General features: G+C 41.8%; 3 protein-coding genes across 17 annotated transcripts in view; 1 reads left to right on the plus strand and 2 right to left on the minus strand.

The window, feature by feature from the left end:
- The window catches only part of LOC144693878 (dynein regulatory complex protein 9-like), a 61,912-nt gene extending 23,968 nt beyond the window's left edge, over positions 1-37,944 (plus strand). Inside the window, exons 4-12 of the mRNA XM_078564016.1 lie at positions 5,432-5,570; positions 7,552-7,802; positions 11,507-11,635; positions 13,423-13,504; positions 16,191-16,352; positions 20,627-20,701; positions 24,845-24,976; positions 26,304-26,405; positions 37,634-37,944. Coding sequence (XP_078420142.1) covers positions 5,432-5,570; positions 7,552-7,802; positions 11,507-11,635; positions 13,423-13,504; positions 16,191-16,352; positions 20,627-20,701; positions 24,845-24,976; positions 26,304-26,405; positions 37,634-37,771 — 1,210 coding nt within the window. The 3' untranslated portion in view covers positions 37,772-37,944. The remainder of the gene's footprint in view (positions 1-5,431; positions 5,571-7,551; positions 7,803-11,506; positions 11,636-13,422; positions 13,505-16,190; positions 16,353-20,626; positions 20,702-24,844; positions 24,977-26,303; positions 26,406-37,633) is intronic.
- A 7,370-nt stretch (positions 37,945-45,314) lies between these two features.
- lrch3 (leucine-rich repeats and calponin homology (CH) domain containing 3) lies at positions 45,315-216,304 on the minus strand. Of its 12 annotated transcripts, none has more exons than XM_078564003.1 (22): positions 216,022-216,304; positions 160,865-161,009; positions 158,284-158,410; positions 119,794-119,899; positions 106,625-106,761; positions 105,810-105,922; positions 97,989-98,082; positions 97,149-97,269; positions 96,151-96,299; positions 93,569-93,645; positions 90,776-90,856; positions 84,106-84,160; positions 83,167-83,328; positions 81,463-81,519; positions 77,493-77,552; positions 70,057-70,137; positions 58,932-58,992; positions 57,511-57,627; positions 55,405-55,520; positions 54,904-55,041; positions 53,753-53,830; positions 45,315-45,563 (listed from the first exon to the last, which is right to left on the minus strand). In XM_078564003.1, the coding sequence occupies exons 1-22, from the start codon at positions 216,284-216,286 to the stop codon at positions 45,456-45,458; spliced, it is 2,448 nt and encodes an 815-aa protein (XP_078420129.1). In that variant the 5' UTR covers positions 216,287-216,304; the 3' UTR covers positions 45,315-45,455. The 12 variants fall into 12 exon arrangements, with proteins under 12 accessions (XP_078420129.1, XP_078420133.1, XP_078420127.1 ...); XM_078564001.1 differs by lacking the exon at positions 45,315-45,563 and adding an exon at positions 48,941-49,567 and having other exon boundaries at positions 81,463-81,516; XM_078564000.1 differs by lacking the exon at positions 45,315-45,563 and adding an exon at positions 48,941-49,567.
- A 7,137-nt stretch (positions 216,305-223,441) lies between these two features.
- On the minus strand, positions 223,442-256,753 carry LOC144693871 (UAP56-interacting factor-like). Of its 4 annotated transcripts, none has more exons than XM_078563993.1 (10): positions 256,635-256,753; positions 247,206-247,349; positions 244,412-244,569; positions 241,922-242,031; positions 241,541-241,637; positions 237,937-237,995; positions 229,413-229,448; positions 228,906-228,977; positions 228,194-228,320; positions 223,442-224,617 (listed from the first exon to the last, which is right to left on the minus strand). In XM_078563993.1, the coding sequence occupies exons 1-10, from the start codon at positions 256,693-256,695 to the stop codon at positions 224,522-224,524; spliced, it is 960 nt and encodes a 319-aa protein (XP_078420119.1). In that variant the 5' UTR covers positions 256,696-256,753; the 3' UTR covers positions 223,442-224,521. The 4 variants fall into 4 exon arrangements, with proteins under 4 accessions (XP_078420119.1, XP_078420117.1, XP_078420118.1 ...); XM_078563991.1 differs by having other exon boundaries at positions 228,906-229,001; XM_078563992.1 differs by having other exon boundaries at positions 241,922-242,034.
- Positions 256,754-282,741: the final 25,988 nt, after the last annotated feature.

Raw genomic sequence — 282,741 nt, forward strand, 5'->3', positions numbered from 1 at the left:
TACCTTCACACTCCTGCTCTCCACAGGAGTCGGAAATGCGCCGGGCAGGCCTTAATTGGCCCGCCCGCGCAAAATGGCGGTGCAGCCCCAATCGAGTCCGCATTCGCACCTGCTCCGCCCGCCCAAACGGAAAATTTTGGCCTCTGTTTGTAAGGTATCAGCTCCAATGCAGTCGTGGGTGAATCAGCCCCTCAAACTTTTGTCTGCAACTCAATTAAATAAACACTGATCTCTACCTCAACTTCAATTACCTGGCTTTGTTCTTTGACACCCTTAGCCAACAAAAATCCACTGGTAAAATACTGCGGATGCTGGAAATCTGAAACAAAAACAAAAATTGCTGGAAAAATTCAGCAGGTCTGACAGCATCTGTGGAGAGAAAGGCAGAATTAACGTTTCGAGTTCATATGACTCTTTTTCAGAGTTAAAGAAAAGTAAAAATATCATTTAAGGGGGATGGGACAGGTGAAGCTGGATAGAAGGCCAGTGAAGGGTGGAGACAAAGGAGAGATGTCACCATTTAACACCTCCTTTATCCAGTATCACCACCATCAACACCCCTTCGACCTTTTGTTTATGACATCTTTTGCAATCTCTCCTTTGCCTACATCTATCACTGGCCTTCTATCCAGCTTCACCTGTCCCATCCCCCTTAAACAGCACATATTTCACCACATTTTTACTTCTCTTTAGTTCTGAAGAGTCATACGGACTCGAAACGTTAACTCTGTCTTTCTCTCCACAGATGCTGTCAGACCTGCTGAGATTTTCCAGCAATTTTTGTTTTTGTTTCAAAAATCCATTGATCAAAGTCTGAAAAAGTTTAATTGACCCAATATCCACAGCCCTTAGGGAGAGTTCCAGATTTCCACTGCCTTTTGTGTGAAAAAATGCTTCCTGGTTTCAGTCCTAAATGGTCTGACTATAATTTAAGATAGTGCTTTTGTATGATGGCTCCCCCACCCACCTCCATGTCAGAGGGAATAGTTCCTCTGTATCTCCTCTGTTGAATTCCTTTATCATTTGATTAAACTCACAATGGAGCCATTTAAGTCCTGGTATAATTCTGGAGAATTTACACTGTACCCCTTCCAGGGCCATTATATCTTTCTGACCATTAAAAAGAAAAACTGATTTATCTTTTGCAGATGCAAAGTAGATGACCTCACACTTGCCCATACTGAATTCATTTGCCATAGTTTTGCCCGCTCATTTAGTCTGCCTATGTCCGTTTATAACTTCACGCTCCCATCCACACAATTTACTATGCTTTCTAATGTACTGGCTGCAAACTTGGGGATAATTTTTTTTATTCTTTCATGTCATTAATGTAAGTGGTGAAAAGCTGAGGCTCCAATACTGATCTCTGGGGAAAACCTTGTTAAATCCTACCAATTGGAGAGTGAGTGCTTTATCCATACTACTTAATTCTTCCTACCTCCCAACTAATTACCAACACAGGTCACAGGATTATCTACAATTCTGAGTGCTTTTATTTTTGCTAATAACCTTTTGGCAGAACTTTGCCTCATGGAAGTCCATTTGGACAATATCCACAGACATTCCCCTATCCACAATGCTAGTGATCTCCCCAAAATCAATTAGATGGGTCAGGTATGATCTACCCATCGCAAATCCATACAGACTCTTTTTGAGAGAACCTCCAGATCTAAAAAGATGAGTATTATCACTGTATTTCCAAATGAAACATGGTGAAGTACTGCACACCTCCAGCAAATATCCAGCATTTTTAAACTTTCCCCAGTCAACACAATTTTAAGCAGAGCAAATCATGATGATGCAGACATCAAAGGGCATGTTTAAAACTTACGGGACTGCTTTGCAGGTGAGTGTAATTGACACTGACTGGGCTGCTTTACAGATTCCTGTTAATTTTACTGATTATGGGGATTGGTTACTGTCTGATAATTTCTGATGTTCAATGAGGACAACATTGAGACTCGTCTCAGGGAGGTAGATGACGCCCTGGGAAACGTACAGTAGAGTACAATTAGACTTGGAACAACATGGGTAAGGCAATAGTGCAGATTTTGCAATGGTATGATGATGAACCTGTCAGTGTTCACCATCATTTCTCCAAAGAAACTTGATAGCAACTTTGGATTCCATACAAGCGCAGAATAAAACAGAAATCCAGAAATTGCTGTCAGTGATTTTAAGCTCCTACAAAAGATCTGTCACTGAGGTCCCTGAGGAGTGCAATCCCTGAGTAATCAGTGAATTGGCAACAATGTCCACTTTTATGCTTTGTCACTGTAAAAGCCCTTGAAAAACATACATCTTGCTGAATGAGGTATAACTGGGTTTTTAACAGTGTACAAACTTTATAATTACTGATAAACATCTTCAACAAAGCTAAGTTTATATTTGTGAAATGTCAAATTTCTCTATTATTTTAAACGTCAATTTTTAAAAATCAGAATTTTTAAAAAGTTTGTTTATTTTGATATTTTAACTTCTATCTTAATGTAATCATAATTTATTTTGCTATCTGAAAATGTAAATTAATAGTTAAAGTGCTTTTAATTTCCTGGTTTGCTGTCTGAAAGAACACATCAATGTGATTGGCTGCTTACCCTGGTTGCTGACCTTCTGTTGCTAGATGTCTAGAGATGCCTTGACTTTGCACCAGATTCAAGCTGTCAGGAAATGGAAGTCCAGGTTAGAGAGATCACTATATCTTTGCGGGCAGCTTTCTTCGAGGACAGCAGTGATCGCTGCTGCTTTGGCACTGACAGCAAAATCTATCCCAATAGCTCTTCTTCAACACTAATCTGCTAGATCTCAAAATTGTGGAATCCTTCCTGTATACCTATAATTGACAGATTTTTAACTTCCAAACTTAAAATCATCTAATCATTAATATATTCTTGACTTGAATATTGAATTGCAATACATCACTTTCCCTCATCTCCCCACTCCCCCACCCTCCCCATGTAAAACAAATGACAGGAATACTGAATGTCTGAAGTTTAAACCCTGATAAGTTCATTTTACACATAATTCTCACTGTCACTATGTTTTCTGTGCAACACGAGAAGTAACATGCACAGAGAAACAAAATTATAGAATGTGATCGCAAATGATTAGTAAAAACTTTTGAAAGCCGACCTAATGAAGAGGGTTTTAGCTAATCAGCTGCCTTGATGCAGTAGTCTTAGTAAAGACTGTTTTCTAATGCGCAGTTTTTTTGAGTTGTCAGCTTTTAGGAATCTGTGCATTCAAACTTTGTAGAGTGCCATGGGTGCCGACCTGAGGTTGGAGCTTGCAGACACTGTGGTCTTAAGAAGAAGCTTTATTCTGTATTGGGCTGTGTTATACCGACCACGGCAGATGTAGCACCATAGAATGGTTACAGCACAGAAGGAGGCCATTTGGCCCATTGTGTTTGTGCCATCTCTTTGCAAGAGCAACTCATCTAGTCCCGCTCCCCTGGCTTTTCCACGTAGCCCTGCAAATCTTTTCTCTTCAGATAATTATCCAATTCTCTTTTGAAAACCACAATTGAACCACACTCTCAGGCATTGCATTTCAGATCCTAACCATTCACTGCTTAAATACATTTTTCCTCATGTCGCCATTTGCTCTTTTGCAAATTACCTTAAATCTATGTCCTCTGGTTCTCAATGCTTCTGACAATGGGAACAGTTTCTCTCTATCTACATTGTCCAGACTTCTCATCATTTTGAATACCACTATCAAATCTCTCTCAATCTTCTTTTCTTTAAGGATAGCAGCCCCAGCTTCTCCAATCTATCCACAAAGCTGAAGTCCCTCATCCCCAGAACCATTCTTGTGAATCTTTTCTGAATCCTTTTAATGCCTTCACATCCTTCCTAAAGTGTGGTGCCCAGAATTGGACACAATACTCCAGGCTGAATCAGCGTTTTATGTAGGTTTATTGTAGCTTCCTTGCTTTTGTCCTCTATGCCTTTATTTATAAAGCTCAGGATCCCTTATGACCCCTTTCTCTACCTGCCCTGCCACCTTCAATTATTTGTGCACGTATACCCCTAGGTTCCTCTGCTCGTGCACTGATTTTAGAACTGTACTCTTTATTTTATATTGCCTCTCCTCCTCCTTCTTGCCAGAATGAATCACTTCACACTTCTCTGCATTAAATTTCACCTGTCACATGTCTGCTCATTTCATGAGCCTGTCTATATTCTCTTGAAGTCTCTCACTATCCTGCATTACCACCACCACACTTGAGCTGACAGCACTTCTTGTGCATGTGGTTGTCCACAACATGAGAAACATCCGAGAATTCCCACATGGAACAGGATGTGTACTCCAAGACTTTGCATTGCACTGCCATGCTTCTTTTTATTAGCCCATTAAAATTAAAACTTAAATAAATAAAGACTCACCAGTCAGCTGCTTCCCTTATGTTGTTGTCACATTGTTTTATAGGGAGGTTAGCTTAAATGTTTTTACTTAACTCTTGGTATCTATATATACTTCAGATTTTAATTCATTGAAAAATGTAGAAGTCTTTTGTATTACTATCCCTTGTTATTTAATTTAACTTTATCTCCTAGAATTGTTTAATTAATTGAGAACTGTTAGTAATTATATGATAAATTATCAAATTGTTTTTAGTTTTTATACTAATTAATTGATCAAGCCTTACTTTATAGTTGATTAATTTAGACTAAATTAAAAGTTTATCGGTACACTCGCCCCAAGTGACTTCTTGTCCTCTGATGTCACTTAGCGATTTTTTTTTTCTCCTGTTCAGTTCAGACTCACAGGTCACAGGCTGCACCGCTCCTAGCCTCTTTTCCAGTGCTCGATCCACTCCTAGCCTCCTTTATGCTGCTCCTCTTCACTCCCTGCAAGTGTTTGATGTTACAAAGTGTAACAAAAACAGAAAATTGTTCCTTTTTTGCAGTCATATTCCTTACCTTAATAAGCTCAATTCTTAAAAAAAAGATTCAATTCATTACTGTTAAATGATTAATAATTAATTCATGTGCAGAAGCTTATCCCAGTGACTAAATTTCAGCTGAAGTACAACACTATATACCCTTTCATTTTCATATTACAGTGCCAGATGCCTACTGCAGGCATCCTGTTCCCAGGCCTCTGCCTATACATCTCTTGAGTTGGTCACTAGGAAGTCATGTATTAAGATTCCTCTATGAAAGTGTTTGACTTCTCTGTAGTAGCAGATGCAAATCCACCATGACACTGCGCAAGGTGCCGTGAACATAACTTCAGTTAGAATGTTATTAATAGGAGTCACTGTGCCCTGTTGATACAATCTAGAACCTCCACAGTAAAACTGCAAGGCATTAATCCAAGACTTGCTCGTCATGGATCTGCAAACTGGTAGACTGTGCTGTTGACAATCTCATCCTTGCTTAAATACAGTATAACCTCTTTTCCAATTTTCATTTTTTTTTAGAGGGGCTAAGGAAATTCAGAAACTTTCTCAAGGGGATATTCTTCGCATCTGCAATGTGCTGGGTGATTGCATAGATCAGTTAAACATTCTTGGCCTTATTATGCCAGTCTCCTATGAGGAAAGGACAGATGCGACCAGTGTAAGTGATCCATAAGTCCTTGGCCTTTTGTCCATGCATCACTGCATCTGCAAAGATATTAAATAAATTGCTTACATGCCAGATCAAGCCCAGTATTACATGGGCAAAGAAGGTTTTATCAGTTAGAAGAATGTGTTTGTCCAAAGGAGAACTAAAGCAGCCTGGAGAAAATAAAATAAATATGAAGATTGGAGCAGTAAACTACTAAAGATTCCAGTCTAAAAATCTTATCTCCTCAGTGCTGTGTTAATTTCAGTACTTTAATGCTATAATGAAATCAACTGTATTCCACAACCTTATCATGAAAAAGCATCACAGCCCCTTCTGATCTTTGCAATGGTACTGATTAGTTTGCTCTGGCATTTGTGAGGCAACTATAAACAATATTTACTGAGGCCAAATTTTCATAATACTATTTCAAAGAATCTGAAATGACACCTGTTGTTGGAATCTGAGATAATTTGATCACCTCAGAGTACAAAATGAGGTCATAGTGACATTGGTCACTATGCAACAGTTCTGGCACGAACGATACAGAATTGAAAATGGTTTGCAGGTATACTGGAAGAGAGTACTTAGTAAACTGGATTTTTTCCACTTCCAGCCCTGTCATACATACAGGCTCTTTCTTAGAGAAGTCACAAGATTTAAGTAGAGTGGGATGGAAAATAATTACACTACATCAGGTGGATATGCCCTTCTGAAGTTAGGGTTTAGAAGTGAAATTATTTGATTATGACACTAGATACCCAAAATCTATTTGCAATCACATCTTTCACTTTGATGAGCATAATCCCTCTCCAAAAAAATTATTTAAATTGGGCAAAAAGAACCCAGTTGGGCCCTTCCCAAAATTTGTCAAACCGAGTTCAGAAATGGAATCATCATAAACTGTAATCCCTTCCATTATAGTTCTCACACTAATGACCACCAGAATTAACTTACAGTGGACTTATGACCAAATCTCTGATATCCAGGTAATATTATCCATCTTTGTCTGATATACTGCTTGTGGCCATGAGTATTTAAAATAAAATTTAAACTGTAAAGGAAAGAAAAGGTATTGGTATAGTGGTATTGTCACTGAAGTGGTAACCCAGAGACCCAGAGTAATACTCTGGGGACTGGGGTTCCAAACAGATGGTGGAATTTGAATTCAATAAAAATCTGGAATTAAAAGGCTAATAATGACCAAAAAACCATTGTCGTAAAAACCCATCTAGTTCACTAATGTCCTTAAGGGAAGGGAATCTGCCATCCTTACCTGGTCTGGCCTACATGTGACTCCAGACCCACAGCAATGTGATTGACTCTTAAACATCCTCTGAACAAGGGCAATTAGGGATGGGCAATAAATGCTGGCCTAGCCAGCGATGCCCACATCCCATGAATAAAAAAATATATAGAAACCAATGTATGAGGTGGACACATCGACAGTCCAAACTATTTTATGATTGCCCTCACGCTCTCTCCTATCCTGCAACCATTGACATAAGTTGGAGATTAGTTCTATATGTGCCAGCAACCCTTTGGGACCTTGTCTGAATGGCAGTTCTTCACATTGCAAGTGATTCAAACATGTGAACATCACAGCTATGCTCAAGCCTGTGCACCCAAGTAAACTTTCCAGCAATAAGTATTTCCTCAGATTAAAAACCTCAGGGCTTTTGTCTTTAAAATTTATTTAGGATTATAAATTGGACAATCAATCTAAATGTCCATATAGATTTAAAAAGTGATTACAGAAATGTATGTCAGTACAGACATGGTTTTAATGTTGTTCCTGTCCTGTATGGCCGTAAGTATCTCTTACGATACTTGAACTGGCACCTGCAAAGTAACACAGCTTGTTTAAGAATTAAAAACAATAAAGGTCACATTTACAAATTATGCTTTTAAAAAATCTGAAGTTCTTAGCATACCTAAGCAAAACAGCATTTTATCTCTCCAATGGAAAATCTCACATTTGCCTCATGTCCAGATTGTAGGAAATGAAATTGACATGATACTGAAAAGTCAGAAGCAGGTGGAGTCAAAGTTTCAGGAGCTGATATCTTCTCGGTCAGATGAGAAGGAGACGACTGGAAATGTCTCCAGAGAACGACTGGCTGAGCTGGGAGAGCAAATCAAGAAGACTGCAGGGGATCTGAAGAGGAGCACTCAGCTCTTGAACGCATCCCTGAAACAATGTCCACTTACTGCTGATAATCTGACAAAGGTACAAGCTGACAGGTGAGTCCCAAAGATGAGCTTTTAGGTGCCAATGCACTTTAATATAAACCTTTTGGTATGAGTATATTCCCAAGTCCTTTGCTACAAATTCCAATAGATTAGGTCAAATGTAAGTAGTACGTCATAGATAATTTTAAGGTGTAACCTTTTATTGCCCATGATCAAAGCTATCTTTAAGTGGTTGTGTGTATTTTCTTACCCTTGGAGTGATTGAGTAATAACTCAGCAGCAAGTTTTTGTGTATTAAAAATGAAGGAAGTTACTATATTTCTCACACACACTTGCCCTGAAGGTTAAACAAAAGCTTGATGTCTCATTCACATGACTCACAAGCACTATCATACACACAGAAACTAGGTATAGTTGAAGATAAGGCAGTAATTATAAAGATGGATTTAACTCCATCTCTATTTCATTGCCGGCCTGATGTTTCTTGGTTGAGTTGATGTTTTGGCTGGAAGGCTGAGAGGCCAGAGGCTGAGAAATCTGATGAACTTGGATGGGGAACAAGTTTGAGAGAGTCTTTGTTCCTCTTGCAAGGTATTGCAGGTATCTACTTAGGCTGCTTAGCTGACTGCAGCGGCAGATGGCTCTTTGCAGGACTCTCTCTCTCTCTGAGAGAAGTCGGTCTTGAAGTCTCTTAAGATGTTTCTCTCCAAAGTCAGTTTGAACTTCTGTCAATATCTGTTAGCAGGGAGCAAAGATGGCCACTGTGCCCTCACATCAGTGTTGCATCAAGGTCGAAATATTGTGGTAATCCCATTAATCAGTTCGATCCTTCTCCCACCTGTGGTTACAGCTTTTTGTGTTTGAAAAGGCAAATTCATATTTTTTGTTTACAATGGAGGTTTTGGTGGGATTTCATTTAGCTCCTGGTCTGACAAACATTGAGTCAATATTGGGTCCTCTTTGTTCTCTCTGGAGACAAGATAATGGTTTGTAATCCACAAAAGTGTCTGGTGGTCTTCAGAAGCCATCTTTAATTTCAATCTTTTATAGTGTAGCTTTAAAAAATATTACTTTTTAAAGAGTTACAATATTGTTACGTCAGTACAGCTGTGACAATTAAGTCACATATTTAGAATTTGTCTCAAGTGCTTTGAATTTATACGTGAACATGATTCCTGTTCCTATCATAGTTTTGTCAAGCAAACACAGGCCTACACATAGTTCCAATCGCTGACCACTTCCTTATATTCTTCACCACCTAAATTTCTTTGCCCTTCGTTATTCCCATTTTCTTTAGTAGAACTCCAAATTGGTTACTGTACTACCAAACTCAGTACAGCATATACCTGCACCTTTACTCTCCATTTTCCTCGATATTTTTACAGCCGTTGATTCGCTGATCACTCAAGTCAACCATTGACGGCCCTGCCCCCATCACCCTTTACAGTTGTAATATAATTTTTATTCCATTTCCAAATATAAATTGACCCAGGGCATAACTGGCTTAGTAAGCAATCACCAGATCAAGCTCCGCCAGGTCTCGCTCTCCTCTGCCATAAGGGTCACTACTCCCAGGATAATTTGGGATGACAGTAGCTTTTTTCTTTACTACTCCTTAAACCCACTCTGTATTTTTTGCACCCTCAGCTAACAAATGCAAGGAGCACAGATTTCTTTGTTTCAGAGATAGAGACCATCTGTTCAGCAGCTTTTGTTGCTTCTCTTCCTTTCCCTTGCCCATGAATCCAAACCCTCCTCAGTCTGCCTCATGCTCTAGCCCTGAACTTCATCTTCCTACCCTCTCCAAATTTATCTTATCCATGAGACACACCTGTTCCTTTGACCCCATTCGCACTAAACTCCTGATCACCCAATTTCCCTTCCTGGATCTGATTTTAGCCAATATCGTATATGGTTCTTTTCCCCAGGCACTGATTCCCCAGCCCCATTTCAAAACCACACCATCGCACAAATTGAAGATGTACTTCATCATGCTTATTCTTTATTCATACTGTCATGGTTTGGCATTGTACGACCATCGCTTTCCATAAATAGGACCCAAACTTGAGTTGGCTTCAAATGCTTTCTGAGCAGAAGTTTTCCTAAAGTGGTTAGCTACCCTAGAAATTCACTTCCTGCTTTGTCAACCCACTGGCGTTTAAGATGTTTTAAAAGTATGATGTCTGTTGTTTTGATAAAAAAAAATTAAAGAATGACTTTTTTTTAGCATTGCCTGGTTATTCAGGGGACACCTTGGACTTTGGTGTTGATTTTTTTCCCCTCTGCTAGCCTTTGAAGAAGTTTTTAAAAATCAACACAATATCAGAGGTAATTCAAAGCAGCTGTGAGGGAGAAGCAACTTATGCGGTTGTTAAGACACAGAGAGAAGGCATTTCCTTTCTATGCTAAAATAAGATCTTCTGACGTGTGCTTTTGGAACATGTGCTTTTTATTTTTTCATTAATAGTACACAAACAGGAATTGTACTGATTGTACCTAAAATCACAGGAATATCATTCTTTTATTCCCAAGTCCTGATACCACACTAGCATATAAGAGAAACTTTTTTTTTTTTTTTTTTTGTAAAAATATACTTTATTCATAAAAATCTTCAATCACATTCAAAACCATTTCAAAAACAACATTACAAGGGTACAATCCAGGTTAAACTTTTACAAAATGTATCACCAGGTGCATCAGTACAAACAATATTACAGTCATTTACAGCCTTTCATTTTGATCTGTACAGCCCGAGGGGCTCTAAACAGTTCCCAGTCTCTCGGTGCGCTGTGGTAGAAAGGTCTTAGACAGCGACCCTTCCCCATTGCGCCTTTGCGGCAGCTGCCCCAAGCTTTAGTGCGTCCCTCAGCACGTAGTCCTGGACTTTGGATTGTGCCAGTCCGCAACAATCGGTCGGGGACAAATCTTTGTGCTGGAAGACCAACAAGTTTCGGGCAGACCAAAGCGCGTCTTTCACCGAGTTGATGATCCTCCAGCTGCAGTCGATGTTTGTCTCGGTGTGTGTCCCTGGGAACAGCCCGTAGAGCACAGAGTCCTGTGTCACAGAACTGCTCGGGATGAACCTCGACAGCAACCACTGCATCTCTCTCCAGACTTTCTTTGCAAAGGCACAATCCACAAGGAGGTGAACAACGGTCTCTTCCCCACCACAGCCACCTCGAGGGCATCGTGCAGAGGGGGTGAGACTCCTGGCGTGTAGGAAGGATCTGACGGGGAGGGCCTTTCTCACCACCAGCCAAGCTACGTCTTGGTGCTTGTTGGAAAGTTCTGGCGATGAGGCATTCTGCCAAATGACTTTGACAGTCTGCTCGGGGAACCATCCCACAGGGTCCACCCTCTCCTTATCCCTCAGGGCCTCTAGGACGTTACGTGCTGACCACTGCCTGATGGACTTGTGGTCAAAGGTGTTTTTCTGCATAAATTTTTCCACCAGGGACAGGTGGTACGGCACGGTCCAACTACTTGGAGCGTTCCGCGGCAGCGTGGCCAGACCCATCCTTCGCAACACCGGGGACAGGTAGAACCTCAGCACGTAGTGACACTTGGTGTTTGCGTACATATAAGAGAAACTTCTGGGGGAAAAAGCAGGCAACTAGTCCCCTTTAAGCAGTGACCGACATCACTGAACCCAAGTAGATACCTGTGGAGCTTTACTTTAAAGTTGGCATACCTTGGTATATCTTTCACTATATTGCTGTTTTTTGCGTTATTAATAGTTTTCATTCTGATAACAGGCAATTTGCTTTGGAAGTGATCAATAACACCTTGCAGGAACTAAATCATTCTGGAACATTTGTGTCTCTACTGAATGTTGTCGAATGGGAGAAAAAGAAAAAAATCAAGATGCAAAATGTTATCATCAGGTTAGCTTTGACATCCATGGTACTCTTAGCATTCACTTGAATGGGCAACATACTCAGTATCTATCTGAATAAATTATACTCTCCATACCTAGCTGATCTGATTCAGTGGGCAGAATTTTCCCCCCGTTGTGGGGGGATGTTTAGGAGCGGCCCCGCTGCCATTTTACGTGGGCGGGCCAATAAGGCCCGCCCAGCATGACATCTGCAAGGATGTGCTATGCGCTCCCTATGCGGGCGGGGGGCTGGGGAATCCCTAAACCAAGATCTCTCTGAGGCTAAATGCTGCTTCAGGGAGATCGGCGCCAAAGTTAAAAATGTTAATAGAAAAAAAATATTCCCCTGACATGTCCCCTCATGTGACACTGTCACATGAGTTGGGACATGTCTATCGCTTTCATTAACACTTTTATTAAAAATTTAAAAACCTACATGAAACCTCATCCCACCCGTGGATGAGGTTTCATGCTTTTTCCAATGCTCACCAGGGCTCCCGGCCTGCCCGCCAACCTTAAGACGGGCAGGTCCATTAAGTACTTTAATTAATGAATTGGCCATTAACAGGTCGGCAGGCAAACAGCTGATTCCGCTGAGCCCCTGCCCACCTGAAAATTGAAATGACGCGGAGTGATGTTGGGAGTTCTGCCCGACGTCATCCCGCATCACTTTACTCGCCGACCGGGAAATCCTGGCCAGTAGGTAACACTCAGTGTGTACTGGAATAGCTACTCAGCCAAATTCCTTCCAGCACTTAGTTCAATTGGAAACTTTAAGGGAATAATTTGTTCAAAGCATTGCCAGCCTACATAGATTCCCTGGGGATCGACAGTGCCGCAGTACCTGTGCTGATTATCTCAAAGAATGCATACTGGAACAAGTGCTTCCCAGCTGTAGTTCTCTCACTTTGCCTCATTCTTTTCAATTAAAAGAACAGTAATTATGTAAATTGTGTGAAATGAGGGACAAGGAACAGAGTACAAAATTCAAAAAGTAAACACTGGTCTAAAATCAAATCAGGCTATAAGACTAAGTACATCAAAGAGTTATCTCCAAATTTCCCCATTTTTAGATGCTGCTATTGCTTCTCAACTCCTTGCTGCTGCATTCAGCTGAGAAGTCTGGACCATTTTGGGAGCTGCAGAACTCTCTACATCTTTTGCCAGTTTTACTCCATGATTAATCTGCTAGTAGGTTCAATTTATGTGAAGTGAGTTCTGTGTACATCCTCCTCTCAGAGAACTGCTCCATCTAATGGTTCTGCTGTCAATTGGCAGCACTGATCCTTGAAAGGAATTGGGTTAGAGTAACAGTGGAAGTTGGCATTCTAGTTCAGCACCACTGGATAGAAATTCTTTATGTCACTGCAGTTGCCAGGGCACTCTTGTGTACTCTGTGTATATGATAATAAAAAATGAGATACGCTTCTCAATGCTACTCAAGAGGCTGCCTACAGTCTATGAAGAATGGGAATGGAAACTTATGATGAAGGGAATTTGTAAACTGTTTGCAAGCAGTTTACCTACCCTGATGAACAGAGAGCATTAAAACATTAAACCAACTTATATGCTCCAAAATGTAAACAAATTAAAGTGTATCATGAATGTGTGGCTTGACCAGATTTCTGACTTTGAATTTAGTTTGAAAACAGAGGTTTGGGCTTTTGGACCTAAAGGCCAAAAGGACAAATTGCATATTTTTAAAAGCAGTTAATGCACACCAAAATTTGCTTTGATATATCTTCCTGTTGTACTTGCACTTTTTAAAAAATGTTTTTTAAAAACATTTCACAGGGAGGAGGAAGGCAGAAGAAAAATTAAAGTTCTGAAAAAGCAGCTGCAAAATTTACAAAAAGAAAGGGAGGCTGAACAACAGGTTCTAAGCTTTTCATTATCTGATGTTTTTTATGTTCTTCACTACAGAATTCTGCTCCTTAGAATTCTGAACTCAAGAATGAGACGTACAATTTCAAAGTTTGTGGATGTTATTGAACAGGGGAGGGTCGTAGTGTCTATAATTAATACTCAGGAGAACTGGCACAGAACACAAGATTAGTCATTTTGCAAGTTTATGAATATAATGTGTAATTGGAAAATGAATTTCAATATTGGTGAGATGGTGCATTTTAGTAGGATTTACTAAGATAATAAGAATCTAAATGAAATAGAGAAACAAAGGATGTAGGAACATAAATACACAAATCACTATAAGTAGTGACGCAGATTAATAAAGCTGCAAAAAAAGCACCGGCGGTCAATTTCTAGAGGGCCAGAATTGAAAAGCAGGGAAATTGTGTTAAACTTGTATACAAACTTGGTTAGATCACATTAAGTACCATGCACAGTTTTGGTCTCTATATTGCATATTATATAGAGGCCTGTAAAGGCACAAAATGATTTACAAGGATGATATAATATTAGAAAAGATTGAACAAGCTGGAATTCTTTTCTCTAGAAAAGAATATGTTGAGGGATGACCCAATGGTGTGTCCTGAAGATTATGGGCAGAATTTTCTGCCTGTTGGGCGGGCAGGCCTGACCCAATCTCCGGCGGGTGGGGAGCCGATCCCCGCCAGCAAAGCGGGTCGCACCGCCATTTTACGTGGGTGTGCCAATTAAGGCCCACCCAGCGTGACATTCAGCAGGAAGTGCTATGTGCTTCCCGGGCCGGGGGTGGGGGGAGGAATTCCCTAAAAGCGAGAGCGCACTCTTTCGCGCATGCGCACAAAAGAGCGCACATCTAAGTGCAGTCTCAGGGAGATCGCTTCCACTTTGAAAAATATTAAAAATAGAAAAAAAAACAATTCCCTAACATGTTCCCCTCATGTGACAATGTCACATGAGATGGGACATGTTCATAATTTACAGAATAACTTTATTAAAATTTTTAAAACCCTGCATGAAACCTCATCCCGCTGCTGGATGAGGTTTCATGTTTTCTCTATTTGCTGCCGGGGCTCCTGGCCTGCCCGCCAACCTTAAGGTTGGACGGGCAGGTCCTTTAATTGTTTAAATGATCCTGTCAATGGCCTCAATTGGCCATTGACAGGTCAGTGGGTCCGCAGCTGATTTTGCTGTGCCCCCGCCTTCCTAAAAATTTAAGTGGGGTGGGATGATGTCGGGAGTTCCGCCTGACATCATCCTGTGTCGACAAGCAGGCCTTATGAATGGTTTATACAGTAGACGTAGAGAAAATATTTCCACAAAGTGGGTTGGAAGGTGGTGGGTGAGACCAAAATTAGGAGGCCATTAATACAAGTTGGTCACTAATAAATCCAATAGGGAATACAGGCAAAACCTCTTTATCCGATGGTTATAATGTGGAACTCACTCCCACAAGGAATAGTTGGGGCGAATAGCATAAATAGCGTAGATGCCTATAAGTGGAAGCCAGATAAACAGATGTGGAAGAAAGGAAAAGAAGGATATGCTGAATTAGTTACATGAAGAGAGGTGGAAAAGGCTTGTGTGGAGCATTAACATTGGCATTGAGCAGCTGGGTCAAATGGCCTGTTTCTGTGTCATACATTTTATGTAATTCATGAGCCTCTGTTAATACAGCTGATTAAAAACATTTCCAATATTTATGCAACTTAAAATGATAAGTAGATGTTTTTTTTCCAAATAAATTAAGGCATTGTGGAATTTATCTATACTACTTTAGGATTGCAATCAATGGCTTGTTTTTAATTGTTTCAGTGATTTCTTGTCTAAAAGGGCCCAGTCAGATTCCTGTGTAATGTTAAAGAAAAAAGGGGGAGAAATTTGTTTGTATTAGCTCTATACAAACTTAAGTTGATTCCCTGAGGGCAGGCAGCGCTGTGGGCTAGCACCTGCATAGTTCATTCATTTATATCATTGAAGAATGCCACACAGACTACTTAGGTAGCATCCTGTGGTGCTGCCTGCCCCCGTGAATCAAGGTAAGTCTCTGGAGCACTACTTCAACAAATTACTTCCCCAAATTCTTTTATTAGGCTGCTTTTCAGAATCCAATGATAGGTAAAGAATCATGATTTAACTTTACAGAGGGAAATATACTCAATATACAATTCTGGTTGCTTGTGAAAGTTTTAGCATTCTTTAATTTCCATTAAGGACTAGGAGGTGAAGCATCATAAATTGCAATGTTCTGAAAATAGAATGATCTCTTTAAGACTGTTCCAGACACCGGGATTCTCCACGGTTTAAAAACAATTATTCATGGAATGGGTGACAATGGCACAACATTACATCCATCTGCTTTTGCCTCAACAACTTGGCCAGTCCAGCTGAAAAAATTGGTGAAGATCACTGCATTCATGATAAACTGAAAAGACACAGCTTTGTTCTCTGCAATTCCAATTTGAATATTATTCAGACAGGGTGGATGAAAATTCAGGCAACCTGAAACAAGTTTTTAAGAACACAAAACTACCATTATCTTGGGCATAAATTAATTGTAAAAACAGAAATACAAACATATCTACTCAGGTTATTGGTCATGCACAGTACTTAGTACTTGGAGACATGTAAATTAATTGCAACCATTGAAATGTCTTTTTTTTTATATCTCTGACCAGCATAAAAATGAGATGATTGCCCACCTAAAAGACCAGATGCAAGAGATGAAGGCAAAAACTGCCATGGAGGGAAAATACATGAAGAAAAATGCAGAACTGCAGGTTTTCCAGACACAAAAGAAATGTGCTGATGAGGAGAATAAGCTACAGGAAGATGTTCAGGTCAGAAAAAGAAAGGGGACTCAAATTTAACTGCTCTGACGTTTTGTAGCTATAAAGACTTGGAAGGCTTTTAAAGCAGTGAAACAACAGTATAGATTGTGATCAACCCATGGCATTTCTGATAACGATCTTTCTCGATATCTGTTGGATCCAATGCTCATGACACCTACACCAGTATATTCTGTGCTCCAGATACTGGCACCAGTATAGCTCTATACTCTTACTACTAGATAGTAGGGACCCTAGCTGCCTTTTTACAGCCCTGGCAAGGAGTCACTGAGGCTAACTGTGGTGTCCTGATGACTCGCAGTGGCAGCCTTCCGACAGTGTGCACCGTGGTGGTCAACTCTCTGTTAAACATTGCCTGGTGTCACTCAGGAGCTCCACTTTAGCATGGCACTCTCTGCTGCATTTGATGCAGAGAAATACAGTGGGCTGAGAAGGTGCACAATTTGCTGACCTTTGTGTTTTTCAGGGCTTCTTCTTGGCCAGCAGAGCTTTTCGTTTCTGTTTGCCTCTTCGAATGCTCTTCCAAATAGTTAGTCTCCAGAGGTTATGGCTGTCAGCCAGTTGTCATTGTCAATTTACGTCATCTTCATAGCTTGCTTTGAGGTATGGGTGCTCAGGAGATCATGACCCAGGAGCCAGTTCATTGTACAGAAGGCCTTTGGTTATACAGCCATCATCCATTCGATGAATTTGGCTGAGCCAGTGCAGACATTGTTGGCTTAGCAATGGGTGCATGCTGATGGAATTAGCACACTCCAGGACCTCTGAGTTGGTGACCTTGTCCTGACAAGAGAGGCCGAGGATATGCCTGAGACAGCAAAAGTGGAAACAGTTCAGCCTTTTCTCCTGGCTAGCATATGTTGTCCAGGTTTCACCACTCTAGAGCAGTGCGCTGAGGATGCAGGCTTGGTAGACACATAGTTTGGTGTTTTCAGTCAGGTTATTATTCCACACTCTCGTACTCAACTTGGACATAACAGCTGCAGCTTTTGCGATGCCTGTGTTCGTTTCAGCATTAAGTGACAGATTGCTGATGATTGCGGAGCTTTGAAATGTGAAGCTATCAACAACCTCCAGCATCACATTGTCAATGCTGATGGATGGCGATATGATAACATCCTGGACCATGAAATTTGTTTCCCTGATGCTGATGGTCAAGGCAAACACTACAGGTGTGCGAGAGTCTGTCCATTTGCCGCTGAAGGTATTCCTCAGTGTGAACTGCTTGTACAACAATAATAATAAAAACAAACAACTGCGGATGCTGGAAATCCAAAACAAAAACAGAAATACCTGGAAAAACTCAGCAGGTCTGGCAGCATCTGCGGAGAAGAGCAAAGTTGACGTTTCGAGTCCTCATGACGCGTCAACAGAACTAAGTAAAAATAGAAGAGAGGTGAAATATAAGCTGGTTTAAGGGCGGGGTGGGGGTGGGTGGGACAGGTAGAGCTGGATAGAGGGCCAGTGATAGGTGGAAATAACCAAAAGATTTCACAGACAAAAGGACAAAGAGGTGTTGAAGGTGATGATATCATCTAAGGAATGTGCTAATTAAGGGTAGAAAGCAGGACAAGTAATGTACAGATAGCCCTAATGGGGGTGGGTGGGGTGAAGGAATCGAAATAAGCTAAAAGGCAGAGATAAAACAATGGATGGAAATACATTTAATATTTTTTTTAAAAAGTGAAAACACGGACTATAAAATAATGTAAAACCACTTTTGCGGTGCTTCAATTAATAAAATCTGGGATTAAAAGCTATCCTCTGTAACTGTGAACTATCATTGATTGCAATAAAAACCCATCTAGGGGGAGGTAAGAGGAAGTGTGAGGACCATGGACCATGACCCCACCACTGAACATCAAGCCATTGTTTCCAGGACTGTTACTGACCTCATCTCCTCTGGAGATCTTCCTTCCACATCTTCCAACCTGATAGTCTCCCAACCTCGGACGGCCCGCTTCTACCTCCTACCCAAAATCCACAAACAGGACTGTCCTGGCAGACCGATCGTGTCAGCCTGTTCCTGCCCCATGGAACTCATTTCTTGCTATCTTGACTCCATTCTCTCTCCCCTTGTCCAGTCCCTTCCCACCTACATCCGTGATTCCTCTGACACCCTACATCATATCAACAATTTCCAGTTCCCTGGCCCCAACCTCCTCCTCTTCACCATGGACGTCCAATCCCTCTGCACCTCCATTCCCCACCGGGATGGTCTGATGGCTCTCCGCTTCTTTCTCGAACAGAGGCCCGAACAATCCCCATCCACTACTACTCTCCTCCGTCTGGCTGAACTTGTTCTCACACTGAACAATTTCCCTTTAAACTCCTCTCACTTCCTCCAAATCAAAGGTGTGGCTATGGGTACCTGCATGGGCCCCAGTTACGCCTGTCTCTTTATGGGGTATGTGGAATATTCCTTATTCCAGTCCTACTCCGGCCCCCTCCCACAACTCTTTCTCCGGTACATCGATGATTGCTTCGGTGCTGCTTCATGCTCTTGACTGGACCTGGAAAAACTTATTAATTTTGCTTCCAATTTCCACCCCTCCATCATTTTCACATAGTCCATCTCTGACACTTCCCTTCCCTTCCTTGACCTCTCTGTCTCAATTTCTGGTGATAGACTGTCCACTAATATCCATTACAAGCCTACCGACTCCCACAGCTACCTCGACTACAGCTCCTCACACCCCGCTTCCTGTAAGGACTCCATCCCATTCTCTCAGTTCCTTCGCCTCCGTCGCATCCGTTCTGATGATACCACTTTCAAAAATAGTTCCTCTGACATGTCTTCCTTCTTCCTTAACCGAGGTTTTCCACCCACGGTGGTTGACAGGGCCCTCAACCGTGTCCGGCCCATCTCCCGCACATCCGCCCTCACACCTTCCTCTCCCTCCCAGAAACATGATAGGGTCCCCCTTGTCCTCACTTATCACCCCACCAGCCTCCGCATTCAAAGGATCATTCTCCGCCATTTCCGCCAACTCCAGCATGATGCCACCACAAAACACATCTTCCCTTCACCCCCCCTGGCGGCATTCCGCAGGGATCATTCCCTCCGGGACACCCTGGTCCACTCCTCCATCACCCCCTACACCTCAACCCCCTCGCATGGCACCTTCCCATGCAACCACAGAAGGTGCAACACCTGCTCCTTTACTTCCCCTCTCCTCACCGTCCAAGGGCCCAAACACTCCTTTCAAGTGAAGCAGCATTTCACTTGCATTTCCCTCAATCTAGTCTACTGCATTCGTTGCTCCCAATGCGGTTTCCTCTACATTGGAGAGACCAAACGCGGACTGGGTGACCGCTTTGCAGAACACCTGCGGTCTGTCCGCAAGCATTACCCAGACCTCCCTGTCGCTTGCCATTTCAACACTCCACCCTGCTCTCATGCCTACACGTCCGTCCTTGGCCTGCTGCATTGTTCCAGTGAAGCTCAACGCCAACTGGAGGAACAGCACTTCATCTTCCGACTAGGCACTTTACAGCTTTCCGGACTGAATATTGAGTTCAACAATTTTAGATCATGAACTTCTCCTCCATCCCCACCCCCTTTCTGATCACCCTCCCTTTTCTTTTCCAATATCCCACCTATTTCCATTATTTTTAAATGTATTTCCATCCATTGTTTTATCTCTGCCTTTTAGCCTATTTCGATTCCTTCACCCCACCCACCCCCATTAGGGCTATCCGTACCTTGCTTGTCCTGCTTTCTACCCTTAATTAGCACATTCCTTAAATAATATCATCACCTTCAACACTTCTTTGTCCTTTTGTCTGTGATATCTTTTGGTTATCTCCACCTATCACTGATCCTCTATCCAGCTCTACCTGTCCCACCACCCCCCACCGCCTTAAACCAGCTTATATTTCACCTCTCTTCTATTTTTACTTAGTTCTGTTGAAGAGTCATACGGACTTGAAACGTTAACTGTGTTCCTCTCCGCATATGCTGCCAGGCCTGCTGAGTTTTTCCAGGTATTTTTATTTTTGTTTTTAACAGGTACAACTATTGTACGAATGTTCCACATATTTTGGCTGTCTCAGTAAAGCACACAGAATTCATGTGAACATAATGCGGACATCTTTAATGTTGCTTTAGAGATGAGATTAAGATGATTATATTAAAAAAGACTTTAACCTCTAATAGCTAAAATGCTCAACAGTTTTCAATATAGTAAAATATTGATGGCATATTTCCAAATCAGTATTTTAAAATCTCTTACATTCCATTAAGTTTGATTTTCTTTAACCAGCTCATGAAAAGTAAAATTGATCAGGAGATTCGGATACACTTGGAGATTGAAAAGTTCCTGAAGCAAAATCAGACAGTAAGTATCCATGTCCTCAGATTAAATGTAAAGAACTCTAATTCTCTGATATAAAAAAAAGTGAACATGCCTGAATTACATGAGCAACTTTGAACCTGAGATATTGCTACCTCTCAAAACTCAAGTCTCATAGCAAGAGCTAATACATTTTTCCAACCATGTCAGGGATGAGATCAGTCCTAGCCCATGGTTTGGAAATGTATTTGGCAAAAAGTTTAGGAAACATTTGATAGGGTTTCACTGAGGCTTATCCAGACAAAGGTATTCCTTTATGCACCTGACCTCATAGAGACTTCATCTAATAGCCACTGTGTTAAAACACTTCATTTCCTAATGTGTAGAAAAATAATTTCTCTAATATCCCCTTTTCTTATTTTAGTGATCTATTCTTAGTCTATACCCCACGAATATTAATTGATCAACTAGCGAAAACAATCATGCATTTTTAAAAACTCAACCCATCTTGTCTTTAAATATCTCCCAATGTCATCTGTTATTTAATCCACCAATTAATTTAGGTTAACTGCCCTTTGTCCCACTGAAATGAATTAATCTCAAGTTCGACAATTTTACATTTCACTTTACCTGTATCAATTTTCAAAGTGAATAAATTTAGGATATAATCACTACTTCCCTATTGTCTTAATTTCACGGCATTTCTCTGGCTCCGTTACCCATAACTAGTTCTAGCGCAGTATCATTTGTTGCTAGACATGCAGCATACTGGCTAAGGAAAAAGCCCTGCATGCATGCAAAGAATCTATCCCCCTTATGGCCATAACATTTTGTCTTATCAAAGTTATAAATGACATTCTGTGCAACTGTGACAAAGACAAACTGCCCCTTCTCATTCTTCTCAACCTGACACGGCTGATCACACCATCCTCCTCCAATTCACCTGGTTTGATTCTTATCTATCTAATCATAGCCACAGAATCGCCATCAATGACTTCTCTTCCCATTCCTGCACAGTTACTTCATATCCCCCAAGGAACTATTCTCAGGCAAAAGGTGGGGAGGAAATAAATACAATAACTATCACTAGAGAAAAAGTACTAGGGAACCTAATGGGGCTAAAGGCTGATAAGTCACCTGGACCTGATGGGTTGCATCCTAGGATATTAAAGGAAATAGCTGCAGAGATAGTGAATGCACTGGTAGTAATCTTCCGAGAGTCTTGAGATTCTGGAAAAGTCCCAGAGGATTGGAAAACTGCCAAAAGGAAGGGAGACAAAAAACAGGTAACTATAGGCCAGTTAGCTTAACATCTGTCATTGGGAAAATGTTGGAGTCTATTATAAAGGATGTAATAGCAGAGCATTTAGAATTACATAATCTAATCAAGCAGAACCAGCATGGCTTCATGAAGGGGAAATCATGCCTGACAAATTTATTAGAATTCTTTGAGGAGGTAACAAGCAGGTTAGATAAAGGGGAACCAGCATATGTAATATATTTGGATTTCCAAAAGACGTTTGATAAGGTACCATACGTAAGGCTATTTAATAAGATAAGAGCCCAAGGTGTTGGGGGTAGTATATTATCATGGATAGAGGACTGGCTAACTAATAGAAGACAGAGAGTTGGGATAGTGGGGGGCGCATTTTCAGAATGGCAACCTGTAACTAGTAGAGTGCCACAGGGATCAGTGCTGGGCCACAACTATTTACAATATATATTAATGACTTGGATGAGGGAAGTGAATGTACTATCGCCAAGTTTGTGAATGACACAAAAATAGGTGGGAAGGCAAGTGGTGAGGATGACACAAAAAGTCTAGAGAGGGATATAGACAGGTTAAATGAGTGGGCAAAAACATGGCAGATGGAATATAATGTGGAAAAGTATGAGGTTATGCACTTTGGCAGGAAAAATAGAGGAGCTGAATATTATTTAAATGGAGAAAGACTGAAGAAAACTGCAGCACAGAAGGATTTGGGGGTCCTCATGCATGAATTCCAAAAAGCTAGCATACAAATTCAGCAGGTAATAGGTAAGGCAAATGGAATGTTGGCCTTTATTCCAATGGCAATGGATAGGAAAGTCTTGCTAAAACTATACCAGGTACTAGTTAGACCATACCTAGAACACTGTGAACAGTTTTGGTCCCCTTATCCAAGGCATTGGAGGCAGTCCAGAGAAGGTTCACTAGGTTGATTCCGGGGATGAAGGGATTTTCTTATGAGGAGAGGTTGAATTGGTTGGGCCTGTACTCATTGGAATTTAGAAGAATGAGAGGCGACCTTATTGAAACAAATAAGATTCTTAGAGGGCTTGACAGGGTAGATGCTGAGAGGTTGTTTCCCCTTGTGGGAGATTCTCGGACCAGAGGGCATAATCTCAGAGTAAGGGGGCGCCCACTTAAAACAGAGATGAGGAGGAATTTCTTCTCTCAGAAGGTAGTCAATCTGTGGGATTCCTTACCGCAGAGGACTGTAGAGGCTGAGTCGTTAAGTATATTCAAGGCTGAGATAGACAGATTTTTAATCAGTGAGGGAATCAAGGGTTGTGGGGAAAAGGCAGGAAAGTGGAGCTGAGGATTATCAGATCAGCCATGATCTCATTGAATGGCAGAGCAGACTCGATTGGCTGAATGGCCTACTTCTGCTCCTATGTCTTATGGTATCCCTCCTATTTCTCACCTATAGTGACTCTCACCTTTGAGTCACAAAGTTCTGGGTCCAAGTACTGCTCCAGGGCTTGAACACAAAAATCACGGTTGACATTCCCAGTGCAGTGCTTAGGAAATGCTGCCTTGTCAGAGGTGCAGTTTTTCAGATGAGACGTTAAGTGAGGTTCCATCTGCCTAATCAGATGGAGGTAAAAGATTCCACGGCATTATTTCGAAAAGTAGGGAATTATCCCTGGTCTCATGGCCAATATTCATCCCATAATCAACAGCTACAAACAACAATGTGATCATCTATTTTTTTGTGAAGTGTGCTGAGTGCAATTTAGCATTTCCTACATCACAACATTGACTATACTTCAAAAAAGTATTTCAGTGGCTCTGAGGTGCTTAGAGATGTCTGGTGCGAGTGAGAAGTGCTCTATAAATACATATCTTTCTTTTACATGGTGCTGCTCAGTGACATCATCCAAAACTACCACACCTGTCTCCACATGTGCACTGTCGATATCCAGTTCTAACTCACCACCACGTCTCTCGACTCTTCCACTGTCAATCCCGACCCTGTATGAAGTATGTTGATCTCAGGAGACAGAGGCATCACAATTGGCCTTTGGTTTTGGGTCTATGTTCCCATTTCTGGTCATCATTCACTGATCCCTAAGCAAAATACTGTGGATGCTGGAAACCTGAAATAAAGCAGAAAATGCTGGAAATACTCAGTAGGTCAGGCAACATTTGTGGCGGGAGAAACAAAGTTAATTTTTCAGGTTGAGACTTTTCACAGTAGAATTTCTAATCCCTAATGAAAACGGATGTGAATAGACAATTCATAGACATCGATCAGCTGTGATGCCTCCCTGTCCACAAACACTCAAGTTTAGATTTTCCAATTTTAATGCTAGTAGTAACTCCATTTACCAGTATTAAAATAACAGTCATTAGAAAATTTAGGCTTCACTTCCGTGACCCTGAATTGGATGAAGCAGTTCTGGAAAAGTGAGTAAGTGAGTGATAAGTTCAAAGAGTAACCCCTTGCATAAAGTACTGCAAAAACTACAGAAATTCACCCCTGGAGGAGGGAAAGTATTCAGGAGAGGAAGGGAAGAAAAGAATCTATTGCTGATTGCAATTTGTTCAGCTTTAAATTTAATTTTGTGTTATATGAGATAAATTAAGGGCTAAAAATAAATTAACTATGATTAAAAAGATTAAAGTGTCTATTAATGTAAAGTTGAATGACAAATTAAAAATACTACCCAATTCTAGACCATTGTCTGTTGATTGTTAAAATACAATATCAGAACAAAAGTACTTAAGCATCATATCTAATACCAGCAATTAATATAACTATAGAACATTTGTGAGAAACCTAGTGTGAGAGAGAAATAGAAAGTAAATAGTCACAATATGCTATCTTAATATTTTAAACATTCTGGAAGTACTCAATTTTTCTGCTGAGTGAAGTACCTTGGAGTCCTACTTTTATTGCTCGCCACTCTTTTGTCAATCAGGAACTGGAAGAAAACCTGGAATTTTGGATGGAAAAATATGATAAAGATATTGAAACAAAGCAAAGTGAACTGAGTACTCTGAAATTAAATAAGATCAGCGATTTACAACGGGTCAAAGAATACTCTGAAAAGGTAATGCAACTGATCTACCTTTTACATATCACAATCAGATAATATCCCAGTCTAAGTTAGGATAATTTAAGTCCCCTATTACCACTATACTGTAATTTTTGCATCTCTCTATTTTCCTCCAAATTTGGTCCACTATATTTTTCCCAATAGTTGGTGGCCTATAGAATACTCTCAAGAAATGTGATGGTATCTCTCTATTGTTTCTAAACTCTAAGCAAATAGATTCTGTCCTTGACCCCTCCAAGACATTCTCACTCTCCAGTAGTGCAATATTCCCCTTAATCAGTACTGCCCCCCCACTTTCTTTTCTGCTTTACTTTTCCTGAAGGCCTTTTACCCAGGTATACTGACTACCTAGTCCTGCCCTTATTTGAGCCAGGTATCCATTGCTGCCACGACATCTTATTCCTATGTGATATCTGGCACCTGCAGCTCACCAACCTTATTTACCAGATTCTGTGCATTTACTTACATATGCAGGTAAGGGTAATTTAGACCTTACTGCATTCCCTCTTAATCTGACCCCATTTAATACCTATTTCTTACCGTACTGCTGTCTGTTGCTTGCAATCTTTTTGTGCAGGTTATTTCCCTTTTCCAATACGACATCTTGGTTCTCATGCCCCTGCCAGGTTAGGTTAAACTCTCTCCAACAGTACTAACAAACTGCTCTGTCAGGACATTGGTTTCAGCTCTTGAGGTTCAACCCATTCAGCCTGTACATGTCTCACCTCCTCCAGAACCCATCCTAATGTCTCAGGAATCTAAAATCCTCCCTCATGCACCATCTCCCCAGTCATGCATTCATCTACTCTATCCTCCTATTTCTATATTGCCTAGCATGTGGCACTGGGAGCAGTCTGAAAATTACTGCCTTTGAGATCTCCTTCTTAGCTTTGTAAAATCTGCCCACAGAACCTTATCCCTTAAATATGGACCACAACCTCTGGCTGTTTACCCTCGCCACTCAAGAGAGCTGTGCAGTGCTCAGTGACCTCCTTTAATCTGGCATCAGGGAGGCAACATACCATCCTGGAATCATACCTGTGGCTGCAGAAATGCCTGTCTGTTCCTGCACCCCTCACAAAACTCCAAATAATTTATCGCACTGAATTGTTTTGAGATTTTTGAGAGACATTAAATAATTGCACTGCTCAAGAAACACATGGACTAAATATCCCAATAGTGATGAAAGTGTTGATCCACTGGAATATCTTGAACATCTCTTGATCTGGCAGGTTTCTTCATTATTTTATTTCAGATTAATATAATTAGGAAAGAGGAAGAATAGCAAAACATCTGATATTTTTCCATTCTATCCCTTCAGTACTTGACATATGAACGAGTCATAATTGAGGATAGAGTTGAGAGAGAGAATGAATGGAAGAAAAGGACACAAGAAGAGAACGAATTTAAGAGCATTATTAAGGTAATATTACATGTAAAAATTTCACTCAAATATATGAAACATCATATTAGAGTGAGGGCCTGGGACCAACTCAATCAAATTGTTCATGTCTGGCTGCAGAAAGCTCACTTGAATGAGGCAATAGAACCATCTTCTCCTCAATTTAATCATGCAGTTGTACACAAATTTTCTCCCAACAGATTTACACTGAAACAAAGGGTTGAGATTTTCCAGCGGGCTTTGGGCTCTAAACATTCGGACCAAATGAGGATCTTGAATCTGCACTTGCCAACAGTGAGACTGGTTCAGCGATCTTCTGGAACGCAGCCTCCTAATTGGCTGCCTCCATCCTTGCCATCCAATTAAGGAAAGGAGACAGACTCTTGATACTGCAGACCGATCAGAGGTTCAGCAGCCCCACGGGGAGAGGCGGATGCTGCTGAGGCAGGTCAGGGGCCATTAGGGTGCCAACGTGGTGCCTTCACTGGCCTGCACAGTAGTAAAGAAATGATCAAGATTTAGGCTGGTGGGTTCATCAGGATGAAGCGGAAACTCCTTCACTGGATTAGAATCAGCTGCAATTTCAGCCTTTCACGTTTGTGGCCCTGTCAAAGAGGCACGGAGCCTCCAGCTCCAATGGTCTCCCAACCTGCCACAGGGAGCCATCTCCATTGGGCTGGCGGTCTGCACATGTGGCAGGGGGCTACTCCACTGGCCACCAAATTGTCCCCAATTTAAGCTCAAACCAGCGTAATTGGCTGCCTGCCCCTGCAGGCTATTTTCCTGGCCCACAACACATGTCCCCATACCCCAAAGCCTCCAAATCCCCCATCATGGAGTGGGCCATGGAAATTCAACCCAAGGATGTTCCATGCACTCAAATAGCTCCAATTAATCATTTAAAAAACACTTTATGCCATTATGTTTAGCAAAATCACAACCAAATTCAGCTTATTCAAAGGAAAAGCAAGAAATCTGAACCAAAATCAAAAAATGCTGTCAACACTCAGCAATGCATGCAGAGGACAGCTGACGTTTCAGGTGTAGAACCTCTAATCAGAACTGGAGATTATTATAGATGAATAGCATTTATGAAGAAACGGAACAAAGGCAGTGGAGTGGAATAATACACAGACAAGAAGAAATAGAATGTCCTTTAAAGTTTCTGCATACAAAACAGGAGATGATTAAATGCAGGCAATATTAGCATGAGACCTTATGAGGCATAATGAGTGGAATTAAAGACTTTTATGAGGCATGGAGAATGTGTTAATAGTTCAAGAGGCAGGGAATAAGACAGGTAGAAATTCCAACATGAAAATCTGGCAAAGCAAAGCAAGTTCTATTGGCTCAGGAGCCTGCGAGCAAAAAAAGTGCAGGTCAAAGCTGTTCCAGTACAGCTGCAACACTGGCATCTACCCGGCTATGTGGAAAATTGCCCAAGTATGTCCTGTACGCAAAAAGGCGAAATCCAACCCAGCCAATTACCGCCCCCTGAGTCTACTCTTCATCATCAGTAAAGTAATGCAAGGGGTCATCAACACTGCTATCAAGCGACACTTGCTTAGCAATAACCTGCTCATTGACGCCCAGGGTCACTCAGCTACTGACCTCATTACAGCCTTGGTTCAAACATGAACAAAAGAGCTGAATTTCAGAGGTAAGGTGAAAAGTGACTGCCCTTGACATCAAGGCAGCATTTGACCAAGTGTGGCATCAAGGAGCCTGAGCAAAACTGGAGTCAGTGGGAATCGGGGAAAACTCTCCGCTGGTTGGAGTCATACCTAGCACAAAGGAAGTAGGTTGTGATTTGTTGAAAGTCAATCATCTCAGTTCCAGGTCATCACTGTAGGAGTTCCTCAGGGTAGTGTACTCGGCCCAATCATCTTCAGCTGCTTCATCAATGACCTTCCTTCCATCATAAAGTCAAAAGTGGGGATGTTTTGCTGATGATTGCACAATGTTCAGAACCATATGTGACTCCTCAGATATTGAGGCAGTCCATGTCCAAATGCAGCAAGACCTGGACAAGATTAGGCTTGGGCTGACAAGTGGCAAGTAACATTCACACCACACAAGTGCCAGGCCATGACAATCTCCAACAAGAGAGAATCTAACCATCATCCCATGACATTCAATTGCATAACCATCACTGAATCCCCCACTATCAACATCCTGTGGATTACCATTGATCAGAAACTGAACTAGACTAGCCATATAAATACAGTGGTTACAAGAGCAGGTCAGAGGCTAGGAATCCTGTGGTGAATAACTCACCTCCTGACTCCCCAAAGCCTGTCCACCATCTACAAGGCACAAGTCAGGAGTATGATGGAATACTCTTCACTTGCCTGGATGAGTGCAGCTCCAACAACACTCAAGAAGCTTGACACCATCCAGGATAAAGCAGCCTGCTTGTTTGGCACTCACCTTTGGGAAGAGCAGTCAGGGAGGCGGACCTGTCAGCTGCTCGGAACCAGCACGTGCTGAGTTTGAATGGAGAGTGAAAAAAAAATTGTGACATCACAGGAAAGAAGCAATCTGATTGGCTGGAGAAGAAGCTAGCTGTTTGGTGAGTATCTAGTATCTAATAAGTGTTTGAGGTTTATTCTATTCACAAGGTTTGGAATAAAGTAGGAACTGTACTTTTTGGTGAGGTTTATTAAGTAGGGCCAACAAAAATAATTTTCAACTTGGATAAAACAGCGCAAGTTCATGAGATAAAACAGCGCGAGTTCAGGGGATAAAACAGTGAGAAGTCAGGGATAAAACAGCAAGAGGTCAGGGATAAAACATCGAGAGTTCAGGGGATAAAACAGCGAGAGCTCAGGAGATAAAACAGCGAGAGTTCAGGGGATAAAACAGCGAGAGTTCAGGGGATAAAACAGCAGGAGTTCAGGGGATATAACAGCAGGAGTTCAGGGGATAAAACAGCAGGAGTTCAGGGGATAAAACAGCAGGAGTTCAGGGGATAAAACAGCGAGAGTTCGGGGGATAAAACAGTGAGAGTTCAGGGGATAAAACAGCAGGAGTTCAGGGGATAAAACAGCGAGAGTTCGGGGGATAAAACAGCGAGAGCTCAGGGGATAAAACAGCGAGAGCTCAGGGGATAAAACAGCGAGAGCTCAGGAGATAAAACAGCGAGAGTTCAGGGGATAAAACAGCGAGAGTTCAGGGGATAAAACAGCAGGAGTTCAGGGGATAAAACAGCAGGAGTTCAGGGATAAAACAGGAGTTCAGGAGATATAACAGAGAGAGTTCAGGGGATAAAACAGTTCAGGAGATAAAACAGTGAGAGGTCAGGGGATAAAACAGCGAGAGTTCAGGGGATAAAACAGCGAGAGTTCAGGGGATAAAACAGCGAGAGTTCAGGGGATAAAACAGCGAGAGTTCAGGGGATAAAACAGCGAGAGTTCAGGGGATAAAACCGCGAGAGTTCAGGGGATAAAACAGCGAGAGTTCAGGGGATAAAACAGTGAGAGTTCAGGGGATAAAACAGCAAGGGTTCAGGAGCTAAAACAGCAAGGGTTCAGGAGCTAAAACAGTGAGAGTTCAGGGGATAAAACAGCGAGAGTTCAGGGGATAAAACAGCGAGAGTTCAGGGGATAAAACAGCGAGAGTTCAGGGGATAAAACAGCGAGAGTTCAGGGGATAAAACAGCGAGAGTTCAGGGGATAAAACAGCGAGAGTTCAGGGGATAAAACAGCGAGAGTTCAGGGGATAAAACAGCGAGAGTTCAGGGGATAAAACAGCGAGAGTTCAGGGGATAAAACAGCGAGAGTTCAGGGGATAAAACAGCAAGGGTTCAGGAGCTAAAACAGCGAGAGTTCAGGGGATAAAACAGGAGTTCAGGAGATAAAACAGCCGAGTGGAGAGACAGTTGGGAATTGAAAACAGCGCGAGTACAGAAACGTAAATTTCTAAACAAGCACACGGAAAGTAAGAATTTATAGGCACAAGAGAGGGAGCTGATTTGGGAGTAAGGGTGAAGAATTTTTACTTTCTACTAATCTCCACTTTATAGTTAATAGTACAAGAGTAAGGTTAAAGAAAATAAAGGTAACTGAAGTTTAAGCAAAAAAGTGATTTAAGAGTTTAAGGTTAAGGCATGGCAGTACAGCTCAGCTAAGTGGAATGCCCGTCCTGTGGCAGTTGGGGAGTCTCGGACACTTCCCATGACCCAGATGAGCCCAAGTGCAGGAAGTGTCACTGGCTGCACAAGTTTGAGCTCCACATTTCAGAGCTTGAGCAGCGGCTGCAGTCACTGAGGTGCATCTGTGATGCACAGAACTACGTGGATAGCGCATTCAGAGAGGTGGTGACACCGCAAGTTAGGGGCAAGCAGGCAGATAGGGAATGGGTGACTGCCAGGCAGTCCAAGAGAAACAGGCAGGTAGTGCAGGATTCCCCAGAGGTCCCTCTCACTAACCGGTTTTCCATTCTGGATATCGGTGAAGGCGATGGAAATTTGGAGGAGTGCAGCAAGAGCCAAGCCCGTGGCATCACGGGTGGCCCAGCTGTATAGGAGGGGGAGAAGAAGAGTGGAAGGGCAGTACTGATAGGACATTCTTTAGTTAGGGGAACAGACAGGCATTTCTGTGGCTCCAGGATGGTTTGTTGCCTCCCTATTGCTAATGTCAAGGATGTCACAGAACGGCTGCAGGACATTCTTGTGGGGGAGTGTGAACAGCCAGAGGTTGTGGTCCACATTGGTACTAACAACATAGGTAGGAAGTGGGATGTGGTCCTGCATCGGAATTTAGGAGGCTAGGTATAAAATTAGCAAGCAGGATCTCTAAAGTAGTAATCTCTGGATTACTCCCAGTGCCACATGCAAGAGAGTACAGAAATAGAAAGACAGACGGATGCGTGGCTGGAAAGATGGTGCAGGAGGGAGGGCTTTAGATTCCTGGGACACTGGGACTGGCTCTGGGGGAGATGGTACCTGTACAAGCCGGACAGGTTGCACCTGAACAGAGCTGGGACTGAGTTTCTTGCAGGTCGTTTTGCTAGTGCTGTTGGGGAGGGTTTAAACTAACTCAGCAGGGGTGTGGGACCCAAGAGAGAATATTAGAAAGTAATGCCAGGGTGCACGGAATGTTGGGAGAGGCAGATAGCACTAAAATAGAGAATAGTAAGTTAATAGATGGAGTCAGAGTAAGGGAGCAAGTAGTGATGTCTAAATCAGGTTTACACTGCATGTATGTGAATGCACAGGGTATAGTTAATAACATTGAGGAGTTACAGGCACAGATCACCTTGTGGGATTATGATGTTGTGGCAATAACGGAGATCTGGCTTAAGGAAGGGCAGATCTGGGTGTTAAATATTCCTGGTTACAAAGTGTTCAGAAAAGATAGGAAAGTGGAAAAAGGAGGTGTGACATTTTTGGTTAAGGAGAGTGTTGCAGTACTGGAGAAAGAGGATGTGTCAGAGGATTCAAGGACAGAATCGATTTGGCTAGAGCTAAGGAATAAGAAGGGTGCGATTACATTGCTCGATGTAATATATAGACCACTAGCTAGTGGGAAGGATATAGAGGAACAAATCTGCAAGGAAATTACAGAGAGGTGTAAACATTGTAGAGTAGTTATAATGGGGATTTTAATTACCCTTATATAGACTGGGATGGTGGTAGTGTAAGGGGCAGTGAGGCTCAAGCGTTCCTAGGTTGTGTTCAGGGGAATTTTCTACAGCAGTATGTGTCCAGTCCAACAAGAAAGGAGGCACTGCTGTACCTGGTTCTTGGGAATTAGATGGACCAAGTAGATCAAGTGACAGTGGGGGAACATTTAGGGGACAGTAATCATTGTATCATTAGGTTTAGGATGACAGTGGAAAATTACATTGGTCAATCCAGAATAAGAATTATCAACTGTCAGAGAGCGGACTTCAATGGGGCAAGAACGGAGCTGGGCCGGATAGACTGGAACCAAAGATTGGTGGAAAAAACAGTAGCTGAACAATGAGCTACCTTCAAAGAGGAGATGGTTTGGGCACAGTCAAGGTATGTTCCCTCAAAAGGGAAGGGTAGGACAAACAAATCCAGAGCTCCCTGGATGACAAAGGAGATAGAAATTAAGTTAAAGAGGAAAAAGTGTGCTTACGACAGGTGTCAGGTAGCAAATACAATTGAGGACCCAAGGTGAACACAGAAGTTTCACAAGGGATGTGAAAAAGTAAATACAAGAAGCAAAGAGGGATTATGAAAAAAGACTGGCAGCTAACATAAGAGGAAATCCCAAAGTATCCTGTAAGCACATCAATAGTAAAAGGGTGGTAAAAGGAGTAGAGCCGATTAGGGACCAAAAAGGGGATTTACACATAGAAGCAAGAGGCATGGCTGAGGTGTTAAATGAATACTTTGCATCTGTCTTTACCTATGAGGTAGATGCTGCCCAGGCCATGGTGACGGAGGAGGAAACTCAGTCACTAGAAGGGTTTAAAATTGATAAGGAGGTGGTATTGGATAAGCTGTCGGTACTTAAAGGCACCGGGACCGGATGAGATGCATCCAAGAATATTGAAGGAAGTAAGAGTGGAAATTGCAGAGGCACTGGCAATAATCTTTCAATGTTCCCTGGATTCGGGAGAGATGCCAGAGGACTGGAGAATTGCAAGCATTACGCCCTGGTTCAAAAAAGGTTGTAAAGATCTGCCCTGTAATTACAGACCAGTCAGTTTAACTTCAGTGGTGGGGAAACTTCTAGAAACAATTATTCAGAATAGAATTAATAGTCACATGGAAAAACGTGGATTGATTCGGAAGAGTCAGCATGAATCTGTTAAAGGAAAATAGTGTCTAACTTGCTGGAGTTTTTTGAAGAGGTTACAGAGATGGTTGATGAGGGCAAGGCCGTTGAAGTGGTGTATATGGACTTCCAAAAGGCGTTCAATACAGTGCCACGCAACAGACTTGTGAGGAAAGTTATAGGTCATGGAATAAAAAGGACAGTAGCAATGTGGATACAAAATTGGCTGAGAGATAGGAAACAGAGAGTAATGGTTAATGGGTATTTTTCGGGCTGGAAGAAGGTTTGTAGTGGAGTTTCCCAGGGGTCGGTATTGGTACCCTTGCTTTTCCTGATACATATAAATAATCTAGATCTTGGTAGGCAGGGACAATTTCAAAGCTTGCGGATGACACAAAACTTGGGAGAATTGTAAACTGTGAGGAGGACAGTGTAGAACTCCGAAAGGACATTGACACATTGGTGGAATGGGCAGATAGGTGGCAGATGAAGTTCAATGCGGAGAAGTGTGAGGTGATACACTTTGGTACAAAGAACATGGAGAGACAGTATAAAATAAAGGATACTATTCTAAAGGGTGTGCAGGAGCAGAGAGATCTGGGTGTATATGTACATAAGTCATTAAAAGTGGCAGGAGAGGTAGAGAGAGCTGTTTCTAAAGCATACGGTACTCTAGGCTTCATTAATAGGGGCATAGAGTACAAAAGCAGGGAGGTTTTGATGAACTTATATAAGATACTGGTTAGACCTCAACTGGAGTATTGTGTACAGTTCTGGGCACCACACTATAGGAAGGATGTGAATGCATCGGAGAGAGTGCAGAAGAGGTTTATGAGAATGGTTCCAAGGATGAGACACTTCAGTTATGATGAAAGATTGGATAAGTTGGGACTGTTTTCCTTGGAGAGGAGAAGGCTAAGAGGAGACTTGATAGAAGTTTTAAAAATCATGAGGGGTCTGGACAAAGTAGATAGGGAGAAACCGTTCCTGCTCGTAAATGGATCAAGAAACAGAGGGCACCGTTTTAAAGTGTTTTGCAAGAGAAGCAAATGTGAGGTGAGAAAAAACTTTTTCACACAGCGAGTAGTTAGGGTTTGGAATGCACTGCCTGGAAGTGTGGTGGAGGCAGGTTCAATTGAGGCATTCAGGAGGGCATTGGATGATTATTTAAATAGAAGCAACGTGCAGGGTTATGGGGGGAAAAGGCAGGAAATTGGCACTAAGTTAAAATGCTCAGAGAGCCAGTGCAGACACCATGGGCCAAATGGACTCCTTCAGCACCATAACAATTCTGTAACCCCTTCCACAAACATTCACTCCCTCCACTACCAACGAACAATGGCAGCAATGTATACCATCTACAGGATGCACTGCAGAAACTCACTGAGGGTCCTTAAGCAGCACCTTCCAAGCCCACAACCACTACCATCTAGAAAGGCAAGGGCACCACCACATGGAAGTTCCACTCCAAGCTACTCACCATCCTGACTTGGAAATGTATTCACTGTTGCTAGGTCAAAATCCTGGAACTCCCTCCCTAACAGCACTGTGCGTGTACCTACACCACAGGGTCTGCAGCGGTTCAAGAAGGCAGCTAATAACTACCTTCTCAATGGCAATTAGGGATGGGCAATAAATGCTGGCCTAACACATCCTGTAAATGAATTTTAAAAATTCATCTCATATTTATCCCTAATTTTTAATCTGCCCCACAGGGGAAAACATCACTTCTACATCCACCCTGTCAAACCACTTCATAATTTTAATGATCTTTGTGTGTTGGACTGATCGGTAGATAGGTACATGAGGGAGAAAAGAATAAAAAGATGTGTGGATCAGTTGAGAATGAAGAAAGGGAGGAGGCTAGTGTGGAGTATAAACACCAGCATAGATCTGTAACATATGGTACAGTTCAGTCTGGCAAAAAGGTGGTAGCCCCATCCCATATTGCTGGTATTCCTGTCAAACAGAAAATGGGAGTGCAAGTTAAGATCAATATTAAGGCCAAAAAGCTGCAAATTGAATACTAGAAGTATAAGACGCTGTTCCTTGAACTTGAATTGAGCTCAATTGGAACCACATGGAGAAAACAGATATTGAAGTCTGAATGGGAGAGGGACAGGGAATTAATATGACAAGTGGCATGGAACTTGGGCTTGCACTTACAAACAGAATGGAGGTGATTGAAAAAGCAGTTAGCTAACCTCTGTTTGGTCTTCTTTATGTAAAGGGGGGTTTGCAGCACTGTGAGCAACAAATACAGTGCACTATGTTGAGAAAAGTACAATTACTGTCTCACCCAAAAGAAGGGTTGGGGTGTCGGAGAGCAGTGAAAGATGTCAGGGAATCGAAAGGAGGCAGTCAGGGTAATGAAAATAGTGAATCAGGGTGTCAAGGAGGGAAGGTGAGAACTGAGTGGAGGGGGTGGTGGGATTGCACTGGAAATGGCAGATGATCATCCGCTGAATGTGCTGGCTAGTGAGGTTAAAGGTGAGGATAAGGGAGACCCAGTTCAGTTCTTAGAAGTTGAAGAAGGGTCAAGGACAATAACATGGGTTCTAACAGGGAATCATTGATTGAGGAAAATTATTATTCTAGATGTGATATCATCAGAGCAAATGCAACAGAGAAGGAAATTGGGAGAAAGTAAAGGAAGAAGTATAAGTCAGGTAGTTGGGGGAGTTAGTGAGCTCTGTAGTATATTTCATAGACAACTATCAGCACTTTATGGAAGAAATCTCTGGCAGCTTGACACTATCATTCTTACCTGAAAACAGACAAAAAAATATTTTAAGCCTCAGCTTCCTGGATCAATAATAGATATGTCCTTCCAGTAAATTTGCCACCTGGAGGATAGCATTTCCTGAACTCCTTAGCGTGTAGTCAGAAACCACACCCCAGAGCATCTGACACAGGAGAATATTAATACAGGAGGGTGAAATGAAAGGAGCATAAGACAACACATGAAGCAAAGCCAAAATCGTTGAAATGTTAAACAAAAACAAAAAATTGCTGGAATGTTAACTATTTGATAGGCAAATTACATCTTCCAGAATCCTTTGTGACCTGGTGTGTATATATGCAAAGCCCAATAAGCATACAGAGTACATTGAAACATAAAGTGTCACCATAGGCTCAGTAAACTCATCTCACTTTTCCTAGCAGTTTAACTGCTGCATTTTGTCAAATTTTTGCTTATCAAAATAGGCTCTGTAGTTGGGACACTTGGTGACTTTTTAAAGTATTGCTATGGAAAGAATCCTCAATTTTGGGATTATTTAAAGAACATTGTTCTAGATATGTATTCACACAAGTGTTGAATATTTCACTACTGAATAGTTAGCACTTTAATGCAGTACTAGATCAGGAATCAAGACATCCTTCAGCAGTGCTCCTAACTAGCCTTGAGAGTGGTAACATCAAAAGTTCTCATGTTGGTACATTTTCAGAACATATGTCTGTACTTAAAAAGGTTCAATGGGAAAAGACTAGTTGATATATTTTAATATGAAGCTTATCCAACTGATCCACATAGTACAATTATAAATTTGCAGTTGGACAGTATTGAGCATATATATACGCAAGGTTATGAACTTTAGTCAGTTTTGAAATATGTAATTTTATGTGCATTTGTTGCATTTTGTCTTTGATAGTTCAAAAGTATTAATAATTGAAGCATTCCCGTGAGACCCTAGTTTTAAGAGTATAGGGTCCAGTGATCAGTAATATATCAAATTTTTTGGGTTCCTGGTGTACAATTATCACAGTGGGGAAGAAAATCGAACATCAAGTACCTTGACCAGAATTTTATTGGGGCAGCAGGGAAAGCCTGGAGCAACCCTGCCTTGGCAGTTTTTGGGAACCCCCAGCTGCATTTTTTGGCCATCCGACAACTAATTAGTTGCCAGCAGGGCTTCCATCCTTTCAAAGGATGAGTGCCCACCCCAGGAACTGCCAGCCAATTCAAGCGCTGGCAACTTAGCAGTGCCACCTGGAATGGTGGCCACTGCTTGGATTGTGCCTGGGAGAGTCACATGGGAGCACACAGCCTTCTCAATCTGCTAAGTGGGATCTGAGGGCAGTGGAGCCAATCAAGCAGGTCCTGGCAAAGGGAGCAGGGAGGATGGTTTGTGTGGGTGGGGGGCGCTGAGGGAGGGGGGGTGGGGGGTGTCATGGGGGCAACCAATGCTGCTGAGGCCCCGCCTGAGTGCCCAAATAGGAGGGCTGACCCTCCAAACCAAAAGGGAGGCCCGTCAGGATATACCAGTTTCCCCAAATGGCAAAGGGCCCAGCTTCCACTGGAAAAATGCTGCCGACAGCAGAAAAAGGCTGTCAACTTGCCTCCCCCACCCCTCACCATTTTCGGGCACCACCTGCCTCTCAGCCTGTCCTGAGGGAGCTGGTAAAATCCAGCCCCTTGTTTTCATCTGTACTGTACTACCATCAAAATCCTTTGGTTTTCACTTGTATAAAACACTCTTCTTTCTCCCCTCACAGCTCCAATCATGGTGGCGAGGAGTCATGGTTCGTAGAGGAATCGGAATCTACAAGTACATTAAAAGAAAAGGTGGAGAAAGCAAAGGAAAAGGAAAGGGAAAAGGGAAGGGCAAAGGGAAGGCCGATAAGAAGAAGTGAAGCCCTTTCTTTGTAGACGTTTTCACCATCCATCAAATTATTTATTTTGTGCTAAAATGGAAGGTTATTACTGGACAATACAGATTGAAAAAGCCAATTTTATTTAGTTAAGTAGTATTGACTAAATAAAGTTGCAATTTATTAAAAATCATGTGCTAATCACAATAGAACTTAAAAATTTATTCGCCCTGACTTTTAAGGTTATGACTTGTTTCACAGTATTTTAACTTTTCCCCCACAATTTTCTTCCTCTCCTGGAGATCCTAAATATTCCTGGGTACAGTTCCCCAGCTAGCAGCTGCCTTCTTGAACTTTGCTGATGTGACCAGTCTTAATGGATGAGCCCTGTGATCATCAGCAGCCTGTATGAAAGTGGCAGCCAAATCCAATTCTGTTCTCATCCACTGATTGCACAGGTACTTCCAGCAGTGGCCACTCGCTATGATATTACAACTACAATTATTAACAGACATAATTTCACCCCTGACGCCTACTTCTGTAGAACAGAAAAGGAAGCCAACATTTAATCACTAACCTATTAAATATCCATGAAAATTTGAAATAAATTAGAATTTCAGCAGGGACTTTGCTCCTTTTAAAAATGGACCTACTGCAACCAAACCATCACTATCGATTGGCTACTTAAGTTAGAGCCGTAATATACCTGAGTACAATTTAATCATAAAGTTGAGGTGAAAATTTAGCTATTAATTCAATATATAAACCAGAAACCGTATAATCAAATCAACACAATCTCTTGAATCAGATTAAGGTGGTCCACAGCATGGAAAGTAGTCAGGGGTTACATGTAATTTCATCACCAACAGTTATTTCTAAACACCCCATTTCATTTTCAGCTTCATTAAAAAGACCTGTTAATTAGTCCATTCTTGTTGGTTAAAGGGGTTGTATAAAGCTGCATGTCTGTGAGAAGAACAATGGAAAGGAAGAAAATCAGGGATCATGAAAAGGATATAAACACTTGTAACAGCAGAAACTGAGAGATAAAAAAATGAAAGAAACCTGTGAAGGCGTTAGTTAAATATAGATTTTACAGTGACATCTTGAAGGAAACCTTGTCTAGATGACCATTGCTAAATGAATTTGATCAGATTTTTTCCCCTCAAATATATATTACATATTGGGTAAGTGTATAGTGGACATAACAAAGAAAATCACTTCCCTTCTTGGAGCAGAACGTTAGGTCATAAACAGCACAACTGCATTTAAAAATCTTCTCAGAAGTCTTTTGAATTAGAGGATTCTAGAATTTGTTTCTAAAAACACATGGTACAGGAGAATTATACTGACCATTTGCTCTTTCAAAACCAAATTCAGCATTTTATGGCAACACTTGATCAACGTCTGTACCGTTTCATTTTTATTTAACCTAAGAAATCATATTTTAAGAAGTCAACATTTACAGGTTTTTGTAAGCCTCTTCATTGCTTGCATTTGCAGTATTAATTTATAGATTGATGTTCAATAAATAGTAAATTATAAAAGCCGATTCCGTACCTGCAAAAAATCCCCTGGGAGGAAATCTTTATTCTATCCATCTAGTCCACAGCAGAAATGGACCAGAATATTATATGATTTTTCCTATACGCTAATGGAAATGTGTCCTTACTTTTGCAAGCATTTTTCATTTCTCAAAGAAAAGTGGATACGCATTTAATAGTTTGTAATAAGCTAAGGACTTTATGTCTGAGGGGAAAAGAGTAAAACATGTATATCTTCAGGCCAATTCCAATGTACAGTATTTATTCATCACAAAAGCTTCATAAACATATGCTGTATGTTATACATATGTACAAAGAAGACAGTTACAGCAAAGCTGGAGTTGACAAACACGCCTTTTTACATGATAAATATCTACATAATATAATCAAAGTCAAGGCCTCCAAGTTTTCAGAACAAGTCTACCATAGACAGTTAAAACACACAAATACATATCCAGTCTCCCTCCAGCTGTAAAAACATACAGATATGAAACAGGTCTAATGGCTCCCTGCAGAGGAACTATAATATTTATATATTTTTTAAAGAAAAAATGGTGCACACAAAATATCCAAAAATGTGTACAAATGATCACAATGAGAGCAGCTACAATACCAAATATATTTACAACAAAGTGTACAAATAAAAGACAAACAAAAACTATGCTGGACACACAGTCACCCATGCATGTTCACCACAGACTTAAAATAAGTATTGGATCCAGGTAGCTAGGAAGTGGGTTATCTTCCTTGCAAATTACTTTGTTCCCACACGAGTCAGTTTCAATCTCTTTCAGCTCAAAAGGCTCAGAGCAGTAAAGAAAGTCAACTTGATGCACCTCAATTCACTTCAAAGACTGTAAGAATACACTTCCATTCTGGTACCAAAGTGATTCTAAACCCAAACCAAACCAATTTTCAAAGGTCAATGTGAATTCTCATTGACAAAACATGAAATTTCCTGCTGAATAAAAGTCAATTAGGTACTTAAAATTTCACAATTATTTCTTGTACTGGCATATAGTAAAGATCCAAGAGCTTTGGAAAACTGCATTTCACAGGATGCAGTTTTTGAATTAGATTCAGAAACTAGAAAATATTCCAATACACAGTAAAAGAACATCTTAAAATGTTTCTTGGGTGGACGCAAGCAACAAGATACAGTAAATTTACTTATAAACTGGAATACATCTGAGGAGTTTCTCAAGAAATTATCTGAACTATTCAACTCTAATGCTGTTATCTGGGATGAACTGAAACATCTTAATCTGGATACAGTACTGTTTAATATTTTCCACAGCTTTATTTTCAAAATATTCTTACCATAAACTTCTATGAAATTAACACCATTTCCATTAGGTGTACGTGTTTTAATAGAGCAAATTGTTTCTAGGTGAATACAGAATAACAAATAGACAAGCTGGGATCAGATCTGCTTTTCCCAAATGAGTGATGATCAGGACAGGACTTAAAGCATTAGTTTTCTGAAAACTCACATTTTGTAGAAGAGATTTGGAAGTTACCATCAGTATGTGAATGGTAAAGATGAATTAAACAAATGCCTTCTTAAACCAGTAATACCAATGGTTCTTCCTATCAAATTTGATCAAAAAAATGAAGCAATGAGCCCAAGCTCTGAAAATTTAGCATGAATTTTATTTCAGATTGTGGTATGAATTCTGGTCTTAGGTTATTGTTACATTGAATGCAGCAAACTTCTCTCTGCCATGTGTCATATATTTAGTTGTAATTTTCCTCTTTTTGGTTCCTGTTACTGTTACTCAGGGCTCAATTATAGCACAATTACAAACAGCAGCAAATTTGCCTCATGTCAGGGTTCAAAACTACAGCTTATTTCCAAAAGTAGGGTTGGAAGCAGCTTTCTTGGCAACAGACGATAGTTTTAAAAGTATTACACACAAAAAGGTAGAGTAACTTAAGAAATGTCAGTTGTAAATCATATAAAATAGATCAGTTTATTTGCGAATGATCACTTAGTCGAGGGCACATTAGCTGGTTAGAAGCACTACAAGTAACTTTTTGTAGTTGCAAATTTGCTGCTTCAGTACTGCTCAATCTTTTAAAATTGGGAAGGCAAAATTCTATCTGCTTGTCAAAAATTAACTCCGCCTCCTACTCTTTCACTGACTTTAGCTCACTCAAGCATAATCAGAGAATATAATCTGAATAATGCTTTCCTATGATGGACTATCCTATGTTGGACTACTGATTGAAAGTTCATTTTAAAAGACACTGTTCCTCATTCTGTTCTTTACCCTTATTTGCCCCTACCAAATAAAAAATAAATCTGGAAAAAAGGTGATACAATCTCAGTCTGGCTTTAAAGTATAAGTACACAATAAACAGCAGGAGGAGTGGACCAAATGGTCCATCAAGCCTACTCCACCAGTTCATATGATCATGGCTCATCTTGGGCTTCAAATCCACTTTCCCACCTGCTCCCCATATCCCTTGATTCTGAGAAACCAAAAGTCTGTCTATCCCATCCTTAAATATATTGAGCCATGTAGCACCCCACAACCCCTAGGGGTGGAGATTTCCAAAGATTTACCACGCTTTGAGTGAAGAAGTTTCTCATCTGAGCCATAAATAATCAGCACCTTATCCTGAGACTGCGCCCACATTTTAGATTACCCAGCCAGTAACTCCTCAGTATCTACCCTGTCAAGCCCCTTCAAAATCTTCTATGTTTCAATAATATCATATCTCATTCTTCTAAACTCCAGAGAATAGAGACCCAATTTACTCAACCTCTCATCATAGGCCAACCCTCTCACCCCATGGCCCAATCTAATGAACCTTTGCTGTACTGCCTCTAATGCAAGTATATCTTACCTTAAACATGGAGACCGAAACTGCACACAGTATTCTAGGTGTGATCTCATGAAAGCCCTGTACAACTGCAGCAAGACTTTATTCCTGTACACCAATCCCCTTGCAATAAAGGCCAACATGTCATTTGCCTTCATAATTGCTTGCTGCATCTGCATGCTAACTTTCCACAATAAAAGCAAAATACTGTGGATGCTGGAGATCTGAAATAAAAACAGTAAGTGCTGGAAAAACTCAGCAGGTCTGGCAGCATCTGTGGAGACAGAAACAGAGTTAACTGCAGTTCTGAAGAAGTCATATTGGACTTGAAAATTTTACTCTCTTTCTCTCTCCATAAATGCTGCCAGGCCTGTTTAGTTTTTCCAGCACATTCTGTTTGTTATATGTTAAATTTCTGCGTTCCTTGTATGATCACACCCTAGTCTCTCTGAACATCAGCAATTGCAAGTTTCATGCCTTTTAAAAAATATTCAGCTGTTCTATTCTTATAACCAAAGTGAATAACCTCATACTTCTCCACATTATACTCCATCTGCCATCTTGTTGCCCAATCAAGTTGTCTTATATTTCTTTGCAGAATCTTTTTGTCCTCCACACAGCTTACATTTCCAACCACATTTGTTTCTGAGTTGGAATCGGGCCCACAAAAAAATGGCTATTGTTCCAATAATGCATAATTCAAGTGGTTCCATATCATTTAGCTATATCTGATAATCTGTGAACAAGGATGTTTACTTTGCTGCTCGAGAGATTTTGAAGAGGAGAAACATGTCAGGTGAAAACTATAGGTGAACTGGGCTTATACAGCTCACTTCACTTCAAAGTCAATGTGAATGATTTTAACTTGGTCCTGTTTCCAACTTGGGTCAAGGTAACTTTTAAAAGGTCAATGGACCAATCAGATTTTTTTTTAAGGAGACTTGAAAAGACAAAAATGGAAACGTAACTGGGTGGGGTACTAAATCATAAAAACATATACAGCATAACAAAATCAAAACAGTATAATCTGATCCAAAGCTGTACTTGACAAGAGATGTGAACAGTTACATAAAAACTAGAAAACACGGAGTGTATTTACAGAGAAAAAGGAAAGTGCAGGCAAAAGTCCATTGGTTCAAATCATAAATAAAAAACCAGAATTCCCTTCTGCTGCCAACATATGCCTCACTTAAAAACCATCCCAAGCATTAAGCAAAGAACACACTGAACTCTTAAAATTGCAAGAAAATAAATCATTTTGATAAAGATTGTGACAAAAATTTGGTGCTAGCATCCAAATTGTTTAAAGGTGGATTACAAGGATTAATCGATTATTTGCAATTTTAAACATTTTAGGCTGACAGTTATTACAAGTGTAAGTGTATGTTTAAATAGAGAATACACCATGAGAAACAATGGACACACAATTTATTCCACAAATAAGGAAATCTTTCAAGTCATATCCTACAGCTAATTAAGCCATAAAAAGATGGATAAGTGCTCATATAAAACGAACATGAACTCTATCCCACTATTTCTCACTGTGTATTTATTTTAGACTATTCATAAAATGGAAACATAAATTAACAAGAATGTAGTGGAAGGTGCTGTTCTATAATCCATGTAGCAAACCTACACCACAAGACAGTGAGGTTTCCTTCTGATGCCATGAAGTTGACTGGCATCATCACTGCTAATTCATGATAAAGTGCTATTCACTATTTTACTCAAGTACGGCTGAGTAACCAGGGGCCTTTTAGTGATTGCATTATCATACTCATGTGCTATGAATAAATAGATACATACGTATACTGTACGAATATAGCCTAGCAAATATGAAAAGTAAATTCTGGAAACACAATTAAATCACTTAGATCCAAAAATGAATACACGAAGCCAACAGAAAGGAAAACCTATGAAACTAAAATATATAACCAGAATTACAGAAACCTTGGTACCAAACATGGAACAAATCATACAGTACTGATCCATTTAAGAGTACAGTGCATAATTTCTGGAAATGAACGTGTAGAAATACCATGTAACATTGTTATAAGAACCTTGAGAGTATTCAATTGGGTTTAGCTACTGGTGAAATATACCATTTCTATATTTTAAAAAAGCTGCTGACTAGATATTCATGCACTTGTACAAGTTTTCACACTACTTCCTATCATACAGGGAATACGGAACATTAAAAGAATATTTTGCTCACACCTCAAGAGGTTCTGCTGCTGGTTTTGAACATTTTACTCCTACTTATTTTAAGATTTATGAGTGGTGGGGTTTCCACCCCACTGCCCAAAAACATTGACAAAAAGCTTGCCTCTGCTGCGACAGGTTGCCCCATAGCCACTTAAAGCTCTAAGGAATGTGAATTAATTTGAGAAGGGCTTTCCTCCCGTCTGATTGGCCAGTAGATCTCTGGTGCCAGCAGCTCCACCTGGACTGCATAAATAACTAAAGACACAGAGCTTGGAGCAGGATGACAAGTAAGTTTGGGGAATTCATGGCTGGACCAGGAAAGGAGGCCCTAGAAAAGGGGTCATGCATAGGAGCACCAGTCCCACACTTTCCTGCCTGAGGACCAAGCTGGCTTACCTGCCGGGCTTCCCGCCTGTCAATGACCTCTTCCTGCCGGTCGCAATTTCAGGAAGTGGCCCTTAATTGGTCACTTCAGAGCCTCAATTGTCATGAGAGTCACCTGAGGCCTTGTCTGCTGCCTGTTAAATCGTGGCCAGGTCAGGGTGGATGGGTAGGCACCCATGGAATTTTACGGGCCCTCCCTGCCTGCAAACCCACCAACAGGAGACCATAAAATTCTGCCCTGGAAATCAATCTAAAATTATACTGAGTATTATGTGTAATATTTTGGTGAATTTATTATGCCTATTTATGCATCAGATTGTACACACTATTCATGATCATTTCGATTTTACTGGCCACCAAGCAAACATTGAACAATGTCAAAGTAGAAATTCAATGAATTTGTGAGCTAAATTACTAGATAAAGTGATGAAGGGAGATATCCTGCTCTAGTTCCTAGGCCCGTTGGTTCACTCTGTTTAATATATAACCACTTTAAATGCTATGGAAACAATTTGGTTCACGGTACTCAAGTTGGAAAACAAATTAAGTGCTGTATTTTCAAAAAAAGAAACAACAGATGGATTGAAAAAGTTATGTTTAGCGACTGACTGACAGAGCTGACATGTCAGAAAGCCATCATGCAGATGCTAAAGAGGAGTGTGATAATGTGATCACCATGGAGACCAACTTGGAGTATATTCAATTGTGCTGTTACAGTGTTTCTTGTGTGAGGTGCCCATCACTTGCAGTCTCTAGACAGTTGATTAATGGTGCTGTTTGGTAGGGGCGAGCTCAAGCAGACTTTCTATAGTCACAGCTACATGTGCCAGTCCTTTCTCTTCTAGAATGTGAAGGGGCAGGCACAATCGATCCTAAACAAAATGAAAAAAAGAGAAAGGGACGGGAATAAAAGAGAGGGGAGAAAAACAAAATTAACAAATGACATATGTGCAAAAAGATAAAAACCAAACACAAAAAATGGATAATCTGAAAAACAAAGTGACAAAATATGACATCAAAATTAACTTGTGAACACTAATTGCTTGCAAACAAATGAACTGATGAAAGTAGAGGCGCAGCAACAAAGTTGGGAGGAATGCCGTTGCCAATACTAACTTCAGGAATCTATCCCTAACCAAACATCACCAACAGACCTTTAAACCTCACAAACTAACTCTGATCTCCATGCACCTGTGCCCACAACGTGGCTGACAGATGATGGAAGTGCAAGAAAAGCATGAAACCTGTATTTTGTTCTTGGCTGGGTGATCTTTGGATGCCCATTCATATTTCCAAACTTCAAACAAGCTAAAAATTACTATTGCACTTGTGGGAGGAATGACAACTTTTTAAAAAGAAAGATGTTGGGTCAGATTTGATTGTAAGACCATTTTTTCCAGATGAAGGATTTAAAAAGGAGTGCCCTGAGCATGTGTATGTAAAACTTTGATTTAATATGAATTACAGACACCAATAGATGTCCTGGATGAATCTCAATCACAGATATGTTAATTCATTGCAAAGTTGCATTTTTTTTTAACTTATGACTTTCCTCATCAATCAGGAAAACTAACAAACTCGGTGTTAAAGCATGTAAAAAAATACTGAATGGTTAAATTGCTTCTGCCAATCTTTGTTTTATACAAATACTGTACATTAAATATAATAAAATAAAGAAATAATTTTTTAAACCCTCAAAAAATTGATAAAGAACTGGTATAAATCTATACTAAAAATAAATCGGTTTTACTTTTCATCAATAGTGATCTCCGTCCTCACTACTAAATGAAAAACCCATACAAATTGGAAAACTCATTGAAAAACAGATGCTTTCTATAAACTATAGAAATTTCTCTAAACAAGCTCCTACTTTTTCATTAGAAAATGTTCTCATAAATTAAAAAGTTGCATTTTTCTAAAATAAGCTTATTTAAACAGTTTATAAATTCAACTTTACCATATTACATAAAACCAACAGTAATCTTGAATTAATCCTCAAAATATTACTCATAATCAGTGAGCCCGTACTACACCCTCAATCATTTGAATTTTAAATACTTTTCAATTTGGCAGAAAACTGATACTTCTCATTAGAGAATTCTGTCTACTGTTTCTTCAAAGTCACATGATTCTGCAAAACTTATTATTTCCCTAGTTACTGGGATTAGAGTGCAAATTTACTTTTAAGACTTGCATTTGGTAAGAGCCGTTTTGCTGGTTAAGTGGTCACATACAATGTCTGGTGGGGACCGAGCTGGAAAGACCATGAAGGTCCCAGCAGATGGAAAAAATGGTCTTACAATCAAATCTGACCCAACATCTTTCTTTTTAAAAACTTGTCATTCGTCCCACACATACAAAGGTAATTTTTAGTTTGTTTGAAGTTTGGAAATATGAATGGGCATCCAAAGATCACCCAACAAAGAACAAAATACAGTTTTCTGTCATTTGAACAGAATCAGACAATCTCAGTGAATCAGCTAAAATTGGTCTCAGAGATTGGGCTAAGAATGAAAAATCAATCAGCTCAACATTCCCACTGCTGATTTCTATCCTGCTGAAAATTGATGTATGTGGGCAGAGGATGCACAAAGGATTTAGTTCAAACAGTGCTGACACACATTGTCTAGGTTCACACAGGAATAATAAGCAAGGGACTGCAGGGTGGGCACTGCCATTGGAACAATAGCCCAGCTATGGAGGCAGGGGGGAGGGGGGTGGTTGTGGGGAAGGGGATACAAAGGTAAAAATTTGGAGTAATGGAGAAAACACATTTATTTATTAAAATGGATTGTGTTCCTTTTGGCAAGCATTTACTTATTTCTCCTAATTATTGCCTTACATCATTGGACACTAAGATGCACAAATCACAATTTTAGTGTTGCTTATGTATGTTTTTTAGTAAAAAGTTATAGACTGGTTTCATCTTTGGTAGTATGGTATCAATTATGTACTTAGATAGATACAGCATCTGTTCCTGAGAAATTGTGTAAGTTGTGCCATTTATAAAACACGAGGGTTCAGTAGCATAAGGCTTTGTTTGTTCCCACATGAGCCAATCTTTGTATTCTTTGCCCCAAAGGGTTGTGCATGCTTCATCGTTGAACACATTTAAGGCTGGGATAGACTAATTTTTTGGTCTCTCAAGGAATCAAGGGATACGGGGAATGGGTAGGAAAGTGGGGTTGAAACCCAAAATCAGCCGTGATCGTATTGAATGGCGGAGCAGGCTGAAAGGGCCATCTGGTCTACTCCTGCTCCTATTTCTTGTGTTCCATTAATTTTGATTATGCTGTCTATATACAATGTTAAGCTGAATTATATGAATCTACTACAGTTCGCTTCTGTTAATTAGTTTTCAAGGGTTTGGACAGCATTAATTATGGGGGCAGGGCCAAAGATAGATAGATATTGGTTATACTTGATATAAACAAAAGTTAAACCAGTTTTAAAAAGCAATTCTGTTCTCTATAATAAACAAAACACTAAGATGATTTTATTGCTACTGAAACTATCTTTTCTTGCCATGACTTTTAAGTGAATTATCAGGTATTTGTATTTAACACTAACATGCATGTAGTAGTAATAATGCAGTGAAGACAGACGGCAGCATGTATTTGTAGGCTCTTTCACATGTTCACAAGTGCAGAATAAATTCACAGTACATGAAGATAATCAATACCTCTGCAACCATCAACTTCTACACTAGCCACTCTACCACACCTGAGAGGACACAATTAACAACTTGATGTTAATATAATGGATTCAATCACAGGCAATTAAAACATTTTTTAATTTTTTCATTCATGGGTTGTGGGCATCGCAGGCTAGGCCAGCATTTATTGCCCATTCCTAATTGCCCTCGAAAAGGTGGTGGTGAGCTGCCTTCTTGAACCGCTGCAGTCCATATGGTGTAGGTACACCCACGGTGCTGTTAGGGAGGGAGCTCCAGGATTTTGACCCAGCGACAGTGAAGGAACGGCGATATATTCCCAACAGGATGGTGTGTGGCTTGGAGGAGGACTTCCAGGGGAACATAATCAAGAGACCAGTGTTTGGTAAATAAAAAATGGGACTGTTTTTGAAGGGACAGTATTTTAATGCACTTCCTTTCTACTTTTTGGAGCTCATTTACCTAGGAAGATGGGGGATGAAATTCTCACTAATGTGAACACAGTTCGATCCATTTTCCAACAGATGACAGGTCCTGCCTTTAGAATTAGCCCAACAAAAGTGTAAAACGAGCCTTGATATTTTGAAAATATTTTAATCTGATTAACAAGATCGACCCAAAATTATTCCGATGGCATAGTAATCATTTAAATAACTTTTTAGTGAGAACAGCTTATAATGTCAGCCAAGAAAGCATGAGCTTTTCAGTCAAATGGGTCTGTGGAGGGGACTTAATGATTAACAAATAAAATAGTCTCGACAACTAATCTGTTAAATGCCAAGAGAAATAGTATGAAAGGCACGGTGAATGGCTTCTGTTTCAAAATATTAGGAGTCTGAACATAGATTTCTACTAAAAATAATCTCATGGCTCCACTTGGAACTTTTCTATGTTTGTTTTTCAAACTAAGGTCATGAGCACTTGGCACAGTCTCTCTCTCGTGCTCTCTTTCTTCCCCCCATTCCCCCTTTCCCTTACACATACTTTCTCTTCTAATTAGAACACAGTGACCCAATGGTACAGAGCAAAAAGCAGAAGCATCACATTGATGTAAAAGAGAGCAAAGCCTGCAAGCTGGCCACCAGAGAGAGGGGTGAGAACAGGACTGGTTATGCTTGCTCCCAAAGTCAGTAGTATGTCAACCGTCTTTTGAGTGCTGAGGAGGTTGGCTTGGAGCACATCAGATGAAGAGCAAAGGTCATCCTTCCAATATTTCAGTGAGTGCAGGAGAGAAATGATAGAGAAAAATTAGTTGAGAAAATCAGCATGCAACATTTACTTTTATCTTTGCCTCATTTCAGACTCATGCACAATAAACACAAGGTGCACAATTAACTTGAAAAAGTCAGTATCCAGTTTAAAGTGAGCATTAATCTTAAATATAGCTTCTGATTACCCTTCACCTTTTAATTCTTTGCTTTTGGGAGATTTCCTAAGAGTTAACCAGTGGATTTAACTTTTAAAAAGCTATTGGATTATTTATTTCAATTTACCAAGGCAGTTTAACAAATTCTTTTTATACAGATGAACTTCTGTGCTCCAGAAGTTGAAACAGTTTGCTGTTGCTCATTTTAACTATATTCTTGTACCCAAGTTAAAGTTTGAACACCAGAATAGACCTGTTAACTGGTGGTAGCTACACCACTGGTTTCAATTTCCGATCATTGTTGCATCACTTGCCATTTCTGGGTCATTGTTAGTTGTTAGCCAGGCTGTGTTGTGGAGCACCACATGTCAGCACTGAATTGTAACTGTAGCAAGGAAAGGAGGGAGTAGGAATGCTCACCTCTCTTTTAATTTCAACCCTACTGCACAAGCAGTGATTATAAAAGTTGGTAAAATAGGATGGAAACCCCGGAATTCCTTTCTGTAAAAAATGTTTGGAAGATAGTGGGTTGAGTTTTCCCCGTCGGAGGTTGATGGGCGGGTGCATACGGGCGCGCTTCCGATCGGCACCCCCGATCAGAGGCGCAGCGTCATTTTATGTGGGCGGGCCAATTAAGACCTGCACAGTGTGACATCCGCACGGAAGCGTTATGCGCTCCCTGTGCGGGCTGGAGGGGGGGGGGGGGGGGGGATTCCCAAAATCAAGAGTGTGCTCTTTTGCGCATGCATATGAAAGAGCACACTCATCTCCCTGAAGCTAAGTGCTGCCTCAGGGAGATTGCCTCTAATTTCAAAAATATTAGAAATAGAAATAAAAAATTTCCCTTAAATGTCCCCTCATGTGACAAAGTCGCATGAGTTGGGACATGTCCATAATTTTTACAAAATCTTTATTAAAATTTTAAAAAACCTACATGAAACCTCATCCCGCCCATGGATGAGGTTTCATGTTTTTTCTGCTTCCTGCCGGGGCTCCTGGCCTGCCCGCCAACCTTAAGGTTGACGGGCAGATCCTTTAATTACTTAATTGACCCTGTCAATGGTCTCAGTTGGCCATTGACAGGTCGGCAGGCGCACAGCTGATTTTGCTGCGCTCCCACCTTCCTGAAAATTTAAATTGGGCACGGTGACGTCAGGAGTTCCCCCTGACATTACCGCCCGTCATTTTACGCGTCAGCGAGCGGGCCCTGCCCCTGCTCGCCAACTTGTAAAATTCTGCCCAGTGGGTTTATGGTGGGCAGGACGAGGGTAAAAAGTGAATAATTTTATTTGGTGTCATGTCCCACAAACTATAGTTCTTAGATTATATTGAACATCATATGTATGGGTCACCTTATTTAGATTTTCTTTTGAAGAGTTTGACGTTCTCATACATGTTATAATTATCAGAGAATAAGCAAAAGTTACAGCTGCTTGAAACAATCTTTGAATATGAAAACTATTCTGATAGCACTTCTGCATTTGACTTCCCACAAAGTATGTGAAGAAGGAAGTACAGCAACGAGTAGATACCAAGGAGTGAAATTCAGTGGGATAACGACTTGGTAGCTGCTAGCTGCAAAGCAGAAATATCCCCCTTTTCCTGTGACAGGGAACAGCACACAATAGAGAAGTTAAACAGAGGAAACAATATTTTCACCTTGCACCCTATTGCTTTAAATATGAAAAACATTCACTTTTTCCCCAGTGTTACTGATCAATATTTAAATGCTAAATATTTTAAACTTGCAACTATGATGGTTTTAATTTTTACAGCACATGAGCCAGGCATACTAAGAATCACAAACGACCAATTTAAGACTCTAGTGAATCTTAGGAACGTAGCATATCATTTCAGTAAACAATATCATTGGTGATAAACTATTATCAGGATGGATACTGTCTTTTATCATTTATGCTAGCATAAAATAGGAATTTAGACCAGATCAACACATGTCTAACAAAAGCGTGAAGGAATGTGACACATTGCTGGAACATCAAAAATCGATTTGAAACTGTAAACCACAAAACCAGTGCTTTGTGAACATTCTTCAAAACGTTTGAGGTAGGTCACAATATTATGTTGTTTATGATACGTTTTAAGTGCATTTATACAATGACTGTACCGCTGTTAGTCAATTGGATGCACACTGGCAGAGGAGATTTTACAGTTCAGTAAGCATATGGAATTGAGGATTACAGCACTATACAATGAGCATTCGGGTACAAGGTTCATTTCTGTGGTTTGAAGGTTATTTGATACATAATATGTATTCAACATCTATCCAATTGCTAAAGATCTTCCATGGCATTGCTCACATTGAGTCAGAGTATATATTGCTTTATTCCAATAGGGGTATGATCAACAAAATGGGACAGAGTAAGTCTTATAGAAAGTAACAGTGACAATTACATGAAATGCATGCTGTACACAGCTCTTGTAGTTGTTCTTGGCTTGAACTGCTCTATTGTCTCAGCTGGAGCAGGTTATGTGTATGAGAATTTTTTCATTTGAGAGAATGGTATGTTCAATATGCTGTCTTGCCCAAACATAGTATCAAAAAGATCACAGAAATCAGGAAAGTTATGATCTGGTCTAAATACAATCAAAGTGTTAGAGAATTGAAAGCTTTTTTAGCACATGCAGGTATAAATGCAGCTTAAAGATTCATTAGGTCACCTGCCTTAAAACATGCATATAACTGCCCAAACTACCCCTCCCCAGAACGTTATATTCAAATTTGATATGTGACCTAGGCCACTGAAAACAGAATACTGAAATTAGGAAAATCCTCAAAAGACCTAAAATACAACTTTGGATCAAAAATTTTAATGGAAAATAAATATTGTGGTAAATGACCTGTCAAAGAAGCAGACCTATAAGACAAAATTAGTTATCAGTAAATTTGAATGATTCACTTTTAGAATATACAGTGCATATCAACACCAGTTCCAGAATTCAGTTGCACAGCTTCAGAATTGCATGGTTATAGGCATTTTTTATAAGATTTGTTACAGCATAGTTAATGCCTCAAGCTTATATCTTTCATGAAATAATAGCTGGTGCTGAAACATTCAACCCCAAAGCTTGAGAAAAAATAGAAAATCATGTAATTAAAAACAGATTTGACATTCAGTCTCTATAAATCAATGTTCTAATTATAAATAGATTCAATCGCACAACAGAAACCCCAAGCATCCTAGAATCCTAGATAAAAAAGAACTGAATTTGCTTAATGTGTTCACTTAAATCGGCACTCCCGGTCACGGTAACAAAACTAAATTTCAACATTAGAAGACAAACAAAGGCCTAGATCTTCTGGTCAATGTTGATGCTGAGCGCACTGTCGCTGCCCGCGAACATTTCTGCGCCCAGCCTTTTTGCGCTCTTTCAGCCAGGACTTCTGATCCTGGCTGCACCAGCATCAACGCAGCCTTTCAAGGGAAAGATGATACGCCCCCTTTTTACGACATTAGCTGCCAGGTTCAGATATGTTTTTAAAGGTCTCAGGTGGATGAGTGAGTGAGTGGGTAAGTGAGCGGGTGGGTGAGTAAGTGGTGAGATGAGCAGGTAGTCGGGTTGGATCAGGAGTGGGGCAGTCTGTCAGGTCGGAGGATGGGTAGTCAGGTCAGGGGGTGGGTGGTCAGGTCAATGGAATGGTAATTGGGTGTGGCGGGTCTGTAGTTGGATTGGGGGTGGTGGTGGGAGAGAGAGAGACAGGAGAGGTCATGGGGTTGGGGGGGAGGTGGGGGGGGGGGGGGGGTAATGAGGGGAGTCTGTTGTGCTCAGTTCCATTACGCTGTTAATCACTGAGTTACACCAGAGATTAAACTTATGTTCTCCTATTGTACTGCTCACAGTCCCAGTAACAGGAAGACAGAAATCTTGGGAGTTATATATTACTGTACGATAGGCAACTAGGCTCATTACAACAGTAAAATCAATCATGCAGTAGCAATTAAATAAGATTTTTTAATAGTACAGACATGGAGCAATCCATTGAAATATCGAAGGGTACATACCTGTGGTACACCAATTCTCTTACAAGCCTCTAGGAAGTTCTCTACATTTCGTCTGCATTTTGCCATTGTCAGTTTGGGCTGCAATCAGAAGTGGAACAAGCAAGCAAACTCCGTCAGGGAACAGTACATGATCATGAGGGCAGGACAAGATGGAGAAAAAATGAGGAAGAGGGAAATAAACAAAAAGATTCAAGGAGAACCAATCCTAAAATTCAACCAGTTCTTGCTATTATAAATACAGCTGACATCCCATTTTGCATTATTAGTTATAACAAGATTTGATTCCACTTTTCACTGCAGATTCTTTAAAAGCAGGGATTGTTAAACCATGACAACACACCAAAGCGGGCCTTTGAGTAAAAAAATGAACACCGGTAGACTCGTAATTTAATTTTATTAAAGTTACTGAAAGTTACTGGTGTATTGGCTGGTATTAAAATCAGCACATCTGATATATTAACCTCAACAAACATGGCAATGCTTAAAACAAGAGAAAATTCATTGGCTGCATTGATACTATTATGTAGATTTTCTAATACTTCTTTCTCACCGTTCCAATGGCACCAGAAACCTCTCTAGTATATCATCTAAGTACCCATGTAAGCCCAAGAAAAAGTATCAGCTGATTATTTGATCACATTACTAAGCCTATTCCAAGCCAGATATCTACACACAATGCATAAGAACATAGGAAACAGAAGCAGGAGTAGACCACATGGGCCCATTGAACCTGCTCTGCCATTCAATATGATCATGGCTGATCTTGGGCTTCAACAAACACTATTTCTTTCTTCAGCAGGAGTCACCTAGTCCACAAAAGCTGATTGCCCTCTATCCTATTCATCCTTGACCAATTTTATCAGCATAGACCAGACAACTCTTACATATTCCTGATCTTTTATTTTATCATACAATGCATTTAACTATTGGGTCATCAGGGAAGCCAGGATTTAATTTATGAAAATAGAAGTGAAGAAGAATATGTAAGAATTGGGTTATATGAGCACATCAACTTAATTATGGCAAACATTTTTCAAATACACCACAGTCAGGATACAACCATGGCCCACTTACTAATTCTAAGAGAAAAGCTTAACATATTCATCATTAGTAGTGTCATTTTTGATAGCATCAGAATTCAGAATACTCACCACTGCTGGAGACGGTACATGTATACTGGGCACCGACCGTGGTCTCACGTGATTAGCCAGATGACAGAGGACAACACCATCTGTAAGTGCTGTTCCAAGATCACTTGGGAGAGAAACCTTTAACCGTGTTTCAATGTTCTGAAAAATTAACCAGAGAGAAACAATTTGATCATAAACAAATACTTTTATTAACACAGGAGGGGAGGGTTGAGTGGTGCACTAAGCTTTCAGTTCTGGAACTTGTGCTTGAATCCAAAACAGACTGATGGGAGAAACTATTTTCAGGCTGTTGTCACATTATGTAAGAATACTGAGTTAGGACCAGTTTCAATTGGATATGTGACTACAACATAAAACCAGTCTAATTTGGCACTGATTGGGAGCATGTTGGCAACTTCACATTCTAGAATTAGCACAGTAATACATTCCCTGTAGGTTTTATTTACCACAAGTCTGTGTAATGATGCTTCTGTTCTGGTGAGCAAATGTATAACTGATTACCTTCCGTAGCTGATATACCACTCTCTGTTCATCATCGTATTGCTTTTGGTTTTGCAATATCAAGGCATCTCCAGAGTCCTGGCTAGGGGCAACAGAGGAGGAGGCAGAAGTCCCATCTAAAGTGACATTAGAACAATTGTGCATAAGAACCTATTATCATAGGAACATTCCTATTTTACACCAGTATCATTCTTGTACGTTTATTTTTTGTTGCAAACTTATTCTTTAAGATTCAATGGAACTGAATAACTTATAGCCTTAAGATACAATCCTCACACATCATTTGAGAACCACTTTAATCTTTGTATCAAACTAAGAAAAGAAAGTTATGTTCTCAATAATGAGAATAAACGTACAACATGGTTGCTACTTCTTTCTCTTCAATTTTGTTTTTCCTGAAGGAACTTACCCGCTCAAAGCAAAGTTCTACTTTGTCAGGTCCCCAACACATCACCCAAGGAATCATATTCATGTGGAAGCCTGGGCGGAATGCAGGTGGGTCATCTGCCTGATGCTTTTTAAATTTAATATCCATACATATTCATTTCCAGTAGGGATCACAATATGATGACTAGAAACATGAGAAGACATGGGACTATTTTCCCCTTCCCCAACCTGGGGAACAAAGGTCTGATGTACAACCCCTATTGCTGCCCTCACTGAGATCAGTTATCTTAGTCTGGGCATCAGACACAGAACCGTCTTGGTGTATATGATTCATAAAATAATTCTAAGCCTTCAGGTTCAACAAACTGGCATTTCTAAACTGCAGCATGATGGTGCCAATGTCATACTGAAACAATAACTTGCATTTTCATAGTGTCTTTAATGTAGAAAGACATCACTAGACACTTCAGAGATATTTTCAGAATACCAGATACTGAGCTAACGAAAGTGATATTAGCAACCATTATCCAAAGCTTGGTCGAAGAGATGGGTTTAAAGGAGGATCTCCAAAGCAGGAGAGGGAAGTGGAGAGATTTAGGAGGCAAATTTCAAAATTTGAAGCCTACACAGCTCAAAGCATGCTGCCAATGGCATCTACATATTAATATAAGAGAAAGACATTTTGAAGCCTGACTACGCATTGAGTGCTTATTGCTTACATGTAGAAAGACCCTTGGAACGGCAAAGAATGAAAGCCCCTGTAACTGCTGGATTCAAAATCCTTTATTGCTTCAGAAGTGGCAGCCAAAAGTGAATATTCATTCACCATCTGACCTACGTTTGTACTTGATTTATATCATACCGTTTCCTTTTAACACAGTTTCTTTTTATCTTTGTCTCAATTTTACTAAATAAGTGCTTGCTTTGAGCATCATCTTTTGTTAATGCATATGGTGCATGTAAGCTGCTGGTAATATTATGTAAATATTGCATAACTATATAGAAACAAACAGTAGAGTGACAAATCATTGCTAATAAACCCCCAGTTCTTATACAAACATATGCATTAGGAGGCATAGGCCACTCGGCCCTTCGAGCCTGCTCCGCCATTCAATAAGATCATGGCTGATCTGATTTCAACCTCAACTCCGCATTCCGACCTCCCCAGATAATCTTTCATCATCTTGCTTATCAAGAATCTATCTACCCTGCCTTAAAAATGTTCAAGGGCTCTGCTTCCATTGCCTTTTGAGAAAGAGAGTTCCAAAGACTCTCAACCCTTAGAGAAAAAAAATTCTCCTAATCTCTGTCCTAAATGGGCAACCCCTTATTTTTAAACAATGGCCCCTAGTACTAGATTCTCCAACAAGAGGAAACATCCTCTTCGCATCCACCCTGTCAAGATCCCTTATATGTTTCAATTACGTTGCCTCTTACTCTTCTAAACTCCAGTGGATACAAGCCCAGCCTATCCAACCTTTCCTCATAAGACAGCCTGCCCATTCCAGTAAACAAAACCAGAAAATGCTGGAAAAACTCAGCAGGTCTGACAGCATCTGTGGAGAGAAAAACAGAGTTAACATTTCAAGTCCATATGACTCTTCTTCAGAGGTTTAGTGAAACAGAGGTTTAGTAAACCTTCTCTGAATTGCTTCCAACTTATTTACATCCTTATGACACACTTGTGTTGTGGAAAATTCACTTTTATGTCTGACCTACCTTTCTTCATCTCATCTCTCATGGTTGCTCTCAAGAGGAAGTTCTCAGGCCGGTGAGCATGTGTGGGCTGTTTGTAAGAGTGGGGAGAAGAACCAGGATAAGGAGGGACAGGCTGGACTGCAGCCAGAGATAAGAATGTAAGAATGAGCAGAATTTGATTATAAGATTCAGAAATAGAGTTTAATCAACAATCAGGAGAAGCAAGAAAGAGATAGAAGTGAGAAAACAAATATTAAAATGGGTAAAAACCAAATTAACATAATACAGTAATACTGCAATATTAAGATAGGTGATAAATGGTTTGGTGCATTCAGGGTGGGTTGGTTTAAAAGTGATGACAAGTTTTTAATGGTGAGAAAGTAGTTGTTGGGTTTCACAGCTAACATCATTTTGTGTATCCAAAATATTAATTTTTTCCCCCAATTGTTGACAAACCAGTTGCATAGTTCTAGCTCTTTCTGAACTTATTTTTGTATGTCCAGCATTTGCAAGTTTTATTGCTTTTATATACATAAGGAGAGTTGAGAATGTAATAGGGGACTGTTATGTGGAATAGGTTAAGCATACTGAGGTTTTGTAAAGCCTGCAGTTATTTGCGACCCAGACTGAAAAGTAGTACTGCAAAATGTTTTCCTCTCCTGTCCTGAAGGCAGTGACTTCTGCTGGTGCACTGTTCCATGGGCACAGGCTCCACTACATCACCAAGTAACTTTTTTTTCCATTGGTGAGCCAAAACAGTGAGCTGTGCAGGCTTTTTAATTGGAGAAGGTACGGGGGTAACAGCTGAACCTGACCCTTACATCATCATCAGGAAATGCAGGGTACTTACCAAGAGCAGGGCTAGCTTTCCTTTAAACCAAATTATATTGAGACAAATTATAGCACACCAAAATAAGTCCAACTGCAATCAGCTAATTCAACGCAGATCCAAGATGGAACTCTGTTTGTCAGTACCACGGACACTGTTCCATCAGGGAACCATCAGGGAAAGTCTAAATTAGTAGATTTATTTACATCAATACATTGTCAGTCTCCCTACTTTCTATTTGGAGAAGGTTAACCAATGGGATTTCCAAAAACAGAGGTTTTCAAATAGGTTATTGGAAGGGGGGGTCTAGAGCTTTATGAACATGTGCTACTATATCAGACCCATTGCACATTTTATAAGACATTCCATATAATATTTTTGTTAACTAACTTGATAAATTATACTGCAAAATTTAATCACATAGCTGAAATTTGTTCTTAGCATCAAGATTTAGCTTTAACACAAAACAATATTATTTAATATTACGATCACTAAACAAGGTAAAATAAATATCTCACTTGTCATCAATTGGAGAAAATACGATATACACAAACATGTTACATAGATTGACCAAGGAACAGTACAATGATTTTTACAATTAGTTTTCTCTTACCTGTATGGGCTGATGATTGGGTAAAAGAGGCACTCGGTGACACAGGCGGTCTTTCTTCATTCTATGAGAAAGAAGATCAAGATCTGTAGGAGATAAACTGCTCTGAGGGATTAGAAATAAGAAATTCTCGGAGTATTAAACTCAGTTTGCTTAAGAACAGCAGAGCATGGGCAGATCGTATATCTATAATGCATCTTGCTTCCTCTTCAACGCCAAAGCACATTCACACTTTTTAATTCCTTCAGACCAAAGTAGTGGGAAAAATTATAAACAGGGATCATTAAATCCACTAACAATTTTTGATTTGATGCCGTTAAATATCATGGTTAATTCAAGTTAGGAAAACTCAGGTTTTTTGCTAACACAACTGAAGCAAAACAGGGAAGGCAAACTGGAGGGGTCTCGAAAAAAAGGGCTAATTTCATCTTACTCCCAAAACCAATCACAGCAATTTATAAATATGAACTGACTGAAAGTCCAATCTAATTTAGTTTGTAATTAACTCGGGTCCATCAGTTTCACTATATAAGCCAACTGTCATGAAGCTATTAATGTATATATTTTGGAAAATATTTTTCTTTTAAAATAGAGGTTTAGTCTGCGGGTGTGTCTTAACTGGATTAAAGCCAGCTAGACTGGGTGCTTTGATGGGTACTAGTTTTGATATGAGAGATAGCGTGCATTTGCATTTTATTTAATACAGCATTCAAGTGGGGTGAAAACTTGACACCTATCCAGCAGATACCAAGCCATATGTTTATATTACTAATAAAATTGGTACTATGAAAAGGGTTTCATTGTTAAAAGGTGAAGTTCAAAGAGACTGGAGAGACAATGAGAATTTGAATTCAATCAGTGGTGATAGGTATAACTTCAGCAGTTTTCGGGTGTACAGAGCAGAGGCAATGTAAGATCAAAAGACAGCTGTAAGCCTCCAACTGGCTCCACCGTGAAAAGAACCTCATTTTGAATTCGTAAGGTGAAAATGCTTTGCCTGGTGTGTGGTTAAGTCTATGGGTTGCTGTTGCCTTAATGGAGATTAGTTTGAGAATTATTTAAAAGTTATGACAGTAGTCATTTGTAGCCATGTGTATATATTTTAACCTGTGTAAATTAATAAAATGTTTCAATTAGTTTAATGTAAAGCCTCAAGAACTGGTGGCCTGATTCCTGAATTTCGAGTGGCATCTCAAACATAACACTTAATGTTGAAATTATTCCACTATATAGAAAAGTCTACCTATATTATTGATGTTCCAGTGGGGTAGCAGTAAACCATTGATACCAGGTAATCTTAGGTTTTAATCTCCAATCTGTGCTGAGCAACTTGGACAAGAGTGGGTAAAGAGTCAGCCAGGGTTCCCACTTACAAGTGCTATCTCTTGTAGGGCAATAGGTACAAAGGGATGGTGGGCAAGGGAAAATTATTGCTCTGATGAAACTGAGGCATCTCAAAATGCTTCTCCAACTGAGATTAATTTACAGCAAAGATCAGGGATCTTCTGGCTTGTACAGTTCAATACTCTCCTACATTATGCGTATCTTAAGTCTCAAGTGGAATCCCACTTAGTTAGCTCTCATTTTCATTTTCTTGAATGGATATTTTCCATTTTAGTTTATAACGTTTTAATGAATCTATTTAATATATCTTTGAAAATTACATTTTGTAGAATATTAAGGTATTGCTGAAAAAAAAATCAAAGCTTTTCATCTTGCATTGATCAAGGCACTTTGCAAGACCACCAATATCAGGGGAAAACAACAATTTATTGTATATGAGAAGACAGTGCCGATTGGTTGGCAAGTGGACCCTGATTGGTAGAGACGTTGCCATGGAGAATGCTGCCGACCATTGTTAGAAATTTAAACCAGGCAGCTAGACCCTGATTGGTCAAGGCATTGCCCTGAGGAATGAGTCAGCGAATGGCTGTCACTTATTTTGTTTAGCTGAAACAGACGCAATGCATGTACAGGTTCTTTCTGTCTGCAAAGAACAGGGTCCTGTGTATTAATGTATGTAGCTTCCAGTACACACAAACGCACCACACTGCAAGCCCAAATGACAATCTTAAATTAGTGGTCAGCAAAATTCTTAGCACACTTGAGGATTATTTAGCAAATGTTGTCCAATCGTGGCATCACATCTAATGTTGGACACTCTATTTTGAGTTTTACAAGCATGGGCTGGTTGGGCATGGTCTGTTCATGACGGTTGTCCATTGTGAACAGCGGCTGGGACATGCTATTTGATACGATCTGCCAGTCTTTGGGATGTACAGCCTACATACCTAGCATCACACTGCACTGAAATTCATATACCACATTACTCATTTGTGTGATAGGCAGAACATCCTTTTGTCTTGAAGGCAGCATCCTGTTAGTGGTCAATACCATTCATGTTGCTACTGCATAGTAGCAGGATGAAACAGCTAACTTCACCTGTTGCTCAAATTTTTGAGATACCTTGCCCTTCCAGGGTAATCAGAGGTAGACTGGGCACTTTTCAGGACTGAAAATGGCGTCCTTAGGCCCATTCATGAGTTTGCATGATATACAGAGTGAAATGATCTAATCAGGGTAGCCATTATCTTGCAGGATGCCTTTGATGTGCCCTACTTCAGCATCAAGCTTGCAAGGTGAGCAAATGGCTCGGGGCCTATTTACAAGGTTGCTGATAAAACCAATCTTTTAGCGCGTGGAACTGTAAGAATCCCAACATGTATATTAACCAGTGAAGGTAGGCTTGCGGTAGACGGTGGTAGAGCAACCCCTGGCAGATTTCTCAAATAGTACATCAAGGGAGCTCATTTGACTGCTCCATTTCAAAAGTGAATTTGAGCGCAGGATGGAGCCCATTAAAGCATGTAAGGAAATTATTACATGCAGCTGTGGATTTAAAGGTGCCAAGGTGTGGATTTAAAGGTGCACCAGCCAAAAGATCCTTGATGTAAATCAATCTCATTTGGATAAGCATTTTGAGATGTCGCAGTTTCTTTACTTCTGGGCAGTGGGGGTTGGCTGGGTAAGAAAAGGCACCTTTGTGAAGGCCATATAGGACTTGCATATCCATAGCAAAGCTGTCTCCATGTGCTCATTTGACATTGCTAGCCTATTCACCAATGTTCCACTTAAGGAGGCCATAGATAATTGTGCTGCTGCGCTATAGCATGGTGATCTAGATCTGCCACCATTGCATGAAAAAGTATTCATTGAACTTATGAACTCAGCAACTCACGGAGTTGAGTTCAGTTTTAATGACACCATGTATGCCCAAATAGATGGTGCTGCCATGGGATCCCCTCTAGGCCCAGCTCTCGCAAACATCTTTGTCGGATTCCATGAGAAACGTGTTTTCAATGGAATGACACCTAACATCCTACCCCTCACGTATTTCTGATATGTGAATATGTTTGCTATATTTAAATTTGCAGCTGCATGTAATAATTTCCTTACATGTCTTAACAGGCTCCATCCTGTGCTCAAATTCACCTTTGAAATGGAGCAGTCAAATGAATTCCCTTTCCTTGACATACTAGTTGAGGAATCTGCCAGGTGGTTCTCTACCACAAGCCTAGCTTCGCTGGTCAATATATGCATTGGGATTCTTGCAGTTCCACACGCTCTAAGATTGGTCTTAACGGCAACCTTGAATACAGGGCCGGAGCCATTTATTCACCATGCAAGCTTGATGCTGAAGTAGGGCGCATCAAAGGCATCCTGCAGGATAATGGCTATAATGATCACATCATTTCGCGCTGTCTATTGTGCAAACTCATGAATGGGCCTAAGCTGTCACTTTCAACCCTGAAAAGTGCCCAGTCTACCTCAGATTATCCTGGAAGGGCAAGGTATCTCAAAAATTTGAGCAACAGGTGAAGCTAGCTGTTTCACGCTGCTACTATGCAGTAGCAACATGAATGGTATTGACCACTAACAGGATGCTGCTTTCAAGTCAAAAGGATGTTCTGCCTATCACACAAATGAGTAATGTGGTATATGAATTTCAGTGCCAGTGTGATGCTAGGTATGTGGGCTGTACGTCCCAAAGACTGGTGGATAGTATCAAATAGCACATCCCAGCCACTGTTTGCAACGGGCAAGGTACAAACCATACCCAACTAACCCATGCTTGCAAAACTCAAAACACAGCGTCCAACATTAGATGTGATGCTGCGATTAGACAACATTTGCTAAATAATCCTGAGTGCTAAGAATTTTGCTGACCACCAATTTAAGATTGTCATTTGGGTGTGCAGTGTGGTGCATTTGCGTGTGCTGGAAGCTACATATATTAATACACAGGACCCTGTTCTTTGCAGACAGAAAGAACATGCACACGCATTGCCTTGTTTCAGCTAAACAAAATAAGTGACAGCCATTCGCTGACTCATTCCTCAGGGCAATGCCTTGACCAATCAGGGTCTAGCTGTCTAGTTCAGATTTCAACAACTGTTGGCAGTTAACTGTCAGTCACCATCACTAGTGCATTCTCCTAACTAATCAGAGTCCACTTGCAAACTAATCAGCACTCTCTTCTCATACAGTATAAATTGTTGTTTTCCCCTTACACTGGCATTCTTGCAAGGTGTTCTGATGAGCGCAAGATGAAAAGCTTCAACATATCTCTTTTCTCAGCAATACTCAAGTTCTGTACTACAAAACAAATATTAAGGTCCTCAGTGAACAATCACATGGATCTGGCAATGGCCATTTTGTTATGAGAATGAAATGAAGATATGTAGATATGTCTGGAGCCACTGGCATATCAAGTGAATAAGGAATCTTATGTATCTGATGATGATATTAGTAAGGGGAACAGGGAAAAAAGCTAGTGTGAGGACAGACTTTGATGGGCAGCAGCGATTAATGAAATGTCCTTAAAGGCTTCTACAGGGTTTTAAACAAGATTCTGATCCAAAAACTCTTAATAGGAGAATAAATGCTTTTGCAAATTACTTCTTTGGAACAGGTGGCAAGGCCTTGGTTAAATGACTTTTTAGAACTCACATGGCTTACTCTCATCCCTCCAGCTTATTCAAAAAGCATTTAAATAGGGTGAGCACTCTACAGAAAATGGACTTGTGAATAATTACCTAAGAAACGCATGGATATAACACCGATCAGCAGTAAAATGACAAGAGATCTTTTACTGAGAAGCAGAGGTGAAAGGCCAAGACTCAAAGTAAGACTTCTGCGAAGTTGAAAGAAGCTGGCAAGAAGGTTAGATGAATCATTAAGCTATGCTTAGACAACAGCAAACTTCAGTTTCAAAAGCCGCTAGCAAGAAAAAAAATTACGGAATTGCATTTATGGGTGATTTTTTTTCTCAAAAAGAAAAAAGAGAAATATTTTTTTCACAGTGAATAGTTAGGGTTTGGAATGCACTGCCCGGTAGTGTGGTGGAGGCAGGTTCAATTGAGGCATTCAAGAGTGCACTGGTGATTATTTAAATAGAAACAACCTGCAGGGTTACGGGGAAAAGACAGGAGATTGGCACTCAGTTAAAATGCTCAGAGGCCGAATGTTCTCCTTCTGCATTGTAAAAATTCTGTGATTTACACCACAATCATAAATAGGCATATAAAAATGTTTACAATTTTTCTACAAATACTGAACAGAAAAAGGCTCCCCCACATTATTGTATGCTAATGCTCTATCTCAAATAGTGAAATGAATGGAACATTTTTTAAACTCAAGGCATGAGCGGACATGCCTAAAGTAATAAAAACAAAAATCTACTGCGGATGCTGGAAATCCAAAACAAAAACAGAATTACCTGGAAAAACTCAGCAGGTCTGGCAGCATCGGCGGAGAAAAGAGTTGACGTTTCGAGTTCTCATGACCCTTCAGCAGAACTGAGTATAGTTAGGAGAGGGGTGAAATATAAACTGGTTTAAAGTGGTGGGGGGGCCACGTGCATCAGTTAATTTTCACCTAAGCCACAATCTGACTATAGTTGCGCTAGATTTGAATGGAGCACATCAAGGTTCTTCATTCTGAAAATATTGTTAGTTTCAGAATTATCTTTTTTTGGAAAACAAGTTCCTGCATCCATACACCAGTCAGGCTGGAAGCCAGGTTTTTCACTATTTTGTTACAAATGGACTGTGATCAGTGTGTTAAAATCAAGACTCATCACATCTTCTTCAGTTCATTCTTTTGACCACAAAAATGCGGAACACTTTAGGTTGAGCATGTTTCCTTCCCCACACAAGCGCAGATTTTGAAACCCGACTATGGCATGAATCACTTTTATTTCCATTAATGCCCTTTTCTCTCTTCTTTCAACCTTGGTTGTGCAGCTTTAGCCCATCACCTAGGGTTTCTCAATAAAAGTAATGAAATAACTGGTTATTTGTGTCAAGGATGTGTTATAACCGAAGTGGTGGCAGAAGTGAAACAATTACTTTTGAATTTAATGTCCTTTCTGGCTTCATGTTGTCATCAACATCAATATTCATAAGCTATACATTTTGGAACATCTGAATATGACAAGTCTTCTTTCTTCCAGATTTTCATCCCCGATCCTTTGTCTCTCAAACCCGCCACCTCTCCGGCCTGGAATCAGTCATGAACACAAAGCTATGAGGAGCCGCTAAAACAAAAAAAAACCTGGAAAAACTCAGCAGGTCTGGCAGCATCTGTGGAGAGGAGCACAGTTAACGTTTTGAGTCCGAATGACCCTTCAACAGAACTAAGTAAAAATAGAAGAGGTGAAATATAAGTTGGTTTAAGGGGGGGGTGGGGACAAAAAGAGCTGGATAGAGGGCCAGTGATAGATGGAGATAACCAAAAGATGTCACAGACAAAAGAACAAAGAAGTGTTGAAGGTGGTGATATTATCTAAAGGAATCTGCTAATTAAAGGTAGAAAGCAGGACAAGCAAGGTACAGAATAGCCCTAGTGGGGGTGGGGTCGGGGGAAGGGATCGAAATAGGCTAAAAGGTAGAGATAAAACAATGGATGGAAATACACTTAAAAATAATGGAAGTAGGTGGGAAAAGAAAAATCTATATGAATTATTGGGGAAAAAAAGGAGGAAAATCGGAAAGGGGGTGGGGATGGAGGAGAGAGTTCACTATCTAAAATTGTTGAACTCAATATTCAGTCCGGAAGGCTGTAAAGTGCCTAGTCGGAAGATGAGGTGCTGTTCCTCCAGTTTGCGTTGAGCTTCACTGGAACAATGCAGCAAGCCAAGGATGGACATGTGGGCATGAGAGCAGGGTGGAGTGTTGAAATGGCAAGCGACAGGGAGGTCTGGGTAATGTTCTGCAAAGTGGTCACCCAGTCTGCGTTTGGTCTCTCCAATGTAGAGGAAACCGCATTGGGAGCAACGAATGCAGTAGACTAAGTTGAGGGAAGTTCTCTCAGTTCCATCGCCTCCGTCACATCTGTTCTGATGATGCCACTTTCAAAAACAGTTCCTCTGACATGTCCTCCTTCTTCCTTAACAGAGGTTTTCCACCCACGGTGGTTGACAAGGGCCTCAACCGTGTCCGGCCCATCTCCCGCGCATCCGCCCTCACACCTTCTTCTCCCTCCCAGAAACATGATAGGGTCCCCCTTGTCCTCACTTATCATCCCACCAGCCTCCGCATTCAAAGGATCATCCTCCGCCATTTCCAGCATGATGCCACCACCAAACACATCTTCCCTTCACCCCCCCGGCGGCATTCCGCAGAGATCATTCCCTCTGAGACACCCTGGTCCACTCCTCCATCACCCCCTACACCTCAACTCCCACGGCACCTTCCCATGCAACCGCAGAAGGTGCAACACCTGCCCCTTTACTTCCCCTCTCCTCGCCGTCCAAGGGCCCAAACACTCCTTTCAAGTGAAGCAGCATTTCACTTGCACTTCCCTCAACTTAGTCTACTGCATTAGTTGCTCCCAATGCGGTTTCTTCTACATTGGAGAAACCAAATGCAGACCGGGTGACCGCTTTGCAGAACACCTTCGGTCTGTTCGCAAGCATTACCCAGACCTCCCTGTCGCTTGCCATTTCAACACTTCACTCTGCTCTCATGCCCACATGTCCATCCTTGGCTTGCTGCATTGTTCCAGTGAAGCTCAACGCAAACTGGAGGAACAGCACCTCATCTTCTGACTAGGCACTTTACAGCCTTCCGGACTGAATATTGAGTTCAACAATTTTAGATCATGAACTCTCTCCTCCACCCCCACCCCCTTTCTGATTTTCCCCCTCCTTTTTGTTTTTTCCAATAATTTGTATATTTTTTTCTTTTCCCACCTACTTCCATTATTTTTACGTGTATTTCCATCCATTGTTTTATCTCTACCTTTTAGCCTATTTCGATCCCTTCCCCCTACCCCACCCCCACTAGGGCTATCTGTACCTTGCTCGTCCTGCTTTCTACCCTTAATTAGCACATTCCTTTAGATAATATCACCACCTTCAACACTTCTTTGTCCTTTTGTCTGTGACATCTTTTGGTTATCTCCACCTATCACTGGCCCTCTATCCAGCTCATCCTTTCCACCCCCACCCCACTTAAACCAACTTATATTTCACCTCTTTTCTATTTTTACTTAGTTCTGTTGAAGGGTCATTCGGACTCAAAACGTTAACTGTGCTCCTCTCCACAGATGCTGCCAGACCTGCTGAGCTTTTCCAGGTATTTTTGTTTTTGTTTTGGATTTCCAGCATCTGCAGTTTTTTGCTTTTATGAGGAGCTGCTTACTTAATAACCAACAATGCAACCTGATGGCTGATTACTGGACGTGGCAAACTGACTATGGCAGTTTGTTCTGCCACCAAGTTGGTACAATTTTGTCAATCAGAGCTACCACAGGTGGGCCAGAGCTGAAAACTTGTTTTATAAGCCGAGGCAGATGAACCCAAGTGGCAGAAAGACCTACAATGACTTTGTTAGTAAGCAAATTGCCATGCTCCAAACAATACAAATATTTTAGATCAGCATATATTAATATTTTCTCATCAAATCCAAGAATCTGGCCTCTTCTGAAGATAACTTTTAACCTCCAACTCCAAGAATGTAAGTTAATTCTTTTTAAAACACTAACAATGTTTTTTGAGAATATTTAGAGATTATTTCTAACTCTTTATATTGCTGAAGTAAGTTCATTTTACACAACTTACAATTTCAACAGCTGAAGTTTTTTAACCATGTTTTCGTATCTACACAGCAGCAACTGACAGTACCTAAAAAAAAATTGCTTAGTGAGAACATAAGTGAATCTCTTGTGACCAGAGAAGGGAACTGACAAATTTTAAAATACCATATTTTGAGCTTTCTGTTACCAAAGTCCAAATGCTAACAAAAGTTGTAAAGGCTGCATTTCAATATAGACTGAATCCATACCAGGACAAGGATGCTTATTCTTCTGGTGTTTACACTCCTCTGAAATCGAATGCAAGCTGACTTTGTGAATAACCTCCAGAAACAGTCTATTAATTTATTTACAGCACTGTGGTTATCTTTGAATCTCTCCTGTTTTACCACAAAAACAATTCAAATTTTTTTTTGGTTGTTAGTGAAGGTATGGGGTCCATTTTGATAATGTTACATGGAATTTGTTAGTGTACAATTTACTTTGGAAATGAAGAGGAGTTGCTGCTGCACCTTTCGTTACTAAATAAGAGATTCAAATTTCTCACTTTAGTAGACAGTGGATTTTGCAGTAATACAATAGGTTTTATGCATGCATGATTACTGCAGAAGTTGTCTGTAGTTCAAATCTGGCAACATCAATTACTAATTTGGTTGTAGAGTTTTGATATTTCACATAATTAAACATAAATAGAGCTTTGAGTTCCCCTTTCTCACGTCAGCTTGTTTCACACTCGTTAAAATATACGTCCTGGGTCAGGTAATGTCTACATTTTCTATCTTTTTTTTTAATATGAGCAACACATACCGTTAGGGTCTCCTAGTCAGCATGAAGAGTTTTTCTACGTTAGCGACAGAGATAGAGGGAAAGAGGATAAGAGACAGGTGAAAGGATAGCTTTCAGTATCTGAGACAGAATAATTTGCCTACATGAGTATGAAAGATCATTTAAGAGATACGCTAATTAAATAAACTGAATACAATCATGACGTACATTGCAAGGAATGGTCCGTTCTATGGTTCAATATTTCATAAGAAAATATGTCATAGCTAATGCATACAAATTGTTCTTGTCTGGTGAGAAGATAGGTAAACAGCATTAATCTACAATAAAGGCCTAAAAATTCTTCTGTTTCTATATCCCAATTTATACGTAACAGCACATTTTGTTGAAGTTGCATTGTTGACATAGCAGTCTGCATTCCAAACCATAAAAATCATTTAAATAAACTACTTACGTTACAGCATGAAAAGAAAGTCTATCCAACTTTTGAAAATATCCTTTAACTTACTGGATTTTTAAAAAACCAAAAACAGTAAGTATTCTGTATTACACAAAATGAAAACAATAGAAAACATTGTAACATATGTGGGAAAATTAAAAATCAGTTCTAGGGCATATCTGACATTTTATTGGTTGCACAGGTAGGGAAATTGTAAGAATGTGGGTAGAATCTTTGGACATGATACAAAAGTACTATTGCAGTCCTCAAGATGTTTATATTTTTCAGCTCTGCATAAATGTACCATCTGGTTCATTGTTTCTTTTAATTTAAAAATAAAGATCAGCAGGTTTGGGTAAAATAGAATTCAAAAGGATGAAGATAGTCTTGCAGCTCTAAAAGTATTCTTGCAATTCAAAAGTTAGTCTACACATGCAGATTGGGTAGAACCTTTCACCAGCTAATTGCACTGCCTAAAATATTAGATCACCAAATTCTGTGCATATACCGTTTGGCTTCATCTTTATTCTAAATGTTGGGAGCTCTGTAACCATTTGACCCTTTCCTGATTTGTATCTCTCTCAAATGGCTCAGCAACAACAAGATATGGCAGACAATACATTTTTAAATCCATAAAAAATATGAAAATAATAGCACAAACCTAATTCCACTCTGACTGTCTTTTGTATAAAAATGCTGTGAAGTCTGGTCTGGTGAAAGGAACCACACCTAGTCACAATTTCAGGCACAGAATGAAAAAAAACGAGGATCTATACAAAGCCACAAACTCCACACAAGCTGCTCAGTCACCTTGCTGTGTGAGCCAGGCCTCCGTTTAATGGTATTGGTGTTACTGTCAATCTCAAAGAAGAAGTGCGGTTCAAAGCCATTCTGTTACAGAAAGAAGCAGAGGAGAAAGCTTTAGGCAAGAGAGTTCAACAGCTTGCAAATAATTAGCGAGGGACAGCCTTGAGGAAAGATGCCTAGAGTATTCTGTCTTATTTCAATGACTTACAAAAGTTATCTGTGGTAGTTATAGCTTTCCCAAAGAAAATGCACAAGCGCACATTAAAAGGTTGTTACAGAATCGTATCAAAAGAAACTTAAAGTTAACTCAATTTCTAGATTTTAAGAAACTGAAAAGAAAAAATCAAAGTTGGCCGGTGAACCAATATCAGAAGCTTTTATTCTAGCTCTGAAAAAAATGATTTGAAATTATTCCAGAATAAATTTAATCTTTGAGTCAGCAAAAGTTTAATCAGAAATTCCAAAGCATTTTACTCTGGACTTCACTTTGTGGACTTGACTAGCTTTTCTCAAATTAATATTTTATCCAATCGTATCACATTTTGTAAGAAATGCTTTTTTGAGCTAAACTTTGAGTATTATTATACAGAAAGGGCTAGTGCATATCACATAAGACAAAACATGATCATAAACTAAAACTCAATCCTGTAACCTTACAACTGAGATAGTACAGGCAAGCTTATAATGAAACCTGGTATACTATCTGTTGATCAAAGCAAGGTACTGAACAAGTGCAATATGATAGCCAAACTATAGGAAAACTTCAATACATCAATACACTGGAATTAAGGTGTATGTGCTCTCCTGGAACAAAATTTACAGCAACCAGTAAAACTAATCAAGATATGTTACACATGTGGAATCTTCAGGGTGCTTTAAGTCACCACGTAAGAATTTTGGATGCATTGATCTAACGTTCTCTGATCAAGTGACAAATTTGGCCACCAAGAAAAAATATTGATGCATATGTAAGCAATACTGATATAATGGATCCATCCAATGTTCCCTTCATGAAAGAAAAAAATTGCATTCCACTCCTGATTACAGTTTACAGACTCCAAAGATCACAGTAATTACAGCAAACATTCGTCATTTTTCTTCAACAACATAAATACGTGCCAAAGCCCAGCCTTTTGGGGCAGACAGTCAATTTTGTCAGTGGTTCACAAGAAAAATTACCTTTCTTCCCACTTGCAATGGACGTTGTCAACATTATCCAACCATAATGCACAACAAGAGCTGCACCGTAGAAGTGAAGGTAGCGAGAACAGTTTTTTTCTCCATTGATGGTTGTGCACACACTTAGCTACGAAATGTTTGGAGATGAGCTAATGGTGTGAGTGTCACAGTTATAGGTATTTTTAATTAGTATGTGTCCCTAAGGAAGTTGGAACTGTTAAAATGAATCTATTAAAAAAAATACAGTTTTCCTCAAAAGAGGCTTTCTGGGTTTCCTGCTAGCTGTCATATACAGGAGTTTATTTTCTCAAGACTAGAGCGACCACATTTTTGAAATAGATGACGTTCCCTAGTAATGTACATACATTAATTAGCTTTATTGGGCATTTCTGTTACCAGGATTTGGAAATAGAATGGAGCAGATATGATTATGCTTTCCTTAGTTTAAAGAAATTAACAATGAGATTCCCATACTTAAGGATTTTACTGAAATTACTGTTGTGGTGTGGGGTGGACACGACTGGCTTCTATGTATGTGAGTTACAGCGCCCTGTTATGTCATGCAACTTAGGTGAATTCAATTTGCTTATGCGTGCATGATTTGGTTCTCTTTGTGCTAGTAGAGTAACCAGGAATGCTGCCCACAACACCTATTTTAAAGTGGTCAACGTCTGAGGGAAACAAGGCCAACAAGCTAATAATAAATTGGCAACTCGCAGACTAGAAACAATCAAGTGTGTCTGAGACACAAAATTCAGATCCACGTAACTATTCCTGAAAATCATATATTTATGCTTTATTCTTTTTAAAAGAAATGACTACAATGTATAATAATATCTTATTTTTGGTACAACTAAGTAAACCTTTTGACCCATTCAAAAGAACAACACAGACCAGAAATTAATGTTGGCAATAATAATGGGCAAAATGTTTAGTGTGTTGTTAAAAACTCCGCTGTTCCTATCCTATCCTGCACCAAGTTCAACTCACCCATTATCCTGTTTGCACTGATAGACAATGGCTATTGGTTTTCTAATTCCTATCCTTGTGCTTAAATTCCTTCAGGGTTCACCTCCTTCCTATCATTGTAACCCCTTCCTGCCCAAAAACACCCCTCTCAAACTCTCCATTCTTCTAACACTGGACTCCAGTACATGAACTCATCCTACATCCCAACTGTGCCAGTGTCAAGCTCTGGAATTCTCTTCCTAAATATCTTTATCTCACTGTCTTTCTTTGAGGCTGTCCTTAAAACCCATTACTTTGACTAGGCTTTTGGTCATCCCTGTTAATATGTCCAGTTTTGGCTCAGTGTCTTTTTTTATTGTACCTCTGTGAAGCATTTTAAGGCTTTTTTTAATGTTCTGTACAAATGCAAGCTGTTGCCCAATATTATTTTAACAGCACAACATCAACCTATTTATTTTAGCTTCACCTGTAAAGTTGCAGTGAAATCTGTACAAATACTCTTAAAATATCTCTAATCATTCCACCAGAATCTGGTTTTGTCTTTAGCTTTCAATAAGGGGCATGTCCCTAGACTTCCCTAGAAAATAAATCTCTCGCATTCAGCATTCCCATTCCCCTCAGAGGGTGGGATTTTCCGGCTGGGATGGAAACCTTGACCAACCAGCAAAAGGTCCGTTGACTTTGGGCGGGAATTTCCGGTCCCCTCCCCACCCAGTAATTTCAATATTCATTGTTGCTGCATGGACTGCAGCGGTTCAAGAAAGCAGCTCACCACCACCTTCTCAAGGGCAATTAGGGATGGGCAATAAATGCTGGCTTAGCCAACGATCCCTCATCCCATGAATGAATAAAAAAAATTCTCTCCAATAAATGTTCAAATGGTGGGTGCACCTGCAGCTAACTGATGATCAGAATATATCCCACTGCACATTCAGTGCAACCCGTCAACTTCTTGTGTTATAACTCATGTATTCATGGTAAGTTCTTCAGTTGTCAGCTTTTCTGGGGCTATTACTTTCTGCGCACCTGTTGTTCAGCTTTGATCGTTTTCTATGCCTGTAAACATGGGCATACCATATACACAGTCCAAAGTAGCAGCTTCAGAATTCAATCAACAGATCATCCAATTCTTATTATTGATTTTTGGGATCTACCAACAAGGTACCAAAATGCCAATTTTACATAAATTACAGAAAAACATATATGTCACATTTGCAAACTGGACTCAGTCTGCTTAAACTCATAGGCAGTTAAGTTGTGCAAAGCAATGGCTATTGATTCATATTGTCGCAACAAAACTCCAAGAGTACTGCTTTGGTACAAGCCAACAGATCTCACTTGTGTTACATCATTTAATGCGTCACCGGATCTTACAAACGAAAAAGTTATGTAGTTACTCCAGCACCTTCTAATCAGAAATAAAGGCTACAATATTATGCTACAACTTTTCCACTGCCTTGCTTAATTACCCCTATATTGGCAGAAGTTAAGAGAGAGAGCCAGTGATTTTTAAACCACTGCTTCTGTTGGATATATTTTTTGAAATCAAGGAACTACAAATAATCTGATATTAGCACTTGATCAGAAATTTGTACCTGTTGTGTGCATCATAATTTATCAAGATTACAGCTACAGAACTGAGGCTTTGTCAGGCAGAAAAGTGAATACACAAGTTAATACTTTAAAAAAAACCTCTAGTAAATAGTTTACCACAAAATACTTTTCATTAGATTATAAGTCCTATAGGTAGTTTACTGATTTGCTGCAAATCACAGTGAAATTTACCAGGTTCAGCACCTTCATAATGTTTCATTGTTCTGCAATGGACGAGCTGCTGCATGACCAATATAAACACTGATAGCAGTACAACAGTAAAATTGAACAAAACTAAGTTATTGGCGCTCATTCGCTTATCAAGTTTTCAGCACACAATATTCTGTATGTAGCACATAACTCTGTGTTATATTAAAACAATCACGTGTACTAAAAGAAGTCAACCTTGGATTCCTTGGATTTAATGCTGCTCAACTATAATTTAGCACACTCTAAAATGCAAGCAAGCTAGTCTCACCCATTACTGCTACACATCTTAAAAACTCTTAAATAACCCAGCCTGTGGAAAAATATGACATGACAGCTGTGATTGGATTTCACCTGGGAAAAAAACGATTAATCTATCTGGCAATGAAAAATAAAATGCTTTTAAAACATGCAGATCTATTTGTTTATATAAAACTATTTTCATGATTTTAGTAAGCTAACAATTTCCATGCCGTAAGATTAAATACAGCATCCTAATAACCTGTGAATCCCATCAATTTTCAAAATTCTGAGATCTGCCACATTTTTGTCCAAAAGTGTTAGATCAGTCATTGAAAAAAAATCAATGGACGGTTGTTGTGCTTTATATTGTGCTGTAGTACAGCCTCTAGGTGGTCTAATGACAAATAAAAAATTACCTATAACAAAGACTCAACACTATGGCAGCTTTGTTTGGCCACTGCAACGTCCCTCTGGTTGTAAGAATCTTGACATTAATATTGAAATTAATTATGATTAATTGGTTTAGTAGCTGCAAATACTAAGGTGCACAAGCAGCAAAATAAAAGAAACAGATATATGTAAGGTATCTCAGTGAAAGTAACCGATCAATGAAGAATTAAAGCTAATGTACCACAAATCAAAAAAATCCTTTTTGAAGAAATGAAAGTCAACAAATGATGAATTAAGAATTAAAGTCAGAAAAGATAAACAGGATGCAATAAACATAAATTATGCTTTTAATAAACCAAAAATTAATTTAATTTTAAAATTTTAAAAGTAAATAAAATTTACAAAATGTCATGTCAAAGTGAGTTTAAAAACAAGAAAGAATTTGAAAATGAAAAGTAGAAACATTAAAAATGCTAATTAGTGTTTTGGAGACACATACTGAAAGGCTTTTCTTGCAAAAACAGAGCAGTGACTTTGAAGGCATAACTAGTGGATTTCAGCTCACTTCTTAGTACAGCTGTCACTTAAAATAATTTGACCAGAAAACATTCTGATGCATGGGTAATCCAGAAGCTTTGAGATGTATATATTATATAAATAAAATTATATACATCTATTTTGCAGCGTGTAGACATGCATTCTGGTGATTTCTGTGTGCTCCACCGAACCGATGAGTAACCCATTGGTTATTACTGTAGATAGAAAATTCAGCAGGTGTGGAGTACATGCAACATAACATAATTCCATGCCTCACTGTCCAGGCAAGATTGGCACACCGTTACTAACTATGGATTCAAGTCTGAATCAGCTAACCATGAATAAATTACTACTCAGCAAAACTAATGTGAATAGCACAAACCACAGCAGATCCAAATTCAAGCTGAACAAGGGTCATTTAGAAAGTTCATGAATTTTCAAGGTTTGCACTTCCCACCTTCTTTTCAATTGTTTTGTTCATTTAAAGCACTTGCATAAGGACATAGTTAATTTAGTAATCTCAAAAAGATTTGCACTTTAAGGCTTTATTTCCTTTTCTTTAGAGCCCCTATCTTAAAGGATCTTTAGCCAACAGGGTTAAATCACCAATTCTATTACTAACAGGTGAGAATCGAAGAAATCTTCCCCCACTCCCACAAACTAGTGAAAGGCTTCTAGCAAAGGCACTTGATCCGAGACTGCTTAAGTACCTGGTTGGGAATAGGGCTGGAGGTTACATGAATGATATTCATGATTTGATCATGTCAGTCAATGAATTAATTATGGGGATTGCTTTGTGGCTGGGGAAGGGAATTTCTGTAGAGGGCAGATGAATAATGGAGTTGTGGGGTTTGATGAATATTTTTCTGCTTTGTTGGATTTCTTTTTATGATTTGGAAATTCTCATGTGCAGCTTTCTTTCAGATGATTACACAGATTTGCCAGGACCTTAAGTGGGAGAGTTAAGTACATGATGGGTAGATAGCACATAAAGCACGAAATGAGCAAGGCCCGTGTCTTTTCTTGTTCTACACTTATATTCTATTTCACTTATATTCCGTTTCTACTCTGTGTTCACTTAATGGAGATCATTAGTGCAAGGTCAACATTACAGTACAGTACTCCTTCCTTTATGTTTTGGTGCTCCTGAATTTATTATGTACAGTGTGGTGTCCACAAATCAGGCATTCAACTTAGAATTTTCCCCAGCCAACTAGTAATGCGGTTTCATTTGAGATACCCAACCACTCCTTTCACCGAGCAGTCCAAGTTGTCAGGCATTAAAATTTTGATTTGGGTTCCAAACCCAAAGCCTCGAGTAAGCCAAATTTGTAACCGACTCTCACACAGTTAGGATGAAGAAATGTGTTCAGGGCTCCAATTTAGACCTTCAGCACATCCACTCAGTGAAAGGTCAGCAAAACATTACAATCATTCAATTACTTTGTTGAAGAGAGCATTGTTAAAAACATTGAATCTAAAGTCAGTAATATTATTCAATTATTAATACATTATGTAGCACCTTAGCAGCAATTTAAAAAAAATATAATTTTATCTTCAACAAAGTGAGGAATTGCAGAACTGGGGAAGGAAATATTTATTACCCAGTACCAGCACGAAGTGCTTCCAGGTAAGATGTAGGCGTAAATTAAGGATCCAGCTCCTCGGTCCTCAATGAGCCGAACAACCAGTATAAATTATTCCACTTCCCACTTTGGCTATTTTCTAGTAAGACTGCCAATTGGGGGCCTTTTGTCCTGTGGACCTGCACCCATTATAAAATGAATGAAGTTGCCCAGATTCATTTCAGGTAGACATATTACAAGCAGTTGGATGAAATAATCTTCATCTCATTACTTTAGGCTGGATTCAAACTCAAGTGCAAGAGGGGAAAAAAAAGTGTACACCACATCACTCAATTTCCTATCCATCCTGCTCTTTGCCAAGTCAATAGTACAGTGTTTAAAAAGTAATCTAATAAAAGAACAGCACCACTATATCTTTTCCATTCAAAAGCATGAGTTGTCTCTCCATTTTTACAGCAAATCTAGATGCAAGATAAATCAGCTTTTCCTCCATTTTATTTTGCAAGTTATTAATATAGGATGTCATTTAGCAAGGATTTGACACATATATGTTTCCGCAAGTGCCATAGGATATTCTCCAGTGATAGAGTCCAAGGAATTCTTCCATTTTTATGTGGGTTGTGCTATTCAGTAAAGCTTTAGCTAATGATTGGTTAACTGATAGATTACACATCATGCCATTTCTATGATCTAATCTTCTATAATACAGGCCAATCCATGCAGGCACACTCTTACCACTAACAAGGCGCTATCATCTGTGTGCTGGGACCGTCTGATAGGGAAATATTTGGGGAGCTGAAGGATGGGAATGGGGAGAGAGATGAATAAATATAAGAAAACACAACAAACATTCTCAACAATCACATGTAGGGACAAGCAAACTAATCAGTCAAACAGAGCTAAAGCAAACTAAAATAATGCAAATTCTGTATGGATGCAAACAATTAACATATACTGAATGATTCAGTATTTCAATAATTTCAGGAAACTAGGCTATGTACCTTATTTTACATTTTAGATTCACATGGCTTGGTTCACCACAGTTCAGACAAACTGTTACTCAGGTACTGTCAGTTATTGTGACTGTTTTCATGATCTAGGTAACCAGTACATTTAATTAAAATGTATATGTTACAGCATATACATAAATGAATTGGGAAATTTAGCACCTTCTAACTTTAAGATTTTGAATAATGGTTCTAATTATTAGAGCTGGCAGAAGATGGGAGCATGAAAATGGAAACTCAGCAACAGATTAGCTCTGGTTGGAGTAATTGGGAGAGGTGCAGTGGAGTGATGTGTGATATCAAAATGCTGCTGAAACTGAAGGGAAGAATTTACAAGACATTTACAAATGAGAGACTGGCCTTGTTGTATAGTGCAGAAACTTGGGCAACATCAAGGAGGAGGAAATCGACTTAGACACTTATGAGTTGCAGATGCTGAGGTGGACATATGGAGTGACAAGAAAGGACAAGGTTAGGAACCAGGACATCAGGTGGTCAGTGAAAATTGTGGAAGCATCAAAGAAAGCAGTCAAGATGAGAATGAAATGCTATGATCATGCATTGCAGAGAGAGCTGACATGTGGTGAGGCGAGTGACGGAGATGGGACTGCCAGGAAGGAAGAGGAGAAGAGGAAGGCCAAAGATCAGATGGAAGCATGCAGTGACAAGATACTTAAACACAGCAGGATTGGAAGAAGAATGGGTGGCTGACAGGAGGAGCTGGAGATGGATCAACCAACATTGTGACCACCCCAAGTAAAATGAGAGAAGTTGAAAGGAGAAGTGGTTCTCGTTATAATGATGAATTGTCTATAAAATGTTTCTCAACAGTTCTAACATTTATATCTTTCAACTTAAAAATGTATCAGACTATAAAACTGTCTGATCATCAATTGAATATCTTTGTGCACTGCTTGCTTTAATGTGGAACTGGTCAATGGAACAGTACACAGGAATTACATTTCACTGTTTTAATTTTTATTTTAATGAAACTGCAGAGTTAAGTGTCAAGCACAGGAATTTCATAAAATATATGCACAGTATTAACCTACTTATACATTTATTGTAAGTTCATGTAGTTTGCTTAGTGCTATGAGCTTAAAGGATTTGTTTTTGATTAAAAACAGTAATACTGTCCAAATATATACATTATGTTAAATAGAACAATCTACAAAACAATGAAAATGAAAATTACATAAAACTACTTTGAATGCAACATGGATACGAAATTAGCTGAGTGACAGAAAGCAAAGAGTAGCGGTGAATGGGTGTTTTTCAGACTGGAGGGAGGTTTGCGGTTGAGTTCCCCAGGGATCGGTGTTAGGACCCTAGTTCTTCTTGATAAATAGTAACGACCTAGACCTTGGTGTACAGGGCACAAGTTCAAAATTTGGGGATGATATGCAACCTGGAAGCAATGTGAAACATGAGGAGGATGGTGCAGAACTACAAAAGAACACAGACAGGTTGGTGGAATGGACAGACAAGTGGCAGATGAAAACTAATGCAAAGAAGTGTGTGAAGTGATTCATTTTTGTAGGAAGAATGGAGAGAAACAATATAAAATAAAGGGTACAATTCTAAAGGGAGTGCAGGAGCAGAGGCCTGGGTGTGTGTGTGCTTAAATCAGTGAAGATGGCAGGACAAGTTGAGACAGTGGTTAATAAAGTATATCCTGGGCTTTATCAATAGAGACAGAGTACAAAAGCTTGTATAAAACACTGGTTCAGCCTCAAATGGAATACTGCGTCCAGTTCTGGGCAGCACACATTAGGAAGGATGTGAAGGCATTAGAGAGGGTGCAGAAAAGATTCACAAGAATGATTCCAGGGATGAGGAACTTTAGTTATGTAGAAAGATTGGAGAAGTTGGGGCTGTTCTCCTTCGAGAGGAGAGGCTATGAGAAGATTTAATAGAGGTATTCAAATCATGAGGAATATGGACAGAGTAGATAGGGAGAAACTATTTCCATTAGTGAAGGGGTTGAGAACCAGAGGGCACAGATTTAAGGTAATTGGCAAAAGAAACAATGGCGACATGAGGAAAAACATTTTCATGCAGCGAGTGGTTAATATCTGGAATGCATTGCCTGAGAGTGTGCTGGAGGCAGGGTCAACTGAGGTTTTCAAAAGGGAAGTGGGTCATTATCTGAAAAGGAATGATTTGCAGGGCCATGGAGAAAAGGGGCGCGGCACTGGGTGAATTGCTCCTCCAGTGGGCCAGCACAGACCTGATGGGCCAAATGGCCCACTTCTGCATTGTAACCATTCTAACATTCTATGAATGTTACACGCTGACACATCTTCCACCCACATTAGACTATTAAGGAATAAAAGTCAGAATGATTTCCATTTCAGAATTGCGGTTAAATTACTACTGGTTACTTGTTACCATATTTTTCGGACAAATGGGACAGTATCAACAAAAAAGCACTTCTCCTATTCTCACCTTTTTGAGAGGAAAAGTTTATACGCAGATGCAAATGTGTTCCTGATATTACAGTATATTTGCTTGAAATTTAAGTTACTGTAAGTCTTTTTATACAAATTTAATTCCATCAAATAAAAACAAATTGCTGGAAATACTCAACAGGTCCGGCAGCATCTGTGGAGAGAGAAACAGAATTAACTTTTCAAGTCAAATGTGACTTTTTTTTCAGAACCATTCTGAAGAAGTCATATTTGACTCGAAACATTAACTCTGTTTCTCCACAGATGCTACCAGACCTGCTGAGTATTTCCAGCACTTTGTTTTTTATTTCAGATTTCTAGCATCTGTAGTATTTTGCTTTTAATTCCACCAAAATCATGTTATTTTGAAGCGCGAGTCAAGGATCTGACTGGACTTAATTACCCTCTGGTTAAACTCGGAGTTCTAATTGGCAATGGACAAAACACTTAGTGAGAAACAAAAAAAAGTGCAATCTGATGAATAAACGGTTTATATTCTTGCATCCAAATAAGTGCAAAAATGTCAGTAAAAATGGGAGAAGAAACTGCAGCAAAACTGTTCCAAAAGGATCGAGTTTTTTTTACAAGTTACAATTCAATAAGAGTCGGGGGAGGGGAGGGGGGGGAGGCGGGGGGTGCGGTGAAGGAAGACAGTCATCTTCCAGCTTCGCACAGCAAGGCTAGTTTGAAACATTCACTCAATCTCAGTGCTCACAAAATCAGGCATTTGCTTTGAACTCTGAATTTGGAAATGTTGCTATTCTTGTCCCATTCAATTCTGTCATAAAAAATATTTACAAGAGTATTGATAAAATACATCAAAAAAAATTACTGTTCACTCCAGAAAGCGATACAGCAAAAGAGATGTAGCTCTGTCAATACTGACGAGGAAAATCTATATAATTTACAAACCTGATATTATGACATGGCAAAGCTTTTGTGGAATATTTACATACAGATGTGCTACAGGGAACCTATGAATACTACAATAATCCTCAAATTAATTACTTGATCAATACAACACTATGAAGTGTTGCAAAGAAATACAGGATGACAAGTGTATAGGATGACTCAGGTGCAAACATCACACATTCTGGTAAGTGATGTTTTTCCATTACAAGGAGTTAGGATGACACTGTCCTTTGAAGTGAAAGATTATGTAACACTAACATGACAGTTCATTCAGAACAAATCTCTCACCATTCACTCTATTCTCTAACATCCAGCTAAACCTGCATAAGGACTTACATCATTGTGATCGCTGTCTGAGGGACTCTGTTTCTGAGGGCTTTGGCCACTCTTCTGCTGCAGGGAGATAAAGCACAAACACTAGCATCTTAATCACCATTCCTATAGATTATACTAAAGTGGTGGCTCCGTAAATAGCATATTTAACACCTACCAACTCAGAAAGAATACTTTGAAGTACACAAGTAACTTGAAACTAAACAACAAGGCTTCCATCTTTTATTCAGACCTTGAAATCACAAGACCCATGAGAAAATGGGGCTGATTGTTTGAAAAGTGGTTCTGAAATTTCTGATATATCTTAAAGTGTTAAATGTGAAAGCACAACAGGATAAGTTATCTTGGCAAATATAGTCCAACTACATCCAGGTAACACAACCATGATGTTCCAAGGATTGATATTAGTCATTACAACATACACACAACCATATAAATGCCAGTGATAATTAAAAGGCCCCAAGTTTTATATTTTGAGTGAACATTTTGTGTTAGTATTAACATGTGAAAATTTTCTTTGGTATTGATCAAGTTGAATGTATTGTTAGTGGCTACTTTTGATGTCATTCTTAGTTGTTCCCAAGAATGTGATTTGTGAAACAAATTCATCTGATGGGAAAAACACCAGTAAAGTTGGTAAAGTTGAAAGTCTAACTTCCCTGATTGCTCAGTTGGTAAAATCAGCACATAATGGAGCCAAGACACCAGGTAGATCTTTGAAACAGCTTCTACCCCTAATTAGAATCCAGTCTGCATACATGTATAGACACTGGACCAAGGAAAGGACTGTGATTCTCCCATTGACCCCTTGTACAAGCTGCTGTCAAAATCACGTGTCTAGATTCATACATAAGAGTCAGCCATTTTCATTTGGACTGCCAGACATTACCTGTTGAAAAAGAATCAAGAGGATAAGAGAGGGGTAAAAAGAAACAAATTTTGTGAGAACTGTTAACTTCATTTTAAGCCTGTAAGACGATGGATTACTTTTGAAAGAGCTGTAGTCAAGATACACTGATAGTATCATAGCCTGAATTCCAAATTTATTCATTTGAAGTGCCTTCTTAAGGCAGGTGAAGGTTTAAATATAAGGAGAGTTTTTAAAGTCATTGAGGGAACACATGGTGACATAAATCCCCATCCCACTTTGAGATGACTGGAAAAGGAAGGAAGAAAAGTAACATTTTAAAAAGAACAGTTCTCCCATGGTGTTATAACTTTTGATTCATTTGAGTTCAGCCAGAATATTAGGGGATGTTGAGCACAGGCAAGGGAGCCACATAACTCCTACTGAGAGATTACATAATAACATGGGTGGAATTTTACAGCCCCATGTGTGCGTGTGGGGTGGCGGCACAGTAAAATGCAGCGAGCTGTTCAAAGGTCCACTGACTTCAGCGGGACCGTCAAATTCCATCTTATCAGTAGAAATCTGGAGCAAGTTTCTTGACCATCCTGGAGAAACTTAGAAATAGGGTTTGGCATTTCATCCCATTGAGCCTGCTCTGCCATTTTATTAGCCATTTAGCTTGGTAAAAATTGAGAATGGGGGACCTAAATGAAGAAAAAAGGTTAAAACAGGGAGGATATAAAATAGAACTCCCATAGATCACTTCTTCAGTAAAATGACAAATTTGGTTTATTCTGGATTATTCCTGGAAAATGACTGCTGAATTTTTATTAGATATTTACAATATTTGTGCTTACTCTCACAAAGTCAAGGACAGCTTCTTTCTGAATTTGTTTTGTTCGATTTCTCTCCTCTTCATATTGTTGAGCTGCAAGTTGTGCCTCTCTTCTGGTCCGTTCCACCAGTAGTTGTTCACGTCTCCTCTGTAGCTCCAATTCTGTGCACCCCACATTCGAAGCCTGACAAGTACAGCATTCAAACCTGTTACTCTGTCCATCAACCACTGATTTTTAATATAAAATTCCTTTTACAACATTAGGTTCCAGGTTATGTCATGTAGAACATTTTAAGTAAACCTATTTTGCTTAATCTATGAGATTAAAAGATCAGCAATAATGAATTCTGAACATATGTGAGATTTAAACAGTTGAAGATCCACACTACACAATTCTATTTTCCCAGTTGACTTAGGGGTTTAAGTGAGTTTTCTTTGTCCTTCCTCACTGGCTCCCTGGCCTGGAATGCTCATAATACAACCTGCTGTGATGTCTGGCATTCACACTCTAACCAACTGGGAGGAGACATGCGACAATCAAGCTTGAATTTTATTTAAGTGAAATAGTTTACTTGATTATCCCAAATTAAGCCTTTAAACCAATTTCTATCATTCTGCAGTGTAGTACATTAGTTATGAAAAGGAGAAAAGAAAGGGAAATTACTAAGAGACACAGAACAAAACACTTAAATTTAAGAAACTGCCTTGGCTTCAAGTACTCTTCATTGATAGGACAGAAGCTATAATTTCTCTACATCTATGATACACTGAAGTAAACAGGGCTACACAATTCTTCTATTTAACTCTATCTTGACATTTTAATCTTGCTTCATCACAGCTGTACATCATTGCATTTGGCTGTTTCCAGGCCAATTTTAACATCCTAATTGTAATTTCCCACACACTTCAATAATGCAATAGTTTCGAAGAAATTAAATGGGATCAACTGCATGATAATTACCATATTTTGGCCACTAGATGGAGTTTGAGACATCAAGCTAGCATCTGAAAATCCACTGAAAAGAGAAAAAGAAATCGAATCAGAGTAGTTTAGAGAAAAAAAATTGTTTATAAAATTTTAATTTTTAAAAAAATGTGGTGTTAAATTTAGAATCTTCAACAATAATGGCAAAACTTAGCTTTGTCAAACGATAAATCCAATAAAATGTGTGAAGAATACATCAATAGTGTCATTTAAAATCAAATTGAACTGCACAGGCTATACATAAATCAGACTGTTACACCTTTTTAGAACTGAAGGAAATCCTTGAAATAACTGGGATTATGGTAGTACATGCCAATACGGAACTGCTGCTTTTTGCCCTAAACAAAGAGCTGTCAAATATATATAACATTGCTTTGTAAAGGTTAGCAAGTCAACTTGGAACAGTTAAAATCCAGTGTCTTCAATTAGAGATTCCCCACGCTAATTGCCCTTGAAGGTAGGATTTTTCCATTTCCTGTAAAGGAAATGCCTTGCTAGTTTCTGCAGAGCAGCTATTTGCCAGAATTCTCCTGCAGAGATATAGTGTAAAGCTGCAGTACCAGCAGTGTTTTCAATGATGACAGGATACTGTTAATCTCAGGCAGACATTACACAGCTGTTCTCCTCTTGAGTCTACTATTTGGATTTTTTTGTTTCCGATAGAGAAAGTAAAAGAATTGAAGATGGAAAATAGATAGCTACTGAATAAGTGCAAAAGTAGAAATGAAAAGAAAAACACTTGAAAGAAACACTGAACAGCTTTTTTACTCGCTCATGATATGAGAGCATCACTGGCAAGGCCAGAATTTTTTGGCCATCCCGAAACTGAGCTGGTGGTGGTGATACTTCATCTAAATTTTCCAAGTGTTATGTCAAATTTAAGCTTTCACAGTAAATCCCTGAAAGCAGTCTGACTATTCAGGAGTCCCATTGCGGAGACTGCTGCTTTCTTTTTAAGTAAATTGCAAGAACGTACGAAAACTGGAGTAGGCCATTTAGCTCTTTGAGCCTGCTCTAACATTGAATAAAATCATGAATAATCTCCAATCTTGATTCCACGTTCCGGCACTACCCCCATATCCTTTAATTCCCTTAGCATCCAAAACTATATTGTTCTCTGTCTTGAATGCCTGGGGTTGCGTAATTGTTCCAAAATTCCAGCTGGTTAGCAGAGCTAACTTGGGTATTAAGGCCACATTAACTACCTATGTAACCCTACTACCCAACATTGCTTTTAAACACTGGCAGAGTATGGGAAACTGTTTGAAAAGCAATCACATCTCTCTCACCAGTTTGACCAAAACTCATCCACATTCAAAGTCGGGGAGGCGATGGTATAGTGGTATTGTTGCTGGTAATCCAGAGGCCCAGGATAATGCTCTGGGGACCCAGGTTCCAGCCCCACCACGGTAGATGGCGGAATATGAATTTAATAAAATCTGGAATTAAAAGTCTGATGGTGATTGTTGTAAAAACTCATCTAATACCCTTTTGGGAAGGAAACCTGTGGCTCCAGGCCCATAGAAATGTGGTTGGCTCTTCAAGTGGCCTAGTAAGCCAAGCAGTTGTAACAAGCTGCGAAAAAGTCACAAAAAAGGGACCGGATGGACCACCTGGCATCGACCTAGGCACCGGAAATGACAACCTGTCGACCCAGAAAAGTCCTCCTTACTAACATGGGGGGGGGGGGGGAATGCCAAAAATGGCAGAGCTGTCTCGCAGATTAGTCATCCTCACGGAATGATATCATACAGATAAATGTCCCAGACACCACCACGACCATCCCTGGGTATGTCCTATCCGCCTAGCAGAGGTGGTGGTATATAGCTGGGAGGGAGTTGCCCTGGGAGTCCTCAACATCAACTCCGGACCCCATGATGTCTCATGGCATGGGCAAGGAAACCTCCTGCTGATTACCACGTACCGCCCTTCTTCAGCTGGTGAATCAGTGCTCCTCCATGTTGAACACCACGACGCAAGGGCGCAGAATATACTCTGGGTAGGGGACTTCAATGTCCATCACCAAGAGTGGCTCGTTGCACCACTACTGACCTAGCTGGCCGAATCCTAAATGGCAAAGCTTCTAGAGTGGGTCTGCGGCAGGTGGTGAGGTGACCAACAAGAGGGAAAAACATACTTGACCTCATCCTCACCAAGCAGGTGCATCTGTCCATGACAGTATCGGTAGGAGTGACCACCACACAGTAATTGTGGAGACAAAGTCCTGCCTTCAATTAAGGATATCCTCCATCGTGTTATGTGGCAGTACCACCGTGCTAAATGGGATAGATTTTGAACAGATCCAGCAATTCAAGTCTGGGCATCCATGAGCGCTGTGGGCCATCAGCAGCAGCAGAATTATACTCAACCACAATCTGTAACCTCATGGCCCAGCGTATCCCCCACTCTACCATTACCATCAAGCCAGGGGATCAACCCTGGTTCAATGAAGAGTGCAGAAGGGTATGCCAGGAGCAGCACCAGGCATACCTAAAAATGAGGTGTCAACCTGGTGAAGCTATAACACAGGACCACTTGCACGCCAAACAGCGTAAGCAGCAAGTGATAGAGAGAGCTACGCGATTTCACAACCAATGGATCAGGTCTAAGCTCTGTGGTCCTGCCACATCCAGTCATGAATGGTGGTGAACAATTAAAAAACTCATTGGAGGAGGCGGCTCCACAAATATCCCCATCCTCAATGATGGATGTGCCCAGCGCATCAGTGCAAAAGCTGAAGCATTTGCTACAATCTTCAGCCAGAAGTGCCAAGTGAATGATCCATCTCAGCCTCCTCTGGAGGTCCCCAGCATCACAGATGCCAGTCTTCAGCTAATTCGATTCACTCAACGTGATATCAAGAAATGGCTGAAGGCACTGAGTACTGCAAAGGCTATGGGCCTGACAATATTCTGGCAATAGTACTGAAGACTTGTGCTCCAGAACTTTCCACGTCCTTAGACAAGCTGTTCCAGTACAACTACAACACTGGCATCTACCCGGCTACGTGGAAAATTGCCCAGCTATGTCCTGTTTGTAAAAAGCAGGACAAATTCATCCGGGCCAATTACTGCCCAGCAGTCTACTCTCGATCACCAGCAAAGTAATGGAAGGGCTCATCAACACTGCTATCAAGCAGCACTTGCTTAGCAATAACCTGTTCACAGGTGCCCAGTTTGGGCTCCACCAGGGCCGCACAGCTCCTGACCTCATCACAGCCTTGGTTCAAACATGGACAAAAGAGCTGAACTCCTGAGGTGAGGTGAGAGTGACTGCCCTTGGCATCGAGGAAGCATTTGACAGAATGTGGCATCAAAGAGCTCCAGCAAAACTGGAGTCAATGGGAATCAGGGAGAAAATTCTCCCCTGGTTGGAGTCATACCTAGCACAAAGGAAGATGGTTGTGGTTGTTGGAGGTCAGTCATCTCAGCTTCAGCACATCACCGCAGGAGTTCCTCAGGGTAGTGTCCTCGGCCCGACCATCTTCAGCTGCTCCATCAATGACCTTCCTTCCATCATAAGGTCAGAAGCAGGGATGTTCGTTGATGATTGCACAATGTTCAGCACCATTCGCGATTCCTCAGACACTGAAGCAGTCCATGTCCAAATGCAGCAAGACCTGGACAATATCCAAGCTTGGGCTGATAAGTGGCAAGTAACATTTGCACCACACAAATGACAGGCAATGACCATCTCCAACTAAAGAGAATCCAACCATCGCCCCTTGATGTTCAATGGCATTACCATCACTGAATCCCTCACTATCAACATCCTGGGGGTAACATTGACCATATATATATAAATACTGTGGCTACAAGAGCAGGTCAGAGGCTAGGAATCATGCGACGAGCAACCCACCTCCTGACTCCCCAAACCCTGTCCAGCATCTACAAGGCACAAGTCACGAGTGTGATAGAATATTCCCCACTTGCCTGGATGAGTGCAGCTCCCACAGCATTCAAGAAGCTTGACACCGTCCAGCACAAAGCAGTCTGCTTGATTGGCATTGCATCCACAAACATTCACTCCCTCCGCCACCGATGCACACTAGCAGTGTGTACCATCTACAAGATGCACTGCAGGAATTCACCAAGGCTCCTTAGACAGCATCTTCCAAACCCACGAGCACTACCACCTAGAAGGACAAGGGCTGCAGATAGATGGGAACGTCACCACCTGGAAGTTCCCCTCCAAGTCACTTACCATCCTGACTTGGAAATATATCACCGTTCCTTCACTGTCACTGGGTCAAAATCCTGAAACTGCCTTCCTAACAGCACTGTGGGTGTACCTACGCCACATGGGCTACAGCGGTTCAAGAAGGCAGCTCACCACCACCTTCTCAAGGGCAATCAGGGATGGGCAATAAATGCTGGCCCAGCCACATCCCATGAATGAGTAAAAAGAGTCAGGAAACTTTGGAAAAAGTGCTTTTCAATTTCATTTCACATTGGATAACCATTTGATTTGATTACATGGAAGGATTCCACTTCATATAAATTACATTTTTTTGAGTTATCTGAGCAGCAGTCCAGCTACAACAATGGTTTTAGAATTATAATGGCGGTATGGGGAAAACGTTGGAATAAAGAAGCGCTCTGGCTAGAGAAAAAATTCTTGGCTCTGGAGTCCTGAATGTTGTAGCCGGTCCTTCAGCAAGAAAGAATTCAATTTAAACGAAGACAACATTTAAAAGCAAACAAAAAAGGTTGGGGGAGGTGGGGTGGGGGGGTGGTACTGCAAAAAAACGGCTGTTTGTGAGGGAATATTGAAAGCATACGCACGCTGACTGACGTTTTCAATGTACTAGTCAAGAGGCAGCTAGCAAAGCCAACAGACCACACAATGGGTATGTGTCTACAAACTGCTGGACTGTAAACAATACCTATAGATTTGGACCACTGCATCTGAATGTGCCCCCACATTCCTTGCAAATGCTAATCCCTGAGAAATTTTTGATTCGAGCCAAACCCGCTGGATATCATAGCCAGAATCTTCCCCATCGAAACCAGCTTCATATGATAATGGGCTATTCATGAATCAGAGAACTTCTTGATTACAGCGAGACTAACCTGATAAAACCAGGATCTTCCCCATTGAAAACACCTTCATGTGTTAATTGACAATTCAGGAAATTGTTACAAATCATGAAATTGTTACAATATGTAAAAGACACAGATTTGGGGAGGGGTTTTTGCAGCAATTTTAGTCACAGGTGTGATTTTTGTTTAAGAAGCATGTGTTTCAATAGTAATAGCACTAGTGGTAGACTAGATAGCATAACAGCTGAAGCAGACAAGAGAAAAGGCAGCAACCAACAGCAGTGGCAGCACAGCACAGCATAGAGCTCTCAGAAAATAATTTTAATAAGGGAATTGGATGAACTAAAACGGGACAACTAAGCTAATGGAACAGCAGGAACTGAAGCACAACTTTTCAGAAGGTACATCCAAGGGTTAATAGTGTGTGTGCAACTCAAAAGATACATGGACTAAGTTTTTAAAAATTCATTCAGAGGATGTGGGCTTCGCTGGCTGGGCCAGCATTTATTGCCCATCCCTAGTTGCCCTTGAGAAGGTGGTGGTGAGCTGCCTTCTTGAACCGCTGCAGTCCATGTGGTGTAGGTACACCCACAGTGCTGTTAGGAAGGGAGTTCCAGGATTTTGATCCAGTGACAGTGATGGAACGGCAATATAGTTCCAAGCAAGGATGGTGAGTGACTTGGAGGGGAACTTCCAGATGGTGGGGTTCCCATCTACCTGCTGCCCTTGTCCTTCTAGGTGGTAGTGGTCGTGGGTTTGGAAGGTGCTGTCTAAGGAACCTTGGTGAATCCCTGCAGTGTCTCTTGTAGATGGTACACACTGTTGCTATTGTGCTTCAGTAGTGGAGGGAGTGAATGTTTGTGGATGTGGTGCCAAATAAGCGGACTGCTTTGTCCTGCATGGTGTCCAGCTTCTTGTGTTGTGGGAGCTGCACTCATCCAGGCAAGTGGGGAGTATTCCATCATACTCCTGACTTGTGCCATGTAAATGGTGGACAGGCTTTGGGGAGTCAGGAGGTGAGTTACTCATCGCACGATTCCTAGCCTCTGACCTCTGAGTATGATACTGATTTAACTTAAAAAAAGGAATAGGGTACTGATGTTTGTAAGTTCATTTGTAAGCGTTAATTTAACTTAAAAGGAGAGAAGGATACTGATGTTTGTAAGTTTATCAATGTTAGAATAAATGATTAAAAGGAGTTATTAGCATTGACCACTTTCTCCACCCAGACAGGTTCAGACTAAACCTTAGAGATAGAAGTATAAGAGGGGTTCACCCAACCACAATACTATCCATTAACCCTGTGGGAAATTATGCCATGTTAGGGTTAGACATGTTACACATGTAGACTTCAGATGAAGTAGTCAAATAAGGTGCAAATAATCAATGGCCAGAAACACATGGGCAAAGAACTGGAGGCTCCTGGCACCAGTGAAATTCATCTGACACACTTACCTTTGGGAAAGAAGAGAAGAAAAACTATGAATAAATTCTGCTTAACATGATGCCTGTTGGTTCATGGAGGATGTCTGACAAATCCATAATTAAACTGTGCCTTCCTTTTGAAATAATCACTTCTTCTTAAATTATAAATCTGAACTCACCGATCCTTTAGTGTCTGCTGTCGCTCACTATCATGCCACGGTTGCAAAGTTTCAGGTCTCTTGGAGCCAATGACCTCATTTCTGAAAAAGTTAAAATTGTTATTATGTATATGCATGATGCACAGCCAGCTTTGTGCTCAGACATTAATTTCATGAATGTAAAAGGCCAAATAATTAGAAGTTAAATATCTTCTCCACTTCTAATGATCTACAGCTCATTTACATCAGAAAATTAAATTTACTTGGGGTTCATTTCACTGCTACAGAATTATAGTTCTACCACTTTCAGGTATTAGTGAATGATATAAATTATCTTATAACATTCCGTGTTAGAAATTACACATAAACCCCAACCTGGTAGATTAATCCACAACCAATATAACCAGCAATATTAAGATAAAACTAAAAATGGGAATTAAGTGACAATAGATATACAATATTACAGTGTATATTTTTGCTTCATCTGTTGTAGCATGTGTTGTGCAAGGATTGACGTTTTATTGTAAATCTGCAACCAAAGATCCAAATTTGCATTTCTCCCCCACACTGCTTACTTCTTTCGTCTAATTGCGTAAATGTTAGTGCAAGAATAAGCCCTTTGCATAGCATGAAACCCTGGGATTTCAAACAGGTAAAATCAGTTTAGTAAGATACAAGCAGCAGCCAGTAGCATTAGAGAGGAATGAATCTACAATGAAGGGTGGATGAGAAGCGTCATGTTGGATTCGAAACTTTAACTCTGTTTCTCTCTCCACAGATACTGCCAGACCTGCTGAATTTTTACAGCACTTTCTGTTTTTATTTCAGATCTCCAGCACGTGCAGTAGTTTGCTTTTATTTTCATGGATGAGAAGCAGCAACCTCAAATATTCTCTCTATAAACCTCCAAGTCTCTATTTTCCCTCCTTTAAGACACAGGTTAACACCAAGCAAGAGAGCATTCCATGCAAACAGCTCAGGTCAGAAAGACTGTGGGCATGTCTGATTAGGAGGGATGGGGAATGTTAATGGTTGGAAGGTGAATAAAGAAAAGGAACAGAGATGACAGCAGGAGAAACAAGTTTAACCAAAGCTACAAAGGAAAATGGGCAAGGTAAGAGAAAAAGAAATAGTGAGGGGAGAGAGGAGGAGGGAAATGTGTAGAAAGTAGGAAGGGGAAAATGAACAAGAGGACATTAATTGAATGTAATAGATGGGGTGGGAGGGGGGGTGTGGAAAGAGACATGAGGTGTGCAGGCAGTAAAACAGACATCAGTGAACAAATGCAGTTGTGCTGTGCTCCATATTCTTAGCTATACTCCCCAATTTGGTAAAATTTGCAATTTTTGCCTTTCCTCCAATATCAAAGTCCAAATTATTTGCATATTGGGTGATTAGTGGTCCCAGCACATTTCCTGTAAAACACCACTTCTCACTTTCTGGCCTATATTTCCTATCTTGTTCCTTTCAATCCAATCTGCAATCTTGTTCCTGACTCCATATGCCCTTCATCCCATGTCTATTATGTAGAAGCAAAATACTGCGCATGCTGGAAATCTGAAACAAAAACAAAAATAGCTGGAAAAACTCAGTCGGTCTGACAGCATCTGTGGAGAGGAACACAGTTAACGTTTCGAGTCCGTATGACTCTTCTGGGAAGAATCATAGGGACTCGAAACGTTAACTGTGTTCCTCTCCGCAGATGCTGTCAGACCTGCAGAGTTTTTCCAGCTATTTTTGTTTTTGTGTCTATTATGTAGAACCTTGTCAAAGGCCTTCCAAAAGAATCTGTATACCACACCCACTGTATTGCCTATATCTACTCTATCAGTTACTTGAAATAACTCAATGAGTTGGTTAAACGTGACCTTCCTTTTTAAAAATCTATGTGTTTTTAAAAAATTATATTCTTGTCTCTAGAATTTTGTTAGCTGGTTTTTTAGCAAAAAGATTCTAGTATCTTTCATCCCATTGATATTAAGCTAATCTAAAGCTCCATGTATTAGTTCTATCTTCCTATTATTTATGGTTCATTTACTAATGAAGAATGTATACTAGAAATTGGTTTTTAATCCATGCTCCATGAATTTCCAGTGACGGCTTCTCTCCTAAAAATGTGTAAATTCATATCGGAATACAGTTGTATGAATACCAGCTGACTTCAGTACCTTTCCAAAATAACTTCACCATGCATGTGCTTAGTTAGAATCCATCTGTGAGCTATTTGACCATAATTGGAACATCTTAGACAAGTCCATTTGAAGCATGCTTTCCAGGGAAATTACTGGAAAATGACCAGGAGCAGTAACCTTGGCAAATTTTTTTCAATCTCCTTGTTCAAGTCGCTGAGATTAAGTTGAGCAGCCTAACTGAAATCTCCGAATTAGCACAAACTAGAGATCAAACAAGGGCCTTTTGAGGCCTGTGGGACTCAATATAAACACCAAGTAGTGTGTTTACCCACTGGCAAACATAAAACAACATTTATATGTAATGGACAACAATTCCTGTACAATATATTAAAGAATACCACATCCCAGTAATAGTTATTAAAAAACTAAGTTAACAATCTGAAAGGAACCTGGATACTACTGTTCCATTTTAGGGATTTCTGAGGTAAATTCAAATCTTGAAGTTGTTTTTTAAATTAACATATTGGAAATACAGCACAGCAGAGCTTACAATTGTAACAACAGAGGTGACACATCTAATAAATTACTTTCAAACTTTGAAAAATGATTGTAATTTCCAAATTTACAATCATTTCTCATTCTTTGATATAAATTCACTCCAAGTTGAAGTTGAAGGCAACACCTGCTTTGTTGTAGCCAGCCCCTCTCATTCTCAGTTCTTTGTGGATCTCCAACAGGCTTAGATTTCACTGGAGAAGCCTTCAAAGGGGAAAAAAACAGTCCTTAAACATTAGATTTAACAGTTTAATCCTGTCCTATAATTACATTCCACATAGTTTTTATGAACAAGTATTGTGAAATGGGACATGTGTTAGTAACCGAATTTTATTAGCCATGAATGAAACACATAGGGCAGGATTTTTACCTCGTCGGGTAGGTGCGGTGGGTGGGCCTGGGAGCGGGCATGAAACTGTGATTTCATGCTGGCTGGCCAATTAACGGTCAGCGTGGCAACTCTCCACTGGTTGGAGTGAAACGTAGCACAAAGGATGATTTGGCGCCAATCATCTCAGCCCCAAGACACCACTGCAGGAGTTTCTCAGGGGAATGTCCTAGGTCCTTCTATCTTCCATCTTCTCAGCCAGTGGAGAGTTCCCACGCTGCTTCATCAATGATCACCATAAGGTCAGAATATGGATACTCACTGTTGATTGCAGTATTCAGCTCTGTTTGCAACTCCTCAGGTAATGAAGCAGTCAGCGCCCATGTTCAGCAAAACCTGGACAACATTCAGGCTTGGGCTAATAAGTGGCAAGTAACATTTGTGCCACACAAGTGCCAGGCAATGCCCATTTCCAACAAGAGTCTATCCACCTCCCCTTGCTATTCAACAGAATTACCATCAATGAAACCCCCACCATCAACATAATCGGGGTCACCTGAGTGCCTTAGGTCCAAACATCTTCAGCTGCTTCATCAATGACCTTGTCTCCATCATAAGGTCAGAAGTGGGGATGCTAATTGCTGATTGCAGTGTTCAGCTCTGTTTGAAACTCCTCAGATACTGAAGCAGTCTGTGTTCATATGCAGAAAGACATGGATATCACTGGCCCTCTATCCAGCTCTACCTGTCCAACTCCCCCACCTTAAACCAGCTTATATTTCACCTCTCTTCTATTTTTACTTAGTTCTGTCGAAGAGTCATACGGACTCGAATCGTTAACTGTGTTCCTCTCCGCAGATGCTGCCGGACCTGCTGAGTTTTTCCAGGTATTTTTGTTTTTGTTTTGGATAATATCCAGGTTTGACCTGACAAGTGGCAAGTGACATTCGCGTCACACAAGTGCCAGGCAATCACCATCTCCAGCAAGAGAGAATCTAACCATCTCCCCTTGATATCCACTGGCATTATCATTGCTGAATCCCCACTATCAACATCCTGGGGATTACCATTGACCAGAAACTGAACTGGACTAGCCATATAAATGCTGCAGCTACAAGAACAAGTCAGAGACTGGGAATTCTGCACAGAGTAACTCACTTCCTGATTCCCCAAAGCACAAGTCAGGAGTGTGATGGAATATTCTCCACTTGCCTGGATGGTGCAGCTCCATCAACACTCGAGAAGCTTGATACCATCCAGAACAAAGCAGCTTGCTTGACTGGCACCCCATGCACCATTCAATCCCTCCACCACCAAAACACAATGGCAGCAGCATCTACCATCTACAAGGTGCACTGCAGCAACTCACCAAGGCTCCTTTGACAGCATCTTCCAAACCCGCAATCTCTATCACTTCGAAGGACAAGGAAAGCAGATGCATGGGAACACCGCTACCTGCAAGTTCCCCTCCGAGCCACACCATCCTCACTTGGAACTATATCGCCATTCCTTCACTGTTGCTGGATCAAATCCTGGAATTCCCTTCCTAACAGCACTATGGGTATACCTAAACCACATGGACTGCAGCAGTTCAAGAAGGTGGCTCACCACCACTTTCTCAAAGGCAATTAGGGATGGGCAATAAATGCTGGCCTAGCCAGCAGTGCCCACATCCCGTGAACAAATAAATAAACCACTGATCGGAAATTTATCTGCACCAGCAACATAAATGCTGTGATTACAGGAGCAGGTCAGGGGCTTGGTATTCTGTTGAATGATTGCCTAAAGTCTTTCCACTACCTACAGGACACAAATCAGGCGTGAGAGGGAAGACTCTGCATTTGCTTGGATAAGAACAGCTGATAAAACATTCAAGAAGCTCGACATCATCCAGGACAAAGCATCCCGCTCGACCGGCACCCCAATCACCATCTTAAATATTCATTCCCACCAATGCTGGTTGCAGTAGGTATCATCTACAAGATACACTGCAGCAGCTCACCAATGTTATTTCGACAGCACCTCCCAAAAACATGATTTCTGCTACCTAGGAAGAGGAAGAGGGCATGGGCTAGGAAGACCACCACTTCCAAGTTTCCCTCTAAGTCACAGGCCATCCTGGTTTGGGAATGCATTGCTGTTCCTTCATTGTTACTGGCCCAAGGTCCTGGAACTCCCTGCCTAACAGCACTTTGGGAGAAGCTTCACCATACGAATTATAGCACTTTAAGAAGGCAGCTCACCAGCAACTTCTCAAGGGTAGGTAAGGGTGGACAATAAATACTGGCTAAGCAGTGACACCCACATCCTGTGAATAAATTAAAAAAACATCTTTACAAGCAAATATTCTCATTGGTTTTAGGTAAAAATTGAAGGGTTACCTCATAGTTAATACGCCGTCGTTCAATATATGCTATGAATTGTGAGCTGAGACTGGTGGAGTCAGGACGCTTTGACAATCGCATTTCCTCCTCCTCTTCCTCCGCTGCACAGCTATCAATGTAATCAATCTGCTCTAGGTCATGTTCAACTGGGATAAAGATATAAAAATAATTTCAACCAGCTACTAGTTACAAATTATTTATGTCACAAACTAGGTAGTGGACAAAGATTTATTTCCTTGCCTCACGAATGCTCATATGATGAGCAAACAGGGAGTGAAAATGAAAGTTATGAGCTCTATCAACTTCTGTCTCAAAGGAAGTCCAACTTATTTCTCCTAACAGATATCAAGACCTCACAAATGGGGACTCTTTGGTTTGGAATTTAACTGCATTATTCTACAGCACAAATTATAAGTGTGCAAATCTGCTCTCTCTCTCTAGTCTTGGTCAATTACACATATGCTAAGGCTCTACCAAACAATCAGAAAACAAGATATTCTATTAATTGAAACAATATCTGAATGCCCAGTTTAACTTTCTGAATGATTTGTTGGCACAATAATCCGGGAGTCACAGCAGGATCAGAATTCTGTCACTTGGAGAAATAGTATAATATTTTACATATTCAGATCAGTATGTGTACACATGTGGGTTATTAAAAGTGAAGAAAGAATTGGTTTAATGGGGCAAAGTTCTGCTTTTAAAAGAAACTGTGGCAGACTTTAAAATGAAAAGTACCTGGAAAACATGTAAGAGACCAAAACGTATTCAAAATTTTTTAATATTTTAAGTCACACCAAAAACAGCCTACTAAGTGATATTCCACTTGCACTGATTACACTCTATGGCTGATTTGCAGCACATAAGTCAAGTTATACCGGAAAGCAATGCTAACAATCAGAGTGTTTAATCATTTTCACAGGGTGTGTCAGGTATCATAGTTGCACTTACTCAATTACTGAGGTTGTTTCTGTCTCACACTGAATTTACTTTACCTGTGCCATTTGTCACGAGTGGTACAGCTCGATGTTCGTGATACTGACTCTCTCGCCGCTGCCGTTGCTCCTTTGCAATTTCAGCCATTCGCTGTGGGAGGTCAGAAAACTCATCTGTGGGCTGCAATTTGAAAGGCAACACTTTATTTCATACATATAACATAGCCTAATTAATACCACAGCAGTGGACTTTGCACAATGGACACTGTAACGTAACAATCCACAAATAGGGCAATATTTCAACAAAATCAGTTATCATAGGCTATGCCTACCTTTCTAAGTGTCATACTGGGTGTATTATACATGGGGTGGTAATACATAGAAGTTTCACAATTGGACAGCATTTGTCACTATTACTATTCAGATACTGATGCATAACTGTAAATTCAGATTTAAATGGACATTGTCTTCATTATTGAAGGAGAAGTATTAGGAAATAGATAATTACTCAGTTGGGGGGGGGACAAAGAGTGTTTTAAAAAATGGTGTAGGACTGGTTAGCTAAGAACCAACAATCCTAGCAATATAAAAAATTGACTTGGATTAACAGTGTGACCACAGGCTTCCAAACTGATAGTGCACGAAGCAACTGAATCATTAAGTGCCAAAAGAAAACAACTTGATAATCCACTTACCCAGTGCAGCAAGCACAGAATGAGGTGTTTTGATCAAGAATAATGGGGGATTGTGAGTGTTACTCTTTATTATGATCAGTGTATAGATTTAAAGTATGAATTTTTTTTTAAGCTACTAATACTTGTAATGCATATTGAAACAGTCTTTGAAACATTGGTTACATCTGCCCCAAGGGTTATTTTAAAAAGGTACTGTGTCATGTACCTCATTTCCTGACCACCTCTTATCTCCACTATCAACACTGTTGAAGCCAGAATCCAGTGCTCCATATGGCCGGCCCGCGAAATAGTCTTCGTGACTGCAGAAAGAGTAAAGATCAAATACAGAAAGATCTAACTGAAGAAAGGATGGTGGGAAAAAAGCTACAAAAATTAAATTCAGTATTTACTTATCAACACTGCTTAAATGTCAGATGGCTATAGCTTATCCAGCAGGATGTCATGCTAGATATTGGTTTTGTGTGTGCATACACACAAAGATTTCCTTCAATATAAATTTACCATATGAAGAGGAACAGCATTTTTATTCATTTAATCTGTATTCTCATTAGCTTTCTCATTATTATTTCAGAAGTTTCATACATTTAGAACTCTCTAACGCCTCCTATCTCCCCTCCTGGAGTGTCACTGAGCCTCTAGAGATCTCCCCCCACCGACAGCCTCTGTGACCTTCATCCCCCAATCTCACATGTTCTGTTTCTACTCCTTCCCAAGGTTCACAAACAGGACTGTCCTGATATTGCCATTGTTTCTGCATGTTTTTACTCCAAGGAACTTATCTTTTCCTATTTTGACTCTTTTTTTCTCCTCTGGTTCAGTATTGTTGCACTTGCCTGTGTGACTTTTCCAATGTCCTCCATCACTTTTTCTAATTTCCTGCCCTGTATCTTTTCACCCTGGATGTCTAGTCCGACACCTCCACTCAACTTGGACAGCCTGCAGAGCATCCACCTCTTCCCTGAATGAAAGCCCAATCAGTCCCCATCCAACACCACCCTCCTCCACTTAGCTGAACTTGTTCTTACTTTGAATAATTTCTCCTTTGACTCCACTCACTTACTCCAAATAAAAGATATTACTACAGAAATCCATATTCGTGGAACATTCTTTGTTCCAGTCCCACACAGATCCTCCCTCAAGTCTTTGTCCAGACACTGATGCAATATTGGCACCATACTTTGCTCTCTCCAAAAATGTAAAATTTAATCAACTTATTTTCCAATTTCCACCTCTCCCTTGTCTTCACATGTTCTGACTCCAATTCTTTCCCCTCCTTCCACAATTTCTCTCACACAGTTACTGTGACTACACTTCCTCCCATCCCACTTCCTGTAAGGACTCTATTCCATTCTCCCAGTTTCTCCATTACATCTGTTCTGATGTTGCCACCCTCCACACCTGGACATCTGATATGTTTTTCTTTTTCCTCAATGGAGGATTCTCCTCCACATTAGTTGATTGGACCCTCGACCGTGTCCGACCCATTTCCTGTTCATCTGTCCTCACCCACCTTTCCCCTTCTTCACAGAAGCACAAGTGGATGCCCCTGACCTTCCAACCCATCAATCTCCACACAGTGGATCATCCTCCACCACTTCCGACATCTCCAGTGCAACGCCACCATCAAACACATCTTCCCCTTCCCTTTCAGCATTCTGAAGAAACCGTTCCCTGCATGACACCTTGCTCCTCTCTTCAGTTACCACCAATACCCATTCTCCTTCTCACACCATCTTTCTGTGTAAGTGTCTTTCACCTCCTTCCTGCCATATAGGGTCCCAAACATTCCTTCCAAGTGAATCAGTGATTTATTTGTACTTTTGATTTCACATACTGCATTTGCTGCTCACAATGTGGTCTCCTCTATGTTGGGGAGACCAAATGCAGATTGGGTGATCGCTTTATTGGATCATCTCCATTCAGTTTGCCAGCATGACCCTGAGCTTCCCGATGCCTTATATTTTAATTCTTCACCCTTGACCTGTTGAGTATTTCCAGCATTTTCTGCTTTCACACTAGCAAGGGGCACTGGGAATAACAGTCATAAAAGTCTGTGAGTGGGTGTCTATTTGCCATGTGGGCATTAACCATCATCTGGTTGGGGGCGCAGAAAGCAAAATCTAATAGGAAAGCTGGCACACCGATAACAGAATCTGCCTGGTTTTTTCTTCCATTGAAATTAGTGAATGGAAAAACCAGTAGGTTCTTTCAGGGAGCGTTTGAATCCACTGCTAGATCATCATTGCTGTGCTCCATCCAGGCTATGCTCAACACACAAGTGGTAAAGAAGAAAATGTACCCCAGATGACTCAAATTGTAGTTTAAAAATCTTCCCCGCTCAGCTTGCAAATGCCAGTGATTACACAGTTCCAATCTTTTTTGTTCAGTTGCCACGGTGATTTGACTTATGCATGAGTGATAGTAATCTGTAATTTCACCGGCTGACCAGACTGCTTAAAAAGGACATTTGAAAGACAAGAAAAGACAGACTAAAGTTGGCTGCCACAAGTTACCTAACGTCTGGTATTGCAAATTGTCCAGCTCCTGGAAAGTTCCACTGTGAATTGCAATACAGACATGCCACGACATCCTTCTCTGGAATTTCATACCTGAAGATGTTAAGAACCACTTCAAAGGGATTTAAAGTGTGCTGGACATAGTATTTGCATTTCTATAAGACTCTCTCTCCGGCAGGAACAGAAAGTCTGCTCAAACAATGTTTATCTGACTTCCTATCTCATCAAGATGGATAATGACTCACTAAGGGGGTTAATGGCTGGGACATTACAGAATCCACTCAACCTCCCAGCCATGAAACAAAAGCAACTGTTGGTTCAGACACCAGATAAACAAACCCCTTCTGAAATCATTATGGGGAGAGGTCATGTGACTGAAGTAACCATTTTGAAATCTCTTTAGTACGAGCTGTGAAAATCAGAAGCAGGGAGTAGTCTGGAAAGGATGCCAATGAAGCGGTAAGGAGCTCCCTTCTCTCCTCTCCCACCTCTCCCAAGTTAAGGCCCTATTTCTTACAGCTTAAAAATCCAGCACAGAGTTAGTGAATTTTCCATTGAAAGGAACCTCAGGTGCAAAACTCATTCACTTCTGGAAGAGATGGATTACGGATTAAAAAGAAAGTATCTTCGACAATAGCAATTATATGGGCTTCAACTCAACTTCTGGAATCTGAAGGAACTTGGAAAAATTTCTGCCGCAGCCAGTGACCAACATAGGGCTCATAAACAGTGAACTTTCAAGTTTTTTATCCTTCAGCATTGAACTTTAATTTGGCTAAGAAAGTAACTGCCTACAGTATAAATTGCAGATTTTGCATGCTTGTGTGTGTATGTGTGTGAATGCATGTGCATATGAATGTGTGCGTGTATGAAGGTACACGCAAGTTCAAGGAGCACGGGTTTACCTTTTTAAATATTTTGCTCTCTTTACCTTGGTGGGCTTTTAACTCAATAAAAATGAACCCCTTTTTGTTTTAAAACCTCAAGAAAGTCTGTCAGACTAGTTCCTTTGCCAACTGTACGTAATGGTTAAACAGACATTGAGAAAATTCCTTCATCCTTCTAGATTCACAAAAAAAACCTGTTACGGTCAGACTTAAGGTGGTATGATAGGGGAGTCAATTTTTATCCCTCCTCATGTGGCCATAATGCATGTTGTGAAATACAAATATTGCAATTATTACAAAGATCGGTACTGGATGTTTCAGGAAAAAGTTAGCTTATTCATTAGTGTTGTTGACCAAGAGGTGCTAGCAATAGCTCTCATATTATACAAACAAACCTCTACAGAGAATAACCAAAATAACACCAGAAACGTGCTGTCATATCTAGTCACTGGCTATCAAGTTCACGATGTTTCTGTAATAAGGTCAACTGTTTATCTTTTAAGAAAGATTGCAGACTGGTGCACCTGCCACAAAAGTGCTATCTTATAAAGTTGAGATTTGTAACATATTTATTCATATAATCATTTTACATTTTCCTTTCTACTTCTTTTAATCTCTCAATTTAAAACCTGTAAATTACTAAATTTAAACAATTATTAAACAAATATCAAGTTCACATGGCTAGCTCAGAATGGAATGTGAGATTAACAAAAAAAACTTGCCTTTTCAAACAATATTCCCCATCATTAATTTATGTGATTCAATTAAAACAAAATCTAGTGGCAATCCATTACTTCAAAGCAACAAAACATAATAATCTCAAGACTGAACTTAAATAAAGCATTGGCAGACCAGGAAGGCCTGGTCTGTTTAGAGCAAGAGCTGTAACAGGACATTCTGAGTTCAGTAATTAAAAACATACCAAACCAATCACTTTAGGACAGATCAAGTTCCATGTGCAATCAGTCAAATGGATAGTGCATTCACTTATTTGAACATTTGATTGTGCAAATGATATCTGAGAACCACCATTGACTGTTCTGAAGAAGAGTTTAGCGATAGAAGTAATTGCTAGGGGTAACTTTACTGTTCACCCCAGACTTAATGTAACAATTGATTAAAATAAAAAGAGGAGGTCAAAGGCCACTCCTATATAAAGCTATTTTAATGTTAGATTCAAAAGATATTGAAATTGTCTTTAATCTCCTCGCAGAGATCGCTCTATGGGGACTGCAGCTATTATAATGCCAAAAACAGTCTGCCTGGCTCCTACTTAATTAATGCTGTAATGAGAATTCAAAATAAGGGAAGTAAATGAGATTTGGCAGATAGGCACATCACAACAGATGTCAGATAATAGCTTAGCTGACATTAACAGTTTGATAATGCTGACAAATTAAAGTACAGTCAATGAATGTTAATTCACTCTAACATTCTCTCTACATTCGTGGGTTTCTGCACGTTGTTGTTAGACAAAATCTTCAACTTTGGAAATTTTATCTAACAATAATGTTTAATAAACTGATGAAGTATTGTATTTCATTTGGCTTTCTTTTCAAATCAATTAAATTCTACAACAATAATATATCACCAGATTTCTACTGCTCCCCTTTAGGTGGTCAGTTAAGGTGCCAAGTAGCTGACCACCTACCTGTTCATGCTGAACTGGACTGAGGAACGTTAATGGATGGGTTGCTATTATGGAAACCACAATCCACCTTGAGTTTGTCCCTTCAGGACTGAGCGAAGGAAAAAGTAGAACACTGCATTCCACTTTCTGCTCTTTGCTGCCTGATCCAGTAAAAAGTAACATTAGAAACATACGTAATATAGCTGAATGATTTTTCCTTTTCATTTTCTAACTGATTGAGAAACAAAGCATGGAGCTCCACTATATTTTTAGAAATAGGTATTATTTTGAAGTGGGAATGCAACTGTAGTTCTTAAAGAGTTAAATTTCATGACTGATTGGCTTAATATGGCAGATTTCTATTTTTTATTTGTTCTCCTTCCCAATACACAAATACACTTGTGTGAACCTAAAAAGTGAATCAATCCACTGGATTCAGTCATGATGTGCATGATAAGCAAGGTGACCCGGTTCTCATATCAGAGGGTTGTGGGTTCATGTCCCACTCCCGGAAACCAAGAACTGTGATTGTACTCGAACGAGTTGCAATCTGTGACTGTTGATAACTCGAAAGAGTTTCCTCTTTAGGTGTCAGCTGTGGCTCAGTCCATAGCACCCTCGCCTTTGAATCAGAGGGTTGTGGGTTCATGTCCCACTCCCGGAAAACCAAGAACTGTGATTGTACTCAAAGAATTGCAATCTGTGACTGTTGATAACTCGAAAGAGTATAAGAGCAGAGAAATCTGGAAACACTCAGCAGGTCAGGCAGCATTTGTGGAAAGAGAAAGAGTTAACATTTCAGGTCGATGACCTTTCAGCAGAACTCAATTCTTACAATAGGCCATCAAACTGAAATGTTGCCCTGGATTTTTACTGATTTGGGCTGTCTCGGGAGTCCTTTAAAGATGGCAGGTGGGTCCTGATTCTGAGAATCCTGACCCCATTCCTGGGCTGTGCGATTTTGGGAATGCCTTTAAAGGGTGTGGGTTGCTTCCTGTCATAAGCCGGCATCCGGCACTCCCGACTTGGCCGGCTCCATTGCAGAAATAGGCACCTCCGCAATTTTCATGGGGTTGGGCCAGGGTTTTAGAGTTCAGATGGTTCGCAGCCCCTTAGAGTCTCCGTGAACCCTAGTGAGCATGAGACGACCTTTTAAAAGGCAAGTTCAAAAAGGCCCCCTCACGCCCCTAATGCCAAGTTACGTCCCACCCCCACCCCTCAGGCCCCTCATGGCAAGCTCTGCCATTCCACCCACCCGCTATATTCCCTCAGGCTCCTTATGCCAAGCTATTCCCTTCCACACCCCTCAATGACCACCCACCAAGCCCCCTATACCATGCTCTTCCCTTCCACCCCACTCATGTCTGCTCATGTCCCCATGCCAAGTTTTGCCCCTCCACCCACCCCTCAGGCCCCTCATGCCCCCTATGCCAAGCTCAGGCACTTTCATGCCCATTTACCCACTGTGGCCTCATTATGTATGCTTGGTTGAGAGCCCAGACAGCTATTAGCATAACAGAACACCTGTACCCGAGAGGAGACATTGTTTGATTGACAGCTCAGGCCCTCTGATCTCTACAGTCAATTTCACAATGTTTGTTGACCTACGTGGTTTTCAAGTGTTTGTGATTTGTGTTTTTTGAAATTTCAAAGGGCCTGGATGATTGACACTTCTATTAGCTTGTCCAGGCTTTTTTTCCGAGCATAGGAGAAAGCGATCAAAGGATTACATTTTTTCAAAGCTATTTTTTTTACACATTCCAATTTTCGTTGTGGTGTTCATTGGTTTTAGAAAGTGTACAGTGGGTCAATGGGCATGAAAGTGTCAGAGCTTGGCATAGGGGGCATGAGGGAGTGGGTGGAAGGGCAGAGCTTGGCATAGGGGCATGAGAGGCCTGAGGGAATGGGTGCAAGAGCAGAGCCTGGCATAGGGGGCATATGGGGTGTGTGAAAGGGCAGAGCCTGACATAAGGGCATGAGGGGCCTGAAAGGATGGGTGGAAGGACAGAGCCTGGCATAGGGGGCATGAGGGGATATGGGGGTGGGTGGAAGGGAGGAGCTTGGCACAGCAGGTATGAGGGGCCTGACGGGGCATAGATGGGCATGAGGTGTTTGCAGGGTGAACGGGGTGTGAGGGGTGAGGGCCGGAGTGCATTTGTGTGTTTTTTAACAGGGATGCTGCCAGACCTGCTGAGTGTTTTTGGCATTCTCTGTTTTTATTTCAGGTTTCCAGCATCTGTAGTACTTTGCTTCTGACCCTGTTCTCACTTGTTGGTGACACATTTTCACTTTCAGAAGACTTTAATGGATAGTGATCAAGACTTATTTTTACTCTTTTTTTTCTATTGCAGGGATGTTATAGCCTACTCCCAGTTAAGGGCTGAGAGCAACTGAACACAGGCCTAACAAGGAATCCAGAAAGTGGTTGTTTTGCGTGGGTTAGCACCAAACCACATGATGTATTTATTCAAAGTTGTCAGCGTAGTCCAACATTCTCTCCCCTACAGAGATTAAGATCTTATTGTGTGGAAAATTGTACATCTTCCTATACTATGGCAGTGTGCTGAGACTATGAACTTACAATGCCGGTACACAATTTCATTGGACATTATATTGAAAATAACAAATCTAGTTATTTTGATTCACAATCCTTTGAAGTAGCCTCTAAACAATTCAACTTTTTTTCATAAAGAAAACATACATTGTTTGACATTACCTCAGCCCATTAGGCTCTGAATTAATCACTTCTTCACTCTTCCAATGAAAAAGCTTTACTGATTACACAAAAATAGGTTTCAAAGTTGTCCATAAAGCTTTGAATTGCAGATACAAAATTCATGCCTAAAACTGAAACCTGGTTATTAAAGAGTAGTAATGGACTGTTAAAAAAATACATCCTTGACATGTTTAAACTGCAGGTACCTTAACAAGTGAAACGTTTTACATTATTACTACATTTATCCATGATTAAATTAGTAACTTTCATTACTAACCATGAATTGAACCCAATCGGCCTCGTTCTATCATATTCTGGCAGGTCTGGAACACTTTTACATGCTTCAATATTCAGGTATTTGAATATATGGATTTTCCCCTTTATACAAATCTAAAAGAAAAGTACAAGTGTTTGATTTTTATCATTGCATTAAAATAAAATACTGAAGTCAGATAACAAATGTGGGCACAATACAGGTTCAAGTAAATGTAGCATCTCTCACCAGGAATAAACCACAAAGTTATTAAGAATGGTCTTAATATTGCCATGAATGAGGGAAAATTGAATACTCAAGACAGTAATATAAAAAGGAAAAAACTGCAAATGTTGGAATTCAAATAAGAACAGAAAATGGTGGAAGTAATACACAGCAAGTCAGTCAGAACTGTAGAGAAAAGGCAGAATATGATGGTTTCAGTGTGTTCTCTTGACTGAAAACCAAGGGACAAAACAGGCATTTTCATATACTGAAAAGAGAGACAAAGGGACGGGGAAGGAAAAAGGAATGAGAAATAGACAAACAATCAGCGAGAAGGGAAGTAATGACCTGCAAACTGCTAAATACAAAACAGATGATATGAATGATTATGAGTGCGGGAAGCCAATTATCGTAGTTTTCAGTCTGAATTCATATATCTGTATATGTTGAAATTGCCAAATGTCACAAAATAACAAAAACCTTTCTCACTGAGTTACCGATTTTAAATGGAATATTGCTCAGGATTTGAAAGCCAAATTAGGCAGTGAGGTGATAATTCTGAAATACAAAATCAACAAATAAAAAGAACCAAGTTACCCTTCAGTAGGACTTACCTGCGCCGGTGGAGACTGTAAGGGATTGTTATCCAATATGATTGTTTGGAGATGCCGCAGATTTCGGTAACAAACTGGAATTGTTGTCACTTTATTACAGGAGATGTCTAATCGCACTAGTGGTAAATCTGCAAGCTCTAACAAAGTAGTAAACTATTAATTACTGATTTACATAATAGTTTAAAAGATATGGTGCTCTGTAAATCTAGCCCTCTGCAGAGCAACCTTACAGCATGATTTTGAAAATTATTCTGAAACTGGAATTCAAAACAATCATTGACTGTACTAAAGAAACTTAGATTGTTATGTATCCAATTCATCTTTGAGTAGCATTGGTCACCAGAAATATTTAGAAATAGGCATCATTCAATCCATATTCTATAAACCTGTCTCCTACTGATTTCAAAGGAGGATGGAAAGCTAAAACTGCTCCAGGTAGGAGGCACAAAATAAATTAACTAAATTAAAACCATTTTTTGTAAAAAGAAAATTTCTATTGTCCTGTTACTAACACTGCTTAATTTTAACTGCTGGATAATTCAAATGTTTTAGCACAAATTGTGAATTGACTTCACCAGTTCTGAAACACGTTTGCTCTGACTCATGGTCTTTCCAATTGGACCAGCACAACATAATTTAAAACACTGCCTATAAAAACACTCAATGCATTTCACGTGTTTGTTGTGTACACTGAACCTGACAAGCATGCCATCTATGATATGCAGTACAGGAACACTTATTATTCCTTGTTGAATTTTACATTTATGTTTTTCATTGATAGTTGTTATTTTGCTGATATTCTTCGTTACCTATCGTAATACACGAAACTTTGCATCAATCACATTCCACCAAAAAGGCACTCTACATTACAGCTACAACTTTTTAAAAATTCTTTGATGGGATGTGGGCTTTGCTGGCAAAGACAGCATTTGATGCCCATCCCTAAATGCCCTTGAACTGAGTGGCTTACAAGGCCATTTCAGAGGGCAGTTAAAGGTCAACTATATTGCTGCGGATCTGGAGTCACACATCGGCCACACCGGGTAAGGATGGCAGATTTCCTTCCCTAAAGGACATCAGTGAACCAGATGGATTTTTACGACAACTAATGATAGTTTCATGGCACTTCATTTCTGAGACTAGCTTTCAACTCCAGTTTTTTTTATTCATTGAGTTTAAATTCCACCACTTGCCATGGTCTGAACTCTACACTGAAGGGAGACATACTGTTGCTTCCCAAGAAGTTACATAAACTGAGCAAAATAAGTTCAGATTTTCTAATTAAGATTTAGATAAACTTACCAGATTATGTACAGCGTAAGTATGTGGCAATATTTTATTTGGAGAATTAGCTCATGAAGTTGGCAAATAATTTACTTGACTTTTAGAGTCATCAGATTTTAGCTTTAAGTGTTTTTTTTTTGCAGTTATCCACTCCTCTTGGCCAATAACAAATATTTATAGATAATTAAAATCGTTCACATACTTTATCTGGTGGACAGTTTGACATAGATGTGGAGAAAACTACCATGTTGCCTATTTGGATTTAGCCTACATAAAAGTCATGGGGGAAGGTAGCTGCCATGGTGGGATCTGAACACATGCCCCCCAGAGCAAAAGCCAGGGCCTCTGGATTACTAATCCAGTGACATTATCACTAAGCCACGTCTCCCCTGATAACCATTTCCCTACCCACCTATAAAATATGAATGTGACACACAAAATGTTCAGCAATTCAGGGAAAAATATTTATTTTCAATTACTAGAGCCACATCTTTCTCATCCCACCCCAATATATGATCCGATACATTTCATCACACTTCTTGAATATTCATCACACTTCTTGAATATTGCTGACAATCAGTTTGTTCTCCTACAATACTTGTGGACCATTTTTTGCAGCTAAGAACCACCATTCTCAGCTACAAAATTCCCCAGCCAATGCACAACCCCACCTCCATTCCTAATGGATGACAAACAATTGTATCTGAGGCTGATGCAATACAACCAAGTTACCAGACTACAACCTCTAGAACAAAAACAGAATTACCTGGAAAAACTCAGCAGGTCTGGCAGCATCGGTGGAGAAGAAAAGAGTCGACGTTTCGAGTCCTCACGACCCTTCAACAGTTGAAGGGTCGTGAGGACTCGAAACGTCGACTCTTTTCTTCTCCACCGATGCTGCCAGACCTGCTGAGTTTTTCCAGGTAATTCTGTTTTTGTTTTGGATTTCCAGCATCCGCAGTAGTTTTTTGTTTTTACAACTTCTAGAAGCCATTACAAAGCTCCAGGCCTCAGATTTCCTCATTGTCCCATCAGTCACCTTTGGCCCACATGTTATTGCTACCTTCCAGGCTCAACTGAGTTGGCTGTCTCCTGCTTCCAAGTCTGCTGGACAATTTTTTTCACATCTGGTATTCCAATTAAAATTCAGTTTGGATCCAGATGAAATGAAAGTTTATTTCTTTGAAAGGGTAGGACTGAACATAGCTTGGATATTCCCATAAGTGTCCTAAATTGGCCTGAATCCACAACACAGCTTGGCCTTAGACTGGTCATGAAGAAGGCTGGCAAATACAAAAAAGGAAAGCAGGACACTGGTGCTTTCGGATGGTGGAACATTCTTTAGAGATTGAGCAGAGTGAACAGCACTTTATTCTGCATCTTTTCCCTGATAAACTTCACCTGTGTTTGATGCAGACAGCCATAACAACAGAAAAAAAAATCAATTTCCCATCACTAACCTAAGTTACTTTGACAAGTGGAAAATACTTCTTTCAAAAAACACAAATCCCTTTCACATCAGAAGGTAGCATATGGAAATAGTTTACAAGAATATGGAAAATATCAAATTACAAACTACAGTATTTGAATTCAACTATGTGCTTTGCATATTTTATTGATTTTTAAAAAAATATACAAGATTATCCTTGTTTGTTGCATCAGCTTTTACGCACGCTTTTTTAGTTTGGTCCTGGCACTTATTCTTTCCGCGAGAAGTATTACTATTAACAGACATGCATTATTTCATGCACCAATATAGAAACCTGTTTTCATAATTCACAAACCACTCCTCTTAATCAAGTGCTAGAAATGTTTTATAAGCTGGAATGTAGTTTATTTCTTAACTGCTCTTAAATAGTTGAAATTAAATCTCAAGGTGCAAATAGCACCAGACAATAATTTGCCTGCTCTGAACTCTACACTGCAGGGTGACATACTATTGCCATAAAAGTCAATTTGAATATGACAATGTTATCACTCAGCTTCCCCAAGAAGTCACGTAAACTGAGCAAAATAATTTCAGATTTTCTAATTAAGATTTAGACAAACTTTCCAGGCTATGGACAGCTAAGTATGTGGCAATATTTCACTCAGACAACTAGCTCATGAAGTTGGCAAATAATTTACTAGACTTATAGAGTATTCAGATTTTAGCTCTTTTTTCTGCAGTAATCCAGTCCTCCTGGCCAATAACAAATAGTATTAGATATTTAAAATCCTTCACATACTTTATCTGGTGGACAGTTTGGCATAGCTGTGGAGAAATATTTAGATATTCACTTGCATTGTCATAACTTCCAGGGCTACGGGCCAAGCGCTGGAAAATGGGATTAGTGTAGTCAGATCTTTGTTGACCGGCACAGACATGATGGGCCGAATGGCCGCATTCTGTGCTGTAGACATCTATGAGTCGATAAGACTAGCATGTTGTCTATTTGGATTTAGCCTACATAAAAGTCAGGCAGGAAGGTAGCTGTAGAAAACCTAACTCCTAATTCCAAATTACAAGAAGATCTTCAAGATGATTGCGAAATAAGTATCATCCAATTTTATCATCTGTCAACTAAATTCTGATAGAAGTTAATTTAGTCAATGGTTACTGTACAATGGGAACCATTCTAATATTTCTGCACCAAGAAGTCTTGTTTTTAGAAGGGAAATGTAAAGGTCTAACTTGCTGGCCTCTAGAATAACCTTGGTCAGGTTTGCTATTCATGAAACAGCTTTGGTTGTTAACCAGGCTACTAGCTTCTGGTTTCTTATTCAGCACTCTGAAGGAACTGGATAAATTCTTCTGTTACAATCGCTTGAAGTCTTTTGAACAAGTAACTAAATTAATAGTAGTTAACAACCTTTACTGTCAAGGCCCAAACAGATCATTTTATTCAGCTCATCACATCTTTAGCACTCGTTTTTTTTGAAGGTGTCTAATTTTTAGGGTGATAAGTCATTTACAGCACAGGAGGAGGCCATTTGGCCTACCAAGTCTATGCCTACTCTCTGCGGAGCAATCCAGCTGATCCCACTCCTCCAAATCTAAAAAGGGAGACCTGAAGTTGTATGTGCACAAATCATCGTTGGTGGCAGGACAGGTTGAGAGAGCGTTAATAAGGCATATGGGATCCTCAGCTTTATAAATAGAGGCATAAAACAGTTATGGGAAAAAGCTGAGTGTAGCATCAAACTGGACAAAAGTTGGCACTGATAAGCATAATTCTATACTGATGCACCAAGTTCAAACATTATCAAGCGCACCAAGTTGCCAAATGTATATATGTAGTTCAGTAAGTTTTTCTCCTCTTTTCCTTTTCTTTCAATTTATTCTTTCCTAATGATTGTTTACTTCTTATTGGTTCCACGGGCAGTATTTGCCCTACAGTTGCTTGCCAAAATGGCCATTTCTTTTGTGTGCACCTGCATAATGACAGCTAGTAAGCTGTTCAACTTTAAAAGACAGCTCAGTTCTATATTTGCTCATGTCCACATATGTGCGCATCCAGTAGTTAGGTCCAATTGTAGCCTTCCTACTGATGCCCTAGTGAGATCAGTTAGCTCAGGACAGACCAGGAAATGAACATGAGACCTGCCTTAACTGTACGGTCCTGTTGCTTATTGAACTGAACTTCAATAGTGTATCAGCTAGTTAACTCAGGGATTTTAACCACTTCAGTAATAGGATTTTGAATTTCTTACAGTCTGTGAGACTGAAGTCATTCTCCTTCTCATTGTACCTAAGGACCTTGACTATTTCATTAGCTACATATATAGGAATACATCGGATATGCATGACAGAAACAGTCATCCATCCCAACCAGTCCATGCAGGAGTTTATGCTCCACTCAAGCTTCTTCCCAACTTTTTGCATCTAGATCTACCATCATAACGATCTATTCCCTACTCCCTCATATGCTAAACAAAATAAAAACAGAATTACCTGGAAAAACTCAGCAAGTCTGGCAGCATCGGCGGAGAAGAAATCAGTCAACGTTTCGAGCCCTCATGGCCCTTCAGCAGAACTGAAGCATAGTTTCAACAAGGGAGAAATATAAATTGGTTTAAGGTGGGTGGGGGGGAAGAGACACATTGAGGGTGTGGTGTGAGCAGATAATCAAAAGATGTCAGAGACAAAAGGGTCAAAGAGGTGTTGAAGGTGGTGGTCTTTGTCTGAGAAAAGTGCTAATTAAGAATGCAAGACAGGATATTCAAAGTACAGCTCTAGTGGGGGTGGGGTGGAAAGACTAAAGGTTTTAGTTTTAGATTTAAAAATAATGGAAATAGGTGGGGAAAGAAGAATCTATATAAATTATTGAAAAAAAAGGCGGGTGGGGGGGGGAAAAGAAACGGGGTGGGGATGGGGGGAGGGGGAGTTTAAGATCTAAAGTTGTTGAATTCAATATTCAGCCCAGAAGGCTGTAAAGTGCCTAGTCGGAAGATGAGGTGCTGTTCCTCCAGTTTGCGTTGGGCTTCACTGGAACAATGCAGCAAGCCAAGGACAGACATGTGGGCAAGAGAACAGGGTGGAGTGTTGAAATGGCAAGCGACAGGGAGGTTTGGGTCTTTCTTGCGGACAGACCGCAGGTGTTCCGCAAAACGGTCGCCCAGTTTGCGTTTGGTCTCTCCAATGTAGAGGAGACCGCATTGGGAGCAACAAATGCAGTAGACTAAGTTAGGGGAAATGCAAGTGAAATGTTGCTTCACTTGAAAGGAGTGTTTGGGCCCTTGGACGGTGAGGAGAGAGGAAGTGAAGGGGCAGGTGTTGCATCTTCTGCGTGGGCATGGGGAGGTGCCATAAGTGGGGTTGAGGAGTAGGGGGTGATGGAGGAGTGGACCAGGGTGTCCCGGAGGGAACGATCCCTACGGAATGCCGTCAAGGGGGGTGAAGGGAAGATGTGTTTGGTGGTGGCATCATGCTGGAGTTGGCGGAAATGGCGGAGGATGATCCTTTGAATGCGGAGGCTGGTGGGGTGATAAGTGAGGACAAGGGGGACCCTATCATGTTTCTGGGAAGGAGGAGAAGGCGTGAGGGAGGATGCGCGGGATATGGGCCGGACACGGTTGAGGGCCCTGTCAACGACCGTGGATGGAAAACCTCGGTTAAGGAAGAAGGAGGACATGTCCGAGGAGCTGTTTTTGAAGGTAGCGTCATCAGAACAGATGCGACGGAGGCGAAGGAACTGAGAGAATGGGATGGAGTCCTTACAGGAAGCGGGGTGTGAGGAGCTGTAGTCGAGGTAGCTGTGGGAGTCGGTAGGCTTGTAATGGATATTGGTGGACAGTCTATCATCAGAAATTGAGACAGAGAGGTCAAGGAAGGGAAGAGAAGTGTCAGAGATGGACCATGTGAAGATGATGGAGGGGTGGAGATTGGAAGCAAAATTAATAAATTTTTCCAGGTCGCGACGAGAGCATGAAGCAGCACCGAAGTAATCAACGATGTACCCCACAAACAGAACTGTCCTGGCAGACCGATCGTGTCAGCCTGTTCCTGCCCCACGGAACTCATTTCTCGTTATCTTGACTCCCTTCTCTCTCCCCTTGTCCAGTCCCTTCCCACCTACATCCGTGATTCCTCTGACACCTTACGTCACATCAACAATTTCCAGTTCCCTGGCCCCAACCGCTTCCTCTTCACCATGGATGTCCAATCCCTCTACACCTCCATCCCCCACCAGGATGGTCTGAGGGCCCTTAGCTTCTTCCTTGAACAGAGGCCCCAACAATCCCCATCCACCACTACTCTCCTCCGTCTGGCTGAACTTGTTCTCACACTGAACAATTTCTCCTTTAACTCCTCTCACTTCCTCCAAATAAAAGGTGTGGCTATGGGTACCCGCATGGGCCCCAGCTATGCCTGTCTCTTTATGGGGTATGTGGAACATTCCTTGTTCCAGTCCTACTCCGGCCCCCTCCCACAACTCTTTCTCCGGTACATCGATGATTACTTCGGTGCTGCTTCATGCTCTCGTCGCGACCTGGAAAAATTTATTAATTTTGCTTCCAATCTCCACCCCTCCATCATCTTCACATGGTCCATCTCTGACACTTCTCTTCCCTTCCTTGACCTCTCTGTCTCAATTTCTGATGATAGACTGTCCACCAATATCCATTACAAGCCTACCGACTCCCACAGCTACCTCGACTACAGCTCCTCACACCCCGCTTCCTGTAAGGACTCCATCCCATTCTCTCAGTTCCTTCGCCTCCGTCGCATCTGTTCTGATGACGCTACCTTCAAAAACAGCTCCTCGGACATGTCCTCCTTCTTCCTTAACCGAGGTTTTCCATCCACGGTCGTTGACAGGGCCCTCAACCGTGTCCGGCCCATATCCCGCGCATCCTCCCTCACGCCTTCTCCTCCTTCCCAGAAACATGATAGGGTCCCCCTTGTCCTCACTTATCACCCCACCAGCCTCCGCATTCAAAGGATCATCCTCCGCCATTTCCGCCAACTCCAGCATGATGCCACCACCAAACACATCTTCCCTTCACCCCCCTTGACGGCATTCCGTAGGGATCGTTCCCTCCGGGACACCCTGGTCCACTCCTCCATCACCCCCTACTCCTCAACCCCCACTTATGGCACCTCCCCATGCCCACGCAGAAGATGCAACACCTGCCCCTTCACTTCCTCTCTCCTCACCGTCCAAGGGCCCAAACACTCCTTTCAAGTGAAGCAGCATTTCACTTGCATTTCCCCTAACTTAGTCTACTGCATTTGTTGCTCCCAATGCGGTCTCCTCTACATTGGAGAGACCAAACGCAAACTGGGCGACCGTTTTGCGGAACACCTGCGGTCTGTCCGCAAGAAAGACCCAAACCTCCCTGTCGCTTGCCATTTTAACACTCCACCCTGTTCTCTTGCCCACATGACTGTCCTTGGCTTGCTGCATTGTTCCAGTGAAGCCCAACGCAAACTGGAGGAACAGCACCTCATCTTCCGACTAGGCACTTTACAGCCTTCTGGGCTGAATATTGAATTCAACAACTTTAGATCTTAAACTCCCCCTCCCCCCATCCCCACCCCGTTTCTTTTCCCCCCCCCCACCCGCCTTTTTTTTCAATAATTTATATAGATTCTTCTTTCCCCACCTATTTCCATTATTTTTAAATCTAAAACTAAAACCTTTAGTCTTTCCACCCCACCCCCACTAGAGCTGTACTTTGAATATCCTGTCTTGCATTCTTAATTAGCACTTTTCTCAAAGATCACCACCTTCAACACCTCTTTGACCCTTTTGTTTCTGACATCTTTTGATTATCTGCTCACACCACACCCTCAATGTGTCTCTTCCCCCCCACCCACCTTAAACCAATTTATATTTCTCCCTTGTTGAAACTATGCTTCAGTTCTGCTGAAGGGCCATGAGGGCTTGAAACGTTGACTGATTTCTTCTCCGCCGATGCTGCCAGACTTGCTGAGTTTTTCCAGGTAATTCTGTTTTTATTTTGTTTTGGATTTCCAGCATCCGCAGTAGCTTTTAGCTTTTTGTTTTTATCCTCATATGCTTGTCTAGTTTCCCTTTAAACGTATCTACACTATTCACTTCAACCGCACGCTGTGGTAGCGAGTTCCATATTCTCACCTCTTGTTAGGTGAAGAAGTTACCTTTGAATTCCCTATTGGATTTCTAGGTGGCTACCTTATATTGATGTCCATAGTTATGCTTTTCCCCATAAAAGAAGAAATATTCTCTCTGCATCTACTCTATTAAAGCCTAGTGTTCACAAAAAAAAACATGAATTCAAAGACACAATTCCTTTGTTGTTTACACACTGGAGGTTCTTTCACAGTTCATAGAATGGTTACAGCATAGGAGGCCATTCAGTCTATCATGTCTATGCTGGCTCTCTGCAGCAGCAACTTGGCTAGACCCCTGCCCTTTCCCCCCAGCCCTGCATATTTTTTTTTCTGCAGCTGCTTATCCCACAAGCTTTTCAAAGCCCCATTTGTATCTTCTTCCACCACACTCTCAGTCAGTGCCTAACCACTCACTGCTTAAAAATGTTTTTCTGTTTTTCCTCATGCCTCCTGTTGTCTGTAATGAGGCTTGGTTACATTTACACCCACAGCACAAATTGCTCATTCCTGCCAGGGTGGTGGGGGGGCTGGGAGGGGAGACGGGGTTCAGATTAATTAAACACTGGGTTTGGCACAACTTTGTTGTGGCTGGCCAGTGATTATCTGGTGCTGACTAGCTTTCTGTACCACCTTGTGATGAAGTTTCTGTTCACGATGGCAAGCTTTAGAATCAGTACCCAAACATTAAGCTTAGTGAGTTTAAATAGCAACTGCCACCAATGTAGGAAGATACATTCATCTCATGGAAAGAAAACATCTGCTAAAAAGGTTTGCCCAATATTACAGGACTGCAGTCATTTAACATCTTAAGCTTTTCCTCCTAGTGTGATCTTACACATGTTAACAGGTGTACACACACAATAACTAGTCAATCTACTTACAAAGAATACAAGGGAAGTTCATCATCTTTCCTCTTCCTTCTTCATACCAACCAAAGCCCTTCTCCCTGACCTACCGCTCCACCCCACAAGCACGCTCTCCCTTCCTTTCCTGAAATTAATGATCAAGCTGGGATATGGTTTCTTAGACACAGGTAGTCCTCTTGTACCTAGCCCAAACTACTATTTTTCAAGCATGAACCTGCTAGGAGAGTGTTGAACTTCCTATTCAAGTGTGTAAGCAATTTTAAAAATTCATTCACAGGATGTGGGCAACACTGGCAAGGCCAGCATTCATGTCCATCCCAAATTCCCCTCGAGAGGGTGATGATGAGCCATCTTCTTGAATCACTGCCATTCATATGGCTTTTTTTTTTATTCATTCAGGGGATATGGGCTTCGCTGGCTGGGCCAGCATTTACTGCCCATCCCTAGTTGCCCTTGAGAAGTTGGTGTTGTGCTGCCTTCTTGAACCGCTGCAGTCCATATAGTGTAGGTGCACCCACAATGCTGTTAGGAAGGGAGCTCCAGGATTTTGACCCAGTGACAGTGAAGGAGCGGTGAACTATTTCCAAGTCAGGATGGTGAGTGACTTGGAGGGGAACTTCCAGGTGATGTGTTCCCATGTGTCTGCTGCCCTTCTAGATGGTAGTGGTTGTGGATTTGGAAGGTGCTGTCTAAGGAGCCTTGGTGAATTCCTGTAGTGCATCTTGTAGATGGTACACACGGTTGCTACTATGCATCGGTGGAGGAGGGAATGAATGTTTGTGGATGTGATGCCGATCAAGCGGGCTGTTTTCTCCTGGATGCTGTCATGCTTCTTGAGTGTTGTGGGAGTTGAACGCATCCAGGCAAGTAGGAGCATTCCATCACATTCTTGACTTGTGCTTTGTCGATGGTGGACAGACTTTGGGGAGTCAGGAGGTGAGTTACTCGTCACAGGGTTCCTAGCCTCTGACCTGCTCTTGTAGTCACAGTATTTATATGGCTAGTCCAGTTCATTTTCTGTTTAGCGGCAACCCACATGATGTTGATAGTGGGGGATTCAATGATGGTAATGCCATTGAATGTCAAGGGGCAATGGTTAGATTCTCTCTTGTTGGAGATGGTCATTGCCTGGCACATGTGGGGCACGAATGTTACTTGCCACTTGTCAGGCCAAGCCTGGATATAGCTGCATTTGGACGTGAGCTGCTTCAGTATCTGAGGAGTCGCGAATGATGCTGAATGTTGTGCATTCATCAGCGAACATCCCCCCATTCTGACCTTATGATGGAAGGAAGGTCATTGATGAAGCAACTGAAGACTGTTGGGCTGAAGGCACTATCTTGAGGAATTCCTGCAGTGATGTCCTGGAGCTGAGATGACTGACCTCCAACAATAACAGCCATCTTCCTTCGTGCTAGGTATGACTCCAACCAGTACAGAGTTTTTCCCCTGATTCCCATAGACTCCAGTTTTGCTGGGGCTCCTTGACGCCACACTCGGTCAAATGCGGCCTTGATGTCAAGGGCAGTCACTCTCACCTCCCACAGTGCCACAGGGTTTTGACCCAGCAATGATGAAGGAATAGTAATACATTTCCAAGTCAGGGTTGTGGGTGACTTGGAAAGAAACTTGCATGTGGTAGTGTTTCAATGCGCCTTCTGTCCTTATTCTTCTGGGCAGTGTTTCGCAGATTTAGAACACGCTATTAAAGACAACCTGGCAAGTTGTTGCAGTGCATCCTGTAGATGGTATAAATTATAGCCATGATGCACCAGTGACGGAGGGACTGAATGTTTAAGGTGAAGGATGGGGTGCCAATCAAACAGACCTGGTTGCTGTCAAGCTTGAGTGTTGCAAACGGGGAGTATTCTATCACATTCCTGACTAGTGAATTGTAGATGGTGGAAGGGCTTTGGAGAATCAGGAGAGTTACTCGCTGCAGAATACCCAACCTTTGACCAGCTCATGTAGCCACAGCATATATGAGTCTGGCCCAATTAAGTTTCTGGTCAATGTTAGCCACCAGATGTTGATGGTGGGGGATTCAGCAATAGTAATACAGTTGAATGTCAAGTGGAAATGATTAGATTCTCTCTTATTGGAGATGGTCACTCGAATAGCATGAATGTTACTTGCCACTAACTGTCCAAGCCTGAAAGTTGTCCAGGTTTTGCTGCATGCGGGCATGGACTGCTTCACCATCTGAGTTGTGAATTGAACTGAGCACTCTGCAATCATCAGCAAGCATCCCCATTTCCGACAATATGATGGAGGGAAAGTCATTGTCGAAGCAACTGAAGATAGTTGGCCTGAGGATACTGCACTGAGAAACGCCTTACAGCCAATGAACCACTTTTTGAAGTGTCGTCACTGTTGTAATGTAGGAAAGTGCACTCTCACCTCTGGGACTCAGCTCTTTTATCCAAGGCTGTATTGAGGTCCAGCACTGGGTGTTCCTAGCAGAACCACAGAGCAGAGAACAACCCATAAAGACTCTTTTCATCAGAATGCCTTTAGGAAATAACACAAGCTAATTTCCTACCCCACCTCGCCATGGCCAATTGCAGTACCCTCATGCCAAGATCAGCTATCTCAGAATAGTCCAGAAATTGTACCATGGATCATCCTGATCTCCATGCCTCAGTATGACATCACAATATACATTTGTCAGTTCAGTCACTGGGAAAGCAAGATGCATTTTTTTAAACAACCTGTTCTCGACTTTATTATTAGGGGCATAGAGTACAAGAGCAAGAAGGTTAAGTTGAATTTGTATAAGATACTAGTTCGGCCTCAGCTGGAGTACTGCACCCAGTTCTGGGAGCCGCACTTTTGGAAAGATTTGAAGGCATTTGGAGGGAGTGCAAAAAAAAAGTGGTTCCAGGGATGAGGAACTTTAGTTATGAAGATAGATTGGAGTAGTTAGGACTGTTTTCCTTGGAGGAGGCCGAGAGGAGATTTGATAGAGATATTCAAAATCATGAGGGACAGAGTGGATAGCGTTCCATAATTCTGTGAGAGGGAGAAACTGTTCCCACTTGTGAAAAGATCGAGAATGAGAGGGCACAGATTTAAAGTAATTGGCAAAAGAAGCCAAAGCAACATGAGGGAAAACTTTTCCACACAGCCTGAGAGTGTGGTGGAGGGTAGGTTCAATCAAGGCATTCAAAAGGGAATTAGGCTGCTGTCTGAAAAGGAAGAATGTGCAGGGTTAAGGGGAGAAGACAGGTGGCACTAAGTAAACTGCTCATTCGGAGAGCCGGTGCAGACACAATGAGTCAAATGGCCTCCTTCTGCACTGTAACAATTCTATGACTCTATGAATCAAAATAACGCTTTAAGTCAATTTGGCATGCAAATATGAAAATGTTTTCTGTGTTTTCTATTAACGGGAAACAAAAAAAGGCACATGTCTTACTGAGAAGTGCAAGAAGACTAACCTTCTGGTAGCGTTACTAAGTGATTTCTCCTTAAGTTCAGGTCCCTTAAAATCTCCAGGTTTCCAATCTGTGGTGGTAATGCCTGTATCTCATTACAGCTGACATCCTGCAGAATTTAAAAATAACAAAGAAAACAGTCAAATCAATCTAGTTTTACTGATTATCAGAGCTGTCATAAAATCAACTCCTATATTCTCAGCATGGGCACCATCATGTTGGATCCTGAATTCTATTTCACTGTTGTTACAAATTCAAGGTTTTATAAGACTGTGTTGGTTTGGGACGGTGCCTTTAGTTTACAGTAAATTGGAAGAATGAAGGGGGTCATGTGACCTGTTCTGAATTCTGCTGACAAGAAGTCTTGGTGGCTTTGTGTTAAAGGCGGCCCCGCAATGTTTTACTGGGAAGAAGGTACAAGATATTTACACCTGTAAACAATAATCACAGCATGGATAGACAGTTAATCTCCAAGTTGTGGGGAGGTGTTAGGAATGTCAGGTTTTGTAAATGGTTATTCTTTAAACTCTATTTAGTTTCAACAAAAGGACAGCAGATTTCCTTCCCTAAAGGACATGAGTGAACCAAATGGGTTTTTTGTGACAATGAATGATAACTTCACGGTCACCGTTACTTAGACTAGTTTTAAATTTCAGAATTATTAACAAATTTAGATTCCACTAGCTACCACGGTGGGATTTGAATCTGCTTCCCAAGTTTTAGCATGGGTCTCCAGGTTACTAGTCCAGTGACGTTTGAGAGGGGAAGAGTCCATAGGAAGCCAGTGTAGGTTTGGTTTATTGGAGTGTGGGGAAGAGAGGAGAGAGAAAAAAAGGGGAGAGAGAGTGAGAGAAAAAGAGGAGAGAGAGCAGAGAGATAGAGGCAGAAAGTCTCTGTTGTTCAACACACACAATGTGGGAGTGAGCTCACGCTCGCATTGAAGAAACCAAGGGCATGAGGTTGTAAACAAAGCTGGAAGGTTCGCCTAGCTTTGGCCAGAGGGAGGGATCTCCAGGGTAACCCACACCATGAAAGTCAGTTCGGGGATTAGAAGTTATCCGGCTAGAAAAGGAAAAAGGAGCGAAGAATTACTTTGGACTGGTTCCTGGAGAATGAAGTGCCTACTTAAGGAACAGAGTAAAGTATAACCATTTTCATGAACTTGGTAGAGACCAATAACATTTAAAAAAAAAATAAGAAACACCATATCCCAGTTCTTTACTGAAAGAATGAAGCCACGAGATTCCACAGTTTAAACAAAATAATTTTTATTATACAAGAGTCAAACAAAGCAAACACTAAATTTACTATCTTGGGTAACCACCAATACTCTAAAAACCAGAATCAATGCAAGGAAAACATGAATTAACAGGCAAATTGTGACTGATTATCAACTACAAATTACACATTAAATGGTAGATTTAAGACAAATCCTACAAATTGGCTTGGCAGTCCTCTCAGCATATATGTCAATTTCAGTCATATAGTCCTTCAAAACTTTGCCTTCCTCATGAAGAATTTCAGCTCCTCTTCTTCTAGGATTTAGCCTGATTAGCAGCGCTCAACCAACCTGAGTTCCACAGGCACAATGTTCACCAAAAATGGCCACCTCAAATCTACTTACAATGATCTGGATGGCATAGGTTCACCAGTGTTAGCTTCAACCAACAGAAATAGTTGCAGCAACTGTATATTTGCATATTCTCAGTTTCTGGATCTAACCTCTGTCTTCTTCAGCCTGCCAGTACTGGGCCACTGGGATCATCATCATCATCTGAGCTCTGATGGCTCTGTGTCCTTTTTATATGGTTTCAACCAGTTTCAGTCTACCCAGAAGTTTTGGTTCCAATTTCAGTTTCGGGTGAGTTTCCTTTCTCACTTTCCCTTTTCAAAAAATACAAGCTTTGAAACGACACATCCCATCACACTGTCGAGAGAGATTTTTGGTTGTTTTATATGTTAAAAAGGATGTTTTCTGAAGTTTAGGGTATTAGGTGCCGACTGAAATAGTGTTTAGTCAATGTTGCTTTTAATTTTATGTTACAATAAAAGTCTTAAAACTTGAAATCTCGTCGTATGATCCTCTCAACCATTCACTGGAAGTTCAAATTTCTTTCTAAAAGTTATCGGTCTCTAAGAGGATCGTAACAAATTGGGGGCTCTTGCAACAGTTAACAAAGGTTAATTTGAAGGCAATAGCAGAGAAGTTGAAAATAGATTAAAAAGTGGGTGCTAAAAGGCACTCAAAGACAATCCTCACTTTTAAGGAACACTCCTGCAATAGACTTAGCCATGTTAACTTTTCAATGCATACATCAAAAGTCACTGTGAAATCTTGTTCATTTAAACTCTGGCCAATCCCATCGTCCTTGTCTCAGCCTGTGGATTTAAAATCCCGCAAGAGCTCCCAATTTGTTACAAGGCAAAAATTGAAATATTGGCTCAATGTCTGAACCTTGACAAAGAAAAGATAGCACTAGATAGCACTCCAGTTAACTTGGCTAGAATTCACTTACAAATGAAACAACTTGAATTGGATAGAGATAGAAAAAAGCAAAAATTTGAGTTCAAGAAGGAAAGAGAAATGAAAAAAAACTTGAACTTGAAAGAGAAGAAAAAGAGAAATGTCAGAACCTGAATTAGAATTCCAAAGGGAAGAAAAAGGATAAGACAGAGAATTGCAAAGTTAAAGGGAACCCAAAAAATTTGAACTGGACAGAGAAAGGCTTTGATTAAGCAAACAGGGAGTAGTAAGCAGGTTTGACAACGAGTCAACTTTAACTCATGGTTTACATTTGGCAAAGGACATACTCTTACTGCCTAAATTCAATGAGGAAGGAGTTGAATGTATTTTGTCTCATTTGAGAAAATTGATACAAAGTTAAAACGGTAAAGAGAAATTTGGACAATTTTATTACAAAGTGTTTTGATAGGGAAAGCTTTAAGTTTACGGAGAGTAGAATGAGGGAGACCAGCCAGGAATGGGTTGGAATAGTCGAGTCTACAGGAAACAAAGGCATGGATGAGGGTTTCAGCAGCAGATGAGCTGAGACAGGGGCAAGTCAAGCTAGGTGGGAATAGGCGGTCTTAGCAATGGTGCAAATTGAGGTCGGAAGCTCATTTTGGAATCAAATGTGACATGAAGATTGCGAACAGACTGACTTAGAAACTCAGTGTGGCCAGGGAGATGGATGAGTTGGTAGCTAGGGAATGGAGTTTGGAGTGGGAACTTAAAAGAATAGCTTCAGTGTTTCCAATATTTATCTGGAGGTAATTTCTGCTAATTCAGTATTTGGTGTCAGATAGGCAGTCTGACAATTTAACAACAGTGGAAAAGTCAAGAGAGGCGGTTGTGAAGCAGAGATGTATGTCAGTGTACATGTGAATACTAATGCTATGCCTTCGAATGATGTGAAGGGGCAGCCAAGGAAGGGAGGAGGCCAAGGAAAGATCTTTAGGGGACACCAGAGATAACAATGTGGGAGTAGGAAGAGAAGTCATTGCAAGGCATTGATTAGGTGGATATGAATGGAACCACGTGAGAGCAGTCCCACCCAGCTGGATGCCATGGAGGCACTGGAGGAAGATGGTGTGGTCAACCATGTCAAAGATTGCAGACAGGTTGAAAAGGGCGAGGAAGGAAAGGTTACTTTTGTCACAGACACATAGGATGTCATTTGTGACTTTGATAAGAGCTGTTTCAGTACTATGGCAGGGATGGAAACATGATTGGAGCGATTCAAACATAGACTTGTGGGAAAGGTGGAAATGGATTTGGGAGGTGACATGTTCAAGGGCTTGAGAGGAAAGGAGGAGTTGGAGATGAGACAGAAGTTTGCAAGGATGGAGAGGTCAAGGGTTAGTTTTTTTGAGGCGAGGGAAATAATGTCAGATTTAAAGGAGAAATAACACCTTGAGAGAGAGAACCATTTAAAATATTAGTTAAAATTTGGCTCAAAGAGGAAGTTGGATGATCAGCAGTTTAGTGGGAAAAGGATCAAAGGACCAGGAGGTGGGTCTCAAGGACAAGGTAAGCTTTGAGAGAGCCATTGTTAGAAGTTTGGTTGCTCCACATATAGTCATAGAATGGTATAGAACAGGAGCTAGCCATTTGGACAACTGTGTCTGTGTCAGCTCTTTGAAAGAGCTCTATCCAAGTAGTTCCACTCCTTCCACTGCAAATGTTTCTATTTCAAATACTTATCCAATTCCCTTATGAAAGTTCTACCAAATCAGCTTTTATCACAAGTCTCCACTTAACCTTTGTATTTTTTCTAGTTTCTCTGTAACTGAAGTCCTTCATCACTGGTGCCATTCTAGTAAATCCACTTAGTACCTCCTCTCTCAGGCCTTGCATCCTTCTTAAAGGGTGGTCTCAGAATTGTCCACAAGACTCCAGCTTGGTCCTACCACTATTTTAAAGGTTTAGCATAACTTACTTACTTTTGTTCTTCATGCCATTAGTTAAAAAGGCATACAGGATTCTTGGCTTTATAACAGACTTTTCAACTTTTTCTTTACAAACATGTGTATGCACACTTGCAGGTCTTCTGTTTCTGCACCCTCTTCAAAATTGTACCATTTAATTTATATTGCCAATCTTCATTTTGTTTTTTAACCAAAATGAATCAATTCACATTTCCCGACATTGAGAATATAAAAGGAGTTGGGATAAGCCATTCGGCTTCAAGTCCGCTCTGCCTTCAATAAGATGAATTCATTGATCTTCTCAACTTTCTCCTTCCTGTACTATCCTCATATCCCTCGATTCCCTGAGTATGCAAATATCTATTGATCTCAGTTTTGAATATACTCAATGATTGAGCAGCCAGAATCCTGAGGGCTACTGAATTCCAGTGTTCACAACCATTTGAGTGAAGAAATTTCTCATCTCAGTCCTAAACAGTTGACCTCTTATTCTGAGACGTTGACTCCTTATTGGACAATTTTCTTAGCCGATGGAATCAAACTATGAACCTTCAATGGGCTCTCTCTAGAGCAATTATATCCTTCCTTAGGTAAGGAGACCAAAATTGTACACAGTACTCCAGGTGTGGTCTCATCAAGGTCCTATCCCTGTATAATTTCAGTAACACTTACTTGCATACTCAAACCCTTTTTAATGAAGGCTAATATACCATTTGCTTTCCTGATCACATGTTCTACCTGTATCTTAACTTTCTGTGATTCGTTCACGAAGGCATTCAAGTCCTTCTGAGTATTTCCTCGTCTCTCACTATTTAAATAATATTGTTCCTACTTTTTCTACAAAACTGGATAGTTTCACACTTCCCCACATTATATTCCATCTGTCACCTTCTTGCCCATTCACCTAACATGTCTGTATCCCTTTGCAGCCTTTTGTATCTTCCTTTTAACTTACTTTCCCACATAACTTTGCATCATCAGCAAACCTGGATATATTACACTCGGCCCCCTCGACTCAGTCATTAGAATGGATTGTAAATGATGGAGGCCCAGGCACTAATCCTTGCAGTAACCCTACTAGTTACAGCCTGAGAGTCTGAAAATGACTCGTTTATTCCTGCACTCCATTTCCTGAACATTAACCAATCCTTAATTCAAGCTAATGTATTTGCAATCCCATATGCTAATTTTGTGCAATAACCTCTTGTGTGGCACCTCATCAAATGTTTTTTGAAAATCCAAACACACCACTACATCTATTTGCTTGACTGAGTCGAGGGGACCAAGTGTAATATATCCAAGTTTCCTGATGATGCAAAGTTAGGTGGGAAAGTAAGTTAAGAGGAACATACAAAAGGCTGCAAAGGGATATAGACAGGTTAGGTGAATGGGCAAGAAGGTGACAGATGGAATATAATGTGGAGAAGTGTGAAGCGATCCAGTTTTGTAGAAAAAGTAGGGACAATAGGTTCCCCCTTATCTATCCTGAAGCTACTGCCTCAAACAACTTAAACAGGCTTGTAAAGCATGATTTCTCTTTTCATAAATAATAATAACATATTCTAGCATATTCCCTGATGTTAGGCTAACTGGGCCTAAGGTTTCCTGTTTTCACTCTCTCCCTCCTTTCATGAGTAGTGGGGTTACATTTCCTACATTTCAAGCCACACAATCCTTTGAAGAATCCAGGAAACTTTGGAAGATCAAAACCAATGCATCCACTATCTCTTGACATGAAATCCATTGATCTGTATGTCCCTGGGTGCTAAATTAACTGTCTGTGGAGACTGTAACGTTTAAGGTACAGGATGTTGCAATGCTTGTTACATTGGTTCCTGCCTAGTAACAAGGTGGGGCCTTTGGGGAGTGTTTTGATAGGTCACACGAACAGTTCAAGAGATGATGAACATCTCTTCTTCAGATAGTGTGCCCTCCAACAAGTGTCACAAAGACAAAAGGGGCAGAAACAGGTCCCAGTTAAGTTAAAGAAAGAGGTGCGGGGAGCAGACTTTAAGTAAAGAAGGCCACTGGGGCAAAGGTACCCCTTTGCAACAATGGTGTTCTGCTTGGCATGGCCATAGATCTGAAAGTACGCTTGTAGGCTAGTGTTTAGTGTACTCAGGAATCCAGGGAGAAGGAATCTCTGAAGGCGAGGTTGAAACCCTGTGAGGTGGGCCGTTGTTAAAGCTGTCTGATTTGGAGTGACTTTTGGAGAGAATTCCAAGGAAAGATCTTCGAAGGTGAAGCTGGGAGTCCCTGAGACAGAGTTTCAAAAAGATTGTTTGACTTGGTGTTTACTGATGTCTGGGTGGGTTCTTGAGGAATCCATGGACTCTGTCATGGTTGCATCTGTCATTTACTCTGTAGTGTGGTGTGTTCAACCACAGTTCATCTGTGAATTCACATGTACCTCATACTTACCCTGAATATTAGAGTATAAGACACCAATTGCAAATTGTTTTATCTTTCTGAACTTGTATAGTGAAGCTTGTTTCTGTTTGCAAAACCCGTGGAATCTTGTGGCTTTAATCCAAAAGCAGGTGTCTTGAATCTCAAACAAAACGCCATTGATCCCTAACTGGATCTCTTCCCACGTCCCAGGATCTGGCCAAGGATCGTAACACTCGGTAACCACCACTTTTAAAATCCTAGGTTGTAAGCCATAAGATCCAGGGGATTTGTCAGCTTTCAGTCCCATTAATTTCTCCAGTACTATTTCTTTGCCGATAATTTCTTTAAGCTCTTCATTCTCACTAGGCCCTGGGTTCCCCACTATTTCTGGAATGTCTTGCTGTGTTCTTTTATCATGACAACAGATATAAAATATGCACTTAATTGCTCTACCATTTCCTTATTTCCCATTATGTTTCCTGTCTCTGCTTCTAAGTGACTCATGTTTACTTTTTCTAATCTCTGCCTTTTCATTTACCAATGGAAGCTTTTAAAATGTTTTTATGTCTCTTGCTAGTTCACTCTCATATTCAAATTGTTCTTTCTTTATCAATTATTTGGTCATTCTTTGCTAATTCTAAAGATCTTTCCAATCTTTAGGTTCACTGTTCTTGTTGGCAACATATAAGTCTTTCCCTTATTTCAATGCAATATTTAACTTCTATTCAAGCCATGGTTAGACCATTTTCCTTGTGGGGCTTTTATCCTTTAAGGGAACGTTTGCTGTTATGAAATCCAACTTACCTTACTCTAAGGGCGCAAAGGTTGGGAACTTCAACTCCTGACGGACCTCAGACCGTCTGTGTTGACAGGAAGCAGGCTACACATGCTCAGTTCTACATTTTCACATTGTGGGCCCAGCATGCCTGCGCACAAAAGAAAACAAGAGCGAAAACCCAGGTCAGATGACTGTGTGCGGAACGCCACAGCCAGCAAGTGTCTCAGGCAGAGGGCAGGGAGATCTCCCAAAAAGGGGAGGAGGACAGGGAGAGGTCCCAAAAGGAAGTCTCAGGTAAGGGACAGAGGCTGGTCCCAGTTAAGTTAAAGGAAAAAAAGAGAGAAGCAGAGAAAGAGGCTCCAATTAGAGAAAGGGATGTGGATAACAGACTAAGTGAAGCGGGCTTGAGAGAATCTCCGGTAATTGAAGAGGGCTCAGGAGAAGCCCTGAAGATCCAAGGCAGCAGCCGAAAGGTTGGTGACTCTGCGCAGGCTGTTGGGGCAAAGGTACCCTTTCAGAGCAGTAGTGCACTGCTCAATGTGGCAAAGATCTGAAGTTGTGCCTGTAATTTGGTGCTTGAGTGTAGAATTGGGAATCCGAGGGAAAGGAATTTCAGGAGGCGAGAGTGAAGCCCTGTGAGGTGGGCCGTCATTGAAGCCATCCGAGTTGGGAGCGACGTTTGGAAAGAATTCCAAGGCGAGATCTTCAAAGGTAAGGTCTGGGAACCCTTGAGAGAGAATTTCAGAGAGATTGGTTGACTCAAGTGTTCACTGATGTCTGGGTGGGTTGTTCAGAAATCCGTGGACTCTGTTTTGGTCGCATTTGACATTTACAGTGCATCGTGGTATGTTCGACCACAGTTTGCCTGTTAATTCATATCTACCTCATATTCACCCTGAATGTTAGAGTATAAGATGGATATTGTAAATTGTTTAATCTTTCTGACCTTATATAGTAAAGTTTATTTTTGTTTGTTCAAAACCCATAGAATCTTGTGGCTTTCTTCCATGAGCAAGTGTCTTAAATTTCAATCTTTGTCTACTTTAAAAATGTTATTGGTCCTTAACCGGATCTTACCAACAATCTTGGAGTCTGGTCAAAGATCATAACAATATTCGTTATGAATTAATTAATTTTTTAACTGCTTGCCATTGTTTATCTGCCATGTTACTTTTTCATCTAGCTTCTCAATCTAGTTTAGCCAACTTGACCTCTGATAACGACCCAATTTGCTTTGTTCAGATTTAAGACAATGTTAAATTTCATCTGCCCTGTATCTGTCCATTTTATGAGTCTATGCCCTCCTGAAGTCTGTTAATCTCCCCACTGTTCACTATGTCCTGACAATAAAGCATGGGAAAGCCCAGGCAACTCAGTTTTATTTGCAGTTACATTTCCTATAAGGCTAATTTATCTTTAAATTTTGTGGGCCTGGAAGATTGCAAAGCACTCTATTTGATCAGTGAGGCACCATGGTACATAGCTACATGACCCAGAAGGACAAAAAGTTTGGACACTAAGCAATTATCTAAAACAGGCTTTGGGTTGAATGCACTTTATTTCATGACTTAGAATTTAGATAATCTGGCTGAAATACTGAAACAGACTTCCAATAACTGACACAATTAAAATGCTGAATTGTATCCATTATATTAACACAGCCTTCATGCCTAAAAACACCATACAGCAGGTTAGCATTCACAATGAAGCATTATATAAATTCAGATCAAACCCTGCCTCATGATGGATCTTGCTCAAAAGGACACATCTTACAATGATTTCTTTATTAAAGAAATGGGTCTTTTTGTCTCAGCTATCAATGGGAATCCAAAATAAATTTGTAAAGGGATTCATTACTAAATATTTTAGGAAAGACTTCATATTAAAATTCAAGTCATGGGTTTCTGTTTTGGAAGTGTCATAATTTTCAAAGCATGTCTACTTTCACAAACATGTGTTAAAACCATTCGGAATTCCTTTGTACGAACTCTTTTATTACGACTGAAACATGAAATCACTGTCTGAAATCATTGGCTGAAGACTGGCATCTGTGATGCTGGGAATCACAGTAGGAGGCTGAGATGGATTGTCCACTTGGCACTTCTGGCTGAAGATGGTTGCAAATGTTTCAGCCTTGTCTTTTGCACTGATCTGCTGGGCTCTTCCATCATTGAGGATGGGGGTGTTTGTGGGGTCTCCTCCTCCAGTTAGTTGATTTACTGTCCATCACCATTCACTGGGTGTAACAGGACTATAGAGCTTTGACCTGATCCATTGGTTGTGGCATTGCTTAGCTTTGTCTATAATATGCTGATTTTGCTATTTAGTACGCATGTAGTTGTGTATTGTAGCTTCATCAGGTTGGCATCTTGTTTTTAGCGATGCCTGGTGCTGCTCCTAGCTCCTTCAATCCTCACTGAACCAGGGTTGGTCCCCTGGCTTGATGGTAATGGTAGAGTGAGAGATATGCCAGGTGATGAGGTTGCAGATTGAGGTTGAAGTACAATTCTGCTGCTGCCCACCTCACGGATACGTAGTGTAAAAGCAGGACTTTGTCTTTGCAAGGACTGTGTGGCAGTCACATCTACCAATACTGTCATGGATAGATGCACCTGCAACAAATAGATTGGTGAGGACAAGGTCAAATGGGTTTTTCCCTCTTCTTGGTCTTCTCATTACAGGCTGCCAGCTCAGTCTGCAGATACATCCTTAGGATTCAGCCATCACTAGTGCTACCGAGTAACATGAAGTTTGAACTCCCCCACGCAGAGCACATTCAATTCCTTTGCTACCTTCAGTGTTTCTTCCAAGCGGTGTTCAGCGAGAAGTGTTAAATCATCAGCTAAGGGAGGTGGTGGTCAGCAAGAAGTTTCCTTGTCCATGTTTGATTTGATGCCATGAGACTTCATGGAGCCCAGAGTCAATGTTGAAGACTCCTAGGGCCATTTCCTCCTGACTGTATATCACTATACCGCCAACTCTGGTGGGTCCCACAGGCAGGACAGATCAAGGGATGGTAATGGAGGAATCTGGATGGTAATGGAAGAATCAGTGAATCAGGTGGTTGCTAGGCTCCTCTGTGGGACAGCTGTCCCAATTTTGGCACAAGTTCCCAGGGGTCAGTGAGGAGGACTTGGCTGGTTGACTGGGCAGAGTGTGCTTTTGTTGTTTCTGGTATCTAGTCTGATGCTGGGCAGGCCATCCAGTTTTATTCTCATTCAACTTTTCAGTTAGATACAACTGAGTGGCTTCCAAGACCATTTCAGAAGGCAGTTAAGAGTCAACCATATTGTTGTGGGTCTGGAGTCACATGCAGACCAGACCAAGTAGGAGTGGCAGGTTTCCTTCATTAGGAAGGTCATTAGTGAACCAAATGGGGTTTTAAGACAATCTGGTAGCATTGTGATCTTTATTACTGAGACTATCTTTTTATTGCAGATGTTTACTAATTAATTGAATTTAAGTTCCCCAGCTGCCATGTTGAGATTTGAACTTCTGTCTCCTGAGCATTAGTTGGGCGTCTGGAATACTAGCTCAGTAACATTACCACTAGGCTACCATCCCCTGTTAATGAGTGTTTACACAACTCAAGTGATGAAGTGTGGAATATTTACTTAAAGAATGCAAAGAGTGAATTATAACTGCAGATTCACTGGGTATATTGAGACCATATCTGACTTCAATGCAATTTGTACAATAAATTGTTGATTTTTCTTAAAGCTTTTTAGAGCTCTCATAATTGAAACACCACCATCCCTCTGTCCTGTGCCCAAAGGACTCATCAAAACTGCTTCCTGCTGCGATGCAGTTTTGAAAATAAAGATTATCCACTTAAAATAAAAATCTTAAACAATGAATTTTCAATTAACAAAGTCTTGAAAACAATCATATACAATAAGCACCCTTTTTCCTCCCACTCTTTTCTAAATGCATCAAGATGAGGCCTGCGTACAGTCCCGCTGGTGCAGGAAGCTTCACCAGCCCCTAAGTGTCTTTTCCTAATTTCTCAGCAGATTAAGTGCAGTGATCATCACAACTAAAACTAAACTTGCTTTCACCCGACACCCTCACATTTTTACTTTTCATCAAGGGTCTCAACCTAATCAGGATCACAGTCACAAAAATCAAGGACACACCTGAAATCCGCTAAGATGAAAACATGTTTTATTTCAAATAATGATTTTTTAGTCAGCTGGAAAACCAAACCCAACTTTTAAAATCAAAGACTTTTTAAAAACACAGACTAAAAGTGCGATTTGAGCTCGCAACAAAGATGGCTACCCAATTTGCATCATCGCACTCTCCACAGTGGAACCCATTAAGATGGAGACACCACATCTGCAAAGGCCCATCAAAGACTACGGCCTCAGGAAAATATGAATGAGCCACATATCCTGTCTCCAATAGCAAGGCATCAAGGCAATCACCAAGGATACTCAACTGGGGGTTCCCAGACATCAATTCATCAAGCAACAATGGGAATACACTAAATCCAATCACTTAATGGGACACTGGCTTAGAGAGAGGATTTCCAGACATGAACTGATTAAGTTACAAGGGGGAATACCCTAGTCTTGACCATGCTTGAATCACTGAGAGGCGGTCATGTAAAAGGCCCACACTTTGTGTTTAAACTTCTGCTTTCTCTGCAGTAAAAGGGCAAGTAGCTGAGACTTTGATGCAAGACGACCCAAGTGTGTCCCTCTTTCCTCCCTTTCTCTCCAACCCACCTTGCAAGTTTTGAACATTGTTTGCTGACTGTGACATTCCAGGGACACCCCTGCTGCAGGCAGACTTCTTAAAAGAATTCAGCCCAGCGCTACTGTCTCCAGATGAGCAGCCAAATCAACCATCTACATCTTTAAATCAGAAGCATCAGGACCACCAAAGGAAAGTCACAAGACCACAGAGTTCAGCCTGAAGCCAGCCAAGTCACCAAACTATAGACTGCATACCCCTTTTATTTTTCTGGACTTTGATTAATCTATCCTTCCCACTCTGCAATCTATATTTGTGTGCATATGTGAACTTCAAGTATGTGTGCGCGAGAAAATCAGAGCGTATTTTATTATTTTAATTAGATTGGTTAAAGTATAACAAAGCTAACTTCTTTCTTTGTTAAACTCAAGAAATCCTGTCCGATTGGCTCTTTTATGATCACAGCACGTAAACATTTAAACACTCACTGCCTTGACAAGTATACCTTTTTCAGAGAAAAAAACATGTTGCGATCAAACGAGGAGAGGGAAAAGACCCATCTGACGCCTCCTCAGCTAATCGTAACACTGCCTTGTGCCACAAGCTGCATATCTGCGAAATATATTGCAGCAGGCTTGCCCATGTTTTGCATGGGGGGGGCCATGTTTCAATTTTTCTCACACTTGGGGCTGATGAGCAAATTTCAGAAAGATAAGCTTTGGCGCAACATTAAGCATGAATTTCAAAATTATAGCTGACGCATGAAAAGAAACAACTTGCTGAGCAAAAGAAAAATTACAACAATAAATTGATCATTTATTACTCATTTATTTTTAAATTAAGACAACCATTCAAGTATGAAAGGGTGAGAGTGTGTGTGTCCAGCTCAATCCCAGGCTCAGGGTACTCAATGACTCACCCTCACCGCTATGGGAGTGGGTGAGAGTGCCTGTTGGTGTGTGGGGTTGAGGGTAGATGAGAACGCTGAGACTGGGAGTGAGCCAGACACACTCTCCCCTCCCTCACCACCCCACCCCACCCACACTTGCCCTCACCCCCTCCCACACACGCACACACCCTCTCCTCAGTCGTTCAGGCACGTGCGCGCAAACACACTCTCTCATTCAGACACGTGCACGCAAACCCTTTCTTCCTATCATTCAGACACACACACTCACCATCTCTCTCTGACGCGTGCACACTCACCCTCTCTGACGCGTGCACACTCACCCTCTCTGACGCGTGCACACTCACCCTCTCTGACGCGTGCACACTCACCCTCTCTGACGCGTGCACACTCACCCTCTCTGACGCGTGCACACTCACCCTCTCTGACGCGTGCACACTCACCCTCTCTGACGCGTGCACACTCACCCTCTCTGACGTGTGCACACTCACCCTCTCTGACGCGTGCACACTCACCCTCTCTGACGCGTGCACACTCACCCTCTCTGACGCGTGCACACTCACCCTCTCTGACGCGTGCACACTCACCCTCTCTCTCTGACACACACTCTCAGCCTCTCTCTCTGACATCCACACACTCACCCTCTCTGACACGCACACTCATTCTCTCTCTCTGACACACACACACTCACCCTCTCTCTGGCTGACACCCTCTGACACACACACACACACACCTTCTCTCTGAAAGACACACACGCTCACCTCCTCTCTGACACACCACTGGCACACACTCGCCCTCTCTCTGACACACCACTGGCACACACTCGCCCTCTCTCTGACACACCACAGGCACACACTCGCCCTCTCTGTGACACACCACAGGCACACACTCACCCTCTCTCTGACACACCACAGGCACACACTCGCCCTCTCTCTGACACACAGGCACACACTCGCCCTCTCTCTGACACACAGGCACACACTCGCCCTCTCTCTGACACACACGCACACACACACACACACATTCACGACCTGTCTCACACACAAACACTCACCCTTTCTCCCTGACACACACACACACACACACACACACCCTTCTCTCTGACACACACACACACCCTTCTCTCTCACACACACACACACACTCACCCTCTCTCTGACACACCCTCTGACACACACAAACACACCCACATCCACAAACATACCTTCTCTCTGACACACACACATACTCACCCTCTCTGGCATACAGACACACACTCAGCTTCTCTCTTACGCATACTCCCTCTCTCTGACATGCACACCCCTTCTCTCTGACACACACACACTCACCCTCTCTCTGAGACACACACACACACCCTCTCTGAGACACACACACACTCACCCTCTCTCCCTGACACACACACACACCCTCTCTTCCTGACACACACACCATCTCTCTGACACACAGGCACACACACACCGTCTCTCTGACACACAGGCACACACACACCTTCTCTCTGACACACAGGCACGCACTCACCCTCTGTCTGACACACACAAACACACCCACATCCACACACACTCCTTCTCTCTGACACACACACACACCCTCTCTCTGAGACACACACACACCCCCTCTCAGACACACACACATACTCAGCCTCTCTCCCTGACACACACACACACACACACCCTCTCTCCCTGACACACACATACACCCTCTCTCCCTGACACACACACACACACACACACCCTCTCTCTGACACACAGGTACACACACACCTTCTCTCTGACACACAGGCACGCACTCACCCTCTGTCTGACATGCACAAACACACCCTCATCCACACACATACCTTCTCTCTGACACACACACATACTCACACTCTCTGGCATACAGGCACACATTCCCCCTCTCTCTTACGCACACTCCCTCTCTCCGACACACACACACGCACCCTCTCTCCGACACACACACACGCACCCTCTCTCCGACACACACACACGCACCCTCTCTCCGACACACACACACGCACCCTCTCTCCGACACACACACACGCACCCTCTCTCCGACACACACACACGCACCCTCTCTCCGACACACACACACGCACCCTCTCTCCGACACACACACACGCACCCTCTCTCCGACACACACACACGCACCCTCTCTCCGACACACACACACGCACCCTCTCTCCGACACACACACACGCACCCTCTCTCCGACACACACACGCACCCTCTCTCCGACACACACACGCACCCTCTCTCCGACACACACACGCACCCCTTCTCTCCGACACACGCGCACCCCTTCTCTCCGACACACGCGCACCCCTTCTCTCCGACACACACGCACCCTCTCTCCGACACACATGCACACATACACTCACAATCTCGGTCTCACACACACGCTCTCACCTTCTCTCCGCCACGCACGCGCTCTCACCTTCTCTCCGCCACGCACGCGCTCTCACCTTCTCTCCGCCACGCACTCATGCTCTCTCCGACATGCACGCACCCTCTCTCCGACACATGCACATACTCACCCTCTCCTACACACATGCACACCCTCTGACGCGCGCGCTCTCATCCTCTCTCCGACGCGCGCGCTCTCATCCTCTCTCCGACGCGCGCGCTCTCATCCTCTCTCCGACGCGCGCGCTCTCATCCTCTCTCCGACGCGCGCGCTCTCAGCCTCTCTCCGACGCGCGCGCTCTCAGCCTCTCTCCGACGCGCGCGCTCTCAGCCTCTCTCCGACGCGCGCGCTCTCAGCCTCTCTCCGACGCGCGCGCTCTCAGCCTCTCTCCGACGCGCGCGCTCTCAGCCTCTCTCCGACGCGCGCGCTCTCAGCCTCTCTCCGACGCGCGCGCTCTCAGCCTCTCTCCGACGCGCGCGCTCTCAGCCTCTCTCCGACGCGCGCGCTCTCAGCCTCTCTCCGACGCGCGCGCTCTCAGCCTCTCTCCGACACGCGCGCACCCTCTCTCCGACACGCGCGCACCCTCTCTCCGACACGCGCGCACCCTCTCTCCGACACGCGCGCACCCTCTCTCCGACACGCGCGCACCCTCTCTCCGACACGCGCGCACCCTCTCTCCGACACGCGCGCACCCTCTCTCCGACACACGCGCACCCTCTCTCCGACACACGCGCACCCTCTCTCCGACACACACGCACATAGTTCCGTCTCTCTAACGTACACACACACTCGCCCTCTGACACACATACATACTCACCCTCTGACACACATACATACACTCACCCTCTGACACACATACATACACTCACACACACTCACCCTCTCTTACTCTCATACACATGCACTCACCCTGACACACCCACACACTCACCCTCTCTCTGACACCCACACACTCACCCTCCCTCTGACACCCACACACTCAGCCTCTGACACACACACATGCTCACCCTCTCTCAGACACGCACACGCACCCTCTGACACACGCACACACACTCACCCTCTTTCTGACACACGCACACACTCACCCTCTCTGACACACGCACACACTCTCACCCTCTCTGAGACACTCACACGCTCTCACCTTCTCTATGACACACGCACACACTCACCCTCTCTCCCTGACACACGCACACACACTGACCCTCTCTCTGACACACGCACAAACTCTCACCCTCTCTCTGACACATGCACACACTCTCATCCTCTCTCTGACACACGCACACACTCTCATCCTCTCTCTGACACACGCACACACTCTCATCCTCTGACACACGCACACTATCTCACCCTCTCTCTGACACAAGCATACACTCTCACCCTCTCTCCCTGACACACACACAGACACCCTCTCTCCCTGACACACACACACCCTCTCTCCCTGACACACACACACACACACTCCCTCTCTCTCCCTGACACACACACGCTCTCTCTCTCTGACACACACACGCCTTCTCTCTCATACACACACACGCCCTCTCTCTCTGACACACACACGCCCTCTCTCTCTGACACACACACGCCCTCTCTCTCTGACACACACACTCCCCCATCATGTCAAGCACACTCACTCCCCCCTTCTGTCAGACACTCACACGCTCACCCTGTCAGACATACACACACACACACCCTCTTTCTCTTAGTTAACCACATACCTACCTTCACTCACTGACGCCCTCACAAAGCCATCCTCTGGCCCACCCGCCCTCACCACTGACGCAAACATCCTTAGTCACCTACCCTCATACTCACTCACTTACCCTCACTCACCAAATCAGCTGCAGGGGCTGGGGAAGCGTGATAAGCGTGGAAGAGAGGCCTGTGGCCTAGCAGCGCCCAACGCAGTTGCCTGCTGAGAGGAGCACTGAGAGCCGATTGAACGAGGGGAGGGGCCGGGGGATCATAAGGTTGGGCCGGGGAAATGCAGCCGGAACAAGGCCAAAGCACTGTAAGCCGAGGGGGAAAATGTGGCTAACAGAGGCCAATTGCGAGCTCCCGAGTTGCCAACGTTCGCTGTTCCTCCAAACACAGCCTGTTTCTCTTCTGCGTTTGCCGCTCTCAGCAGTAAGGAGAGGGTTTGGAGGAGCAGTCCCTTGCAGAAATCTTCAAACTCTATGAATCGTCCTACCGGCATTTTCGACACACCCTCTGGGTGCCACATGGATGGGGCTGCAGGTTGGACAAGCCTGTATTACAGTATTTCTTCAACCAATGACTCTTTACATTTGGGAGCAGGGGGGAGAGCTGTGGTACTAAGTAAATACTTTGCACCCGTCTTTACCAAGGAAGGTGCTACTGCCCAGGTGATGGTGAAAGAGGAGGTAATTAAGGAGGATTTAAAATTGATAAGGGCCGTCTGTAGTAAAGTTGATAAGGCACCAGTACCGGATGTATCCACAGATACTGAGGGAAGTGAGAGCGGAATTTTTTTTTTATTATTCATGGAATGTGGGTGTCACTGGCTAGGCCAGCATTTATTGCCCATCCCCCGTTCAGAGTCAACCACATTACTGTGGGTCTGGAGTCACATGTAGGCCAGACCAGGTAAGGACAGCAGATTTCCTTGGTGAAGGAAATTGTGAATACGGGGCGCTGAACGACAAGCTAATCCATGATCGCATGGTTGTGGGTGTCCGAAACGAAAAACTCTCCACCTTTCTGCAGACTAAAGGTGACCTTACTTTGGATCAAGCAGCCCAGTATGCGAGGCAGGCCGAGCTTAGTGAACCAGATGGGTTTTTAGGACAATCGGCAATGATTTCATGGTCATTATCAGACTTTTAATACCAGATTTTTATTTAATTCAAATTCCAACATCTACCTTTGTGGGATTCAAACCCAGGTCCTTGGGTTTCTGAAATACTAGTCCAGTGACAATACCACTACGCCACCACGGAGGCATTGTCCATAATTTTCTAGTCTTCCTTAAGACTCAGGGTGGTGTGCCAGAAGACTGCAGAATTGCAAATGTTACACCCTTGCCCTGTAACTAAAAGCCAATTAGTTTAACCTCAGTCATGTGGAAGCTTTTCAAAATGATAATTTGGGACAAAATTAATAGTCACATGGGCAAATGCAAGTTAGTTAGGGAAGGCCTGCAGATTTCTTACGAGAAAATTGTGTTTGAGTAACTTGCTTGAGTCTTTTGATGAGACAACAAAGAAGTTTAATGAGGGTTGATGTTCTGTGACTTCCAAAAGGCATTTGATACAGTGCCTCACAAGAGACTTGTGAGCAAAGTCAGAACAGTGAAATAAAAGGGACAGTAGCAACTGTAGTAAAAGGGTTAAAAGTTGGGATATGCTGATGTAAGACGAAGGTAATGATGTACCACTAACATCAGTCAGTCATGTATTAGATGGGGGGGCGGGGGGGAGAGAGAGAGAGAGGGTGGGGGGAGAGAGAGAGAGAGAGATGGGGGGGGGTGGAGAGAGAGAGAGAGAGGGGTTGGAGAAAGGGGGTGGAGAGAGGTGGGGCAGAGAGAGAGAGTGTGGGGGAGAGAGAGAGAGGGGGTGGAGGAGAGAGAGAGAGGGGGTGAGGGAAAGAGAGAGAGAGGGTGGAGAGAGGGAGAGGAGAAAGGGAGAGGGGGTGGAAAGAGGGGGGGGGGGCGGAGAGAAAAAGGGGGATGGAGAGAGAAGGGTGAGGGAGAGGAGGAGGGGAGGGAGTGGGGAGGACAGGGGAAGAGTGATTGGGGGAGGGGGGAGTGAGGGAGCCAAGAATGGGAGGGGAGAGTGTTGGGGGGTTGGTGGGGGGGAAGACAGCGAGGGGGCAGAGAGAGCAGCGAGAAGGGGTGTGGAGAGTGGGAGGGGAGAGGGTAGCAGGGGACAGAGTGGGGGGGAAGAGAGCAAGCGGAAGGGAGCGGGGGGGAAGGGAGCAAGACCGCGCGCGAGAGAGAGAGAGAGCCTGCGCGAGGGAGAGAGAAACCGCCCGCGCGAGGGAGGGAGAGAGCGCCCGCGCGAGGGAGGGAGAGAACGCCCGCGCGAGGGAGGGAGAGAACGCCCGCGCGAGGGAGGGAGAGAACGCCCGCGCGAGGGAGGGAGAGAACGCCCGCGCGAGGGAGGGAGAGAGCGCCCGCGCGAGGGAGGGAGAGAGCGCCCGCGCGAGGGAGGGAGAGAGCGCCCGCGTGAGGGAGGGAGAGAGCGCCCGCGCGAGGAGGGAGGGAGCGCCCACGCGAGGGAGGGAGGGAGCGCCCGCGCGAGGGAGGGAGCGCCCGCACGAGGGAGGGAGTGCCCGCGCGAGGGAGGGAGGGAGCGCCCGCGCGAGGGAGAGAGAGAGAGAGAGAGGGAGAGCGAGAGAGAGAGGAGGTTGTAAACCATGCCCGGGAGCACTCAGAACAGCACGCCTACTCTGTAACCTGTTTAGGTGTAGCACTTCTAAACAAGTATTAAGCAGATACCAGAGTATGACTACAGTCTGTCCACTAACCAAGCCCACAAATAGAAGGATCATGGTGGCAGCAGTAGTGAGATAGGTGTAAAAAAAATACATCGGGGTTATTGAAGGAACCACAGAGTGAATAAAACTTTGATAGTGGCTCGTAATGAATTGACGGGAGGTGGAACACTGGAAACAGGTAATGATGACCGTACCCGGTGAGCAGTCCCTGCCCCTACCTCGCCCATTTGACTGCCTCGAGGGCCTGCAGAGAGACCCGCAATGGGAGAGGAAACGCCATTTTTTCCCGTATCAAGCAGCGTCAGGCCTTCACTCTAAAGAGCGGGGACATCAAATCAATTTCTTTCTTTATGATGTAGGTCATGTAGCAGACAATGTTTTCCTGAGACCGGGTGTGGAGGATTCCAACACGGACTTTGAAACCGTAATCCAAGCCTTTGACACTTATTTTAGCCCGAAGTGAAACTTAGTAATTGAACGAGCATGGTTTAATCAGAAGTCACAATGACCTGGGGAATTGATTGAATTGTTTCTAACTGACCTACATCGCCTAGCTATGTGTGGGTAAGGGGCACTGAAGGACGAGCTAATCCGTGATCGCATAGTTTTGGGTGTCCGAAACGAAAAACTCTCCGGCTTTCTGCAGACTAAGGATGACTTTACTTTGGATCAAGCAGCCCAGTATGCGAGGCAGGCCGAGCTTAGAGAATTTAATCGGGCTATAATTCAGCGCGACTCTGTTGACAGGGTAGTCCCACGGGCAGCTGACCTACCCACAAGAAAGCCTGTCAAACCAGGCAAAAGGGCCTGAAACTCCATACCAGCAATTATTGTGAGATGCTTACGCTGTGGCGCAAAGAACCAACATAGACGCCAGGAATGCCCAGCAGGGGGCACAGGATGCTTCCAGTGTGGAACAGCTGGACATTTTAAGCATTTCTGCAAATCCTACAACTTTAATCGAGGTGCAAGATAAGAAAGCATTCATGAAACACATTCCATCTAAGAAATGGCAAATCAAGATTAAGACGAAATCACAGAGTTCCTTGGGGAAGTTGATAGTCTTAGTCCAGACTACTGGTCAGTTACAGTACAAGTTCAAGGCTTCGATACCATCTTTAAAACTGATATTAGAGCTGCTGTGGACATATTAGAAGGTGATGTCGGCTGTCTTCAGCCAATGGCCTTTCAACCTTCAGACATCAAATTACAAGGTCTAGACAGATACAGATCTTCCAACTAAAGGCAGAGCTATTGCTCTACCTAGCTACAAGGGGTGACAGACCATTGATTCTCAATCAATGTACATCTTTATTGAGTGGCGATGTTGGCATACTCCTAGGAATCCTAGAACCAGATGATGCCCACCATTTGAATGACTCACCGTCTTTCATGGAACAATCTTCAACTTTTTATGCAGTAAGGAAGTTTATACAATCAGCAATAAATTCCTTTCTTTCACAAAGACACCATCAACTAGACCCTGGGCAGATACTGAAGTTATGAATCTCTCAGTTCTTCATGAAGTAAGGCCAGAGGTGGCGGATACAGAAGGCCAGATGGTGATCATCCGCATGGAAACCTGCTGGACCCGAACTGGCTCTTCTTAGAAGTGATGAGGAAGAATCCCTTTCAGCATTGAGTGATCTGTTGGAGGTTGAATTCCTAGAGGATGATTCGTCTTTCCAGTTGATAGACACGCCATATGAAGTCTCTGTTGTCTTTTTAGATGAGTCAGCAGTGTTTCTAGTGGCTGAGCAGCATTCAGGTCTTTGTTCCACTGAACCTACCAACATATTGCCTAGTTTATCTCTCATTGTCCATGAAGAGTCTTCCAGAGAGGTTGCCGTGCCTGAATCCATGTCAGAGTCCATAGTGCTAGTACCTTCCATGGGTGATAGGCAAGTGAAACCTATAAAATTCAGTCCCAACTGAAAATCTTCTTTCCTCCAGAGCTGGATGTCAGCACAGAAGCTGCATAGAATCTTAAACACTTCTGAAACTGCACAATCCTGTACAGCAAACTTGTCTCAGAGTTAATTTTTTTACAGGAAATTTGTCTCGTTACAGAAGTTGATGCCATCTTGTCTCCATACCCTCAGCAATTCTTTCCATTGCCCAGAGTGGAGCCGCCTCACACAGAGATAAGTGTGGCTTTGTTACCACTGTCTACAGAAAGTAGACGGTTCTCCCAAAAAATCATTGGGAAATCATCTCTTCCTGAAAGGCTTACAGGAATTTTTTCATTTTTCTTTCATTGTCTAAGTTCATTGAAATCTTGGACCTTCAATGCTTTTTCAGTGTTCGATGCAGCAGTGAATGACATGGCTGTGACAATCTTCCCTGGGGTTGAAGATCATTCCTCTTCTGAAGCTTTTTTCCTATGTACTTCGAGGGAGCAACAAGTTCCGCAGAGTGTCCTGAGTTTCTCTCTTCTAGTCCCAGAGGGTCCAAAGATTGATGCTCTTCAGTTTTCTTTCTTGAATCAGTCTTTCTTGAAAAGTCCTCATTGTCCTTGCAATTCAATCATCTTGAACCCTACATTCTGCTTACCAGCAGTGCTTCTAAATTGCTGTTCTATTCCGCAGATGATGACGACCTCCTGGGTACAGAAGAAACCCCATTTCCAAGACATCTTCCCTAAGGGCCGAGAATATTGTCTGAGATTGAATCCCCCAGGACTGTGACTTGGGGAGGGGTAAGAGTAGGAGTTGGAGTTGGGTAGAATGTGTAGTTGTAAAAAGAGAGTTACAGAAATGCAATGTAAATAGTTGAAGATATAGTTTCATATTATTGTTGAAGATGGGATTGTATACTTGGGGGAGGTGTACCAAGGTGGGATATGCTATTATATGACATAGATGTACCACTGACATCAGTCAGCCATGTGTTAGACACTGCATCCACAAACATTCACTCCCTCCACCACTGATGCTCAGTAGCAGCAGTGTGTACCATTTACAAGATGTACTATAGGAATTCACCAAGGCTCCTTAGACAACGCCTTCCAAACCCACGACCATCTAGAAGGACAAGGACAGCAGATAGATGGGAACACCACCACCTGGAAGTTCCCCTCCAAGTCATTCACCATCCTGACTTGGAAATATATCACCGTTCCTTCACCGTTGCTGAATCAAAATCCTGGAACTCCCTTCCTAAGATCACTGTGGGTGTACCTACACCACAAGGACTGTTGCAGTTCACCACCACATTCTCAAGGGCAACTAGGGATAGGCAATAAATGCTGGCCTAGCCAGCAAAGCCCATACCTCGTGAATGAATAACAATAGCTTTCAGTGAGAGAGAGAGAGAGAGAGGTAAAGAGAGGGGGGGGAGAGGGAGAATGAGAGAAAAGTTAGAACAGCATACTAGGAGCAACATACCTACCCTGTAACCTGTTTCGATGTAGTACTAATAAACAAGTGTTAAGCAGATACCAGAGTATGACTACAGTCTGTCTACTAACCAAGTACCACGCCTAGGGTCCGCAGATAGAAGAGCTACCTCAGAATAGCGACATGGATACAAAATTGGCTGACTGAATGGAAACAGAGAGTAGTGGTGATTGGTTGTTTTTCAAACTGGAGAAACATTTATAGTGGAGTTCCCCAAGGGACATTTTTCAGACCCCTGCCATTCCTCACATATATTAATGACCTAGACCATGGTGTACAGGGCACAATTTCTAAATTTCCACACGATACAAAACTTTGAAGTACTGTGAACTATGAGGAGGAAAGCACAGAACTTCAGAAGGACACAGAAAGGTTAGTGGAATAGGTGGACATATGGCAGATGAAATTTAATGCAGAGAAGTATGAAGTAAATAATTTTGGTACCTTAAAGGGGCAGAAATACACCAAAGATTACAGGACATGTCCCACCGAACACCTCAACCGAGATTAAGACCTTCAGCAGACAAGTGTCTAGGATCAATTGGAGAAAAAGAGGCCTACTATAAAGCCCTGTCCTTCCACAGTTGTTGCACTGCATCCTTGACCATACCACCACACGCTAGCCCCAGGAAGTGGAAGTGACAGAAACTGGTACAAGAAAAATCTGTCTTGGACCCAGGTTCCCCAACCAAACATTTGCTTGCAATTAGTGGGTTGAAAACTGAGAAGAAACCCCTGGTTGGTAAGACATGGGAGACTTCAGAAATTGGGTGGGATCCTCCAGAAGAAAATCCTCCACCATAAACCCCCATGATTTTATCAAAGTAAAGACTGGCATCAACTGCAATGTAATGTCCAAAAAAAACCTCTCGTTGGTGGCCAACTGAGCATCCATTAAGGTTTCAGTGGCTGAAAACAATGCACAATGTCAATCATTAAAAATGAGGCCGTTAATCAATGGTCCATACATTATATTTCGCATACTTGAAACTCTACCTTCCTCAATGCTACAAGATAAAAATATGACTCCCTACTTGAACTGCGATGAAAAGATGTTGTGCTGCACTCTTTAGAGTAGTACAGAAGTTGCAGTGGCATTTCTTCATTTTGTTTTTCTTTTCTGCTTTCTTTGATTTATTTGCTCTCTCTATAGCCCATCTGACTGTTGGACTTTCAAGTGCAAATTATGTAATTTTTTTAACGAGTTGGGTAAAGAAATGTAAATTTAACTGAACACTTACATAAAATTCAGCAAAGTTTATAAAATATATACAACCTAGAAAACCCACACTTCATTACACAGATTGCTGTTAATACTCATGGGCTCCTTCAAACACACAGCTAGAAAACAGAACTGCCCTGATTAAAGTTCAAGCTGGTGGTCAGACAGTCTAAACTGGGATGAGGGACTTGGAAGATATTTTCCTGGGGCACAACCAGACTTCCATTTTAGCTTCCATATCTTCCACCATAGCTTTGCTGTCAATTTCAATTGCAGCAAGTTTCTTATTGCCAAATTTCTTAGAACTACATCTAGTTTTCTAGATAAAAGCAAAATACTGCAAATGCTGGAAATCTGAAACAAAAACAAAAATTGTTTCTTCTGAAGATGAGTCATAAGGACTCGAAACATTAACTCTGTCTTTCCCTCCACAGATGCTGTTAGACTTGCTGAGTTTTCCCAGGAATTTTTGTTTTTGTTTCAACTAGTTTTCTGTAAAGTTGCATGCATATTTTGCTATCCCCTTGAAACATCTTGGACACAAGCCTTTTTGACACGATTGTGATGGTAAAAACACAGGAAATCACAATAAACACCAGATTGTCTGAATGATATGGGTAAAACAACAGCGCTAACAGCACATGGGCAGAGGTTGGGTGGTTTGGGTGGAGTCGAGGGTCATCTCGGAGCACAGGAACTAGACCAGCACACCACTATGAACAAAGCAGTGAGGCTGATAACTAGTCTGGTGTACCACTGAGAACTAGTGCCTCGTCGAACTGTCCTAGTAGTTGGATAAGTCCGGGTTTCATTTAGCTGAATATCAAATGGAATATTTTCAAAGATGTCCAATTTTCAGACAATTCTGGTTTGCGGACAGCTGGATTTTGAACGCTCAACCTCTATAATCCATACTACGGGGAAAGCATTTACCAGGGTGAAGTTCAATATGAAAAGGTTAATTATTACTGCATATACTCCAGAGTAAGAAAAATTTAGAATCATAGAATGGTTACAGCATAGAAGGAAACTCTTTGACCTGTTGTGTCCATGTCAGCTCTCTGCAAGAGTAACTCAGCTAGTCCCACTCCTCTAATTTTTCTCCACAGCCCTGCAAAGGTTTTCCAGGTAACTATCCAATTCTGACAGCCAGGATTGATTCTGCCTCCACTACACTCTCAGGCAGTGCATTTCAGATCCCAACCACAGATATCTATGCAGCAAGTGTCCTCTTGTTCAACCATCCGCCAACGGGAACAGTTCCTCCCTATCGACTCTGCCTAGACCACTCATAATTTTGAACACCTCTATCAAATCTTCTCTCAACCTTCTCTTCCCGAAAGAGAACAGCCCCAGCTTCTCCAATCTATACACTTAACTGAAGTTGCTCATACCTGGATCCATTCTCATGAATCTTTTCTGCACCCTCGCTAATACCTTCATATCCTTAGTGAAGTGCGGTGCCCAGAACTGGACACAGTACTCCTTCTGAAGCTGAAGCAAAGTTTTATAAACATTCACCATACCTTGCTTTTACATTTTGTGTGTCTATTTGTAAAACCCAGCATCCCATATACCTTATTAACCACTTTCTCAACCTGCTCTGCCACCTTCAATGATTTGTGCATGTGTAACCCCACTCCCTTAGTTCCTGCAGCTCCTTTAGAAATGCATACTTTTATTTTAAATGTATCGCTTCACATTTCCCTGCATTAAATTTCATCTGCCACATGTCCATCCATTCCATCAGCCTATGTCCCATTGAATGAATCTGCCACAATCCTCCTCACAGTTCACAATATTTCCAAATATTGTGTCAACCACAAGATTTTGAACTAGTGGCCTGCACACCAAATTAAGGTCGGTTGTGTAGGTCAAGAGAAACAGCGGTCTGAATTTTGTCCCTTGTTTCCTAATCAGTGACTAAACTTCAAAAATACTTCATTGGTTGTAAAGTGCTTCAAGGCACCTGGTGGTCATAAAAATGCTATATAAACACAAGACTTTTTTTTCCCTTTTTTTCTGGAGAATCCCGCTAAATACCTTCCTCCAGCCCAAAAAACTGTTCACCACTAATTTGTTTCCTGATTCTCAACCAACATTGCATCCATGCTGTCAATGTGCCTTTTATTCCGTGGGCTTTAACTTAGCTGACAAGCCTGTTATGTGGTACTTTATCAAAGGCCTCTTGGAAGTTTATGAACACATCAACTGCATCACCCTCACTGTTAACTGATCAAAAAACTTAAATCAAGTTAGTTAAACACAATTTTCCTTTAACAAATCCATGCTGGCTTTCCTTAATTAATCCAAATTTGCCAAGTGACTATTAACTTGGTCCCAGTTTATCATTTCTAAAAGCTTTCCACGACTGAGGCTCAACTAACTGTTCCGTAGTTACATACACCCTTTTATGACCAGGGTGTGATATTTGCAATTCTCCAGTCCTCTGGTACCACTCCTGTAACTGAAGAGGATTGGAAGATTATGGACAGTGCCTCTGCAATTTCCAACCTTGCTTCCCTCCAAATCCTCAGATGCATTTAATCTGCTCCAGGTGATTTATCAACTTTAAACTTAGCCAACCTTTCTAATACCTCTTGAATCAATTTTCAGACAATCCGGCATCTCAGCTACCTCCTCTTTCACTATGACTTGGAGAACATCTACTTTCTTGATAAAGACAGAAGCAAAATACTCATTTAGTACTTCATGCCCTCTGTCTCTATGCTAAAATATCTTTTTTGGTCCCTAATAGGTCCTATTCTTCCTTTTACCACCCTTTCACTATTTACATGTCTATGGAAGACTTCTGGATTCCCTTTTACGTTAGCTACCTGTTATGACCGATGCAGTTGGTAAAGCAGAGTTATTTAAAAATCCCAGAGGGAAACTTTAAACAACTGTCATAATCAATAACGGTAAGTGTTATATTTGAGATGCGACTTTAAACTCAGGAATCAGACCACTCATTCTCGAGAACAAAAACAGAATTACCTGGAAAAACTCAGCAGGTCTGGCAGCATCAGTGGAGAAGAAAAGAGTTGACGTTTCAAGTCCACATGACCCTTCAACAGAACTGAGTGTAGTTAGGAGAGGGGTGAAATATAAGCTGGTTTAAGGTGGGGGGCGGGGGGAGAGAAGTTGAGGGTGGGGTGGTTGTAGGGACAAGCAAGCAGTGATAGGAGCAGATAATCAAAAGATGTCACAGACAAAAGGATCAAAGAGGTGTTGAAGGTGGTGATATTATCTAAGAAAAGTGCTAATTAAGAATGGATGGCAGGACACTCAAGGTACAGCTCTAGTGGGGGTGGGGTGGAAAAACTGACAAGGTATTAGTTGTAGATTTAAAAATAATGGAAATAGGTGGGAAAAGAAAAATCTATATAAATTATTGAAAAAAACAAAAGGGAGGGGGAAGAAACGGGGTGGGGATGGGGGGAGGGAGTTTAAGATCTAAAGTTGTTGAATTCAATAATCAGCCCGGAAGGCTGTAAAGTGCCTAGTCGGAAGATGAGGTGCTGTTCCTCCAGTTTGCGTTGGGCTTCACTGGAACAATGCAGCAAGCCAAGGACAGACATGTGGGCAAGAGAGCAGGGTGGAGTGTTAAAATGGCAAGCGACAGGGAGGTTTGGGTCTTTCTTGTGGACAGACCGCAAATGTTCTGCAAAGCAGTCGCCCAGTTTGCGTTTGGTCTCTCCAATGTAGAGGAGACCGCATTGGGAGCAACGAATGCAGTAGACTAAATTAGGGGAAATGCAGGTGAAATGCTGCTTCACTTGAAAGAAGTGTTTGGGCCCTTGAACGGTGAGGAGAGAGGAAGTGAAGGGGCAGGTGTTGCATCTTCTGCGTGGGCATGGGGAGGTGCCATAGGTGGGGGTTGAGGAGTAGGGGGTGATGCAGGAGTTGGCGGAGGATGATCCTTTGAATGCGGAGGCTGGTGGGGTGATAAGTGAGGACAAGGGGGACCCTATCATGTTTCTGGGAGGGAGGAGAAGGCGTGAGGGAGGATGCGCGGGAGATGGGCCGGACACGGTTGAGGGCCCTGTCAACCACCGTGGGTGGAAAACCTCGGTTAAAGAAGAAGGAGGACATGTCAGAGGAACTGTTTTTGAAGGTAGCGTCATCAGAACAGATGTGACGGAGGCGAAGGAACTGAGAGAATGGGATGGAGTCTTTACAGGAAGCGGGGTGTGAGGAGCTGTAGTCGAGGAAGCTGTGGGAGTCGGTAGGCTTGTAATGGATGTTGGTGGACAGTCTAACATCAGAAATTGAGACAGAGAGGTCAAGGAAGGGAAGAGAAGTGTCAGAGATGGACCATGTGAAAATGATGGAGGGGTGGAGATTGGAAGCAAAATTAATAAATTTTTCCAGGTCCCGACGAGAGCATGAAGCAGCACCGAAGTAATCATCGATGTACCGGAGAAAGAGTTGTGGGAGGGGGCCGGAGTAGGACTGGAATAAGGAATGTTCCACATACCCCATAAAGAGACAGGCATAGCTGGGGCCCATGCGGGTACCCATAGCCACACCTTTTATTTGGAGGAAGTGAGAGGAGTTAAAGGAGAAATTGTTCAGTGTGAGAACAAGTTCAGCCAGACGGAGGAGAGTAGTGGTGGATGGGGATTGTTCGAGCCTCTGTTCAAGGAAGAAGCTAAGGGCCCTCAGACCATCCTGGTGGGGGATGGAGGTGTAGAGGGATTGGACATCCATGGTGAAGAGGAAGCGGTTGGGGCCAGGGAACTGGAAATTGTTGATGTGACGTAAGGTGTCAGAGGAATCACGGATGTAGGTGGGAAGGGACTGGACAAGGGGAGAGAGAAGGGAGTCAAGATAACGAGAAATGAGTTCCGTGGGGCAGGAACAGGCTGACACGATCGGTCTGCCAGGACAGTTCTGTTTGTGGATTTTGGGTAGGAGGTAGAAGCGGGCCGTCCGAGGTTGGGCGACTATCAGGTTGGAAGCTGTGAGAGGAAGATCTCCAGAGGAGATGAGGTCAGTGACAGTCCTGGAAACAATGGCTTGATGTTCCGTGGTGGGGTCATGGTCCAGGGAGAGGTAGGAGGAAGTGTCTGCGAGTTGATGCTCAGCCTCCGTGAGATAGAGGTCAGTGCGCCAGACAACAACAGCACCACCCTTGTCAGCGGGTTTGATGACAATGTTGGGGTTGGACCTGAGAGAATGGAGTGCAGTAAGTTCAGAGAGAGACAGATTAGAATGGGTGAGAGGAGCAGAGAAATTGAGACGGCCAATGTCACGCCGACAGTTCTCAATGAAAAGATCAAGAGAAGGTAAGAATCCAGAGGGAGGGGTCCAGGTGGAGGGAGAATATTGGAGGTGGGTAAAAGGCTCCGTTGAACGGGGAGAGGACTCCTGCCCAAAGAGGTGAGCACGGAGACGAAGACAGCGGAAGAAGAGTTCAGCATCGTGCCGAGCCCGAAATTCATTGAGATGAGGGCGTATGGGTATGAAACGAAGTCCTTTGCTGAGCACTGAACGTTCAGCATCGGAGAGGGGAAGGTCAGGGGGTATAGTGAATACGCAGCTGGGGCTGGGATTGGAAGATGGGGTGTGGATGGAGGGACAAGCAGGGGTGGAGGGTCCCAGATGGGTGTTGGTGTCGATGAGTTGTTGGAGCTTGTGTTCCTTAGCACTTGAGAGAAAGAGAAAAAGTTTCTTGTTGAGGCGTCGGATGAGGCGAAGAATAAAATGAAACTGGGGGCACGCGCAGCTTTGAAAAAGGGTGCGGCAGTGCTGCTGGAGGGAGAGGTCAAGTGTGTTCATATGGCGGTGCATGGCACTGAGTGTGGATCTCAGAATGCGACGGGAACAGCAGTCTGAGAAACGTTTTATGTCCCGGAGATACCTGTAATCCTGGGTGGGCTCGAAACAAGAGGGATGGAATTTAGGTTGAAATCCATGTGGGGTCGGTGCTTGTCCCGACAACCACCCCACCCTCAACTTCTCTCCCCCCGCCCCCCACCTTAAACCAGCTTATATTTCACCCCTCTCCTAACTACACTCAGTTCTGTTGAAGGGTCAGGTGGACTCGAAACGTCAACTCTTTTCTTCTCCACCGATGCTGCCAGACCTGCTGAGTTTTTCCAGGTAATTCTGTTTTTGTTTTGGATTTCCAGCATCCGCAGTAGTTTTTTGTTTTTGTTTTTAACTCATTCTCGAGGTTTTACATTAACTAAATGAAGCATTTTATTAATTTACACTGGTTAAAATAAATGTACACAGGGCTACAAATTACTACTACCATAACTAACAACAAATTCCCAAACTAACCTCCATTAAGGCAATAACAACCCATAGATTTAACCAAAACACCAGGCAAAGCATTTTTGCCTTACAAATTCAAAATGAGGTTCTTTCCAATGTGGAGCCAGTTGGAGGCTTGCAGCTGCCTTTTGATCTTACATTGCCTCTCGTTCTGGTAAGCTTTAAGATCCGCCAATTCCTAACCAATCATGGAATTAGAAATATAATTTATCCCGGCACAGCCCCCAATTGTTAATTCTCATTGTATCAACAACCTCTTTGAACTTTACCTTTTAACAATGAAACCCCATTCATTGTACCAATTTTATTGGTAATATAAACATATTGCTTGGTAGCTGTTAGAAAGGTGTCAATTTTCACCCCACTTCTTGAATGCTCTAGTCAAAAAAGGTAAATGCACGCTATCTCTCTGTTTGCATCTCAAACTAGTACAAAGCAGCCAGACTAGCTGTCTTTAATCCAATTAAGACTAAAGAGACTAAATCTCTATTTTGAAAGAAAAATATTTTCCAAATTATACACATTAATAGCTTCATAACACTACCTCTTTTCTTCTCATTTGTGTTTTCGCTTCCTTTCCGAACTTTCTATATTCAGCCTAGTTCTCAATTGGATTATTGACCTGACATCTGTCATATAGTCCCTTTTTCTGCCTCATCTTATGCTCCATCTCTTCTGTCATCCAGGGAGCTCTGGCTTTGATTGTCCTACCTTCCCCCACCTCGTGGCCCTGTCTCCTACTCTATTTATTATTGCTGGCACTGCTCCTTTTGCTGCTACTGCTCAGGTCATGCTCTCAGTCATTTTTTTGGAGCTTAAAGTAGTTCAAAAAGTACCTAAAAGACCATTTGGATACCTAGTTTGACACTACGGTAATGAGAGACTTTCCTCCCAAATAGTTTCGTTATACTTGGCTCCACTCTAAAAACAAATTTTGCATTTGCATCACAGCTTTAGGCAGGACAGTAGGGGGAAACTGCCTGAAACCAACATTCAAATTATAGTCTAAACATACCCTTGTAACTTGACAATTTGTGGCTTCTGGGTGTAATTGCTTGCACTAAATTCTTTTTGCATTCATTTGAAGACTACTTCCTGGTCCCAAGCTGCTAAATGAGCACCAAGCATACATTAAAAACCAGGTTACTATTTGCATTAAATGAAACAGGTCCAAAGCTTGCCAGTCTATCTGGAACCAGCTCATTTGATGGTTCAGCTGGTGTGAATTAAGCCAGAAAGATCAAGAACTCTGAGGCTTAATCCCTGGTCTGTTTAATTAATTTCAACTACAGAAACAGCTGGGCCACTCCAATTGCCACTGTCTCTGGTTTAGAAAGGGGAAGAAAAAAAATGAGAAGGAAACCACAAAAGAACTATAAAAATTTTGAAAGCACAAGGTAAATGTAAATCAGTAATGTGAATCAGACTAGTGATTGAACTCGGGGCTCTTGAGAATTTGACAACCTTTTAGACACACTGATGCCATAAACTAGCAGTTATTTTTCTTGGCTCTGCCAACAAAAGGATAGGGAAAATTAAAAAAAAATAGGGAATATAATTAAAGTCTTAAACTACTACAGTTGGTGCTCTGATTAGAGCACTCAAGAGTGCTCAAAATAACTTACATCTTGCATTGAGCCTCACTGGAATAGCACAGAGGCAAAACATCGAACAGATTGAGAATGGGAAAAATCGTTACAGCGATGAGCCACAGAAAGGTCAATTAAATATAAAGAAAGGAATTCAAGTCAGAAATATAAAATTAGGACAAAATTTAAGACTTTAAAATGGGGACTAAATTATATCTGTGCAGCTTGAGGTCCTTGTCTCTACATGATCTTGATTCCATGTGCACAATAATAAAAATATAAAATGCAGGAAACACTCAGCAGATCAGGAGCATCTGTGGGGAGAATTTATCAGAACTGGAAGGTGTTAGTTAAGCTAGCAGTTAAGACTGAGTTTAGCAACTTCAGATCTTAAGTACTGCCCACATTTTCTTCAGCCAATTTCGAGTGGAGGAGGTGCGGACTGCTCCTTAGGGTGGGGAATCCCCTGTTGGTACATAGCCAGTGGGTTCACCTGCCATTTAACCTCCACATTCCCAGGCCTCAGAAGACTTTTTGCCAGATTTTCCATGCTTCCCATCATCTTTCATGTTTTGTACCAAAATTTACACCTCCTCTGGTATCATTGTCTGTTTCTTCACTTATCTCATTTTCACTCCCTTTGGCCGTTCACTGTCACAATTTTGTCATTTAATTACTCTTGCCTTCCACCCTATCACAGGAATTGCCCTTTGTTATTTTCCTGCTACCATCTCTCCCCTCCTCCGACCACTTTCACTAGCTCTGTAATTGCTTAAGATCTGTTAAAATTTTAATATCTTCCAGATGACTTGAACATTAATGGTTTCTCTTTACACATACCGTCTGCGCTGCTCAAGTGTTTCCAGCAGTTTTTGTTTCTTTTTCAGGTTTCCAGCAGTCCTGCCGCTACCAGTCATGAATGGCAATTAAACAACTCACTGGAGAAGGGGGGGCTCCACAAATATCCCCATCCTCAATGATGGGGGAGCCCAGCACACCAGTGCAAATGAGAAGGCTGAAGCATTCGCAACAATCTTCAGCCAGAAGTGTCGAGTGGATGATCCATCTCGGCCTACTCCGGAGGTTCCCAGCATCACAGGTGTCAGAGTTCAGCCAACCCGATTCACTCCACATGATATCAAGAAACGGTTGAAGGCACTGAATACTGCAAAGGCTAAGGCCCTGACAATATTCCAGCAATAGAACTGAAAATTTATGATCCAGAACTTGCCATGCCCCTAGCCATGCTGTTCAAGTACAGCTACAACACTGGCATCAACCCAACGATGTGGAAAATTGCCCAGGTATGGCCTGCACACAAAAGCAGGACAAATCCAACCCAGCCAATTACCGCCCCATCAGACTACTTTCGATCATCAGTAATGGAAGGGGTCATCAACAGTGCTATCAGGGGACACTTGCTTAACAATAAGACACTCAGTTTGGGTTCCATTAGGGCCACTCAGCTTCTGACCTCATTACAACCTTGGTTCAAACATGGACACAAGAGCTGAACTCTCGAGATGAGGTGAGAGTGACTACCCTTGACATCAAGGCAGCATTTGACAAAGTGTGGCATCAAGGAGCCCTAGCAAAACTGGAGTGAATGAGAATCAGGAGGAAAACTCTCTGCTGGTTGGAGTCATACCTAGCAGAAAGGAAGATGGCTGTGGTTGTTGGAGGTCAATCATCTCAGTTTCAGGTCATCACTACAGGAGTTCCTCAGGGTAGTGTCCTAGGCCCAACCATCTTCAGCTGCTTCCTTCCATCATAAGGTCAGAGGTGGGGACGTTCGCTGATGATTGCACAATTTCAGCACCATTTGTGACTCCTCAGATACTGAAGCAGTCCAAATGTAACAAGACCTGGACAATATCCAGGCCTGCGCTGACAAGTGGCAAGTAACATTTGTGCCACACAATTGCCAGGCAATGACCATCTCCAACAAGAGAGAATCTAATCATCGTCTTTTGACATTCAATGGCATTACCAGCCCTGAATCCCCCACTATCAGCATCCTGGGGGTTACCATTGACCAGAAGCTGAATTGGACTAGCCAAATAAATACTGTGGCTACAACAGCAGGTCAGAGGCTAGGAATCCTGCGGCAAGTAACTCACCTCCTGACCCCCCAAAGCCTGTCCACCATCTACAAGGAACGCGATGGAATATTCTCCACTTGCCTGGATGAGTGCAGCTCCAACAACACTCAAGAAGTTTGACACCCCCCATCCAGTACAAAGCAGCCCGCTTGATTTGCACCCTTCCCACAAACATTCACTCCCTCCACCACCGATGAATAGTGACAGCAGTGTGAACCATCTACACGATGCACTGCAGTAATTCACCAAGGCTCCTTAGGCAGCACCTTCCAAACCCATGACCACTGTTATCTCGAAGGACAAGGGTAGCAGATAGATGGGAACACCACCACCTACAAGTTCCTCTCCAAGTCACTCACCATCCTGACTTGGAAATATATCACTGCTCCTTCACTGTCATTGGGTCAAAATCCTGGAACTCCCACCCAAACAACACTACACCACAGGGACTACAGCACCACCATCTCAAGGGTATTTAGGGATGGGCAATAAATGCTGGCCTAGCCAGCGATGCCAACTTCCCGTAAATGAGTAATAAAAAAAAAGCATCTGTAGTGCTTGTTTTTGTCAGCGTACACAATGTCAGTGGCGATCAAATAGTAATTAACTGAATTCCCAAAATCAGAGCGAGGCACAAAGCAGGCCAACAGTCGTTACTATAACTCTGGAGAGGCAAAAGTAGTCATGAAGGGGATGAGAGCAGGACTTAAAGAATATCTTCTACAAAAAGATAGGCATAGGTGACACTCACGTGAATTCGAAAAAACAATTTTTACCTGGAGAGAGTGAGAGAAATTAATAGAATTTGCTCAAGATGTTTCACCTAGCAGGGTTTTTTTTTAATTATTTGTTCTTGGGATCTGGACATCACTGGCAAGGCCAGCACTTACTGCCCTTGATAAAGTGGTGAGCTGCCTTCTTGAACTGCTTCAGTCCGGATGGTGTATGTACACCCACAGTACTATTAGGGAGGGGGTTCCAGGATTTTAACCCAGTGACAGTGAAGGAGTGGTGAAATAGCTCCAAATCAGGATAGTGTGTAACTTACAGGTAGAGGTGTTCCCATGCGTCTGCCACCCATGTTCTTCTAAGTGATAGAGATAACCAGTTTGGAAGGTGCCTTGGCACATTGCTACTGTCTATCTTGTAGCTGATAGACATTTCTACTATTATGCACTGGTGGAGTGAATGCTTAAGGTGGTGGATGGGATGCCAACCAAGAGATTTGCTTTGTCCTGAATGGTGTTGAGCTTCTGAGTGCTGTTGAAGCTGCACTCATCCAAATAAGTGCAGAGTATTGCACCACACTTCTGACTTATGCCTTGTAGATGTTGGACAGGCTTTGGGGAGTCAGGAAGTGAGTTACTTTGCACAGAATTCCTAGCTTCTGACCTGCTCCTGTAGCCACAGTATTTATATGGCTGGTCACGTTCAGTTTCTGGTCAACGGTAACCCCCGACGATGCTGATGATGAGAGAATCAGCAAAAATCAATTAGCTTCTCTCTTGTTGGAGATGGTTATTGCCTGGCACGTGTGTGGTGCAAATGACACTTATCAGTCCAAGTCTGAATGTTTCCCAGGTCTTGCTGATGTGGCCATAGACTGCTTCTGTACCTGAGGAGTTGTGAATGGTACTGAAAACGGTGCAATCATCAGCAAACTCCTGCAGTGATGTTCTGGGGCTGAAAATGATCGGTCTCTCACAAGCTAAACCATCTTTCTTTGTGCTAGGAATGACTCTTACTAATGGACAGTTTTCCCACTGATTCCCATTGACGTCAATTTTGCTGGGGGTCCTTAATGCCACAGTCAGGTCAAATGCTGTCTTGGTGTCAAGGGCAGTCACTATTCACCTCAACTCTGGAATTCAGCTCTTTTGCCCACATTCAGACCAGGGCTGTAATGAGATCTGGAGCCAAGTTGGCCTGGTAGAATTCAAATTGAGTATCAGACAGCAGGTTACCGCTGAGGAAGTGCTGCTTAATAGAACTGTTGATTACATTTTTCACCACTTTGCTTATGATTTGAGTGTAGAGTGATGAGGCTGTATTTGATTGGATTGGATTTGTCCTGCTTTTTGTGGCCAGGATATACCTGGGCAATTTTCCACATTGTCAGCTAGATGCCAGTGGCTGTAGCTAAACTGGAATGATCTGGCTTGGGGCCCAGATAGTTCTGGAGCATGATTCTCCAGTATTATAGCCAGGATGCTGCCAGGGTCCTTTGCCGTTTCAGTGTAAGCTGTTTCTTGACATCACATGGAATGAACTGAATTGTCTGAAGACTGGCAACTGTGATGCTTGGGAATCCAGAAGGAGGCTGAGATAGATCATCTAGGCACTTCTGGCTGAAGATGCTTGCAACTGCTTCAGCAGTCTATACTCAGAAATGCTGGGCTCCCCCATCACTGAAAAAGGGGCTGCTTGTGGAGCCATTTCCTGTGGTCAGTTGTTCAATTTCATCACCATCCATGACTGCATGTGACAGGACTATACAGCGTTAATCTGATCTGTTGGTTTTGGGATTGCCGAGCTCTATCTATAGTAGTTAAGTCAATCAAATACAGTCTATTAAGCAATTTTCATTTCAGCCCTTAATTTCCTCTCTGAGTGGAATATCTATAGCTTCTTCATAGGCCCTGCTTGCTTCCCCCATTCCCCAAACAAACTAAAATGCTAGTTTATCTTTTACTTCTCATTTCTGAGAAAGGGTTACACCTGCACCATAAACTTGTCTTTTCACTTCACAGATGCTGAGCAAATGGTATATTTCCAGCATTTACTTTTCTAGACGTACTGCCGTTGTGATGTCGAATAATTGTACAGAGCGTTGTTTTATAACGGCAGAGATATTATATCAAGTAACACACAATGTGGTGTTCTGCTCCTAAGAGGCCACAAGGTGCTCTAACGTCATGAGGTTAATTAACAGCTAAATGGCCAAAGGATTATTATGACTCCTGAGGTGAGTTGGGTTTCTTTTGCGTTGTTAAGCAAATCTATAGGCAAGACGAGATTGTTTATGTCACAGAAATATGCGACATCTGAAACAGACAAAAAAATCTGCATAGCTGATTATTTCACGCCTTTAGAGGCCGCTAATAAATAGCATCCAGGGATTCCTGGCAAAATTTTGACATCTTTACCAAAGTGACAGATTCAGAGTGTGTCATTCGGCTGTGATAAACCTATGGTCTTCATATGACAAGCAACCTCGGAATAGATTCTGGACAACTATAGATAGTTTTAATAATTTTATTTTTATTTATTAATTCATGGAATGTGGGCATCATTGACAAGACCAGCGTTTACTGACCATCCGTAGTTATTTTGCGGGCTAATGATTCACTTTCAAATATTCTGGCCCATTTAGCACAATACTATTGAGTGCCAGTTGAGGTCTCAAAGATTAGTTTCATGGAATTTTCTACTTCTCATGGGTGTAATAAATTATATGAGCAGAGTTTCCCTCTCAGAACCCATTAAATAAAAGCTGAAGCTAAAACATAGGTGTAGAACTCTGCTGAGAACTTATCCTTTTATTCTCTACTTCATTTCTTATTAGTTTAATAAACAACAGGTAATTTCTTGAAACATCAAGTCAAGTATAAAATAAACTAATGTAAATATAACTGATACCTGATATCCGAAATCACAATAGCTTTTTCGTGAACATTCAAAAGTGAAAGCCTACTCCAGTGTTGGGTGCGGCGGGCAATGTATGTATTGTGATGCACAAGACACCACAAGTACATGAGACAGGCTGGATGGACCAGTATGTCTTTTCCTGTCTGTCATTTCTCATATGTTTGTATTATCCACTAGGGATTTGGTACTTACAAGTTCTGTTAATTGCCGTAGTAATCCTATTTCCTCTGGCACTGATATTAGCTTGTTGTTACTTGCGATTAGAACTTTTAAAGGGAGATTACAGACGGGTCCAGGTAATGTTGTGAGCTGGTTACGACTGTGGGAAGAAAAAAGACAAATGGAATGTTATTACTTGAAAGGCAATATCAAGCAAGGTTTCGACTCTTGCTTGGTATTCTGCGACCCGAGAAATGGCAAACTGTTCATGGAGCCATGTTCCAGCATGAGTCAGCAATTTACTTGTACTCCTTTCAATTTAGTATACTTAATTTGCTTTTCATGATGCAATTTCTTCTATGTTGGGCAGAAAAAGTGCAGATTGGATGATCATTTTGTGGAACACCTCCGTTCAACCTACAAGCATGGCCATTTCCGGTCATTTTAATTCTCCACTGCCACTCTGATCTCTCTGTCCTTGGTTTCCTACACTGTCCCATAAAGCTCAAAAGAAGCTCAAGGAACTGCATCTCATCTTTCCATTACGTACTTTACAGCTTTCTAGACTCAACACTTGAGTTAATAATTTCAGATTTTAACTTCTGCCCCAATTTTTGGATAGTGATGATTCTGCTGTTCCCATTTGCACCTCCTATCAACCCACCTTTTGTTTCTTTATTTGTCCTATTACCATCGCCTTTAACCTTGCACAATAATCCCTTTTATCATTTAATCTCTTCTGTTTTCCACCGTTCCTTGTTTTCGCCCTTCCCTCTTTCCCTCCATCCCGGCTTGCTTAAAACCAGTCTAATTTTTCCAGATCTGATGTCATTGATTTGAAAAGTTAACTCTGTTTCCCTCCACAAATGTGCCTGACCTGATTGGTATTTCCAGTTTCCTATAAATTAACCACCAAATGCTTCCTAATCAAGTAGGTAAAAATCTCAAAAGATTAGAACGAAGCTCATATCAAATGATTTCTTCCCTCAAAATTTTAAAACCAAAACATGGCAGTGGATATCCTCAAGTGCTGCATTATGGCTTCAAACAACTCAACAGGGAATCTTGAAAGTATTAATTGGAAGAAGCAAAGAATTACTGCCCTAGTTGTTGATCCTCATCAGTCCCTTAGGTTCCTGATGGATTTAACTTTAGACTAGATGTAGTGCTCTTGGATGGTTGTGAACAGTGCTGTGATTGCTTTCAATCTTCTATGATAACAAATGCCGAGTGCAAGAAAGCTTGTGAAATGTAAGATATGTCCAAACAGTTCTGTTTCATGGTTCGAAATTCCCTGGCTGTAATGAAAGCGCTTCCTCTGGTTCATGTGAGCTTTCTAGGGTCAGGCCAACATGGATTTTTCTTTCCACTCAATTCCAGATAGCCTTTCAAGTCAGTGTCCTAAAGGGCAAGGTGGTCATAGCACGAAGGTTACAGTGCTGTGTTGTTCGACTAAACCGTTGATCTTAACTCCAGCAGTAGCTCTGCAGACACCAGAGGATCCCAAAGCCTTTGGTTTTGTGGAAAATTGTCCAAGCTCTCTGAACTTCAGACATGTATATGTGCATTCTACATTGGGCAACACAACTGTGTGGATTTCTCAACAACTTTACTTAGAAGTTCTTAAACCTAATGATGGTTTCCACCGGGATCAGCTGAGAATAAAAAACTCTCACTTAGAAATTAAACATCTGAATTAAGAAAATGCACAGGTGATTAAACTTTTCATTTTGGCTTCTTGCATAAATTTAGACAAGGTAATGTGATGGATAAAATCATAAAAACTAAACTTATTTAGAATATTAGAGTTTACAAGTTTTATGAATACAGTTCATCATTTTCAACCAGTTAATTGCCTTTCTCTCATTTCCAAAATCCCTCTGCCAGGAGCCCATATTGGTTCAGAGCCAGGAAGATTACAGATTCAATTCCTGGTCTCAGCATCTTTCGTTTATCTCAAGTGCACTACATTGGCTTTAGTGTACAAAGGGAGTCAAAACATAAAAAAAAAACAAGGATCCTGCACCAGGTAATTATCTCACTGGCAAATGTCTGTGCATTCCATATAGACAGATGATCTCAACTATCAAACAGCAAACTGTTAGTACTTTGGAATTGTACCCCAAGAAAGGGAGAACATTGGGAGAGGGGGGAGAAAATAGAAAAACTAATTTTGCTGAGAAAAGTAGTAAAATGCAACATGATTCTAGAGTTGTGAAGAGCCTTTTTTCAAGAGTGTGATGATTTTATTTGAAGTGATTGGTTAAGTGACAAATGTGACCAAGGATTTTTTTAAATACTGGGGAAAAACCATGGAACCTAGCAACCCAGAGTATTAGTTTTCAACCAAATTTTTGGTTACTGAGATATTTTCTTCTCTCTGGTTCACAAACAGATTCAAAATAAAAGCAATGACATCTAAACAATGAGGTAACCTCCTGCTATTTATTCACAACACCTTTCATCGTGTCGCCTCATTGTTCTATACAGAAATTCACGAAAATTTTCAAACCCAATTTTTATTAAATAGGATGATGTGGCTATGGGTAACAGAATCTGTTTAGATGTGTGGATAATTAGTTGTATGATTTTAAACAAAAATACTTCTCCATACCTGATGTTTAAGAAGGTTAAAGATTGTAGGTTTAAAATGGCTTCTGGAATACTTCGTATACAGTTCTGATAGAGGTTAAGGCTCTCCAATGACACAAAGTAACAAACTTCAGCCGGAATCTCTACCAATCTGTTCTTGGATAGATCTATGAGAAGGGGGAAAAAAGCATTAAGAAATTATTGCGAATAACTATACGAAGGATCAGAATTGATAACTAGTTAGATCACTACACTTACAAATTTTGGAAGGGCAGCACAAAATTGCACAAGCGCCCAGAATAATGGAAAGTAAAAAGGTGGCTTTCAAATAAGTGCATCAGATTTAGTATGGTGCCACTAGACACGCAGAAGCCCAAAATGAAGATGGATCTCGTACAGTATAAAAAGCATTAATGAATTGCATGCAGAAGTAACTTTTCACTCTTGCATCTTCTTCTGATAGAGACAGGCTTCTCAAAACAATTGTAGAAGGTTCTTGCGAGTGGAGCAAGGGTAATATGATATTAGGTATTCAGGATGGCTGAACAGCAGAAAGTCAGAATTTAAAAGATTTATCGGAACAGAATTTAAACATTTTATACTGAAACTATATAAATTGCACACGGCATATGACATTCAGGGAAGGGGGTTATTTTTAAACTCTCAATTAAGATCTAACCCTATGTAATAAGCCCTTACCTCTTTCGAAGAAACATTATTGCATGTCAAATATTTTACTCAGTACCTTTCCCATGACATTATTCAGAGCCCTTTGTACTGCTGATTTTCATGACTCTCCTATTTTGCCTTTAAGATATCAACATTTCTTTCTCCATCCCTCTTATACATTTCTTTTTGTCAGTCCTGATATCTCACTCTGCTCTTTGATTTGTTTTATGCAATGTTTTCCCATCCATGATTTTTTTATATCTGTCAGTTTCTTTATTATAATCTACAATTCTTCTATTTTTGCATACCTTGCTTTGCAATTTGTTCCAATTGTCTCAGATCATCATCAGGGTTTCCTGGTCTTTTACATATTTGTGCTAGCATGTTCTCTGTCTAGGGTGTTTATTTTTCTTTTAAGTTGTTCTTTGTTTGCATTATTTCTCCCTTTTGCTCTGTCTGCATTGTTTTACAATTTTTTTCAGCTCCTTTTGATGTTTAAATGCCATGTCTTGGCTAACTGGTCAATGTCCTGTATCAGTGGCCCAAGTGCTATTTTTCTTTTGCTATATGTATCCCTTGATGTCTGGCAATGACTTCTTTCTGCCCCCTTATCCAGTTGATCTATGTAATGCTGGTGGCTTTCTTCGTAGCTCTAGAATGGGTAGCTAAAAAGGTTGTGAATGAACATAGGAAATATGAGCAAGAGTAGACATTCGGCCCCTTGAGCCTGTTCCACAATTTAATACGATCATGGCTGATGTTCTACCACAACTCTATGCCCACACCCCATTAAAGGAAATGAAGCAGCTAATTTGCTGGCAGGGGTAGGCCTGAAGGCAAAGGATGGGGCAGATATAAAATTAGCTGGACGGTGAGGCGAGGAGAGAGCTATAGAAAGGACAGAGTTATGAATGGGCTAAGGTGGGAGGTCAGTGGCAGGAAATGCTGGTGATGCTGAAAGAGAACTATGGAAAGCCAGGGGCAATGGAAGGAAGTGCTGAGAAAGGCCGCAATGACTGTTAGAGGATGTGGGAATGACAAAGGAAACAAAGGGGGCAGAGACAATGGGGTAGTAAAGCTGGGTTACTGCAGCAGGGCTGGAGAATGGGAGAGGTGGTAGGGGGTGCAGGATAGGATTTTCACAGCAAGGTAAACAATGGTTGTTTAAGTAAGGAGAAGGCTGGGAGAGATGGAGGCTGGTGAGTTTCTTTTTATTCACTCATGGAGTGTGGGCATCGCTGGCTAAGCCAACATTTATTGTCCACCCTGGTTGCCCTCAAGAAGGTGGTGGTAAACTGCCTTCTTGAACCGCTGCAGTCCATGTGGTGTAGGTACACCCATAGTGCTGTTAAGTTAGGGAATTCCAGGATTTTGACCTAACAACAGTGAAGGGACGGCGATATACTTCGAACTCAGGATGGTGAGTGGCTTGGAGAGGAACTTGGAAGTGGTGGTGATCCCATGTGTCCGCTGCCTTTATCGTTCTAGATGGTAGCGGTCATGGGTTAGGAAGGTGCTGTCTAAGGAGCGTTGGTGAATTCCTGCAGTGCATCTTGTAGATGGTACACAATGCTGTCACTATGTATCGGTGGTCGAGAGAGTGCCAATCAAGCGGGCTGCTTTGTCCTAGATGGCGTTGAGCTTCTTGAGTGTTGTTGGAGCTGCACTCATCCAGGCAAGTAGAGTATTCCATCAACATTCCTGACTTGTGCCTTGTAGATGATGGACAGGATTTGGAGTGTCAGGAGGTGAATTACCAAAGAGGAGGGGGAGGCAGGGACAGGATGGTAATTACAAGACTTATTTAAAATTACAACAAATAGATAAAATAAAAACATCTTAACTGCAGAGAAAAGTATATAAAAAAAAGGTGGACAGACCTGGACAACTCATACCATATATGAGTACCAGTAACGGGAGCACTGAGTAGAATCTCGACTACTTACATCATGCACACTATCATGGACAGCCGCCCATAAAAGATAAAAGGCACAGCTTAATTTTCTTTTTATAAGTGCGCCAGCTATTTTGAGCAAGTATCACAACTTTAACAATTCCTATCACGTGGAAGATGAGCTGCTGAAGTCTGTGGTTGGGTTCATGGAAAGGTGGCTGTTAAATTGTGGTTCCTTTCACAAGCCCTGCTTGTTTACTGTGTCCTTTTTGTATGCTTCCGTTGTTTGTTCCCTATTATTTTGAATGTGAAAATGGAATTTACAGCTTGTATGGCATTGAGTTGCTTACATGGTTCAGAATGTGTCTGCTACCACTCAGTTATTTAACTACATTGGACTATTTCAGTTTGCAGTTGAGATTTCAAGGTGCAGATTAAAAAATAATAAAAATTCACAAAAATTCAGATGTCATTAAGAGAAAAGAGAATAATAAAGGTTTAGCATATGAAGATAACTTCAATGTGGAATCTTCCAAAATAGTGACAAGAGGTTCTGACTTTAAGTTATGTGAAGAGGCTCGCAAATTTGGCACAAAGTCACCAGATACTTAAATTAGACAGTTCCAAATTTAGATAGGCAAAATCCATATTATCCAAAAACGTGACAGGGAGTCAAGCTGTGTAAACAGGACGTACATGCAAATGCAAGATTTTAAATATATTATAGGTAGCTAATCAAAGATAAGATACTGCATTTCTGGCAGCAGCAGCCACAAAGCAATGTTAAAACCCTAAAATTTTACTGCTCTAATGCCCACTTTACAAAATGTACTGCACCACACACAAAAATATTTTTTTTCTATCAGGTATGGAGTTTTTCTTTTAAGTAGCACTTATATCCCTTTTTCTAAAAATATACATAAATGCAACATTCCACAAAAAGTGTTCTACCCATGGTGCATGGAATATAGTTGAGGCTGTTGTTCACAGGTTCAGTTTACAATCCTCAACTGAATACCCATAGTTTAAGGGAATCACCAAATTAAAAATGTTATGTAACAGCTGCTGGACTGAAATCAGCTATAGAATTTTGATTGATCTTGAGGTTAGGGCTCCATGGTTTATGTCATCAGAATTCTTCAGACATGTTACAGCCTTGTATAAATACCAAAACTACAACCGAGTTTAGATAAAACCACAGTATGCATATCCTAGGCATTATCAGATGCTTCTTGATTCAAATATGGAAGTATAACATTTCTCACATACCCCTGGAATGTTGTTCAGATCCAATATGTGGCATCAATTTTAATTTTAAATGAAATAATATTCGCACAGTACACTCTAGCCAGCTGTGAAGAATGCTTGATCAGTGTCTACATATACTAGAGCTGACAGTGTTGAATAGCTGTGGGCTATGTAATTATTTGATGGTGTCTAGGATTCACCAACATACTGCATTTCCTCATAAAGTGAATTGGAACCTTACATCAAGCAACCTGTGTGAACAATAAGTCACAGAACAATATTTACTGCAACACCCCTACATGTACACCTTAACATATTACTGAAGCTATTTGATTATAATGGCATCATCTAGTGGAGCAGCCTACTGCTGGGAAACAAAATATCATGTTCACTCCAGATTATTTCAGCTCTTTGTTTTTGATGTGAGGCATTAAGAGACCGGAAACATTTCCCAAAAAATCTGTGTGGTGAACATAATCCCAGTGTTCGTCAGGGTAGTATCCTTGGCCCAACCTTCTTCAGCTGCTTCATCAAAAAGTGGGGATGGTCGCTGATGATTGCACAATGTTCAACACCATTCACAGCTCCTCAGATACTGGTCCCTGTCCATATGCAGCAAGACCTGGGCAATATTCAGGCTTGGGCTGATAAGTGGCAAATAATATTCACGCCATACAAGTGCCAGGCAATGACCATCTCCAACAGGAGAGAATATAACCATGTCCCTTTGAGATTCAATGGCATTACCATCACTGAATCACAATTAACATCCTGGGGGTAACCACTGAAACTGAAATGGACCAGCCATGTAAATACTCTGGCTACAAAAGCAGCTCGAAGGCTGGGAATTCTGCAGAAAGTAACTCACCTTCTGACTTCCCATAGCCTGTCCAACATCTAAGAGGCACAAGTCAAGGATACTCTCCACTTGCTTAGATGAGTGCAGCTCCAACAACACTCAAGAAACTCGACACCAACCAGAATAAAGCAGCCTGCTTGATTGGCACCTCATCCACCACCTTAAATATTCACTCCCTCCACCACTGACACACAGTAGCAGCAGTGTGTACCATCTACAAGATGCACTGCAACAACTCACCAAAGCTCCTTCGACAGCATCTTCTAAATCCACAGCCTCTACCACCTAGAAGGGCAAGGGCAGCAGATACGTGCAAACACCACCATCTGCAAGTATCCTGACTTGGAAATATACTGCCGTTCCTTCACTGTTGCTAGGTCAAAATCCTGGAACTCCTTTCCTCAAGAGCACTGTGGGTGTACCTACGCCACTTGGACTGCAGCGGTTCAAGGCGGCAGCTCACCACCACCTTCTCAAGGGCAATTAGGGATGGGCAAAAAATGCTGGCTTAGCCAGCGACGCCCACCCTGTTCACATCCCGTGAATAAATTTTTAAAAAATCTCTCAGTATTGTTAGGTAGTAAGTTCAAGGATTTTGACCTAGCAGCAACAGAAGGCTGGCAATATATTTCTAAGTCAGGAAGATGTGTGACTTGGAAGGGAACTTGGAGGAAGTCGTCTTCCTATGTGCCTGCTGCTTTGTTTTTCTTGTGGCAGAGGGTGCAAGTTTGGAAGGTGCTATAGATGAAATCTTGGTGTGTTGCTGCAGTGCATCTCGTACCTAGTACACACTGCAGCCACATTTTGCCAGTGGTGAAGAGAATGAATGTTTAACATGGTGGTTGGGCACGGATCAAACAGACTGCTTCATCCTGAACGGTGTTGAGGTTTCTCAATGTTGTTGGAACTGTACTCATCCAAGCAACAACAATAACTTGGTGTTATATATCTTTAATAGAGTAAACGATCCCAAAGTGGCTCACATTATCAACCAACATTTGACATCAAGTCACATGAGGAAATATTAGGGCAGAGCTTAGATAAACGAATAGCTCTTAAGGAGCATCCTAAAACAAAGGGGAGATAGAGCGGTTTAGTGGGGCGGGGGCGGGTTCTAGAGTTTAGGACCGTGGTATCTGAAAGCAGGGTCGCCAATGAGGGTGTACTTAAAATTGGGGATGCACAGGAGGTTGTTGGTTGGCACGTGTGTGAACTGAATGTTATTTGTCATTTATTAGCCCAAGATTGGATCCTGTCCAGGTCTTGCTGCTTGCAGGCACAGACTACTTCACTATCTGAGGAATTGTGAATGCAATAGGACACAGATTAAAAACTATCAACAGACTATAAGTGGAGATGTTTCAAAACTTGACCTAATTAGTTAAATAAGATACTTAGAGCTGACAGGACAGGTGATGAGCAGCAGCTGCAATGGAAACACAGCATGGCCCCAAATCAGGAGGCCTGAGGCCATTGGTAGATATCAGTGTTTGTCATGAAAGTATAATAATTTTCAGAATATTTTTCTGGTTTATTGTAAAGTAGGTATATCGAGGGTTGTGCTTTTCTGGCTGTGTATGATTTAGTTACATTTAATAGCCAAGCAGACTGAAAGTTGAAGTTATCAAAAGTAGTAAGGTGTAGAAGTGTCCTTGAAATGCTACGTAGGTAAACATGTTTGGGGTCTTAGCATGTAAGGTGTGAAGGAAATTTGCATTTTTAGATAGATGAAGGGAGGTTTGAATTTCAAAGAGGTTAATGAGAATACTGGCAACATGAAAAGATTTATATTATGAGAAAGGTAAAGTTCCAAAGACATAGGTAAACAATGGAATTTACATATTAGGGAGAAATATATATAAAGGAGAATGAGACTGTGAATCAGGAGAAGGCATTGTGAGACCTAACAGTGTGTGTGAAATAGCCTTAATGAAGCCTCCAGTGTTTGTGGAGGTATATGTGCCTGTTGTCTACAGAAATTGAAGCTGGAGAAAGCCATTTGAATTCCACTGCCCAGGGTATTGTGTTAATTTGCCGGATTTGTTTAAAATCTAAAACCTATTTTTGAACCGTTGCCTTTATGGGGGTGTAACTGGGAGTCAGGTTAATTAGGAACTTTAGGAGTTATTATAGTAATAATTTGTAGTCCCATATATGTGCTTGAAATCTTTCCTTTTGTTAATAAATATTTTAATTTAGTTTTTTTTAAAAAATTCTCTAAAAGTCATAGTGGACTTACTACTTCTGAATTCAGTGCAATGATCTCAAAATAAATACAAATTGCAAAACTGTTGTGATCGTGCAATCAAATTTCCCTCATGGATTTGATCCGCCTGGCACACATCATCTGCCACGTCATAACAGTGTGATCCACAACAACCACATCAACAGCTTGAGGAACTTCAGCTCAGCACTGATGAGCTTGAGTACAAACTTCAGACACTGCAATGCATCAGAAAGCTACCTGGACACTGTTCTAGGAGGCAGTCTCACCCTTTGGGTTAAGTACTCCAGATTTGGTCCATGGTCAGGGATAGGAGGTGGTGACTACTAATGAGGCAGGCATGGGGATCTGGAAGGTAGCATCAAGGTTCTTGCAGCATGTGTAGACAAATGTAGGTCTGCAGGGAGGATGAGCAAACTGCCCACAGTATCCTGGTAGAGGCAGTAATTCAAGTTGAGGGAGTAAAAGAAATAATGTAGCAGTGCTAGGGGACAGTGTCGTTAGGAGGATAGACACTGATCTTTGCAGCCAAGAGCACAAGTCTCAAAGATTACGGTTAAAGACATCTCCTCATAGGCGGAGAGGAACTTGGGAGTGGGAGGGGACAAAGGTACCAATGACATAGGTAGGACTAAGATGGTGATGGAGTATGAGCAGCTAGTGGAGTATGAGCTGCTGATGGAGTATGAGCAGCTAGTGGCTAAATTAAGAGAAAAGAACAAAAGGAGAATCTCTGGGTTACTACCTGAGCAACAAACAAATTGGCATAGGGTCAATGAGATCAGGGAGTTGAATACATGGCTCAATGACTGGAGTGGGGAAAATGAGTTTCATGATGCACTAGCACTAGTAATGGGGAAAGAGGGTGCTGTTCCAATGGGACAGGCTTCACTTGAATTGTGCTGTGATCAGTGCTCTGACAAATCAAATAACTAGGATTGTAGACAGGGGTTTAAACTAAATTGTGGAGGAGAGGGTTCATGTGAGGGGAGATTTAGAAAGTTAACAAGAAAGGAGAAGGCAATGGTGCAGGTTAGCAATATGGTCCAAGTTCAATCAGTCCTTGGACCCCGAGATTCAGGGCATTTCCATTGTCAACTTTCGGTCCTAAACTGGACGCTGACAAAGTTAAACCCTACAATCTTTAAATTAGAACTAAAACTGTTAAAAGGGAGTGAAGAAAAGATTTCTTCACACACATGAATGCTGAGGGTGTGACGTACTTTGTTTCTTCAGCCTTATCCTAAAATCATAAGAACATGAGATATAGGAGCAGGAGAAGACCATGAGCCTGCTCCACCATTTAATGTGATCATGGCCGATCTTGGCCTTCAACTTCGCTTTCTCGCCCACTCATCATATCCCTTGATTCCTTGAGAAACCAACAACTTGTCTATCTCAGCCTTAAATGTATTTAATGATCGTACATCCACAACCCTCTGGGGTAAAGAATTCCAAAGATTTACAACCCTTTGAGTGAAGAAATTTCCCATCTCAGTCCTAAATGATCGGCCCCTTATACTGAAACTGTGCACCCTTGCTTTAGATTCCCCAGCCAGGGAAACAATGTCTCAGTATCTACCCTGTCAAGCCCCTTCATAATCTTGAATGTTTTGACGAGATCACCTCGATGAGAGGTGATCCTCCAGAGAGGATCGAGTTTAATCAACCTCTCATCATAGGTCAACCCTCTCATTCCAGGGACCAATCTAATGAAATTTTGCTATACAGCCTCTAACACAATGATATCCGCCCTTAAATATGGAGGAGATATCAAATGCAGTGTTTGAGAGAGAGCGAGATAGATATTTTCTTTGAAAAGTTAATAAGGGATGTGTAAACGGACAGGGAACTGCTGTGCTGTCATGACTAACAAAATGACAGAGCACACTTAATGGACCACTGCCCCCCCCTCCCATTCCATTTTTTAATGCTTCCTCCTATTTCAATCATTTGTACGGGTTTCAGTTACAGTCATCTCAAAACATGTTACATTTTGATGCTCATGGCTTCTGAGTAATGGCTAGGTGGAAGGTGGAAGGATGATTTCTCTGAACCATAAGAAACATAAGAAATAGGAACAGGAGTAGATCATTCAGCCCCTCAAGCCTACTCCGCCATTCAATAAGATCATGGCTGATCTGTTTGTGTTTCAAATTCCAAATTCCCATCTACCCCCGATAACCTCTGTTTCCCTTGCCCAACAAGAATCTATCTACTTCTGCCTTAAAAATATTCAATGCCCCGCCTCCACTGCCTTCTGAAGCAGTATTCCAAAACTGCACAACCCTCTGAGAAAAAAATTCTCCTCATCTCTGTCCTAAAAGGCTGACCCCAATTTTAAAACAGTGCCCCCTAGTTCTGGACTCACCCACAAGAGGAAATATCCTTTCCATGTCCACCTTGTGAAGGCTGTTCAGGATTTTGTATACTTCAATCAAATCACCCCTCACTCTTCTAAACTCCAGTGGAAACAAGCCCAGTCTGTCCAACCTTTCCTCGTAAGACAACCCACTCATTCCAGGTATCAATCTAGTAAACCTCCTCTGAACTTCCTCCAACACATTTATATCCTTCCTTAAATAAGGAGACCAAATCTGCACACAGTATTCGAGATGCGGTCTCACCAATGCTCTGTATAAACTGAGGCATAACATCCTTACTTTTATGTTCAATTCAAGCAATATGCAGTCTATGTCTAAACATCTTGCTTGTTGATATCCCAGGGTCTTGTTTTGTATATTTGCACTGTCTGTGTATGTGGACTTGATTTCAAATTGTTTCTCCCCAGTGAATACTTAAGAAACATCATTGATACTTTTCTACCGACTGAGGTTAAAAACAAAACATCTCATTAGGTTAATATTTTGAATGTTGCTGGAGAGACATGTTACCAAAGCTTTTTTCATCTTGCACTCGTCAGGACAAACGCAAAAATGCCAAAATTTCAAACGATGATAACATTTTATACAACAACAGAAAAGGGTTCAGACAGGTTGGCAAGGTGGCTCTAATTGGCTGAGGCATTGTCACTGAGACAGCAACAGAGAACTATAGGCTCCCCAAGTTCCCAGGTATTTCAAAAAAGGCACGAGGCTTGAACATATTCATTTTGTTTGCTCACTTTGCAAGCTTGATGCAGAAATAGAGTGCATCAAAGCTATCCTGATCAGATCTTTCTTAACTGTGTATCACACAAATTCACAAATGGGCCAAAGGCTGCCACTACCGGACCTGAAAAGTACCCAGTCTACCTCAAATTACCCTTGAAAGACAAAGTATCTCAAAAAATTGACAAAAGATTAAGCAAGCCATTTCAAACTGCTACTGTAAAGTGGCTATAATGAGTGGTATTTTCCACTAACAGGATGCTGCCATCAGTCCAAAGACATTGTGGCTACCACACAATTTAGCAACATTGTGTATGAATTTCAGTGCTGGTGCAATGCCAGGTACGTTGGCTGTGCGTCCAAAAAACTGGCTGATCGAATTGACTGTTCATAGTAGACAGAGTACGGACCGTAATCAACCAGGCTGCGCTTGCAAAACCCAAAACAAAATGTCTACTGTTAGGTGCATTTCTGTGATTGGACTTGCTGAACAATCCTGAATGCGTTTCTGGCTACACTAACAACCAACTTAAGATGCTGAGTCAAACTCATAATGTGGTCATTTATGCTTGCCAGAAGTGAAATACATTCATACGCAGGGACCTGTTCTCTGCAAACAAAAAAGAATATGTTCAAGGCTTGTGCCTTTTTTAAGTTACTCAGGAGTATCTTGGGGAGTCTACAGTTCCCTGTTGCTTTCTCCATGGCAACACCTTGGCCAATCAGAGCCATCTTGCCACCCAATCAGCACCCTTTTCTCGTAGGATAAATTGTTGTGATTGTTTGAAGTTTGACATTTTTGTGTTTGTTCTGATGAGAGCTAGACGAAAGCTTCGGCAACATGGCTCTATTTTCAGCAATAGTCAAGTCCTACACTACCAAGAATGTTTCTATTCAGAGAGATAGCTTAACACAGAATTTTCTGGTATTGTGCTGGATTCCTTTGACACTTAACGGTCATTTTACTTATCACAACACGAAAGTATTTTAACTGTTCCAAAAGCTATTAATTACAAAATTCAGAACGTAAAAAGGTGACATTTCTGAGTAGTTACCAAGTAAGTTTAAGTAAACTTTACTCACTACAGCTGAGCATGGATTACATATCATGACAGGTCTTGGCATGTAAGTTATCATTCCTGAGATCAGATTTTCCCTTATATGGCTCTGATGGATGTAGTCTTATACTTTGCATAAGCAAGTGTTTGAAATGAACCAAGTAGTGTTGCAGAATAATTATTCAAAATTTCAAACAATGACAACAATTTATACTACAACAGAAAAGGGTTCAGATAGGTTGGCAAGGTGGTTCTAATTGGCTGAGGCATTGCCACTGAGACAGCAACAGAGAACTATAGACTCCCCAAGTTCCCAGGTATTTCAAAAAAGGCGCAAGGCTTGAACATATTCATTTTGTTTGCTCACTTTGCAAGCTTGATGCAGAAATAGAGTGCATCAAAGCTACCCTGATCAGATCTTTCTTAACTGTGTATCACACAAATTCACAAATGGGCCAAAGGCTGCCACTACCGGACCTGAAAAGTACCCAGTCTACCTCAAATTACCCTTGAAAGACAAAGTATCTCAAAAATTTCAGAGGGCAGTTATGAATCACTTGTCGGCCAGACCAGGTAAAGAGGGCAGATTTCCTTCCCGACAGGTCATTAGTGAACCAGATGGGTTTTTACGACAATCGATGGTAAATTTCATGGTTACCATTACTGAGACTAATTTTATATGCCAGATCTATTAAATTCCACCAGCTGCTATGGTGGTATTTGAACCCATGTCCCCAGAGCATTAGTCCCCAGAGCATTAATCTGGGCCTCTGCATTACTAATCCAGTGATGTTACCACTATGCCACCATGACCCCCCCCAAGGGGTTGTGCTGAAGTTTGCTACATTTTAAGAGGTAGCGTCTTTTGAATGTGAAGTTAAGCCGTTTTTCCCATTCCAGTAGTTAAGGCAGACAACACAGATACGCTTTGTCATTATTTTAAGGAACAGCAGTTAGTCTTCCCGGTCCTCTGGGCAACATTCCTTTCTCAACTAAAGGCACCAGACACAGCAACAGGTCATTCATTTTGTTGCTACTTGAGGAATATTGCTTTCAAAGATTGCCCACCTTGTTTGCCTACATAACAAACACTGTATTTTAAAATACTTCACTATATGAAACTTTGAGATATTTTAACTCGTTATAAAAATGCAGGCATTCTATATTCATTTGGAAAGTAAGTATAGAACTTATGGTATATTGTTTCAATGTCTATAAGCCATTAGATTTGGTGTAGTATTTACTTGTCAATGAACCAGTGCTGGGGAAATCTGGGGGTCTATATCTGATTCGTCAAGTAAAATGTGTCATTTTTTTGACACATTCACCACAAGCTCAGCAAACATATTATCTTGAAGTTATAGATTTCTAGTTATCAACCAGTATTGAATTTTCAGGTCTGCTGCAATTATGGAACAATTGAAATTTTAGAAGTGCTTCCCAAAACATTTGCTTCAGGGAAATATAAAATTTGTTTCTTCATTACCGAAAATCAATAGCAACATTTCTACCATTATTTTACCTTTAAAGTGACCAATCACGAGGGCATAACTGGGCCTACAGGTTCTTAAAAAGCTGCTCTACTACCTACCAGATGGTCAACAACCATCCTAAATGTAGGATAATACAAACTTCATGTCATTAATGAAAATAATATATTGGCTTAATTTTCAGGATTAAGTTGGGGTGGGGGTAAAAATTAAGGGTCAAAGCAAATTCTGTACTCTCACTGCAGTGGTCTTAGTGAGACAACTTCATTACAACACTACCTAGGAGTCAACAAAATAGCATATTAGTAAGGCTCTGAACTCAGTACAAAAGTTCGTAACATTTATGGGTTTCAGTTAAAACTATAAATGCCAACAGCCATAAATGCATGTGCATCTACTTGTTTCCTGTATCTCACACAACTGAAAAGATGTTTTTGACAATCGAGGGCTCCTCTGAAATATAGTTAACAGGGCCTTCAATCTTGTCGGTTTTATTTCACGTATTTTTGTTCAGCCCTTCCCCTCCCTCCAAGAACCGCAATAGGGTTCTCCTTGTCCTCAGCATCCAGCACCCACCAGCTTCAGCATTCAACAGATCATTCTCTGCCATTTCCGCCACCAAATATCAACCAAACCAATCTTCCCCTTCCCTTTCAGCATTCCGAAGGGAGCGTTCTCTCCACGATACCCTGATCCATTCTCAGTCGCCTCCAACATACCCCCCACCCCCCTTTTCTTATGGCACATTTCCATGCGAGCACAGGAGATGCAACATCTGCCCTTTTACTTCCTCCCTTCTCACCATCTAAGGCCCCACCCAAATTCTTTTTCCAGGTGAAACAGTGATTTACTTGTAATTTTTGCAATCTAGTATCTGTATTCACTACTCATGATGTGATCTCCTCTATACAGGGGAGACCAGGCTGGATCATTTCGCGGAACACCTCCATTTAGTCTGTAAGCGTGATCCCAAGCTTCCAGTCACTTATCATTTTAATTCTCCACCTTGCTCCCACTCTGATCTTTTTTGTCCTTGACCTGCTGTAGTGCTCCAATGAACTTCAACCCAAGCTCAAGGGGCAGCTCATTTTCCGACTGGGCATTTTACAGCCTCATGGACTCAACACTGAGTTCAACAATTTTAGTTTGTAACCTCTGCCCCCCCATGTTGTTTCAATTTTCTTTGTTTTTTTACCCCTCTCGTATCTCTCCTATTTCCTTGACTTTGCTTTTGGATGGCAGCTATTCAGGATCCTGCCATCCACACCTCCTGAGATGCACCTTTTGTTTCCTTACTTGTCCCTTACAACTACCTTTCGCCATTTAATCTCTCCTGCCCTCCGCCCTATCACAAACATTCCCTTTTGTTCGTCTTTCTATCCTCCCCGCTTTCACTCACTCAAAGCCTATCACATTTTTAACTTTTCCCAGTTCTGATTTAAGGTCACAGACCTGAAATGTTAACTGTTTCTCTCTCCTCAGATGCTGCCAGGCCTGCTGAGCATTTCAGCATTTTCTGGTTATATGTAAAAAGATAAAGTGGTGTTAGGGCCCTAGGCAAGTTAAGGAAGAAAATCCTGGATTAACATTGTAGCTTTTCTGTTTTCAGGTCATTTCAAAGTATTTCACAGTCAATTAATTACTTCTGAAGTGCAGTTTATATGCTGATGCCGAAGCAACAAAATACTTACAGATTGTTTTTATGTGGACATAAGCATGCAAGTTGAAGCTGATCTTCACCTTGAATTCAAAGTAATAAATCACGCCTGGCTTTCTCTGTGCCAATTCATTTGTGATTCAAGTTTGAGAAGAATCAACATTTCTCTATTTAATACTCAATGTTCAGCAATGTAATTCCCTTATCCTTTTCACAATGTTTTTCAAAATATCACCAATTCCATTTGAAATTGTTAGAAACTTTCCTGTATTTTGAGATGTGTTCACCTTCATTATGCTACATTTACATTGCTCAGCCCCATAATAAAAGTATGTTCATCAGATTCTAATCAGAATGCAATTTTATGCTTATGTTATCCTTAGTCATGACTCTTAAATGTAAATAATAATTAAAAAATCCTCAAAGCACATGCAGCAAAAGAAGGAAACAGTTTTGAAGGTGAACTTCTAGGTAAAAGAATTAAGGCCTTTTTTTACCTTGTGAATGCTCTAGACTTTGCAATTCCCTTAAGGATTTTTCAAACTTTTGTTATTACATAGACTCAGATGTTTGGCCAACTCAAAAAACATTTAGGAATGTGTATAATCACCATCCTCGGATACAAGAGAGCCGAAGAAACGTTGAACTGTGGTAGCAATGACAACAAAACTGTCAGATTCACCGTCATAACTCTTCTAAAACTGACAGCAACTTGTGGAGTCTGCACATGTGCAGTGAAATGCAGAGAGCTACAAGTTGCTATTGGTGATGCTACGTTTCCCCATAGGTGCACTATGGAAGTCCCCACAGACAACAATCCAATAGAAATCAATGAACTTACAAGAACCTCCACTTTTGCTCTATTAGTCTTGTGGCAAAAAATTCTGAAAAATTTACAGATTATGGAATGAGGTGTAACTGAGTTTTAAACAGCCAAAGTTTTATAATTAGTACTGAACAACCTATTTGCCCCTGAAAAGCTAGTTTTTTCTTTGTAAAATGTAAAATTTCCCTAATATGATAAAAATTCCATATGTTTTTAAAATAAATTTGTTTTAACTTTTATGATATTTCAGCTTCAACCTTAATTTCATGTGTATGCCTCATCTCTCTCCGTAAAATGGAATTAAAAAGTGAAGGATAATCGGTGCCTTTAACTTACTGGTTTGTTGTGTCAGGACTCTGCAATGTGTTTGGCTACTTTATGACATCACTGTTGTTGGATGCCTGGCGATCCCCTTGACTTGGTGCCAAAGTCAAATTTACGCCGGGAAAGGTGGAATTCACACCACAGAGATTGCTAGATCTTTGTGGATAGCTTTCCTTGAGGCCAGCGACCATTAAAAATCAACAATTAATAAAGCAAGTGCTGTACAGGAAGAAAACAGCATTTTGTCATTCCCCTTCTGGCCATATTTGCTGTTTGATGTTGAAAGATGTAAGGAATGATTTAGTGTCATAAGGCAATCTACTAAATGTAAACATTTGTTGGTTTCAGAACAGTCATTTAAAAAGTAAATCTTTTATCTCTGCAATCCCATTACATGGAAACAATTGGCTAAAGGATTTTAGAGTTCTGAAATATGTGAGAAATTGGCTACTGGAAAAAGAATTCCATATGTTCAAGCTTAAATTCCAGATGGACCTTATTTCCTGTGAGCTACTCAACAGTACAAACAAATTAACGTCATTTGAAAAAAGTAAATAAATGAGTCATTGTGATCAGTACAAATGACGAGGATAGTCAGAGAAAGATCTCCAAAACAAGTCGGTGAAATTAGACTAAGATAAAAGGTAATTATTCCATTCAATCGGGTAAGTACTTTACTATGCACATAATTGGCAGAGAAAATACTGACCTGGCTAGCCTCATGTGCCATCTGCTTTCTATCCACATGTTATTTTTAAACACACTCCAGCTGTCACAGGAAGTCTGACCCACAACTGCAGGAAATGCTCATCCCAGCCACAGTGTAGTTCACATTTCCTCTTCCAGAGTCAGCCTGGAAGAATGAGTATCAAATCCTTCTTACATTGTATGCGGATCAAAGCCACTTCCACTATTTCCCAAGTAATAGGCAAAGCTACAGTCAGGGTTGGGAAGAACCTGAAGAAACAGTAGTCCTTTAGAGTGTGAACTGATTACGTATATTTTATAACCAATCTCTTATATAACAACTTGTATTTATACAGCACCTTTTAACATAATAAAATGTTCTAAATCACTTCACAGGAGCATTATGAACACCACCACCTGGAAGTTCCCCTCCAAGCTACTCATCATTCTGACTCGGAAATATATCGCCGTTCCTTCAGTGTCGTAAGGTCAAGATCCTGGAATTCCCTCCCTAACAGCACTGTGGGTGTACCTATACACAGAGACTGCAGCGGTTCAAGAAGGCAGTTCATCACGACTTCTCAAGGGCAATTACGGATGGCAATAAATGCTGGCCTAGCCAGTGAAACTCACATCCCATAAATGAATTTTTAAAAATTGACTTCGAGCCAGATGAGGCGATGTTACGGCAGTGAGTCAAAAGCTGGGTCTAAGAGATAGGTTTTAAGGAGCGTCTTAAAGAAGGAAAGAGAGACAGAGAAGTTTAGGGAAGGAATTCCAGAGCTTAGGGCCTAGACAGCAAAAACCACAACCACCAATGGTGGATCAATTAAAATCAGGGATGCTCAAGAGGCAAGAATTAGACAAGCGCAGGTATCTCAGGGGACTGTAGGGCTGGAGGAGATTACAAACATAGGGAAGGACAAGCTGTGGAAGGATTTGAAAACAAGGATGGAAATTTTAAAAACAAGACATTGCTTAACCAGCAGCATAGGGGTGAAAGGTGAATGGGACTTGGTGCAAGTAAGAACCGAGCGGCAGAGCTTTGGATGCTCGAAGTTTATGAAGGGTAGAATGTGGGATGCTGCCCAGGAATGTGTTGGAATAATAAAATCTAGAGGTAATAAAAGCATGACGAGAATTTTAGCAGCAGCTGAGGCAGGGGCAGGGTGAGCAACCATCCCAGGTTTTACAGGATTGTCCCATAATTTGCCTTACTGTCCCATGTACCTGGGCTTCCTGGGACACCATTTGTCCCGGAGTACTCCAGGCAGCGACTGTGGAGTCTACTCCTCTTGCCACTGTCTGAGCATCTTTGGTGTCTGCGAAAGTCCACTGTGCTGCTGTGCATGCGCAGCCCAGAGCCCACACTCAGCCATGAAGAGCAGGAGAACAGGACTCTGACCAGTGCGTGGGCAATCAAATCACTCAAAGTTGTTCTGCAAGTAGGTTGGCTGGGGGTGGGGGGGTGGAGATGGTGTCGAGTTTGGAGTTCTGGCACTGGCATGCCCTAGTTGGGAGAGTTGGATCAGGCAGGCAGGGAGATGAGGTGGGGGTCCAGCAAGTCCTGTGGGGAGTCGGAAGAGGAGTTGGGGAAAGGGGGTTCTGAGATAGTGGGGTGGGGAGGAGGAGATGGATTTGGGAGAGAGTCTTCTGAATATGTCCGTTAGGGGAGGCAAGTTAGGCAGAGAGATATGTGTGTGTTTGGGGCCAGAGTGGAGCACCTTGGAGCAGCGTGGAACTTCGAGGGAACAGTATGCACAGCATCACCAGGGTCAAGGAGGCAGACTGAAAGGAAATTATTTTATATGTGGAATGAAGGTATAGTTTTGTTTTTGGGCAACTCTTTTCAGTGTCCTCGATCCTGTAGACTCAGTGCCTTTCGTTCCTCTGAACGCCTCTCCAACCCCTCCACCAATGAATGTCCCTGCCAGCAGCCCTCTCACTCCACTGAAATCTCCCTTATTCTTTTCCCCACAGAGTTGATCACCCTGAGCAGGGGCAGAGTCCAGCTATGTTACAAGGTAGAAATAGGCAGTCTTAGAAATGGCACGAATGTGTGATTGGAAGCTCAGCTTGGTCAAATATAGCAGCAGGGTTACGAGCAGTCTGCTTCAGCTTCAGACAGTTGCCAAGGACAGGGATAGCATTGATAGTTAGGGAATGAAGTTTGTAATGGGGACCACGGACAACGGTTTTGCTTTGCCAGATATTTAATTGGAGCAAATTTCTGCTCAACCGGGACTGGATGTCGGCCAAGCAAATTGATAGTTTAGTGAGGGTGTAGGTGCTGAGAGAGGTGGTGGTTATGTGGACCTGGGTGTCATCAATGTACATATGAAAACTAACAGTTTTTGGATGATGTTGTTGAGGAAAAACATATATGTGAGAAATAAGAGGGGGCCAACGATAGAACCTCGAGAAACACCAGGGGTAACGGTGAAGTAGTGAGAAAAGGAGCCACTCCAGGCGATTCCCTGTCACAATCAGACAAGAATAAGACCAGGTGAATGCAGCCCACACAGCTGGACAATGGTGGGGAGGATGGTGTGGTCAACCACATGAAAAGCTACAAACAGATACAGAATAATATCTTAAAAAAATGCAATTATCATTAGCACTGTTTCCAAATAAATAAGCTAATTTGTGATGACCTTTGACCTGGAAACAGTACAGTAAGGAAAATTTGTAATTTCTTTACAATGACTGTGCAATCGGTGGTTTTAAGAATGTTTGAAAGGACTTTTAAAAGTTTGCATAAATTAAAAAGGAACCAGTTGCAATTTTCCTGAATAATATGATATCCTTACCCATGTGACCTGCTGACACTTGACCTGGAAGCAGTACCAACAGGAAGTTAACATACAAAAGTCATATGGCTGGTAGACACAAAAGAGAGTTGCAGACAAAAAGAAAGCTACAACAGGGGAAGAATAGACACATTTACAAGGAACTCTGTGTGTGTGTAAAATACACTTAAAAAGGACAGAAAGCCAAAGACTGGGTTAGAGCAGGGATTGTGATTTGGACAATTTTATTGCTTCTGCTGCTAGCTTTGCCACAGCTGACCAGACCGTTTAACAGTGTTTATTAAAGGAACCGTATCAAGGAGTCTCTGGGGAATCTGTGCCATCAAGACTGTTGTGAACCTAGCTAAAAAGTTTCTGCAGGAGTGTGCCATTCGGATGACAAACATCTCCAGGCACTTCATATCAAAAGACCTGACGGTAAAAGGTGAGTTGAGGGCCAAATCAATTGAGTGTAAAAGTGAGTGATCCTATGTACCAAGGGCCAAATTAAAGTACTTTGGAATTGCAGGCCATAAATGTGTTGGGAGTGACACGAGTGCTCATGGTTGTGTAAAATGTAACTTTGTTGCATCGACTATTCAAAGTGAAATTTACCTTTTTACCTGAAGTATCATTTACCTGTTAATTCATGTTTCATTTACATTGGTTCTGATTCGTGTTCAAGTAAAGTGAAATCTTGGAGCTAATTTCTTCATAAAGTAAAAGTGAAATCTTATTGGTCATTTCTACATTTCAGGGTCATTTGGTAACTTCGGTTATTTTGGTTTATGGTTCCCCACGGGGATCATAACAAATTCCAATCTTGATCCTTGCATTAGTAACATACAACTCGGCATCTTAAAACAGGGGCTTAAACAAAATTTGACACCAAGCCACAAAGAGATATTAGAGCATGTTTTAAGGAGTGTATTATGATACAGCTGATGGTAAAGGCGGAGTTGTTCAAAATCCCAGAGGAAAACTTGAAACAAATGTCATAGCCCATTTTTGCAATTTGTATGTTTCAAGATGCAGGCTTTGAATTCAGTAGTATTAAGACCACCAGGTCTCAAGAGATTTTTTATAAAACTAAATTAAACATTTATTAATGCAAGAAAGGTTGTAAGCACATACATATGTCTACAAAATTACATAATAACTACAAAAATCCCCTAATTAATCTGACTCTCAGTTACACCCCCAGTAAGGCAACAGTAAAACGCACAGATTTAAACAGACCCCTGGCAAAGCTTGCTCTGGACAGTCGTATTCAAAATGAGTTTCTTTCAGCTTTGGGTCCTTGCAGACAGACTTGAGGCTTACAGGCTGGAGGCTTTAGGTCTTAGAATCCCTCCTCTTTTTACCAACAGTCTTCTCTTCCTTTATACAAATTTTCCTCTTTGAATGCAAATTCTCATTGTCACTAGGATTTTTAAAAAACTTTAAATCTTCTAACAATAAAACCATTTCATGATACCCACTTTACTGGTATGCTTTCATAAAAATAAACACATTGTTTCTGAGCTTCACCTGGTTAGGTGTAACATTTCAACTGCTCTTTTGAATGGACTATTTAAAGATACAAATTGCCCCCTTTACACCTCACCTTCTATTTCCCTATGTTTATCTAATTACCATTTCAAACCTACTTCTCTTCTATACATCAAAGTCTCTAGATTAGCTGGCTTTAATCCAATTAACACACACACACAGACGCCACTCAACTCTATTTTAAAATAATTTCCAATAACATTAAAGATATCATTATATCTTCTTGACATCCCCTTCCTTATTAAAAAATGAACCATCATAATTCTAAAAGATGGCTTCATTTTTATTAAGCCATTTTACGCTATCTCCTATATTTAACTATATACTTACACTATTACATTACCAGATGCATGCATTGACATAACTACATACAACTCCTAGGTATCAGCAGAAATCATTCCAGTTCAGTGTCCAGGTTTTAAAATTTCCAATTTTCCCTTTTAAGCTTCAAACTCTTGATAACGCATCTGCAATCAGATTCTCTCAACCAGCGACCTGTATTACCTGTAGATTAAATGATTGCATTAATAAACTCCACCTGAATGGCCTTTCACTTTTGTCTCGAAATTTGTCCTAAAACCTCAACGGATTGTGGTCTGTATAAACAATTGTTTCTGATGAATTGTTTGCAACATAAATTTCAAAATGCCGCAATGCGAACACCAAACACAACGTCTTCTTTTCAATCGTTGAATATCTTCTCTGTTGTGCATTCAACTTCCGTGAAAAATACCCTAGCGGTTTTTCAATCCAGTGTCATCTTCTTATAACAGTATGGCCCCAATGCCTATATCGCTTTCGTCAACAGCCAACTTAAATTGCTTGGTGTAATTGGTACTGCCAAAACTGGTGTCATAGTTAATACAGTTTTCAAACTATCAAATGCCTTCTGACACGCCAGTGTCCATTGAAACGTCTTGCTCTTTTTTAATCGTTCAGTCAGTGGAGCAACCACACTGCCAAGATTTGGTCAAAATTGCCGGTAAAACCCACTCATGCCCAGAAATCTCAAAACTTTGTTTTGTTTTAGGCACTGGGAAATCCACGATAGCCTTAATTTTCAGATCTCTTGGAGCCACCTTACCATGTCCAATGGTGTGGTCTATATACATAACTTGCGCTTATGCAAATTCACTTTTAGCCAAGTTCATCACCAAATCAGCTTCTTGTAATTGAGTAAATAATTCTTCCAGATGCTGTAAATGCTCCTCCCATGTCTGACTGAAAACTATTAAGTCATCAATATAAAGCACAATTGCTTAGACCTGCAATTACTTTGTTTGTCAGTCTTTGAAATGCACAGGTGCATTCTTCATACCAAATGGCATGACTTTAAACTGATGTAGTGTAATTGGCGTCACAAAAGCTGATATCTCCTTTGCTCTTCCTGTAACGGTATCTGCCAACATCCTTTTAGCAAGTCAATCGTTGTGATAAATTTTGATTGTCCCACTTTCTCAATGCAATCCTCCAACTGTGGTATAGGATATGAATCCACTTTTGTCACCGCATTCACTTTTGATAGTCCATACACAGTCTTTATGTTCCATCTGGTTTTGGTACCAGTACAATAGGTGAACTCCAGTTACTGCAACTAGACTCAGTGATATCATTTTGAAGCATGAAGTCAATTTCTTTCTGCACTTGTGAGAACATTGCTGGATTTAATCTAGAAGGATGTTGCCTTATTGAAGATTAAACTTCTACAGAGACATCATGTATAGCTAAATGTGTCCTCTCCAACTTATTTCCACAAATAGGTTTGTGTGACTGCAATAGCTTTTCCAAATCACTTGACACTTGTCTGGAAGGTAACTGTAAGTTTTCAAGTACCCCCTCATTATTCAATTTGATTCGAGGAAAATCAATTTCACAGTCCTGCATTCCTCTTTCTCATCATCTACCACTACAAGTACCTCTTTTTGTTCCTCTTCCCTGTCAAAGTACTATTTAAGCATATTCACAAGACACACCTCTGCTTCTTTCTTCTATATGGAGTATTTATTCATTTACTTCACTCAATTTCTTATCAATCCTGTAAGGCCCACTAAACCTTGCCTTTAATGAGTCACTCAGTACTGGTAACAGAACTAGCACTTTCTCTCTACCAATAAAATTCCAAGCTGCAGCCTGTCTGCTTTCACTTTCATCACTTGCTGTGATACTTTAAATGTTCCCTAGCCAACTCACATGCTCTGTCTAATCTTTCTCTGAAATTTGATACGTAATCCAGGAGAGTAGTTTCTGGATTTTGACCCACCAATTTCTCATAAATAAATTCCCTTACCTCATGACCATAAACTAATTCAAAAGGACTAAAACCAGTCGATGCATTAGGGGCATCCCTGTTAGCAAATAACAAGAATGGAACTCCCCTATCCCAATCCTGTAGGTAATCCTGGCAGTACACTCCCATCATGGTTTTTAAAGTTTGATGCCATCTTTCCAAGCTCCCTGTGACTCTGGATGATAAGCTGTTGACTTCAACTGTTTTATCCCCAAACTGTTCATTACTCCCTTAAACAGCTGTGACATAAAATTTGAACCCTGATCTGATTGTATTTCTTTAGGTAAACCATATCTTATAAAAAATTTAGTTAACTCTTCTAAAATCTTCTTAGTTATAGTATTTCTTAAACGTCTCGCTTCAGGAAACCTGAAACACAGAAACATCCATTATTGCCAGTAAGTACTGATTTCCACTTTTAGTCTTTGGGAAGGGGCCTACATAATCAATCATGACCCTAGTAAAAGGTTCCTCAAATGTTGGTGCTGGGGTTAAAGGTGCCAGCTTAATCACTGCTTGTGGTTTCCCTATCACTTGACATGTGTAACACGTTCTACAGAATTTGACTAAATCCCTGTGCAATCCTGACTAATAAAAATGTTTCTGTACTTTTGCCTGTGTCTTTCCAATTCCTAAATGTCATCCCATTGGAATTTCATGAGCAATCCTCAGAATCTCACTTCTATATCCTATTGGGATAACAATCTGATGTACCTCCCTCTAGCTTTCATTTGCTGAGTCATGATCCAGCCTCCATTATCTCATTAAAACATCACCCTTAAGGTAATAACATTCTGGAATACATTTTGCCTCTGTTTCTGAGTAAGCTGTCTGATATAACTGTTTTAATTACAAATCCTTTTGTTGCAACTCATTTAACTGTCTTGAGTTAAACACTTCAGCTGAATTGTCCTCTCCCGTGTTTTTCTGAACAATGTTATTAACCACAGTGCCTGCTAATTGGATTTCAATACCTTCTTCCTGCCTTTGAACTGCCTGTCCTTCTTGTTTTCCTTGCTTCAATCTGTGTGCCTGTGAGCTCGTTATCACACAATCTGGAAACAATCCAAGATGCTGTTCTTGTAACACCTCTGTTGAAAACACTTCTACAGGCTGCTCAACTGCCATAGGCATCACCCACATTTGTGATCCAGCTATATCATTACCCAGAATAAACTGAACCCCTGCAATGGGCAATTTTTCCACCACCCCAACAGTCACATCACCAGTTTACCACTTACTCTTCAAATTTACCTTCTACAAGGGAATAAGTTTAACATCTCCATGAACCCCACTTATTATTACCTGTTCCTGCAATACTCTTTCTGAACAACAAATATCACTATCCCACTGTGTCTCTTAAAATTTTAACATCTTTACCTACTGCACCCCGTACACATGGAAAGACTTTCCCTTCACACAGAAAATCTTTTAAACATTTCTGAGACCTGCTCCTCAGAGTTCTCTTTGGTAAACTGTGAACGCTTTCCTATTTCTTTACCTATCACTGATTATCCCTGTTTTAATTGTACACAAACCTGTGCCTGAACCTCAGAACTCTCAGCACTTTTACTTCCAGAACTTTTCTTCACCCCAATAATTCCAACAGATTCTCCCAGTAATTTCCAACACACTGACTTTGTGTGTCCCATTTTATTATAATGAAAACACCTCAACTTTCGAATGTCACTTTTACCCTCAGCACCTTCCTTTTTACTCTGAGAAAAAACTTCCTGGGAATTTCCAGCTACTCCTTCTCTTCCCTGACTACCCACCTTCCTTTCACCTTCCCACTTTCTATCCTTTTCCAATTTAAAAGGATGATGAAAAAAATGTTTAGCTCTATGAACTAACTCACAATCATCAGCTATCTCTGCTGCTTGCCTTACAGGACCAACCCTCGGTTCCTCCATGAGTTCTCACTACCGAAGGCATTGAATCTTTAAATTCTTCCAAAAGGATTACTTCTCTCAGAGCTGCAAAAGGTGTCTCTATATTTAATGCCCGTATCCACCGATCAAAATTATTTTGTTTTACTCTCTCAAACTCAATATAAGTTTTCTCAGGCTGTTTTCTCAAATTCCTAAATCTCTGCCTGTTTGCTTCAGGAACCAACTCATATGCACTCAAAATAGCCTTTTACACCACATCATAATTCACTGATACTTCTTCAGGCAGCGAAGCATACACCTCATGCACTCTACCCACCTACCTGGATTGTAATAATAATGTCCAGTTCTCCTGTGGTCATTTCATCTGTTTAGCTATCTTCTCAAATGAAATAAAGAATGCTTCAACATCCCTTTCCTCAAACTTTGGACAACCTTGTACAAATTTAAACATCTCCCCTGCTCTGGAGATAAGTCCTTCCTCACCTCCTGGCGTCTCTTTTTTAATTGCCAACATTTTCAGTTGGAATTCTCTCTCTCTCTCTTTCCTCCTTTTCTATCTTCTAACTCCCTTTCCTGTTTTCTTTTTCTCCTTTCCGCCTGTTCCCTTTGGAACACCCTTTTTCTTTTCTTTTCTTCCATGTCAATCATTTCATTTGCAACTGAATTTGAGCCCATTCTAATGAACCACCCCTGCAGAACTCTGCCTCTCAGGTATTCCTTCCAATTTCAAGAACTGTGGTATCAGCTCAATTATGTCTGATTTTCTAGCCCCCACAGGTAACCCCAATTGTAATTTATCCACCAACCCTGTTAACTTACTCTTGGATACTTTCTGTAACCCAGAGTTATATCTTCTACTCCCAGACAAGTCTTTGCAATTACCAAAACCATCTTGCAGTCTCGCCACTTAAAAAATAATTTCACCAACACCTGAATTCAAAGTGCTTCTCAGAGTCATCACCGTAAGATTCACCAATCCAAAAAATTAAGGAATTACAAATATATCTGGCTAAGAGCCCCCAATTATTATGCCACAGCCGTGGTAACGGCGGAGTTGTTCAAATCCCAGAGGAAAACTTGAAACAACTGTCATAGCCCATTTTTGCAATTTGTATGTTTTGAGATGCAGGCAAAAGACAAAGTCTCAAGAGGTTTTTTTTATAAAACTAAATTAAACATTTATTAATACAAGAAAGAAACACAAGTAAGCACATACATATGTCTTCAAAATTACTACATGAATAACTACAAAAATCCCCAAATTAATCTGACTCTCAGTTACACCCCCAGTAAGGCAACAGTAAAACACAGATTTAAACAGACCCCTGGCAAAGCATACTCTGGAGAGTCGCATTCAAAATGAGTTTCTTTCAGCTCTGGGTTCTTGCAGACAGACTTGAGGCTTACAGGCTGGAGGCTTTAGGTCTTAGAATCCCTCCTCTTTTTACCAACAGTCTTCTCTTCCTTTATACAAATCTTTGAATGCAAATTCTCATTGTCACTAGGATTTTTAAAAAACTTTAAATCTTCTAACAATAAAACCATTTCATGATACCCACTTTACTAGTATGCTTTCATAAAAATAAACACATTGTTTCTGAGCTTCACCTGGTTAGGTGTAATATTTCAACTGCTCTTTTGAATGGACTATTTAAAAATACAGAGATAAAAACAAAAAACTACTGCGGATGCTGGAAATCCAAAACAAAAACAGAATTACCTGGAAAAACTCAGCAGGTCTGGCAGCATTGGTGGAGAAGAAAAGAGTCGACGTTTCGGGTCCACATGACCCTTCAACAGAACTGAAAATACAAATAAAAAATGCACTCTACCCACCTACCTGGATTGTAACAATAATGTCCAGTTCTCCTGTGGTCATTTCATCTGTTTAGCTATCTTCTCAAATGAAATAAAGAATGTTTCAACATCCCTTTCCTCAAACTTTGGACGACCTTGTACAAATTTAAACATCTCTCCTGCTCTGGAGATAAGTCCTTTCTCACCTCCTGGCGCATCCGGCCCATAGCCCTGCAGCTTACAGCACTTTAGGTGCAGATCCAGGTACTTTTTAAAAGAGTTTAAAGTTTCTGCCTCTACCACCAACTTGGGCAGCAAATTCCAGACACCCACTACCTTCTGCATAAAAAGTTCTTCCTCATGTCCCCCCCTACACCTTCTGCCACTTATCTTGAACCTATGACCCCTGGTTCTAGAATTCTCCACCAAGGGAACATTATATCCTTACTTTTATATTCTATACCTCTGCCAATGAAGGAGAGCATTCCATATGCTCCATTCCATAGTAAGCCGAATCCTCTGTGGAATGGCAATCACCATCAGATTGCCACTCCACTCTTTTTTACTTAACCTAGACTGGAGCTGCACATTTTTCACTGGGACTTCTGGCCTGGGCCTGCTGAGAAATGCTTCTGGGGAGCCCTCTGCGTAGTGCAGCAGCATTGGGTTGGGGGGTGAATCCCTAGTCCCATTTTTACGGCACTAGCTGCCATAAACCGGTAAGTTTAAGGTGGGGGGCTGGTAGTCGGGTAACCTCAGTACCATAGTTACCCAGGAGTTAGAAGTGGTTTTAATCCTTCTAACTCTTCCTGGGTAACTATTCTACTACGAGAGTTGGAACCATCCTAAGTCTCAGATTTAAATTGTAGTTTCAGATGACTCCAGGCGCAGGATAATTGCCCAACAGAAGTTGAAATTTCCCAGGCAGTTCCCATGCAGTCCTTGTGTGGCGTCCATCACCACATTTTCCAGGATACCTTGGTTATGACCCCCTGGAGAACAGAAGATCTGGGCCATAACAAGTACCTCCAATCTGTATATAAGAAAAACTCACAACTAGTTGTGCCAAATTTAAATGCAAGTGCAGAAGGATCACCAACAGATTAATAACTTTGTGAATTGAGCCGTTTCTGCAAAGAAGTTTATCAGCATTAAAATAAATCAACAAAAATGAAAAGAAAACACATAGGCATGGTAAAATATTCTTGATGAAACAGTTAAAAGGGAGTTTAAAAATTACGTGCTTCTGTGAATCAGCAATGAGTAATGCAATACAAATCCAAGATTAATCCGCACAGTTTTGAATACACAAATTCTCCCTCAGGTGATCTTTTGAGATTATAGAAACGGCTTTGTACGATGTTTATCTGGATCACTGTAAACAATGTATATCTCTATGCAATCTATGCAGGCCTGACCAGTTTGCCACAACATTGGTAAAATTGATGGTACAAAGTGGCGGGGGTGGGGGGGGGTCTTGGGGAATGTGGATGGTATGATTATATAATTAGCCAGCGGAAGGTTTATTTCATTTTTAGTCTGTGCCACTGTGTAGTGGTTCAAGTAACTACAGAAGATTAAGTCAAAAATGCGGAGAGAAAAGACAAATAAAACTCTAATCCCTTAGATTTGTTATCCTAACTATTATATTTCTGCAATGGTGATGCATTACATTTAATTAATGGCCAGTTAAAATTTAAATTATGATACTGGAAAGGGGCTACCACTACCATGAATAACTAACAAATAGCAAACTCTGTAATATACGGACATAATAAACAATACATTTCTGTTACTCTGGAGACAGAGGCACATTTATTTCAGCTTAAAATGTACTTCATGTATAGTATAAAAGGTCCTCGTTGTCCAAAGCTATTCATTAGTCATAACAGTTGAAAGCAACCCCACATTCAATGATGTCACCATATGGCAAGACGCCCTTGCAATACAAGTACTAGCATTCTCTGTATTCACAATGAGAAAATGAAGAAGAGTTCCAGGTTGCCTAGCTGCTTCAGGACAGTCTTTAAAGCTCCCATTTGTTTTACTCAATACAAAAACATTCTGTAACACTATCATGATTAGGCTCTTTAAAAAAAATGACAGTAAAATCAAGCCATTACTTTCACATTGAAAGAGAAGGATATGTTAAGTGTGAAAACAGATACAGTACCAGTTAGTCTTTTAAGTGCAGCAAATGGAGTGTAATGATATCAGGTTCTTCAAGACATCAAGCACAAGTAATCATATTACAATTTTACTGTAGAATTGAAGCAAATAACGAATCCTGTGAAAAATACACTGGAGAACAAAACTGTCATAAGATATCCAAATGGAACATGAGACACACCTATGCACCAGTGTCATTGTAAGCTAAAACAAAATAACACTCAAATTCACTAATTCTATTGCCAATTTTTTTCATACAAGAGGTTAACGTTATATAAATACCGGTATATTTCCGTGCCAGCGTGATGATACTTTCTCATGGTACTCTCATCTGCTAAAACTGTTTACTATTCCAGAATTATTCTAGAATTCAAAGATAATCCCAGCTTTTCACTACTGCAACCATCGTCTTAAACACACTCCATTGTCTCCTCCACCCTTACCTCTAACATTAAGTGTAAGGAGCTCATACACTTTTGTCACTGAGGCCATCCAATCAATTGCCCCTGCCATGTCCCTTCCTTGCAATAGCCCCATGGGAAAAACGTCCCCTAAAGATCCCCCCCCCTTCCCTAGCCCTGAACTCACATCTTCCTCTAGTTTCTCTCCTATCTCCTCATTTACCTTGTTCATGAAAACCACTTCCTATTCTCTCAACTCTATTTCCATTAAACTGCTGACCACCCAATTTGGTCCCCATATTAGCCAATATTGTTAACTGCTCTCTCTTCAGGTACTGTCCTCGCTTCAAAAAAAAAAATCCTTGAGCCCACCATTCTTGCAAACAAGTCCCATTTCCAACCTCCCTTTTCTCTCCAAGGTGTTTCACAGAAGAATTATAAAACAAAAAATGATACCAAACGTCAAAAGTAGATATTAGGTCAGATGACCAAAAGCTTAGTCAGAGATAGGTTTTAAGGAGTGTCTTAAAGGAAGAAAATAGGGAGACAAGAGGAGAGGTGTAGGGAGGGTATTCAAGGTCTCAGGGCCTAGACAGCTGAAGGCACGGCAATCAGTGGAGGAGTAATTAAAATCAGGGATGCTCAAGAAGCCAGAATTAGGCCACCAATATATTGGAGGGTTTTGGGGCTGGAGGAGACTACAGAGATAGGGAGGGGCAAGACTATGGGGGGGATCTGAAAACAGGAATGAGAATTTTAAAATTAAGACATTGCTCCACCAGAAGCCAATGTAGGTCAGCGCGCATAAATGTGATAGAGTGGGACTTGCTGCAAGTTAAGACATGGGCTGCAGAGTTTTGGATGCTCTCAAATTTACAGAGGGTAGGACATGGGAGATGACTCAGGAACGCGGAGAAATAGTAGAGTGTAGAGGTATCGAAGAAATGAATAAGGGTTACTAGTGGAGGCGGATGCAGGGGCGGGAGGTGTGGGGGGAAGTCAGGCAATGTTACAGAGGTGGACATGGTGATGGCGCGAATGAGGTCAGAAGCTCATCTCGGGATCAAATGTGACACCAAGGCTGTGAATCTCAGACTGTTGTCAGGGAGAGGGATGGAGTCGGCAGCTAAGGAATGGAGTCTGGAGCAGGGGCCAAAAACAATGGTTTCAGTGTTTCCAATATTTAATTGGAGGAAATATCTACTTTCCCGGTACTGGGTGTCAGGAAAACAGTCTGATAATTTGGCAACAGTGGAGGAATGGCGAGAAGTTGTGGTGAGGTAGAACTGGGTGTCATCGGTGTACATGTGAAACTATCACAGTGTCTTCAGATGTTGTCACTGAGGGGCACTTTGTAGAAATAGGATCGATCCTTGGGAGACCCCAGAGCTAAGGGGGCAGAGCAGGAAGGGAATCCATTGCAAATGATTCTCTGGTTGTGATTAGATAACTAAGAATGGAACCAGGTGAGAGCAGTCCCAACCAGCTGGTCAACAGTAGAGAGGCATTGGAGGAGAAGGGTATGGTCAACAATGTGAAAGGCAGCAGACAGGTTTAGAAAGGTGAGGAGGGAAAGTGTACCTTTGTCACAGTCACATAGGTTGAGATTTGTGACTTTGATAAGAGCCATTTCAATAATGTGGCAGGTAGAAACCTGACTGGAGGGATTCAAACCTGGTGTTCCAGGAAAGATGGGAGCAGATTTAGAATGTGACGACACGTTCAAGATCTTTGGCAAGGAAAGGGAAAAGGAGATTGGAGATGGGATGGTGTTGGCACCTCAGCTATTCACTATATTTATTGATGACTCAGTTGATGGGATAAAGAGCCATATATCCAAGTTTGCTAGTGACATAAAGACATCGAAGTTTTCAAGATACTAAGGGGAACAGGTAGGGTAGATAGAGAGAAAATATTCCGCTGGTTGAAGAGTCTAGGACTAGGGGGAATGGCCTACAAATTAGAGCCAGATCTCTCAGGAGTTAGTTAGCAAACACTTCCACCCACGAAGGATGGAAGAAGTTTGGAACTCGCTTATGTAAATGGAAGTTGATGCTAGGTCAATTGTTAATTTTAAATCTGAGATTGATAGTTTATTAACTGAAGGTATTAAGGGATAATGGGGCAAAGGCAGGTATATGGAGTTAGATCACAAAGAAGCCATGATCTCAACAAATAGCAAAACAGGCTCAACTGACTAGATGGAGTACTCCTGTTCCCATATACTTGAAACATTTTCAGGGTTATAGGTAAAGAGCATGGGAAGGGGACTGATTGGATAGTTCTTTTAAAGATCCAGAACAAGCATAAAGGGCTGAATGAATCATAGTATTTTATAGCACAGAACCAAGAATCAAGTTAGTAAAAGGTACAGATCTATCTGGACAAATATGGGCTAATTAAGGAAAATCAGCAAGGATTTGTTAAGGGCAAATCGTGGGTAACTTAACTTGCTCAAGTTTTTTGATTAGGTAACAGAGAGTGTTGATGTGGTGTACATTGACTGCCAAAAGGCATTTGATAAAGTGCCGCACAACTGACATGAGAGTAAATTTAGAGCTCATGGAATAAAAGGGACAGCGGGAACATGGACATGAAATTCAATGAGTGACAGGAAACAAAGAGTAGTGGTTAGCAGTGGTTGCTTTTCAGACTGGAGGAAGATATACAGTGATGTTCCCCAGGGGTTAGTGTTGGGACCCCTGCTCTTCCTGATATATATTAATGACCTCTACCTTGGTGTAAAGGGCACAAATTCAAAAGTTGCAGGTGATACAAAACTTGGAAGCATTGAACCATGAGAAGGATAGAGTCCTGAAGAGATTTTAATGTCTATAATGTTTTTGGAAATTATTTTAAAACAGAGTTGTAGTGGGGTCTGTGTGTGTCTTAATTGGATTAAAGCCAGCTTAAAGTAACCTGGTGTGGAGCAACACTGACGCATTGCGAGCACCCTAGCTACTTAGGAGTCACCCTTGACAGATGTGTCACCTTCAAGAACCACATCAAAAAGACAAAGGCAAAAGTGAGCGCACAAAATAACATCCCGAATAAGCTCACTAACACAAAATGGGGAGCAAGCTCGAAAACATTGCGAACCAGTGCACTTGCTCTTTGCTATTCCACTGCCGAATACGCCTGCCCTGCATGGGAAAGATCTACTCATGCTAAGAAGATGGATTCCGTTCTGAATGCAAGCTGCCGACTTATCACAGGTTGGTTAAAACCAACCAACACCAACAGCCTATATATCCTGGTGGGTATCGCTCCCCCTGATATAAGAATGGTAGCCAGCAAGAAAGAGCGACTCCGTCAAACATCAGATGAGAGGCACCCTCTACATGGTCATACACCTACACCCAGCCGCCTAAAGTCAAGGAAGAGCTTCATGAACAGTGTTGTTCTATTACAATCAACCCCGTCTGAAGCCCACATCGCCTTGTGGAAAGACCGGCTCGCCAGTCTCGAACAACTCCCAGTGATGGAAATTCTACCAGATGAAAGCCTTCCCCCAGGAGCTAATTGCAACTGGGCAACCTGGAAGTGCCTTAACAGACTTAGGACTTGTGTAGGTCGTTCAAAGGTGTCACTAAGCAAATGGGGATATACAACCAGCCCGACAACTTGTGAATGTGGAACTGAGCCACAGACTATGCAACATCTCCTGCAATGCCTGTCGCTAGAGGAACCCTGCACTGTTGCAGATCTTGCCGAATTCAACAACAAGGCACAAAAACGTGTCCAGTTCTGGATGGGCCATGTATAGACTGTCCGTGGACACGATAAGAAGAAGAGATGTTAATTAGATAAATAATAAGGAGACTAGAAGGTAAAGTGTAAATTTGCATTTGTTGAATAAAACATTCAAGGGTGGGAATAAAATCTTGCACCTAGCAGGGGGATGCCAAGCAATGTGTTTACATTACTAATAAAATTAGTGGGATGAAAATGTTATTGTTAGATGATGTGACGTTAAAAGCCTAGGATACTATGGAAAATGTACATTCCAAGGGGAAGCTAGGTATAAAGAGGGAAAGGAGATTGTGTGTAAGGTAGAGGCATTTGAAGTCTAACCAACTTGTAAGCCTATGTCTGCATAGGAACCAAATTGCAAGGAACCTCATTTTGAATTCATTAGGTCAAATGTGTTTTGCCTGGTGTCTGTTTAAAGTCTATGGGTTATTGTTGCCTTGGTGGGGGCTTACCTGGGAGTGATTAATTTGAGGATTTGTTTAAAAGTTATTATGGTAGTAATTTGTAGTCATGTATATATGCTTAATTTGTTGTTAAATTAATAAATGTTTAATTTAGTTTTATATATAAAAAAAAACCTCTTGAGGTTCGGTGGTCTTATTCATGAATTCAGAGCTGCATCTCAAACATACCAATTGAAAATATAGGTTATGACAGTGCTCAAGTTTCTCTCTGGGATTTAAACAACTCAGCTTTTACCAACTGCTGTGGCATAACAGATAGTGTAGAACTTCAAAAGTTCATAGACAGGTTGGTGGAATAAGTGGACAAGTGGCAGATAAAATTTAATTCAGGGACATGTGAAAGTGATTCAGTTTGACAGGAAAAACACAGGGACGATATAAAATAAAGGATGCCTTTCTAAAGGGGGTGAAGGAGCAGATAAATCATTGAAGGTGCCAGGAGAGATAGAGAGCACAGTTAATAAAGCATACAGTGTCCTAGGCTTTATTAATAGGGACATAGAGTAAAAGAGCATGGAGGTTACATTAAACTTGTATAAAACACTGGTTTGACCTTAACTGGAGTACTGCATTCAGTTTTGGGTGCCACACCTTAGGAAGGATCTGAAGGCATTGGAGAGATTCATGAGAATGGTTCCAGGAATGAGGAACTTCAATTATGTATAGATAGATTGGAGAAGTTGGGGTAAGAACAGAAAACGCTGGAAAAGGTCAGCAGGTCTGACCGCATCTGTGAAGAGAGAAGCAGGGTTAACATTTTGAATTAGCTCTTTAGCTCTGAAGAAGAGTCGTGAAGTAGAAATGTGATGGAATTTATACTGTTTAGTGGGGGGGGTGGAGCAGGATAGATCAGCGATAGGTGGGCGCTAAGGAGAAATTGACAAAGATGTCATGGGCACAAGACAAAGGGAGTGTTAATGGTGTTGGTGAAGGCTAAAAAACCTGTTTTAGTCTTCAACACCACCATTAACACTCCCTTTGTCTTGTGCCCATGACATCGTTGTCAATCTCTGCTTAGCCCCCACCTATCGTGACCTTCTATCCTGCTTTACAAGCTCCAACCTCCCCCTAAAACAATATAAATTCCATCACATTCTACTTCTCTTTAGCTCCGAAGAAGTCGTGCTGACTCAAAGCGTTAATTCTGTTTCTCTCTCCACAGATGCTGTCAGTCCTGCTGAGTTTTTCCAGCATTTTCTGTTTTTATTTTATATTTCCAGCATCTGTAGTGTTTTGCTTTGATCTTGGGAAGTTGGGACCGTTTTCCTTGGAAAAGAAAGTGTTGAGAGGAGATGTGATAAAAGGTATTCAAAATTCAGAGGAGTCCGTACAGAGTAGATGGGGAAAAACTGTTCCCAATGGTGGGAGGATCAAGGACCAGTGGGTACAGATTTAAGGTAATTGGCAAAAGAAGGAATGGCGACAGGTAGAAAAATTCTTTCATGCAGTGAATGGTTAGGATCTGAAATGTACTGCCTGACACTGCGGTGGAGGCAGCTTCAATCGAGGCATTCAAGAGTTATTTGGATTATTATCTGAAAAGGAAGAACGTGCAGGACAACAGGCAGAAGATGGAGGAGTAACACTAGTTGAATTGCTCCTTCAGAAAGCCAGCATAGACACTATGGGCTGAATGGTCTCCTTCTGTGCTGTAACCATTCTATGATTCTATTCTATGATACGAGCCCAGGTTCTGCCTAGAAGTACTGTATATTAAAAAAAATCCTGAAATATAAACACAAATGAACAACTCAGTATCCATTTACATCTAATGGTGTAATTTGCCTCCCAGATTTTATATCTGGATCAGGCAGGTCTGAGATGCAATTCTAACAAACAGGCTTTTCATTCCACCTCTAGTTTCTAGCGTGCAACCCATTCCAATAGTCTGTATTCAAATGCTATGCAGTCATCAGATACCCTTTACCCATGTCTATTATTATAGAAGCTCCTGGCGCACAACCATAAACTAAAAGAAACAATATTTTAAACATCCTCTCTGCCACAGTTATCAGGTTTCAAATTATTAATTTGCCTTCTATTTCCTGTAACTTTCTACCATATTTTTAGCGACCTGATACAAGTATTTTGAAAGTGACTGAAAGTGGCAGAAGCAATCAGAAATCTGACACTGCAATAATATAAACTGTACAGTATTGTAGCCACCTTTGGACTTCACTGTATTTATAGCAGATCTGTGCTTCATGTGTGTTGTTTCTTTTATCTCCAATAACAACTTGATTGTTTTTCTCCACAATAAAACTTTGCCCTCTGTGCACCCAGCCCCTCATCCCAAATGTTTTGGTTTACACATATTCTACAAAAGGTGCATTGTATTTTCATCCACCACAACAGAACTCTAGCTACATGTCAGGAGATTGCTCAGATTGCTCAGAAGGTAGCACTCTTGTTACGCAGTGTTGCTTGAATTGGTATTCGTAGCTATGCCTTAGTCAGAAGGTTGTGGGTGCAAGCCCCACTGTTTAATCACATAATCTAGACAGATATTTCAGTACAGTACAGGGAGAAGAACAGGATTGTTCAAGGTGCTGCATTTCGGAAAAAATGTTAAACCAAGTTCCTTCCTGCTTGTTGAGGTGAACCTAAAATAATCTCATGTAACGACTTGAAGAGCAGGATGCTCTCCTGGTATTCTGGGCAACATTCAACCCCAAAGTCACCAAAACAGATTAACTGGCCACTTAACCCATTTACTGTTTGAAATTTTAATTAACACTATGCTATTTTTACCAACTAAACAAACTTGATTATGAAACACTTTGAGACTCCCTGTGAACATGAGCAGGTTTTATAAATATATATATATGTTATATGTTTATAAACATGCTTCTTCTTTATTTTTTTCCAGAGCGAGAGCAAACAAGCTGAGCAGACTGCAGTTGTGCATCCTTATTTATTTGCAAGAAAGCAACAAGAACAGTAGGCTCAATACTGCATCTGTTATTTTAGTTGACATGGGGGGAGGCAGAACAGCTGGTGTTCGGTATATGTGGTTTCTGGGAAGATTGGACATACGTTTTTCTTACTTTTTTTAAAAAAAGACATCCCAAAGCTTAATTTAAAATAAACATAAATTAAAATAAACCTAAATTAAGTGGCCACGTAATCAATTCTAACCACAACTATTTTTTTTCCTAAATCCTAGAAGGATTTCAGTTAACTAAAACTCAGAACGGAAGATGTATAGTATTTATTTCCTAATCTCATTCTGTCCTAACGTTGTAAACACGCATGTTTATTTGATAGCACTATCTTCCAAGTTGGAATGGCCAATGTAATCCCACTGTGGCTGTAATACTCCAACAAAAAGCATTCATTTGAGTTGCACAGTGCCCTACTATTAGTGACCTCAAATTGTATCCATCTCTTCTAACCCAAACTTTGTGTAGGTGCTAATGGCAAACATATGGCATAATTTTCCTCCATTTCATTATCTTATTCAGTCTTCTTGTTAATAAGTTCCTTTTAAAACTGGCTCAGTTCATAGCACCCTCGCCTTTGAATCAGAGGGTTGTGGGTTCATGTCCCACTCCTGGAAACCAAGAACTATGAATGTACTCGAAAGAGTTGCAATCTGTGACTGTTGATAACTCGAAAGAATTTTTAAAACTGGAGGTGCATCATGGTGTCAGCCCAACATCCTCCATAGTGATATCCAACCCTATTCGTGAACAATCAGAAAGTATAATTTGTATGAATGAAGGCAGATTATCACTGTATTTTTCCCTCTTTGTAAGAGACACCCAAGTTCTTGTACTAATTTGAGCAACCTACAAGCAGCACATTACACAATGTAGCTTCAGTTGTGCAAACTATGTTATAATGGCTGGGCTAGTGTCCTCAAATTTAGAGCTTTACATAAACATAAACTACTGACATGTTGATGAATCTGTGCATCTACAGAAGTGCTACAAATTTCAGAGAAAACTGATGTAGCCAGTGAGTGGATCAGTTTAACTTCACAATACACATGATACATATCTGTCAGTTCGCCATCTATCAGCCTAGCAAGTCAGACTAGATTTGGTAAAGTCTAGTTCTCATTGAACATTGAGGCATTGCATTGGGTCTCCAGCAATAAATCCTGCCAATATTAGAACACTGTTACTTCATGGAATCAACTGAATTACAGCTATTTCTAATTAGACAGATCTACCATATTACAGGCATAAGTAATATTGTTATAAGGATACTTATAAAGGACACTCCACAACTGGCCATTCTAAAACAAATAAAACCCATGCAACCAAAGTCATTACATGTCAGTGAGTGGTGCAACTCAAGCCTTTGCTATTGGTTCCATTATCAAGCCTGTACAGATTTAAAACTAAAAGTAGCATTTGCAAATAGTTCTTACATGCATCAGCATATATAAAATATATCTTAGTATATCATACAAATTATTTTTTGTTCTGTTCTTTTAATTCTCTTTTTATAAGTCAAGGAACAGTAGAGCAAGATATGCAAGGGCCATTGCTTTAGTCAGCCAAGTTCCCAATATTTAAGTATATCAGTATTTAAGTATATGTACTTCTGCTGCCACTATGGTGACTTCAGATCAGCAACTGCTACCTGCATGAGTTTTCCTTAAATTGCACTTATAAAACACCTGGTCATGTCACACACTTGTCTCAAAGTATTTTATATAAAAACAATGACTGCATTCAAAGATATTCCATTCGATGGGAAACTCTGACAAAACACCTGATCTTACCTCCCAAGTTATGTAAATTCAAGCTCTTTCTTTCTTTACATACAATTAACTACTTTGAATGTCAATAATTTATTACAGGGTAACAGGGAGCCATTTTGCATATACAGACTTGCTATAAACAGGAATGAATTGAATGACCAGCTAATCTGTTTTTGGAGCTGTTGGTCAAGGGAGGAATATTGGCCAGGACACCTGAAACTTTGAATCAAAATTTTATGTCAACTGCCAGAGGCAAAACTAATATTTTCCATTAAATGCATTTAAGGTCCTGAAGCCAGTAAAATTACGGAACAAACAAGTTGCTTGAAACTATTAGGTGAAATGACATATAATCAGAATTCATTAGTTTGATAAGCGATCAGTTTAACCTTTTGTCAGAATATAGTCAAACAAGCAGAATCAAATCTGTTAAAAATACTACAAATTCTATATTAAGCAAAAAATCCTAGGAAATACCACTATCAAATGTATCCCACAGTGGTGTTACTAGATTATTAAGCTCTTATCATATCTTTTTTATGATGCCTATATAACATTTTTCTATAATATCCAAGCATGGAACAGACATGAATAACATTTGTCATCGACACAAATTAAGCTTGGTATCACTCAAATTCTAAAAAAATTATCTAACACTGTTAACAATACAAACTTTTGGAGCATTAACACTGTCTTACAGTTGTTATCTAATGATATCCAGTAGGAGTAATACAAAATATAACACTAAGTAATGACAAAATTAGAATTGCAAATTTACCTATCATGACACCATTTATTGAAGTGTCCATACAAATGACGCAGCTGACCATTTCACTAGCATTTGTTACTGTACAAGGGGGCAATTTAGACTCCAATTATAAATCAGGATAAAAGTGTATTCTATCTAACAAAGTTGCTATCAATTCAGAAATCATGCATTTAGGAAACCATGATTTTTTTTTCCCTTTGCAGGGCATGGCGTCCATGGCAGTCACTAGCTTATCATCTTTATGTCTGTGTGGTTAGTATATAATGGCTTTGGCATCTAAGTGACACTGCAAAATTGGGAAGTATTTATGAGAAACAAATTTTTTTGACAATTTGAGGCTGCTAGCAGCTTCACACAAAATCTAATTTTACTGAAGAATATTTGTGTTAAATTTTGAGTCAGGTGAGTAAAGAGCTTGGACGAGATTGCTCAAGAAAAGAGAGTTAGAGATGAAATCATGGTTTGGAAAATGCAGTTGCTCGAGGAAGGAATTATGGTGGTTTTCAAAAGAAGAGGAGCAGAAAAGCAGTTACTGACAATGTCACGTAGCATGAGGATCAAATGCACAAATCTTTGAAGGTGGCAGGAGGAGTTAACAAAGGAATTAATAAAGCATATGGGATCCTGAACTGTCTAAATAGAGGCATAAAGTACAAAAGTTAGAAAGTTACATGCAACATGCATAAAACACTAGTTAAGGCCCAGCTAGACTACTGTGTCCGATTCTGGGCACTACAATTTACGAAGGATGTGAAGACTTTGGAGATGGTACAAAAAGATTAACTAGAACAGTTCCAGGAATGAGGAATTGCAGTTTTGTGAATAGACTGAAGATTGTTCTCCATAAAGCAGAGATTACTTAGATGAGATTTGATAGAATAGTACAACACTGGGGGAGGCCTTTTGGCCCAGTGAGTCTGCACTGGCTCTTTGGAAAAACACTTCAGTTAGTCCCAACACTGCTCTTTCCCGATATTCCTGCCATTTTTTCCTCCTTCAAATGTTTATTCCACTTCCTTTTGAAAACTTCTTTGAATCTGTATCCACCACCCTAACTGCCAGTGCATTCCAAATCCTAACCAACTGTAACATAAAAGAGATTTTCATGTCATCTCTGTTTCCTCTTTCCAATCATCCATGTCCTGTGGTTATCCGGCCTTTAACCACTGAAAACATTTTCACTTTATTTACTCTATACGAACCCTCAATGGCTTTAAATACCTCTTTCAAGTCTCATCTTAGCCTTCTACGGTATAAGGAGAAAAGCTCTACTTCTGTTAAGTCACTCCCAGCAACATTGTTTTCTGTCCCAATTTTCCCATAACACTGCAACTATTATAAAACAGCATTTGCTCCCACTCAGTGTTTTGTAAACATTTCTTTGCAAAGTAACAAAAATGAGTAGTTACGTACGCATAGTTGAGAACTCAAGCCAATTTGCCCATATACCAAATGAAAAGTTCCAGCAAGTCTGTTAAGAAAAAAAGTTCAATGAACTGACATACTAAATTCAAAAAATATGAACGTACAAATTCGGAGGAGTAGGCCATTTGGCCCTTTGGCCTGCTCTGCCATTTAATAAGATTGTGGCTGGTTGTGGCCTCAGCTCCACTTTCTTTCCTACTCCCTATGCCCTTTGACTCCCATGTCAATCAAGAATCTAGCTAATTTAGCCTTAAAAATATTCAATGATCCTGCCTCCACCACTACAGTAAAAGCAAAATACTGCAGATGCTACAAACGAAAACAGAAAATGCTGGAAAAACTCAGGAGGTCTAGCAGCATCTGTGGCGAGAGAAACAGAGTTAACGTTTCGAGTCCGTATGAAAAAGGGTGCTCTGAAGAAGGGTTATATGGACTCAAAACGTTAACTCTCTTTCTCTCTCCACAGATGCTGTCAGACCTGCTGAGTTTTTCCAGCATTTTCTGTTTCTGCCTCCAGCTGGGGAAGGGAGTTCTACAGGCTCACTACCGTCCAAGAGAAAACATTTCTCCTCATCTCTGTCTTAAATGGGAGACCCCTTATTTTTATACTGTGTTCCTCAGTTCTAATCTCTCCCACAAGGGAACCATCCTTTCAGCATCCACCCTGTCAAGTCCCCTCAGGATCTTATGCTTCAATACGATCATCTCTCATTCTTCTAAACTCCAATGGACACAGGCTCAATCTGTCCAACCTTTTCCTCATAGGATAACCCCCTCATTCCAGGAATCAGTCAAGTGAACTTTCTCTGAAGTGCTTCTAATACAATTATGTCCTATCTTAAATAAGGAGACCAAAACTGCACACAGTACTCTAGATGTGGTCTCACCAATACTCTATGTAACTATAGCAAAAGATCTCTACTTTTATATTCCATTCCTCTTGCAATAAGCAACATTCCATATGTCTTCCCAATCACTTGCTGTACAAGTATACTAATTTTTTGTGATTGTACTTGGACACCCTGATCCTCTGTACCTCAGAGTTCTGCAAACTCTCCACATTTAAATAATATGCTGCTTTTTTATTTTTCCTGCTAAAATGGACGTTCACATTTTCCCACATTATACTCCATCTGCCAAATTTTTTCCCACTCATTTAACCTATCTATATCCCTTTGCAGACTCATTACGTCCCCTTCACAAATTTCTTTCCTACCTTTGTGTTGTCAGTTAATTTAGCGACCATGCATTTGATCCTGTCATCCAAATCATTGATATATATCCTAAGTGGTTGATCCCTATGGCATTTCACTCATTACAACTTGGCAACCTAAAAACCACCCATTTATGCCTACTCTCGGTTTCCTGTTAGTTACACCATGAACATCTGGTATTAATCCAGTGTCAAACAACAGGCTTTTTTTCCCCCTCAAATTCTACCCCCAAACTTTTCAAGTGTTAATAGGCTTTATGCATCTTAACCAAATACCATTCTACATCTCAAGTTTAAACATCATAGTGTAGAAGAGACTGAGGATGGCATCACAGCTGAACTTGATACTGTCCACACCTGATGCTCAAGTAAGTTGTTTCCAGCACGGGTCAGTGAAAAAAATTCTAGCCAATGTTTCCATTTCACGCCATAATTTAAACATGTTCTTATAATTTAAAAGATATATAATTTAAGCCAGAAATATAAGCATGTATGGATAGATTTTGTGGTTAGGGTCAAAGCAATGATCCTTGCCTCTGACCCCGATGAAAGTTGTCCAGAGAGATCTAGCAATCTCTATGACATAGATTTTCCCTTTCCCGATGTCAGTTTGAATCTGGCGCCAAGTCAAGCGGATCAAGCCCTAGAGGAGTATAGAATGTATATGGGGGAACTTAAAAAGGAAATTGGGAGAGCAAAAAGGGGGCATGAAAAAACATCGGCAGGTAAAATAAAGGAAAATCCAAAGTTATTTTACAAGTACATTAAGAGTAAGAGGATAACTAGGGAAAAAGTAGGGCCCATTAAGGACCATTGTGGTCATTTGTGTGTGGAGCCGGAAGACGTAGGTAGCGTTCTAAATGAATACTTTGTGTTGGTGTTCACAGGTGAGAGGAATGACGTGGGTATGGAAATCAGGCAGAAGGGCTGTGATATAATTAAAGAAATTAGCATAGAAAGGGAGGAGGTTCTATGTGGTCTGGCAGGCTTAAAAGTAGATAAATCTCCAGGCCCGGATGCGGAGAAGGTGGGAGAATGGGGTTGAGAAACTTATCAGCCATGACTGAATGGCAGAGCAAACTCGATGGGCCGAATGGCCTAATTTCTGCTCCTATGTCTTATGTTATCCAGGCTGTTGAGTGAGGCAAGGGAAGAGATAGCAGGGGCGCTGGTAATAATTTTCAATACCTCTCTGGCCACAGGAGAGGTGCCAGAGGACTGGAGGTCAGCCAATGTGGTACTGTTATTCAAGAAGGGAGGTAGGGATAAACCAGGGAACTACAGGCCAGTCAGTCAGTGGTGGGGAAACTATTGGAAGCAATTCTGAAGGACAGAATTAATCTACACTTGGAGAGGCAGGGATTAATCAGGGACAGTCAGCATGGTTTTGTTGAGGGGAGGTCATGTCTGATCAATTTGATTGAATTTTTCAAAGAGGTGACCAGGCGTGTAGATGAGGGCAATGCATTTGATGTAGTCTACTTGGACTTCAGCAAGGCTTTTGATAATGTCCCGCATGGGAGACTGATAATGAAGGTAAGAGCCCATGGGATCCAAGGCAATTTAGCAAATTGGATCCAGAATTGGCTGAGGCAGGAAGCAGAGGGTGATGGTCGAGGGGTGTTTTTGTGACTGGATGCCTGTGTCCAGTGGGGTTCACAGGGATCAGTGTTGGGTCCCTTGCTGTTTGTGGCATATATAAACGATTTAGACTTGAATGTAGGAGGGTTCATCAGTAAGTTCGCAGATGACATGAAAGTTGGTGCGGTGGTAAACAGTGAGGAGGATAGCCTTATATTACAGAAGGACATAGACAGGCTGGTCAGGTGGGCTGAACAGTGGCAAATGGAATTTAATCCGGATAAGTGTGAGGTGATGCACTTGGGCAGGACAAACAAGGCACGGGAATACACGATGAATGGTAGGACCATGGGAAGTACCGAGGATCAGAAGGGTCCTGGTGTGCATGTCCACCAGTCCCTTAAGGTAGCGGGGCAGGTAGATAAGGTGGTTAAGAAAGCATATGGCATACTTGCCTTTATTAGCCGAGGCATAGAATATAAGAGCAGGGAGGTTATGCTGGAACTGTATAAAACGCTGGTTAGGCCACAGCTAGAGTATTGTGTGCAGTTCTGGAATCCGCATTATAGGAAGGATGAGATTGCACTAGAGAAAGTGCAGAGATTTATCAGGATGTTGCCTGGGCTGGAGAGTTTTAGTTATGAGGAGAGATTGGATAGACTGGGGTTATTTTCCCTGGAGCAGAGGAGATTGAATGGGGACATGATTGAGGTATATAAAATTGAGGGGTATAGATAGGGTAGACAGGAAGGAACTTTTCCCCTTGGAGGAGGGATCAATAACCAGAGGGCATAGATTTAAAGTAAGGGGCAGGAGGTTTAGAGGGGATGTGAGGAAGAACTTTTTCACCCAGAGGGTGGTGGGAATCTGGACCTCACTGCCTGAAAGGGTGGTAGAGGCAGAAACCCTCATAACATTTAAGAAGTATTTGGATGTGCACTTGCGATGCCATGGCATACAAGGCTATGGGCCTAGTGCTGGAAAATGGGATTAGAATAATTAGGTACTTGTTTGACTGGTGCAGACTCAATGGGCTGAAGGGCTTTATTCTGTGCTGTAGACCTCTATGACTCTATCAGAAAAGTGATGGAAGGTGTCTTCGATAGTGCTATCAAGCGGCACTTACACAGCATTAATCTGTCCAATGAAGCTCAGTTTGGGTTCTGCCAGGGCCCCTGAGCTCCTGACCTCATTACAAACATGGACAAAAGAGTGGGACTCAAGACGTGGGGTGAGAGTGACTGTACTTGACATCAAGGCAGCATTTGACCGAGTCAAGCATCAATAAGCCCTAGCAAAACTGAAGTCAATGGAATCAGCGGAAAAGTCTCCACTGGTTGGAGTCATACTAGCACAAAGGAAGATGGTTGTGGTTGTTGAAGGTCAATCATCTCAGTCCCAGGACACTGCTGCAGAAATTTATCAGGGTGGTGTCCTATGCCCAACCATTTCAGCTACTTCATCAATGACCTTCCCTCTATCATAAGGTTAGGAGTGGGGATGTTTGCTGATGATTGCACAATGTTCAGTACTATACGTGACTCTTCAGATACTGAAGCAGTCCATGTCCATATGCAGCAAGACCTGGACAAGATTCAGGCTAGGGCTGATAAATGGAAATCAACTTTCGTGCAACTCAAGTGCCAAGCCACAGCCTTCTCCAACAAAAGAGAATCTAACCATCTCCCCATGACATTCAATAGCATTGCCATCGCTTAATCCGCCACAATCAACATCCTGGGGGCCTTACCACTAATCAGAATCTGAACTGGACTAGTGATATAAATACCATGGCTAATAAAGCAGGTCAGAGACTGGGAATTCTGCAGTGAGTAATTCACCTCCTGACTCCCCAAAGTCTGTCCCCTATCTACAAGGCACAAGTCAGGAATGCGATGGAATGCCTTCCACTTGCCTGGATGAGTGCAGCTTGAACACACTCATACACTCAAGAAGCTCAACAACTTCAAGGACAAAGCAGCCCGCTTGACTGGCACCCCATCCACCACCTTAAAGATTTACTCCCTCCACCAGCGACGTACAGTGACAGTAGTGTATACCATTTATAAGATACACTGCAGCAACTCAACAAGGCTCCTTCGACAGCACATTCCAAACACGCAACCTCTACCGCCTAGAAATACAAGGGCAACAGATGCTTGGGAAAAACACCACCTGCAAATTCCCCTCCAAGCCACATACATCCTGACTTGGCACCATTTTTGTTCCATCACTTGCTGAGCCAAAAACCTGGAACTCCTTTCCTAATAGCAGTACAGTTGTACCTACATGAGATTGGCTGCAGCAGCTGAAGGTGGATTAGGGATTAGGCATTAGGCAATTAGAGATGGCAACATGCTGGCCTAGCTAGAGATGCCCACATTCTATGAAAAGAATAAAAAAAGCTGCATAGGCAGCCAATCACATCAAAGTATCTGCACAGGCAGGAAATAAAAGCCACTGAATCCCTCCATTTTTAATTGCAAATTTTACAGATGGTGAAATAAATGATGGGACATACACATGGGATTAAGTTAGAAGCTAAATGTCATAAGCTTAAAAATTTAAAATGTGGAGTTTTATCAGAATAAGAAAATATAAAATTCTTTCAGCTCCAATTACGCTGTTTAGCTGTAATTATGAACTTACTATGCCATTAATAACCTAGTTACATCTCATTCAAGAGGGTGTAACTTTTTCCAAGAGTTTTTATGGTGAGACCAATAGTGCAAAAGAGCAAGATTTTGTCAATTCAGTGATGTCTACCTGATTTTAGTCTGGGAGAACTTCAACAGTGCACCGTATGGGAAAGGGTAGAATCACTCACAGCAACCTCTGGATTTGTGTGTTTAATTGTGCAATTGCAGACGCCAAAGGTTGCCATCAGATTCAACGGGGTAATGACAGTGAACACTGGCAATTTCGTTGTCATTACTACCACAAAATCAAGCCCAATATCGCCTCACTAGGCAGCTGTGGAACTCATTCAATATCAGTTAAAAGATCCTGAAATCGGAAAAGAAAGGCAATGAATTAGAAGGACTTGATTTTCAAAAACTGTTTTGTTACACATTTGCTATTTTTATATACTATGTGTAACTTGTATTCATGCTTTACGCAAACAATCTATTCTGCTCTTTCAAACTTGTCAAAGTGTACACTAATTCCTAACGAGAGGAATTTACTTAAATTTTAACTATCTTAGAGATCTTAGAGTTGGTTTTTAGAGTGCATAAATGGTTAAGAGCACAACTTCCACTCATCAAAAAAAAATCAAGAGTTGGTATGAGGAAGACCATTATTAAGTTCACATCTTCAAAATTACCATTTTCTCCCACAAATTCCTGATTGTAGAGTACTGTTGTGACATACAACTCACAGTTCAAAAGTAATCTTTAGAAGGAAACAGCATTGGCAAACAATTCCAGAATTCCATTTTAAAGCTCATATTGAACAATTTCTCACCACATTTCTGGCCGATTGCATCATCACTACAGCCGGGGACAAGAAATGCTAGGCAAAGTTGTTGCTGAGCTGCTTAATTTTGTTCCAAGGCATGGAATTAGGGGACTTAAATTCACAACAAAAAATTAGGCTCACAGCAAGATTATTTGATGAAAATGCTATATTAAAAGGAGATCTAAGTCATTCTTCATCAGTCTTTTTTAGTTTACTCTCTGATTTTCTCCCCACCTCTCTCTCAAAAAAGTGCTGACTTCCTTACTGGAATACAGTGCAACAGGGGACAAATGCCTCAGTCAAGTGACCATTATCCACGATATCAGCAGGCTACCCAATTGTAGAGTGTCCCCCTTCCAGCAGGATACAACAATCAGGAGGAAAAATCCTGGCTGATTTTTGCTTTCCTTACCTAGGTACACAGGAGGATAATTGTACTGCTGGTGCCGCTACTGCTACCCATACAGTTAGCTCAGCATAAGTCAGGGATTGAGCCCTTTTAGTTTGTACAGTTTGGTGACAACGCCTTTATTTATTTGTAAACTGCTAGGGAATTTTACATTCCTTTGATTGTTTCTAATCGATATCTGTACACTGCTTTTTTTTTTCTTTGTAATATTCAACTCGAATGTCGTATGTTTCTAATGGCTGTCCCATGGTTTTTAGCAATTTACTGCAAGTTTTAGAAGGTCAGCTTGTAGGTAAGTACACTTCATGGCAAACCAGGCGGACCACAAGGTCCAAGGCACCAGGACTTTTCAACTGTTTTTCCACACTCTTTGATTAGAGAAGGTGAACAGTTAGATAGGTTCCTAGCGCTTATGTGCAGTTCACAAGCAAGGACAGGATCAGACTCAGCTGTGTTGCTCTCGTATAATACCCAAGTTCATACATGGGGCAAATGAACACTTGGGAGACAGAAGACAGAACTGTTGATGCCAGTGGATCATATCCCACAAAGAAGCTGCATCTTTAGGAGAGGAACAACACATTATACATATTAGAAAAATTCTCTGCAATATTTTAGTTTACTAGCGTTTTCTACAATTTACTACTGCCACCTTAACTTTCGATCTCTTGCTCAAGCTCATGCATTTAAAGCTCTCAGGCAGAATTGCAGCATAGTGGAAACTTAAGTACAGTACTAACAATCATTCTTTGTACAGAAACATTAGAAGGAAGGTCGAAATAGGACCCAAAAATATTGAAATAGAAGTCGCAGGAATAGCTGAAGGAAACCCTGAGGTAATCAGACCCTATGTGGATACACCTGCCTTCCTATTTCCTGGGAAAAATTGTGAAGAAACAAAGCAGAACAGTGACTACTGCTAAACAGTTTTCAACTGAGAATTTTATGGTTTTTGATTCCCTTCAAACCCCAAGTTGAAAACCACATCAAGTAAGTAATTACACAAGAAAAATCTAGAGGGACTAAGCTTACATTTAAAATGTAGAGATTTAACAAACACAGTGAGGAGAGAATATAAATAAAGGCATTAGAAATCAGTTGACATGTCACTTCTTACAGATGAAGAATAAAAAATAAACCAAATGAAAAACCATTCCTATTTTAAACCATCCTTCAGGGAAGGTTCAGCTTAAGTGCCAAGCAGTCCTGGGTCACCAGTTCATAAAATACAGGGAGGGAGAACAGATTTACATTAGGCTGATGGCAATCTACCAATTCAAATCCAAATTAATCCAGTATTTACAGATGGGAGCTTTAACCCCACAATCATAACATGTGCAATTACTGACTCTGAATAACTTGTTAAATTGGGCAGATAAAGATCAGAGGTTTGGGGTGATACATTTTGGGAGCGTAAACGAGGGAACATGTACACTAAATCTTAATGCTTTAAAAGTAGTACAGAAGCAGATAGACTTAAGAGGTTCAGTTACACAAAGTCAAAGTCAAGGGACAAGTTGATAAAGCTTTAAACATAGGGAAATGAAGTACATCTATTACATTACAAAAATAAAGTAATGAATCGAAAAACAAATCATTGATTGGGCCATGGTTAGAGAGTTTCATCTCTTTTTGCACACATTATTTTTAAGGAAGTTAAGACAGTGACTGAGGGATGCCAGGGATGACAGATTTCAGATACAAGGAGAGTGTAGAGACACTGGAGCTCTTTTCACTGTAATAATGAATAGATATGATAAAATTGTTCAAAATTATGAGATTTTCAAGGTCAATTGGGAAAATTAATTTATCTGACCAGGTGACATAAATTTAATACAATCACAGAAGGAACAGATTAGACTTTTTTCTAAATAGCACTGTTAGGATATGGAATGCCTACCAGAAACAGCAGTGAAAGAAGGGATTATATTAACTTCCAAAAGGAAAGTAGATAAATATCTAGAAAAATGTTAATGGAAAAGAGAAAGGATGAAGTGGATAGCTCTTCCAGAGACAAGACGAAGCCACAATCTTTCAAATAGCCACCTACTATCAATTAAGATTCTCTGATTTTACCTGCAAAAAATCTGGAATTTCAACCACGTGGACCTCCTCAAATGATTATTGCCAACTTTACTTGGTGTGCAGGATGGCATAAAGACTTAAACTCTTGTTTAAAGCCAAAATTCTCTTTCCCTTGCCCATTTGTTTTTGTTCTAACAAAGACTATTATGAATAAAAACAAGTTAGGATTCTAGAAACTATAACTTGAATAACAAAGTCCCCAACTTGACCTTTTAAAAAAAAGCAAGTGATGAGTTAGTAAAATGTTCAAAAATCTTGACTCTCATTGGACTATAACAAATAGTAAAATAAAACTATGCTCATCTGTCACACTATCAATTTAGGAATTATGCAATCTTGAGTGTTTTAAAAAAATACTGCCATGCCTTTAACAAAGCCTCCTTCCTTATGTTTTCCATCCACCCATCACTAATTTTAACCTTTCTATTAGTATTTTAGTCAGAAAGGTGACTGAAATACTAGCTAATAGAAGATCAAAACTAGTCAGCAAAAGATCAAAACTGTGGCCAGAAGATACAGAAGTGACTTAGAACCTTTGTCTCAGATGTAGATGGATCTACATCTGAAGTGCTGTAATCTGCAAAACTATTGACCAGGCACTGGAAAGTGGGATTAAAATGAGCAGCTAGTTTCGTTTTTTCCTTTTGGCCGGTGCAGGCACGATGGACTGAATGGCCTCGTTCTGCACCTTAACTTTTCTATGGTTCTCATGGCATTATTTTCCTTCAAAGGTAAGGCAACCTTTCTAGCAACCAAAATATTATAGCTTCATAACACACAATTCTTAATAAGCAATGATTTCTAAGTATAACAATGCGCCCAGTGTGTAAAACATATTAAATAAATGAATTAACATTCTCTCTCATATCTGACAACTTATTTCTAAAGCTTATATTCAAAAATTCCAAAAATAAAACTATCCACATAGCATCTTTGCAAAAATTAAAATATATTTTGACCTTATCCTGCTGACACAACAGCATCAGATTCCTTGGGCAGCAAAGTTTACAGGTCATAGATTCATCTGGTTAATCTATGAATTGGCTCAAAACAGTGTGCGAATCACGTTTTAGCAAATAAAAACCATTATTTTTTCCCAGAAGGGCAGTGAAAAAGGAAAGCTGGTGAAATAATAGATTGTTAAATGCAGTATATAAAAAGAGATTTTAAAAATGAATGCAATTATGAGGTATAAAGAAAGAATAAATTAACAGAAGAGAATGAAAAGGTAGGCAAGTAGAAGTGCTTAAAGTTTTAAAATATGAAATTGTTTATTTTATGTTTATAGTTAATGTCATAGCAATAGAACCACTTCTGACTTTCAAGTACCTTTATGAATGTTTGTGCCAGTTTCATAATATGTGGAGTGAAAAATTATGAATTCAGCCAGCGCAGCGAGTCTGGAATTTCTTGAATCTACTGGTAGTCTAACTTAAAGTGAAAATCCTAAATTTGGAGGTTTCTGAAATAATGTTACAGTGACATGCCAGCTCAAGTCATACACAATCTCCCACCAGATTATGCTGCACAAGGTAGCAAAACTGAACAGTAGTATTTGAGGAGCACTACTTCTGCAACCTTGCAAGTGAATAGGACATCCTTAAATGATCATCTCCTCCATGTTTCAAGTACAAAATGGAAAGGCGTATAGAATTTGGGGAAACCTGTGAACAATATATATTCCTTAATACTTGTAAACCATTTGATCAATCAACTGAGGGGTCGGGGTTGAAGGGAATTCAGCGTATATGAAAACTTCGAGACATAAGGTGTTATATAAATGTAATTTAAAAAACTTTATGCAATAGTTACTGAAAACAAAAACGTGTGTTTCAAAATTCACAAACACTCATCATTTTCACAGGTTTTAAACTGATAAATATTTGCCTTGATAAATGAAAGCACAAAGCTTTCAAGGGAACATTGCTCGTTGTCAAGCAACTAGCAAAGACCTTTGGAAACATTATCCACAAACATGGGTCAGCTTCCACATGTCTACCGTCAATACAAAGCTGTATTGCACCATTCTCTTTTAATTCTGGCACTCCTCAGATGTTTGACTATCTGTCTGACATCTGGTTGTAGGTCCGTTAAACAACGGGCAGACTGAAGCCATCATTTACAGCCCCCTGGCACAAACTCAACATCCTTGCCACAAATTCCATCCCCTCACCACCATGGATACAAGGTGAATCTGACTTCATCACAAAGACCACCTACTTTCACCTCCCGAGACATTTTCAACCTCCACCCCTGCATCAGGCAATATGTTGCTGAAACCCTCATTCATGCCTTTGTCCCCATCACTCAACCATTCTAATGTTTTCCTTTCAGACCTCCCATTGGCACCCTCTGTAAATAAAGTTTATCCAAAACTCTGTAACTCATATCCTAACCCAGACAACATACTGTTCTCCTATCATTCCTGTCCACAGCCTTTTTTAGCTACCAATCCTCCACTACCTCCAATTTAAAATTTTCACATGTTTAAATCTTCTGCATAGCTGCACCTCTTCCATTCCCAGGAGCTATGCTTCGCACTGGCTTGAAATACATTTTCCATCCTCCCTTTACTCCATTGTTGGTAGCTGTGCCCATGCTCTGTAATTCCCGCCCTAAACTCTTCTGCCTCTCCACTTTCCTCGCCTCCTCAAAAGCTGTCCTCCAAGTCCACCTGTCAGAACAGTCACCCCTCCCAATAACATCTTTTTTGGTGTTCACTTTTTGCAGGCTGCCATCTTTTGAAGTACCCTGGGATGTTTTTCGACATTATAAATATGGATTATTTTTCTCGACTTCCTTTACACACCTCTCTGATAGTATAAAAGAAATATAAGATATTCAAATCAAACTATATTGTGGTGATAAAAGATATTAAAACTAAACAAATTAAATCAAAATAACTAGGCACAAATATTGCCCAATAGATTAAAGTAGCATGCTTATATTGAAATTATTTTTAAAAAGAGCAGTGCTGTGAAGGTGGTCTTCTCTTGCTTTGCAAGTCACTATGTCATGTCATAAAAACACTTACCAAGTTCATAGCACTGGATGGATAGCAGGTGAACTTAATAAACTCCGTTGTTACAGGTTGCCTACAGCACTGTTTTATGTTTATCGGAACACAGGAAAATAGCAGTAGGTCATTCAGTGAGGTCATGGCAACTCTGTAGCCCAACTCTACATACCTGCCTTTGCCCCATATCCCTGAATACCTTAAATTAACAAATTTATTAATCTCAGATTTAATATTCAGAACTGATCTAGCATCAACCACCATTTGCAGAAGAGCACAGAGTTATATCACCCTTTATATTTAAAAGTGCTTTCTCACGTCACTCCTGAAAGGCCTACTTTTGGCTGTGTCCCCTCATCCCAGGCTCCTATACCAGCAGAAACAGTTTCTAACTATCTGGCCCATCAGTTCCCTTTAATTTTGAAAACTGCTCAATTTACCCGTTCAACTTTAAAATCCAGGGAACAGAACCCTAGTTTCTGGAATATCACCTCATATTTTAATCTTAGTCGTCCAGTTATCCAGGCTAATAAATGCTTCCTAAGATGTAGTGCCCAAAAATGAACACAGTACTCGAGGTTTAACCAGGGCTTTGTACCCCTCGCACTTCTACCCCTTTGTGTTCTAGTGCTCTCAATCTATAGACCCACATTCCATTCCATTCCCTTATTGGTTATTTTCTGCACCTATCCATGACACTGAGGATTTATGTACACGGACCCTATATACCTTTGGACTTCCATTTTTTCTAGCTTTTTACCATTGATCATCTATCCTTTTTATGTCCAAAGTGGATGATTTTTATATTATGCTTCTATCTATACCAGTTACAATGTTGCCTATCTTTACGTCATCAATAAACTTGAATAAGTGGATCTTTATCCAATCATCTAAGTAATTCATCAAAGGAGAATAGTTGAGGCACCAAGACACATGTTTGGGATGCCATTACTCACATCCTGTCAATTAAAGTATCTGCCCAATATCCCTACTCCTTCTCTCCTGCCACTCAGCCAATTTCCTAACACGGTCAATAATTTGCCTTTAATTCCATGAACTTTGACTTTAGCCAACCGTTTTTTATGGACTTTATCAAATACCTTCTGGAAGCCAATATAAATAACATCCATAGTCAGTGGCATTACTTTAGCCAGCTCTTCAAAAAAATTCTATCGGGTTCACCAGACATGAACTACCCTTTACAAATTCAAGCTGGTGCTCTCTGCTGAAATTTGTGTTGTCACTTTATCCTTAATTACAGACTCCAATAACAGATGTTAGACAAACTTGTCTATAATATCATGGGTTTCCCCCTCTTACCTGTCCTAAATAGCAGAGTGACATTGCAGAATCAAGAGAACTTTAGAAGATTATAGTTCGGGTAACTGCATTGTTCTCACCGACTTCCTTTAAAATCCTGGGGCAGAAACCACCTGGTCCTGGGAATGTTACTCTTTTAACGGCATTATTTTCTTCATTACAGTTATTTTGCTTATGTTTATTTTGGTGAGTCCCTGATTCAATATTTGTTTTCTTGGGAAGACAGGCATGTTATCCTTCTCTTCCTCTACTGTAAATACTGATGTGAAGTAATCATTCAACTTGCCCCCTATTTCTTTATTTTCATTTACAACTAGAGTCATAATGGCACAGAAGAAGGCCTTTTGACCATTGAATCAATGCTAACTCTCTGCAGAGTAATCCAGTAAATCCCATTCCTCCACTCTATCTCTGTAGCCCTCAAGTGCCTATTCAATTTCCTTTTGAAATCATTGACTGCATCATATCACAATTATCAATTTTCAACAGGTGCTCCTGACCAGCCTCTTTTTCCTAACATAACAGTAAAAGCATTAACGGTGATTTTGACATCCCTTGCAAGTTCCTTTTCATATTTTTTTGTTGTTCTTACTATCTGCTTTACCTTCTGCTGTTCTTTCCATCTCTCTCAATCATCAGAAAATGTGCTTTTTTTTTGCATTTGTGTTTTTTTAGTTGTATGTTTCCTTTTTTGTCATCCACGGCTTTTTTTTTGGCAAGTATAACTCTTGTCCCTCAGGAGTATAAACTGGTTCTGATCATGTTAAAATCTTTTCTGAACACCTTCCTCTGATCTTCTGTCGGTTTAACAATTATCGGTTTGCTCAGTTACTGTGGACAAATTGCCTCTTACAAGGTTAGCTCATAAAAGTTTGCATTCTTTACTTGTACAGTATTTGCAATGTCTTCATCAAGGTTACCACGGAAAAGTGGATAGAAGCATGGAAAGCCTAAAGAGCTTTAAAAATCCGAGGATCCCATTTAATAAAACGGTTGTGGACTTACTTCTTTATTATGCATTATTGATGGGCATCGTACATTGTGTTTTTTTATTTATAAGGATTAATACTCATCACAATTGACCAGAAATTCAAGGATTCAGTGGTGAGATTGGGCTAACTGGCAGGATAGGTTCGATGGGCTGAATGGCCTACTCTGTTCCCATGCATTTAAACTTTCAATTTAATCTGTGTACAGTAGGACGGGTTGGAGGAGTCATGCAAGATACTAAATAGAATAGATAGTTGGAATCACAACTATAGAAGCAAGTCTAAAATTATGTGAACAGCAGAAAATTCAACATTAACATTTTAACGATTTGCAAAGAACTATTATTGAATTATGTCCAGCATTGTACTGGGCTATGCTTTCTCTGCTGGGTCAACATTTTACTCTCTTCTGGTGCGACCCTGAACAATGAATTTTAGCCTACCACTAAGATAAAAGCAAAAAAAACTGCGGATGCTGGAAATCCAAAACAAAAACAAAAATAGCTGGAAAAACTCAGCAGGTCTGGCAGCATCTGCGGGAGAGGAACAAAGTTATGACTCTTCATACGGACTCGAAACGTTAACTGTGTTCCTCTCCCGCAGATGCTGCCAGACCTGCTGAGTTTTTCCAGCTATTTTTATTTTTTGTTTTAGCCTACCACTGGTTGGAATCAATCTGGAATGACACAACTGATGTTATGAAAATTATATTTCATCATAAATTAACATAATTAAAACCTTTACAAATACGAGCGACAAAGGAGTCAAGTTCCTTCGTCACTGGTCAGTGAGCAGTAAGGGAAGGTGCAGAGAGCTCTGAGAGAGCGGACCCTCGGCTGTCCAACTCGCAGATCGCCCCCCCCCCGCGCGTGCCCCGAGCTCGGTCGCGGACGCGGACGCAGACGCGAGCGCGTGCACGTGCAGAGGCACGCGCCTCCCTTTTTAAGCTGTATTGAATACAAGGTTCCAAAAAAAAATTCAGTGGACACCAAGAGATCTATCTGCGAGCTTCCATCGCCCCGGCCGAGCCGCGTGCGTGCTCTCACTCACCGGCCTGCGTGGTGTCCGTCAGGTCCTGATTCGCCGCGCTCCTCGGGAACTCCTTCAGTTTCCTCCCGCTTAAGTTCAACACTCCCGTCGCAGCGGCTTCCTCCAGCGCTCTCTCCAAATTCCTATTCCAAGGGACCTGAGCCGATCCGGAACCGTTGTGACCACTGCCTCCTCCCCCCGCTCCGCCGCCGCCGCATCCGTTCAATCCGACGCCACCGCCTGCGATCCCGAGCTGACACTCCGACATCAACATCGCAGCCGCCATTACAGGTCCTTGGTCAACACTGCGCAGGTGCCAGCAGCCGGTGAGACTGCGCGTGCGCGCTGAACGGCATGTTCAACCTGTCGCTTGTGAGAGAGGCGGAAGATAAAAGTGCAAGATAACCGGGAAAATGAGATATATGATTTTTTAAAAACGCAGCTTCCAGTGTGGTGATTAATTTTGGTAGGAAAACAAGGAGAGACAATTTAGGGTACAATTCTAAACTTCGATAGATGCAGAGGAACCTGGGGTATGTGTCCACAATCATTCAAGGTGGCAGGGTGTGGAGAGAGAAACAGAATTAACGTTGAGGCGAATAATACTCTTCTTCAGAACAAATTGGACTCGAAACATTAACTCTGTTTCTCTTTCCACAAATGTTGTCAGACCCGGAGTTTTTCCAGCACTTTTTTTCCCCCCTCAAATTTCCCGCACCCACGGTATTTTGTTTTTCTCTTAGAGACCTTTCTCCAAGTCATTAATTATAGATTGGAAATAGCTGAGGCTCCAGCACAGATCTTTGTGGCACTCCACTAGTCACAGCCTGCCAATTTGAGAATGTCCTACTTATGCCTACTCTTTGCTTCCTGTCCGTTAACCAATCCTCTATCCATGCTAATATATTACCCCCCAAATCCATGAGCCCTTGCTTATTAACCTTTTGTTAGCCATCCTTTGTACAATCTCACTAAACTGCATTAAGTTGCTGGCACTTTCTACCCCCTTCCAAAACTATCCATTAGTCTATTATCATCATGGAAGGCAAAAATAATCTCAAAGTTATTTGTTTTTCTAACACCAGCAACTTCTTTAAACCCCTCTCCCCTGTCCTGTTGCACTCACTAAGTGACAAGAACTGCTGGATGTTACCTTAGTTACCAAGAGAAAGAATATATTTTCAGCTGCCCTTCCCTTCCTCTTTCCCAGAAAGGCAAACGAATAGTCTCATTCCTGCCCAAGATTAAATATCTCCCCTCCAAACTCATCATGTCCATGAACTCAACCTCTTTCCTCAACCCCATTCCCACGAAGCTCCTGATCATCCCACTTCCCTTCCTTGCTCCTGTTCCAACTGGTACTTAAAATGCTTTGTCCTGAGGCTATTTTTATTTCAAACCAACATAATCACTACCACCTCCTCAAAAAACCCACTCTCAGCCCTCAGTCTTTCATAACCACTGCCCAGCTACCAAATTTCCTTTTTTCTCCAATGTTCTTAAACACGTCATTGCCTCCGGAATCTTTTGCCATCTCTTTGAATCCCTCCAATCAGGTTTCTACCCTTCCCACAGCTTGGAATTGGCTCTAATTAAAGTCATGAACTGTGGAGGTTGTCTTTGAACATATTCAAGCCTGAGGTAGACAAGATTTTTGAACAATAGGGGAATCAAAGGTTATGGGGAACAGGAGCAGGGGTGTGGCGGGGATGGGGTGGCGGGGATGGGGATGGGGTGGCGGGGATGGGGTGGCGGGGATGGGGATGGGGTGATGGGGATTTGGGGGGGGGGGGGGAGCGGGGATTTGGGGGGGGGGGGGGAGCAGGGATGGGGATTTGGGGGGGGAGCAGGGATGGGGATTTGGGGGGGGGAGCAGGGATGGGGATTTGGGGGGGGGAGCAGGGATGGGGATTTGGGGGGGGGAGCAGGGATGGGGATTTGGGGGGGGGAGCAGGGATGGGGATTTTGCAGGGGTGGGGGGAGCAGGGATGGGGATTTGGGGGGAGGGAGCAGGGATGGGGATTTGGGGGGGGGTAGAGAACAGAGATGGGGATTTGGCGGGGGGGGTGGGGGAGCAGGGATGGGGATTGGGGGGGGTGGTGCAGGGAGAGTGGAGTTGAGGTGGGGCCAAGATCAGATCTTATTGTATGGAAGAACAGGCTAGAGGCCATATGGCTCACTCCTGCTTCTTTTTCTGATGTCCTTATGTCAGTCCTAGAAAATTTACGGGCTTGAGACCCAATTTAATCATTGCAGCTCCATGATTGTGCACAACTTTAGTCCCTACCAGAAGAAAAACTGTTGGCAAATTTAGAGCATTTCACAAGATAATTACTGCTGAGGAAAGTATTTGGCTCATCTTGATTTGTACAACGCACTGTACAATGTCCCTATTTAAGCATCCAATTGTTTCTTAAAATATTCCAGGGTTTTTTCCCTCCAGGAATCTATCTAAAAGTCCATTCCAAATGTTGATAATTTTTCCTATGACATAGTACTTCCTGGTATTAGTTCTTTGTATTTCAGAAACCCACAGTGAACTAAGTGCTTAAAGTGTGGTCTGACCAGAGCACTGTACAACTTCCTCTGACTTATATTTTGGTTAAGTGATTCAGTATTACATTGGCTACATTGATTGCAACTCCATATTGTTGATTTTTATAAAGACTCCGAGGTCTCTCATTTTCTTTAGAAACGTAAGTTGTGAAGAGGACGTAAGGAGTCTGCAAAGGGAAATAGGTTGAGTGAGTGGGCAAAAATTTGGCAGATGGAGTAAAATGTGGGAAAAAGTGAATTTGTCCATTTTGGCAGGAAGAATAAAAAAGCAACATATTATTTAAATGGAGTGAGACTGCAGTACTCTGAGGTACAAAGGAAGCTGGGTATCCTGCTGCATGAATCGCAAAATGCTAGTACGCTGGTACAGCAAGCAATTAGGAAAGCAAATGGAATGGAATATGAAAGTAAGGATGTTTTGATACAGTTGTACAGGGTGTTGGTGAGGCCACATTTGGAGCACTGTGTACAGTTTTGGTCTCATTTAAGGAAGGATATAAATGCATTAGTAGTTCAGAGAAGGTTCATTTGACTAATAGCTGGGATTGGGGTGGGGTGGGGTGATGAGTATAGTGGGGGGGTGGTGGTGTGTGGCGGTGGGGGGAGGTGATGGGGTGGTGCGATGGGGGGGCGCGGGTGCAATTGGGCAGACTGGGCCTGTATTCACTGGAGTTTAGAAGAATGAGGTGTAATCTTATTGAAACATAAGATCCTGAGGGGACTTGGCAGGGTGGATGCTGAAAGGAAGTTTCCCCTTGTGGGAGGGACAAGAAGTTTTAAAATAAGGGCTTTCCCATTTAAGACAGATGAGAAGAAATTTTTCTCAGAGGATCGTGAGTCTTTGGAACTCTCTTGCACAGAAAGTGGAAGTAGGGTTATTGAACATTTTTAAGGGAGAGGTAGATTGACTTATTAGTCAAGAGTGTAAGGTTACTGGGGAGTAGGCAGAACATGGAGTCGAGGGCAATCAGATCAGCTATGGTCTTATTGAATGGCAAAGCAGGCTCAAGGGGCCAAATGGCCTCCTCCTAATTCACATTCTTATTTCAACACTCTTCACAGAATGTGTTGACCATCGTTCTTTCTTAAGTGCAATACTTTACTTTTCTCCACATTGAATTTGATCTCCCATTGTTTAGCTTTTGTATATATTTTATTCAATGCACCCAAAACCTAAGCTGCATCCTTCTATTCCACTCTCCTCCTGATTTGGCATTGTCTGCAAACTTGATGAATTAAATTTCCAAGTCCAAGCCATTGATGTAAATTAGAAACAATAATTGTTCCTTAAAGATAAATATGAAGTGATGCACTTTGGAAGGAAAAACAGCAACGCATACATTTTAGAAAAGAAGAAACAGTGGAGTGGAAGAGCAAAGATTTCTAGGGATACAGATGAATGAATCATTGAAAATCATTACATATTAGCAAAGAAATTAAAAGTGCAAACCAAGCACTGGAATTTATTTATGGGGTATAGAATTCAAAGGTAGTGAAATTATGTTGAACTTCTATAGGAGCCTGGCCAGGTTCCAGAGTACTATGTACAATAAAAAAGACATTATGCAGTAGAAAAAGTGAAAAATAGATTTGCAAAGATGATACCAGAAATATTACAGCTATTGGGGAAGATTGAACAGGTTAGGGCTTTTTCCTTTATGAAAGAGAAGACATAGAAGTGGCCTGATAGACGTCTTTAAAATTATGAATGGGTTGGACAGGGTAGATGTGGAGAGAATACTTTGACTTATGGGAGAACCTAAAACTAAGAGCCATAAGTAGAAAAGTTAATAAATTCAATAGGGAAATAAGAGTTAAGAGTCATTACAGCACAGGAGCCCATTTAGTCCACTGAACCCATGAAGCAATAAATTTCTTTACTCGGTAATTAGAATGTGGAACTCGCAACCATAGCAAGCGGCTGAGTCAAATAGCTTGATGCTTTTAAAAAAAACATGAGTGCATGAGAGAAAGGGGATTAGAAAGATATGCTGTAAGGCTGAGATGAAGCAGATAGAATGGAAGCAGATTCCCAGGGAGTATAAACAGCAGGACAGATTAGTTAGACTGAATTACCTGTTTGTGCTATATATTGATTCTATACAGGACAAACATGAACTGCAAAAGAATAAAACTAACCAGTATGCCACCTAGATATTTAGAAATCCTGGCAGAATGCAAATACTTCAGATCTGAAATGCTTTACAGAAGTATGTTTTTGTATACTACACCATGTGCAACTTTGTGGTATGCAAATCACAGCTGTATATAATTTGTCCTAAAGCTAAATTGTCCAAGTTTCTGCCCCTGCCACAGCACCAAAAAGGATCTAATCAAAGTCAACAATTACATTCTGGCTGGTGCAGTCTCCACCCTCATTCTTCTTTAACTGTTTGTAGCCTATGATGCACTTGATCACACTGCCCTCCTCTGCCTAGCTGCATGCACCTGACCTCCCCTCATTCCAATCTTACCTATCTCATAGCCAGAGACCTGCTGCAATTACTATTCTTCTTGTCCCCAAAGGATCTATCCTTGGCCCCTCTCTATCTACATGCTGGCCCTTGGCAACATTATCTGAAAAGTTTCCACATTTACACTTTAAAAACTCAGCTCTACCTCAGCACTACCATCCTCAACCTCTCCACTGCTTTGGTTGCCAAACTGCTTATCTAACATTGAGTACTGGACAAGCTGAAATGTCTTTCAATTAAACACCGGAAATATAATGATGTAATTGCCTTTAGCACTGTGAACTCCATTTCCTGGCCATCAATTCAATTGCTCTTCCTGACCACTGTCTCAGACAGAACTAGACTGTTCACAACCTCTGCATCCTGTTAGACTCTGAGCTGAGCTTCCAACACCATAACCTCCCCATCATGAGACCCGACTTCCACCATTGTAATATCATCCATCTCAGTTCCTCGCTCAGCCCATCTGCTGTGAAGCCCTCATCCATGCTTTTATTACCTCCAGACTTAACCATTCCTGACCTCCCAATTTGTCCCCACCATAAGCTTAAGCTCATTTGAAATGCTGCTGCCTGTACCTTAATTCACACCAAGTCCAGTTGATCTATCACCTCCATCTCAAGAACCTATATTAGCTACAAGTCCACCAACATTACGGTTTTAAAATTCTTGCCCTGGTGTTGAATCCCCCCATGGCCTTGCCCAATGCCTCTTGAATACTCCATCAGCCCTACAACTCTCAAGTCTACATTCCTCCAATTTTGGCCTCTTGTGCATTCCAATTCCACTACCCCCCACCCTACCCCCCCCATCCTTCAGCCGATTCAATTAATGACATATAACACTAAATAGCTGAGTGCATTGACCACAGCAAGGATACGGGCCCCAGCACCATTACGGCTATAGTACTGAAGACCTTTGTTCCAGATCTAGTTTGTCTTCTAGACACACTGTACTATATACAGATACTATAGATAGCATCTCTCTCACAATGTGGAGAATTGCCCAGGTTATGTCCTGTCCACACATAGCAGGACAAATTCAACCAAGCCTTTTCCCAATCAAAATGACTGAAGGAGTTATTAACCATGGATGAAGTAATCTAACCATTTTTTTTGACCCATAATACCATTTTTCTGTACTAAGACCTTGGCCAGGCATCTAGAAAACGGTTTTAGTTTTGGTCACCTCATATAGAACTAGTCTGCATGGGATCCATGGTAGAGCCTACAGCTATGCTAAAATTATTTAAATCTTGACAATGGCAGTTGACTAATCAAGTAGTTGCAAATTCATGCCTTGGAATAAAGGTGCTATCAAGTGGACTTGCACACCAGTACTTGACATCAAAACATACAAATGAGGAGGAGTAGGCCACTCAGCCCCTCAAGCCTGCTCCACTATTCAATAAAATCACGGCTGAACTGATTGTAACCTCAACTCCTCATTCCCACCAACCCAATAACCTTTCACCCCTTTGCTTATCAAGAATCTATCTAGTTCTGCCTTAAAAAATATTTAAAGACTCTGCCTCCACCAGCTTTTAAGGAACAGAGTTCCAAAGAGGACACAAATCTCAGAAAAACGCTTTCTTCATCTGTCATAAATTGGCGACCCCGTATTTTTAAACAGTGACCCCCTAGTTCTAGATTCGCCCAAACGAGGAAACATACTTTCCACGTCCACCCTATCAAGACCCCTCAGGATCATATCTCTCAAGGTCATCATCAACAATATTTGATTGATTGAGGCCCTCAATCTACCATTTTCACAATAGTGCTTATTTATCTTTGTACTCCTCTTGAGACAGACAGGAGTGAAACAAGTTACAAGATCAGCACAGGTAGAAATGTTACTTGGACCACCTTGGTCCAACTTTCAAGAAAAGGCCAATCATTCACTGCTTGCCTCTTCTCATACATGTTTTCAAATCCATCCACAGCCTTAGATGATCCCATTTGAGCTCTCTTACCAGATCTTTTAACCTAGCCTTTATTCCTTATTGCATTGTCTCAATTTCATCACTGATCTTTCGCTTACCCAGTCCTAGTTTTCTGGAATATTATCCCCTCCCCACCCACAAGTCATTGATTTGTTGCTTTTCTTGCTATCTTAAAAAAAAAATTGTGTCTTTAGTTTCCTTTTGTCCCAACTCCTGCTCATCACCTCTCTCTCTCTGTAAGCATTTAAGAGGCTCTTCTGCACAGGCATGGAGTATTTATGTTTTGGTAGTGTCTCCATTCCCTACCTGAATGGCAGGAACATACTAGGAATGTTTTATCCTGCCTAGAAAATACACTAGTACCATTGCCACACGGTATATCATGTGCTTCACTCCACATCTGAGTTTTCATATAATTATGCACCTGGACTTGATGTTTTGGTAAAAATTTTCACGTGTAGCACACAACTGGATTTTCAACCTATTTTTAATGCAAAACAGTACAAGTTATATAAGCAAAATTACACTCATGCCGCTCACGTAATATGGCATATGGCAGAGGATTTTAAATTCTTAAAGGAATGGCTGAGACATATGATAACAGCTAGTCCATTTTGAAAACAGACATGCTCTGATCAAACTTCCCAAGCCATGACACTTACTGTTTTACAAGAGAAACAAATGAAACCTTTTAAACACTGTACTCGTTATTAAAAATGTAAAGTTAAAGCATCTAAACATCTCAGTGAGAGAGCTTCACTAAAATGTTCCAATCTTTGTTATTGAGATTTAATACAAAATACCCGAAAATAGTGCTCGATTAGTTGGTGCATAGACACCTTCAAGGAAATGAAATGCCTTCCCATGACTGATTTTCAAACGTTGTACCTCAATTTCCCAGCCAATACAATGCACAACTTTGCATCATCGCCAACATTAAGGAAATAACGACTACAATCTTTTATAAAGCTGCATTTTAAGTCAGGAAGTTTTCTGCAGCCACCTCTGAGAATTCTTATGGTGCTTTAGGGCTACTTGGCCTAGCAAGAGTTGAAAATATTTCCAATCACCAATTAAGAAAAGGTGCCTCTGGATTTTTTTTGATGAGATATCACTATTCAATAGACATAATCCTTCTTACAAAACTGTGAAACTGGTAAACTTTTAATAAAAAAAATTAGATTGAAACTTCAACAAGTCTTCAAAAATACTGAATTTTAAGTCAACTGTTTGTGCTGGATTTAGATATTCTCTTCACCTAGTGAATTGTTTCTTGAAATTAACCAAGTTCAGTCTTTGCAATGAGACAATTTAAACAGTTTGTTCGATATCATCTCCTCCAACTACTGTTCCCCAGGCAAAAACAAAACTTTAAAACATAATCGGAATGTCAGCCGTTCTTCTGTATGGTTACTGTACAATTATCCTTAAAGTACAGCCAAGCAGATCTGCTTATATGTGTAGTGTCAGTTTGTGACAGCAAATCACTCCAGAGTGCCTGTGAACAACTTCCCAACAATTCTGTCAGATGAAATGTCATTTAGCTCATCTATCCCACAGTCACAAAGCGTCCTCCTTTGCTTGGTGTCTCTGCTGTTCGCCGCTCCTTGAGAATTGCAAATCGTTCATTTAAGGTGATGCCAGTCTAGAAGAAGAAGTACAATTATTTTGTGATAAATATCAAAGCATAACTATCTTCCCAAACACAAACCTTCAACATAGACAGATTAAATGAAAGATTATAGTTTTCAAATTCTGTAGTCCTCCCTTTCCTCCAGAGGATGTTTGTCATGCTGGACTATGTTCCCAGTCGCCAGCAGCCTCTGTTATCTCACCTATTCCCATTTTTCAAGCGCAAGCCTAAGAAGTGGAATTTCACAGAAAACCCTAATCCTGTCCTCCTATAACATCTATCTGCACCCTTAACAGCTGGAAAATGACACCTCGGTAATTGTTCCCTACTCCAGCAATGCTGAGGCCATCCCTCAGCAGAAATCAGTCCATGGAGTACAGGCCAAAATTCCATTATAGATTTTCAATATTCATAATTGTCTAGCGCCCTTTCATATCAAACATCTCAAAGTGCTTCACCAAATAATATTTTTGAAATGTACCAAATTATATGGCCAAACCACATAAATGCATTTCTAGGATTGGAAATGTATTTATCAATAAAGACATAATGGGAACTATATAAATGGAACAATTAACATAGCATTTTGTTGTGATCTATGGGAATATGCAATTAGTTGTGCTGGAGAATCAAATATAGAAAAGTGTAAAAAGTAAAACATTGCATTTATTGTGTACTGAGGTTGTAAAGGGAAAATCTCCTCTAAAGGAAGCTGTGTGTTTACCTACTGAGACACCAGTTAGAAATTTAATTTAATGGTATGTAATTTGTGGTTAAGCGAATGCAGGGAAACTTGACTAATAATCAACCACGTAACTGATTAAATATTAAAGATTAATGAAATTAGCAACTTCATCTGTTTTTGGGTTCAAGTGAAATGAGAATCAGATGTTTGACACTTTCCAATCAAATAGCTCCGGAGTGGATGTCTTATGGAGTAAAATATTATTTGAGCAAATTATCTTTGTTACATTAGGATGGAGGTGTAGCCAGCAGACGTCCTCAACACCCAGGAATTCATCCAGTTGGTTAACACTTCCAGAACAAGTCGTCATTGAATAAAAAGGAATTAAAAACAAATATACAATAGAAAAAAAACAGATATGGAAGAAAACAAATAACTGAAGTACAACAAAATTATATGTTTAAGACTGAGTTTAGTAGAGAATGGGAAATACAAAATGAGATCCAGACTGTGAAAGGGTAAATGATTTTTAACAAAAATGTCAGATATGCATTACCATAGGTTCTCCAATTTTGGAAGCTGGAATTCATTTACAGAATTTGTATGTACTTAATTAGACAAATTATACTGCATGATTTTTGTGGAATTCATTTTATATTGATTTGATTGCAGCAGCTTTAATGTGTCCTACACCACCATTATACACATGAAGTATGAAAGAGTAAAAGTTTAAAGAATTACAGACTTAAATTAAAGTAGCATGTTTTTTTTATGTTGATAATTCAAAGGTTAAACTTTGATCTTCAACCTTGCTTGAAAATTTACGCAGTAAAATTTTTGCCGGTTGCTGTGCTGCATGTAAAAGGAGCCAGTAAGTTGAAATTGTTTAAAGGAAATAAGAATGATCAAGTCAGTAGAAAAGAAAAAGATTAACAGAACCATTTGGGCATCCGAACCCAAGCACTGTTATTCTGAAATATCTAAATAGGCCTAGTTCGAAATTGTATGCTAATATGCAGGATTGTAAAGTACTGATCAAAATTAGTCTCCTTATTAAACTGGGGATCTTAAGGAACAATCCTGTGCTGACCAGTCTCACTATGACAATTGAAGATCTCTGCTGGCAAAAATATTTGCCCACAATTGAGCTATACACTCCAAAGAGTGGCTCATAATCTTACGTCAATTACATAAGACATAAAAGACATATGAATTTGTACATGCAGAATGGCTCATAGGGATCCTTATGGCAATTAGGCATTCCTGACTATGAAAGACATAGAAACCACCTCATTTCTATTGTAAAACCTTTAAAATTAAGTAGGTCTCTGGGTTGTTACATGGTACAAGGAACAACAAAATTAAATTATTGCGTTTTCCAAAGAGAGAAAACCTTTAATGTCTGATTATGTTTGAGCTTTTGGGCCCAAGATGCATAAATGGTCTTCCTCTGATAGGTGGATCTTTATGCTAAATATTAGGAGAATGCCACTTAGACAAAATGGACCGATCATACAGTCACTAAACACGCTTCCAGAAACATGAAAGAACATTTCTGGCATAATCGGAAGGGTCCTCAGGAGAGAGGGCTCAACCATCTATGAGGAACTTATGGAAATGAGTTGAGGCCACGATCAGATCAGCCGAGCCATGATCTTACTGAATGGTGAAGCAGGCTTGAGGGGCCAAATGGCCTATACCTATTTATGTTGTGTTCAATCAATCTGAAATATATTGCCTGACAGGATGGTGGAGGAAGGTACAATCATGGCTTTCAAAAGGGAATTGGATAATACCTGAAAGATAAAATAAATTGCAAGGCTATGGGGAGAGCTGTGAAATGGGACTACTGAAATTGCTCTTGCAGAGACAGGCCAAAGGCCTCCTTACATGCTGCAACCATTCTATGATTGTAGCTCTATTTTCATGCACCCCCTTGCAATTTTATGCTCAACAGCAGGAAAGGCAGAACAGAAACAAATCCTGGTCAACATTACAGTCAGATAACACTTGAGCAGAAGTAGAGACACAGCAACCAAGTGGTCTACTAGAGGCTCTGGTCCTAGACTGTACTGAATACCACTGAGTTAGGTCAATAGCATGGACTCGGGTCACTTGCAACCCACCTCTCCCTAATCTGTGGCGCTCATCAACCTTGCTGCTTTGAGGTGTAACTCAGTTGTCATTTATGCTTGCCTGACTATGTTGACCATCTCAACAAAGGGAGAAATGCATCTTGGAACAAAAACTGTGGGGCAGATTGTTAAAGGGAAAACAAGTTAGAAACACTAGAAACTATCTTAAGATAAGACTGCTTTTGGTTAGCAGGATGTGTTCTTTATTTTGTTTTACTACACAAAGATAATCTGTATAGACAAAATTGAGAGTCTAGTCACAATGCTGTTCTGCATGTTCGCCATACTGTGAAAGTAGCTTAGCAATCTGATCTCATTTCACTAAGAGTTTGCTCAGTCTCTCTTCAGAGCCGTTGAAAGAGTGCATGGCACAAAACAAGAATACCCAGTTCAGGGTATGAGGGAGGTAACTAGTGTTACTGTCCAAAATCACCTCCTATGATGCAAGATCCAGGGTATGCCAGGCAATTCCTACAAAAATTAGACATTTGGACTGCCTAAGGGAGTGACTAACACCACTGTCACTGCATATAGCAACTTAAAAAACTAGTTTCAATGGAACACAGTCATGTAGCATTTTTCACCCCTTTTTCATGCATATCTCTGACCTTCACTTTTGACAAATGCCATGTGACAATCAAGTTCAATGTGTAGGGAATAGCAACTCTCATGGTGCAACATGTCCTCCATAGAAAAACTGGTTGGAACTGTGACCCTACAAGAAAAGAGCTGATCTAAACAAGTTTAAAGTCATTTGCAAACATTTACCTGTCTTCCAACACTGTTGATATCAAACTCCAGAGGCACTCCTCTTGGTGGCTCTCTCTTTTCATCAATCTCCTTTTTTACTGCAAATGGTATCAAAGGGGGACGTCGAATTCTGAACTGTTGGGAACTATGGAAAAAGATTCATGATTAAATTGAACAAAATAAGATCTCTACCTTTCACATAACTTGCCTTTATATAATTACCTTTAAATGTACAAAAATATCACATGGTGTTCACAAAGGTGTAATTAGAAAGAATGGGCGCTGAGCCAAAGGGGATATTAGCAGGACTAAACAATTTTATTTGTTTACAAACAGGTGGGTTTTAAGGAGGCTCTTAAAAGGTAAGTCAAATAGAAAGTCAGAGGGGTAGAGGGAGCAAAATCCGTATCTTATAAACTAAGCACCTGAAGGCACAGCTGCTAATGGGCGGGTGGAGGGAGACTGCACAAAAGCCAGTCAAAGAACTGGAGAGCAACCACAGCATTTGAAATTTTGGGGCGGTGGCGGGGGCGGGGGGGGGGGGGGGGGGTGTGTGTTTGTGTGTGAAGTGAAGTGGCGGGTGTGGTGGGATAGTGCGAAGAAAATAGACCATAACACATTATAGCAAACAGGTCAAGCTAAGGTACTCCTGTACACAACTTGACAGGTGATTGCAATAAAAAGACAGTCATAAAGCACAAAGCTATTAACGAAAGAAGGAAGTACTTACTCTGTGTTTTTGGCAGATGGGTTCTGAATGGACACAGTCAAAATTCCTCCGCTGCTAATGGGAATGCGACCTCTGAAAGAATAAGTACCTAAGTGACTAACAAGCAAATATTAATCATAAAGAATAATATGTCTCCTTAAATTCCAAAATTATTTTGCAGTGTCATACAGAATATCTGCCACTTCTGTCCACAAATGCATCCAGAAATATCGTACTCACGAATTGTAAAATACTAAATCCACATTGAATTTAAGCATCTACTCGAAAAGAAAACCATTCCTGTGTCAAAATAACATGAATTGGGCCATGCTCAAATACAATATGGCAGCTTCTTGGTAGAGTTAGCTGCATCACACTTCAAATTGCACATGTATAGGCAAGACTCAATTGGAAGTACAACTTGTGTTGTTGGAAACATCCCCCAATTATTCCCTTTCCACACAATAATAATTAATTTACTTAGCAATCACAGTAGGTTTCACAAATCTTCAAAGTTTAATGACTTACTGGTCAAATGTAGCAGCACTAGAATTGGCTAACCACCTGAAAAATGAAATTAAAAATCAGATTCTCTGTCCTCAAAAAAGCACATTTTTAAGACATTGGATATGCTTTTGTGACTCAGAAATCAAAGGGAAACAAAATGAAAATACTGATTCTCATTCATTTCAGGTTCTCTATTACATGCAGCTGAGAACAAGCTCTCCAACCATTTTGCAGGCAAATTTAATCCATTTGCTTTGAAGCACAATGTTACACATTTAAAATACATTTTTAGAAACAGAGGGGGGAACCAAACAATGCCTACAACTCCATTTTGATAGTACAAGTCATTTTGCATTAGAATTGCTACATTTAAAACTACTAAAAGCCTACAAACCAGGGACCTGATTGGGTTGTTGCAGAGATATTCAAAAGGCCATATTGAGCCAACTCCTGACAATCTAATGCTATAAACCCATGCAACTTTTATGCTTGTTTGTTGATTTTTAATAAATTCATTTGCCGGCTAGGCCAGTATTTATTACCCATCCCTAATTGCCCTTGAGGTGGTGGTGGTGAGCTACCTTCTTGAACTGCTGCAGTCCAGCTGGTGTAGATACATCCAGAATGCTGTTAAGGGAGGGAGTTCCAGGATTTTGACACAGCGACAGTGAGGGAATGGCAATATATTTCCAAGTCAGGATAACGAGTGGCTTGGAGGGGAACTTCCAGGTGGCGGTGTTCCCACACATCTGCCTTGTATCCCTTGTCCTTCTAGAATATGGTAGTTGTAGGTTTGGAAGGTACTGTCTCAGGAGGCTTGGCGAGCTCCTGCAGCGTATCTTGTAGATGGCCCACACTGCAGCCACTGTGCGTCGGTGGTGAAGGGGGTGATAGCTTGTGGATCGGGTGTCAATCAAGCAGACTGCTTTGTCCTGGATGCTGTCAAGCTTCATGGGTGTTGTTGGAGCTGCACTCATCCAGGCAAATGGAGAGTATTACATCACACTTCTGACTTGTGCTTTGTTGATGGTGGACAGGCTTTGGGGATTCAGCAGTTGAGTTACTCATCGCAGGATTCCGAGCCTCTGACCTGCTCTTGGAGCCACAGTATTTATATGGCTAGTCCAGTTCAGTTTCTGGTAAACGGTAACCCCCAAGATGTTGATAGTGGGGAATTCAGCAATGGTAATGCCACTGAATGTCAAGGGGTGATGGTTAGATTCTCTCTTGCTGGAAATGGTTATTGCATGGCACTTGTGTGGCATGAATGTTACTTGCCACTTGTCAGCCCAAGCCTGGATATTGTTCAGGTCTTGCTGCAGTTGGACATGGACTACTTCAGTATCTGAGGAGTCGCGAATGGTGCTGAACATTGTGCATCAGTGAACATTCCCACTTCTGACCTTGTGATGGAAGGAAGGTCACTCATGAAGCAGCTGAAGCAGATTGGGCCTAAGACACTACCCTGAGGAACTCCTGCAGTGATGTCCTGGAACTGAGATAACTGACCTCGAGGAACCACCTTCCTTTGTGCTAGTGTCATGGAGAGATATTAATATCTATAATGTTATTGGAAATTATTTTTAAATTGGACTAGAAGGGTCTTCGTTCATGTGTGTGTCTGTGCGTGTCCTAATTGGATTAAAACCAGCTAGTCTGGGTGCTTTGATGTATAGTATTTTGAGATGTTAACTGGGTAAACAGTAAGTAAGGATAGAAGGTAAAGAGTACATTTGCATTTGTTGAATAAACCATTCAAAAGAATGGGTGACATCTTGCACCTCGCTAGAAGGCACCTAGCTAGGAGATGCCAAGCAATGTGTTTTTTTTTCGCTTACTAATAAAATTGGTGGAATGAAAGGGTTTATTGTTAGAAGAGGTAAAATTTAAAAAGCTAGTAATACAATGGAAAATTTACATTCAAAGGACAAGCTGGGTATAAACAGAAAGGAGTTTGTGTGTATAAGTCAGAGGCATTTAAGATCAAACCAGCCTGTAAGCCTAGAACTGTGTCTGCAAAGGGACCGAGTTGCAAGGGACCTCATTTTGCATCTGTAAGGTCAAACGTGCTTTGCCTGGAACAAAAGCAAAAAATGCTGGAAAAAACTCAGCAGGTCTGACAGCATCTGTGGAAAGAAAAACAGAGTTAACGTTTCGAGTCTGTATGACTCTTCTTCTAAAGGGAAGTAGAAATGTGGTGAAATATATACTGTTTAAAGGGGGGGGCGGAACAGTTGAAGCTGGACAGAAGGCCAGTGATAGGTGGAGGCAAAGGAAAGATTGTGAAAGATGTCACAAACAAAAGGTCAAAGGGTTATTAATAATGGTGGTGCTGTCTAAAGGAGATGCTAATGGTGACATTAAGAGTGGAAAGCAGAATGTGATAATGGTAGGACCAGAGTAATCACTCTGGAAAATTACAGATGGCCCGAGTGGGGATGGGGTGGTGGGGAGGGGACAGTGGTGGGGAAAAAAAAATCGAAAAGGCTAAAAGCTGGAGATAAAACAATGAAATAAAATTGAAATAAATTTAAAATATAATAATAATGAAAATAAGTGGGGAAAAAAAACCTTGTGCAATCTCTCCTTTGCTTCCACCTATCGCTGGCCTTCAAATCGAGCTTCAACTGTTCCGCCCCCCCCTTAAACAGTATATATTTCACATTTCTTCTACTCTTTGGCTCTGAAGAGTCATACGGACTAGAAACGTAAACTCTGTCTTTCTCTCCACAGATGCTGTCAGATCTGCTGAGTTTTTTCCAGCACTTTTTGTTTTTGTTTCAGATTTCCAGCATCCGCAGTATTTTGCCTTCATCTTAGTGCTTTGCCTGGTGTCTGTTTAAAGTCTATGGGTTATTGTTGCCTTGGTGAAGATTTACCTGGGAGTGATTAATTTGGGGATTTGTTTTAAAGTTATTATGGTAGTAATTTGTAGACATGTATATGTGTTTAATTTGTTAAATTAATAAATGTTTAATTTAGTTTTATATAAAAAAAAACTCTTGAGGCTTGGTGGTTTTATCCCTGGATTCAGAGTGCATCTCAAACATAGCAATTGAAAATATAGGTTATGACAGTTGTTCAAGTTTCCCTCTGGTATTTAAACAACTCAGCCTTTACCAACTGCTGTGTCATAACAACTAGGTATGACTCCAACCAGCAGAGAGTTCCCCCCCCTCTCCCCCCCGATTCCCATTGACTCCTGTTTTGCTAGGGCTCCTTGATGCCACACTTGGTCAAATGCTGCCTTGATGTCAAGGGCAGTCACTCATCTCACCTTGGGAGTTCAGCTCTTTTGTCTATGTTTGAACCAAGGCTGTTATGAGGTCAGGAGCTGAGTGGCCCTGGCAAAACCTAGACTGAACACCAGTGAGCAGGTTACTGCTAAGCAAGTGCCACTTGATAATGCCACTGGATGACGACACCTTCAATCATTTTATTGATGATTGAGACCAATGGGGTAACAATTAGCCAGGTTGGATTTGTCCTGCTTTTTGTGTATAGGATACACCTGGGCAATTTTCCACATTGCCAAATGAATGCCAGTTTTGTAGCTGTACTGGAACAGCTTTAGCTAGGGGCATAGCAAGTTCTGGAGCACAAGTCAGGGCCCATAGCCTCTGCAGTATCAGTGTCTTCAGCTGTTTCTTGATATCACATGGAGTGAATCGAACTGGCTGAAGACTAGCATCTGTAATGCTGAGGACTTCCGGAGGAGGAGACTGAGATGGCACTTCTGGCTGAAGATTGTTGCAAATACTTCAGCCTTATGTTTTGCACTGACATGCTGGGCTCCCCCATCATTGAGGATGGGGATATTTGTGGAGCCTCCTCCTCCAGTCAGTTTAGTTATCCACCATTCATGGCTGGATGTGGCAGGGCTGCAGAGCTCCAATCTGATCCATTGGTTATGGAAACGCTTAGCTCTATCTATCACTTGCTGCTTATGCTGTTGACATGCAAGTAGCCTTGTGCTGTAGCTTCACCAGGTTGACATCTCATTTTTAGGAATACCTGGTGCTGCTCCTGGTTACAGAATTGTATCCATCCACAATCTGCTGCTGATGATGGCCCACAGCACCTCATGTTTACCCAGTCTTGAGTTGCTAGATCTGTTCACAATCTAACCCACTTAGCACGGCGATAGTGCCACATAACACGATGGAGGATATCCTCAATGTGAAGACAGGACTTCATCTCCACAAGGACTGTGAGTTGGTCACTCCTACCAATGCTGTCATGGACAGTTGCATCCACAGCCTGCAGGTTGGTGAGGATGAAGTCAAGTATGTTTTTCTCTCTTGTTGATTCCTTCACCACCTGCCTCAGACCCAATCTAGCAGCTATGCCCTTTAGGACTCTGCCAGCCTGGCCTGTAGTGGTGCTACCAAGCCACTCCTGGTGATGGACATTGACCTCCTCCACCCAGAGTACATTCTGCACTCTTGCCACCCTCAGTGCTTCCTCCAAGTGGTGTTCAATATAGAGGAGTGCTGATTCATCAGCTGAGGGGTAATCAGCAGGAGGTTTCCTTGCCCATGTTTGACCTGATGCTATGAGACGTCATGGGGTCCAGCCGGAGTCGATGTTGAGGACTCCCAGTGCAACTCCTTCCTGACTCTATACCACCATGCTGCCACTTCTGCTGGGTCAGTCCTGCCAGTGGGACAAGTGATAGCCCGGGATGGTGGTGATGTCAGACACTATCTGGAAGATTCCATGAATATGGCTATATCAGGCTGTTGCTTAACTAGTCAGACAGCTCTCCAAATTTTGGCACTAGCCCCCAGTTATTAGTAAGGAGGATTTTGCAGAGTCAACAGGGCTGAGTTTGCCATTGTTGTTTCTGGTGCCTAGGAAGATGCTAAGTGGTCTGTCCAGTTTCATTCCTTTTAGGCTTTTTAGTGGTTTGACACAACTGAGTGGCTTGGTAGGCCACTTCAGAGGGCATTTAAGTCAGCCACATTGCTGTGGATCTGAAGTCACAGGCAGGCCTGACCAGGTAGGATGGCAGATTTCCTTCCCTAAAGGACATTAGTGAACAAGATGGGTTTTTATGACAATCGACAATGGTTTCTTGGTCATCATTAGACTTTTAATTCCAGATTTTTATTGTTTGGATTGTGTAAATTCGGAGCTTTTGAAAAAAAGCACTTCTTAGCACTGTTGACTCACCGGGGGATAAATTCTAAAAATCAGAACAGATCTGTTAGTATCAGGAGCCATATAGTTTGAACTTTATACCTATATTGGGTTACGTGCGAACTAGGAGCAGAGTAAGCCTTCAAGCTTGTTCCACTATTCAATAAGATCATGGCTGATCTAATTGTAACCTCCCGCCTATCCAATAACTTTTCACTCCCTTGTTAATCAAGAATCTAACTCTGCCTTAGAAATATTCAAAAAGACCCTGCTTCCGCTGCCTTTTGAGGAACAGAGTCACAAAGACTCACGACCCTCAGAAAAAAATTCCCCTCATCTCCATCCTCTCCATCATCCACCCCGTCAAGACCCTTCATGATCTTAAAGGTTTTGATCAAGTCACCTCTTACTCTTCTAAACTCCAGTGGATACAAGCCTAACCCGTCCAACCTTTCCTAAGACAACCCATCCATCCTTGGTATTAGCCTAGTAAAACTTTTCTGAATGGCTTCTAACGCATTTACATCTTTCCTTAAATAAGGAGACCAATACTGTACACAGTACTCCAGATATGGTCTCACCAGTGCCCTGTACAACTGTGGCATACTTGTGCATTCAATTCTCCTCACAATAAACGATAACATTCGATTAGCTTTCCTAATTACTTGCTGTACATGCATACTAGCTTTTGAGGTTCATGCACAGGGACAGCCAGATCCCTTTGAATCCAGAGCGCTGCAATCTCACCATTTCTTTTTTGTTCTTCTGGCCAAAATGGACAATTTCACATTTGCCCGCATTATACTCCATTTGCCAGGTCTTTGCCCACTCACTTAACCTGTGTCACTTTGTAGCCTCATGTCCTCTTCACAACTTACTTTCCTGCCTATCTTTGTGTTGTCAGCAAACTTAGCAACCATACAATCTGTCCCTTCATCCAAGTCATTTATATAAATTGTAAGAAATTGAGGCCCGAGCACTGATCCCTGTGGCATATCACTCGTTACATCCTGCCAACCAGAAAGAAGACCCATTTATGACTACCCTCTGTTTCCTGTTAGCTAGCCAATCTTCTTTCCATGCCAGCATGTTACCCCATACACCATGAGATTTTACTTTCCGCAATAACTTTTGATGTGGCACCTTATCAAATGCCTTCTGGAAATCTAAGTACAGGACGTCCGCCGGTTCCTCTTTATCCACAGCACATGTGACTCCTTCAAAGAACTGCAATAAATTGGTTAAACATGATTTCCCTTTCACGAAACCATGTTGACTCTGCCTGATTGCCATAAACTTTTCTAAGTGCCCTGCTATAACATCTTTAACAATAGTAACTAACATTTTCCCTTTGATAGATGTTAAGCTAACTGGCCTGTAATTTCCTGTTTTCTGTCTTCCTCCTTTTTTGAATAAAGGAGTAACATTTGCTATTTCCAATCTCATGGAGTCTTCCCCAAATCTAGTGAATTTTGGAAAATTAAAACCGAAGCATCAATTATCTCACTAGCCACTTCTTTCAAGAACCTAGGATGAAGTCCATCAGGACCCGGGGATTTGTCAGCCCCGTAGCTCCAACAATTTGCTCAATACCACTTCACTGGTGATCTTAGTTTTCCCGAGTTCCTCCCTCCTTTCCATTTCCTGATTTACACCTATTTCTGGGATGTTACTTGTATCCTCTATAGTGAAAACTGATGTAAAATACCTTTCAATTCATCTGCCATCTCCTTACTTTCCATTTTTAATTCCCTATACTCACTTTTTATATGACCAATGCTCGCTTTGTTAACTCTTCTTGTAAACATCTATCCGTCTTTATATATCCAGTTAGCTTTCTCTCATACTCTATTTTTTCCCTCCTTATTAATCCTGTCATTCTTTGCTGTTCTTAATATTCTCCCCAATCTCTGACCTGCCACCCATCTTTGCGCAATTATATGCTTTTTCTTTAAGTTTTATACTGTCTTTAACTTTTTTAGTTAACCATGGATATTGGGTTCTCCCCTTGGAAGTTTTCTTTCTCATTGGAATGTATCTATTCTGTGTATTCTGAAATACCACTTTAAAAGTCTGCCACTGCATCTCCAAGGATGTATCCCTTAACCCCATCCGCCAGTTCACTCTAGCTAGCTCTGCTTTTATGCTCTCATAATTGTCCTAATTTAAGTTTAAAATAATAGTCTTGGACCCACTCTTCTCTTCCTCAAACTGAATGTAAAATTCAATCGTATTAGGGTCCCTTCACTATAAGGTTGTCAATTAATCCCATCTCATTGCACACTACCAGGTCTAGTATAGCATGCTCTCTGGGTGGCTCCAGACGTACTGTTCCAAGAAACTAACACAAAAACATTCTATGAGCCCCTCATCTAGGCTACCTTTGCACATCTGATTTTTCTGGTCTATCTGTAGATTAAAATTCCCCATAATTATCACTGTACTTTCTAACAAGCTCCCATTATTCCTTCTTTTATACTCTGCCCTATCATATACAAATAGGGGGCCTGTACACCACTCCCACAAGTGACTTTTTGCTTTTATTGTTTCTCAGCTCAACCCAAACTGCTTCTACATTCTGGCTTCCTGAAATTAGGTCATCCCTCTCTTATGTGCCAATACCATCATTTATTAACAGAGCAACCCCTCCACCTTTTCCTAGCTTCCTGTTCTTCCTAAATGTCACATATCCTTCGACATTCAGGTCCCCATCTATGTCATCCTGCAGCCATGTCTCTGTAATGGCATCAGATCATATTTATTTCTATTTGCACTATCAGTTCATCTGCTTGGTTTCAAAGGCATACGTGCATTTAGATACAGAGTCTTCAATTTTGTCCTTTAATGATTTTTGCAATGTCTGGCCCTCTTTGCTGATTTACTCTGATTTGTACTCTCTGTCCCTTCCTGTCATGGTTTGTTTATGATTTCCTATATTAGTACCTTTCTCTCTTGCCTTGTCTCTACTCTTTGGTTTACCACACCTTCCCAAATTTGATCCTTTGCTCCCAGTATTTAGTTTAGAGCCCTCTCCACTTCCCTAGTTATGCAGCTCACTAGAACATCAGTCCCAGCATGGTTCAGGTATGGACCTTCCCAACAGTACTACCCCCACTTTCCCCAGTACTGGTACCAGTGCCTCACAAACTAGAGCTCACTTCTCCCACACCAGTCTGAGTCACACATTCACTTCTCTAATCTTATTTGTCCTATATCAATTCAGAAAACAAATGCATGGTAGCAGTTTAAATAAATCAAGTACAATCTTGTGATTTAAGAATGTCGGATTCTTTTCAGCACCAGACTTAATGGGTTTAACCCTGTAACTTGAACACATTAAAATTACTTCTCACAATTAGATATAAACAGTTCTTTCATAAGTTTGTTCATTGTTTAAACTTACGGTTGTGTCCTTTTCTTAGTAGCTCCTCCTTTCACCCCTTGTTCAGTTTGCATATGCACCTGTGTTTAATAGCACATTTCAGACGCATTACTGCTTTCAGATATAAACAAAGCCAACAATATCATTGTTTAGTCCTATTTCCCTTTTCAAAACAAAAAACAATCTTCTGCTAACAGTGGTCAAAAAGAGGGAATCTAGAGACCCACAGATTGCAAGCAAAATAAATAAATAAATCAACATTTGTGGAAAACTTCCGACTTTTTTGATAGGATCCATAGTATTCAAAGCCCATCACATAAGGCTGTGAAATTGAACTTACTGAACGCAACCAAAGATAAAGACCACGAAAGCTGCCAAATTGTTGTACAAACTTTTTTTTTTTGCAAAAATATACTTTATTCAAAATATCTTCAACCACATTCCAAACCATTTCAAAAACACCATTTCAAGGGTACAATCCAGTTCAACTTTTACAAAATGTATCACCAGGTGCATCAGTACAAACAATATTACAATCATTTACAGCCTTTCATTTTGAGCTGTACAGCCTGAGGGGGTTTAAACAGTTCCCAGCCCCTCGGTGCGCTGTGGCAGAAAGGTCTTAGACAGCGACCCTTCCTCATTGCGCCTTTGCGGCAGCTGCCCCAAGCTTTAGTGCGTCCCTCAGCACGTAGTCCTGGACTTTGGATTGTGCCAGTCCGCAACACTCGGTCGGGGACAACTCTTTGTGCTGGAAGACCAACAAGTTTCGGGCAGACCAAAGCACGTCTTTCACCGAGTTGATGATCCTCCAGCTGCAGTTGATGTTTGTCTCGGTGTGTGTCCCTGGGAACAGCTCGTAGAGCACAGAGTCCTGTGTCACAGAACTGCTCAGGATGAACCTCGACAGAAACCACTGCATCTCTCTCCAGACCTTCTTTGCAATGGGGTTTGGGGAGGGAATTCGAAATTAGATCCAACTGCTCTACACTAACATCAGTAGCACAGTCTCAATCAATGGGTGGGAAACAGATAGCTTTCCGATTAAATCTGGAGTCAGGCAGGGCTGTCCTCTCTCGCCTGTTCTTTTCGTGTGTTGCATAGAACCCTTTGCCGAGTCCATCAGGAAGGATCCGGACATAAGAGGAGTGATGATCCCAGGCAGTGGAGGCACTCAGGTAAAAGCCTCCCTGTACATGGAGGATGTCGCCGTCTTCTGCTCGGATCCGCTGTCGGTGTGCAGACTGATCCACATCTGCGACCAGTTCGAACTGGCCTCGGGAGCCAAGGTAAATCGTGGGAAGAGCGAGGCCATGTTCTTTGGGAACTGGGCTGACCGATCCTTTGTCCCCTTCACTGTCAGGGCTGACGGCCTGAAGGTGCTGGGGATATGGTTCGGAGGGACCAGGGCATGCGTTAGAAACTGGAAGGAGCAAGTGTATATGGTGAAAAGGAAACTGGGCATGTGGGAGCAACGCTCCCTCTCCATTGCGGGTAAGAACCTGGCCATCAGGTGTGAGGCACTCTCGCTGTTGCTGTACATGGCGCAGGTCTGGCCCATTCCACACTCCTGCGTGGTGGCGATCACTCGAGCCATCTTCCGCTTTATCTGGAGGTCGAAAATGGATCGTGTCCGCAGGGACGCGATGTACAAGCCTCTAGATAAAAAGGGAAAAAACGTGCCCAACATCACCCTCATACTGATGGCCACCTTTGTGTGTGGCTGCATCAAGCGGTGCGTAGACTCTCAGTACGCAAACACCAAGTGTCACTATGTGCTGAGGTTCTACCTGTCCCCGGTGTTGCGAAGGATGGGTCTGGCCACGCTGCCACGGAACGCTCCAAATAGTTGGACCGTGCCGTACCACCTGTCCCTCGTGGAAAAATTTATGCAGAAAAACACCTTTGACCACAAGTCCATCAGGCAGTGGTCAGCACGTAACGTCTTAGAGGCCCTGAGGGAAAAGGAGAGGGTGGATCCTGTGGGATGGTTCCCCGAGCAGACTGTCAAAGTCATTTGGCAGAATGCCTCATTGCCAGAATTTTCCAACAAGCACCAAGACGTGGCTTGGCTGGTGGTGAGAAAGGCCCTCCCCGTCAGATCCTTCCTACACGCCAGGAGTCTCACCCCCTCTGCACGTTGCCCTCGAGGTGGCTGTGGTGGGGAAGAGACCGTTGTTCACCTCCTTGTGGATTGTGCCAAATTGTTGTACAAACCCAACTGTTTTACCAATATTCTTCAGAAAAGGGTATCTGTGAATCCCCACTTGGTCTATATCTATAAGTCGATACTACATGTTTTGCTCTTACTGTCCTCTGAAAGTGCCTAGCAAGTCACTCAGTTGTATAACGGATCCATCACCACCATTAAGGCAAGTAGGAATGAGTAATAAATGCGGACTGACCATCATCACCTGCTTTTGTATGAAGGTTTATTCAAATTTATAAGCTTTGCATATGGAAGCTTCAGGCATTTACTAAACAAAATTGAAGAAAACACGACCAGATCTCAGATCGAGCAAAAAAAATTTTCAAGATGAGACTCAACAAAAAGAAAAAATGTCATTAACAAGGTAGAAGGACATCACAATTGGTCCAGTATCCCCTTAAATAAGGGGGAGGAAATTAGACATGGTTCACACTCCTTATTCAATATATTCAATATTCCCCCCAAAAATGGAAGTGAGTTTACTTGACCTTGAGGTATTTTAGTTAACTGTTGGCACTAAATTCAGATTCCTACCACCAGAACGACTACTTGGGCAAAAAATATCAAAGGATACCCAATGTGTTTGGAATTGTATTCCAGCACAAATCAAGGCCATCAGCAAAGGAGTCAAAAGGTTTGGGAGAAGAGATGGCGGGTAGGGGGAGAAAAACACTAACTTAGAGAAATCCGAGTGTCACATTAAGTAAACAGACATACAAAAAGATACTCAAATCAATAAAGAAAGGCTTTCAAAATGTGGACTGATGGATTTTATTTTGGAGTTTGCCACATTTTTCTCAAAACTGATTTGCATTGGCATTCAACTTCATACCATTTACGACACAGCATAAAATCATCCTGACTTAGAAATATATCACCGTTCCTTCACTGTCGCTGGGTCAAATTCTGGAACGCCCTTCCTAATAGCACTGTGGGTGTACCCACACCACATGGACTGTCGCAGTTCAAGGCGGCAGCTCACCACCACCTTCTCAAGGGCAACTAGGGATGGGCAATAAATGCTGGCCCAGCCAGCAAAGCCCACATTTCATGAATGAAAAATACATTGGTTCCTTTGCTGTTCAGGAAGCTGTCTACAGAGGGCAAAGAAGAAATCAAATTTTTGGGGGAATTTTCTTTGATGAGGAAGCATAAGCAGTGTAGAGTGTAGATCATCTAAAGAAAGACTAAAGTTCTAAAGTTGATGGGGCAAAAACCCTTTCTCATTCTTTATGCTTTTGCACTTATGTCCATTTGCATTTATGTCCATGAAGACTCTCACTGCTTAAAGTGAACTGCCACAGTTATTGCCTCTGTAATCAATGTCTATTCATAGATATCACATATTAATGAAAATAATAGGAATTTCTGAACTAGAGACATTGAGCTATTTCTTTCAAGCGAATTCCTCCATACCTTTAGGCCTCTTTTGAAAAGAAATGTTGCCTGTCGCACTTCTTTGTTTTGCTGCATCTTTGCTGGAGTCCTGAAGGAATTAGTTTGCACTGGATTCCTGAAAATCATATGACACAGAGGATCAAGACTACAAGGACATTTTCTTATAGAATGACAAATCTAATATAATTCCAGAAATGTTTGCTTCAGCCTTGTTGAAAAATAATTACTTAGGTAGTTTTGGTCAGTTATCTGAATCTTCTTCAGCTGCAGTAACATTTGTGGTCCTAACTTGGTAGAATTACTTTATCCTTTATGGTCCATTATCAAAGAGTGTCTGGCAAATTCATTTGCCATTTCCTTTCAGTACCTCAAATATAGCACCGTCAACCATCTCCTCACCTCCTCTTTAGCTGCATAGAATGCAGAGTTGGCATGTATCTCCACTGTCCTTCATTCTGCGTCATTACTGGTGTGCTGCTCTGGAGCGGAGCTCTTGACCTCTGTCCAGCCTGTTGAAATCATTTAGAAGAAATCAACACCAAATACAGACAGCCTAGAGGAAAGGATGGGGAGCAGGAAGGGAGGAGAGAGATGCAATCAGATTTCTTATGATCAAACCTCACACCAAAATGTACCAATTTACTTAGGTAAATTGTCTCGAAAGCTGAATTTCCTTTATATTTTGATCGGTTTAGTTTCAACTTTCTTGTATTTATCAGTTCAACATCTTTACTTTATCCCTTATTAACTCTGTGTCTTTTAACTTTAAACATTCTGAATTTTCTTCTTGCATTGTTAGCTTGCAGCTATTCCTTACACCATGTTTCACTTTTATTTACTTTTTTTTAAACCTCAATTTAATTTAATACTACAAATTACTACCTGGAACAGTGATGTAGTGATCATGCCATTAGACTATTAATCCCAAGACTGTTGGATTGCTATAAAAATGCAACTGGTTCACTAATTGGCTGTAAAACATTTTTAGGCTGTGAAAGGTTCTATAGGTTCTTTCTTTCTAATGTCCTTTAGGGATGGAAACCTGCCATCCTTATGCATTGTGGCCCATATGTGACTTCAGTCTCTCACCAATGTGGTTGATTTAACTATCCTCTGACATGGCTCAGCAAGCCCCTGAGCTGAAGAAGCTTAATCACATTCTCAGGACAACTAAGGATGAGCAATAAATATCAGCAAAGCACCCACATCCTAAGAACTAAGTATTAACTCCTTCAGAAATTAAATGGAGCCAGTACAAGTAATTCTTAGTTCCAACATCAACACCATCAACTGGCAGTAAACTACAACACAATGCAAAAATACTAAATATTTCACAATTGCGATAAGTGCCCCTAAATTAAAGACATTGGGGGGGGGGAGGAGGAGGAGGAATCAGCTTGAGTTCCCGCTCCTAATCAATGTTCAACAACCTTGGCTGGGAAGTGTGGATTGCAGCAGATGGCCAAGAATGGATGATTTTGACTGGGATGTCTCTTGCAGTCATATAGTCTGCTGATACCATCTAGTCGAGGTACCAGAAAGTACCAGGTATTTGTGTAGCTATATCCCAATAGGAAGCCAACTACTTCAGGAGACAAGAGGAGAAAACAGGTAATATACTGGACACCTAAGATCAACATTTTGGCATCTCTACAAGCTCCATCACTATATGGCCCAGAACTTCCAATCTCCAAGGGGTCATACCCGAGAGGTACACTAGAAGATGCACTGAGGAAACCCCCTCAAAAATGTTTAAACTTCCAATGTGCAATGACCCTGCGCCTAAAACCATCCAGCACTCAATTAAATCAGAGGCTTCAGATGGTTCCAACTCTCCAAGCAGAATAGTTACTCAAGAAAGGTTAGAAGGATTAAAACCACTTCTAACTCCTGAGTAACTACAGCACGGCCCCTTTGCCAAACCCCAACTACCAACCCGCCCAAACCCCTCGACTAACACCCTGAACCCTGACTACCCTCCTGACCCCTGCCCCAAACGCTGACTACTACCCCAACCACCCCCCCACTCCCAACCCAGGACTACCCCACCCCACCCCTGACTAATCCTACGCAGTCCCCTGACACATTTTACACAATCCCCCTAATTATCCATCCCCCCCAGCCCATTCTATCACCCCCACGGCCCATGTTACCCACTTACTTTCTCCCTGGTTTCTCAAAGTGCATTTAAACACAAGGGCCATTAAACTTACCTGGTTTACGGCAGCTAGTGCCGTAAAAAGGGGGCGTGGCTTCACTTCCCCCGACACTGCTACCCTGCACTGAGAGGACTCGGGAACCAGATACTCTGCATGTTTCTCACCAGGCCCTGGTCGGGAGGTCGGGTGAGAAGTTCACAGCTCCTGACTAAGGTAGTTAAAAAAGGAGCAGAGTGGCAACCTGACTGCGATTGCCACTCCTCGGAAGCTCTGACCCAATATTTCCTCTCAACTGTGCAGGATCATCTCAATTGCCCATGGCTTCTGTTACTGAGTGAATGTGACTCTTGTTCAATTGCTGTCCTTCCTGATTATAGAGGCAACTCAAAAAGGCTACTGAAGAAAGCACAAACAGTTATAGGACTGTTAGAAAATTTCCTATGGTCTTGTTCAGGGGTAATCTTTTAGCTGCATTTGTTTTAACAAGCTGAGACAACTTACATGGCATATCTGGAGCAAGCATTCTTGTTAAAATTCTTAAAAGTAACTACCCCATCCTCTGGATGAAGTAGGAATACCACGTTTACTATTCCCATTGATTTCAATGAACTGTTGTCACAACCACGACCAATCATAAAACCTTCAGATTTTGTTGCACTAATAATTAGTCTCAACAAGTGAATGCATCATAAATAATAAATGCAAAGTAATGAAACACTGGACAATTTACCTTATGACTTAGGGGCGATCTGTTGAGTGGGCCGGTCCACTTCCGTAGCATTAAAGCTTTTCTTGCTGCCAGGCCAGTTATTACACCCTGAAACCGCCTCCTCCACGGTCCAGAACCTCTCCTCTTTCCCATTGGTCCTTGTCTGTTCGCAGCTGTTCCTGTAATGGTTTATGAAAGCATTTCTTATCTTTACCTTTCAATTTCAATCAGTGTGCTCATAATACCACACATGGAGAATTCGTAAAACATGTTGGACTGAAGAAATGCAGTTTAGCACCAACAAAATGCCTCATTTCCATGGAATGTACTTCTCACATACCCCATCATCTGATCATTTTTGAATTAGAATGATAAATTTAAACCCAACACTTGTAGTTCGATGCTTTGGATCAAAGTAAAATGCGAACTAATTTAAGACCCCACACAATAATTTTGTAGCAAATCTGTACAAGACTGAAAAGTAGATCTTAGAAATCAACAAGTCAGTTTGAAATCCCTATATCATTAAATGACGAGATAGTGTTATGATCTCAGTAGAGACGGGAGACCAGGAACAATTTTCTTTTCTTTTGGAAATCTGAAAACCCAGGTATTAGCTAAAAGAATAAAGCCACAAGGTTCAATGTTTAAAACAAACAAATTTTACAATGCAAATGTCAAAGAGCATAAATACTAATAACTAAACTCTCTCTTAAATAGATAGTTATGCTAAATATATTAGAAGTGCAATGTGCTCTAAACCAAACTTCTTAAACTCAAATTTCCTTCTATATCTTTTTGACTTATACTCCCAAGAAAGTTCAACACAGGCATCATTATCATCGTAAGCATAGTCAGCTCAGGTCAGGGCTCTCCTGGTTCTAATGTTCTTTACCTCTGGAGTCTTGCATCTAGGAAATCTCTTCTCAGCTTGGCTATCCCAGAAGTTCTAGCCCTTCAGTTATTGAGAATTTTAAACCTTTTTAGCCAGCACACAGAATTTCAACTGAAATCTGCTTGAAAGAGATGTTCCTTGCAGCCAGGTTGTTTCAAACCGAACTACTTGAAAACAGAGCTCGACAGGAATCTACTCCCACCTACCACAACCTCCACCATCCACCCCGCCGGAATTAATTTCTTGTTTATCTCCCGGGTAGCTTGGTCACATGATCAGTTAAGGGAAGCAAGTTGCCTTTTACAAGAAACCATCTTTCAGAGTAACCTAGTTCTTAAAGGGACCATCACCCCAATATAAAATACAGATTTCCCCCAAAAGCACATGGCCCATCACAATAGTAAAGGTTTTTGTCACCTATGCTAATCTTGAATCTTAATAAAAATGGAAATTTATAAACAATGCAATCAGTGATGCAGCAATTTTATCATGGCACTCAAAAACCAACACCTCCACATTCAGAGTGCCTTCTCAATACTACTGAAATTTAAGAGATCTCAAAATCATGAAAGAATTTTAAAAGATTCTCCAAACATCATTAAATAACACCGATTCATCCTTCTCAAAAGCAATTTTCTTCTTCCTCTCCACAGCATCAGCTCATACTGCAGTACCAATTAGATGGATGGCAGAAACCCTCCACTATCTCACTAACATGATTCTACAAACCTAGACTCAAGAGCTTTCACAGCCTTTTTGCCCATCTGCAGCATTACAGTCAACCCATATTCTATCCTCACCCAACATCCATATATGCACTTTCCAGCATTGACAAATGAACCAGGAACAGGGTAGGGCGCAATATTAACCTTTGAAACCTTTACGTTTGCACTGACAAAGATTGGCAAACAGCACTGAACTAGGCGTAAACCTGGAACCCTTTTTCGGTCTGTATGGTTCAGTTACACACATTTATCAACTAAGCTAAGCTATCTGGAATGTTTATAAGACAACTTTATGGTAATTAGCCATCATCCACAAAGGTATCTCCCTCCATTAGAGAGACACAATTAGTTATGCAGCTTGAGAGGCACACTCCACATCAAGTGTGAGGAAAGGCAAGGAGGCAGGCCTTCAAGAGCTACCACAGCCAGTACGGTGATCGAACCTATGCTGTTGGCATTTTTAATTTCTTTCATGGGATGTGGGCGTCACTGGCAAGCCAGCATTTGCTGCCCTTCCCTAAATGCCCTTGAACTGAGTGGCTTGCTGGGCCATTTCAGAGGGCAATTAAGAATCAACCACATTACTGTGGATCTGGAGTCACATGTCCAGGTAAGGATGGCAGATTTCCTCCTCTAAAATGGCCTTAGTAAGCCAGATGGGTTTTTACAACAAGTTTCATGGACTAGCTTACAATTCCAGATTGTATTAATTGAATTTAAATTCCAGCTACCATGGTGGGATTTGAACCCCTTTCCCCAGAGCATTAACCTGGGCCTCTGGATTACTTGTCTAGTGACATTACCACTACAACACCCTCTTTCCCCAACACACAGCACCACACTCCAGCCACTTAGCCAACTGAGCTAACCAATCCCCACAAGACAGTTCTATACTGTTTAAAAGGTCCTTTAGTTTTCTCAGTCACAGCAATCAAAGGAATATTGACACAAATAATTACTTACAAGCAAGACAATAATATGAATCTGTTTTTTTAAGATTTTTGTCCAGATTGCACAAGCTTTATCCTTTGATTTTACAGTGCAGGAGTATAGTAGGGTACCAAATGACAAGTCTCCAGGTTTGCTTAACTTGTGCACGCTCCAGCATTTCAGGGATCTCTCAACTTACTGAAATGGTTATTTATGATAAGAGATGCTCTGGGCTTAATAGCAATTTCACAAGTTCTAAACTTACCAAATCGCTGTGGGATTCCACGCCAACTACTTGATCTTTTCTGTTGCATCTTGAAATGGAGAGATCCATTTAATGCCTGCTTTCCCTTCAGTGGCAGAGCTTTCTTTACATTCCGCTGCTGTTTATTCAGTTTAATTATGTCATCTGTTGCAACACAATATAAAGTCAACAGTTAAAAGATGTTTCACAAGTGGGTTATATGCAATGGAAAGAAATATAACTTAAACACTAATTAAGTTACAGCAGCTACCTTAAAATCAGCTTAATCATCAAGTTAGTCTGATCCCCATCAGGGCATCAGATGGGACGTTGCAAACGGCTCCAGCACCCTAAACTGGAAAGAGGAGGGACATTATACTAAAGTTCCTGTTCTAACGTATCCAGTGATTTTTCCTCCAAATGCAACAATGGTTGCCAGGTGAGGAGACTGTCAAGCTTGACTGTGGTATCTCGCAAAATCAAATACAGCCAGCTAATGCTTATGGTCCAGTTATGCACATGACAAAAGGCAACTTGGCATGGTACTGAAAGGTGCCTGGCACCAAAGGAGTTGCATTCCAGCAAGAATTAGCCCCTTCAGGAAAGGGAGAGAAAATTGGGAAATAGAAATGTATATTTCACAGAAACTCACCAAGGCTCCTTAGACAGCACCTTCCAAACACACAACTGCTACCATCTAGAAGGACATGGGCAGCAGATACATGGGAATACCACCACCTGGAAGTTCCCCTCCAAGTCACTCGCCATCCCGACTTGGGAATATATCACCGTTCCTTCACTGTCGCTGGGTCAAAATCCAGGAACTCCCTCCCCAGCAGCACTGTGTGTACCTACACCACTTAGGCTGCAGCAGTTCAACAAGGCAGCTCACCACCATCTTCTCAAGGGGAATTAGGGGTGGGCAACAAATGCTGGCCTAGCCAGCGAAGCCCACATCCCAAGAATGAATAAAAAATAACTCCTTGATCTCTTTGGTCCAACATCCCACTTGCTTATCCCAACACACCTATATGTATATAACAAACTACATCCATATCCAGTAATCAACATAAAACTAACATAAACATAAGGAATGATCATTACTATGTAATGCTACTCAAAAAGAACACAAATTCTAAGCGCCATATGATTAATAACCTGCCATGAAACCTTGATCACTGAAACCTTGCTGAACTGGAAAACTTCTTTAAAAAAAAGATGAAATTTGTGAGTGAACTCTTGGCCATTACTAATTCAGAGTTGTTATTGTATCTAAGTGTTGAGTAACACACCCACCTTCGATCCTCCCCATTAAACCAAATGTCCAGTGAAAACAATAGAACACCTCGCAGCATTGAGAGCTGTTCAGAGAACAATGTTTCTTTCAAAGCTGTTGTAATATTTATATGCTTCAAACAGCCAGAAGTTGACTTGGAAGAGTTCCCTTAATAATTTTCAAAAAGTGCACACATGGCATACCGGGGGAAAAAAAGAACCTCAGAACAGCCGTTAGCACACCTCTGGGCACTAAGTGCGGGTTAAAACTTTGTGGAAATATTCTTGCTTGCCCTTAAACACTGGATATTTCTGTTTGTAGCAGCATGATCTCCCCAAAAGGTTGCAGATGCTGGAACAATGGAACTTTTGAGATCGAGATCAATGGGACTTAATGATACAAAGGTACAGTGGTCAACAGAATTGAGGTACAGATCAGCCATCATCTTATCGACAATCAGATTAGGCTCAAGGGTTGGTTACAAGGATTACTGGTGTACTCCAGTTCCTTTATCTGATCCCCTAGATGCAATGAAATGATAGGACTAGTTAGGCAGCCGAACCAATCAATAAACAACTGTATTTGTATAAGGTTTAGAGCTACAATATTGTTGTACAATGTACAATTGTTGCATAACTGCTCAATTTGATGGGTATGAAGAATGGGAAAGGAGAACTGACATGCAATAAACAAAAGAGCAGCAGTCTCAAAATACATTTGGTTCAGTTAACTGGTCAGTAGATTGCAGGTGTTTTACTGTTTACATACCTAATTAGACTGGTAATATCAAGTGCCTACCAAAATTAACAAAATATATCCTCATAGGCTACAACTTTTTTGTGCTTACTCAATGTAAATGTTAAAAGCTTAAATGTGCAGTCCTGCCAAGAAGCAACTCATTGAATATGTGTCACACATCCATAGTGCAGCATCAAATGAAGAGCAGCAACTTAGTCATACAGAAATCTTAAGGAATCAGGACACTGGAAATCCTTGCAAGGCAACATAGTTGCAAGGATTCAAATTAGGAAAAAACTGGAGCTGTACAACGTCAATGCCATTTAAACCTGCAAAATCACAAAAGTACCTATTTGCAGCATAGAAAAGGGAGCAGTTCAAGACTAAAGGGGGTCTTAGTTTGGGAGGGCACCCTTAGGAAATTAGGCAATGATGAGGTCATAATGCTTAGGCTAGTACAATTCTGCTGTAGTCATGCCTCATCTCCATACTTACTTGTCAAACAAGCATACACAACACTAAAGCAATACGCAGTATATTTGATGTGCTATTTGAAGTAATATTTTCATGCATAGCAAGTAATAGGGTTATACATTAGCATGGACAGAGGATTGGTTAAAGGACAGAAAACGGAAGGAATAAATGGGTCATTTTCAGATTGGCAAGCTATTACTAATGCGGCATTGCAAGGATCAATACTTGGGTTCAACTATTCATAATTTATGTTAATGACTTAGCTGAAGGAACAAGGTGTAATATATCCATGTTTGCTGACAATACAAGGCTAGGTGTGAAAGTAAACTGTGAAGATAACAGTTTGCAAAGGCATATAAATAGGTTAAATGTGTCAGCAAGGTGGCAAATGGAGAATGTGGAAAAATGAGAGTGTATTTGCTTTGACAGGAAGAACAGAAAAAATTATTTTAAATAGTGAGAAACAGTTAAATATTGTTGTTCAGAAGGATTTGGATGTCCTTGTGCAAGAAACAGTGTTAAAATGCAGGAACAGGAAACATTAAGGAAAGGAAATGGTATGCTAACCTTTTTTTGCAAGGGGTTTGGAGTAAAAGAGTCAGAAAGCCCTGATGCAAACGTACAGGGCTTCAGTGAGACAACACCTGGAGTACTGTGTACATTTTGGTCTCCGTACCCAGGGAAGATTATACTTGTCTGAGAGGGGTGCGACAAAAGTCCACTAGATTGATTCTGGGATGAAGGGGTTGTCCTAGGAGGAGATATTGAGCAGAATGGACCTATTCTCTCAGCAGTTTAGAAGAATGAAAGGTGACCTCACTGAAACATAAAATTCGGAAAGCTTGACAGGATAGATGTTGAGAGGCTGTTTTTCCTGGCTGGAGAATCTAGAGCTACAGGGCATGGAGTTACAGACTGCAACTGGTATAGAGTGGAATTACTGCGAGTTTAATGAGAAGGGAGTGAAATTTTAAATTTTAAGGGTTAATCTTTTATAAAATCTAGCACTGCTTGCTTGCAATTTAGCATGTTACTTAAATTTACTGTCTTCAAGTTTTAAGTTTCTTATAGGCTTGGGGAGGGCTAATCAAGCAGATCAAGCCCTCTGCTGGAAAGCAGGTGAGATCAGCAAATTAAGTAACTGGCCTAATCTGGTTCTGTAACTGTCAGATTATTCTGAATCTCCATAGTAAAAATAAGGGAGGTTAAGTGCCCTGTCATGGAGTGCAACTGGTACAGCGTGGAATTACTGCGAGTTTGGTGAGAAGGGAGTTCGGTGAGATGGGGAGGGAGATGCCCTTTTCTTCTTCTTTGTCAGCCTGCAGGAGACCTGGAGTTAAAACTGCACGAGGGGGCTAAGTTTTGAAAACATCCAAGAGTGACATCACAGGAGAAACATAAGTTAATCGGTTTGTGAGAAACTGCTGTTAGGGAGGGTCTTCAAGTAGCTAAAAATTAGAAAAATGCATTTTTTTGTAAAGAAGGAGCTATTTAGATTTCAGTAAGAAACACATCAATAGGGAAGTAAAGTCAAGTCAAGGGCAAGTAAATTAAAGTAGTACAAGTAAACAAAAGTAAAATAAAGTTATCAAGAAAGTAAATTTAAGCCATGGCATGACAGCTCAGTTATGTGGAATGTGTGTCCTGTAATATGTGGGAAGTCCTGGACGCTGTCCTAGAGGACCACATGTGCAAGAAGCGTCATCAGTTGTCAGAACCTTGAGCTCTGGGTTTTGGAGCTCAGCCGGCGGCTGGAGTCACTGTAGCGCATCCCCGAGGCTGAGAACTCCATTGATAGCACGTTCAGAGAGGCGGTCACCCCACAGCTTAGAAGCCTTGAGGCAGAAAGGGAGTGGGTGGCTACCAGGCAGTCCAAGAGAACTACGCAGGTAGTGCAGGAGTCCCCTAGGGTCTCGCTCACCAATTGGTTTTCCATTTTGGATACTGGTGAGGGCATTGGTTCCTCAGAAGTGCAGTCAGGGCCAGGTTTGTGACACCACAGGTGGCTCTGCTGTACAGGAGGGGAGGAAGAAGAGGGAAAGAGCAATAGTGATAAGGGATTTGTTTGTTAGGGGGACAGGCAAGCATTTCTGTGGCTATAGACGTAACTCCAGGATGGTATGTTGCCTCCCTGGTGCTAGGGTAAAGGATGTCACGGAGCAGCTGCAGGACAGTTTTCTTGGGGAGGGTGATCAGCCAGACATCATGGTCCACCTTGGTACCAATGACTTGGGTAGGATGAGGTCCTGAAAGCAGATTTCAGGGAGCTAGGAAACAGACTGAAAAGCAGGACCTCTAAAGCAGTAATCTCAGTATTACTCCCAGTCCCACAAGCAAGTGAGTATCGGAATAGGAGATTTCAGCGATTGAACACATGGCTGGAAAGCTGGTGTAGGAAGGAGGGCATCAGATTTGAGGCATTGGGATCAGCTCTTGGGAAGGTGGGATCTGTACAAGCCAGATGGTCAATACCTGAACAAGACTGCGATGAATATCCTCGCAGGGAGATTTCTTAGTGCTGTTTGGGCTGGGCTGGGCATGGGGTTTAAACTCGATTAGGAGGGAGCTGGGAACTCGAGGGCAAATTCCAAGCAAGGAACGGGACATGGAGAATTAGTGAGTGACTTTCAAAGACAGGAGCAGCAGAGGTTAAAAAGTGCACATCACAGGAATTTGGCAGTGTTTAAAGATGTAAATGTAAATGCAAGGAGTATAGCAAATAAAGTCGATGAACTGAGGGCACAGATTGATACATAGCAGCATGATATCATCACTATAACAGAAACTTGGCTTAAGGAGGGGCAAAAATGGCTGCTCAAGATTCTTGGATATAGAATTTTCAGGCAGGATAGAGAGGGGGGTAAAAAAGGTGGGGGTGTAGCATTATAGGTTAAAGAAACAATTACAGCTGTGAGGACAGATGATATACTAAATGAGGTCATATGGGTTGAGCTCAGAAATAAAAAAGGGGCAGCCACACTGCGAGGAGTGTAGTATAGAACCCAAATAGTAGAAGGAAGTTACAGCAAATTTGAGTGCAAGAACAATAGGACAGTAATAGTTGGAGACTTCAACTACCCTAATATCGATTGGGTTACGAACAGTGTGACGGGCACAGAGGGCACAAAATTCTTGAACTGCATTTAAGAGAACTTTTTCAGTCAGCAGGTAACAAGCCCAACGAGAGGGGCTAGATTTAATCTTAGGAAATAAAGTTGGGCAAGTGGATGAAGTAGCAGTGGGGACCATTTTGGAGATAGCGACCATAATACAGTTAGATTTTGCATCATTATGGAAAAGGACAAAGGTAGAACTGGAGTAAAAGTTGTAAATTGGGGGAAGACAAATTTTAGAAAGTGAGAAGTGATCTCGTGAAAGTGGACTGGATACAGCTACTAGAAGGGAAAAAAACAGTGTCAAATCAGTGGAGGTATTCAAAAGCAAGATTCTACAGGCACAGTGTAGACATGTCCCCAAAAAGAAAAAGGGTGGTACTGCTAAACTGAGAGCCCCCTCGTTATCCAAAAGCATACAGGGTAAGATAAAGCAGAAAGAGATAGCTTAGGACAGTCACAAAAAGCCTTAATACTGTGGGAAGCCTACAGGAGTACAGAGGTGAAATAAAAAAAGGAAATTAGGAAAGCAGAGAGGATACTAACAAATATTGGCAGGTAAAATCAAAACCCAAATATGTTTTACCAGTACATCAAGAGCAAGAGAATAACTAAGGAAAAGGCAGGGACTATCAGAAATGTATGTGGTAACTTGTGCATTAATGCTGAAGATGTGGGCAGGGTTCTCAATGAGTACTTTGTTTCTGTCTTCACCATCTACAAGGCACAAGTCAGGAGCGTGATGGAATACTCTCCACTTGCCTGGATGAGTGCAGCTTCAACAGCACCCTAGAAGCTTGACACCATCTAGGACAAAGCAGCCTGCTTGATTGGCACCCCATCCACAAACATTCACTCCCTCGGCCATCGACGCAAGTGGCGGCAGTGTGTACCATCCACAAGATGCACTGCAGAACCTCACAAAGCCTCCTTAGGCAGCACCTTCTAAACCCACGACCACTATCATCTAGAAGGACAAGGATAGCAGACACATGGGAACACCGCCACCTGGAAGATCCCCTCTAAGCCACTCACCATACTTGGAAATATATCGCCGTTCCTTCACTGTAGCTGAGTCAAAATCCTGGAACTCGCTTCCTAACAGTACTGTGGGTGCACCTACTTCACATGGACTGCACTGGTTCAAGAAGGCAGCTCACCACCACCTTCTCAAGGGCAATTAGGGATGAGCAATAAATGCTGGCCTAGTCAGTGATGCCCACGTCCCATGAATGAATTTTTTAAAAAAGGAGAGGGATGATGCAGACATTCTAGTTGAGGAGGAGTGTGAAATATTAGATACAATATGCATAAGAGAGGAAGTTCTGGTGGGATGGGCATTCTTGAAAGTGCATAAATCACCAGGGCTGGATGGATTGCATCCCAGGCTGTTAAAGGAATCCAAGGAGGAATAGTGGATGCTTGGAGGATCATTTTCCAATCCTCACTAGATACAGGGGAGGTAACAGAAGATTGGAGTTCTGCAAACATTGTACCAATATTTAAAAAGGGTGCGAGGGATAGCCAGAAAATTATAGGCCAGTTAGTCTGACTTCTGTGGTCAGCAAATTATTGGCATCAATTGAGAGACATGGATATGTCACTTCGAAAGGCATGGATTGATCAGGGATAGTCAGCACGGTTTTGTCAGGGGAAGATCTGTGTCTTTCTTACTTAGACTTTTCTGAGGAAGTAAAAAGGATTGATGAGGGTAGTGCAGTGGATGTTGTCTACATGGAATTTAGAAAGACATTTGACAAGGTCCCACATAGCAGACTGGTCAGAAAAGTGAGATCCAATGGGATGCAAGAAAAGGTGGCGAATTGGATCCAAAATTGGCTCAGTGACAGGAAAAAGGGTAATGGTCAATGGATGTTTTTGCAAATAGAAAGTCATTTCCAGTGGCGTTCCACAGGGTTCAGTGTTGGGGACCTTACTGTTTGTTATATATATTAATGATCTGGACTTAAATGTGGGAGGCATGATTGGGAAATTTGCAGGTGACACAAAAATTGGCTGTGTAGCTGTTGTGAAGAGGATAGCTGTCGACTCCAGATTGATATTAATGGTTTTGTTGAGTGAGCGGAAAAGTGGCAAATGGAATTCATTCTGGAAAAGTGTGAGCATTTGGGGAAGGCAAACAAAACAAAGGAATACTCAATAAACAGGAAGTTATTGTGAGGGGTTGAGGAAGTGAGAGACCTGAAGGTGGCAGACAGGTGGATAAGAAGGTAAGAAAGCATATCAATGCTTTCTTTTATTAGGTGAGATATTGAATACAAAAGCAGGAATGTAATGATGGAACTGTATAAAATGCTGGTTAAGCCACAGCTGGAATTTTGTGTACAGTTCTGGTCACATTACATGAAGGGCATATTTGCTCGGAGAGAGTACAGAGGACATTTACAAGAATGTTGCTGGGGCTAAAAAATTGCAACTATGGAGGAGAGATTGGATACGCTAGGGCTGTTTTCCTTAGAACAGAGGAGGCTGAGGGGTGGCCTGATTGAGGTGTACAAAATTATGAGGGGCCTAGATAGGTCTTTCCTGAATGCCCTGTTTTTCCCTAGCTGAGGTGTCAATTATCAGCGGGCATAGATTTACGGTGATTGGTAGAAGGATTAGAGGGGAAATGAGGAAAAAATGTTTTCACCCAGAGGGTGGTGTGTGTCTGGAATTCACTGCTAAATTGGTGGCTGAAGCTGAAACACTCATTTAAAAAAGTACCTGGAACTGCACCTGAAGTGCTATAACCTGCAAGGCTATGGGACAGATGCTGGAAAATGCAGTTAAAAATGAGCAGCTAGTTTCTTTTTTCTGGCCAGTGCAGACACAATGGGCTGAATGGCCTCTTTCTGCACACTAACTTTTCTATGGTTCTAGGGCATTGTATAAGGATTAGAGAACAGCCACTTCATACCGAGATGGAAAGGACATCCTTCACTCATTATGCTTCTTTGGAATTCTATTCGCTATCAGGCTGTTGGTGCTCAGTTATTGGGCATAATCAAGGTTGAGATCGCTAGATTTTTGAACTTTATGGGAAACCAGTCAGGAAAGCAGTGTTGAGGTCAAGTCTCACCCATGTCCTTAAATGGCACAATTTCTTATATTAGCAGACTCAGGAGGCAATAGTGCCTACTCTAGCTTCTATTTATATTCACTGTTCCATATACTTACCAAAAGTTGCACAGATAACTTGCATCTTTCACTGCTGGACATACAAAAGTTAGCCAGAGCAGTAAACATAACTGTCATGGCCATAATTTTCAGCACGAAGTTAAAAGGCAAAAAAAAGCCCAAGTGCAAGAAGAAAACACCTAGCTCCATGTCAGTTCTTCCAATTCCTTTTCAAGAAAAATTAATAAAAGTAGATTTGGTGGGGGGGGGGGGGGGGGGGCTGGAAACATCACTGGGACGAGATATATAGTCCACACACTTACAAATGTTGCTAGTTACAAATTCATAACAATCACGTTTAATCTATTATATTTCATATCGTTTATATTACACTCCAATAAACCGCCCCAATATGAGGGAAAGAAACTCGTCAATTCTAGGATTACAGAAAGGAAGACTGGAGTTCTGCCTATCACTACATAAATCGTCAGCAACATTTAAAGTTTCAGCGGATTGATTCCGCATCTGTCCACATTCATTAGCCACGCACACCGCCTTCCCTCTGCCTCTAACAGCCCCATGTTGTCCCTGGGTCCCCGAGGATGCCCAGGCCACGGCCTCGATGCTCACACATTTCACTCGTACCCCGGGTATCAATCTTCCTCTCCTTGGGCCAAATCATCCCAAAATGGAGATACCAGGTGCACCAGCTGCGATCTTTCCACTCACCTAGAGACATGTCAAGCTTGTCAGGCAAGGTGTCTCCCACTACCGCCACATTCCGGTTCATGGCGACCGTCCCTCCGGCTTCCCACCCGCCGTTACGTTTACGTCCAGCGCCTACCTCATCACGCAACCTTACGTACAAGGGTCGAAATACGTCACCGCAGGCATTTTTTAAAATCTAATTTGGGGAGACCTGGAGAACACGAAGTGTCAGCTGAGCGTGTTTTTGTTTAAAGTGAGAAAATCAGTGATGCAAGTTTGCAGACATATTTAAATAAATAGAATGTTCCATGTGGTGTGGAAAGATGGCTACTGCCCAAAAACATGTATTTACATAAAATTACGTCAGAGGTCACGAGTATGCCAAGCCACAGTGTACAAAGGTATTTATCCAAACATCCCCCTTTTGATGTAAAAAATGCATGCCCTATCATTTGCAGATTACTCAACATACATAGTCCATAAAGAAAATGATCACACATGAATAAAAAACTGTTCTTTCTAGTCTGTTCCAATTTCATCTGTCCCTACACACGCATTGCACACAGTCTTTAAAGAGTTTTAATGGTACATGTGCAGGTTGTTGTTAGGTATTCACCTGGTGTCCGCTGGTTCCTGGCATTGCCTCTCAGAGGAATGTCAATGGTAGTTATTGTCGTCAGCTAGTCTAACTCACAGTAGTCTAAATAGTAGTTGACTGTGACGAGATAATCAGTGCCAGTGAGAGTGAAAAGGTCTACTCCAAACTTCGCCCATGGTCTATCTGGGATGTCATGAGTCATGAGTGACTCTTTAGCTTGTTTAGCTTTATGTTCACTACAAGCATTGTATTGCTGATGTGGTCCTTAATCTCATTGCTTATGTTTGGCCAGTAGAGCATTTCTCTTGTCTTCCTCAGACTGAACTTGATTCCTTGATGTGTAGCAAAGATGCGCTTCAGCATCTCTTTTCTCATCTCTTTAGGGATAATGACTCTAGTTCCTTTGTTAGGAGATGCCATCTTGGGTGATCGCTTCATTTCTGTATGGCCAATACTCTGATTTCAGTGGGTGTGTCCTTGATGGTTTCAGGCCATCCTTTCATCACATCTTCCTGTAGTACTTGAAGAGTTGCATCTGATTGTGTAGTTTGCTTGATCTGAGCAAGGCGCTTGTCTGTCAGATTCAATATCACAGCTGGGTTGATGGCTTGCAGAACATCTCATGCTGTTGCTTCTTGTTGAATCTGGAAGATTTCACACTTTGTACAAGCATCATCAACTTCCTTCAAAGGGGGTGCAGTTCCCAACATCATGTCCGTGACGTACATATACAATCAAAAACTAAGGCATACAAAGAGACAAAAACTACTGATAGGCCAGAGTATTCAGAATTTTTTAGGAACCAGCAGCGGATGACTAAAAAGTTCATAAAGAGGGAGAAAATTGATTATGAAAATATATTGGTTATGAAAGTAAAGTAACTCCTGCCTGGAAGTCCTCAACATCGACGCCGGAACCCATGAAATCTCATGGTATCAGGTCAAACATGGGCAAGGAAACCTCCAGCTGATTAACAAGTACCGTGCTCCCTCAGCTGATAAATCAGTGCTCCTCCATGTTGGATATCATTTGGAGGAAGCACTGGGGGCGCAGAATGTACTCTGGCTGGGGGACTTCAATGTCCATCACTGAGAGTGGATTGGTAGCACCACTACTGACTGCACTGGCTGAGTCCTAAATGACATAGCTGCTAGACTGGGTCTGCAGCAGGCGGTGAGGGAACCAGTAAGAGGGAAAAACATACTTGACCTCATCCTTACCAACCTGCCTGCTGCAGATGTATATGTCCATGACAGTATTGGTAGGAGTGACCACTGCACAGTCATTGTGCACAGTCTCTTATTGTGGAGATGACGTCCCGCCTTCACACTAAGGATACCCTCCATCATGTTGTGTGGCACTACCACCGTGCTAAATGGGATAGATTTTGAACAGATATAGCAACGCAAGACTGGGCATCCATGAGGCGCTGTGGGCCATCAGCAGCAGCAGAATTGTACTCGAACACCATCTGTAACTTCATGGCCTGGCATATCCCCAACTCTAGTATTACCATCAAGCCAGGGGATCAACCCTGGTTCAATGAAGAGTGCAGGAGGGCATGCCAGGAGCAGCACCAGGCATACCTAAAAATGAGGTGTCAACCTGGTGAAGCTATAAAACAGGACTACATGTGTGCCAAACAGCATAAGCAGCAAGTGATAGACAGAGCTAAGCGATGCCACAACCAACGGATCAGGTCTAGGCTCTGCAGTCCTGCCACCTCCATTCGTGAATGGCGGTGGACAATTACACAACTCACTGGAGGAGATGGCTATGCAAATATCCCCATCCTCAATGATGGAGGAGCCCAGCACAGCAGTGCAAAAGATAAGGCTGAAGCATTCGCAACAATCTTCAGCCAGAAGTGCCGAGTGGACGATCCACCTCGGCCTCCTCCGGAGGTCCCCAGCATCACTGATGCCAGTCTTCAGCCAACTCGATTCACTCCACGTGATATCAAGAAAATGGCTGAAGGCACTGGATACTGCAAAGGTCATGGACCCTGACAACATTCCGGCAATAGTACTGAAGACTTGAGCTCCAGAACTTGCTGCACCCCTAGCCAGGCTGTTCCAGTACAGCTACAACACTGGCATCTACCTGGTATGTGGAAAATTGCCCAGGTATGTCCTGTACACAAAAAGCAGGACAAATCCAACCCGGCCAATTACTGCCCCATCAGTTTACTCTCAATCATCAGTAAAGTAATGGAAGGGGTCATCAACAGTGCTATCAGCAGCACTTGCTTAGCAATAACCTGCTCACTGATGCCCAGTTTGTGTTCCGCCAGGGCCACTCAGCTCCTGACATTACAATCTTGGTTCAAATATGGACAAAAGAGCTGAACTCCCGAGGTGAGGTGAGAGTGATTGCCCTTGACATCAAGGCAGCATTTGACAGAGCGTGACATCAAGGAGCCCTAGCAAAACTGGAGTCAATGGGAATCAGGGGGAAAACTCTCTGCTGTTTGGACTCATACCTAGCACAAAGGAAGATGGTTGTGGTTGTTGGAGGCCAGTCATCTCAGCTCCAAGACATCACTGCAGGAGTTCATTAGGGTAGTGTCCTAGGTCCAACCATCTTCAGCTGCTTCATCAATGACTTTCCTTCCATCATAAGGTCAGAAGCAGGGATGTTCGTTGATGATTGCACAATGTTCAGCACCATTCGCGACTCCTCAGATACTGAAGCAGTCCATGTCCAAATGCAGCAAGACCTGGGCAATATCCAGGCTTGGGCTGACAAGTGGCAAGTAACATTCATGCCACACAAGTGTCAGGCAATGACCATCACCAACAAGAGAGAATCCAACCATCGCCCCTTGATGCTCAATGGCATTACCATCACTGAATCCCCCACTATCAACATCCTGGGGTTTACCATTGACCAGGAACTGAACTGGACTAGCCATATAAATACTGTGGCTACAAGAGCAGGTCAGAGGCTCGGAATCGTGCGATGAGTAACTCACCACCTGGCTCCCCAAAGCCTGTCCACCAACTACAAGGCACAAGTGAGGAATGTGATGGAATACTCCCCACTTTCCTGGATGAGTGCAGCTCCTACAACACTGAAGAAGCTGGATACTGTCCAGGCCAAAGCAGTCCGCTTGATTGGCACCACATCCACAAACATTTGCTCCCTCCACCACCGATGCACAGTAGCAGCAGTGTGTACCATCTACAAAATGCACTGCAGGAATTCACCAAGGCTCCAGAGACAGCACCCTCCAAACCCACGACCACTACCACCTAGAAGGACAAAGGCAGCAGATAGATGGGAACACCACCACCTGGAAGTTCCCCTCCAAGTCACTCACCATCCTGACTTGGAAATATATCATCGTTCCTTCACTGTCACTGGGTCAAAATCCTGGAACTCCCTTCCCGGCAGCACTGTGGGTGTACCTACACCACATGGACTGCAACGGTTCAAGAAGGCAGCTCACCACCACCTTCTCAAGGGCAACTAGGGATGGGCAATAAATGCTGGCTCAGCCAGCGAAGCCCACATCCCGTGAATGAAAATAAAAATAAATCATGTTTGACAGATTTTCTAGAATTCTTTGAGGATACAACAAGCAGAGTTGATAAAGGGGAACCGGTAGATGTAGTGTATTTGGATTTCCAGAAGGCTTTTGATAAGGTGCCACATAAAAGGCTGTTGCATAAGATGGGAGCTCACGGTATTAGGGATAATGTATTGAGAAGATGTACACAGAAGACAGAGAGTCGGGATTACTGGGTCTTTTTCAGGTTGGAAAGACGTAACTAGTAGAGTGCCACAAGGATCAGTCCTAGGGCCTCAATTATTTACTATTTATATTAATGACTTGAAGGAGGGAGCAGCGTGTAATGTATCCAAATTTGCTGATGATTCGAAAATAGGTGGGAGGGCATGTTGTGATGAGGACACAAAGAATCTGCAAGCGGATATAGACAGGTTGAATGAGTAGGCAAAAACTTAGCAGATGGAGTTTAACGTAGGAAAGTGTGAGGTCATGCACTTTAGTAGGAAGAATCAAAAGACAGACTATTATTTAAATAGAGAGAGACTCCAAAAAAGTGCAGCCAGAGGGATATAGGTGTTCTTGTGCATAAAACACAAAAAGTTAGCATGCAGGTGCAGCAAATAATTAAGAAGGCAAATGGAATTTTGGCCTGTATCACTCAGAGGTTGGAGTTTAAAAACAGGGAAGTCTTGTTACAACTGTACAGGGTGTTGGTGAGGCCGCACCTGGAGTACTGTGTACAGTTTTGGTCCCCGTATTTTAGCAAGGGTATACTGGCATTGGAGGCAGTTCAAAAGAGATTCACTAGGCTGATTCCTGGAATGAAGGGGTGGATATATCAGGAACGGCTAAACAGGTTAGGCCTTTATTCATTAGAGTTTAGAAGAATGAGGGGTGATCTTATTGAAACATACAAGCTTCTGAGAGGGCTTCACTGGGTAAATGTTGAGAAGATGTTTCCACTAGTGGGGGAATCTCAAACTAGGGGACATAGTTACAGAATAAGGGGACACTCATTTAAAACTGAGATGCAAAGGAATTTCTTCTCTCAGAGGGTAGTGAATGTCCGGAATTCTCTACCCCAGAGAGTTGTGGAGGCTAGATCACTGAAAGTATTTAAAGAGGAGTAGATAGATTTTTGAAATGTCGGGGAGTTGAGGGCTATGAGGAGCTGGCATGAAAGAGGAGTTGAGGCCTGGGGCAGATCAGCCATGATCTTATTGAATGGTGGGGCAGGCTTGAGGGGCCGAATGGCCTACTCCTGCTCCTATTTCTTATATTCTTACGTTTCTCTTCCTTGTGCTTTACTTTCAAATTATATCTCTGCAAATTACGTAACATCCTTTGAAATCGCTTTGGAACAGATAGAAGTGCTTTAAGAAAGAGGCTTTGAAGTGGCTTGCAGTTAGACTCTAATGTCACTTTCTCTCTCCCAAACAGACACTGGTTGAAATGCTCACAGGCAAAGACAATATCCAGGCACTCTTTCTCGACCTGTGTATGGCATTGTTTAGTTTGCGTTAACGCTCTGGATGCAAACGCAACGGGTTGTCTTTGCTGCTTGCTCCTGTTTTGCTGGCAACACACTGCAAGGTGCATCATAGTACCTCAGCACTGGTACTGTCTTCAGTAGTTGTTTGATGCGAGTGAAAGCTGTTGCTTGTTCTGTGCCCCAATACCACTAAACTATGCCACGATGCAGTGAGTTTGCATAGAGGTTCACACTCTGATGACAAATTAGGTAAGAACTTGGCTGGGTAGTTCACAAATCCTACAAATTGTTGAACCACTTTCACATCTGTTGGTTGCTGCATTGCTACAACAGCTTGCACCTTCTCAGGGTGAAGTCCTTTTGCTGTCAATACATGAGCTATGTAATTGACTTCAGTCATCTTCAGTAATAATTTTTTCTTGTTCAGCTTCAAGTTCATCTGGGCATCCCTCTCTAAAAGTCTCACTTGATTCCAGTCACAGTTTGTGATGGTTTCTTCCATCATGTCTCCACATCAATATGCTAGCAGATCATCCATGATTGCTTCCATTCCTAGAAGATCACTATCTCATGCTGTCTGCATTAATACTCTTCCAGAGCAGTAGAATTTTTTTTTAGTTCATTTTATGGGATGTGGGTGTCACTGTCTAGGCCAGCATTTATTGCCCATCCCTAATTGCCACTGAGAAGGCGGTGGTGAACTGCCTTCTTGAACTGCCATGTAGGTACACCCACAGTGCTGCTTGGGGGTGAGTTCCAGGGCTTTGACCCAGCAACAGTGAAGGAACAGTGATATATTTTCAAGTCAGAATGGTGAGTGGCTTGGAGGGGAACTTCCAGGCGGTGGTATTCCCATGTATCTGTTGCCTTTGTCCTTCTAGATGGTAGCAGTCGTGGGTTTGGAAGGTGCTGCCTAAGGAGCCTCGGTAAGTTTCTGCAGTGCATTATGTAGATGGTACACACTGCTGGTACTGTGCATCTGTGGTGGAGGGAGTGAATGTTTGTGGAAGGGGTGCCAATAATGCGGGTTGCTTTGTCCTGGATGGTGTCAAGCTTCTTCAGTGTTATTGGAGCTGCATTCATCCAAGCAAGTTGAGAGTATTCCATCACACTCCTGACTTGTGCCTTGGGGATGGAGGACAGACTTTGGGGAGTCAGGAGGTGAGTTACTAAATTTCATCTGTCCCTACACACGCATTGCCAAAAGAGCCAAATATTGTTCAAAACGTAATCAGAAAACTGCTGCTTTTGTCCAACTTTACTTGCCAGCATCCATCCTTCGTATCTAGGATAGTTAAGACCTTTGCCTTGGCAAGTTGTGGAATAATTTCTTCAATGGTTGGCATGGGATAGCGACACCTCCTCAAAGCTTTATTGCGATCCTTTGGATCTATGCACACTTTCAGTTTTCCTTCATGCTTCTAATCCAGTCTATAGTGTTGTCACTTTCTTGATCACTCCTTTCTTTTCAAGCTCGTACATCTTGTCTTCCAGGCTGGACCTGAAGGCAGCTGGAACTTTCCTTAGAAGATACTGAGTTGGTCTCACATTCTCATTCACTTCAAGATAATATTCACCAGGAAGACATCCAAGACCTGTGAAAACATATTTTTAATTTGCCAGGATCTATTCAGCAATCAATAGCCTGATGTCATATGAAACTGGACAAATCTCTTCTGGTACGTAAAGGTTACCCGTCCAAGATTTTGACTTGTTTCAGCTGAGATGAGGGAATTTTGCTTCGTGTTCACAATCAGGAACTGCAGGTCTTCTTTCTTCTGTTGTATTGGACTCTGAGCTCAGTTTGTCCTCTTGGGGTGAGCATCGTTCCATCATAGAGCCTCAACTTTTATCTTTGACAGCTTCATTTCTGGGGCACCACCGTGGGCAACTTCACACAGATTTGAGAAGCTCATGATATTGTACATAGCTCCAGTGTCTATCAGCCACTTCACATTAACTTGATGCTCTCCTTCGGCAGTCATCATTTTCTAACAGTCTTAAACCATTTTTTACCTTGAGATTTGATGATGTCAACTTGTTCTAGGATGTAGAGTGATTCTTCAGAATCATCATCTGACATCTCTACAGAAGTCATCTTTACATACTTGATTTTCTTCTTTCCAGCAAAAGACTTGTGCAAAGTGTTTCAGCTTCTTGCAGTTAGAGTACTGCTTATCCCTTACTGGACATGCTTCCTTTTCTTTTGTGTGGTGTCCTCCACAGTATCTACATGTAGTACTCTGGCCTTGATCTTTCTGCTGGCTCTTCTGCAAACTGTCCCTTCTTTTCTCAATTTACTTGTGCCTGAAAGGCTTGGACTTGCACTCAGCATAGTGCAAAGCCTCATCAGTTCTGCCATCAATACTCTTCAGCTGATGATTAGCAACTTGTGTGATTCTGTACCTGTCAACAGCTTTCTTGGGAGTAAGTTTCTCTTCTCTCAGCAGACATGCTCTCACAGCAGGATCTCTCATTCCTGAAACATTCCTGTCTCTGATGAGACCATCCTTCAGTTGCCCAAGCTCACAAGATTCAGCTAGATGTCTCAGTGCAGTCACATACTGATCACTATTCTCCTTTTCTTCCTGAGCACTCGTGTTAAACACATTGCTTTCATAAATTGCATAAGTAGAAAGTTCAAAGTGGGTCTTCAAGACTTCCAAAATTTCACAAGTCTGGCTTTTCTGCTCCTCAGTGAAATCTAGGATGCAAGAGAGCATTCTTTCCCCAGCACTGATAACCAAGTTGGTACTTTTATTTGTTCAGGTTTCTTTTCAACTGTGTGGCAATCTTATAATTCTGACCGTAAGAATTTCCAATTCACTCTCAAATGTCCCTTCATCTCCATAGGAGCAGGTACTGGAATATTCAAAACCACAATGACTAACCCAGCAGTCCTGTACAAAGTTGTAGACTGAAGTTTTAATTATTCTTTGCTTTTTTTTAAACAGCTGCTGGCTCTCCTACAGTTATCAAAATCCACTCAACCCCAGCTACACAGTTCTATTACCATGTTCCATGTGGTGTGCAAAATGGCTGTTGCCCAGAACCTTTATTCACTTAAAATTACATCAGCGGTCCATGAATATGACAAGCCACAGTGTACAAAGTTATTTATCCAAACATAGAGCTTAGTATATTTGTCCAGATCGTAAAAATTTGTTCTTCAATTGGAAGGATTAGTTCTGATGATAAAAGCAAAATGCTGTTGATACTGGAAATCAATCCTCTACTCTTCGCCTCACTTCCTTGATTTCTCTGTTTCCATTGGCTATCCACCAATATTCATTCTACATCCACTCACTCTCACAGCTTTCTGAAATACATTTCCTCACACCCACTGCTCCCTTCCCCAAAAATGGACCATGCCTACAGCATATACCATCTACAGCAACTCCATAAGAGTTCCTTCTTCAATATCACCTCCCAAACCTATGACCTCTATCACTTAGAAGGGCAAGGGCAGCAGATGGATGGGAAAATACCACCTGCAAGAAACATTCCTTCATCATCAGTGGGGAAAAATCCTGGAACTCCCTACTTAACAGCACTATGGGTGTACCTGTACATGTGTTGTCCAATAGGACTTTGTGCTTGCCAAAGTTGAAGTAATCAGGTCACCATATTTGCCACGATACAAACGATATGCAATATTAATAAAACAAATGTACAATCTTTTTAAAGTAGGTTGGGGTTTTAAACCATCAAAATCAATGCACTCATTGCCAGAGCCAAAAGAACAACTTCAGAAGGATTTTGCAATCCAACTGTTCCACAAGGTAAATTTGCTGTGTAGACTCAAAGGGTGGAATTTTCCCTCTAGCCTGTGGCAGGTTTCATGGCAGGCAGGCCCAGAAAGGGGAGAGAGGCCAAAAATCAGAAACCCACCAGCGAGAAAACAGTTTTGAATTTTCCCTTCACCACTTTCATGGCGGGCAGACGGTGATTCTGGTTTACCCACTGATCCATGGTGAGAACCCAATTTGCTTACATTACCATGTCACGAATGCTCATTAAAAACGCTACTCACCAGAATCACGTAGCCCTTCCCAAACTAGTGCTACTTCAGCAGGAAATTAGACCAGTCTGAAACACGTTTGGAAATAAGTGGCGTACAGCAGTCGGCCCTCACTTCGCTCCTGACTTCGAGGTGAGTGCAGCATTCAAAGCCTACCTGCAACAGCACCACTCCAGGTTCTCAACAAAGCCAGTGAGATGCCAAACTAGTGGGCATGTAGGTTTTCTCCCTTCACTGGCTTCCTCCATTGTCTGGAGGGTTATCTGGGTGCTCAGGCAGGGCAGCAACCCAGACAGAGACTAACACTGCAACCGGGAGGTGGTGGGGCAGGGGGAGCCGGGGAAGGAGGAAAAAGACATGCGGGACAAAGGACAAAGGTGGGGTTGGGGGTGGTGGGGGAGAAACGATGGGAGGCAAAGGGGAGACCCAGAGTAGGGAAGCTGGAGCCCAACTTGAAAGACTGAAACTGCAGACACAGTGGAGGGGGAAATGGGAATAAAACTACACACATTGGAGGGGAAGCACTCAGACTCAGGAATACAAGGGAGGGTTTGTGTTATTTTGGCACAAGAGGGTAAGACTTGCACAAATGGAGGTGGGGGAGGGGAAAGGATTGCACATGAGGGACGGGTTGTACAGAGACTCATAGAAGGATGGGGGGAGGGACAGTGTGTTGTCAGCAGTCAAGAAGGAATGGGAGACCAAAGAGAAAGACAGTCATAGTGCCTGGCCTGGGGCCAAGTACTTAGGATGCAAGAGTGAAGTCAGTCATGGGGCTTAATGCACCTCCTAGTCAGGGTGCATGAGTAAAATCTGTCCTGGGGCTTAGTGTACCTCATAGTCAGGGTCTGAGAGTGAAGTCAGGCCTGGGGCTTAGTGCACCACACGGTCAGGGTGCAAGAGTAAAGGCAGTCATGGGGCTTTGCAGGTCATGCTACAGGGCTATGCATGGCACGCATGTTATGGTCCCGCTCCAGGGAGGGGCAAGGGCTGTGTGCTGAATTGGGATAAGGCACAGCTTGGTGTGCAGGGTGTGGTCATTGTCTTAATGTGGCTGGCCATGGTTTTGTCTGTCTTGATACTGGGCTGCAGTTGGAATGGTAAGTGTTAGGGGAGGCATCTGCAGCCAATGAGTGGGCAAATTGTAATAGAGTGGGGTATTTGAAACTTTCCTGTGGGGGGGGTGGTTCTCCTCTGTATGTGCACACAGCCTCAAGATGGGGAGGGGTGAGGTCCATAGGGGGCATTGGGACATCTGCAGTATGGGTTCAAGTGGGAGTGTTGGCATGTCTACCACAATGACTATGGGATCCAGAGATTATTGGGGGAGGCTGGAGAATAATGGGAGGCATCTCTACCTGCACACCGTGCAGTTCCAGGAAGATCGGAGGGACTGTAACCGGCACAGAGGGAGGGTCGAAGCTGGTCTCATAGTAGAATCTGAGTACCACCGTCTTGGCAAATTGAAATTGTGGCGCTGTCAGAAATTGAAACTGGAAAATAATCTGGACGGGAGGGGTTGGAGTCAGTGTGGGAGGAGTCCAGGGCTGCATTTGGGGGCCCATTTCATGGGGCTGCCTCAACCTGCTTGCACTCAAAACATTTAAATGAAGTCAGAGATGAGGGAAAAGTGGAAGGTCTCCTTGAGAAGGTTCCACTGATGCCATTGCCTTTTTCAGCACTTTAAAAAAAGACTGCAGGAGTCACTGGCTTCACAATGTGGTCGCTTCATTTGAGCTTCGACAGTAGGGTATGTTAGAATATTAATGAAGACACATGTCTAGGAAGCACAGCTGCTGCATATGAGCCAGACCATCAACAAAAGCCTCTACTGTGCTTCATCCAACTGGCATGGATCACAGGCCAAAAGGCATCCAGTCATTGCTGAAATGCAAGTTGAGGTTAATTAGTATACATGACATTAGCTTGCAGGAGTTCCTTTGGTAAGGTCACACATTTCATGATGTCTCCAAAGCTCTCTTAAGTTCTGTGGGATTGAGGTATTAAGTGTCAGGGTTGGCATCGTGGGCACCTAGATATGTAAGTGTGCGTCTCAGCTGCAAGGTTGTATCAGCAAGAGGCCATTAGCACAGACGTAGCTCTAGGGCATGACATTGTCCTTCTGTATATGAGTGAAAGGTCTATTATATCTGTCCTGTGTTCATTAATCTCTTGCATCTATCATTCCCCAGGGAGAATGAGGATTGAAGAATGGATCCTGTGGTCAATGCTGTGATATTGATGGCTATGATCCAACTGAGGAGGGGGAGAAGGGCCTAGTACTGCCTAGCCCAGTTTTGAGAGGAGGCCCGGCCTGAGGTCCATGGTCCAGGTGAGGTCCAGCAACAACCAGAGAATGTGGAGGTTCGACCCAACCCAAGGAGGCAACTCACACCACCATGGGTCTACCACAGAAGACTCTCCTGTCAGATGAACGACAATGCTGCGTTTGTCAAGAGAGCTGGTGGATCATATCTGCCACATTCTGCGGGAGAATCTAACGCCCCCGTGGAGTGGGAGGACATCCCCTGCCAGTGGCCCTAAAGTTCACACTGCACTCAATTTTTTTGTCTGTGGATCATTCCAGGGATCCACAGGGGACCTATGCAGCATTTCACAGTCCTCAGCACATAAACGTGTCAAGGAGGTGACTGATGCCCTCTACAATAAGGCTCATCATTATGTTAGCTTCACACTTGAAGCTAGCCAGGCTGCTAGATTTCAGGGGTTTGCAGAGATCTCAGGTTTCCCTAGAGTACAGGGAGCAATTGATTGCACACATATGGCATTGTTAGCTCCATGACAACAGCCACTGATGTTCGTTAACAGGAAAGGTTCTACCCCTTCAACGTTCAAATGGTGTGCGATCATCGGAAGCGTATCATGCACGTTTGTGTCAGGTACCCTGGGAGTTGCCATACATCCTGAGTCACTCCCAGGTGCTTCACATATTCGAAGGGCCTCAGCGAATACAGGGATGACTGCTTGGGAATAAGGGGCACCCGATCAAACAATGGCTCATGACACCCATGTGTCGTGCTCTGAGTCACTCGGACAAGAGATTCAACGAGCCACATAAGGCAACACAATCCATCATTGAGCAAACCATTGGCATCCTGAAGATGCTCTTCTGATGCTTGGACTGCTCAGGTGAGTCTCTTCAGTATTCTCCAGAGAGGGTGTCCCAGAACATCACAGTGTGTTGCGCACTTCACAGCCTGGCTCTTCAAAGGGGGATCCTTGCCAGAGGGAGACATGGAGGAGGCTGAGAGCTCCTGAAGAGACGAGGGTCAGCTCCCAGGTGAGGATGTCCTCGAAGAAGCATGACATGGAAAATGTGCCCGTGACACACTGACAACCACAAGATTCGAGGAGTAAGGTATAGGCAATGGCACACATCCAGATTATTTCTGCCCCTTACTGCCATGCCTGTGGACTGAAAGGCCTTCACAACCAGTGACATTGAGAGCAATCTCAACATTCAGCCTTGCACCTTCAAACCTCATGCTTCACTAGGCCATGTTCATTGGAAAGGTTAGAGGCGAATCCTCCATTGGTGCACTGAGGGAAGTGATAGTCGCTACAACAGCGCAGATGCTGTGTCAAAAGCCTTGACGCTTTTTTTGGGATCTCTCCCTCCAGTTGTGTGCAAGCTTGGCCTGGAAGAAGGCAAGTAGATGAAATGTGATGAGAAGAGATGGAGGAGAGGTTGGAAAGCATACATGCCTTCTGTGTGTGCTGAGCCTTCCGCAGTAAGGAGTGAGGATGGAGCTTGTGCAGCACGATTAAAACAAATATACTGGCATGGATTGAAAATTGACTAACAGACAGGAACAGTGTAGGAATAAATGGGTCCTTTTCCGAGTGGCAGGTGGTGACTAGTGGGGTACCACCAGGGGTCAGTGCTTGGGCCCGTTATTCACAATATATATCAATGATTTGAGTGAGGAAACCAAATGTAATATTTCCAAGTTTGCTGAAGACATGATACTAGGGAATGTAAGTGGTGAGAAGGATCTTAAGAGGCTTCAAGGAAATTTAGACAAGTTGAGTGAGTGGGTAAATAAATGGCAGTCGGGGTCGAGTTCTGGTCATAAACCAGCTGATTGCCGCCATTTGACCCCTCCCCTGGACTTTGTCACAAAAATCCAGAGACTTCTTCTGGGACAAAAGGCTGCACTGGGTCGCTGCTGAGGTTCTGAGTATCCCGCTTAGGGAGGGCGGTCAGGTGCTGGTGTGCCTACGCACCCGGGTGGCGACTTTCCGCCTTCAAGCCCTGCAAATATACCTTTACATTGAGCCCCCTCCGAGATGGTGTGCTCTGGCGACGTATTTCTTTTGCCAGGTGCGCGGCCTGAATTGTGAACTGCAGCTCCTGTTTGTAGACAGGAGGGGCCCTTGTGGCTCCTTGCAGGCGTTGCCCATCTTTTACCAGATTAAAGTCTGGAATATGGTAGTCTTGCGATGCAGCTCTCTGACGTCAGGAGTAGCGGTTATCATCAGAAAGCTGCTGCTCAGGAATCCACCCCTCCGCCCTTTGCAATGCCTGGTGTAGAGGAGGGCAGTAGCTGCCGGGGTGACCAGGATCAGGGACGTGCTGGGTGGCGGAGGAGTGGGCTGGATGCTACCACAGGAGTTGGCGCATCGTGTGTCCGTGAACGTCCGGCTCGCAGCCTGTGCCATTCAAAACCTTAGGACGGTCATGCTCGGCCCTGATGTCATTCTGGGTCTCGAGGTGGTGCAGGTACACACTGGTCTTCTGTCAAAGCATACTCCTGGTCGGATGGAATTCCACATTGGCCCCAAGCCCCAAACCCTCCCTCAGGAGCCGGTGCCCCGCAACCTGAGTCACCGCGCGGAAATGCCTTCCATGGCCTTTAGTACGGTGCGGAGGGGTTTCCTGTGTGGGTCACTGCTGCACACCCTTCACTTCCTTGCCCTTGCCTGCCGCCTGGACAGATACTGGCATGCCTTGTTGCCGCCTGGCGGCGGAGGTCCCCAGTGGGAGGCCTTCTACAGGGGTGTTCTCTCACTTTCCATCGGGGACCTGAGGTGGAGGGTGTTGCACACTGCAGTCCCAAACAACCGTACGTTGTGTCGGTTCACGGACTCCCAAGATACCTGCGTCTTTTGCAGCCTTGTGGAGTCCGTGGACCATGTATGCATTAATTGTTGCAGGCTACACCCCTTTTTTAGTTTCTTGAAAAACCTTTTACTGTTGTTTTGTTTGCACTTCAGTCCCACACTCCTGATCTACTGGCACCCGGTGTGGAGGGGGGCCGGGAGGGAGGGAAACCTCCTTGTGAACCTGCTCCTGGGCCTTGCCAAGTTGGCTAATAACAGGTCCAGGCAGCGGGTGATCGAGGGGGTCGTCCAACCCGATTGTCTGCCCCTCTTCCACGGCTATGTTCACGGCTGGGTGTCCCTGGAGAGGGAGCACGCGGTGTCCGCCAGCACTGTTGAGGCCTTCCGTGCTCAGTGGGCACCGTGGGGACTGGGGTGCTTTATAGACCCCTTTAATCACATTTTGATTTGATGTTGGTAAGTTTTCTTTACATGTTGTCTTTTGTTTCTGCAGTTTCCCTTTAAGGGGCTGCTTTTACTTTGTCCCTAATTTTATTAATTTAGTTTAGTTGTTTTGACTCAAGAGTTATATGGCAGAAGCAGTATAATGTGGATAGGTGTGAAGGTATCCACTTTGGTAGGAAAAAGAGAATGGCAGAGTATTATTTAAATGGTGACAGATTGGGAAATGTTGATGTACAAAGGGAGCTGGCTGGGTGTCCCTGTACACCAATCACTGAAAGCAAGCATACAGGTTCAGCAAGCAGTTAAGAAGGCAAATGGCATGAAGGCCTTCATTGAGAGAGGACTTAAGTACAAGAGTAAGGATGACTTATTGCAGCTGTACAGGGCCTTGGTGAGACAACATCTGGAGTACTGTGTGCAGTTTTGGTCTCCTTACCCAAGAAAGGATATACCTGCCATAGAGGGAGTGCAGTGAAGGTTCACCAGACTGATTCCTGGGATGGCAGGATTGTCGTATGAGAGATTGGGTTGAGTAGGCCTGTATTCACTGGAGTTTAGAAGAATGAAAGGGGATCACATTGAAACGTATAAAATTCTGACAGGGCTGGACAGACTGGATGGTTTCCTGTGGCTAGGGGGGCGGTCTAGAACAAGGCGTCATGGTCTCAAGATACAGGGTAGGCCATTTAGGACCAAGACGGGAAGAAACTTCTTCACTCAGAGAGTGGTGAACCTGTGGAATTCTCAACAACAGAAGGCTGTGGAGGTCAAGTCACTGAATATATTTAAGAAGGAAATAGATTTCTAGAGTCTAAAGTTGTAAAGGGGTATAGGGAGAGAGCAGGAGTGTGTCGCTGAGACAGAGGATCAGCCATGATTATATTGAATGGTGGAGCAGGCTCAAAGGGTCAAATGACCTACTCCAGCTCAGATTTTCTATGTTTCTATGGGGGGAATCATCCCAGGTTGGCACTAAGTGCAGTAGCAGGCGGGAAAAAGAATGGAGCCCCGCTGTGATGTCCTCTACCCCTGCTCTGCCCTCAGGAGGGGCAGCAACATCACCAATCCAGCTTGGGAGTTGGTAGCAGCAGTGGTCAGTGCCAACAACCTGCAAAAGAGGAGAGCCACCCAGTGCCAAAAGAGGATGAGTGAGCTCCTGTGTTCCACCAGGGTAAGTCACTCTTCTCATCACTCTCAACTCACACACTCACAAACCCATCACACATTTACAGGGATCTCATTCACTGCCCGTTCAAGGGACATCACCATTCACTGTCTCACACATACCTTCATTATCCTCATCCCGTCCATGGCGCCACTTACCACCATGCCAGGCATACTTATCATCTGAAACAAAAACAGAATTACCTGGAAAAACTCAGCAGGTCTGGCAGCATCGGTGGAGAAGAAATCAGTTACGTTTCAAGCTTTCACGACCCTTCGGCAGAACTGAAGCATAGTTAGGAGAAAGGAGAAATATAAGCTGGTTTAAGGTTGGGGGGGGGGGGGGGGGAAGAGAGAGAGAGAGAGAAGTTGAGGGTGTGGTGATTGTGGAGATAAGCAAGCAGTGATAGGAGCAGATAATCAAAAGATGTCACAGACAAAAGGATCAAAGAGGTGTTGAAGGTGGTGATATTTGTCTAAGAAAAGTGCTAATTAAGAATGGAAGACAGGACACTCAAGGTACAGCTCTAGTGGGGGTGGGGTGGAAAGACTAACAAAGTTTTAGTTTTAGATTTAAAAATAATGGAAATAGGTGGGAAAAGAAGAATCAATATAAATTATTGAAAAAAAAGGGGGAGGGGGGAGAAACGGGGTGGGGATGGGGGGAGGGGGAGTTTAAGATCTAAAGTTGTTGAATTCAATATTCAGCCCGGAAGGCTGTAAAGTGCCTAGTCGGAAGATGAGGTGCTGTTCCTCCAGTTTGCGTTGGGCTTCACTGGAACAATCTCCATCGATGCTGCCAGACCTGCTTTCCAGGTAATTCTGTTTTTGTTTTGGATTTCCAGCATCCGCAGTAGCTTTTAGCTTTTTGTTTTTACTTATCATCTGACCTAGCAGGCACCCTGCTTACACTCTCTTCATCTGTATTCATGCAGGAAAAGCTAGCACAAAACAAAAGGGGGAGGTCACAGACCGGGGAGGCGATGGCATAGTGGTGTTGCCGCTGGACTAGTAATCCAAAGACCCCGGGTAATGCTCTGGGGACCTGAGTTCGAATCCTGCCACTGTAGATGGAATTTGAATTCAATAAAAAAACTGGAATTAAAAGTCTAATGATGACCATGAAACCATTGTTGGTTGTTGTAAAAACCCACCTGGTTCACTAATGTCCTTTAGGGAAGAAAATTTGTCGTTCTTATCTGGTCTGGGGTACATGTGACTCCAGACCCAATGTGACTCTTAAGTGCCCCCTGAACAAGTGCAATTAGGGATGGGTAGGCCATAATAAATGCTGGTCTAGTCAGCAATGCCCAAATCCCATGAATAAAAAAAATGCCTGAAATCAAGGTCCTCATGGACTTTGAAAATAGATTCATCCAGCTGGCTGGCAAAGATCAGGACCATTCCTTTGCTGACGGTGAAGTCAGCAATGCTCAACCAAGTGAGGATCCAACAGTGCAACATCCATCAGCCAACCATCCTGTGAGTGATGTGTCCTGTTTCACAGGCCACTGTATTGCACTAATTATCTCTCCTGCTTTCGCAGGCACATCTGGGAAACAGCCGCGGGTGTCCACGTCCCAGGTCCTCAACTCAAGCCCCAAAGACACACCTCAGAAGAGGAATCTGCTGAAACCCTCATTGAAGACCCATCACAGTGCTCACCCACACCCTCCACCAGCGCAGAGACACACACCTTGGTGGAAGCAAGCTTTAGAGTAGCCTTGGGGTCACAATCTGGTGAGCACATCGCGCTGTCTGGCAGCAGGCAGAGGCAGGGACTGCCCAGGTTTCCGGCACTCGGAGGCCAGAAATCTGCTGAGTCCGAGTCAGATGACAAGTCTCTGAACTCGGTCATGCCTCAGTTGCTGGGGCTGCAAAGGCAAGCTCAGGAACATCAGGAAGGGATGTCTGCTGCACTCCTCAGATTGCAAGGCATGATGGAGCAGCCCATCCACCTTCAGTCTGAGGTGATAGCGCCGGTATGCCAACGCACTGAGGTCAACACTGGTAGGATGGAGACTGCCATGGAGACCTTGGTCCAGGATGCCTGTCCTGCACTGCTTCACAGGCTGAATTCCATCGCTGACACCATAGTTGACCTCCAACAGTGTCAACACGATAGGGCTGTGGGGCAGCTTGATCTCACTGCAGCTTCCCCTTCTCCTCAAGGAGTCAGGCAGGGGCCCTCGGGCACCCATAGGAAGGAGGATCAACAAGTGCACACCCTGGGGCCATCCAGCCAGGTGACTCCAGGAGTGACTGGCCCTTACAAATCCTTCCTTACTGTGGCCCCAGCAAATGTAGCTCCACAGGCCGAGGAGGGCGCCATTGCCACACAGTCAAACTGAGGCCCTTCAGGTCTCAGCCCTCCAGAGGATGCCCATCAAGGTCATCACAGACAGGACATAGTAGTCAGCAGGCTGCCTCTGCCTCCACTGTGGATGTTGGGGGAGCACCAAGACATAGCAGCAGGGTTAGGAAGGTTAAGAAGATGTAGTTGTACATCCTGATGTTGATCACTTGTACATAATGTTCACTTTGTTAATAAACTCTCAAGAATGTCTCCTTGCCTATGGCTCCTTGTTCTGATGAGCAATGTTCGTGTCACTCAGATGTGAAATCTTGGTCCCTGCACAAGATAAAGGCAGGTGTCTCAGTCCAGGGCCTCCTCCCTCTGCTTTGTGCAACCTTCGCAGCACATTGATTGTGTGCATTCAATGTCACTGGTCACATCAGTCATGCCTGCACCTTGATGGGGCTTATCATTGCTGCCAGAATGTCCTGGGCCAGTGGCACAGAGTTCCATCATTCTCTCTGTGTGGCTCCCAGCACCTTTGAGGTGTGGATGGCCCCCCCCATCTCATCAGCATCTGTGTCCGGTGACAGTGTGGTCCTGAAGGGTTCAGCTCATGAAGGATGACCATAGTATCAGGAGAAGTTAAAGGTTCCCTGCTGCATCTCCATGATATGACCCTGTTCACAAAGCGCAAGTGACAGCCAGCAGGAATCAGACATTCAATAAGCTATATGAGAATCTATGGAATGTCCACACTGCATGTGATCGTCATCCTCCTGTAGGAATGTAGGGACTATGGGCATCCATTGCGTCTCCATGACAAAAGCCTTATCACAAAAGATATGTGCACTGCCATCAGCCAGACAGGAGTCAAAAATTCACAGATGCAATGTGAGGATCTATGGTGTCTCCTCACTGCATGTCATCATCTTCCTCCACGAATCTAGCAGCTACGAGGGCCTCCCGAGTCTAGCCAGTGCAATGGCCTCATCGACGTCCTCCTCACTTTTGAGGATATCCTCACCCTCATCCCCGTCTATGTCCTCCTCATTTTAGGAGACGTGCAGCTCCTCCATCTCCTCCTCAGCCAGCTCCTCTCCCCATTGCAGCGCCAGATTGCAAAGGGTGCAGCAAGCGACAACGATGCGTGACACCCTCTGAGGACTGTATTGCAGGGCTCCACCAGACCAGTCCAGGCACCGGAACCTCGTTTTCAACATTCCGATGGTTTGCTCCACCAAGGTGCGCGTTGCGGCATGAGCCTTGTTGTACCTTCTCTCTGCTGCACACTTGAGGCCGCCGCACGGGTGTCAACAGCCACGTCCTCTACAGGGAACCCTTGTCCCCAAGGAGCCAACCCTGCAGCCTCTGTGGACCCTGGAAGATGTCGCAGATCTGAGACCTACTGAGAATGTAGGAGTCATGGACACTCCCTGGGAAGCGTGCACAAACCTGCAGGGTGCGTTTGTGGTAGTCGCACACCAGTGTGGTAGTCGCACACCAGCTGAGCATTCAGAGGGTGAAAGCCCTTGTGGTTGACGTAGTAGACCGCTTGTTGACATGGAGATCTGAGCGCCACGTGAGTGCAGTCCATGGCACCCTGCAGCTCTGGGAAACCCGAGATCTGGACAAATCCAATCACTCTTGTATCCTGGCTTTCCTGATCGTGGGCAAAATGCACAAAGTTGTGTGCCTTCACGAAGGTGGTGTCCGTGGCCTCATGGATGCATTTGTGCGTGGAGGCTTTTGATGTCCCACAGAAGTCACCTGCGGAGCCCTGAAAGGAGCCACTGGTGTAAAAATTGAGCACTGCAGTCACTTTCACAGCCACTGGCAGTAGATGCCCTCCATGTCCTAGGGCGCCAAATTCTGCAACAGATGGCAAATGTGACTGACCAGTTCCCTGGACACGTGCAGTCTTCGGTGACATTGGTTCTCGATCATCTGCAGGAATGACAAGCACTGTCTAGCTTGTCTAGCTAGGCGCCGACCAGTGACGGCTCGCTGTGGCTCTTCAGCAAAGTGCACGGGAGCCCCAGCCACCCCTTGTTCCTGAGGGTGCTGCTCCTCCCTTAGCCGAGACAGGCGCCTCCCTTCTTTGTCTCTGCTCCCTGTAAGCCATGAGTCGTACAGCTAGGTCACCAAGCTCCATGCTCCTGATGTACTCCTCCTGCGGGGTGAAAGAGAGGGAAGCATGGGTTAGCTTGGATGTCCTAAGAACCTCTCCTGGTTAAGTCTGAAGGCACCTTGACACACCCCAGAGAGTGCTGGCCACCACTTGGATGGCCAGAGTTTAGTGTGCTGCCTGGCTGCCCGAAACCTCACCCACCTTCACCTGACCGATTGGCGTCAGCTTCACCCATTGGACTACATGCTGTGCTCTCGGCTCAGGCACAGGCATTCTGCTAACCCACACTGCAAAGCTGCACTGTTAGCTTGCACCATGGGGGAGACTGGTCCAATCCTGAATGATGACATTGCAAAAGGGGCTATAAGCACCTCCATCAGTGACTGCTCCATGGCCAGCTTTTGCAAGGAGATTGTACAACGTGCCCAGTTGTCCAATTGTTCTGCAGTCCACTCATTAGTTTGCAGTCTATGCCCAAGGGTTGAAAAGCCCTGAAGCATGTGGTGGCACTTTCAGGCCTCTGCATTGCTTGAGTGGACAGACAAGTTCAAGGCCCGACTCCAAGCATGTCAATGTGGCTCCACCTGAACTGTCTCAGCTGCGGAGGAATGGTCACTTTATACAAAGTTTCTCGAATGCGTGGCCGCCTCCCTCCCCAGCCCCGTCACCCCGCACATGCTTGTGCACTACCATCAACCACAGTGCAGCCCTTGGAGTATGTGTACAGTTCTGATTGTCTCCCCCCCCCCCCAGCTTACTTGCCTCAACCACTGTGCAGCCCTTGCCCCCACCGCACCACAGCTCACCTCAATCGCAGTGTAGCCCTTGACCTGGCACTGCACTGTCAGCACCAGCCAGGAAAATGCGACTTGCCTGTGCCCTCACCTGAAAGCATGACGCTTCAACCTGAAATCCAACAGGCGACCTTTGCGAGCGTAGCACAACATTACTGTGCACTCACCTCTGAGTACCCCTCGAAATGCAGCTCGCCAGGTGCACGCCTTATAAATGCTGTTGTGGAAAACTGTGTTCAATTCTGGACACCACAGCTTCAAAAGGATATATTGGCATTGGAAGAAGTGCAGCTTCGATTTACCAATATGAAATCTGCACTCCATTAATTAAATTATGAGGAGGGATTACACAAACTAGGGTTGTATTCCCTGGAATTTAGCACGTTATGGGATGATTTGATCAAAGCTTTCAAGATATTAAGGGGAATTGATGGGGTAGTAGAGAAACTATTTTTGCTGGTTGGGGAGCCTCGGACAAGTGTACAGTCTAAAAATTAGAGCCGGATCTTTCAGGATTGAAGTTAGGAAACACTTCTACACACAAACGTTGATAGAATTTAGGAACTCTTTTTTGCAAATGGCAATTGATGCTACAAGAATAACTTATATTTTTATAGTGCCTTTAACATAATAGCAAGGTGTTTCTCATGAGGATAACACCAAGCCACATAAGGCGATATTAGGACAGATGACCAAAACTTCGTCAAAGAGGTAGGTTTCAAGGTGTGTCGTAAATGAAGAAAGTGACGGAGAGTGGAGGAGAGGTGTTGGGAGGGAATTCCAGAGCTTAAGGTGTAGGCAGCTGAAGGCACAGCCACCAATGGTGGAGTGATTAAAATCAGGGATGCTCAAGAGTCCAGAATTGGATGAGTGTAGATATCCTGGAGGGTTGGGCTAGGGAGATAGGAAGGAGCAAGGCCTTGGAGGGATTTGAAAACAACAATAAGAATATTAAGATCAAGACATTGCTTGACTGGGAGCCAATATAAATCTGCGAGTACAGCAGTCATAGGTAAATGGGACTTGGTGTGAGTTTAGACATGAGCAGCAGAGTTTGGTTGATCTCAAGTTTATGCAGGATAGAATGTGGGAGACCAGTCAGGAATGCATTGGCACAGTCAAATCTAAAGAAAACAAAAGGCATATTTAAGGGTTTCAGCAGCATATGAGATGTGAAGGGTGAAGTTGATCAAAATTACGAAGTTCGAAATAGGTCATCTTCATGATGCCTTGAATCATGTGATCAGAAGCTCAGCTCTTAATTTTAAATCTGAGGCTGATAGATTTTTGTTAACCAAAGGTGTGAAGGAATATGGAGCAAAGGTGGGTATATGGATTTAGGTAACAAAACAACCATGATCTCACTGAATGGCAGAGCATCTCAAAGGGCTAAATGGCATACTCCTGTTCATAGATAACAATGGTATTGTCATATCACAGGAATCAGTCCTGAAATGTTGTCACTCCGCTTGCAAGGCTTCCTGGTATAATAAACCAATCCCAATCTTCAAACCTTACATCAGTCTAAATTGGAATGAAAAACACAATTTCTAAATTTACAAATGAGACCAAACTGGGAGGGAATAGTTCATGCTGAGGTGGACCGCAACAAGTTATAAGACACGGAGAGCTTATAGAATGGGTGTATAACATGGCAAATGAATTTCAGTGTGAGTTAGTACATTTTGGTAAGAAAAATAAAGGAGGTCACATAATCTTGGAAAGTAAGAGTCGAAATGAGAAGAGGAGCAAAGGGACCTGGGAGTACAGACACATGAATTACATACTAAAAAAGTAGCGATAAAGGTTAATAAATTCATTAAAAAGCAAATCTAGCACTGAGGTTTATTTCTGGAGAGCCAGAACTGAAAAGTAGAGATGCTATGCTAAACTTGGTTAGAACTTTAATTAGATCACAATTGGAATATGTGTACAGTTCTGATTATCACATTATATAAAGGATGGGAAGAATGTAAAAAAAAATTACAAGGATACGAGAAATGCAAGGTTCTATCTATCAGGAAAGGATGAACAGGCTGGTTCTCCTTTCTCTAGAAAAGACTGAGGGGTGACCTAATATTAGTATTTAAAATTATGAAACATTTTGATAGGACAGACAGAGAATGTTTTCACTTGTGGAGAAGAGCAATTCTCAAGGCCATCAATATGCAATAGTTATCAAGCAATAAAATAGAGCAAAGCACAAAAGTTTTCCCAATTTTCAACATTGCTACCTTAAATCTTCCAAGATTTTTGGGGCACGATCTTAAACTGAAATTAATGTCACGTACTCTTAACAACTATATTCATGTATTCTTCCAATGCTCAAGGTAACAATATCCACCCTAGAATAATGATTCCCTGTAATGCGTGATGAACTCATTAAGTGACAATTGTTTTATGACGATATCAGGGAGTATCCATATAGTTTAAATAACCAGCTGTCTGTAGCGACCTGCCATAGAAAACCAGTATCCATAATTTACTAATTTGCTCAGGCATTTGGACTGTAAACTCAGGTCAGTTAGCATCAATTACTCCAATTTACTTCAGAGTCCAACATAGAATGATTCAAAATAACACATAGATGCATACCTCCTGGTAAATAAAGAAGACAATTAATAAACTTAAGACAGCATTGGCTTATAAAAAACCCAATGACTAAAATGCTTATGCTACTCCTAATATTAACAACAGGGTCTTGAGAGGGTTAAGCTGCTTCTCGTTCTGTAAAAAGAAAAAGGGTGGAGACAGTTGCAACATGAAACAACAGAAAGCAAGCACACATTTAAAGAGACAAAACAGAAAAACAAAAATTCTGTAGCCTTTCATTTTAATCCTTTTTCTCCTCACAACAATTCTAGTTTGTCTGCTGTGGGCTTTGATTTTCTTTCTCTTCCTAATTCTTTTGTTACTCTTTACATAGCTAAAATAATTTTATGCAATTTTACAACCTCTGCCTTCTATGAAATGGCTAATGTTAATCTCTCTTCCTCCTGCATAATTTCTTGCTATCTTCTCTTTTGGAGAAGGAAAACAGTGTAACACTGCAGAATTAGTCAGAAGTCCCAGATCATTTCTGGGTTGATGAACCAACACAACTGCCTCTCTCACTACTGTTCTCAATCCTGCAACTCCTGTTCTGCATCCTTTAAGACCATGCTTACATCTCTCAAATTTTTCCTTTCCATTGAATGCCTCATCTTCAGTTTTGAGACGGTCCTTTTCTACAGAAACTTCGGAGCAAGCTATAACCTGCTTGTTGGTGAACAATTATTCTTTATGTTGCCAGATTTCATTAACCGCTGCTTCCATTTCCAACTGTTTCTGCATCAATTTATCATTCTTTTCTTTCTCCTTAGTTAATTCAGTAAGCATTTATTTGTGCTTGATATAGGGCTTGGCCAGAGCAACCAACTAATATCACAGCGGTCTTAGCCCTATCCTTTTTAAGTAGCTCCACTAACTTGCTGTGGGAGTCTTTTTTTCCCTGTAGGATATACAACTTTTTCTACCATCTTTTGAGGGAAATTGGTCTACATATTCTCCAAACTCTTCCATTGTTCAATTGGCCAATATGAGAAATTAACCACATTTATGACTACAATGTTTCTCACTGGGGTCTGTAGACTCCTTAGGGGGGCCATAAAGACTTTCCAGGGGTGGATGAAATAGATGAACAGTATCTAAAGATGCAGGGCTGGAGATGGGCTTAGTGTGATTCGGGAAGCAGGAAAGGGATGTGGCTGCCACATGTGCAGCACAGAGTGGGCTGGCTGTCTCATTTCCAAGGCAGCATACATGGATGAGCACTGAGAGTGGCGGGAAGATTACCAGGTAGACCTGAAGTTACTAAGGCTGGTGGAGGGTGCCAGCTGAATTCTGCCTTGTTTAAGAGAGTAGAGTTTTTAAAAGAATATTAAGTGCTACATACCAATAAACTTAATGAAAGGCTGCCAAAGTATAAGTTTACCCAGGTATTATCAGTATTATAATTTAAACATGGAGTCTGTGATTACTAATCCATTTGAAAAGAGGTCCTTTAACAATAACAACTTATATTTATTTAGGACATTTAACATAATGAAATGTCCCAAGGTGTTTCACAGGAACATTATAAAACTAAGTATGATACTGAGCTACATAAGGAGTTATTAGGTCAGATAACCAAAGCTTGGTCAAAGAGGTTGGTTTGGGAGTGTCTTAAGGAAGGAAAGCGAGGTAGTGAGGTACAGAGGTGTAGGGAGGAAATTCCAGACCTTGGGGCCTTGGCAACTGAAAGCACAACCACCAATAGTGGAGCAATTATAATTGGGAATGCCACAAGAGGCCAGAATTAGAGAAGCAGAGATATTTAAGAGGATTGTGTGGTTGGAGGATATTACAGAAATAAGGAAGGGCAAGGCCATGGAGGGATTTGTAAACAAGATTTCGAATTTTACATTTTTAAAAGACATTGCTTGACTGGGGCAAATGTAGGTCAGTGAGCAGAGGGCTGCTAGGGGGATGAGAAATGCTGCATGTTCTGACAGGGGCAGCAGATTTTTGGATGACTTCAACTTTATGAAGGGTAGAATGTGAGGGACCAG

The sequence above is a fragment of the Cetorhinus maximus genome, chromosome 19 (assembly GCF_964194155.1).
Source record: "Cetorhinus maximus chromosome 19, sCetMax3.hap1.1, whole genome shotgun sequence".
NCBI lineage: Eukaryota > Metazoa > Chordata > Chondrichthyes > Lamniformes > Cetorhinidae > Cetorhinus > Cetorhinus maximus.

Excerpts from the sequence above, each read along its gene's own strand:
- lrch3 (XM_078564000.1), bottom strand. The coding sequence starts at position 216,286 with ATGGCGGCTGCGATGTTGATGTCGGAGTGTCAGCTCGGGATCGCAGGC. Across the intron at positions 81,520-83,166 it reads CTGTCCTTGACTTTGTGAGA|CAGAAGAGTGGCCAAAGCCC; the intron begins GTAAGCACAAAT and ends ATCTCCCTGCAG. Across the intron at positions 57,628-58,931 it reads CCAATCATCAGCCCATACAG|TCCAGCCTGTCCCTCCTTAT; the intron begins GTAAGAGAAAAC and ends CTCTGGCTGCAG.
- LOC144693871 (XM_078563989.1), bottom strand. The coding sequence starts at position 256,695 with ATGAACCGGAATGTGGCGGTAGTGGGAGACACCTTGCCTGACAAGCTT. Across the intron at positions 237,996-241,540 it reads TTTTCAAAAGAGGCCTAAAG|GTGCATATGCAAACTGAACA; the intron begins GTATGGAGGAAT and ends TATTAAACACAG. Across the intron at positions 224,618-228,193 it reads TCAACAGTGTTGGAAGACAG|ACTGGCATCACCTTAAATGA; the intron begins GTAAATGTTTGC and ends TTCTTCTTCTAG.